The sequence below is a fragment of the Cricetulus griseus genome, chromosome 6 (assembly GCF_003668045.3).
Source record: "Cricetulus griseus strain 17A/GY chromosome 6, alternate assembly CriGri-PICRH-1.0, whole genome shotgun sequence".
Taxonomy (NCBI): Eukaryota; Metazoa; Chordata; class Mammalia; order Rodentia; family Cricetidae; genus Cricetulus; species Cricetulus griseus.
In genome coordinates this window covers 109,279,205-109,567,562 of record NC_048599.1, presented here as the reverse complement: position 1 = coordinate 109,567,562, position 288,358 = coordinate 109,279,205, and the positions used below count along the sequence as shown (strand labels likewise).

Below are 288,358 nucleotides of genomic sequence, written 5' to 3'. Positions count from 1 at the left end.
AACATAAGCAATGAAATAGAATTTGCGACAGGCAAGCCAAGCGTGTCTCTGCTCACAGTGCTGTGAGAGCAGCTGGAGGGTGGTTTCATTTTCCACGATGAGTAAATTCTGCAGTCAAGGCTGAAGGGGTTTATTGCCCCAAACAAACCACCTCCTAACATAAAAACCCCATGGCCTTGAAGAAATTCAATATCCGTGTGCATTTGCAAAGCACATTAAACAAAGCTGGCCTTTGTGTAAAGCAGTTCTGAAGGCGTGGCAGCCGTGCATTTTCTGTGGTGAGACAAGATATACTTGCGAAGGAAGAGAGCAGAGGAGGACAAGGCTGGTGCTGTGGAAAAACTGAACCTCACTCAGAATGTGTGCTTAATAGATCTGTGAAGCAAAGCCCGCTTGTTAGAAATATGAAGCTAATTGCCCTAGCAACTCACTTTGGATGTGGGGGATGTAACAGTTTTGCTGGGTGCTATGATTTGCACTAATTCAAGAAACAAAGCATTGCCTTTTTAAAAAAATTATTACTGATACTTTTTGAGGACTCAAAACTTATCTCTTAATGGCTCTGGTAGGATGAACGTAGTCAATATTCATTCCAAAGTGCCTGAGCAATGAAAATAATAGCAGCAAGTGGAGTTTGTAGTGTGTGTGTTGGGACACAGGGGAGGAGGATGAATCTGAACTGCGAACTCAAGCCTCGGATGCTGGTATTTGCTCTGTCTCAATTCCTGAGTGTGTGTTTAAATAAACTGCAATTTCCAGAAGAAAGGCTTGCTCTTCTCAACGGCATTAGCCCTGAATTATCTAATTCTGTGGAGACTACTATATCTGTGAGTCACTGGCTGCATGTAACTCTGAGTTATAGAGCGCATCATCCAGTCTTCTTACCCTCATGCCTTCAAAGCGGGACAAGGCTCGGAGAGGCCTCAGAGCTCTCAGGGTCCGTAGGGATTTGATGGCACCAAGTTCTGAGTAACCAAGAGCATTGGCTACCAGGCTAACCAAAGAAACCTGTAGATGGAAAATAAACTGTTAATCCACCACCAAATCAACTGTTAAATAAAGGCACAGCATGTACTGTCCATTCTTGAGTGCTGCCAATTAAAATGTGACAATAACCTTTCCAGCTTCATCTTTCTTCCTCACCATCTGATGCTGTCTGCCTCATCCCTAGCTGTGCTTTCAGTACCAGGAAAATGTGCTACTTGCTCATACTTATTAACACTTAGAGGGATGTCATGCCACAGGCTTCTTTGCAAAGTATGTGTATTTTTATCACTGATAATTCAGGGCTTAGTTCAAAAGCCCAATCCCTTTGCTTAACACTGCCAAATAAAACTTAGACTTCTCTCTTGAATTGCATGATATATTGTGAGTCCTAGAAATATTTGCCAGGTCCCTGGGCTGGTCAGCTGGCAAGGTGTTTAAACTCTCTTTCCATATCACATAAGCCTGTATTAGGTGGGCATAAAACCCTGTTCTTAATCATGCATGATATGGTCTGGTTAGATATACATCAGTGAAGCCATTGTCTCCTCATTGGATAATTTAGCATATCATTTGTAAAATTCAAAATAACAATGCATTGGATTAGTAGGGAGAAATTTTGTCTGAAAACATTTTTTTTCAGAAGTGGATTCTTGATAATACAATACTTCTTATTCACAGTGACCACACATTTTTCGGACACTCATAATTAAGTTGAATTTTAGTTAAGTATATGCAGCATTTAATAACACACATCCCTTTGGGGATAGGGGAAGTAATTTGGCTTAATATTCTTTCCATATACTTTGAGGCCTTCATTCACAAGTTTCCAGAAATAGGTACCTCTATTGCGAGGAAGCTGAGCATCACTCTAAACACATACATCCTGATAAAATGTGAAGTAAAGGAAGAGAGAAAGAGAAAGATGTGCTGGAGAGATGGCTTGGCAGTTAAGAGCACAGGCTATTCTTCCAGGGGACTTAGGTTCAATTCCTAGCGCCTACACTGAAGCTCACAACCATCTGTAACTTCATATCCAGGGGATCCAATTCACTCTTCTAGCCTCCTGAGGGTACCAAGCATGTATGTGGTATACATGTAGGCAGAAGACCCATACATAGAAAATCTAAACATTAAAAAAAAAAACTTCAGAGAAACAAAGTAAAACAGAATCCAAATCTAGTAAGAAGTGGAGTTGGAGGAGGCTGCAAGCCAAAACATTTGACTTCAAAGCATATTTCAACTTTTACATCCACTTAAAAAAATGAACTCCTCATCAGAATCATAGAACACACAGAATGACCTCAATGATGACTTTCTCATTCCTTATATGGGTAACAACATATCACAGTACTTCTTTTTTTGAGAAACATTGATTTTGTTACATTAATTCAATGGCTTAAGTGCATAAGAGTTTAATTTTATGTGTTAAAACCTATTGGGAGATTAAGTGAATTTTCCCTGTGATACTCTGAGGCAAGATGGAGTCAATGATCTGTTCAGACACACATGGCATCAAGGGTGACATAGGGACTTGAAAAGCAAATGCAGCCACTGTCCCTTCCTTGATTGATTTAGCATTAACTCACACATAAAGTCTAAGAGAATAATAAATTACTTGAAAGTTAAATTTGATCAGTGACAAGATTATTTATGAAGCTCTTTATTTGTGTCTCAGGCTTGCTGCTATTGAAGACCAGGGATTAGAAAGGTTATTAGTGAACTCATTGGCTTCTATGTTCTCCACTCCTTTATCTCAGGAGACATTAACAACTTTTTAATTTTTTTTTCTGGAGTTAACATCTGAAGACTTCTTATCCTCCCAACAAAGCCCTTTACTTAAGACTAGGGCTTTAAATGGAAGTGGCTGCACATAACCTCATGTCCCCACAGGACATCAGCTCATACTTTGAAAGGAAAGGAATAGTCTTTCTCCTCATGTGTAGAACTTGTGGGTTCTGGGAGAATAGGAAGTTTTGGCTTTGAAGGCAAGATGCATCACTGGCATTTGTGCACTCTGAACTAGAATGGAAATGTTGTCTTAGTAAATCTGAGCCTCTAATGGAACTTAGGGGCTCGGGGACAAAATCGCAGAACTGCACCCAGGCACAATGAGAGCAGTGAAACTTACTCATTTCCGTGTGTGTGTGTGTGTGTGTGTGTGTGTGTGTGTGTGTGTGTGTGTGTGTGTGTGTGTGTGTGCCAGGGATTGGCACTGAGAGCCTTCCTTAATCGCTCCTTGTCTTATATTGAGACAGCTCCTGGTACTCAATCTGGAGCTTACTGTTTCAGCCATATTGACTGCCCAGTGAGTTTTAGGTGACAACCTCATTTGACTTTTTGCATGGATGTTCTTTCTGTTGAGGTAAGCAGCTCACTGTTCTGTTGTGGAATAAACTTTTTGTACACTGTAAAGATGTGTCTCTGCCTAAGGTGCCTTCTGATTGGTTTAATGATAAGCTGAACAGACAATAGCTAGGCAGGAGAGGGCAGGCTGGACTTCAGGACAGAGCGAGGAAATGGGAGGAAGAATCTAGGTGTGTGGCTTTCGCCAGCAGACTTGGAGCAAGTGGGAGCTGCCATACTGAGGAAAGGTAAAGAGCCACATGGCAGGACATAGATTTGAAAATATGAATTAATTAAGTTGTAAGAGCTAGTTGAAAACAAGTCTAATCTAAAGGTCAAGCTTTTTAAATTAAAGAAGCATCCATGTTACTACTTGTGAGCTGACAGTCCCAAAAGAAAGTCAAACAACATAGCCCAAACTATTTCTTTAGTTCCTATTACTTCAGTATGAAAGTTTTAGGGCAGAAATCCCAGGAAGCATTCCATGGTAACATGTACAAAGAGGAGGATAACCAGCTCGAACAAATTGAATTCTCACAGGTCACACCACACAGTAAACCTCCATGGTAGAGGCTTTCTAGGGTTGTTTAGCTTCGATCACACAGTTTTACACTTGTGTGTCAGTTGAGCATGAGAGAAGTCCTCTAGAAGGAGGGAATGATAGTTCTGAAGGACACCCCGAAGTCTGTGGCCCATTAATGAACAATGTAGAACCAGTTAGTTTCCCTTCAAGACAAGTAAGCATAAATTCTTAAGTTCAATATAAACAGTTGGTAGATTAAAACTGGGTGCATCAGTTCCATATATTCTGATGATACACTTCAATCCAAAATGTCCTGATTAAAAAAAATACACATTAGACCTGTTAGAATGTTGTTCAATGTATTTATGCCTTTTAATTGTAAAATCCAGAAACATTCCTGTTGGAACTGGAGTAGCAGAATCTTTCCATTACTGATATTATTTTTAACACTTTTTGGAAAATGAAATGAGTAATAAAAGAGTGGGAGAAGTCATTGTAAGTATAGTGACTAGACATGAGAAGCACAAGGAATCAAGAGGAAACCACTATGAAGAATAATAAAATCACGTCAGGTGATTGATTTGTTTTTCTACTAACCTGCTAAAGTTTTTATATAGGGAACTTGGGGACTTGGAAGCTTGTCTAGAATGTTTTAACAGGGGATCCCAGTTCCTGGAACACCCTCGACTGAACACTGCTCCTCTTCTATTTGGGGAAGGTCATTCTCTTCCACCCACTGCACAGCTTTGGGAGGAAGGGGACAATTAAATAGCCAGCCAGATTAGTCACATCAACCCTAGTGATCAATGCGGAGACAGTTCTCACAGCCAGCTTGTCCTCATACACAACAGGTGTGAGACTTTGAACTACTTAATGTTGATTAGGTAATTAAAAAATAATGACTAATAAGGATGACTTACAAAATGTTTTGAGACAGGGTATGATGGTTAAATTGTCCACTTGACACAATCTAAAAATCACATGGGAAGAGAGACTCCATGTGGAACGGTTCAGATTGGGTTGGCTTTTTGGGAATGTTCTGAGAGATTTTTTTTTCTAATTGGGTTAGCTGAGGTCAGAAGACACCCCTTGAATGTGGGCTGCACTAATTGGTGAACTGGTCCCAGGACTGAATAAATACAAATGCAAAGGTTTTTGGATGATGTTATGTCACAAAGCAGGTCTCCCCCAAATGGCAGCTCTGTTACCAGTGCCCTAATATGATGGTCCAGTACCAAACCAGGCTGATTCTTAGTGGACAAACAGAACTGTTATCAGGTAAACAGAAACCTAGACTCAGCATTCCTTAGAAACTCTGTCATGGAGGAACAAGGGACAAGTCAATAAGTAGCAATCTTCCAGGGCATCTGCATCAGCTTCTGCCTCCAGCCTCCTGCCTTAAGTTCCTATGGTGGCTCCCTCATTAGCTGAACAATAACACATGCAGATTCTTCCTAAACTCAAATTTTGACCTACCTCTTGAATAAGCATTTACTTATGCTTCCTATCTGAATGAAATTCACAAAAGAAAGGACAAGGAACACACTAAGTTAGTGCATGGTGGATCACAGAAAGCAGGAGATAATGACTTCAAAGAAAAGCAGGAGATGATGACTTCAAGGGAAACAACAGCAGAGACCCACATGTCAACAGTAGGGAAAAAGCAGTTTGATGAACACTCAAAAGGCTCTGGACCTGGAGCCACTAGGTTCCTTGGAAACATGATTGAGCTACATAGAGACATTATTGCAAGTTTGCATACACAAAGGCTGAATACTATTGCTTGTCTTCTTCTACCCTGTCCAGCTGTGTAAGAGAGAAAAATGAAATGTTCTCTTCACAGCCGAGAGTGAAATTTATACTTGCTCAAGAGATCAGAGTGTGGATCCATAATCCGCACTGCTTGAGTTGTCCTGTCACACAACCAAAGCTTCTTCAATGCCTCATGCAATTAATTGTGTGGTGATACATAAAGATGGGAATAAAAGTGTGTACCACCACCTCCTAGCTTCTGGCTGCTGGGATTAAAGGTGTGAGCTCTGTTACTCTTTTAGCCTGATTCAATCTCGAGTAGCCCTGGGTGACCTTGAACTCAGAGACATCCATCTGCCTTTGTCTCTTGAGTCCTGGGATTAAAAGTGTGTACCACCACTGCCTGATCTCTATAGCTTGAGGCTGATTTTGCTTTTTGAATCCTCAGGCAAGCTTTAATCATAAGTAATATGTCATCACTGCAGAATTGAGGTTTTGCAGTAAAGAATGTGAAAGTGTTGGAGTGGCATGTGGATTATCATGATTTTTTCCGGCTTACTGGGTACATAAGATGAGGATGGGATAGATAGGGTTAGGAGCAGGGACCTCAGAACTAATAGTTCTAATTCTTGAGCTTGTCCAGAAACAGGAAATGACTTTAATTCTGTTCTAGCCACAGGTGGTGAATGCCAGAGAGAGGTCTAATTTCTCATCTTTCTAGATTAAATGAACACCCTGTTTGCAGGCTACCTGTGAAGTTGTGATTAAAACTCCTTCTCAGACAGACATTAATTTTTTTCCTGTGAACAATCTGCTATTGGATCTCTGATTTTCATTTTAGAAATGGATATATATATACATATATAATTACATATATTTATAATTTACTATATATACCAAATTATATATTTTATAATATATAATGTACCCAAAACTATGTTTTACTTTAGAGCCTAAGTTCTTTTTTATGTTGAAATGACTAATTGTGATTCTTGTTTTATCTCTTTCCTCACCATCCTAGCATTTACTTGAAAATAAAATAAAAGTTCCAAGACAGCCAGGGCTACACAGAGAAACCCTGTCTCAAAAACACCAAAAATAAATAAAAAAAAGAAAGAAAATAAAAGCTTTTTTTTTTCCTTCATGGAACTTTTCCCATGTTACTTTGATTAAAAAGGAAAAACATCCCAACTTTAATGTTTGGGTCAGAAATATAGCAAACGTAGGAAGATATGTATCCTGCTTGTAAACCTTGAGACTCAGGTGTACACTCCAGGGCAATTAGGGTCTCCACTCTTGAAGAGGAGAATGCTCCAGTAAACTTGGAGTCCATTGAGAATGGATACAAGACTCTGTAGAGGCCCATTGAGAGAAAGCTGTTTGCTCTTAGCCAAAGGAATGTACTATTCCTCTCGCCCTGGGTGGTGATGTACTCTAAAGACTGGAACATTACATTCTGTTGTTTCCTCCTGTTAAGAGTTAATCCAGCTGGGCCTGTCAATCACCTGACCAGGAACTCACCTCTCACGAAGGCTGATTCACTTAAAGCCATGCCAAGGAGATGAGAAGAATAATTATTTCGGTAATGCGATAATGTACTTATCTCCCCAGAAGCCTTGGCCTCACTTAGCCACGTGAAGAGCTTCCACCAGGCTGATGTGTGGCTTCTCTGTCATGTGTTCTCTTTGCTTTTCTGAATCTCAACTAAAAAAACCAAGTGTAGCTTCCTTCTTTTCCTTTCCCCTTTTTCATATACTTGTCAAAGACTGGGCATGCCTTCCCTGGCATTCTGGGCCTTCTCATTCTTCTTCTAAACCCTTTCCCTAGTCCTTCTATCATGTAGCTTCTTACAAATGCATGGTGTTCTCTCTTCCTCTTCTTCATCTCCTCCTGCTGGAAAGGCCCAGGATTTACAGTTGCCTGTCCTATTGTATTTCTTTGAGATGGTAGTAAATTTCCCTTGAGCTTTATTTTCAGTTTTTAATATTTTTATTATTATTAATGAGACTAAGATAGGATCCCCAAGTTGTCCTGTGACAATAGGAAGATTCTTTTTTTTTTTTAAGCCAGCTATAGTCTTATCAAAGACTGATGACTGAATTACAGAATCTCAGAGCTGAATTAGAGCAAAACCACACTAAACCATCTAGAAGCCCAGAAGATCACTAACTATCCTTTGCTTCTTTATAATAAGATCTCCATATCTTTACGTTTGCAAAACCATCTACTCCATTCATTCATATGATGTCATTGGAAAACATGTAAGGGCAAGAAAAAAATATGATGTTGTATGGTGCTTTTTCCTCTGGGTACAATGGAGTACTATTGGACTTTGCCGCTGGCAACCATGGCAATAGTTGACAGGCCTGTGGTAATGACACTCCCTCCCTAGTAAAAGGAGAAAGGGAGGTCCAAAGACTCTCATGTGAGACTCCAGCTCTCCAAAGCCCTGCTGTAAGGGATTTGAGGGGATATAAAAATCATAACAAGATCCTTAAAAGCAGACTCTACCATACAGTTTCCATGAGGTTGCCATCCATGATGGGGTGGGACTTTGTTGCTGTTATCTATGCTGCTGTTTAAAAGCCCTCACCTGTGCTCTGCAAGAAACCTCAATGAACTTAGTAGTATCAAGTTGAACTTTGATGAAATCATCATCCAGTTTGTCTTTAGTGTCCACATAGGTGAACTGATATTTGTCTGTGACTCTCCAGAAAAAAATTAAGGCAACAAAGGAGTAACCTTATTGTAACCCAATGCATTCCTAGAATTCCATGTCTTCTTGCCTGACTTAATAATTCTTTCCCATTGAAGTTTGCCAAAAGGAGCTATCCAAATCTCTGTGACCCATTCCTAATCCCACATCTCTGATTGAATGCAGAGCCTCCTTCATGCTAGATAAGCATTCTATAAGCTACAGCCCCATCCTTGCACCTTTGTCATCAAATACCCACAATCCCCTCTTATGTGTGCACTTTGTCCTATAGTAAATTTTCATCTTTGATTATTTGCTTATTTCATTACTGGTGACATGGACTGGGAAACACTGGCTGGAAGGCTCAGTTTGCTTTCTTAACATGAAAATATACCCCCCCCACACACACATACACACACAACACTCATACATTGTGCACTGCAAGTAAAAATGGGGATTTATAGCACAGGACACTTAGTCCAAGGCTTTTATAGCAAATTTGTGGGTCTTTGTGTACTTGATTGGAGAAGTCACAAGGCTCTCCTGTTAATGAAAATGCATATGGATCAAGGAAGTTTTGTCTGTGATAGTGAGATGACCTAAATGCTCATCTCTGGGCAAAGGATAAGTCTAGTGCGGTAGAAGCATCACTGGGCAGTGCTATGTGGTACTTACAAGTCTTGGCTTCCACAAAATAATTTCATAAACATTCAAAACACTATTTTTGTTTCTTTAAAAATGAGTAATTTGAATCATGTGATCTCTTCCTATTTACTTCTTTGATCCTTTAAGGTGACTACAACAAAATCACACTGCATGTTATTTATGCTAAAAAAACAAATCACAGTGTCTTTGTTAATGGGCACATCATCTTTAATCAAGTGCAACCCTGGATTTGAAGTGTTGATTTGACTGTGAGAATGATTACGTCTGTTTATGATGTCTATAATTACAAGTGATGAGGATGAGTTTGCTGATGGATGATGTTATACCTGCATAAAAACCCACAAGGACCCTACAGATTCTGGTTGTTTTCAACAAATTTCAAGTAAATATTAATTAAGTTGTGCATTTAGTTTATCAGCATTGGTAAAAATAGTTTGTATAGTTCTGGAATATTATAATATGTTGTGCATTTTAGGAGGGTGAGATAATTTTTATAATGAACAGTTACCCAAATAGAAAAAGTGATCTGTCCAGTACAATCTTGTGAGAGACAGAAGCATAGGTTAAGATGCCCTTCATGATTCTAAGTTGAGTTATCATGCTTGCTGTGGACCTTGTCATCTCTAGTCTTTACTTACCCTATTCATTCAGAACTTGATCCCATCACTTCCATGTGACATCTCTCATCCCTACCACCATTGACCTCTGCTTTCTATACCCTAGTTTTTATTTTCTGTACTTATACCTCTAAACCCTGCTGAAGCCTTAAGGACAGGGGATGTCTGATGGGGGAAGTCCTTCTGTGTATATGTTTGTCTTATTGGTTGATAAATAAAGCACTGTTGGCCAATAGGAAAGCAAGATAGTGGGGCTAGGAGTCAAGGAGGATTCTGGGAAATTTAGTAAAGATATCCAGGCAGGAAGTGACATAGCAGGCAGACTAAGAATATAAGCATGGACAAGAAGAAAATCGTCCTCTTGCTCTTCCTCTTGCTCCTGCTCTCTGCTCTGGAGCCGACATGTGATCCCAGCAAGACAGGATGCATTCTGCCAGCATCCTCCATAAGATAAGTCTTATGATCATGGTTGATAATTAAGACTGAACTAGCAGATAAGAAATCCTAGTCATTGGCCAACAGCATTTGTACCTAATATAAGTCTCTGTCTATTATTTGGGGCCCTAACGTGGCAGGCAGAACTCAGGTGGCTGGTGTAAAGACTTATCATTACAGATATCTTCCTTTAAAAAAGCCCCATAGACGTTCCATTTTCCTTTAAATTATTACCAGTCACTCCAATTTATAGTTTCTATTTGTTTCATCTTTTGCCCAGCTTTTTCATGTTAAATCATAGATTTTACTTCTGCCCTCCCTTGTTAATTTTCACTCTGCCTGGGTGAGTGAAAGCATTTCTGTAGCCTCAAAAAGCATCTCTAGCTTGCTAACCCCTAAATTCATACATGCAGTCCTGGCTTCTCTGAAGCTCAAGACCTGCATTAAATTCACCATCTACACCTGAGTGTTTGGTAAACATCCCTCTCCTGACTCACCATCCACCCCCCTGTGCCAATCCTGTTTTGTGATAAGTCTGCCCCCCTAGTTGCTGGTTCTGCCTGATACTCATGTGTTCAGTGTAGAAGAAAACCTGTGTACAGAACCTACTTAGTTTCTTCACTCCATAGACCATGCCTGTCAGTAACCCATGACCTTGGTATGAGACAAAAATCTCCTCTTTACTGGAAGATGAAAACAACTTCCTCATTCATCTCCCCACTTCCATTATTTACCTGTTCCCCTCCAAATGTCATTTAAAAATGATGATTACGTCTCTGCATGCCCTGACTCCCCAAGGCCCCCTCTTGTAGTTCTGTATTGTAAACCCTCAACATGTACTACATAATAATTACAATATCTAGTGTGGTCTTTAGTACTTTCCAGACTCAGTTTCTTTCTTCTCGTGTTTCACCCCAGGCAAGCACAAAGGTTTTCTTCTTAGTCTATTGCATTTCCACTCTCATCCTCACCTGAGAGTTAAGTGACTCTTTTTCTTTCTTTTCTCAATTCTTTGAATGGAAGCTGCCTCTCTACGACCACCTCTCAGGGACACCTACTTAGACAGCAGCTGAGAATGACTTCCTGCTCCCAACCCAGAGTCGCATCCTGTCTTGTGATCCTGGTTATTACACAGAAGTAATCTTATATTTAGCCTTTGTTGTTTCCATAGTTGGAGCTTATTCACCCTACTCCTCAACCTATGGATCACAGTTTCTGCTAGAGGTTGGCCTGTTTCCACCTCTCTCCTTTGTGTGCAACACCTGGATTTTCCTATCAGGTTTTCAAAAAGATTTATCGAGTAAGTGAAATAATTGCAGGAGGTCAAAAAGACCATTGTAACCTCATTTGACATTTAGATAGGATTTGAAAGAAGTAACATTTTTGAAAACATAGTACATGAATGTATTTTTCAAAGATAGGAAATATCATTCCCTGTTGCAAGTCCTACCTTTCTATGGCTGTTTGGTATAGGTTCGGCAATTTACTTTTAAGATATTGGGGTGGGGGTCTGGGGAGATGGATTATTAGAGGTAAAGACTAGACTCCCAGCACCCACATCATGACTCACAACCATATCTAACTCTAGTTCCAAAAGATATGATTTCCTTTTCTGGCTTTTGTGGATACCAGGCACACATGTAGTGCACGAACATGTATGCCACCACAGTTCCTATGGACATACAAAGGAAAATAATAAGAAAAAAGATATTTATTTGTACTTTGAAAAATAATATTAATCTAGTGTATACTGTAACTGAGTTGTTCTAATTCTTTGGAGATAAGTTGTTATAAATCATTAACAATAATTTAAATATTTCAGATCTTATTTTGTGTTAGAAGATAAAAATCTAATATAAAACAATTTGCCTAGAAGTAGAAGGGTTTAACTAATCAGTTCCAATAAGGTAATTTTTTTTACTCACTAACAGACAAATAATTTTGGCATAATTGTCTTGCTCCTTTAAATTTTACTCAGAAGATTCCAAAGTATTTATATTACATATTTTAAATATGATTTAAGCTCTTGGCTTTGAGAAGTTTTTATACTATACTTCTATTTTCTAAGTGATGGAAATCCATGTGGTACCTCATTAGTAAATGATTGTTATGCATGACAAAAATAAAATATGAACAGTTAGATGGGAACTGTAGAAGGAAAAGGAGATCTGAATTGAGTGAGAATCAAGAAATTTGGACACAGTGTTAGCTTTGTGATGAGTAGTTATTTCAGGAAAATTACTTAAACTTTAGTTTCCTAATGTATAGATTACGATAAAGGCCAGCTTTAAAGAAACATTCCAGCTAAATAAGAAAGAACATTGAACTTTCCTTTGTTCAGAGATTTCCAGGACAACCTAATATAAATGTCTATTATTCATGAAAGAGCAGCCATGGATATTGGAAGTCATTTATGGTGTATTAAAGGAAAAATAATGGAAGATTTCTGATTAAATCAGAGAGTTGAACACATTTTGGCTGTAGAACAGTGAGTGAGTGTATGGGAGAAGAAAGACAGTAGTAGTTGGACAGACTCAGGCTTGCTAAAATAGCTATACTGAATGAATGATCACATACAGTAATCACTGGTTTGTACTGCAAGTGTTAAGCTAAAAATTGAGTGATAGGACACATCCAGAACATATGGCTTGGAGTGCCTTGTTCCACTGGGATACTGTACAGCATTAACCAGTGAGATGTCAGACTATGGGGCACCAGCAGACTGTTTTTTCTATACCGTTATTTCTATTATTTGGATTGAAAAGATAAAATAGTCTCCAGGCCAGACATATTCCATATTGTGATGTTTCTCTCACTAGTCAACCAAGATCTGTCAGAGGAGACTTTGTCTTACTCTTTGCATGGCACATATCCCACTGGGTACTGGGATGCCCAACTTCTGATTAAAAAATATAGAGGTATTTTATTTTCTCTATAGGTATGTGACTGAAGGAATATAGTAAATGAGTCAATTTATTGTTACTTAGTAAGAACTACTTTAGTTGGGACTTAAAGTACAAATCTCACAATTTCCTGCTCCCATCCCCAGTCTCTCATGACCATGTCCTCTGGAGATTTTTTAGTGATCTATTAATAAGATAATTGCTCAGATCCAATCCATCAGCTAACAGACTTACTTACATGACAAAACCACAGCTGTCTGTCTGTGGTACAGAGCAGGCTCCGTATGTGTATTTTTTCTTACCACTTCTACATTTGGGATGCTTCCTCTACTCTTGCATGTGAGCTACTCCTCACTGTGGAATTTACTGTAGTTTTATTTCTTTTAAATCTCTACAGTTTCATCAGCATGAGTGAAACAAGGTCTCCATCACAGAAATATGTGAAATATGGGACCTCATTTTTAAAAATCATCTCTGGTACTCACATCAACAATCAAGAAGTCTAGCCAGCACCAGGCATTGGTGAAATAGGTTTGAAACCCATAGGCCACCCACTTGAGAAGCATCTCCAGAATGAAGATGTAAGTGAAGACCTTGTCAGCATACTCCAGCATGGTCTTGATGGTCTTTCTCTGCTCGATGTATATGTCTTCAAAGGCCTGTGTGAATCAAGACAACTTTATTTAACTTAATGGCCTGCCTTCCCAAAATACTTAAAATATTTTTAGTCTAATATTGAGAACCAAGCAACAGTTGAAGGAGTATCTGCTAGGATCACACCAATATTTTCTATCAGGCAGAAGTTAAAGGCCAAAGCTAGCTGGGGATTACTGTCAGAGGAGTGTTCAGTGATTGCATATGTGCTTTTATCTCTATTTCTCAATCAAAAGTATCTATGTCAGTCACAGCAAAAAGACGTGTTTCAGTTCATGGAAGATGATCTAAAGATATTCAGTTTATAAGGGACAGACTTGGATAGAATTTCAACAATATTTTCTGTGATTCCATTGCTTATTTTCATAGAATAAGTTTATTGAACTTAAAGAAAGCAAGACACACAGGTAATCCATAAATACAGTCAGACATGAGTGCAGACTATGTGACATTTGACTGGGATGCTGGCACAGCCAGGGGAATGTCTCTACAAATCATGTGTCACTGAGAAAAATACCTGGTGAGAAAACACTAGATATGAAGTTCCTTCTGATTATTTCATGGGTATTGTGAAACATTCCTTTACAATGTGTGAAGATGTGTCACTGTGATTGGTCTAATAAAAAGCTAAGTGGCCAATAGCTAGGTAGGAGTATAGCAGGGACTTTTGGACAGAGAGCTCTGGGAAGAAAAAAAGAAGGTCATCAGGCAGATGGAGAGGAAGCAGGATGGTGAATGTAGAGTAAAGGTAACCAAGCCACATAAAAGAATGTAGGTTAAAAGATATGGGCTAATTTGAGTCATAAGGGCTAGTGGGACAAGCCTAAGCTACAGGCCAGGCTTTTATAATTAAATATAAATTTTCATGTCATCTTTTATGAGTTGGCATTCAAAGAAAAATCCTGCTATCCATGGTTCTGACTTGCTTTGAACAAAATTTTGTGGGGACTTCCCAGCCTTGCATGGCACAGAAGTATCTATTCTTTGGATTCCAAAATTGAGTGGGCACTTTTAGTATTTCCAGAGAATCAGTTATTTCCCTTGAACCTGGTCCTTGCTAGTCCACATTCACTTACCAAAGCACCACTGCTGAGAAGAATCATGAAGACAATGAATGTCTCAAACCAATTGTGTTCCACAATGCTGTAGCAGGTCTTCCTCAGATTCCACCAGATCTTCCCTTTGCCTTCTTCTGTACTTACTTGGCAGAAGGGAAATTTTTTAATACACCCTAAAAGGAAACATTAATATAATAAATTAATAAAAATATACTTTGATCATTAATATGAAAAAGTAACATTTTTTTACATCTTCCTCACCCCAATTCTAGCTCATCATTTTATAGGTAACTAGCTATTTTATTGACTAGTTTTGTTTCAACACTCTCTTATGTAATGAGGCATACTTAACATACAGATTTGGAATTTATGGAATTTCTGTACATTCACCTGAATAAAAAAAAATTCAGTGCAAGTTAGAATTTCTGTGCTTTGAGACCACTAAGGAAAAGAGAGTCATTTTCATCACAATGGTTTTGAAGCAAACTTAGATATGCAATTTGTTTATTCATAATTTCATGTGATGCTGGGTTTTCACTCCCTTCTTTTCAAGGGCAGAAAATCCCACTGTCTCCCCAGCTCTCAGTCACTGTCAGTTTTCTCAAGCTAATTTATATTTATCCTCAGTGCATTTCGTAGTCACACCTATGACTCACTTTGAAGTCTGTGTCTCTTACTCCACTCTATTCTCCTCTGGCCTCCTAGGACTTCATATGATTTCCAATTTCTGTCTAATCTATTGCCCTCTCTTAGCTACTACTTGTCATATTGAAATCAACCACAATGAGTCAATAAATCTTTATTGATTTCTGTGCAAGATGAGCTGATCACTATTAGAATGGCATGGTAGCATGCAAACATTCTACAACAGCACCATCTCCAAACAGCTCTAGACACAGCAGAAATTAACCAAATATGAAACTAGATGAAATGGGATGTAATCTTGCAGCATCTATAAATAAAGTTACCCCATTCCCTGCACATTTTGAAGGGATTGCTGTGTGAATGTCATGACAGTGCAGAATGACATACATTTCAGATGTTATTACATTCTGGAGGATATGGACAACAAAAGCAAAACAGAACAAACGACAAAAACAACATATGCACTCAGCACACTTTCTCATTTATCCAGACACATCTCTGCTGTAGTCTAGTCTGGAAATTTAAGATCTGAGGCAATTTAAGACAGAGTTGTTGGAGGAAACAGGGAAAATGAAAATAAATATGGCCTCACCATATCTTTTACATGTTTCTTTTAAATAAGGCCTATCCAGATTCCATAAGGATGGGGCATTTCAACATGTTAGAGTTTCTTTACCTTCAGTAAAGCAAGCTTCTGGTTTAAGGTCTTCCTCAGGTTCAATTTCAGCTTGTTCACCTTCTCGGGGTGGAGCAACATCAACTGTGCTTCCTTCAGAAGAGCTGGTTGCATTTAATTTCTGGAAACAAAGCCATGTCAAAGACGTGAATCTCCTTTTTAATCAAGCGATTGGAAAATGCTGTCACATGTGGGAAATGGCAGTGACTAAAGGTGACACCACTGATGATGATGCACTAGTGACAAGAGTGATGTCTACTCTTCAGACAGAAAGGACAGTGGTTAGTGTAGATGATGTGGAAAGACAAATCAACTTGCTTTAGAATCTTCACTTGTGCACAGATGCCATGTTCAGACAACTATGAGTACTCCAGCCACATCAAGAAGAGTCTCATAAAGTTGAGGATGCTCACATCTACTAATGAGTGTTTTAACTAAATGCATCAAACCAGATCACAACTCCCACCTCTTTAGATGGAAAGTTTCAGAGGGCAAAGAACACTGTCAGTTGCTTCTAAGTACTGTCCATGTTTCTGTAATTTTAGCAAGGCAGGGCTACAGGTTAACATCAATCACATTCACTCTGGCTCAGCTTTGAGCTATATTTTCCCTAGCTTACATAATTTGCTCCTTACTTTACTAGCAGAAAATGATGGATCTCCCCCTCTCATTCTTTTTTCAACTGCATAAATGAATTCAACACTTGCCAAAGAATTCTAAATGAAATGGAAATTTCTCCATAAATGACATTGTCTGCAATCTTTATTAGGAGCTCATTCTTAATGCGATGTATGATCAGGCTTCAAAATTTCCCTTTAAATAAATCATTGTGACTTGACACATGGCAAGAATAGCCACCTTAATGTTGCCAGAATAAATACCTAATGCATTTTCTGAGATCATGTGGGAAGACATCACGGATGTGCAATGTTTTATGAAAACTGAGGCAAAGACATGACATATAGCAAGGCTCAGGGGATGTAAAGCTTTTAGGGTGGAAGACAAGCTCACGGAGATGCTAATGGTTTCAAGGCCCCATTAATTTCAGTGGCTAAGTGTTTGGGTCACACTGCTCTAGCCTTTGGAAACAGTTAATGTGCTATTCTAAAAAGGCCTAAATGACTCCCTAAACACAAGTTCTTTGGGGAGAAATATGGCTCATAATTCATGGATTATCTTAAATCCAAATGCCAATATGATTTTAATATTTTTGAGATGTGAACTAAAGTTGAAGAGTAATGTTAGGATGATGCTTTCTGTGTTGTTATTGTGCAGGCTATGCTACCCAAACCCAACTACGTATATAAAGAAAATGGACTTCAGTCAAAATGTAGTTCAATATATAGTCCCACCCAGTAAGTAGCATGCTGAAGAGTGGAGCTACCTCATCATTTTGGGCCGATGGCTCTTAGGATTGTTACAGAATATGAACTTTTGCCATTATATTCCTTTACTTTTGGAAATGTGGGAAAGCTGAGACAGAACTTCTACTCCTGAGAGTTTATGCTTATTTCAACCACAATATTTTTATTCTTAAAAAAAGAGAAACCTAAGAAAGCCGCCACTGGGAATAGTTGTAGCAACTTCTGTTGTAACCAAAGGAATACTGGATAATTGATATAAGCAACTCAGCTTTACCTGTGGTTGATAGAGTGAATGCAACGGCTTTTGATGAGTGAATACAATTATACCACTGCATAAACAGGTAAACAGTACTGATAAGAAACCAAAGTATTCTTGGTTTCAGAGATTGATAACCAAAAGGTCCTCTTCGTTAACCAGGCTCAATAATTTCCTTTGAGCATGGTCATGGTCCACCTCTTCCATGAATTCTTTCTTACATGATTGCCTCAGTCAAATTTTACAGTCCATTTAGCCCATTATACCTACTGCCTTTGGCCAAATATGCCCATTTATACATGTGCATGAGTATTTAGAGAGAGAGAGAGAGAGAGAGAGAGCAAACACCCATATACATGTACTTACACATACAGACCAAGCACACATATATATTATGTATTAAAAGATCAAATGCATAACCAAATATGGGAATAGATATTAAATCTTCATGTTGCTTTCATGTAGAGTGAGTAAATGAATGCATTTTATGTTACTGTTATAGAAAGAATTATGATGGTTAGATAATTCATATTGCTTGCTGATAAGTATGTGAATACATTTGATTTGAATGAAGTCTATATTAGAAAATGCTTTTTATTGAATATAAATACTTCATTATTAGAAACATATTTTCAATGTGTTTTTCTATAATATCAGCAGACTTTCAATGAAGAAGTTTGAGGGGAGAATATTATAAGCATCATATACAAAATACATGTATATATGCTTTCCAATGTAAAGCTTTTGGAAAATATACTTACCCTTTACTTCCATTTTACCAATGGCATTATGTTTTATTTTCAATTAAATTATCTCACCTACGCTATGCTGGCATCTTGTACTTAAATATAAATATTTAAAATAGTGCCTCATAGCTCAAGTAATATTAGCTACTAACCTGGATGTCTAGTTTGTCCAGTGTAAACCTCTGGATGTAATTTTGCTCTTGTGTTCCCTTGAGATGATAAATGTATGGCTATATCAACAAGCTTGGATATCATAATATCCATATCCAGTTGGCCCTGGAGATAATCTCTTGAATCTTAGAGTAGGGAGGAAAGTGTTCTATTAGTCCCCTCTATCTCCTAGTGCTCTGAGGTTCAGCATGACTTTAAAATGGTGAGGAAAAACACTTGCCCTCTTTCCATTCTTGTCTAAGGAGCAGAACTTAAGTTCATGGAAAACTGCTTCATGTTCATTCAAGATGTTTTCTGGTTGTTAATCTTTTTAAGCTTCAGCCTAGGAAACTTCCCAAAGAATGTTCAGAGGGCTTCCTACAAGTCCTTAGGACCTTCGAGAACCAAAGTAGAATGATGGTGTACTAGTGTCTATCTCGGAAGTTTTTTCTTTTTCTTTTTCTTTTTCTTTTTCTTTTTCTTTTCTTTCTTTCTTTTATTTTTGGAGACTTCTCTGTGAGGGTTGTCACAGAGTCAGCTTCCACACATCAGAGCACTAGTCATGCTGAGGTGTCATTGGTGAGAAAGGCCACAACACTGTTTGAACCCTTTAGGCTAGAATTTGGTCATAGGAAAGTGTGAATACTTTATTCCATGAAAATCTGTGTAAACTACATGAAAACTTCAAAGGTAGCATTTTTACTTACATTAGTAAATGAAACCATGAATTGGAGTTCTGATTGACATCAACTGCCCAATATACTACCTGGTATTCTTGAGTCACTGGACAAATGAGGAAATTCACATCTGCACTTTAAAATCACTAATTTACATTCTAGAAAATTAAGTATTTTATATTCTATACATTGGTGTAAGAACAATCGATACTGATTCTACACATCATTACAATACAAATAATCTACATACCAAACACTATGGAATTCATACTCTAGAAGAGGATAAAATTCTTATCAATATGCCAAAATGACTACCAGATTAACTGAAAAATATATGATTCATTTAAAAGCAGTGACTGGTGATAAATACAAAGGAAAACTTACTTTCTTTTATATTGCCAGAGTTGTGATACTACAATGATATCAAAAAAGCAAAGAAACCAGAAATGAAATTTACCATATTAAAAAATTACATAAATACTCTAAATAGCCAGAGTTAATACTTGTTCTGAAGTAGTTAAAACAAATAAGCATATCTAGGAATAGAGGCATAACAACAGAAAACTTCCATATAAAACCACATAGTACAAGTTCAGTCTTGTTTTCTTGTACTATTTTCTCTTTAACCCATCCAATATTTCATGGCCCTTAAAAGTTAGAGTCTCCCATCCCTTGTAGAGACTGCTGAATCTACAGAGGGATGATGGCTTATGCTCTATGAATGCACGCTGGGAAGCAGGTTTTAAGATGCAACATTCTCCAGGCCGAACTCAGCCACAGAAAACATGCCTGGCTATAGCAGAAGCCTGGCGCAATGCTGTGGAAGCTGCTCACTGATCCAAGAACCATGCTCTCAAACATGGTACCTGATGATGACACTTTCAAGGTTAACTACAGCTACCACTCACTGAGAGGAATGGGTTATCTCAACAGAAGAATGACAGAATTAGCAACCAAATAGGCCAAGAGAACATTCCCCCCAAATCATGTGATTTTTATAGAGCAGTTCCTCCATGTGAAGAATAGCGCTCTTGAGATTTTATCCAATTAAATAATAGAATAGAACTTTCAGAGATAGAAGAGAATGTTAGCAACTGGCCTACTTCCACTGAAATGCGCTCACATTTCTTTTAATTTTCAATCAGCGCTCAAACGTTTGACTCTTACAAACTGCTGTATGGTTCAAGAGACAAAGTGAAAGATTCAGCCATTACAGATTGCCTCAAAAATCAAGCCATTACTCTCAGAAATCTTGGTTTTTATCATACAGGTAGACAAAGAAAGTCTTTTGAGAGCCTCGGTCTGGTAATTTGGATATGAAAATCCATATCCTGATTTAAAACACTTTACATGAACAACAAGCAGACATACGCTGGGGCCGTTGGATGTTTGTCCAAGGCAAGAAGTGACTAAAACCAGTAACTCTCTTCAACCACTTACTGAGTGATTAAAAAAATATAAACTGCTACCATCTGGTTTCTCCTTGACATATGTTAAACAAACAATACCCCGAGTGCTCCTTTTATGTAAAAATAGCCATCGTAAAAGCATGGTATGTAAAATGGAGAGCAATTGTGTGGTGGGTGAAGACTGAGTCAAAGGGCATTGAGAAAGCAGCAGAGAAAGACCACTTATCTCTAGAAGGGAGACAAACATTTCCATCAGAACCAGGCTTAATTGGGATTTCCTCTGCAGAATTGTACCAAGACAGTTCCTAAAGGTCGAGATGGGTTAAAATGGCTATTCACACACCCGTCTCTGCCTCTTGTGAGGTTGTTTGAAGGACACAGGCAAGAAATTGAAAGCTACCATCTTTTTCCCATTGTCCATCAATGTCTGGAAACAACATAGTGCTTTTTTTGATAGGTCCAAGGCTCAGGACCTCAGACAAACACCTATTCTTTAGAAATGCCACAAAAGCTTCAGAAACAAGAGTCCCTGCAATGAACACAAGACCCACAACTTCTCAACAACCTTTCATTCTATTCTGCTAAAGCACCAGCAACTTTCCACTTTGCATGAAACATTTTATTTCTGAATGGATTGTATTTACCGTCTGAGTATCAATTGAGTGAGTATCAACTACAGAAGGATGCATGTATAAATTAAACTTCAGACAGCTCTAAATTTGAAATAGGCTGTTGGCCTTGCAGAAAGCCAATGTTTAGCAATGTTTGGCCTCTCGGTAGGTTTCCTCCAAGAGCCTCCCCTTGACTGAGACCAGAAGCAATGGTGCCAATAGGAGAAAGTTGAGTCAGGAGAGTAAAGACTCAGCTATCCCAGAGAGCCACAGACAGATCATCTCAGGAGATGGTCCTGCTCCTCATAAAACTACCACCAACCATCAGAAGCACTAAATGCTCCAAGTACCATTTGTTTATTTTGCACACTCAGTCTAGGATTGACCATTTAGGAAGATATTAATATACACAGGGAAATACCAGTCAAAGAGAATGAGTGCGTGTTAGAACAACGACTTAGTGACAAGGTGCCATATGGATTTCCTGCTCAAGCGTGGATTCTTCCTTTGGTCCACTTCAGGGTGATCACTGTGTGTTTTCAGACCCTTGACTGAAAAAAATTCCCTAACTACTCAAAGTCCAAGATATATGGTGCCCAAATGCATGTTCAGACTAATATCTGTCTTCACCAAGATCTCACTACTGTCCTATTGTTTTCACAGAGTCTTTCTGAAAGCAGGAACACAAACTTTCACCTGGAGCACAGGAACTGGTTCAGTTGAAACTGCTATCCATTGATCAGAATATAGTGATTTGAAAACGGCAGTACTATCACACACACAAAAAGCCCCTTGAGGCTTATTTTGGTGGCACAGTTTACATATAAGGGCTGAATCATCAATAACAAAAAAAAAAGTTGTGGTCCCATTTTAATGAAATAAAAAAACAAATTAAAAATATGCATGCTCTCTTAAGTCTTTGATTATATCGAACTGTAAGCATTTCTAGTATCTTTAAAATTGATACCGTGATAAATCTTATAGGGCATGCAATTATTGCTTTTTAAAATCTAAAAGACTAACGTGGAAAGCCCATTGGCAGAATTAACTGTGACGTTGCGACTGCCCATCTCTCCTGACCATGCCGTGAAGTGTCACACGCTTCAGCAGAGAGCAGCTGGGCCAGCCTCACACTTCCTTGCCACGGCAGGGGAAGGAATATAGCTGCGGAGCATGCAGGCCAGTCAAAATCCGTTTAGGAAGTGACTGTGTGAGCACAACTTGCTTTGGTAACCTGGGTAAAAGTGGTGCCTCGAGCCTCTGGCTGCTTAAAAAACACCAGAGCGGCATTCTTGACGGCTCCAGCTTGGTCTAACGCCTGTGAGAAGTAAGAACGGTCAGAAGTGAAGGTCACAATAGAGTATTGCTAGACTGAATTTGGAAGTCAGCTAAGAATATGATCATTAAGAGCATTTATTTTAAATCTTTCCTTTGGGAAGATAAGTCAGTAATCTTTTAAGCACTAAATTAGATCATGATTATGAGAACATTAAAACCATAAAAAAAAATCAAGACTGTAGAGACTGCCATACTATTTGCAGAATTTAAGAGTTTTAAAAAAATAAGTATTTTGAAATCCATGCCTTTATTTTTTCATTCAAAGCTTTGGATTTGTTTCTATACCAGCCTGTTTATCTAAGTAGCATGTACCTACACACATCATGAACACATTTCTGAAGTACACATTCAGTAATACATAAAATATTAGAGTTTACACCTATACCTTTGAACACTTTCAGGCATTATTTATCTCTGGCTGCAGTTAACAGTCATATTTTATTACAGAAATGAGTGAAAAGACTTGATTAGTAAGGGTTTTCAAACCATCTATGCTGGCAGGTTTACTTACTAATGTAAAAGAAGAAAATGCATGCAATTGTGAAATAATTTTATTTTTTTAAGAATAAATGTAATAAAATTCTGTTGTGTTCAGCCTAATGATTGCTTAGTCTGTGAGGGAAGCCAAGGATATTATATGCTTTCCAAAGTGAAACTCGTTTTCCTTCTGGTGTGGTCAAGAAACTAGCAAAATTGAATCAAAATAATGTGTGTGTGTGTGTGTGTGTGTGTGTGTGTGTGTGTGTGTGTGTGTTCATGGTGTGTGCATATGTGAGGTAGATCAAAGTTATACTTAGGCAGAATTTATCTAAATCTGTCCTGCAGTGTAAGAGTATACCAGTTTTTGTTATATCTTTTTAAAGTTCTATCTCATGTGTTGTAAGGTAGCATATATGAAGATTTTCCTATTGCTTTTGGGTAAGTTTCATCCATATAAAAATTATTGTTGAATAAATGTAAACTTCGTTGTTTGTTAAACAGAACTTGAGTTTAAACAACATGCATAATAATGTTTTTACTTACGGAGAAAAGAGAACAATGAATTTTCAGCCTATTCTTTCTTCTCCTCCAGCTCCTCCCAGATCCTCCCTCACCCCGCTACGGACCCATCTTCACAACAATATATTTTCTTTACTTCATATTCTGTATGTGAGTGTGTCTCCCGCACTTATGGATATGTACCATGTGTGCATAGTGACTTTGGAGTCCTGAAGATTGTCAGATTCCCCTGGACTGGAGTTACAGACAGGAGTTACCTATAACATGGGTGCTGGGATACAAACCTAGGTCCCCTGCAAGAACAGCAAGTGCTTTTAATCTCTAAGTCTTCTCACCAGCCTCACAGGGTAAGCAATATTTAATATTACTTTGTAGGGTCATTTCAAAATTTAACCAAGTACAAAAATATATGTAAGCTTATGTTTACTTTGATTTCCCACTAACATTTATAGATTTAAAAAAATTCACTAATTTCTGTAATTAGATTCCATGCACTCAAAATTAGGTTTAAGAGTATAGGATTATAGAAATTATCCAATAACAAATTTTTGTTTAGGAAACAAATATTTTCCAGGAATTGATGATGAGGAATTACATCTTAATATTCTGAGGTTATGATGTTTAAGCCACTAAAAAAGAAGTATCTGTGGAACTTTTGGAGGTTTTGCAATATATTGAAACCAGCTCTTTAGTAGAAGCAAATAGAAATATTTGTTCTTCATAATGCCACTGTCATCAGTCTCTGCTATTAAGGCAAAAGGAGTTTCTTTCTTTGACTTTGCTGTCTTTTCTTGACCTTAGGCTAGTTGGGCAATTGTGTCCTTAGCTGTGTTCTATTTTGGGCTTATAATTATTTCTTTGACCTCTCTTATTTTCAGGGAACCAAATAATTTAAAGGTTTGCATTATCTGATCTACTTTTCACTCTGACCTCTCACTCTGACCTCTGACCAACAATGTTACTTTCAACCCAAGCATCCCTTGTCAATCACAGGGGATCAGGTCAGGACTCTAGAAAAACCCCAACCAATGGGATATACACGCCCTGCATTTAAACTAGCCTGGCATTTGAAGAACATACCTATAACCTCCACAGTACTCTCATATCAGGGAAGAATAGGAAAATACTAATTGTCTATTCAGTAGACACATTTTTCTGTGATGTTTTTGATTAGAGGTTGACTGAAACCCAGTGAGCAGAATCCATGAGTGTGAAGTGCAAAACTTAAATTCCGAATTGAACTCTTTGCACACAAACCTTCTAACCTTTCTCAAAAGACCCTTTCAGACAGCAGAATCACCGCTTTTCAGATTCCTTAGATTTTCAGTCTGTCAAATTGCCAATTATTCTCAGTTCCCTATTATTTAGCCCAGAATTTCATCATCCCATTGCTATAACAATGTGCAAGATAATATCCATTATCTCTCAGTCTAACCTGCTTAGAACTTTAATATCAAGTGTTCCTGAGGCACTCCTTTCTAATTGCTTCTCTGTCTCAGAACACTCCTTCCTGACCATGCACATGCAGCCAGCTCTGAGCTCTGAAATGCTGCAATCTGAAGCTTCCAAACACACCCCTTGCACTGTCTCCCACTCTCTACCCACCTTGTTAGTAGTAGCTCATTATCAGTCCTGGCTCTCCCTTTGTAGAATAATGTCTTTTTACTTTTCATGATGTGACCAAATAGGAGGCCTATTTCAATCTTCTCTTATTTGGTAGCCCTTCTAATTCTTTAACACCTAAGAATTTATTGCAGGCCTGTAAGGTCTTTGTGAGTTTGTTGAGAACCTGTGATAGAGCCTGTCTTTTACCAAACTGGACAAAGTGGTCAGTGAATGCCTACAGGATATTTAGTGTTTTTTTCTTAAATCAATCTATGCCAGGCGATGGGAAATAAAGCTAGAACTTATTTTTAGTTTACTAGGATGAGCAATGTAAATTCAATGTGCTACACATGCTCTGAGTGCAGCTCTGAAAATGAACTTTCTTACCTCATTTTGTTTGTGGTTCTTAGTTTTTAAGAAATATTCTAAAATATGAAAAAGAATGGGGATACTATGAGTTGTAATGCTTCAATAAACTTCCTATAATGAATTTAGACCAAATTATCTTGGTGCATTTGGCTTTCAAAAATTCCAAGAGAATTCACAAAATCAAACATCATTGCTCCGATTCCTATGGTGTGGATGTTATACCCTCAAGCTAAAACATATTTCTTATAACTCCATCTGTGCTAGATTAACTTCCAGCTGTTAAGTCCAAGGGCCATGAATAAATAATAGTAAAATATTTTAATTGAACTAATGCCACTAACTAAGCTCTTGTCATTAGAGTTCAAATCATAGAGCATAAGAAAAATTTCCTTTATTTTCATCCTAATAACTGTGAACAGGAGAGTAAATTTTCCATCTGTAGTTCCACTGTTATCCTCAAGGATTAGTCCTCAGTATTTTCAAACTAATGCAGAATATGTCATCGGTTTGCTCATCTTTAACAGGGAAAAAAATCAGTGCTGTTTGTTCCTTCCTAGCAAACAAAGTACCTCCATACATAATGTACTCTACTATGGTGAATGAAACACTCAAAAGTGAATAGAGACTACATAAAACGTTCACAATGATGGTGTGATCACCATTAAAATATAGTTCATTGATTTTTCTCAAAAGAATATCCAATGGAGGACAAAATGTGTTAAATAGTATCTCTTTTTTTAGGGTTACATTTTAAATCAGGCTTTCAAGCCATCAAGAAAATGACCGTTTTAATTGCTCAAATGGTGATTTCCTGCGGAAAGCTATAATTATATGAATTTACCAATTTCTCGTGATGTTCCAACATTACCATACAATGTTCAGTTGTTTTTATAAGTGGAGTTGGATCCTCCATGACCTCATGAGTGTTACACTTCCTACCCTGAGCTACACACCCAATCCATTAACACCTTTTGATAAAGCACCTAAAAAACAATTCAGAAAAGCCATACTGTATGGATACTGCAAACAATGCAGCCTGGACTGAAAAGCACACTTACCTCTTTGCTTTCTTCTAGTTCTGACTCGCTGCTAAACTCTTCTGTATTTAAATTTTCAAAGTCAGACTCTCCCACAGCAATGGGCACGGTCACAGTGAGACTGGGGTTGTTTATGAATGACATGTAGTCATTTTCATCGATTACATATTTTTCAACACTGCTTCCAGTACCTACACCACTGGTGGTTCCATTACCATCTTTAAGATAATTAAGCTCTTTGCTTATTTCAATGCCCGTGTTGTTGGACATGCAGCTGTCTATTTTGTTGCCTTCGTGGATTTCTATGACTTTGGGCTTTCTAAAAAAGGCTTTTCGGAAGCACTCCCGTATCTTGTTTCTCACATAATCAATTCCCTTCTGCATCCTTCCCACTGCGATCTGGAGGTTGTTCATTTCATTATCATCATCAGTAGCAGCAAGGTTGTCTGAGCTAAAGGAACTCAGCAGTAAGGCCAGAAAGAGGTTCAGAACCTAAATGAAGAAAAGAATAGAAGTTTCATGTTAATACTGCAACACCTCTAACAATAGTTAAGTGGACAGGGTGTTCAGATCTTTGCTTCAGTGGGTTTAGTAAATTCTTTTGAATGCTTTGTGTGTATGAGGCTCCACGTTAAAATCACACACCATTTGAAGGGCATGATAAGTCTCTTTGTAGTAACTACCAGGAGAATGCTAACTTGGGCACCCTTCTCAACTGAGAATAGTAGGGAAAAAAAAATAAAGATTTCAATCACTGCTACCCAGACTCGACAGTGAAAAGACAAAATTCCATTCACAGTGGTTCTTGTCACAAGAAAAAAAAAGGTATTTTTCATATCTCACTATTTTATTTCCTCTTACTAGTTTGTCTATGGAATGCCTAGTTTCATGTGTTCACATAATAAATTTAACAATCTACTGATTTGTACAAAAACAATATGTAGCAGAAACAGATTTGTTTGGTTTGGTGGCTACAAACTAATAGCAGATATAGCAATGTGCATACTTCCCATCAAGTATACTTTAAAAATTAGTTGTCTAAATAGCATAGAAGGTAGAGAAAATTCTAAAATATTCTAAGAGTTAGCCAGACCTGTATAATGAAAATCCCTTCTCTCCTCGATTTTGTTGAGTTTACTGTGACTCACAGTGGAGAGTACCTGTGGTCTGAGGATAGTACAGGGATAACTCAGGATATCTGCTCTAAAAGGAAATTATGTACAGGGATATTTTTAGCTTCAAGTGTAATTACCGAATTGCTTCATGGGGCAGGAGGACAAACGCAAAGAAGGATCCCCGGGTGATTTCCTAGCTATACATCATATTTTGTTCAGAACCTAGAGCTTTCTAATTTGCCATTTAAGGAGAAAAGTATTGTATTCCACTATCATTCTTTTGAGTATTATTTGAAATGTACCCTTCAAAGGGAAAGGCTAGCATGACTAAATAGACACTTACAATATCTGCATGTGATTCAGGAATTTAAGTATTGAAATGCATAGCTTTATGTTAGAGCTTTTAAAAATCAATAATTCTTTTCTTGGACAATTTCATGCATGCATGCAATATACACTGACTACTCTCAGCCTCTACCCCACTTCTACACCTACCCACCTCCTTTATCCCCTCAAATCTTTCTTTTGCATTCAAGTCTATTACTTTTATCCACTGTAGTTAACTGGGGCCATTTATATGACCATAGATATTCAGAGCTAGGTGGGCTCAGCAATGGAGACACAACTAAAGACCGTTATTCATTCTCATCTAGATTCTAAGGAATGTCTGAAGTATTTTAAATTTGCTCTGTATCATCTATCTTTATCATCTATCTGTCTATCATCTATCATCTCTCTCTGTGTTGTCTCTGTCTCTGTGTATGCATGTGTGTACATACACACATACATGTATGTATGTATGTGTGTGTAATTATTCAAACTACAAGTTATTCTCTTATAATAAAGCAAATACAGATAAGAACATATTTTGTACCCGACAGTAATTTGTACCCCACAGCTAAAGTATAATTGTTTGTTTCATTAAAATTTGTGTCTAACCCACAACTTTAACTAAAACAATGTGAATTATGAGCATGTAAAAAGCCATTTTAGTATAAAATAGTTGTATTTGTAGGGTTTAAAGATATTATCATATCAAAATAATATCAAGACACAGTCAGTCTTAGTAAGAAGATATAATTTTTGACAAAAAAAGTAAAGGTAGTATTTACAACCCCCAAACTGCATTAAATGCGGATCCCAGCCTCATATCCTCCACAGCATGCCAGTTTTATTCCACTCTCCCAGACAGGGGCTCCAACCCCAGGGAATTTAAATAAGATGGTCCTTCAGTGACCACTTGTAGGGCGATTTGATTTTCAGCCACTGGAAATAAAATTATAGAAAAATTTACTGCTTAAGCTACCATATTACCTACAGCCCAAACTCATTCTTATTCATGAACATCTGCAGAACATACATACCACAAGGTTCCCAATCACCATGACCAACATGAACACAATAAGGCACATGGTCTGGCCGGCGACCTCCATGCAGTCCCACATGGTCTCTATCCACTCTCCACACAACACTCGGAACACGATCAGGAAGGAGTGGAAGAAGTCATGCATGTGCCAGCGTGGGAGCGTGCAATCCTCGTTGATTTTGCAGACACACTCCTTGTAGCTCTTTCCAAACAGTTGCATGCCGACCACGGCAAAAATGAAGACAATGATGGCCAACACCAGGGTCAGGTTTCCCAGTGCGCCCACCGAATTGCCAATGATCTTAATGAGCATATTCAGTGTGGGCCAGGATTTTGCCAACTTGAAGACTCGCAGCTGTAATAAAATAAAATGAAATTTCCTACATTTGGGAGCCAGACTATTGTTTTATGAGTCAATTATGACATAGATCCAAATCAAAAGTGATTAATATTAGAATTATTAATCGAGACATATCATTTAAGTGCAATTTTCTTTATAAATTACAATTTTTTTCAACTCAGATTTATTGAAAGATATGCTGTTGAAAAATATTACTACTTTAATTACAGACAGACACTGTTAATGCATCAACTGTCACCTCAGAAATTGAAAAGGGATGTTGAAAATATGAATAACATTTCTTTCATTTTAAAATAGATGTGAAATAAGCTGATTTGACTTTTAAGAGCTTTATTCAATTTGAAATGTATATGTATATAAATTTACTTAATTTCCAACAAAAGGATAGTTTTAGTAAATGTTTTTGCTATAATTCAAAATGATCTATGATATCAATTTTTAAAATTCCAAATGCATCAAACATTTTTGTATGTGTTGATTTTTTTGTTGTTTTGTCTTGGTTTTGGAGACAGTCACACGTAGCCCAGGATGGCCTCCAAATTATGATATAACTGAGGGTAATTCTGAACTAGTACTTCTGCCTCCACCTCCCAAGCCCTGGAGTTCGAGATATGTACCACTATTCTTGGCTTCCCAAATACTTTAGAGTGTATGTCTGAGGTGGGATGCCATGCTCAGCCTTAATGTAGTGGGGAGGGGCTTGTTCCTGCCTCAACTTAATGTGCCAGGTTTTGTTGACTCCCCATGGAAGGCCTTACCCTTTGGAAGGAGTGGATGTGGGATGGGCTGGGGGATGGAGGAGAGAGGGGAAAGGAGGAGGGGTTGGAGGGAGAACTGTAGTTGGAATGTAAAATGAAATTTAAACAAACAAATAAGAAATAAAGAAAATTGAAAAAAAAAGGGTGGGCTTGATAAAAACCCCGGCATTAATTATGGCTTAACATTTTCATTTGCCTTTCTATCCTTCTTTTTCCTTTTTCTTCCTTCACCTTACAGACATGAGTGAAAACAAGTCCAGAATATAAAACCAATTTAGAAACAACATACACATTTGTTATGTCTTCTACATATTGAATTGTGAATCATCTTTATTAGTCTTAGAAAATAGATTATAATTATCTTCAGAGGCCATACTTGTACATTTTCTGAGGGTATCACCTTGGTGTAATTAGCAATGCTATTTTACAAACTATGATCATTATAAAAACATACATTTAAAAATAAATGCTCTGCTAGTGAGAGATGGGATATGAACAAGAGGAAGATACCAGTCTGAAGGAACGAAGCACGGACAGCCCCTCCACATTTGCCAGGCCAAGCTCCATTAAACTCAGGCTAACAATAATTCCATCAAAAATATTCCAGCCCTCTTGGAAATAGTAATAGGGATCCATGGCAATGATTTTTAGGACCATTTCGGCTGTGAAGATCCCAGTGAACACCTGCAGGGAAACAGAGCCACTTCAGCAGGACTGAGCATGAATGTTGCAAGAAATCACAAAGAACATTGCATCATAACAAATACAAACATCTGACTTGTAGATTAAACAAATCAATACCGGTTTAGCATTTTCCCCAAAGCTAGCATTGTGCTAAATAGATTTGTCATAGTTATCAAATCAGCTGGATTTCTAGGGGAAACAAACTTTAAGACCTTTCACTGTGAGCATTTTCAATTTCATACTGGATAACAGCTGTGGCATTATAGTCATTGTGGTCCATTATGCTTCTACAAAGGAGTGCATTTATTTTTTGTTATGTTACAAAATGCATTATGGGAAATAAATCCGCATATTATTGGAAGTTACTAAAAATTACTTGTAATTGGTAAACATATACATTTTACTTCTAAATTTTGCAATTTCTTAGAAGTGGTGGCATTTTGTTTCTACATTTTATAAACACTCTTGAAACAAAAGAGCGTCTGCCACAAAATTGTTTTGTAATAATGGTCTCTGGCTGCCTGCCTCAGAATTAAAGTTAATGGATTAATAGATTTAATTAGAACAAGCAGAAGAATATCCTCGGTATTGCACATCAATAATTAAGAGTAATATGGTGAGTGGCTGGAAGGAATGTGTATTTGACAATAGAAACAACAACAACGACAACAAAAAACCCAGATCACATTAAACATTGATTTAAGACTTGAAACCACAGGCAATAAGAGCGTAAGTGCATGAAGGGCTATGAAATCATTCTTGTGAAAATCTTTTAAAATAGTTACCCTAATTCTGTATAGGTCAAAGCTCTATTTTATGATTGTAAAGTCAAAGTTACCATTATCTTGAGAATCTCTGTCAAAATAAATTTGCTAAAATCAATTAGTATCTTAAACCATACCTTTTAAAAAGAATCCAGGCCCACTCTTATAAAAGCATAAAGATAGGTAATATCTCATTTTTAAATTGTACAATTATTTTAAAAGGAAATATCAATTCCAAAAACATAGCTTAACTACTGTTAGTCACGTGTTCACATATATAGAAATAAAATGTATTGTCAGCAGGGTGGAATTTTGAAAATAATGTTTTCATTTTCTATAATAACTCACCATGGGATTTTTTTTTGACAAATAGTCCTACCTGGTGAATTCAAAATCAGTTCTAACTCATACAGATTTGATTTCTATAAAACTTTCAGAAACAGATATTATTTAAAATAGGCACCCTGATGATAGAAATGCATTAAAACAAGCTAGCAACTCTCTAGCTAAATAATCCTCAATATCTCTCCCTACAGAAAATCAAAACGAATCCTTATAGGTTTGCTGAGATGACAAGCTTTCCTGCAGCTAGCAAATGGACATCTCAAAGTCAAACTTTCATTCAAAATGTAACATCACTATGGAAGTTCTCCTTAAGAATATTTGAATGGCAGCACTCAGGAGGCAGAGGCAGGTGGGTCTCTGTGAGTTCGAGGCCAGCCTGGTCTCCAGAGCGAGTGCCAGGATAGGCTCCAAAGCTACACAGAGAAACCCTGTCTCGAAAAAAGAATATTTGAATGAACATTTTCATCTCAAAATTGCAGGCATGTGGTGATATATTGCTTATGATTTAATAAAGCTTGCCTGGGAATCAGAATGCAAAGCCAGCCATACTAGTTATCTAGAGAAGCTGGGCAATGGTGGCCCACACCTTTAATCCCAGGACTCAGGAGACAGAGGCAGATGGCTCTCTGTGAGTTCAAAGCCACTCAGGCTACACAGGAGTGAATCAGTCTAAAAGAGCTCATGCCTTTAACCCCAGCACTAGAGAGTATATAAGGAGCGCCGTGCAGTCTCAGAAACAGTCTGAGGCTTGGTGGAGAGCAGTGCAGGCTACAGATACAATCTGAGGTTGAGTGAATTGCTCCTTTTTCTGAGCATTGGTCGAGGTGAGAACTTTCTAGTGGCTGACTGCTGTGCTTCTCTCACCTTCAGCTTGACTCCCATGTCTGTCTCTGGGTTTTTATTATTCAAGCTACACAGGCATCTCCCCTTAAAGTTTTCCAGTGTAGGTCACCAAAATAATGCTAATGCTGTTGTTGTTTTTTTTTTTCTGTAGTTTTAGTTAGGTAAATTGGTAAGGAAGAGATTCTCTAACAGAATACCATGCATAGACTCACTGTGGTTTCTAGGATCCCTACCTACACTTGGAGCTTGAATTTTAAAATGGCTGGGAGAAAAAAGAAAATAACCTCCTGTGAAAATATGAAGTACCAGAGAGTGACTCGGCAGAGGATTTTAGGTCTCCAGATACTCAAACTGAATTAACCGGATCATTGGGGAAGTGATGTAATGTTTATGTACTGTAGAAACAGACAGCAAAAAAAGTGGACTCCTTGATCAAAGTCAAAACAGAAGATTCTGTGGCCCCTTTCTATTCTTGTGTTCTTAATTCAGGCTACACTTTTATGGTTTCATATATAAGTCACTACATAATTATTTGAGCAACAGTAAACTAGTATATTGAGATTGTTGTTTATCTTAATGAGTGAACTTTAGTATACCCCCAGCAAAATATAACCATCTATAGTCTATGATATACAATTTAGAGCAAATTAACCCTTGTATTAAGACTTGGAGCCATCGCCTTGTGCTTAGCCGCTTAATTATCCTACTACCCAAGTTGTATCATTCTATGCTTACATATATAACAGCTTCAACATTGCAAGTCCATAAAATGTCAATTTCCTTCATGTTCTGGAAAGTTCCCCAAATATTCCTCACTTGTTCAATTTTCCCAGCTTCCCAATATCCTGGGAAAAACATAAGGGCTAGGAGCAGAAAAATTTTCCATCAAAACTTCAAAGAAAAGTTCAAGAGGTTAATGGCATACGTGTGAGAGGAAGGAAGGAAGCTGTTCAATGAGTGAATGCTAGATGTTAGGCACAATGCTAGATTCTTTCACATTACCTCATTTGAACTGCCCCAAAACCTCAGAGATGGGTATCATTACACCCATTTCAATAATTAAAAAAAACCAAGGCTCAGAGCATTGTACTTTTCCAGAGACTATATTATTCATTTACATTGACAATTATAGTCATGCTGTTTGGTGAGTTTAAAACATGTGTGATTTTTTTCAAAGCCTGATGCCTACAGCAGCCTCTTTGGGAGTAGGGACAACCAGCCACTTGTTTGATGAGGAACTCCAATGTAGACACAGGAAGAGACATAAAACAAAATGAGATCCCGGGTCTGCCACTGAGAAAATCACAACATATGGAAAAACCACAGCTTTGAGAGTAAGGAAGTTCATGAGGGATTAAGGTAAAGTTGCTTAACATGGGCTGAATGCCATGTTAGGAGAGAGAGGAGGAAGTGGAACTTGGAAGACTATGAACTGAGAAGTGAGAACACTCTAGATGTGGATGCATAAAACAATGAACACAGACATATTTAAATGCATAAGCCATCATGTAGCACGTGTGTGGTGTTGTGTGTAACAAGGCTTTTCTGATATGGCTGAGGGTGATTATACAGGAAACAACATATTAGTACTAGAAATATTTTAAAGGTTTTAAGAGTAAAAGATAAGTAGCCTGAAAGAAGAAATAATGGATTTTTATATCAAGTAGATATGGCAAATAAAGGAAAAGCTAAGTCCTAGTAGTTCTGTCCCTGGGGCTAGAAGGGACTGTTAAAGGTAGCACAGAATTGAAGTGAGGCTGATAGCACTTCTAATAAACTGTGGGAAAGATGGCCATTCAGCTGTGACCACACAGTGCTTAAAGCAATCCTTTGCCAATGACCTATGACAGCTGGGCACTCAAAACAGAATAAAGCTCTCACTCCAGAATGTATCATCCCTGAAGGTGCTGGAATGTAAAACTATTGAGTGAGAAACACCATAAATGATGTAAGGAGTCCAACAATCAGTAATAGGGGCCAAAGAAAGTGTCAGGGATATAATTATTGGTATTATCAAGAAAATTATCAGGAAGAAAAGAGTATCACAACACGGTAGGCGTCTAAGTTGAAGAAAAAGGTAGATGTTTTCCTGAGTCAAACAGCACAAAGAGGATGAGGTGACTTATCAGTATGTGTATTTATGTCATCGTCTTCCCAGCATTCCTTTCCCTCCTTCTGGTGGGACTAATTTCTCCACCTGTATGTCTACTTAGGACTGTCATGCTTTCAAATGGCCACTCCTACTCCTTCCCAGGCTAGTAATACCAAAGTGACTGTCTATATAATATTCCCAACACAGTTCTGTCATGAAAACTTTGAACTGGAATTCAAAATGAAATTTATCTTTTTTCTTGACTAAATAGTGTAAGATGTGAACTACTCTAGAGCTGAGGGATGCAAGCCACCATGTGATCCCAGGAAGAGGACGCCAGAGGAAGTCATCCTCGATAAGATAAGTCTTATAAAATATATAGATTTATGATAATTAAGACTGAGCTAGCATATAGAAATCCTAGTCAATTGGCCCGCAGCATTGTAAGTAATATAAGTCTCTGTGTATTATTTGGGGGCCCACATGGCTGCAGGGCTCCGGCAGCTTGGCAAAAAGACTTATTGTTACGGACTTCTCCTTTCACACACCTCCTTTCCTTGTTTTCATCTCTCTCTCTCTCTCTCTCTCTCTCTCACTATCTCTCTCTCTTTTCCTTTGAATCAGTATCTTACTATGTAGACCATACTGACCTAGAATTTTCAGTATATGCTACCATGTCTGCTTCTGATCATCTTATTTTGGAGGTGCAGTACGTTAGATCCCTAAAGATTGGGGATTTCTAATGCAAAACTGACTAGGAATAATAGGTTGTCTGCCTTAAGGCAAGAAAGAAAGATTTTTTTCACAGAGTACATTTGATAGTCACAATTGGAGATCCCTACAATTTAAAGCCCTGATTAGTATCCTTTTGTCAGAAAGAATCATGTGATCAGCTTCAGGCCTTAGCAAGCCAAGCACATCCACTTCCACTTACGACTGCTTGAAAGAGAACTATATGCTCCAGCTATAAAGTACTTCCCAGAAACTACAGTAAGGAGTCACTTATCCTACACAGCTTTCGGGAAACATTTTTGGACATTAGGCATTAAGAATTCTTTGGAGGAAAATGAAGATACTCATTAACATTCTCTTATTGTCTTTCGTATAACATAGTTATTAATTAATACTAAATTTGGTGCCTTCAATTTAAGAACAAATTTATGTCTCAATGCAAACCGTTAAACAAATAAACAAACAAAAAAACTACTTCCTGGAATAAGGCTCAAAAGAATGGCAAAGTCTTCCTCTGGTCCATGTGTGGATGTTGAGAGTGTATACAGAAAATGTCCGTCCACTAAACCTGTCACCTTGATTCAGCTGTATATAGTAATCCTGCCTCCCTGTTTATCTGTATGTAATGACCTTGCATCCTTGTTGAGCTATATGAAACTACCCCAACTTTCTATTCAACTCTCTATAATAAACACACTGAGCTTCCAGGGACTGATGCATTTCTCTAGCAGAGAGCCCACCCTAGCCAATCCCAGCTAATTTGTGTCTGTGTGTCTGTCTTTTCTTTATTCCCTCACTGTCCCAGTCAGGTGCATCTCGGGAACCTTGCAAGGCCTCAGCAGCCTTCACAGGAACACAAAACAGCCAGGTATTTGCCTGCTGATGATTAAATATCAAAATATCAGTACTTTATAATTGGCAATGAGTTCTATACTGAGTTACTTGTGGGTCACGGGCCTAAGGATGATGTTAAAGATATGTTACAGGTTGTCAAAATGATTTTGAATACTGTGAACCATCTTGAAATAGATGAGTCAATGTCATCACAACCAAATTCTAGGTGTATTCTAGGAAGAACAGGTTAACTTATGCCAGTTTTAAAGTCTTAAAAAGCATGAAAGGTTATTTGTTTGAAAATATCTCTAAGTGCAATCTTCCCTATGATTAGTTAGTTACCTTCACACACTGAGAGTCCTACATAAGTGTTTTAGCAAGTATTTTCTCTATTGGATAATTACCACTGAAGCTATTTATTATTAAGTAATTCACTTCTCAACACTTGTGCCTTTTAAAAAATAGAAATTGATCCAGAGGATATGGTTTCTGTAAAGACCTTGTAAGTTCAAACCTTGTGGATCTTGTGTTTCCTCTGGCCCTTTACTTCCTGTATATAAGCCTCAAAATTGTGAGGAGTTTACAACTCTAGGACACCATGGTTATTGTCCTACATAATCAGCCTCAACATGAGTTGAAACTCAGATCCTATCTGAGGTGTGTTGTATAGTCCTTTAGATGTCTCTTCTTGTAGAGAAAGAAGATGCAATTTTTAGTTTGATACATTAAGGGTGGTATTTTTCTCTGTTCCATTGCTTCATCCCCTATAGCACTTACCAGGTTTCCCACGGTCAACACACTGCTGAACTGCTCAGTCATGGGATAGTGCTCCATGGCCATAAATAGGGTATTTAATACAATGCAAATTGTTATGGCAAGATCAACAAATGGATCCATCACAATTAAATTCACAAGATGCTTCACTTTTAGCCATGCGTCACAGCAGTCCCAGATCAAAAACACATTGGCAAATCTATACCAGCATGGTGGACACTTCTGTCTAGATTCTTCAAGTTCTGGTGGGTAATAAAGAAGGAAAGAAGTAAATAACAGTAAAAATGAATTCTTTTTCATAGTAAATGACATGATAAAATTGATGCTTATTCTTGGGCATAGAAGTTTGTGATACTGGGATTAATAGACTGTATAGAAAACAATCTTATTATGTATTTCCATAAAATATCCATTAAATAGCATACTGATATTGACCTGCTTTCTCTTTTCAAATACAAAAAGTACTTTGGATTTAATATTCTACTTTAAAACAAGTAATAATCGAACAAAAATGCAATAATATCACTATCAAATGGAACTGTTAAAAGAAAATTTAAAAGGGATGTTAAACAGTGAATAAAATCACCGAACATTTGTGTCAAGTGGACTTCAGAGAAATTTTGTAACTGTGAATATGGATGACAAAAGGAAGCACACTTTTAGGGACCTTGTTTAAATGAAAAACAGGCTTGGCTTTGTCCAATTCACTGCTATCCTTCTCTAACCGTAACATCATTGACACATGCAGGCTGAATGGAGAAGGACTTATTCTGTTGGATAATGTAACATTAGGATAAGTCTTCAATGGTATGATATCAAGTTGGTAAATGCCACTATACAAGCAAGGTAAAGATCCAAGTGAAAGAGAAATATGTCAATACTCTTTTTTATAACCAATATGAAAGGCGTACTCTTTCACGTAAGTATATCTGCAACAGAATTCTAGACATGGGAAGCCATTAAGGGGTCTGAAGAAAGAAGGGATGTTCAGAGCAGTCACTGTAAAATGGGAAGCCTGCATCTCACCCTCCATGGTGTTGGTCAGGATGCTGGCTATGCTCATGGCTCTCTGTCTTCCAGAAGAGTCCTCCAGCATTTCCATTGAAATCTGGTAAGAACTTAGCCTTCTCTTCCTGACTTCCGTTTCAGTGGTGGTGCCCTGCAAACCAAATACTGATGGCTCAAACCACCCTTCTCCAAGGATAGCATGAGAATATATAGCATTGCTCTGGAAAAATCATGCTTCATGCAAGGTTTTTAGGTAACAATCTCAAGTAATAAAAAGACATTGAATATATTATTATAAACACATTTTTAAAAAGACCACAGATCCTTTGACAAGCGTTCACTGGCTGGATGCAATTGTACAAAGCAATTGTTTCACACAAGCATTTTAACATGACAATGTTTGGGGGGAACTTATTTTATAAGCATGCTGCAATTACTTTTCATTCAAATACAAATTATCTTTCAACTTGTAGTTGTGAGAAATAAGTGTATCTTCCCACAAAACTAAATATTATTATATAGTCTCAAGGCTGGTTTATTTTCTTTGAGGCTATATTGACAAACTGACATATATGGGCCATTTTTTCCATGCACAAACACAGATGTACAATGAAATGTGTGTGCTTTCCTGAGATTTCTTTATTTCCATATGCCATTCTATAATCAACAATTTTATTTTGGAATGATTTTTCAAATAGCACTATAATATTGGCAGTTGTAAAAAACTGTCCATTGTCAATACATCAGTTATTACAATATTTAATTTTGAGAAGACAAACATTTCAGGATATGAGCTGATGGATGATTATAATTTAAGGGAAACGTTGATAATAAGATTTGATTGTGAAAGTGCTAATTATTTGGTATTTGTGGTAAATCTACTGAAGTTGCAATTTTGTGTTTTACCTCAGACTCTAAATTCTGAGTACTTTTAACCTGAAAAGCTAATAAGACTTCTACACAAATAAATAAAGTGGGTTTTTGTTGTTGTTGTTGTTTTGTTTTCATTCACTTAATCATGTGTTACTTTTAAGCACTTTCATTTGGAGGAAGTAGGGTCACAGAACAGGCTCAGCTGCCCAGGCCTATATATATATACATACATACACACATACACACATACATACATACATACGTACAGTATGTACGTATGTATGTATGTGTGTATGTATGTATTTTTTTCAAATTGAAGTAAAATGTCAGTAGTAGCTGGTTTATGTATTATCACCTCTGGCGGAAGTTGTCCAGTAGGTGACGTAAGAGCTGATGGTCCACCCACCAAGGAAACCACACCATTGCAATCCACAGTGCTGTGCATCTTCCCATTTGCTGGAAGCCCTGGCACCATCCTGGATGACATACTGGCCTGACTAACGTTACTGTTGCGTCGCTCTCCAGGTCTGTGTGGCACAAACAGCGAGTCTCTCCTGCTCTCGCTATCTTCAAAGGTGCTGTGCTCATCGTCCGCAAAGTCATTTTCAGACCCCACGTCCCTCGCCCGGCCTCTGAAGCTGAAAATGCTCGTTTTGCTATTGCGTCTTGGGGAAAACAGGGAGCCACGGATGCTCAAGAGAGACTGGGGAGAAAGCAAGGAAGGAAGAGATCGGGGACAGGGGCAAGGTGGAACATAATTGTTTAATAAAAATCTCAAGATTGCAGAAATCACTTCTATTTAGGTTGGTGTCAGCTTGTTCTTAAATACGGGTAATAGAATTCATAGGGAACACGTGGCTTTCCTTTTTGTGTAGAACACCACAGTGCAAAAGTCAGTGTGTATTTAATTATAAAGAATGACACTCTAAGACTCCTGATCCACAATTGACTACATTCATTGGTACTTCATCTGAGCTTCACCCTAGCACTTCACAGTGTGGAGTGTGCTATCACAATGCAAGTGAAATGGGAAGACACAAGTAGGAGGCAGCTTCCATTTCTCAGTGCTGGGATCTGAAGGGCATGCAACTTGGGGGGAAAATTGGCTCAAGTGAAACTGTTAGTTCAGATTCTAAATATTTATGCCAAGTTCTAGGTGTACTTAACAGCAAATCAACTTGATAACTGCAGTATTAAAAAATCATTGGGTCTTTATTCGCTTCTGGATTCTACCAGAAAGGCTGCTAGGCTTGTCTCTATCCATATTAGAGTCATGTCACAGGACTCTGTCTTCCACATTTTTTAACAATTTCCAACAGAGTGACCAGTTATTCACTTGATCTGAGGGTCTACCTGTCACAGCAAATTTAAGAGGATTTCAATGCTCTCTGTGGTACTTTGTCTACTAAAAACATATTACTAACTTAAAGATCCAAGGTATATAATATGATGGGAACAAAGATGATTCTTGTGTGACATGTTATGTTAATGAGAGCTATATAAATGAAAATGATGGTATTACTGATGTTCTTGTTTTGGGTTTTTTTTTTTCCTTGTTTTGCTGAGCAACACACTCCTTGCCTTACTCAATATTGGCTAGGCAAGCATATACCAATGGGCTATGTCCACAGCCCACAAAATAAACTGGTAAGTTGTTCTGTAATAACAGAAAAGAGGATGTAACTTAGATCCTTCTTTGACTCTCTGAATGGATTTTTAAATTGCACTGAACAATAGCTCAGGATTGACTTTACTGTGGTGATAGTTTTTAAAAATACCCCTGGTCAGGCAATGGAATATTGTTTGCTCTCCCCATCATTAATAATGGTATTGCTTTTTGCTTCCTTTCTTGCTCTTATCCCCTGCCCCTCATCTCTTCGTAACCACACACACACACACACACACACACACACACACACACACACACAGAGAGAGAGAGAGAGAGAGAGAGAGAGAGAGAGAGAGAGAGAGAGAGAGAGAGAGAGAGAGAGAGAGAGAGAGAGAGAGAGAGAGAGAGAGAGAATGAAGACATAGCAGATGGGATTCAGTAACTTGGATTTTTAATCCACATTCCATATGATTCCAAATCCAGGTAGATCTCTATACTCAGAGAAGTATAAACTTACAATTTACTCTAGTATTCCTTACATTAATTTCTAGGATGGTTAGATGTAGTAATCTTAATATACCTGTGCTCTAAAACTGTTCCTAGGAAGTGAAAATCTGCTTCTGTTACATTGCTTGAGAGTATTGCATGTTTTTACATCTATACCATATCTGAATATGCTTGTAATTGGCATGCTTTTATGTCAGGGATTTTTCAGAGGCGTTCCAGATCTTTGAGTTTATTTGAAACTTCTTTTCACTCTTTGGAAAGTATAATAATGGGTGTGGGCACAGCTTTCAAGGCAATAGAGCCCAAAAAAGAAGATAACAAAAATAGTATTCAGAGAAAATAAACCAAAAATAACACCCTTGAAGATGCGGCAGAGTTAAGGGAATACCCGCAGCTGTGGCAAGCTATTCTCTGGAGAAAGAGCTTTTATGCTGAACTAAAAGACCATTTCCCATGCCTCATGCCTATCTGTACATAAATTACAGGTGTTGGCTTCATTTTGTTTTTCCCTGTTCTAAGAAGATACGTGTGGACATTTTCTTAATTTCCAATAGTAAAAGGGAAAGTGTAAGTATTGATTCTTTGTGACACAACCCTGAGGATAGGGTCTAAACCCAATGTGGGTTGAGAATGATGAAGAAGACACAGGGAACTAACAGGTGTTTTAGTAAACTATGTACAATGAATATTTGTTGGAAATACCCATCTATGCACATCAGAGCTTAAATATATCCACAACTATATTTGTTTATAGCTATAAGACTCTGACTTAAAATCAATGTTCCCAGTATGTCCAAATACCACGGTTAAAATCTTGAGGGAGTAGAGTTTCCATTATATACCTTGAACTAATTTTTCATGTGGTACAATGACTATGTATTATGCCTATAAAAGTAAGTAATGCAATGAATGTAAAATAGCAGTTAAATTCACATCAGTAAAGGAGGACTGGGTGCCCATAACTTAGTTCCCTCTGCTTTGACATTTTCAGGAGTAATATTGTTTTGAAGAGTATGCCCAGGCCATTTATGCTTGCTGTCCTGTTGCTTCCATTCTCTTTTCTGTAAGAGAAAACCTTTTGTTGCCTATAAAGCTAACATTCTAAAGCGCTTCTGTCATAGTTCTGCTTGAGTCCTGCATTGATGCCTTCTTCTTGATTTGGATTTGTAGATTCAATACTTATCAGTATTCCTTTTACTCTTGAAAAAGTCTATCAGTCTAGCTGTTCACCTATCTATTCCATCATCAACTGTCATCTTTCATGTATCTATCAAAATGAATTGTTCAAATGCACATACTGCTTTTGTTTTTAGTGTTAAAATAATGACTACCTTCTGCCATTGCCTTTCTGTGGTTCCCTCAGCACCAGCCACTCAAGCCTCATTGCTCTATGAGGATTGTTAACCGATTGTCACAAAACATTTTGCAAATTCCCTTCCATCAGACCTGGGAAGAAGTCCCATGGTATAGTTTCTTCCCAGGATCCTTCCAAATCTTAGAATGTCACCTTCAAACCATCCAATTTAAAATTTTATTTCCAATTACATGGCTCCTGTTCTCACAGTGTTTATCACCATCCAACATAGTATGTGACATGTCTGACATGATTACTGCCTCAACCTTCAGAATAAATTTCCATTATATCAGTGAATGGAATCTAATTTTTCATTAAAGCATTTTCAACATCTAGAGCTCTTTCTGTTATATCAATTGTAATTGTGATGATTAGTGTTAATTCTCAAATTAATGGAATCTTGAATCACTTCAGGGAATGGTCCTCTGAATATGTGTGTAGCGGATTATCTTAATTGGGTTAATTAGGGCGAGAATACCAATAGTAAGTGTGAGTGGTACCATTCAGAAGCCAGGTCCTAGACTGCAGGAAGAAAGAGTAGGGCAGCAAGCATAAGAATCATTGCTCTGTTTCTTGGCTATGGAGCCATGATTCTATTCTCTCAAGCTCCTGCCCATTTAACTTCCTTGCAAAGATGCACTACAACCTGGAGCCATAAGCCAGAATAAAGCCATTCTCACTTACATTACTTTTGTTAGAGTATTTATCACAGTTACTGGAAAAGAAACCAAAACAGTGCTTAGTAAATACCTGCTTCTTGATGGAACTAATTTATACATTTTTAAACAAGAAGGGAAATAATCCCATTATCAAAGGACATGTAACTGTCATGCAAACATCAACAAAATGCATTCGTAAACAATCACAACTATTCAACTAATTTTTTAGTTTCTTTCATTAGAAGTCATCAATTTTAACTTTTCCTTAATAACAGGATTCTTATATAATGCTTACATAGTTCTTTAAGACAGTGAATTCAAGGCTAAAGTTGTGAGTTCAAGGATAGTCTTGGCTATATAGTGAAACTCTGTCTAAAAGTAAACAAAATCAAAACAAGAAAAATAACTGAGTGCTATACTGAACTAAAGTTTGTGGCTGCCACTTTTTTGCTAAAATTTCATGATTTTCACACTTAATTTCATTAAAGTCTTGCTTTTTAAAGCAATACTCTGGTTGATTTACAGTTTTTTGTTTGTTTTTGCTTTACTCACATTAGGGTATAATTTTCAAGTAAATTTATTATTATTTGAAGAGTTTGTAATTTATAGGATACAATGCTCAGATAGTATAGCCTCAAAGCACAATGGTGTTTATTGTGGTTTCCAGTACTGTTTACTGTTTGTAGTAAATAGACCTTGCTTAAGTCAAAAAAGCAGAAACTATTTTATTGTCTTTGGCCTAAAAAAAAAAAAAGTAATGCTAACACTGGTATGGTGAACTGTATAGTTGGCCTTAATTCACTGCCATAATTAACTGACTTCAATGTTGTCTGTCAAGAGCAGTTATTTTCTCTTATGTACCATGCCATGATAATGGAGAATTCTAAGTAGAGTTTTCACACTAAAGAAGACAGCCAAATCAGCAGACATTCTTTTCCAGAGCTGACATATATGTTGTAATATAACCTCCTATAATCAAAGCAGTGGCTTCATAAAGAAGCCAGGCTTATCAGTTCTTAAAACGGGGAAACTGAGCAGAAGCTTCCAATGTAATTGCAGTGAAATGTCTGAGAAACAGCCTGTACCAAAAACAAAACAAAACAAAACAAAAAACCAAAAAAGCAATAAGTATGTTATCAAAATTGTGAAATGTTTAAAGACAGTTATCTTAAAGTTTTCCCTGACTTAATTTTTCAAAATTCCTTTCTAAGACAAAGGTGATACAATTTTACCTAACTGGGTGAGGTCAGCACCCTGGCACTCAAAGGCAGCCCCAGAAAGATCTACCAAAACCCATGCAGCAATTTGCAGACTGCTTCTCAGACCTCGGTACCTGGTGGGGAGAGCACAGCTTCTTGTCGCCAGTCAGCCGGTTCCCATCCAGAGAGAACAGGAAGCTTCTTCGCTTGACACTGTCTTCTGATTCTGACTTGGGAAACCTGTCCCCATCGGTTCTGTGGTTCCCCTCCAAGTGCTCCCTCTGTCTCCTCTTCTTTCTCCGGTTTCTCCACTCCTTGGCACTTTTGGAGCTTAACTTGGAAGCTTCTGAAGAACTCTCCAGCAGTTCTCCTAACCCTCCTATGCCACTGAAATCTCTGGATGCCGCCGAGGCTGCAGCCACTGCCTGTTGAGAATGGGCCAGGAGAGGCTTAGAGTAAGTGCCTGGAAGCAGGAGCGAGGGCAGGCATGCTGCCACCTGTGATCATCAACTAGGAGGGAGAACTCTGCATTCTGTTTTACTTAACAATAGCTTTTACCTTTTTAAAGGCATAATACAATGTGCATCAAAGCAAAGACAGCCCAGTGTAGCATATGGTCTGGAATGGCCTTTAAGAATGAACTCTCCAGAGGTTAGCTTCAGTTCAGGAGACATTTGCTGACCTGAAAGAACTTGGTCTCCATTAAGAGCACCTGTTTCTATGGAGCTACGTCCTCTTTGATCTCGGTCTTGCTTCTCCCCAGGGATTGTTCGTCTTCTGTGTGATTGTGAATAAGCATGTGGTCCTGGATCATTTGTTAGGTTTTCTTTTAATTTTTGTGACATTTCAAGCTCAGGATGTGGTAGTGTACATTTGTAACCCTAGCACTTGGGGAACAGAGAAAGGAGGACTGGGAATTTTTAACCAACCTGGGCTACATAGTACAGCCCCATCCCAAACCCAACCCAAAGCAAACCTTCAATGTGTGACTATTTTACCTTAGATGAAAGAGCTCGAAGTGGATGGATCAGTTTCTTTTCATCTTGGGCTTGGCTTACATCTAGTTCTATGGTTCACAACTCTGAGATGTTCTAATTACTGACAGTGTTGCACAGAATTTTCAGTTGTAAAACTTTAAATGCTTACAAATTTTGTATTATTGTTATGATGATAAGCATAGTAATAAATAAATTTCTGATTTTTTCTTAAGATTATGAGAACACCTCATGCATTTTCTTTGTGTATCTCAGCATCATGTATTCTTATAAATTTCGAGTTTCTGGACTTATCAGTCTAACAAACCCAGCTTTGTGGTAAAAAAAAAACAAACCTAGTGAATATTTTTCATTTCATCATAGGAATCATATTTTCAGGCTGGAAATGATTTAACCATGACTCAGTGAGGATATGGAACAACATAACATATATCGAGCCAAGGGCTCATTAACTATGTTCCTGTTTTTAAACAGAAGCTCAGAGTAAAAAAGATCAAATTATGAAAATATTGGCCATATTTGTTGCATATGCCATTATTAGATATAAATAACTCCAATGTATCTACCATTTTGTTTATCTTCATCTTGGAGTGTAAGTCACACAGGCATTTTATTTTTTCCTTTACAGTAGCTGGTATGCCACCTGACATAGAAAGTCCTCAATAAATCCTTAGTGGGCAAAGATATAAAAGGCTTCTTATTGTCAGTCTCCTGACCCTAGTGTTTCGTGGGGGGCAACTTAGCTTTGATTTCAAGATTTCACGGAAGGCTGTGTGGGGATGGTGTGTATAAGGGCAATGTACTCTAGGAAGAAATAAATGTAAAACCCATTTAGTGAATTTGGTCAGCGCCGTGTGCTCTGTTCCTTCCTGAGAATAAGCAAGCCCTCTTGTGTATTTGTTTTTCAACTTTATGTTGACTAAAATTTTAGAAAGCCTTAAAACCAACTACACTATGTTGCAGTGTTTCTTGGGTCAGTGGGATCTCAGTGGGCAGTTGGATGTTGAGTACAGTCTTGAATTTGTGTGTTGGACTCAGCAGTACAGAACATACAACATGGATATTTGTTGATATTGAGCACTAGACCCGTGCAGGGTCCCTGATTTAACAGTGATTTGAGACAATGCCTACAAGTAACTGAAAGTATAACTCAGCATTTAGCTGTTTATAACACAGTGTAAGATAGTCAATTTTTTTTAAAAAAATTGACTGACCATCATTTCTTAAATCATTCATGGTGACAAGGTGAAGAATAGTGAAGATAGTGCATAATATAACTACATATGCACAGTAAAGTAAATCAACAAAGCATTTGTCTACAGAAAATCAAATACAGTATAGCCTGTGGTATGCATAGGAGATACGTAATATGTATTGCCAAATGTGTGAATTCACACGTGTCTTTGTTCTATCCAAATTAAGTCCTAGTTTTCCTTTCTTCTATGTACAGACACAAACACAGGATGGCCAGTGATATCATTTATGGATTTGTTTGTCCCTGGAAATGTAGGAAGCAGCGGTAATACTCTCTGGCCACAGTCCTAAAACTATCATTCATTTAAATCACTTTTGGAGTTTACCTTGCATATGACACAATTTCCCTGCCTATTCTGAGTAACAGCTCAAACAATTCAAATCCAAAACAGTTTTTTTTTAAGGCAACAAAAGCAACCTCTGACACAACACATTTTCCATGTCACTCATGAACTCAAATCTGTCACTTGTTCCACTTTCAGAGATTTGCCGACTCCCTCAAAGGCAGATGTTTCCTGTCGTCGCTCATGTCCGTGCACCTGTTTACTCCCAGCTCTGAGATGTGGCCAATGTCCTGCTTGCTCAGACTGATAGTCAATCATTCACAACTAACATCCTGAATTCCTTCCATAACAAATGGCAAGTTAGTACTTAATGTTTATGTCGGTAACATTTTCTTAGGATACTTCTCTATGACTCAAAATAAATTCTATAATTTATACTGTATCTATGAGTCCTTCAGAATGCGATCACATGACTAATTCTTCATTTTAAATATGGGATTAAGTTAAAACCTTGTTCAAAGCTGTAAGACACTAACTATACAACCGTCAATTTATACCAGATATCTTAAATATCATGATTTCAAATTGTACCCTATAGCTTACCCTAATATTTTCCCAATAGACCTATGCAGTCTGGGATAGGCTAAACTGTGTAATATTGAAGTTTAAAGGTCACAAATTAGATATCAAGTACAATTACAATGACTGAGGGCAAAACATTTGTGCTAATGTTAGCGTTTCTGTTTTTAAAACTCACATTTGATTTTGTGAGTCCACTGAGCTGTGTACATTTCCCAATCTGCAAAAACGATTAAACTCATAGGACCTTTACAAACATTAAGTAAAAATGAAAGTGATGTTGTGTTTTGTGAAGCCACTGGCTGGATGGCAAGTTCTGAAGGGTCCTAGGTAATGGACGTGACCTTGGCTTCATAAGTACACACTAAGCCTTCTTCCCCTTCCTCTACTATTCAGAAGCCATTATTAACCACATTATCAATAAAAAAACCTAAAATGGACTTGGTACTCTGATTTCCCCCAGAAAATGCCCCTTTCCCTGAAGTACATTTTGAGTGCTATAAATCGAATGCTGTATCCAATCATGGTGATTTAGTCACCATAATCCAATAATTGGTTATTGAGTGGGGAAATGACACATTTTATCTGATTTAACCATGAGATAGACAATCAGACCCTTTAAACTCTTATTAGACACAGTCTAAACCTAGTTGAGAATTTCACTTGTGAAGTTTAAAAGACTGTGCACTTTTAATTTGTGTGATATTTTACCTCAAAGTGACTACATTTCAGAAGAAACTAATTCTTATATTGTGTTATCTGTGTAGCATTTGCAAGTAACTCAGAATAGTTGAAACTTTAAACATTTGGTCTGAAAATTCCAATTATACACTGTAATTCAAATAATAATTCAATGATCTATGTTTGTTCATATGAGAAAAAGATAAACTCAAAAAGGCCAGTGGTAAAACACTTTGATTGGACCTCTACTTCTGGTGCAGCGGGGCTAGCAGGAGTCAGATTTGCTTTCTCCTGAAATAATCAAGACAATACAAAAACAGATAAAATGATGGTTCTGAAGACACTGAACTTCTAGTCAAGATGTTCTAAAACACTGGGGAATGGGAATGCAAAAGATCTCCATCAATATTGTGAATTAAGATCTTGGACTCCTAGACTGAAATGCAGTGGAAGGGTAGACTTCATGAGAATAGACAATAACCAAGGTGGCTATGGTTCATAAGACAGACACACAAGGAAAGGTCTGAACAAGATAGAACCCTGGAGCTCTTTTGAGATCCATCTTGAGTATTTAGACTACTACTCAGTGGAGAGTGTGTGTGTGTGTGTGTGTGTGTGTGTGTGTGTGAGAGAGAGAGAGAGAGAGAGAGAGAGAGAGAGAGAGAGAGAGAGAGAGAGAGAGGACAGACAGAGAGAGACAGAGATGAAGCTTTCTGAGTTATAAGAGAGAAGGCACCCTCCATTCACATTACTTTATGCATGTACTGACCATCTGCACCAGCAAGCACCTCGTTTTTGTTTGTTTGTTTGTTTGTTTTGGTTTGGTTTTTGGCTTTTTTTGAGACAGGGTTTCTCTGTGTAGCTTTGGAGCCTATCCCGGCACTTGCTCTGGAGACCAGGCTGGCCTCAAACTCATAGAGATCCACCTGCCTCTGCATCCCGAGTGCTGGGATTAAAGGCACATGCCACCAATGCCCAGCAACCTCATTTTAAGTGGCATTGGGTATTATTTAAAGAGGGTGTCACTCAGGTGTAGGTGATTAATCATTTTACATTAAATACTACTTTGGTCCTATCTGCCAAATCTTCAAATGTTTGAAGATGTGAAAGCATCAAACTGCTAATTCATGTTGAAACTGTCTCATCACAAAGACCAAGAAGTTTTACTGGAATGCAAAAATATCCAGTGATACCCAAAATTAATTTTCTAGAATTCAATTGAGGAACTTTAAAAAGGAAAAAAAGGTGTAATCCAAGACACAGAAAAAAATTGAGACATACAAAAACTAAAACAGACACTGAACAAAAATAAAGTGACGATACAACTGTGCTATATATGTTGAGAATATTCATTAGAGACAGCCACAATGTCTGATATGAAAAGTATACTCCATGGAATTAACACCAAATTAGGCAGTATAGCAAAAGATATTGATAGAGAAACTATCCAATTTGGTGTAGGTGTAGACAAGTTTACTTAAAAACTTGTTTGTAATCACAAAGACTCAAAATATCTTTGAAAAGAAAACCAAAGATAGGGTGATAACATGGTCATCTATAAAACTACAATAGTTCAGAGTTTCTCTGTGTAATAGCCCTGGCTGTCTTGGAACTCACTTGGTAGAACATGCTAGCCTCAAACTCCCATAGATCCCCTGTCTCTGCCTCTTGAGTGCTGGGATTGAAAGTGTGTGCCACCATTGCCCAGCTGGGCAATTGATTTTTGACAAAAGTGCCAAGTCAATTTAGCAGAGAAATGATATCTTGTCCCCCAAAATGGTTTTTAAATTATTATCTTTCTATGTATATAAAACAGAATACATGCAGCTAACATTTTATGCATACCTTCACTTATATTGGGCATTGACCACGGTGAATGCAGAAAGCTGTATAAATTTGGTAGACAATATGGGGGAAATCTGAGGTACTTATTTTAAAAGTGGTTTAATAAAGCATTAGATTTTAACATGAAAAAAGTAATAAACTCTGCTTCATTACAAGAAAAACATTTGCTTTAAACCCATTATCAGATGGGAAGCCAGCTCCAGCAAATGTCAAAGACTTGTACCCATGAGTATAAAGACCACTACAGACTCTGTAAGAAAACAAACACCCTTAAAGATGAGTAGACAAAGCCAAACACAACAATAGAAGAAAAGAGGATGAAGCATCTGGGGATTTCAGTACCCACTTTATAAAAGAAAGGCATGGAAGAAAAGTAAAAACACAGAAGTTGTTCTGCTTTGTTAGTTGTTAGAAAACTCCAAGTTATAACAGCAAAGAAACTTATCAGCAAGGCCTACACAAAGTCTATCCATGCCAAGTGTTGTCAGTGGCGGGAGGAAAGAAGCTAGGAACAGCAACAGGAATAGACAGAGGTCAGGCTCCTATGCATCTGCCTACAACTTTCTTCTTGCAGTAACTAGAGAGCACACCCCACACCTTTTTATCCAGTCCTGTGTTCCTATCTCTTCTAATTATGACTGCCTAAGCCACTACATACTACACTACCACCCAGTCACTAAATAAACTTCGGCATTGAAAATCTTGCTACTTGATTTCAGATGTGTTTCTGGTGCCTTAATTTGAACAACAAGCTATCTTGGTAATATAGCAACTGCAAAGAAATCTAAAATGCAGCCATTCACAGAGGTTTCTCATAAGCTCTAGATATGAATGAACTTCAGACTACAATTTCAAAGGTTACTATTGGAATGCAACATTACTAGTTGGAAATCTCAATTATATTCCTTAAATCCCACCCTCCGTTTCCATGAGACTATTGCATAATGAGCCTTATCCTTAATGTATTATTCCTACCTAATTTCTCTATGGTATACAATGTGTAAAAAGTTTATTCGGCTCCAGTTTTATGAATAATTTTGAGTGGCATTCAGTTTTCTAATTCCAGTGGCTACAGACAGTCATACAATACAAAATGGGAGTTACAGCTTAGTTATGATAGCCAAAGACTGCAAATAAGAAACTAAAATAGCAATAAAAAGCTGAGAGCCATCCCGTACCTGGGCCTCCTCTTGCTGCTTCTTCAACTGCTCCAACATCTGCTGAAACTCCGCCTCTTTCTGTTCAGCCTCCTCTAAGGTGGCCTGATTCTGCTCCTCATAGGCCATGGCCACCACAGCCAGGATCAAGTTCACCAAATAAAAAGAGCCCAAGAAAATCACCAGGACAAAAAATATCATGTAGGTCTTCCCAGCTGCACGTAATGTCTAGTGAAGAAACGGGATAATTTAATAGATGTTTTAATATAATATACCCAAATAAAAATCAGTCTACAACAGCTAGAAACCAGGAAATGCACACATAAGCATAACAATCAGATCAGCAGCAGCATGACTGCTGTGTCATTTGACATGAAATTTCAAAATAGTACTTGTTTGATCTACATCAAAGTATTGTTAGTAGGGTTCCTAATGCAGGACAATGCTACGAATATTATGCTTCCCCATTTTCTACAGATTCAGCTAAATGACTTTCATATAAGAAATTCCCCATACATATACTTCTATAATATGAGTATGTTTGTGTACATTAGATGAACGCATATGCTTCATGTAAGAAACGCTCCATGTTTTTTTGCTATCTATTACTATATAGCTATACTTCCAGGATGAAGCCCATAGCAGAGGATCTTTTGTCTAAGAAACTTACTTGTTTTGTGTGTGTGTGTGTGTGTGTGTGTGTGTGTGTGTGTGTGTGTGTGTGTGTGTGTGTGTGCTTGTATATGAAAGAGATGGGGTGAGAGACATAGGAAGGGGAGGGGAGAGGAGGGAAGAAGTGGATAAGGTAGGAAAGGAGATTGAGGAGGATTCTAGGTGCATCTACTCTAATATTATGACCTCCTTGATATCCCTGAAGATTATGAATCAGTACTTAGAATTTCATATGAATTCATCAATATAAATCCTACTTGTGTAAATTCAGTTCATACCAACTGGTAAAGATTCTCCCAGTAATCTTGAGTCATGAGTCGAAACAGAGATAAGAAGGCCCAGCTAAATGTGTCGAAACTTGTGTAGCCATAGTTGGGATTTCTTCCAGCTTTCACACAGATGTATCCTTCTGGACATTGTCTGTCAAAGAAAGAAACAATGATGGAGGTTCCAGAGAAAGTGCAGCTATTTCCACCAATGACGCTTTAGAGATATTGCCAAAATTCAAAGTTATTATCTATGATGAGCCTTTCATTTCCAGACTGCTTAAACTGATGACTCACAGGTGAAATTTGTTAGAGACACCAGCAGAAAATGGAAGAACAGGGAGTCAAGTTTATGGCCATTTGGAAAGGTGAGAGTGTAGCAGCCAGACATTCCAGGTCTGACCTCATCATCATGCATCCTTCCCAAAGTGGTAAGAATCAATAACTCAGAGGTGAGGAGGATAAAGCATCAGCAGGTGGGCAGTAAGTCAGCAAGATGGCCTATTGGCCAGTTCTGTAGAGTTGTCTGAAATAACCTCACATTTCAAAACACTCAGCTTTAAGGAAGTCTATAATGATAGTAGATTTCCCTATACCATGATGCTCGGGTCTTCATGTCAATACATCATAATTAACTATGATCTTTACTCACATGTCCCCAGTTTTTCCTTAGCATACTTCCATCCTCAAGTTTACAATTTCCTCCCTTTCTAGACTCAGCTCTTTAGAACAGAAAGAGAATGTACCATGCATGCTTAACAATTAAGTGGCAATCTGTTTAAAGGCAAGGTGTGTACAAAAATCTATGTGGGACTTTACTGAAATCTCTAAGCTTTTACATTAGTATCTAGTCATGGGTATTTATTTTATACTTTGAATGATATTTTATTTCTTGCTAAAAATTCCCTTCTTTGACCTCTGGGAGCTTTTTGAGTTGGCACTGGTAACAGACAACCTCCAAGATTTCATAGCCTGTTTTTCTTCTTATCCCGTAGCACTTTTTAACTTTCTGCTATATTTCAGACTAATCTTTTTTTCTACTTCCTGAGACAGTGTTAGAATCAGGCACTCTTCTAAGTAGGCCCGATTCCTCTTAAGGAGAACAGTATCAGAAACCAAAGTCTGGGTGGCAGGTGGTGTTTATTGCTACTGAGCTGTCTGTACTTCTGGAGCCCTGAGCTGATGGAACGAGAAAGTACTTGTGTACATTCTTACCTACGATGCGCACACACATAAACACATAAATATTTCTCCATGTAGCCAGTTGTGCTTCTATGCCACTGTACTTGGAGTACGTCTCTTATCTCGAACTCTAACCCATCAGCACAAGGACCATTCTAGACCTTTCCCATTGCATGCTTGAAACTTGTCACTCTCACAGTGAGCAGTCTCCCTCTATTTTCTCAGGTGTTTAACACCAGTGTATATGCACAGAGGCTTTGGGATTGGCCATCCGGGCTACTGTAGAAAAGATTTCATTGCTAGACAATTGCTCCTTTCTCTTTTAGTGTCACAGACTCTACTCATATCCTAAGGTAAAGTTAGGACATTTACCTACTTCTCTTTTTACCTCACATTTTTGAGGTTGATTCATAAATTTGTGCAATCTTTAAATTCTTTTGTCATGTATTTATTTAAATTTCATCTTGGGATCCTCAAACCTCCCGATGGGCTTTAAATTTTGTATTATTTTCCCTTCTGTATTCCATGACTTGGCAAATGCTTAATATATTTATCACAAAAGAATCATATCCTTTTCCCTATTTAAATATACTGTGTTATTCATCTAGTTTATTCCTCATCAAGAGTCCCTTTAAACTCTGATCTTTTGTTTCTCTTTGTTGTTTTGTCCTTTTCAGACATCATGTGACTATAATCTGGGGAATGTGTAGCTTTTTCAGGTGGAATTTTTTTGCCTTTCTCACATATGAATGAGTTTCAGATTTATTTATCATTTAACAATATTAAATTATATTGCATACAATAGGTTATGTGCTTATTTAGATATGCCATGACATCTTGGCTACTTCTAGTTTGGATTAATTTATGTATACAGCTGAAGAAAACAGTATCTTGCAGATTCCTGTGTAAATGGGTTTTCTTATTAATTAGCTCTCCATCTAGTCTGGTGGTAGTGTGACTGTTTATTTTCTAAGAGTTTTGCAAACTCTCTTACCAATGATCATCTATGACTCAGAGACTGTACTTCTTTGAGAGGCATCCATTATTATTCACACATAAGGCATTTCTCCCACCTTTTAAAAATAAAATTTTTACATCTTTATTATTATTGTTATTACTATGTCCTTCTTACCCTGCATCAGAGCCATTTCCACAGAGCAAAGGGTCTTTCTGTCCATCCAAAACATAAAAGTGGCCTGTTAATATAAAGAATAACCAATTTGGTTTCATATTAAATTCTATTTACATTTTAAAAAACAGCATATTGAGGCTGGTCTGATAAGATGACTCCGTGGGTAAAGGTACTTGATTCTGACCTTGACAACCTGAATTTGATTCCCAGGACACGCATGATAGGAGATAAGAACTGACTCCCAGAATTCTTCTGACCTCTTCATGTGTGCTGTTGTGCACAGGTGCATCCTCCCCCCCCCCACTGCCACAATACTATTTTTTTATTTGCAATACATTTTTTGAGTAATTCATAAGTTTGATGTTATTTCCCAAGGGTTCACCAACAAAGTGGCTTCACACATATAAACTGTTTATAGCTGACAACTCCCTCAGCAACACTAAGGCTAACACATAGTGGCAAGGCTCCTTACTGTCGTCTGCGATGTAATCCTTCCAGTTGAATGTGCTCACTGTTACATTAACAAATGTCCCATTTGAATCCATTGTGCCATTGAAATAGGAAGTAGTGTTGGTTTCAAAAGCAGAATCGCTCGGGGGCCACTGCAAACATTTATTCCTCAGGTTGCCCATGAACAGCTGCAGCCCAATTAGCGCAAAGACACTGAGACAGAACACAGTGAGGATCATGACGTCAGATAGCTTCTTCACCGACTGGATCAGGGCCCCCACGATGGTCTTTAAACCTTTGGAGAGAGAACAATATGTCAGCTGAGCAGTAGAGCAATATATGACAACATTTCTTCTTAGTTGGTGCACACATTCTACATCGCCCATGAATGGCAGCTCAACTACATGGACATAGAAGCCTTATGGACAGTTTCATGACTTGGAAACAGATAGAGGGCTAACTTTCCGTATGAACACCATGCTGCCAGAGGGTTCTGAACCACTCTTCACCAATCTTCAGCAAGTTCTGTCTGTGTGATACCATGTATTGCATGTATTGCCACAAGCATGGAGGAGACTAAATTGCAGTTACTTTTTCTTTCCGATGTTGTGTTTCGCAAAGCTATTTCTCCCAACCCATTCTTTATGCCAGCCTGCAGGAAGCGGTGATTAAGAGGCAAAAAGAATTTTAAGACTGTAAAGATCCCATGCCACGCACATGCTGCTCCATAGCCTTCTCTCCTTTATAAATGATGATCTATTTTTGAAATAGATCTGGAGCAAATGGTAAAATACAAGGCAGTTAGTAAAGCCATTGACAGCAAAGCTTTATCAGAATGCAGGAGAGAAGACACACATCTTAAATACAAGAGAGGGGTTATGAAAACACTCATCAATGAGATGTGCATATCTCATGCAACTTTCCATTAAACTCAGAGGCTGACTTTATGAATAAGGTTGAAATTCCCAACATTGTAAGGAACTGAACTAAAACTGAAACACAACTTGGCATTCTTGAATGTAACAGACCAGAATAACAAGCAACAAGGCCAATGGTGGGTTTACAACTCCAATATTATTATGGTATATTTAAAGTCAGCCTCGGTGTTTAACCTAGCTCTCACCTGGAATGACTGAAATTGTTTTCAATGCTCGGAGAACTCTGAACGTTCTCAACGCTGAGACATTGCCCAGGTCCACAAACTCTGTCACATATCTGTAATAGGGAGTTCACACACAAACACAATAACACACAAGAAAAGTTGGAGATATAAGGGCCTACCACCTTACACCATTTTCTTCTTACCTGGAATTACAGAAATAGTTTTCAGAGCTCGCAAGACTCTGAAAGTTCGAAGGGCTGAAACATTGCCTAGGCTTACAAATTCTGTTACATACCTGTAGGATTAAATCAGAGTTACAGATAGTTTTGGCAAAGTTCATTTTAAGTAACTAATGCTGGGTTGGCATCTAGAGCCCCTTGAGATACACAAACAAAATTGATATAAAAGCTCAGGTGCCAAAGGCTGAAGGCTGCCTTTAAGGGAAAAAATTACCTTATTTCAATGTAATTTTCTTTTACATGAAGATGATTGTTTGTGAAATTTATTGCAGCACAGCAGTTTCTATTAAATTGTAGTTAATGAGTAACTAGATTTTGATGACAAGAAAGATGGTAGGATATGACTCCAGTTATTGCTCAAAGACTATGGAACAATAAAATAGTTCCATATGTTGCTAATTTGCTAGACATGTCTACCTTTTAAAATTTAGTCAAATGCATATTATCATAATGTATATGGCATAGATTTGAGTTGACTAATGAGAAAGCTCTGTATTCAAAACATGTTTTAACTTGATTTATATAGCAAATATTTTCATTCCTTTGAATTTATCAGATAAAAAAAATTACTCACGCCATCACGATGACACTGAAGTCCAACCAGTTCCATGGGTCACGAAGGAATGTGAAATCTTCTAAGCAAAACCCTCTTGCCAAAATCTTTATAAGGGACTCAAAGGTATAGATCCCAGTGAATGTATACCTAGGAAAAGCACCCAAGCTAAACTTAGCAACTGTGAAGGGGAAGTCAAAGAGATGGTTTGGAGCATTAAAAACTCTAGCTGTTTTCTTTTAAAATTTCCAGTACTTAGTTTCTTTTTGTACTTACCCAAGAATCTTAATTTAATTGTTCTTATTAAACTGAATAAAGGATTAAACTAAGGAGAAAACAACATATTTATCAAAAATTCATTCTTCAAAACTGTTGTTGCTAAACCTCTTATGTTTCAGAGCAATTGTTTCTTGGAGGAGTTGGGGAGGGTGAATATGATCAAATACCCTGTATGAAATTCTCAAAGAACTAATAAAAATATTCACAAAAGGAATAATAGTTTCCCATATTATGTGGATTATCATTAAGCTCAAGCTTGTAGAGAATCTGCAGAAGTAGAATGTCAGCTATAAATGCAGTGTTCTTACTGTTGGTGGCAAGTAACAATAGGTTGTTAAATTTTCACTTTCAGTAGCTACATAGTTGTTTTCTTTGAAAGGCGTCATAGTGTGATTTCATGCACCTTTATTGAAATATTCCTATTCATGTTTTCTAATGATTAAACTCATTTAATGCCATTATAGTGGATGTAAATAGATTTTATTTTTTATTGTTGAGCCAGGTGTAGAATTACAAAACTATCCCCCCCATTTGTCTCCGTGTCTCCTTCACATATATATTTATGATTCCATAAAATCATTGGTTTTCTAGCATCTCATGTCTGTATTGGCCTAAAATCTTCATGTCACAGATATACTAAATTCTTCAATATAATTTTGTATTCAAGCTTGCTTGAATTCTAATTTCAGCCTTCAAAGGGCGAACAGCTTTGGGGTTTGTGGTCTGTCATTGTGCATTCTAGCCCATTTCTCTGAGTGATGACAATTTAAGTTATTTCAGTTTCTCCCAAAAATAGTGGGGAGTGCTTGTTTTTAAACACTGTGTTTTTTAAAAGTACAATTTGAGTTTATTTTTCTGAGTATTCCATCTAAGTCATAGAAACATGATTTGATTTTCTTATGGCAACTCATTGTGTTTTATAGCCTAGAAACCACTTATATTTACAAAGGGTTAAGATCAGTTATTGTGAAAGGCTTTTTAGGAGATGTTCTTTCGTAGTGAGGAACAAAGATAGATGCAGAAATCATCACATTTAGTTTCCCAAGTACATTTTCCCTAAATCCTCCACCCCACCAAGCTCAAGTGGTTTAAGGTCAGTAAGTATAATCGCTACTTATAAAGTAGCTGAATATTAATAAGGGTTGCATTTTACCATGCCACACTTGTGTGGACTTGTATTTTAGTTTGGATGTTTGTGTACTACATGAAGTAACCTCTGCATTCACCCCAGAACCGAGGTATCTTATTGTCTTCTCTTTCCCTTGGATTCCATGTAGATTGTTTCTGTTTGGTTTCACTTTCTAATTTTTTTGTGTGTGTGATAACCACAATTTTGCTTGTTTCCCTACTACAATGCAAAAACTACTACATGTAGTTGATTAGAAAAGTTACTTAACAGACATGTGCAATCCCAAAACTTTTGTAATGCTAGAAGTGTTTTGATAGTGTGTATAGCATCTCTGAGTTACTTCTTTCCCTTTGAAAGAGACACTCAAGGCTAGACAGAAGACTGACTGTCTTCCAAAGGACCCAGGTTGTATTTTGGACTCCAATCCCAGAGCATTCAATGCCCTCTTTCAGATTCCTCAGGCAGTACACACACACATGATATGCACACATACATGAAGACAAAACACTCATACACATAAAAATTAAAAGATTCATATCCAAATATTCCCTTTTTTTAGTTTTTAGTATTATAATACTAAAATTAAATGAGATTTATATGTGCCTAAATGCCTCAATTAGTCTTACTGGAAAAAGTTTATACACAGCCGTTTTTTATAGTTGTTTCTGTTTTGTTAGCTATAAGTCATAAACGGTACCTGGTATTTTGGTTGAAAGAGCTGCTTCAACCTAAGAACAGGATCCACTATGACAATAGCGTCTAGAAAGTGTTTTCAAACCATTGACAAATGGTGGCTTAGAGTGGCACAGTAAATTTTCATAGTAATCTCTGAGAGCTCTAACAATAAAAATTGATGTCATTTGTTTGGGCATCATTCTCAAATAATCAAAAGATAGAAGTGTTTAGCTTGACTTCAAAAAATGGAAGCCACAAGTCAGACCATTACCACAAAGAGATCTCGAGAGAATCTGAATGTGGTTTTCTCTTTTCATACCAAGAAGTTATTCATACTTACTCTACATTCTTTGTCCAGTCTGGAGGATTACTCAACGTCATAAATACACAGTTGGTCAAAATAGTGCACATGATAAGCATGCTGAATAGAGTAGATGGTAGTTAAGGAATAAATGCCAATTCATTATAGACATATAAAGCCCACCCACCACAAAAGATTCCAAAGTACAAGTTAACTGTGAAATTAATCTTACTTAGGTGGATTATGATAATGGCTAATGAAGACAGCCAAAAACTCTCATATGGTCTAATATTCTTTCTAAAAACATTTCTCCTGATTTGGAATTCCCCTGTAATAGACACTGCAGCAGGTTCATGGTGATGACTGAGATGGGACTCATTTCTTTATCGTTTACATTAGGTATGGGGGTATTGTTTTTTGCTAACTAGGTGGTAGCATTGGCCGTTCTGCCAGGAGCATTGTTCTTGCCATTTCAATATAGTTTTCACTACAAGGAAGTTCAGGTGATAAATAATTTTATTGTAAAACATAAACATTTTCTAACATCAAACTTCAGAATGAGAGAATCCATACTACTTCAAAAGGTTATCTCCCATTTGCTGTGTCCATACGATAATGTATTTTGCTTTATATATGCCTGTTTTACAGAAAATGCCCACCACTCAACACCATCTTATAACCATTTTGTCATTACTTCAAAATGTACTGTAATCTATGCTTAGTCTTCCCATCACCTGCGCTTTTTTACTCTTATAATTAGCACATGTGTATGTCACACTGGGGATCCAGTCCAGCACCTTTAACATGCTGAGCAAGTGTTGTACCACTGAGCCATAAAGGAGTTTGAATGTTGATGACTTCTACAAAAAGAAGAAAAAATAAGGAAGAAAGCAAGAAAGGAATAGTGGATATGAGGGAAGAGAGTAAAGGAAGGAAGGAGAAGGGAGGGGAAATGGGGGTAAACTTGTTGAAGATAGCCAATCAAGACATGAATTTTGGATCATTTGTCAATATGTGTAGTGACACTAACTATATATGCTATATAGTATATACACTACAATCACTATAATAGGCTAGACCTCTTAAGCAATTATTAGATGATTTAGTTGAGAATAATAAAGGGCAAGATGATTTGCTCTTGTTTCTGCCATACAATATTATCCATTGACACACTGTCTGGCATGGCTTCATATTTGCTTCTAGAACTATGATAATAATTTTATGATAAACTTGTTATATAAATAACAAAAGGCCAATGGAAATCATCCCTTAAACTAACAATGTTATCATTCACTGCAAAGAAATTTTACAAATATTAAAATATGATAAATGCATTTCATTGGAAATCAACCATTTAGAAACAGCATTTGAACAATTCGCATGAAAAGGATATGAGTGTACCAAAATCTTAATAGCAATTTTCCTAACAGGGTTTAGCGGTGTTAAAATGTACAAGGCAGAGGTGGCACTGAATCGAAAAATTGCCTTCCCTTTATTCAACACCACAAAAGTCTGAAAAAGAAAATATGAGGGAGATTACTACATTAGACATGTGGGCTTATTTGAAGCATTTACAACACACACCAAGAACTTTTACGTGATTTGTTTCTTTAGACATGTTCATTTAGATCCCTTGGAACATAACAAATACCCTGTTTACTAGACACAGGCTATGCTATGTTTCTCCTCTAAACATAAAGCCACAATAAAGGTCCAGTTGACTGGTACTTGATCTGTCCCTAAGCCTTCAAACTTGTTGCTACAAACTGATAGCCCTATAAACTTTTTTAAAAAATCAAATTATACAGCCTTAAAGAGTTCTTTTCTATTTGAGGCTTGCCATCTGTCTCCAGCTTTGGTAACTTTTCAGATTATTCTGTATGCATACTGTTCAAATAATCTTTTCTAGATATTTCAATCACAGCGCTAATCCTAATTTTGTGGTGACCTCCCTTCATCTCTGTAGCAGTTCCAATGAGTTACGACATTCAGATAAGTCATAGAACCTTATTTTGTGGGTGGAGAATGACCCACTTTGCAGTTTACTCTGAGAAAAAGACAGCTGCATTGAAAATTAATTTTAAATACATGACTTCAAAGGCCATGCCATAGTTAAAAGTCTATGATCTGAAACATACAATCATCACCTTAGCATTTAAGCTATGCAGATCCATGACTACCTATCAAGGCTCCCAGGATGGATCATCCTTTATTTTTTACCACTAGAGTCATCTCTGTTGCAGCCATTTAATCCTTTTGTCAGTCCCACTCAGAGCCTGTCATTCTCTCCCTCTGATGAGCATGTTCACAGAATCAGAGACGAAAATTCTACCTGTAGAAAGCTCTACCCATATACAGGTTAGCCCACCTGACATGACCCTCTATTCAAAAAAAAGGTTTGACCTTCATGCTAGAATGTCCCCAGAGGACTTCAGAATTGTCAATATTTAGGTATTTTAGACATTCTCCTCAGGTAATTCTAATATGCAGGCAGTTAATTATTCAATCCTTTTTTCCATTCTCAATATCCAAATCACTTCCCCCTCACATTTTCCTAGATAAATCATACTGCCTTCTAATAATCCCCTAGCTGTTTCTCTTTCCAATACATCTTTGGATACTACTTTGTACTCTTTCACATGTTGCTTGTAATCACCATCAAGTAGCAATTTTCACGTAGGGTTCATTCCCAGGAGAACCTGGTTAGAAGTTTTTGTAAGTGACTGAGCACAAAGAACCTGCAGTATGGTTACACTGCTCCCACAGTATTTAATAGTGCGGTTTGCAAATAAACACTTACTCTAATTAAATATGGGTTTACCTTGAAGGCACTGTTCACCTTTATGTCATCTGTTGTATGTACTGCTTTACTTAATAATATGTTTGTACCCTTTAACTAAGGCTATATCCATACATTCACAGTGACTAGCTACACACTCTGTTTGAAGAGGCAGGCAGGAATGTTTATACTGTGAGCAGAGAGGGCAGGGACAACAAGCAATCCTCTCACTGCCTTCTGCATTTACGACCAGGGAGCCAACAATTACTTAACTAACCACTTTCAATGAACGAGCTCTATAAATTCTAAGAGGAGGGCAAGTAAACTATCCCTAACTAGCATCAGGATTATCTACAAGTGACCATGAACCTTGATAAGACTGCCCTTGAACTATGGGAACATTAGTAGATTGTTACAAATCACGATCAAGCAATCAAGATCCATTTAGGTATCAACACCAGAAATAGTGTGTAAAAGTTCACAATAATTTGAAGTGCATTACCTCATGCTCTTTGAAACAATTTCCCTGAAAAAAGCAATTTCTACTTGCAACGTTAGGAGGGGGTTTTATTTTGAAATATCTCTAAAAATAGAGCAAGCAGGAATGAACTGTTCTTTTAAACATGAAACCCTGTGTTTGTTTCCTGCAAGGTCAGTCTGTGGATGTTAGTGGATCCTAGGCTGGTCAGTGCAGTGTATCAATCAGCTCTGAATTTATAGCTCGGGTACAGGACAGAGCTGAAGAGCACATACCCAAGTGCTGGGAAACAAAGAGTAAAATTTGTTGTTCTGCATAGTGAAAGAGTTACACAGAGATGTTTGAAACGTGGAGTCCTGATGCTGTTGAATGATGTACGTACACCAAAAAATTATGTGAGAGCATAACAGATGGCTGGGTGGTAGATAAATAACACCAGCTCCAAAGCCAGGTTTCTAAGTGATGGTAAGTGGTAAGGCACCTTGAAAAGATTTAGGGCATATTGCCACAATCCTTATAAACACTGTGGCTGGTTAGTTGCAACAGCTATTTTTATTTTTTTACTCTGGAATGCTGCTTGCTTCTTTTCTTCTGGGTGAATACTCATAAACTCACTGAAATTATTGGTATTATGAAAGAAGTAACAGCTTTACACCTCAATGGAACAGGACGACATCAAGCACTGAATTAAAAAAAAAAAGAAGGTACAACCAATCTTTGACAATCTTATTTTACATTGACTATTACTGCAGAGAGTTTAATCAGGGGTCAAGAGCTCTGAAGCTGGGCAGACTAGGCTCAAGTCCTTGATTGGTCACTGATGGAGTGTGACTCTGGTAAGTTAAGGAACTGCCCTTGGCTTTACTTTCCCATCTGTAAACTGAGGCTAACAATAGTAACTGCCTTCCTGGCCCGTTGGTATGAAATGAATTGGAATATTCAAGTGGCTCCTCACATAGGGTGAGCCCAACAAGTGTTAGCTATTATTATCATGCCACTATTTTTAAGCTGTTAACCTGGCTAACTTAAATGCTATTAGAATACATTATGGTATTACTCATCTAGTTATATTAGTCACTAAGACACATTACTACTTAGTGACAGAAAATCGCTACATGAGGCACTACAGTTTCCTATTGCCTTTTGCACACATTGTCATATAGCAGCAAGGCTTCATGCTATGGTAAATTTTTGTGTTCATATATTACTTCCTCCCATTGGCTCCTAAGAGTTACACATCACTTTTCTGAAAGTAGTGCCCAAATCCTCACCCTCATAGATACTTCATAAATGAAGCCAGGGCAGCCAACAGTAAAGGGGTTGTATAGAGGTCTCCCGTTACGGCTCAAAGTCACTGTCAATGAATCATGGTCCAAGTCTGGGTTCCAGCTTGGAATGAGAAATGCCTGACCTTTGCAGAGCACAGGGAATGACTCTGTTTTCTAGTGGCAGATTCAAACTAACCAAACTTGAAAGCCTGACCTGTCAAATCAGATGCTAATCAATTTACAATAACATGTGTATGCTATTGTCTCAGATGGAAAAGGAATTATAGTGATGCTTTCCCCTCAGGAAATCTTTGAGAAAGCAAATTATAGACAGAAGAGTCCTTGTTGAACATGGAATCCAAACAGCTTACTTAATTGCATGGTGGGGTGGTTATTTTTAATAGCATCTCTTAGGTAGCCTAGGGTAGCCCTGTCACAAAGAGGTGATGTTATTTTGGGGAAAGAAATTCTTTCAATGAAAGTAAACAGCCTCCCATTGGATAAGTTCTCTATTGTGCATATCAAACTTATTGACTCATTTTTCAAAAAGTAGTAATAACTTTATCATGTCAAATTAAAACCAAACTAAGACATATACTTTGGGGTTTGTAGTTCAGGCTGTACGTTTAGCTCAGGATGGCCCTGAGCTCGTGCTCCTTCTGGGTCTATCTCCTAAGTGCTGGACTTACAAGTATGTTACAACACATATGGCTGCAAATGTATATTTTAGATCATTGTTTCTCAAATGCAGCTTATTTTCCCAGTTTCTGGGGAGGGTGTCTTACTGTTGACCATAATTTATAACAACAGAGTTTCTAAATTTCAAATATTTCTTGATCATCTCTGAAGTAGAGTACAGAAATTTATTTCACAACATTGGATGCATATTTAATTGGAATCATAAGAATATATACTTAATGTCTTCTTTTCAATAGAACATAACTTTTTAAAAGATTTATTTTACTTTAATTTATGTGTATGTGTTTGTAGATGTGTGTCCATGTGTGTGAGAGTGCTCACAGAGGCCAGAGAGGGGGGTCGGATCTCCCAGAGCTGTCATTGCAGACAGTCCTGAACCATCTCACATGGATGCTGTGAACCAAACTCCAGTCCTCTGTAAGACAGAATGTGCTCCTAAACCACTGAGCCATCTCTCCATCCCCAGGACTGATAACTACCTGAAGAATGCAGCATCTTCAACCGTTGCTTTTTAAAAGTTCTATTTCGACAAGTAAAGGTGTTTTGCTTCCTTCTTAATCCACAAATCATCAACTCAAAATAATGTTCATCATCACAATGAACCATTTTATTGTTGTGAAGGTAAGATATAAATTGTGATTAAAGGTGCCAAAATATCCATTTAGGAATTAAAACAGTATACTTTATTTAGATTCTCTATGAGTTTCACAAAGTTAGTTTAACTATAGAAACTGTCTAATTCTGGCAGAACTGTGTAGTTATTTTGAGCATTAGGAAAACATAGTCATAACTGTTCCTTTAAGTTATGCGAGGTTTATTATTACTATTGCTATTATTATCATCACGATTATTTTCTCTTCTAATTTCTTTTTTTATTTATATTTCTTTCTTTGTGGTAATGTCTTAATTATGTGTGGGTGGTTCTAGAATTTAGCCTAGCACGATCTCAACAAAGCCTGTGGAAGTTCCTGATCAAATTCCAGGACAGAGGATAAAGACTAAAAATGTATGTCTGGGTAAACATGCTTCTCCATGACTTATCTGTCTACAGGAGGAGATAAGTACATCACTGTCTTCTAGCACACAGATGATTGTAAGAAACATCAAGCCAAGAATGAACTAAAAAGTAAGTATAACATCCACCCCCTTTCGCCCTCATAACTACAATTTTGCTGTCTATCAAGCAGTTAAATGGGTTAGCACTAGCAGATACTTATCTTGGCTGTCAATTTTAAGTTTTCCCATTTATCTTGATACTGTGAACAGGTAGAAATTGTTTATGCTTATCCCTCTGTAGCAAAGATTTAATTTCTCAGGAATTTTCAGTGTTAGATTTACTGTGCTTCAAGATGTGTGGAAGTAAAGAGTGACATAAAGTCTTTCACAGATGAAAATTAACAATACTCTACTGTACACAAGCCCCTGCTTTGCACACCTGATTGAGAATGTATTCGCTGTGTAAAATCAGCACTTACTTTCTTACTGATGTAGTAGGGGTCCAGGTCCTCCAGGGGTTCCGACACCATCTCTGGAGGAATGTCTCCATAGATAAATGGAAGGTTCTTCCCAGCTTCCAAGTCACTGTTTGGCTTTGGTTTGTTCTCATCATCAATGTCTTGTTCTTTCTTGGGTTTCTTGGCTTTCTCTTCTGCAGCACGCTTTTCGATAGCAGCAAGGGATTCTCTCGTGAAAAGGCGGAAGCTCTCAGGTCCTGGGGGTACCAGCAGTGCCTGGGCCATCTTTTCATCCTGCACATTTAATTACGTTTAGCTTCTTGCATAAGAATTGCCTAAGTGGAAGGAAACCATGCATGAGTGTTAGGAAAGTGAAAGGCAGAGAAGGAATAAGAAAGAAAATTATGGTCACTGGCCTTGGGGAAAAAAATGCTGTCCTGATTTGATGATTGGCTACAAATTTTAACTGAGAAATAGCATTCAAAATGATTTTCTGTTATTTCCAGTATGTTTCAGTAATTTAAAATAATAAACTTCATAAACAGAGAAAAAGCCCATTCTAAACATTTATTAGCTTAAATTAGTCATTTTGCAATGTATGCATGTGTCAAATCATACAGTGTATTTGGTTGACTAAAACATTAGAAATAGTTGTTTCTGAGACCTTGAGTGCAAATGTATCATAGTACACTTTTGTTAAAAGAGTAATGACAGTAATACTTGTCAACCAATTTTTAGGGGCCATTTTTACCACACTTCCTGTATCACAATATATTGTTATTAAATAAGTGTTGGTAGCAATGCAGTAATTGTAATACATGCCCTTTTCATTGCATTGCAGGATAGAGAAGAAATTTTGTCTAACCCAATCATGTTCCAGTTGCCAGCATCATCACTGAAAAACTTCTCAGCAGTAGCAGAATGATAGAAGCCAGTGCTTCTAGAAAGAGACTCATATATATATATATATATATATATATATATATATATATATATATCCCTTTATTTATGTGTGTGTGTATGTTCTCTTCTTCACGTGTGTGTAGGTGTCATTTGCAAATGTCCATGAAGTTGTATACCTGTGTGTGGATGCCAGAGGACAGCCTGGGTGTCACCCTCAGGAACAATATGCACTTTGAGGCAATCTCTCATCAGCTTAGAGATCACTGATGAGGGTAGACTGGCCAGCCAGTGAGCCCCAAGGACCCACTTGTTTCTGCCTTCCCAGCACTGGTATTACAAGAGTGTGCTCATGCTTGACATTTTTATGAGGGCTCTGGGAATTGAACTCATATCGACATGCTTGTAGGGGTAGCACTTTAACAACTGAGGTATCCTGCCAGTCTATTTCCTTTTGAAAATTAAGCTAAATCTTTTTGCCATTTAGTTTTTCTCTTTGGACCCTTTGGAGGTACTGCATTAGCCAGGCAAACTATATTTACTTCTTCTTTGGGTTTACTGCTCTTCAACTACTTGAGATAACTTTTGATGTTGTACTGGACTTTTCAGGCTCTGAAGAATGGACTCTGAGGCCACATTCCTTAGGTTCTGCACTGTAACTCTTTGCTTATGGGTTGTGTGACATTGAATAATGTGGCCTCTTGTTGCTTCAGTCCTCATCTATAAAAAGGGGAATAATAGAAAATTTGATCTCCCAAGATTTCTAGGAATAAATGGGTTAATTTATATTGTTTGTAAACATCTTCTTGGAGTGTAAAACACTTTATTGATGACACATATCATCAGCTCAGCCAATTGTTTTCCTTGTCGTGTTGTCGGGAACCTTCCCAAGTTAAACGTCCCCCTTTAAGAAAGTTCCTGATGTGCTGGAGTCACTACTGATCCTGAGCTTCAGAAAAGCATGGAGAATTACAGAGTCCAGGAGCAGAAGCCTCTCACCTAGCTGGAGAGGAGTCCAGGGATGGAAAGAGGATGGAGGGCCCTGGCTCAATTTCTCAAGGAAAGTAAAATAATTACCTGTGCAGGAAATGTCAAAAATACAGGAATCCAGTAATATGAACGTTGAAACAAAAGTGGCAGTTTCTTTCTTTGTTTTGCCCATAAAAATCACAATTTTGAATTGCAAAAAGAAAAGTATGAAGACTATGACAACAACAAAATATGATGTATACATCAGTCATCTCGTAGAAGGATCTGCAGCTATGGCATTAAATTGGTCATCAAAGTCGTTTGGCACTGCCTCCATTCCCAATCGCCTCCAGTCCTCACATTCATTCTAGTCTTGGAGCAGTTTACTCCTAAACTACTTTCTGATGCTTGGCAAGATCCTGTGTGGCAATACTAAGCAGACAGACAATAAGAAAACCTGGACTGTTTATTAAAGGAAGCACATAATAGTACTTTGTTTTTATTGAGTTTTTTCTGGAATTACTAGTTCCCTGATGCATCCCAGTGCCAAGGAATGTTTTCAATCTGAGGTCTTGGTTAGTATTTAAAACATCGCACCATCTTACTGAGCCCTGTCAAAATGTCAAATCATTCTTTTACTAATTTTGTAAATCACCTGTTTTGTGACTCTGTGTTTTGTTTGATTGGTTGGTTTGATTTATTTGTTTTTCTAGATCAAGTAGCACATGGATTAGAAGGTGAAAGAACCGTTCCATTTTACATAGAGATTGAGTAACCATTTATTTTGTGCCATTTACTCATGGCAGGCTGCACAAAGCTGAGCTAACACTTTCAGTATGTCCATTTGAACCCATTCTAGGTTGTGTGTTTCTTGATGTTTTTTGACCCTGGGTCTCTCTGTATAGCTTTGCCTGTCCTGAAAATAGCTCTATAGACCTGGTCTATAGAGCTGGTCCTGAACCTACCTGTGCCTCCCAAGTGTTGAGATTAAAGGTGTTCACTACCACCACCCTGTCTGTGGTTGTGTGTTTCTAAGTGCAGAAGAGGTCACTGTTTCCTGCTCATCTTTAATACCCAGAGAATCGGAATCTATTTGTTTCATATCTCTGATCGTGAACTTCGTGCCTATGGCTCATCCAAGTTGCTAAAATGGGAAGTAAGGGGAGTAAACTTATAAGCTTTCCTAGTGGGCTAAAGTTGTCATAGGGAAGACTCTGAATGCTGGTCAGAATGAAGTACAAATGCCTGTGAAATTCTCAGACAGTTGTCTGAGCCCTGAGACACATCAGTCCCTGTTCTCAGCCTTCCCATGACTTGGGGAATTAGAGCTTGGATTGGCTTCCATCTTCAGTGTGCCCAGGATTCCCTAGCTTCCCTTCCCACTTTGCTGTATAGTAAAGTCCCATCGACTCCCAGTTCTCATTAAAATTTTTTCCACTTCTTTCTAGTTCACTGAGAGCTTATTATACAGAACGGTTACATAACATTATATCCATATGAGAACAGATATTTAAAATTTTAATTCTTATTGAAGCCTTGGTGTGCAGGATATATTATTAATGAGTATATGTACCTTATAATTTATTAAAATAATCCAGTTTAGTATACCATGCTGTCTCCAGAACTATCTTTTCAAGAGCAGAAAAGACAAAAGAACTACAAGGAGATGGTGCTCTTGATTAGAAAGCAAAGAGCCTGTGTGGGTGCATATGAGCAAAGCGTACATATCGCTCTGCCAGTTAATACAAAGATTGTCATTTAGTGTTTCTTAATTCAGAACTGGATCACAGAGTGTGGTCCCTTTGAAGGAACCCTTGGACTATGTAATCAAGAAATATTTATCACTGGAATAATATTGGCCAGCAACTTTCCATGAACCAACCCTTTCCTAGAGGAGATGGCAAACCAGTTCAAGATACAGATGCTAACAGATGTTAATACAGATAATTAAAATACAATCATACACAATTGGTTATCTGAAGTTCCTAAATTGATCAATTTATTCTGCCCAGGCAAGGAAGGGAGAGGTATGGTTCATAAAATTTCCCTGAGCAAGTGACAGGTTTTGTAGGCTAAACAGGATTTGTTGGGTGATCATAATGTGGTGGGCAGTTTGGAAAGGGCTGGCTGGAAGATCCATCACAAGAGACACCAAGCAAGGATGTGTGTGTGTGTGTGAGTGTGTGCATGTGGACAAGTACAAAAAGCATGGAGAACTTGTAAGAACTCTTGGCAGTTTGTTAAGGTTGACACGGACCTGACTAAAAGACTCATGTGAGCTTGACCTGGAAGGGCAGGCAGGATACAGTGCACCAAGGGCCTTGAACAGCAGGCTCAAATATGCATTGAGGTTGAGAGACACAATCAACTTGAAGACTGCAGGTCAAAGGCAGTATTATGTGTAGACAGGAGGGGGAGAGCTCAGAGCAATGGTTTCTATATGATTGAGTTTTGGAAGTCTTTTGTATCCCTTCACCAGCATGTCTACAACCTGACAATTCTAGGGAATTGTCTATTTCTTTCTGGGGAACTGAGATTATTTTTCTCTGGAATCAAATGAAGGTTCTACAAATGGTAACTTATTACATTGGAATCAGAAATGGTATCCACAAACTTTTGATCCATCTTGTCTTTCGAATGTATCTTTTACATAACTTGCATGTCTTTATGTCATCATAAATGAATCATTTGAAAGATAACAGCACACTGTTACGTGAATCTTCCAAATTGTGATGAATTTCATAGTATGACACCCCCAAAGCACATTCCTTAATATGGCCAATGATTACATGAGAAAATTCATCATGTATTGGAGGTTGTCACACTCCCAGTGACAGGTGAGGCTTTCCAAAAATCCAATTCCCCTTGAGATTTCCAGTTTAACACTGACAACAAATGCTGAGTGATAGGCTTTCCTTTTTTCTGTTTTTTGAGAATATATGTGACACATACCCAAGTCTGAATATCATTGTTTGCCAGTTATCCTTTCAAATGAACTTGGTGTTCCAACACACACACACACACACACACACACACACACACACACACACACACACACACACACACACACACGAGAGAGAGAGAGAGAGAGAGAGAGAGAGAGAGAGAGAGAGAGAGAGAGAGAGACAGAGACAGAGACAGAGACAGAGTTAGAGACAGAGAGACAGAAGAGAAGAGCCCGCTAGTTTGGTTCCTGGCTCCTTTAATCACCTTCGGATCTTTCTAAAAACAACCACGCATCTTTAGTGTCAAGCAGAAATTCCTTGGGTATTTCTTCAATTTCCTCATATAGAACATTAAAAATGAGGATTCTTTGGTGTTGAGATTTCCTGCTTCACCAGAAGTTTCTTATGTTGTCTGACATTTTTTTTTTCTGACAGTATTCGACAGTGAAACCACATGGACAGCACAATCAACGTGGTTGTCTCTATGCCTGCTGAGGCAGCCACCCAACCCCTGAAACTATTGGATGATCAGTGCAAATGCTAAAACATGAGGAAGTCAAATGGTATCTTGATATGATTATGAAAATAGCGTAGACTTCACAGTCTTCCCCTAAATATTTCCTGTCATGTCTTTGGCAATAGTACTCCAGAAAGAAGCAATTCGTGAAAGGGAGAGAAGAGGGTCCAACTGCATCCCTGTGTGAAAAAGCAAGGCTTTAGTGACTGTAAATGGACTTCTGCAACTCTGTTGAATTAGAACAGCTTGTGATCCCTTCTAGTCTCAGCATCCCTTCAGTCTATAATAAAGAGAATTACAGCAAAGATAGTGCACACTTCCTAAGCTTAATGTGACATCTACATATGAAAATCCACGTACACGGTGACCCACAGAGAGAGTAAGCCACTCTGATGGTAAGAAAACCCATAGCCAAAGTGTCTATTCAAGGCACAAATATAGGACAGGGAAAATCAGTGAACTTTCTTGACTGACTTGATGCAAAGAACAAAGCTTTTGAGCTCCATCTCATCCCCAGTTCTCTGGAGTAAGCCACAGCTGACAGTAACCCAGTAGAGCAGCAGAGGAGGTTTGTAAGGCAAGATAATAAATTCTGTTCAGCACCTCTTGAGTTTGAGGTGCCTGGGGGACATCTGGTATGTAATTAAAGTATGTGTCTGAGATGCGGAAAAGCTGTCTGAGCTGAGAAAACGCTAATTAAGGGGCAGAGAACTCATATGACATCATTTAAGAGCAACATGAAAAAGTGGAAAGCCAGACCTAACATGACTGCAAGGCTTGAAGGAGAGGTAGAGGGTATTAGGCAATGAGGTCAGAGTGGTTATCTAAACACTAGAAGAGAAACTTGCAAGATGTTAATGACAGACCATGTATTGGATCCAGCAATTACCTGAAATATTCATGTTAAGAACTGGCAAACACACATGTTGCTTTGAGACAAAAAAAATTCTACATACTCTATTTTTGTTGAATTAGTTTTTTCATTATTGTTGTCATATTATATTGAACCCAACTATTTTGCAATTGGATTTTAAAAACCTAAGTTGTATATAAATAACTATAGAAAAATTAATTTGGCTTATTCAATTTTGTTTCCTGTATCAGTATGCTATGATTTTATTGTAAGCTTACAAATGATTGTGAGACCAACCAATACCATGAACCTAAATTCTACTAGCTGTTAATGAATCAGATTCTGAGAAAAAAATAACACAGTAAACATTAGGGACATGCTGTGGGACTATCAGGCCATCAAAGCAAAACACACATTTCTACTTGTCATGTCGTCCCCGGCTTCTCATCTTTTTAATTTTCTAGAACTGACAGTTGGAAAATCTCATTACTATCTATATAACCTGTTAATATTCTCTCTTCTCTCTCTTTCTTCTCTCTCTCCCTCTCCCTTTCTCTCTCCCTTCCTCCCCCTCCATTCATCTCTGTGAGTGTGTCTCTCTCTGTCTTTTTTTTTTTTTTTTTTTTTTACAATGATGCATGCTACAGACAAAATCGATTAGTTCTGGTCTGTTATGTCAGAAGGCTGTAAATTTACCATCTTCAAGGATGGAAAGTTGCTCTATGTCTCATAACTCAAAATATCTTCTCCCGCTAAAAATTTTACAGTGTATTTTCGTGTACTTGATGATGAATGAGTTAATAGGAAATCCTAGGTCCATTGCCAAAGAAAATGTGTGATGTGCTCTTGGTATCAACAAAAGAGATTATTGTAGGAAAGACAGAGTCTAAAAGATAAGATGAACCAGTTAAATATCCACTGCTAAAGAAAACTGCTTATTTTTGTGGTACTGAGGAGTTTACGCTGTCCTTATGTGTCCTAGGGAACACTCTACCTAAGTTACATCATCTTCAACTGGAATAAGAGGTGTCACTTCTTCTTCTTCTTCTTCTTCTTCTTCTTCTTCTTCTTCTTCTTCTTCTTCTTCTTCTTCTTCTTCTTCTTCTTCCTCCTCCTCCTCCTCCTCCTCCTCCTCCTCTCTCCTCCTCCTCTCTCTCTTCTCTCTCTCTCTCTCTCTCTCTCTCTCTCTCTCTCTCTCTCTCTCTCTCTGTGTTGTGGTGTGTGTGTGTGTGTGTGTGGTGTGTGTGTGTGTGTGTGTGTGTGTGCTGTCCTGCTGGATATTGAATCTGGGACTCGCAAGTGGTAGGTAAGTTAAGCAAGTGCTTAATCACTGGATAATTCCTACACCTACTCTTTCCAACAGAACTCTCACTTAGAACTAATGGCAATCCTATACTTACTGGAGTAACTTAGTTAACACTATGTCTGTTAGTACTATAAAAAGAAGCATAATGTTTTATTGAATACATACATTGAGCATTTGGCACACTGTATCCATAACTACTAGATATCCACAAGATGGAATTACATACTACTTTCCATATCTTAAAAGACCTTTGAAATAATTAATATCTGGCTGGTATGACTTCTTAGCCAGGTGGCTTTGATATTAAATGATAATAACAGAACTCTGTTAAGTGATTTCTATATATCAGATACTCCCAAGTAATTTATGTCTGTGAACATATTTAGTCACACTGCAAACTTATCATGTTGATAACAGTCTTGTCCTATCGATATCATTTTCATTCTTATTTTACAGATCAATAAAGGTAGGCTTGTGTCAGCTATATAGCTTGTCTAAATTTCAAAGTTAGTAAGCTGAGCAACCAATATTCGAATCTATATGGTTTAGAGAAAAAGGCACATTTCTAAGACTGTGAAATGACCAGATTCCTAATTCATATTTGCTGACATGGAACTAGGATGCCAGTCATCTCACTAGGGGGTGGCTATGTGTGGAATCTTCATTGGAAATAGATCGGCTTCATCTAAGAGACTAAGAGCTCTAACTCCACTTATGTAAGTAGGAAACACTGAAAACAGAAAGACATCAACAATAAACATTAGACACATATGTAATAGGTGATAAAAAATAAGAGCCACCACATATGTAACATGTCCACATATATGCAGGGAACTTCTGAGCTGTCTAAAATCAAATTATAGCCCTAGGATTGCTCTTCTGGGTCATGTGTCTTTCAGTATCTAATAAAGGACGTTGGCACCTCTATTAGTCTGAATAAACTCATCAAGAAAATAATTCTGTATCAAGGGTACTACACCATTGTTGAATATAAAAGCAATCCTGACTTTCTTTTACTAATGCTCCCTCACTAATGATAAATGTGTGGTTGTCAACACATGATACTATTTATTAATTTCCTGTTTAACAAGTGGATTTATTATTGTCCTTTTCTTCCATGGACTCATATCATGGGGGAAATTTTGTCAGAGGAAGAAAGCCCAGGTCCAACTCTGCCTTTGGAACAATTATCTAGGAAATAATAATTAGCTCACAGAGGCTGATATTTGCTGTGACTTTGTCCTTATCTGATCACTTAGAAGCTGAAGAGACAAGAGCCAACTAATGACAACAATTAAGCCAACCTTGTTATACAGGAATCAGCATTACTGGCTTTAATAGCTTTTGACATTTCTTGCAGAATGTTTGCAAACTGAAGTAGGTTTTACGTGGGTCTCAGCTTGCACTCTGCCCTGGATACCTCCTTTACGCTCTTTTTCAATCAGTGCTTAAGGAAGTGATACATGATTCCATTCTGGTCAGTGTAATGCCAGGAAGATTTTTCAGGGGGCCCTCTGTTAGAACATTTTATGCTGGTTAGAAAAGAAGTGAGGGAAAGCATCCTCTCTGTCTTGCACCTTTGTTTTTACATCAGAGTAGTATCCATAGCACTCGCTCAGCCAGCTTCCAACCATAGCGGATGCCACTGAGAGGGCAAAGCTGACACAGTGAGTGTGGCCGATCACAGAGACATGTTTACCCTTGGGCTCTTGATGGATGGCTCAGCTCTTAGACCCAAACAACCTCTGCACTGCTTGTTATGTCCAATAAATATCCTTCCTGACAACAATCATTTCAGACAGTTTTCCTAGTTAGCTGCTGCTGATACACCAAATAAACAAGTACTTGCTGGTCAGTTCAAAACCTTAGCCAGTCAAGAAGCCAGCTCACAGCAAATGCTAGCCACACATTTGGATGTCCTCTGCCCAGTAGAAACAGGTGAGCTACTGCCCTAATTACCGAATGAAATATAATACAATTTAAAGTAAACACAATCCCAGGCAATTTATAAAATGTACAAAACAAATGTCCCTCTTAAAGGAAAAAGAAACAGATCTGGCTTAATTTCTCTCTCTGGCTTTTGGCATTGTTCCATGCCCCAAGGCCATCCCTGCCAGGCTTCATCCATTTGTTTATCTGTTTGGAGAAACACACTAATGGTGGGTGCACCTTCCTGCCATCCTTTTGTCTGACTACAGCTGTTCTGGTTAGCAATAGAAATCTCAGTTTGCTTTGCACAAACACAAAGTTATTCTAAAGTAGTAGGTTAGGTACCTTTGAGAGTCACAGACCTCTGTTTGGAAAAGCTCCAGGCCCCTTCTGGGAATTATCTCATTTGCTCTTATAATATCCCTAGAAGGGATTTTGTGTTTTTTCCCAGTAAGTCACTCTGCCACGAATCCTTGACAGATATGTCATTGCTGACTAACTCTGGTGTGCTTGACTTCAGCTCTCTTGCTCCATAATCTGTGTGAAAAGAGAAGAGGGTGAAGTTAGCTGGATATGCTGCCACTTGCAGTGTGGTGGTGCTCTGGCCCTGGGTTCTGGTTTGGGGACTTGGTTTACCCGTGGCTTTTGATCGGAAAAGCAGCTTGATGTAGAGCAAACCCTTTGATCCTGGTAGACAACATGCCCTGGTATGCTCTAGCAAGAGGGACCAGAGACAGCTGCCAGGACCCCAGGGCGAGGGTAGGACTCTTCTCCAGCTGCTCCGGTTCATTAAGTCTTTCTAGAGACAGACTGTCATGTGGAGGCATCTGTCATACCTGCTACTTCCTTGTCCCCTCACCCTTTCTGTGTCTTCCCCTTTGCTTCTGTTCCTCCAACACCTCAATGACCACAGAAGGAGCTAAGAGATTCTAATTCCTTTTCTGGCTTAGCTCACTTTTCCCTCATCTGAAAAGTTGTTTAATTGACTCATTAAGATAAGACAAACCTCACTCAATGGCTTCTAAAGGTAAATGTTAGACAAGCATGTTAGGCCAGAGCACTAGAGCAACCTAAACTAGCTGATGTCACTCTCTTTCTACCATCAATGGTTTATCACAGGTTAACTTCATAAATGTAATTTCACAGGACAAGGTAGCTAGTCTAAAATCAGAAGCTGATATTTAAAACAATATGTACTTCCATTCACTTATACAATGTTCACAAACTCTAGAGATGCATACACTTTCCATTTTCTGGCAAAAAGTTAAATCCTTGCTTTAAAATTTTATGACATCTATTAAAATTTCTGCCTCTAGATGAACTCTCGCCAGAGCCACCAATCTTTTGCTCTGTCCTGTCACTAGACACAGAATATTATTAAACCCTGTCTGTGGCATTAGGTGATTTAAGCCAAGACTGAAATGCCTTTGTGACCTGGCCTGTACCTTCTGGTCCAGTCTCTTAGTGGTGGCAACAGTGTTGCTCTCCCATTGTCAGGCTGTGTGACATCATGTGTCACCTCACCAATCCAGCTGCTAGTTTCTTACAAGTAAATGGAAATTGTATCTAGAAAATTGGTTTTTTAGAATGGGATTTCAAATTAGCATATTTTCACATGTTCATACGTAAGTATGTATGTATAAATTTACACACATATGTAAATTTATGTAAAATATGTTTTCCACAGAATCTGGAAGTTTTAAATCATATTGGTTGTGTTGATAGTTATCACAGATACTAGTTTTTTCAATAACACCCGTATGCTGCAGATCAGATCTGGAGTAGTCACCAAAAGCTGACCGATGGAAAGCTTGGTCCCTGGCCCATGGGGCCATTGGACAGGGCCTACTAGGAGGAACTCTAGTTACTAGAGTCATAGCGTTGAAGGAGATATTTGTACCCTGATCTTTCCTCTTCCTGTAGGTTTCTGGCCATGATGAGGCAAACAAGCCTTTGTTCCAGAGTTTAAACATGCTGACCTCTGCCATCATAGGCCCAAATCCACTGTCGGGGTTATACAAACATGGACTCCAGAAACATGGGCCAAAATTAAAAGTGTGATCTTTTAAATCAGTTTTCTCAGGTATCACGTACAAGGGTCAGAAGTGTAGCATGCATAACCATACAGCAGCATACATACCTAGATTAGGTTTTTCACTGAAATTACAGTCATTTAATAATTGCTAGTGTTTTTTACTTCCCAGACACACACTCCTTGCCTTTGCAGCTCATAAGTAATTAAATTTTAAATACTCTGGCCTCTAGTTTGACATATAATGAGAATGGCTTTAAATAAATAAAATATCAATTTAGTTATATTTCTTAAGTATTTGAGAGGTCTTCATGGGAGACATGGTGGAGGTGAGGTGTGAGTTGAGGAGACGAGGTGGGTCTCAGCAGCGCCCCGTGCCCCCCCCCTGCAAAGAAAAGAAGGCTCTAATTCACCTGCAGTCTCTCTCTTCCCCAGCCTTATGAAACTGTATTTACAAACGGGAGGAAGTGTAGCTGATGGCTTAGGCTTCCAGTAGGAGGACAAGTTTTCCAATTTCAAGTACCCACAGTTAGAGCAGTGGTTTCTACATGGGGCCTCCTACAGCAATCTGGACTCTATCTGTCTGTCTGTCTGTCTATGTATCTATGTATCTATGTATGTATGTATGTATCTATCTATCATCTATCTATCTATCTATCTATCTATCTATCTATCTATCTATCTATCTCTTCCTTCCTCTCTTTCTCTCTCTTCTTTCTCTCTCTTTCTTTCTTTCTACCTTCCTTTCTTTCTTTTTTAAATTTAGTGTTTTAAGCTAGGGTGTCATGTAAGCCAGACTGTTTTAAACTCACCTTGTAGCTGAATCTGGCTCAGAACTCTAGACCCCCCAACTCCCAACTCCTTATATTCTGTGATAATAAGCATGTGTGTCTCATCTCTCTCTCTCTCCTTTTTTTACTTCTTGAAGCAAATTATCACCCAATTACCAGATCCGTGTGGCTTTACAGTTGTTGTATAGCCTAGTCTGGCCTTGTACTTGTGAGCTGGTCTCAGCCTCTCAAGTGTTTGGATTACAGGCCTGTACCACCAAGGCTAGTTCCATTATATCATAAGATGACTTCTATCTCACTTATCTCTAAAAGTGAGCTATGTTTTGCAGACTAACTGTGATACGAAATTAGATACCGTAAAGCAGTTCTGAATTTCAGTGTAAGAATTACTGAGGCTGATTTTTATTTTTTTTAAACATTTACTGTGTGCATATGTGAACATACAGGAGGATGCTGGCCACAAAGATGCGCATGTGCAAGTGAGGTCGACACGCGGGAGTTTGTGTTCTTCATCCCTCATGTGGATTGTGGCTCAAATGCAGGCAGTCACCATGCATTTTATCTGCTCACGAATATCTCCAGCTCCATTTAGATCTTTCACAAAATATTTTTATTGCATTTATTATTTTGTGGTTTCAGGCAGTTTGCTTTGTATATATATATATATATATATATATTATAATATATATATATATATATATATATGCCTCCTGAAGGGATAAATGGGTATCTGAGCCACTATAACTAGAGTTACTGCCAGTTGTCAGCTTCCATGTGGGTTCTGAGGATTGAGCCTGGGTCCTCTGGAAGAGTAGCCAGTGCTCTTTGTCACTGAGCCATTGTTACTGGCCCTAGGCTACTTAAAAAATTAATTCCTGTTTTATTTAGAAAATAATTTTCATGCAATATATTTTATTTTGATCATATTCTTTCCCCTCCCTCCTTCTCCCAGATTCTCTCCATTTCTCTACCTACCCTTCTTCATGTTCTCCCTCTCTTTATTTCCCTTGCTCCCTCCTTCTGTCCCTTCCTCCCTCCCTCCCTTCCTCCTATACAGATTTCCAGGGGTAAGTTGGGGTCAGGCAGGATACATATATCTGCAGTTTTGAACAAATGCTCTAGGTACATCTGACATCGAAACACAGACAACAAATCAACAAAGAAGTGTATGAAGGAAACGAGCAGTGACTAGGATGAATATGGTGTGTGTTCTTTATGTAATAAAGGCTGGAATCCAGCTCAAATTAACCCAGTAGCCAAGAAAACAGGGATATGCCATGGATCTCAACATGATTTTTATAGTCAAAACAAAAACAATTCCTGAAAATTGTGTGTCAAAAGACAAAATTATTCTAAGAACTAAACTGGAGAAATGAAAGTTTGCTTAGCACTTACCCTGAGAAACCATGAACAATGCGCTAAATAGGTATCCAAAGGTAATTTAGCAGAGGCTCATCTAAGGCTTAATCAAGCAAGTCTGCTATTAGATAAAAATAAGTTTAGCACAGTGAATTTCATTTAGAAAGTGATACAGTGGTTCATAAACATTGCTCTCATGTGAACTAAGCTTCATGTTGAACTGAGAGAGCCTTCCTAAATGATGAGCCTAGCTTTTAGCCAATTTTCCTAGAATTTCAGCACTTTAGACACTTTGAGGAGAGACCTCGTTGCATAAATGAGGAAGTGGTATCTCAAAGAGAACGATGGGAATTTTACCCTGAACCTGGTTAACAATACCATCTGTAGAACCTGAGACATATTTACTATAAATTTATTTTTTCTTAGCCAATTCTTAATTTTACATTTGATATCACTGACATCAAGAATTACATTTTCTAGGAAGTAGAATTTTTTCATTCCTTTCTGTGTAATTTGGCAATGTATTATACTTTTAGTACCTACTAATCCTCAGAGTTTTGTGCTTAGGGAGCATATGTTTGTGTTCTTACTCATATATGTGAGCAGGTACATGTAGAGAGTGAGTGAAGTCCTGTATACTAAGCTGTGTATGGTTTGACATGTGCATGGCCATGACAAGGACCCCAATGCCTCAGTCCCATGGGAAATAGTAAAGTTTTCCCTGGGTGAGGCTCAGTGGAATGGCAAAGCCTTCCTCTGGTCCATGTGCAGATGGTGGCAGCGTGTGCAGAAAATGTCCACCTTAGCTTTCTCCCCAGATCTCTACTGCTCTATAGATTGTTCCTACCAAGATTAGCTAAAGCTGCCTCCTTGTTCAGCTGTGTATAGCAACCCTGTGCCCCTGTTTATCTGCATGCCATAGCCCCTCCTCCTTGTTCAGCTGCATACAATAACCACACCTTCATGTTTAACTGTATGAAATAAACACATTGAACTTCTGGGGTACTACAGCTTCTCTATGTGAGAGTCCAGCCTACCTGGTCCCAGCTTTTCTGTATGTCCATGTGTTTGTCCTTTCTGCATCCCCTCACCTTCCCAGTTAGTCAGTCCCCAGAGTCATGCAGAGTGCAGCAGCTCACCATCTAATTTTTAAAGACAGGACTTCCTAGTGAACCTAGAGCTCAAAACAAAATTGGCTGGACTGGCCTGCCACCTGCTTCGGGGAATCCACCTGTCTCTCTTCCTACCCCAGGTCTCCAACCCCTGGGTTACACACAAACCCTGCTATGCCCAGCTTCTTATGGAGGTGCTGGGATCCAAATTCAGGTCCTCATGCTTGCACATCAAAAACTCTTTACCTATTAAGCTGTCTCCGCAGGTCCTCTCCCAGTGTTCTAATATTTTTATTTTACTTGACCATTATTTTACCATCCTTCTGCCTCTTTGGTTTATTCTTTTGCTTGGGCCATTCATGGTATTTTCTTTTCTTTCAACACACTGTATCTTCCTATGTTTACAACATAACACCGCTTCAGAACTTTCCAATTCAAAACCACTCCTGTTACTCAATGGCCCGGAAAACCTCAGTACTTCATGCAGGGACTGAGGCGGTGCAAGGCTGCTCACAGAAGGACTCCCAGCAGTGTTTACATGAGGAAGGGACAATTCTATTCTATCTACTTCTGTAACTAGGTAACAGCCCCGCCTGCACCTGCTCAGTGATTTTGAGACTTGAGGTCTTTATCATGAAGGTGGCTTTAAATGGCCAAATGACTGAGACGACATGAAACTAAATACTGAGCAGTGCCTAGGAACCAGCCACACATCCAGCCACCAGTGTCCCCTTCATGGTAGTCTGCCTTCATGATAGTCCATGGTCACTTAAAAGCTGAAGCTTCTTGAAGTTGTATAGCTTCTTTTACTGCTTTACTCTCAACATGCTATAGTTAGGAGATTAGCAACTAAATGTAAATTCGAAAAGAGCAGCTCATTAACACGAGTGCTAACTTGTGGTATATCATGTACATATTTAAAATATTTCCCCTGCTTCGAAATTTCTATTAAATGTGATCTAGAAAACAACAACTTAAAAAACTCAAACATACAAAAAGCCCAATATCATTAATAACAATAACAACAACAATAAAAACCATCAGTTTATATCAGGTCAGAGAAGTGAGATATAATAATTAAAAATCAAATCCATCTAAGTATTCCTTTAAAAGTTTTATTCATTTTTACTAGGCAGTGGTGAAACACCCCTTTAATCCCAGCACTCCAGATGCACAGGCAGAGGGATCTCTGTGAGTTCAAGGCCAGCCTGGTCTACAGAGCAAACTCCAGGAAAGCCAGAGCTACACAGAGAAACCCTGTCTTGAGAAAAAAAAAAAGAAGAAGAAGAAGAAGAAGAAAGAAACTAAAAACCAAAAACAAAAAAACAAAACAAAATTTACTCATTCTTAAGCATGAATTTTTTCCAGAATGTTATCCTTAATTTTATACCAAAAATAAATATTGAATATTGAATTTATTGATAAAACAACTAAGGATTGGAAAGGATTTTTCAGGCCATCTATTTGCTCTAATCAAGTTTATAACAGGGCTCTTAAAACACAGTGTCAGAATCACCTACAAGATTTCTTGTTGACATGCAGCTTTCCCAGCCCCTCCCCAAAGCTGCTAGGGCAGCTGGGCTGGGTGAGGCCAGCTTTGCATTGCTAGCATGCACACAGCTGGTAATGACACTGCTGGTCAGAAGCCACAAGTACCATGACAGTGCCTAGTTTACTGAACCAGTGTAAGAATGGAGACAAAGCTATGAAAGAGAACCACGGTGGGGAAGCAGGGAGAAGAAGGAAATAAAGACCCCACAAGTAAAGAATCTAAATTTGGGCAGGGGTACACATCACATTATTATTTTGAGAAATGATTTCACAGAGCCCAGGATTGTTTCTAATTTAGCTGAGGATGGCCTTGATTCTCCTACCTCCTCCCTGCAAGTGTCGGGGTTATACACTTGCATCAACATAGCCAGCAATACTTCAACACACAAACATATTTGTTCTATGCACATATGTAATATGCTTCTCATTTTAATGACTTCTCTGTTTCATTTATGCACTTAATGTCCTGCAGTGTGATTCCACTGAACCTGGAGCCTTGAAATGATTGATGGCATGGCTTCACCGAAGCCACCAATGTCTCTCTCTCTCTCTCTCTCTCTCTCTCTCTCTCTCTCTCTCTCTCTCTCTCTCTCTTTCCCTGCCTCCAGCCTGATTGCCATAGAGCCTATTTTAGTCCCACAAGCCAGAGTGATCTTGGGAGAACAGAAATTTAATCACATCATTCTTCTGCACAGAACCCTACAGCAGCTGCGTGGAAAATGCTTGAAACCCTCCTGTTGCCTGCAAAGTGGCTTCTGACTGTCCTTCGGTCCCTGGAAGCACACAGGCTGTGTTTCCCTGAAATGCTTCTCCCTTAGGAAGCTGAGAAACCCAGAACTCACTTCAAATAGTGACTGAAATTTCCCTTGTTAAAGAGATTTGCTCATCTTGTCAGTTCCCTCAGTTCCCACCCTGTCCAAAGGCCCTGTCCCCTTAGCCTGTGCCACATACTTTATTTGAATGCTAGTTACTCATTTTCTGCCTGTTGAAGTGGCATGTGTGTCTCACAAAAGCTGCACTATATGCCTATTGGGGGAAGCACTCTGTCATCCATCCCCTGTTTTTGGAGCAGTGCATGGAACAAGCTAAGTGCTCAATACATTTTATGGGACATTTCAGTTTTTTCCTCAAAACAATTCATGACTTTGCATTTAGAGTTAGTATTAGGAAATTCACCCCACACTTTGGAAAGTCTTGTTTCCTATGTGTGCAGACGTTCTATAACAACCCCGCCAGAAGAAAGGAAATGCGCACTGAGGTAGAGCTGGCTAAGTAAACAAGGTAGTTTATCCAGCCATTAGGATGAAAACATAGGAAGAGGACTCATAACAATAACAAGGCCATTCCCTCCAGGTACAGTGTGTCCTCATTATATTGTCCTAGTCAATCCAGATAGCACATGCATTATAGTCCTGTGCACCCCAAAGATAAACCCACAACTAGGCTAACCTTACTAGATTCATTTCACAATACAGCAACCTCAGGAGTGAATGATTGCCGCTAAGTTCAATGAACTTTTATTTGAAAAAATGACCAGCTTCTCTGAAAATATTAACCCATTTACTTCACCAGCAAAACTGATCTACTTTCCATTCCCTCAAATGCTCTTGGAGTTTGGTTTTGGGGTTCTAACATGCTTATTCTGTTCGGTTCGAGTCCTGCCTTGGGGGACATCGCACAGCAATTCCAAATCAGAAGTCATCTTTGCCTTCTTCTGGCCTCTCAAAGTACACTCGTGTTGTATTTGAATTTATTCAGTAATTAAAACATCTTCTCCTGTTTTCCAGTGGAGGTGCCTGTCTCCATTCGCTAGCAAATTCCTTGAGGAGAAGGCACAGTGACTGCTCCCGGTAACCAGAAATAAGTACCCACTGAACACCATTGCCTAATTTAAATTCTGAAAATGTCTGTTTAATATAAACCCACTAATCATATAAAAGGACTCAGCACTGGAATTGTGGTGCCAAATTTTGAAATAATAAGGGTATGTGACCTTAAATGAAACATATCATCCATGGAAATTATTTTGACCTTTCTTCCTTTTTCAGTTTTTGTGTTAGCATCTAGAAAATTTAAATGCACATATATGGGCCTTGTTATATTTCTACTGGATAGTGCCTTGTAAGGAGATTTCCTCTGCTCCATCATTCTGCTGAAAGCCTCCATCCACTCCATGTTCCTGGAGCAGTGCATGGAACATGCTAAGTGCTCATAAAAAAAAATGCAGTATTTCAGAAAGGGCTATCTCCTGTTCTGAGAAGTTTGAAAGGGGGTTGGGAGGGTGGTGTCTCTGTCTTGACAGTTTTCTCTTTCCTTTAGTTAGATTGTTGCTTTTGTCCTGAGGGCATAAGATTTTTGTATGAAGAAATACAGGAGTGAACAAAACGACTTTGCCCTAAGCAAACATTCTGGGTGTGAGTGCAGTAGAGCAAAACCCACATTTAAATCTGAACACGGGAAGCTTTCTGTTTTCAACTAAATTGGCAACACAGTGAATACAAAGCAAACAACATCCTCAGACAAATGGCCAGTCCTGGATCCCTACACCCACTGTAACATCAGCCATATTGACAGTCTTGTGAGTTGCCCTTAGCTGTGCTTCTTCAACTCCTCGCTGGTACTGTGTGCTTTAGGCAGTTTCTTTCCAGGCAAACACAGACTGTTTACTGACTGTAATCGAAATGACAGCACACTGTTTTCTCAACTGAGTGCTGAGCCTCGATTGCCTTTTCCACTTGGCAACCTGAGGAAACTTTGGATCTGGGATCTTGAGGTAAAACTTGTTTCTATCACTTCAAGATGGCGAGATTGGTCAGCCCACAGCCATTCAGCCCCCACTTTGAGGTTGGAAATAAAGAAGAAGGTTTTTTTCTTTTCTTTTCTTTTTTTTTTATTATTATTATCTACTTCCAAGTGGCCAAGCTTTGATCATTTCCTTCAGATCAGTGCAAGTGGTGAACCCCGCTGAGGTAAACAGGGTGATTTGAGTTCTGAATTTCCTGCTGTGTGATTCTTCACCAGCCCAAGGCCAAGCATCTGGGGAGGCGTTCTCTGACAAGAATGTCTTTAGCACAGATGCTCCTCACATTCCAGGGCCAAGTCACCTAGTGATGGTACACAGAAGGTCGTGCAGCATGGCAGACTAGGTTCCCCTGACACATGCCCTTCCAAAACAAGATTTAAGAAGGAGATCAAGGGAGTAGGAGAGGGAGGAAAACATACCCAGGTTATAATTTAAGCAACCTGTGTTCTAGACTGTTAGAAATATGTATAACCCTGCATGCTAGGGTATATTCTGAGGACCCAAAATATCAGGTGTTTAGTGTCTGTTCCCAGATAAAAATGAAGAGAGAGAAAATTGACTTTAATTTGGATGGTCCCTTTTACCTGTGAAAACTCTAGGTCTGTGTTCATCTCTTCTGAAATTAGAATGGGTGAATATAGCATTACCTAGTGTTTTCAACAAATGTTCCCTGAATGCTGCTACAAAAAATTTCCTGAAACAAGAGTGCCATAGCTAGTAGAAGGTGTGTGTGCTGGTTTTGAGAAGATTTTAGTGAGCTGGGCACTTGCCAAGGTCCTCTTCATCTCTACGTAAACCTGCTTGTTGGTGAATAAATACTACAAAAGCCTTTGGGAAAACATAGTTTTGAACCCTTTCTGGATATAGACATTGAATATCTGCCTATGGATAACCAATTCTGTACACAGGGTTTTTCATGAAATTATCTTATTAAATCCTCTTCTCAGGAACTCTATACAAATGACAGTTTTGTTTTAAAAACTACAAAACATTGTTTAATTTTCAATGAAATATTGATAATCACTTGGTTAAATTGTATTAAAAGATGACCCTTTGAACTAAAGAAAGTGTAAAAATGGCATCTTTGCAAGGATCAGAATTCAGGACCTAGAGTGTCTGCAACTTTTTTGTCTTGTCATCGAGCATAACAGTGGCACTAAAATAGAGCAAAGAGACTGTGTGCACTGGCCTGATTTAGGTGTGGATGATGCCACTTACTGCAGTGGGGAAGCCAGAGTAGAAGGGCTCCGCATGTAGACAGGAGGGATGCTGGTCATCTTTTGCAGACAAAGAGGAGCCATTATGCCACAGGTAAGTGAGATTTTGTCTTAGTAATTACAATGACAAGTGCTCAGGAGAGCCAAGGACATTAGCATGGTCTGTCTGTCTTCACCCTTCTAAAGACAAAGAATCCAGTAAGAAGCTGGTTGGAGCAGGCAGGAATCATAAGGGGAAACCAAAAATGAAGGTGGACATTTTACCATGTGCCAGGGAGCCCATCAAGGAGGTGGGTGATTCAGAGTTCCGATTGAATTCTGAATGGGACACTGTAGTCACTCCTTCTTCAAGTGCCCACCGAATTCCATATTTTAAAAATTCATAGCTTCTTTCTTAGAGCTATTTCAGGTTTGTAGAAAATTGATTGGAAAGAGTGGAAAGTTCCCACATCAAATGCCTCTTCCTGGGTCTTAAATATTTAGTGTTCAGGGGCTTTAATCAGAAAGAAATTGACAAAATAATCAGTAAGAATTTCTTTGTGCATAAAACTTCTGAGACAGCTTCCTTGTGTGATGTATTTTTTTCTTTCTCGTTAGATTGATCTCATATTGTCTAACACCAGTATCTTATTGTGCATGTAAAGAAATGCACATTACAATGATTTAAGATAGCTTTGAGGTGCCAAGTAAAAAAATTGTGTCTTATCGGTGTTTAAGAGGTAGCCCTAGTTTTTCTGGTGATATAGCTTGACTTTTCTATGCTAATTTGCATAAATATCATATGGTGATTTGCATATGTTCTGCCACTTTCCATTGACTCCTGGTACAAATTATATTGAATAGAGAGTTGAAATGCCCACTCTACCCAAATCAAATTCATTCTTATAGCAGATACCATGTTGGTAGAGGGGAATGGGTAAATCAACAAGAAACTTATTTTCTACACTAACTAGTTTAAGGTGGCCCTTTGGCTTTTCATTGTTATTAATACATTATTGACTTACTATTCATATTTTCACTGTGGGGTGCCCCACTGTCCTGTGTGTAATAGAAAGATGCATCCTTCAAAGTAAGTAATCTAGTACCAGTTTGCTAACTCAAGTACTATGTCATAGACTCCCATCAGAAACTGGACTTTGAACATGATAGTGCATTCCTTGTGCTTCTCACAGAAGCACCAACTACCTGAGTCAAAATATAGACATTCTCAACCTAAGATTTGGGTAACCTTCTTCATATACTGATCACTTTACTAACTTGATCAATAGAATGGTAGGGACTCCACATGTAACCCAGGTAAGTGGTAGCATTGAATGATGAGGATACCAGTAGTAGAAGGGCCAGGATATTAACTGCTCTGATGAGCAGAGGGTGCTCCCTGCCTCAGAGAGGACTGTGACAAGCCAACACAGAAAAGCTCCTGAGGGGCTAACCAGGAAGTGTCTCTTTAAGGAGTTGAAAAGCTGACTCACCTGAAGAATGGAATAGCTTTTTAGAAATGCATTTAATTATTAACCAGAGATTAGATCAACTAGTTTTCTTCTCAGAAACACCATTTTCTGAAAAAAAATTTTTTTACAAAGTGTTTTGGCTTTAACTTTTTGTTACTCTACAGAATCTGACTTTCTTCTAAACCTTCCAAGAATTACAGTTTCAAAGCATCAGTGCTTCGTTTTGAGTCAGATGACCTGGACATTTAAAAAATAGTCAATAGAGCCACTCCTTTTTGATTATTTAAGACTTAATTCTCAAGACAGAGATTCATAAAGAACAGAAAAATGAGGCTTGGGAAGCTGTGGTCAAGTTAGTTGAAGCTCACTGATGCTTACTATCCAGGGAGTGCAACTGTCTACACAGCCAATTCACAAATATTTAATAACCAGTACTTAGTTAGTGTAGGTCCATTATCAGAGGTAAGACCAACTATCTGAAATAAATACCAACTCATTTATTCCTAGTGTTTCCTTTATAGGAATGGCTATAAATGCATTGTTTGTTATTTTCTTAGTTATCTCTAATGTCTGTATGTAACACATACCAGTCATTAGCATCTTAAAATTGTTGCTTTCATATCTCTTTCAGTTCTCTTGAGCCACATTTTTTAGCTTTACTTAATTTTCTCTGCCTTTGTTGAGTTTACTGATGTTAAACTCAGGCTGCATATTCCACACATGTTTACTGGGCTTTGAAATATACTTTGAACCTAGACCTTACTGGTGGGGGATGTCCTTCTCCCAGAAAATCTAATCAAATTGCCCAAAGGAACAGGCAACCATTGCTCTTCCAGTTACCCATTGGTGTATTCCCAGCGGTGGGTTGGGCTAAGTGAGATCCTGGCACTCAGCATGTTTGTGTATCTTTTTCCTTTTAGGTATTCATTGTTATTGTTGACATTTCAACTAATGAGATTTCACAAATCCATATTTTATTTCTTTGCTTTTTCCTTCTTGCTTTTCATTTACTGGCTAGGTTCTCATTCTAAAGACATGCATTGTAATCTGTTGTTCCTTGGGCTGTGTGAGAGTAGACAAATGATTATGAGGTCTACTTTTGCATTTTTACCCAATGCTGACTTAATTTATATCAAATTTTCAGTATAAATGTGTAAAGATTGGTGGTAGAGCCTAGTGCAACTGTTGACACTGATGGTACAAAAGGACAGAAGGATTTCCTGGGTGTGAATAGAGCTAAGTGGTAGAGCACATGCCTAACATGATTCAAGTTTTAGTAACACACACACACACACACACACACACACACACACACACACACACACACAGAAGAGGGATTTACCTTAACTAATAGTTACTAACATATTAATTAACTAATTACAAACATTAATGCTACTTTTAGGATTTTGGGACTATATATGATTCAGGACATGTATTCACACTATCAGGGACATTGTAAAATTCACAGCTAAAAAGTGTGTGCATTCCCTATATATAAAGCTTTGAAAGACACATCTCAATAGCTTTAGCACAGAGTATAAATGGGTTTATTATAAGGCACCAACTAGCTCACCAGGAGCAAGATGTAAACAGCATGGGAAACATTACCAGCAACAAAAGGGAAAAAAGGGATGGTCATGGCTCTAATTAAAGTGATATATCAGTAGAAATGTCAGTAGGAAAAGCAGAAAGCCATGAGGGATTTGAAATGAAAGAGATGGAGCAATAGTGGGCAGTAGGCTAAGGCTGCAGCTGCCCATGAGGAGTCTGAGTGCCAACATGTCAGTGCTTCTACCTAAGGTCAATCGGTTTCTTCTCTATCAGGGTTGTTTTGTCCCTAGCAAAAACATTGGTTGGATTGGGGAGAGTAAAATGACCAGGTTCTTCCTGCTGAGTGGATTCTTTACCATAAGTAAACTGAAGATGACACCGATATGGAGAGAGGAATTGTCTTAAAACTCTGGGATTGTCGGGCCTTGGTGGCACATGACTTTAATCCCAGCACTTGGGAGGCAGAGGCAGGCAGATCTCTGTGAGTTCAAGGCCAGCCTGGCCTCCAGAGCAAGTTCCAGGACAGGCTCCAAAGCTACACAGAGAAACCCTGTCTCGAAAAACAAACAAACAAAAAACAAAAAAAAAAAAACAAAACTCTGGGATCTTCTGGTTTTCAGAGAAACCACTCTATCCATGAGTCCCCTAGCCAGGACATGGCGCTCTCTCATTCTAGAATGGCTTGACATGAACTTCCTGGCCCCTTAGTCTCATCATGAACAGCTTCGCTAAGTCCTTGGACCCACTTTTTCAAAAGTTTGAGTTCCTTTCATTTGGCTTCATTTTTTAAGGTCATTCCCACCATGATTTCCTAGAATGCTTTGGTTATCTTAAGTTGAACAGAAGAAATTTCATGAAAGTAAATGTCATACGCAGACATCAAGAAGACAAAACAACAACAACAAACCATCTAACAAACTAGTGACCAGTTCTCAGACAGAGTCTTAAGCCCACAGCATGTGTACTGTTGAACCTTTTGCAAGAACCTGGCAGTCCCAATGCCACCTAGGAACAAGAATTGTGATTTAATTAATTACTCTAACTCAAACTCCTGGGAAAGTAAAAGTACAAAATGTTCTGCATAACTCAAGAATAAAGTATATTCTGACTACCAGGAGATTAAAATTCCCCATGGGAACTTCTTGGCAGAAAATGGCCAAAGTTATTTAAAGAGTGACTTCCCATCTTTGAATTCACCTACTGACTAAAACAATATTAAATCACTCTTTAATAATGTAGGGACCATCATTTCTCTTACTTTGCTCCAGCATAGAGCTTGATCACATGGAGGGCTTCCTGTATATAATCTCAAAGAGGATGGAAGTATAATTCAATTATTATAGAAATAAACGAGACTTTTAAAGGGAGTTTTGAACTTTGGCAGTCCTTGAAGATTCCCACATTCAATCACCCCTGTGTTTCATCCGTATTCATTTTAATATTTTCTTTGTACTTCTTCTTTATTTTGGGCAAAATTTTTTCTTTCTATAAACTTCTTCAACTTCAAATCCAGAGTGAAAGAGATGAGGACCTTAAAAAAATTAATCTATCAGTCATTGGCACATTGAATCTTACCTGTACAGTTGAATAGGTATTCACATTCTATTTAAGAGAATTCTAGTGAGGTTAATTATATACTCAGATTAAAAACTCAAACTTCAGAGAGCCAGAACAGATATGACAGTTCATAGAATGAAGCTCTTCTCTGCCTTGTAAGTAAGAGAATTTTTATCTTTGCACAGTTAACAAAGTGAAAATCAGTATTATTTTGCCCTGAACTTGATAGTGACTGTTTGTTACATTACATTAAAGTACAAGTAAGAATGTGCTAACTTCAGCCCAAAGTGAAATATACTGTCAGGGAAAGGTGGCCTATGAAAGTTGCCAAACAAACAGAAATGCAAGATTCAGTAACAACAGTTCTGCCTTTTCCTTTCCTAAACTTCTGAGCGCAAAACATGTAGGAATTCAGATGCTTTCTTGCATACTGTTTGCCTGTGAAAAGTGTCCATGGGGCAGCATTCAAATGAGTATAAAAACAAATTCGAATTGAAGTTAATAAAAAAAGAACCTAAAAGTAGCAAAATGAACTGTTTCTGGTTTAAACTGTATTTCAGGAGCAGGTGGGCAATTGACCCTCCTTGTTTTGTAGAATGACTAAAACAGCCCATTATACCAGTGCAGAAATGAAGAATATGTTTTTGGATGGCAAGTGCGACATTGTCACAAAGTAAGTTCACAAAGTTTCCATGCATGAAAGATAACAAGAAATAGCAATGTGCACAGCTACTCAAGGGAAGAAATGCCACTATTTCATCATGTGATCATTTTGTTGGAAAAAAAATACATCATTACTTACTTGCATTTACAGATGGCTTCAGATAAACTTCACCCTGCAATTACAGACTCACAGGAGCTAGGAAGAAGCTGGAGCCAAGAGAAATGACTAGCAACAGCAAGCTCAGTGCCTGTCCCGCTGAGAAATCTTACCCTCCAGTTGCTAAGCCTCCCTGCTCTCAGTCATTGGCTCTGTGCTATCCTGAGTCCATTAAGTCATCCTCACTGCCATGAAGATGGAGCTGACAGCACAGTTCCTGGAGTCAGTTTAAAGAGGCCCAGGGTGGTTGAAGGAAAGGATTAGGAGGCCTGTGGTGCTGAAAGGTCACCCAGCTCTAGCTCCCAGACATCCCTGTAGCACACAGCTGTCAAGAGTACCAAGCTGCACTTGGAGAGTCTGGGGAGAAGCAGAGCCCTTGTAGCATGCCAACCATTTCATCAGGCTCATTTTGCCTTCCCACCTTTAGCTGTATCCTTAGCAGGATTTAAGCCCAGAGAGTTTGTGACTCATTAGGACATTTCTGATGTTTAGATGCTGTAATCTGATCATCACAGTATTATAGAAATGACTTGTTTTTAAAATATGATTTCTCATGAAACACAGATTGCTTGTGTGAATCCTTCCATAGGCCTTTTCTCTGCAAGGCAAGTCCTATTAAGGTAAAGGGAAGTAAAGTCCTTGGGTTTGATTTTGCTAAAAAGATAAAGGGAAACAAACAAACAAACATAATGCATTCCATAATGACATCAAGGGACAGGAAGAACCATCTTCTGGAAGTTCCAGGAACTCTCCAGAAAGTGTCTGTGATGTCACAACTAACTGACAATGTCATGGGTAACACATTTGTCTTGCTGGATATTCAGCCAAGGCCCTCTTCCAAGATGACAGTCACCCACTGTTAAGCTACAGAATTCCTTGTGGTTTCACCCTCCCCCTTCCTGTGGTGGTAGAAGGCATTTCATCACTGGCACTAATAATAGCAATGATACCTGTTCCTTTCTGTGGGCATTGGGGTGGCAGATGAGAGAGGAGACGATCACATCCTCGAATCCGTACTAAGCGCTGAACAGAACCTATTTCATTTGCTCGGTTTTCTAAGTAGGCTTATCCTTGTTTTATTGATAATGCAATAGAGGCAGAAGTTGAATTACTTTGTTAGGAAACAGTGGAGCTGTTTCTGCCAAGCTCTTCACCACTTCTCCATTCACTCCTTGCTGTTTCTACCAAACAGGGAACTGGCCAAGGACTCAAAAATGCCACCACTTCTCTGTTTTTTGACCCTCATTCTTAGAGAACTATTGTCATACACGTGTTGGGGGAGCCAGGGAAACCCCCATGTAGATTCCCCAAATCACCAGGAAGAAGCCACTGATTCCACTTCCCAAGGAAATGCACTTCTGTAGTAGCTGGTGTCCTTTTGGAGCCCACAGAGCTCTTAAGTGCTAGAGCCTGAACCATGCCCCCATTTCCAGCTCAGAGCTAGACATACTTGAATCTACTACCTGAAAAAAAAATGAATATGTGTCTGGCTCTCACAAATGAAATCACCATTGCACTTCTGTAAAGAATGAAATACTCTAATTTGTCACAGATGCCATGTATTCAAATGTTTCATTTCCAAAGGCTTCCAAGAGCTTATTTTTTCAAGGTGAGGAGATGTGTGCATGTGAGCATCTCACATTATAACCGTATGCATAGGAGAGTAACTAAGGGAGGTGAGCAACAAGGCTAAATGAACAACCAAGGAACCATTGCCACTTTAAAAACAAAACAGAAAAGGGTAACATGCATGGTCCAAATATAAACACCCATTCATAAATGTAAACCAGTGTAATCAACCAGCTCAGGCATTTACAAAGAACCTTAAGTTACTCACATGCAGTCACCTGCAGGAAGGCATGGTGTGTACTGTATAATACATCTGAGCCAATTAACCTGGATTTCTGACGTCCCTTTCCAAGAGAACACTTTTCTTTATGTCCTATAGTTGGAGTTCTGGAATACACAAGGCCAGGGCTTTCCTGGGAGGCAGACGCTATTTGGAAATGTTTTAAGGGGGAGTATTATTGCCACTCAAGCTAAATTACTAAGTGAGATCCATTGGTTTGTTCACCACAGGATGAGAAAATATATTTCAGGTACCTCCAGGTCTGTTTTTTAGTCCCTTTGTTTAGTGGAGACCAAAGCCTGGGTCTTTATTTCTCACAGGGCACACAGTGCTCAGCATGGGTTGGCTAAAATATTTCCACGCAGACTCTCAGAAACACTAATCCTTCTTCTTTGTCCTCACATACATGCATACATACACTTGGCATATGTATATGTAAAGCTTTCTAGTCTTAAAAACTTGTCTTTCAACTATTGCCTGGAGGTTTTCTGGCAATGTGGCCCTGGTGTGATTGCTAACTGAATGAAACATTATGAGTATGGTGTGAAATATTTTAGTAACAACCATAGACTCTACACAATGGAAATTATTCTCATTTGGCCTCAAATGGGTTTTCCTGGTGATTGGTAGTAATAAGACTTACAATAAAAAAAACCAATCATGAAATGTTCCAGGAAGAAAATAAACCTACCCATCTATCAAGCTTATGGGACAGGTAGAGATACCAAAATAGGAGGTTATAGAACATACAGGAATCTTTGGGGTTGTTTCATTTTTAGCAAATCATATGTGTTTTAACGTTACTCTTGGTTATCCCCCTCCCTCTGTGCTGCCAGATTTCGAAGAAAAATGACAATGTTTAAATAGCCAAACACCTCTGTATTGTTGTCACTGCCTGCATACATGGCCTCTCCAAAGCTGTTGAATAAAAAACTAAAGCACAGGAAAGATAGTTCCGATTTCACTACACACTTATGGTTTAAAGGTGCTGGACGGACTGCTGAATACTTAAATAGGCGGTGTATAGTCGTGAAACCCAGCTGCCTGGCATTAAGTCTAACAAAACAGATGTTCTCTCAATACAATGAACCCCAAACATCTGCTTGTTTCACAAACACACACACACTCCTTAATCCCGTGTCTGTATTGTAAGTCACCATTTCCAGACAGAAGCTCTGTATCCTTTGAAAGATAAAGGGATAGTAAGCAGTTTACAAATCAAATGATGCCTCCAGCCCTAATAATTTACATTTAAACATTAGACTAAAATATGGCAGCATGAAGAGGATTTCAAAATGAAAAGATGACCTGGCTAGATTCTACGGTGCAAATAATTAAATGTTTTGTCAGCTTACCTGATGGAGAGCCTTAGGAATCACAGCTCAACAAAGGCCAGCATCCAAGATGGTTAGAATGGAACGTGCCTCCCCCTGCAGTTCTTCAGATTTGGGCCACAGGGATTTGCAAATTAAATTCAATTTTTTTTCTTGCTTTCTCTGTGGACATGAAAACAAAGGGACCTTTCCAGAATCCTCTCTGCTTATGCCTCCGCTTCCTGTTCTGAGATTCACTCTATGGTACCCAACATATATCAGAAAACGGCCCTGGAAGGGAAAAAAAAAAAAAAAAAGCTGGCAGCACCCAACGTGTTACCGCCATCTACTGGCAGACACACGCAATTGCGCAAACGACAAAACATTCCTTTTATTCCCCATCTCTTTGGAAGGCAGGAGGTAAACCTGTATGGAAATATTATGAATCATGAAAGGTCCCCACGGTGACAGCAGTGAGGTGATGGAAGCAAGGGTAACCTAGCTACCACGAGAGTATGCACAGACAATTCTTTGCGCCTCTTTATTTTTTTCTAAATTTCTAGTTGTTTGATTAGAAATCACAAGTGTTTTAAAACATAGAAATTTTTCTTCAGACTTGGATTTTTAGGTTATCTAATATGTTGTGCATAGGTTTTGGAAAGTCTCCCCTAAGTTTGCTCTTTTGAGATGAGTTTGCTTTCAAGGTGGGAAATCTGGCCTCTTAGAGATAGTATAATATAGATGCAGGCATGACATTTCATGTTTCTGTTATTTGTTTTGTTTTACTTTGGTAAAGCGCTAAAAGTAACATGAGAATGTAGAAAGATTCTGTATCTCAATAAAGCTATCTAGTGTTGACCATTGGACAGTTTGGATGTGTGGATGACCCCATCTCAAAAGAGGGGGGTAGATCTTGGAAGACATCTAACATCACCTTCCCTGCCCCCACCACACACACCACCACTTCATGAATACAGTCCCACACCTACATGGACACATACATAGCATACATACATATGCTACATACAAGAAATAAAGAAGGTTTTCATTTAATAGTCTATTTGAATCCACAAGTCTTCAAAAGCACTTTAGACGGCAAAAGCTTGCCAGGATAGTGAAACACAGGATTACATCATCGAAGTGAAAAGAACTTTTGTAAGATAAGGGTTTGCTTGAACTGCTGTTTTTCATTTGTTTTTCACATTTGGGGAATGTTTATCTCACCGAACCTGGTGTTTGATGGGCCAGTGAGCTCCCAGGTTCTTCCAGCCTCTGTACTCACCGCCGGATTATAGCGCCACCCTTAAGAGAGACTTTTTCCTGGGTACTTTCTTGGGTACTGGGGACTTTAAATGAGGTCCTCAGGCTTGCTGGGATGTACTCTATCAAGTCCCTACCTCAAACCCCCTTGAAGTACCTTCTTTAAGATGGGTCTCAGCTATTCCTGGTGTTATCCATACCCCCACTATCCTATGGTCAAGATAAGCTAGCTTCACTGAGAGTAGACATTGATAGAAGAATCGCGCATCGTGTCCAGCCATTAGGATCTCAGCTTTGAAGACAAAGCTAGACCATGACTGTCTATCAGGAAGGAGTTTACTCCTAGAAAACAGTGGCAAATATATCTGACAACATCTTTTTAGCCGTGTGTTCAAGAAATGTTTACTTATTTTAATTACATCCCCCACTTGCCTGATGGTACAAAAGGGATGTATTTGAGCGATTAACATTTGTCTCTCAGACCTTTTATAAAAGAGACGTTTCTTTATGTACTATAATCACAGGTCTACTGAAACGCATAAGACCAGGGCTGTCCTCTGAGGCAGATACTATCTTGATGTGTTCTAAAGGGGAGTTCAGATCCAGGTAAACTGAGTCATTCAAGGCTTTTCTGTATGATCTCAGGTTTGTGCCAAACCACTGTATGGTTTCCCCAGGTACTTCCCCTCCTCACTAGGAGATAAGCTCAAGGAAACGTATTCATCTGGAGATAGCAGAATGTGACCTTAGGTGTCCCTTTCCTGTATAAGCAGACTGTCACATCTGTCTGCTAAAGTCTAAAATTGTCCCTGAACCATGGACATTGTCACCTCACCACACCTCCTAATGGACCTGGGCCCATTCACTCCATTCTACTTCTCTGGGGAGCAGCCCATGCTTATGGCTGTTGTTTATCTAGTGTTTTGTCACATGTGTTTCCCTGTTTACTGGATATACAAGGTGTTCTGCTCTTATAGAAGCACAATAACTTTATTATGGAAAATGAAGTTTTATTTATTATGGAAAGAAAATAAGAAATAAATAAAGTCTTCTGAGCATCAGTCTATGCTGTGATGGGTGGGCGGACATAAGCTCATCTCTACCCCAAGCAGCCATCTGTGTCCTAATGTTTCCAGGCACCCAAGGTCAAGCAAGCACTCTGTGAGTATTAGTCCAGCGAGGCACAGTATCTTACACACTAGAATACTCTAACTTCTTGTCTTTCATGAATTCAGATAAACCTGCATAGATAAACTATGTAGAGGTCCCTGTCAGAAAGTCCACTCTGTAGGCTTCCTTTCTTCCCCATAAACTTCCCCTATCCTCAAAGAATCTACTTGGCTCTTTCATTCTATACCACACTTACCTGGATCCACATGTTTTTCTCTCAAATTTTTCCTTCTTACATCTAAGGGATCGTGTTATTAGGGATAATATAACAAAACATTGAGCGAGGTGGCTCAGACTCCAGCTTCTAATCTTTGGCTACCACAACTGAATATTGGGGTTGTGAAAAATCTAGCAATTGTAATGGATTCACAAATATACAGTAACAAAACATAAATTCAAATCCAATATATAACAGACCCCAGGTGTTTCTGATAATGCTCCCCCATGTTGCGTCCTGAAACTTCTCTGCAGTCTTGGTTCTGAGTACACAGCATGTATACTGCCTATGCCATCATGCCACAGTGCTAAGGTATACTGCCTGAGTCACCTTGGCCCAGATTTGAGGCTAATCTGAATGAATTGCAGTTGTTTTACTAGATATACAAGGTGTTCTGCTCTTATAGAAGCATAATATCTTTATTATGGAAAATAAAGACTTTTAATATTTTCCTACTGTCATTCCTCAGCAGGAATCAATTTTGTATGTCTGGGGATTGTGCTGAATTCAAATGCTTAATTTAAAAAGTTGCCATATAAGTGGCTGACTTGAGCTTTATAAAAAATCATTAGGTGAATAGTATCTTGTGATTAGGACAGAATTCCCAACAATTTCTGAAATTTCCAACCACATCCATGTTCTATTTTGATGACAGATTTACATGACAGTCCCAACATTGGCAGTTGTAAAGTCAAATCATAGACCATCTCCATAAGTTGAAGATTATTGGTGCCCAACAATATCAAGTCTTCAGCTAAGTCCTCACATTGAAATATTTTGAATTTAAAACACATGACATTTCCACTTAGGCTATATTTGTCTTGAATTTCGGTCAGAATTTGTGATGGCTGTGGAAGAGCTGGAACAGTGAATATATTTATAACAAAAAGAATAATAAAATGCTATTTATTGGCATTATATGCTAGCCAATGTTCTAAAAGTTTTACATGTATTCATTTGAGTTTTATCTATAGAAATGCTTTGATACAAATTTCATAGACAAGCAATAAACTATGGAGGGAATCAAAAATGAATTCATCAGTATTTCAATATTATCTGGAACACACAGCCTTTCAATGGAGTGAGGTATTTCTGATGCTGTGAATGTTTGCTGTGTGCTGGAAAAATGTAAGTGAAAATAAGTGTCTATAGATTATAGATTTAAACCAGTTTCTTGCTTATATCTGTGAAAGACTTGATTGGTGAAGGGGAGGGTCTTCTAGGCCATATTTTAATGAGAGAATGGATTGAACAATACAAAACAAAGTAGTAATCGCTGTTTCAGTATGTCTCATAAATAAAAGAGAAAGAGTCTGCAAGGAACCATTTATATTGCGCATGAAACTCACTTTACATGGGCAGAAGTTGTCATTTTGATAGTTAAAAGGAAAACTGACGGTAATGTTTATGATGGTGACATGATTTGTTATGAAGTCAGCCTCATGGTGGCTTTTGTAATCTCTATAGACAAAAGTGCCAGCTAGTGTTCAGGTCACCAATCAGTGGCTCCTGAGACAGTTTAGAAGTCACTGATGGCAAGCAGAGGCTGCTCTAACATTCGTGGTATCTGACCATGCTTGGTGTTGCAGTCAGTGGTCTCCAGAGGAACAGAACCAATAAAATAGGTGTATGTTAAAGGGGGATTGATTAGCTTGGCTTCCATGGTATGATCTAGGTAGTGCAACTATCTCACACTGGAGAAGCCAGGGTTCTGGTAGTTGCTCAAATCATGGGGTTGGATATCTCAGCAGTCCCATCCTGGTGCTGAAGGACTGGAGGACTCCTATGAGCTGCTGGTTGACAATCTGCACTGGAAACCTGAAGGCAATGGTTCTAATACAGAGGTTCTCAACCTGTGGGTCTCCACCCCTTTGGAAGTCTAATGACCTTTTCACAGGGGTCACTTAAGACCATCAGAAAGCGCAGATATTTTATATTATGATCTATAACAGTAGCAAAATTATAGTTATGAAGTAGTAATGAAAGTATTTTATGGTTGGAGCTCATCACAACATGAGGACTATATTAAAGGGTCACAGCAATAGGAATGTTGAGAACCACTGCTCTAATATCAGTGAAGAAATGTCCAGCATCAGGATAGATTGACTTGCCACTAAGAGTGAAGGCAAGCATGCAAAAGCAAAGTTTCTTTCTTCCAACTCTCTTTTATTCTGGGCACTCTCCTGGAATCTGAGCTGCCTCACATTTAGGGTGGGTCTTTAAAGAAAATTCCTTGCACATCTCCTAGCAGCATATCTTTTAGTTGATTCCAGATCCAGAAAAGTATACAACGAAGGTTAACTTTCACATTCAGTAAATAAATCCTGTACAAATCAGGGCTTCTGAGCAGAGTAGACTGACAGCTTCTAGTTACCTCCTTGGGATTCATCTTCAATTCTTAAGTTTTTGCATTGGGGAGGCAAAACAAAGTGTAAGAGCTTTAATTCTGACTGACTCTGATTTTGAGAGCATCGTAACTATATAACATTTCGTTCGAATGCCTATAGACCCTGAAAAGATTCCAGGATCTTGGCCCCATTTCTTGTTTTCTAGAACATTATGTCCCCCAAGTGGTGTTGAGAAGGAAGCTACTGTTGTGCCAAACAATGAAATCCTATTAAATACACCCTGGAATGGCTAAAATTCAAAAGGATGATAGTTTTGTTTATAAAGATTTGCAGAGACACCAGTGGGAATGGAAATTAATGCAACCATTAAAAAAAAAAAAAACCTGGGGTATTAGCTACAACTGAATAGGGGTGAACCTTTAGAGCAAGGGATGCAACTGGCAACTATGTGATCAAAATGTGTATGTGGACAAGAATCCCTATGCCCACATGACTGAAAACAGCACAGATGGGAAGAAGCCACCTAAGGATTCACCAACAGGAGAATGGGTCAAAGAGTAGAGTTATATTCTTGATCATCTGCCATAGAAACATGGATGAAGTGAAGGAATTTCAGGTGTCCAGAGAAACAAGTTGTCTTTCATAAAAACACAGCTAAGAGAAAGAAGGCTGGCACACACAAATGAAACATTGTGGTTTTGTTATTAAATTTAAAAGCAGACTAAATGAATTCCAATTCCAGAAGTAAAGAACACTGGTTTGTCTTGAGATAAGTCAGGCAAGCAGGATGGAGATCGTCCATTATGTGGACTGCCTTTCCAGTTGCATATACACATTGATGGCTTGAAGCTTGTCACTTGTAGAGATGGAAAGGGAGATGAAGGAGAGATGAATGGGACTTTCAGGGTATTCCTTTTATATTTCTCTTCTACTTAACGTTCCACATTTATATTTGTATTTTATTCATGTAAAAGTTTCTAGAGCTGAGTGCTGTAATGTCTGGACTGGACTGAAACTCATGACCCTCTTGTTTTGGTCTCTTGAGGCCTTCTGAGTGCGCATACCTCCCTTATATCAGTGAAAAATAGGTGTAAAATGCCAAGACACATTAAAGACACATCTTCATATCCATTATACCTGTGTACCCCTTGGTCATTCCCTCTTTCCTTTGGGTATAGAATGATTCTGTCTACTATTTTGAGTGTGTCCTGGAATTCCTCTTCATTCAGTTCCTTTGCTTCTGTCTTGCTACCTTGAAAACAAAGTTGTCTCCCTTGTGTTTTCATTTGTGGGAATAAACACAAGGTAACTGATCTCTTGCTGCCTGTGGCTGCTGGTTCCTGTGTCAACTCTACATTGCAGTATTCTGATGATAAATCAGAAGATAAACCCAAGAGTAGCTCAGTTTAGTTCAATGCATGATACAGAATATGTCATAATGAAAGGAACAAATGGTCCTCATCTGGGAAGACAATAAAAGACTTTCTCGGTTAGTAAACCGAGAAACCCCCTTTTTCTATGATGTGTCTTTAAAAATTGGGAAGTGTAGACAATTTTCACATTTTTCTTGTTAGGAAAAACTGATACGCTAAGTAAATATTACATGATGGTAGAACTGGTTTTAAAATTGTGGTAATTGTCAGTTTAAAAATCTACTCACTAGAGTGACTGAGGAGATGATTCATCCTGTGAATTGCCTGGCAAACAAGCATAAGGTCTTGAGTTCACACCCTTAGAACCACGTAAGAAGCTAGGCATGGCAGGGTGGTGGTGGCTCATGCCTTTAATCCCAGTACTTGGGAGGCAGGTGGATATCTGTGAGTTCGAGGCCAGTCTGGTCTAAAGAGTGAGTTCCAGGACAGGCTCCAAGGCTACATAGAGAAACCCTGTCTCCAAAAACCAAAAAGAAGAAGACAACAAAGATGATGACAAAAAGGAGGAGGAGGAGGGAGAAGGGGGGAAGAGGAGGAGGAGAAGAAGAGGTAGAGAAATCCAGGAAAAACACGCAATATTGATCTTTGGCCTCCACATATATATGCGCACATACGTATGTGCGCTCGGGCACACACACACTTGCACTCACCGATACAACACTCACCCTGTGTCACACAAACAAAAACACAAATAAAATCTACCTATTCCATAAATGAGCATATGTCAAGGACTTGAGTATTCCAGGTTTAATTACTAATGAGGTGTAATATATTAATTAAGTATACTTTAATTCAGCAATATTGACATATTTTAACTTTTATTATAAAGGACGAATACAGTAAAACATATTGTTTCCATGTGGCTTCTAATGATGATTGCCCCCCGTGCCATAGCTGTACAGCTACATGACTGCACTGTAATCTTGAATGGCTTATGTCTTTGCATATGAAATTGCTTTTCTTTACTGCCATTATTATCATCAGTTCCCTGTAACACCTGGGCAACTGCTAATTACTCCAGAATACTCAGCTGGGGTAATGAACTTGATATCCTGTTGCTCTTCCTGTAAATGACTTAGAAAACCTTTTCTTTATTCCCTAGAGACCACTTTGGCAGCATTTTTTTTTTTTCATTTGGGTGCACTGAAATACTGAGCTCTTTCCAGCTGTCATCATCAACATTTTCCTTCACAGGACCGTGGACTCCTTGAGAACAAACACTGCAGCTTCTCGTTTCTTTTTTCAATTGCTTCATATGGTGCCTCGAACATGCATCTACTTACCGTAGAATAGCACCTATATGTTATTGCATTACATGCCTCCCTATTTAGAGAAACAACAGCAAAGCCTTGCTTCCCAAGGATGGTTAGAACAAGGATGGTCTTGTTTTGAAGAGACAGGCAGGGTTACTCCACCACGAGTCATGCATGGCAACCTGTACTTCAGTGTAAAAGAGCAACTCATCTGCTGTCTGTCACAGATCTGCATACATTAGATGTGGAAACGATTCTTCCTTTCAAATGACTAAATATTTTCCGGTGCCTGTGAGTGCCCATGACTTATGGTAGGGTTTCATCAGGGAGAGACAGGTGTGACAGGGGCAGGTACGTGGGGCTGGAGCTGTACACCTCTGCCACTTTCGGGAAGGGCTGCTGGATAATCTGTTTACACATACGCACACACTCTCCACTCTGGGGCTCTGTGACTAAGCAACAGGCCCTTTCATTTTTCCTACACAAACTTTGTTAGTATTACACTGTCAGACTGTCAGATCATCCAAGCTAAAGGGGGGGGGGAAGCACTGTTGTTTTTCCCATGAGACCTTGCAGCTGTTGCTAATAAAAACAAGAAAGTACATGACACATTCCAGGTAGACAATGTCTCCTTTGGTCATTTAATATTTGGTGCACATAACTATGCCCAACTTACGTACGATGAAGTTACTAGGTGAAACATTAACATTTTAATTCGGTATGATCTGTGTTCTGTTTTTGAATATTGACTTGCCTTATTGTTTTGAGCTTCCCTTATACTTTTACTGTCTGTTTTATATTCATTCATTATAAAGTAGACTGTAGCTCAGCACATGTTTGGATAAGCCTTCATTTTATGGGAGATGTATTTTTATTTTGTTTTCTTTCCTTTTTCTTTTCAAAGACAAATTTAACAATTACAATACCAGAAAATTCCTCAGAGTCTCTGAGCTCGATTTACTAATGAAGAATGTAATTTGAAAAGGAAGGGTAGGTGCCGGTGGTGTAACCCAGATTTGAGCTTCTATTTGCTAGGAATGATGCATATTCTCTAAGTTTCTTTAACATCCTTTTTTTTTTTTTTTTTTTTGAGTCACCTGGATCAGGTGTTTTTCTTTGGGAGTTGAAGCAAGCAGTATAATTCAAGATAAGGACTTCTTTTCCTTAGTGGCCAGAAGATGCAGCCCATAACCTGGAGAGTTTGCTCTCTTGGCATTAATACTGACTGTGAACACGAGCCTAAGGTTCAGTATGCAACCTACCCATGCAAGAAATAAATATTTGCTTTTATTATACTAACATGTTTTACTTCAATTTTGATACCCTACCCCATTGAGGAGCAAAACACTCAAAATATTATTTTCAAGGCTTGTCTCTCCTCCTCCTTGACTGTTAAAAGCATAAATAATTAATTTGCCATTTTTCCTCCAAACTACCTCTCCTACCCAATTCTTTCTTCAATAATGAAATCCCAATAGACAAGTAGCATTCTTATCCTAAATTTGCTTGTGTGTGATCATGAACAAGTTGTTTGACTTCTCAAAGATGTACTCCCAGTACCATTAAAATAAAGACAACACTAATACCTAGCTCATACACTTGTGTGGATCAAATTACAAAAAGGTATGTGACCTACTTAACACAGGACAGCCTTTGCTCCCAATAAATATTAGTATTATATTTTAATTATGGCACCATAATTGTGCAGCCATGTGAAACTGGCAGACACCTTTGTTGCCTTGTTTTTTTGTAGTTGGCTAATGTCTCATCACAGAAACCTTCTATGCATCAGCTTGTCACTGTTTCCACATCAGTGAAGTCCTCCTGACCTGTCCTTACTGATTCGGAAATCATACTCTGGCTGGTGGCCTAGCTCACATGAAGCACACCATGGCCGAGTATGCTAGCTGGACACCATGATAGCATGCAATTTGGCTCATTCAAACCTTTAGGAAGCTTTCATCCCCTGCTTTGATAAGTCAAGTCACCTCAATGCCCTGAACAAAATACCAATGCCCTATAGACGTGACTCACATCCAATCAACAACGCTGTTTTCAGGGAAATAAGGGCATTTTTAACATGGGAAAGTTTCTAAGTAAATGTAAAATGTTTTATTTTACTAAGAGTAATTATAACATTGGGTTTTATGAAAAGCAGCTGCATATTTGACATATGTATTATTATTGATATAAGGAAATAACATCATAAAATTGGAAATTTGTTCTAAAATGGCAGAAATAAAAGTTTGGTTAAACAACTTAGATAAAAATATTAGCAATGACTATAATAATCTACAGCTGTTGTTTGTTGTGTTGTTTATGAAGGAGGCCATGTCTCTTGGACTCCCTGAATAAAAATTCAAATTGAGGAGATTAAATATTCCTCAAATTGGGATTTTGATAAAAATCTATGGCTCTCAGGTAGCATTGTCAACATAAGTGGTATAACTGTATTCTCTCTCTCTCTCTCTCTCTCTCTCTCTCTCTCTCCAAATATATATATATATATATATATATATATATATATATATATATATATGTGTGTGTGTGTGTGTGTGTGTGTGTGTGTGTGTGTGTGTAATTTTAGATTAACAATAATATGTTTTCTGCAGCTTTTTGAAACATCTCTGTGTCATCTATCTGTCCTCCTTCCCTCCCTCTATTTGGTCTCTTTCCTCCCTTCCCAAATAACTGCCCCTTCTCCTTTTCCCCATTGATAGCACCTGTATTTGTATCCTCTGTTCCCCACCGTAGAGCCTCCCTTCCACATGTCATGATCCCTTTTCACTATGCTAATTTCTGTGGTTACTTACGTTATATGCTCACATCTGAGAATTTGGAGCTAAGAACTGCAAGAACACGTGGTGCTTGCATTTCCAGGTCTGAGTTACCTCACTCACCATCCACTCACCTGAATATATCATGATTTTATTTCCTTATAGCTGAGTAGACCTCCACAGTGTCTGTGGCACATTTTCATTATCCATTCATTGCATGAAGGACTTTAAGTTGTTTCCATTTCCTAGCTATTGTGAATGGGGTAGCAATGAACATGACTGCACAGGTTTCTGTGGAGTAGGATGCCAAGACCTTTAGTCATATGCCAAGGAGAGGTATTATTGGATTATAACATAGATTACTTTTTAGCTTTTTATTCTCCACATTGATTTCCAGAGCGTCTGCACCATTTTATAACTCCACCAACAGAGAATAAGGTTACCCTTTCCATATATTCTCACAAATATGTATTGTCAGTTGTTTTTTTAGACATTCTGACCAAGGAGGACTTAAGTTCAACTTGCATAACTATAGTCCATAGCCTATTTTTAATTGGGTCATTTGTATTTTGTGGTTTTCTTAAAAAAAACTTCTTTTTTAATTCTTTGCATATTCTGGATACAAATTCTCTGTTAGATGCATAGCTGGTGAAGAGTCTCTGCGACTTCTCTGAGGACTAGCTCTCATATTACCAGAAGGTGCTGTGCAAACTGCCAAGGAAGAAAAGCAATAGTCCTACCCAGATGTGATGCCTATGACCCACAGCAATGACCGTAAATGCAAGATATCCTTGATGTTGCAGTACTGGCACTTATATCTTGGAGATAAGCAACAGCCATGTAATTGAATTTAAGGCCTACTTGATATGAGGGATGTGTGCCAGTATTACAGGCATAGCCAACTATGTGTGACTGGGAAGGCCAGGGAACCTAGAGGAAAATCCACTATGGCCAATTATTCTAAACCAGTATAATTTCTAACTGCATTCTAAATATGTATCCTTACACCCACAGATAAGTGTGGATCTCATTCCTCATCCAAGAATCTCCTTTTTGCAGCAGAGACCATTATAGAAATCTACACCTGGTCAAAGCATAGAGAACAACTGACCCTAGCATGCCCAAATACAGTACAGTCTCTATACCCCAGGCTTAGGAGGTTCCATCCAGGGAGGAACACAGAGTGGGAAAAAATGTAAGATCAGGAAAGCTGTAACCATGAAATCTCACCATTATGATTTCCTAAACAAGACCTGAACAATGACATCACCAGCTGACATGTCAGTGTGGATGGCGGAAATCTCACAAGGCCCTATCCTAGATAAAGCACTATAGAAAATTAATGACTGTAGTCAGAGGGAAAATCAGTCTTCCCCCAGGACAAAGCCCCTAAGTAGGTACCCAAGAGGTCAGCCTTAAAAACATATATGCAAGGGCAACACAAAACAAACTCAGCAGGTTGTATTTATATGTGTGTGCGTGCATACGTATGTACAGCATTAGTCAAGAAAAAGAGGCCATGAACTTGGGAGGATAGGTAGGCTACAGGACACTGGTCCTGGAGTAGTTGGTGGGAGGAGATGGGGGAAGGAAATGATGTAACTACAAGACCCTATATGAAATTCTTAAAAAACAACTTTTCAAATCTATTTGAGGGGTGAGGAAGCAGTACCTTCACCTTTCCTTAACATTCCCCAAGCTACAGACAGAATTCATGCCAAATTGGCAATGTTGAACCTTCTAGAAAAATCCTTTCCTCTGTCACCTAAGAAGACAGGTGGCCTGGCTCTGGTCCTTGTATGTTTGTGTCTCTGAACACCTGGCCTCAATTGTTCCACCTCAGGTGGAGTGGGTGGGATGACACTGAGCTGTCTTGCAGCAAAGAAATGGACTTAGAGCTGTGGTTTGCTCTTGCCCCCAGTACCCTGATTGAGTGGATGGGCGGGCAAGGACCAAGGGAGGCTCAGGAGGGAGCCAAACAGAAGCATAGACAATGCAAACACAGACTTTATAGTCTAGAATAATTCCTGGAATTAAGACCCAGTAGTTAAATGCTGGTTAACACCAAGGCAGGTGCTCCATCTTGGCCGGACGATTGTAAGCACTTGGATAAACATTGGTTGTTGATTTAGTCTCACTGTTTTAAGAATGTCAGTTTCCAGCCTTCATGTAGAGTTCGCTAATTTACTCTGTCCAGCCCCTTACTTACTTATTTATTTACTTGTAAGAGTGCTGCTGAGAATGTAGCAGCCAAGGTTAAAGGAAGATTTATGGTTCACATTGCCTGTGTTGGTTTGGAAGCACCAATAAAAGGAGAAAGTCTGATCATCTCTAGAGCTTACATATGGGGAAGGTGAAAAATTGTCTCGTCTCTGAGGTTTGATTATTAGGCGAAATCAAAGAGACAATTTCAGATTGTTTTGAGAGCAAACATAACCATGTATAAAATCACTGGGAAAGGATACACCAAGTCAAGAAAATTCTTCTAAACTGCCAGGCAGGGAATAATTTCAGACAGTGAAGTGGATGCTCTGGAAATAATTTTGAGGTGTTCATTTATTCAAAAACTATTGAATATGTTGCTCCAGTCATTGGACAAGATGGTAACATAGGAGAAAGAGTGGAACAATCCCTGGTCACAGGGAGCTTGCTGCACATGGAAGGGGGTTGTCAACACAGCCAGCCAGACTTTCAACATGCTGTGTGTGGGAAGGTGATGGTATGCACAGGTGTTATGGGACCCCAGATTGGGACTGCTCCTATTCGTGTGCTACAGAAACAGCCTCAAAAATGGGATAGCAGACTTAGAAAATGTAAATGTCCTGAAGTCAGAGACACTGCAAAGAATAGTGTCTTCGAAGTGTACTAATGTGCACTTCTGAAAAACAGTTTAAAGAAATCGCATCTATAATTTTTGTATCAGTTGTATTTGGTGCCTCTGAGAATTATAACTGGCTGGACCTTGATTCAAAAGGAATAAAGAGAAAGATGTTATAAAAGCCTCCTATAATTAAAAAGGGCAAGGACTAGATGTATTTTGGACATATTTGTGTCCAAATCTTCAAATGCTGGCATCAAAAGTTCAGGGTGGCACATGCCTTTAACTCCTGTTGGAAGGTATATACAGGTGCATCTTTATAAGTTCAAGGCCAGCCTGGTTTACTTGTCTACATAGTGAGTTCCAGACCCTGTTACAAAAAATAAATATCCATTTCTGCCCATGTCTGGCTCCATTTTCACCCATGTATCTTTACCTTTCTGTGCATGGAATACTCTAGAAATCGTGATGACATCCAGCAATATTGAAAAACAGTGAAAAGTAACACAGCTTTCTACCACATGCCAACTGAAGTCTCAGGAAACACTCCAACTGAGTCAGTCTCAGAGGCTGAGATAATGTGAGGCTGGCTGGCTTCAGATGACCAAACCTGGGTCATATGGCCATTGCAAAGAAGGGAACAAAATCTGTTCACCCAACCAGGTGTCCTACATGCAGATGGACAGTAAGTTACCTGTAGCAACTGGGGCACTCTTCTTATGTGAGAATATTTATTGAATAGTGCCCCATGGGTTTATCTAAATAAATACTTTGTATTTGCAATCACTGTATACCCTAATGACTATTTTAAATGTCAAATCACTTTCTCTTATAAAAAAAACTACCAACTTACTCAAACATCCACAGATACTCTTAGAAACTAATGATTTAGTGATTTGTTTAAAGAAATGTTAAATGCATATTTGAAATCAGCATGTCTGCTTGGTAACACAGAGAAGACTTATACTAGGCTAGGACCTCCAGAAAATAGAACCTACGGCAGGAACAAACAGACAGGAAGAAGGACTGATATAGGAATAGCTGGATAGATGGAGAGATATATAGGTAGATGATGAAAATGATGATGATAGATAGATGATAAATAGATAGATAGCTGCCTATAGAAGCAAATAGATCAGAAAGTCGAAAAATAGACAGATGGAAGACCAGATAATACACTTACCAGCAGAAACTGTTTTTTTGCAATATGGAGGCTGGGGCTCCAGAGGGACAAGAGTTAACAAGCTGGAGACTCAGGACTCTCATAAATTCTAGTCCAGAAGCAGGAAAGAAGGCCATCCCTTATGTATTTAGGCCGGGATAAAGTCTTTCTTACTCAAACAACTGGCCTGAACAAGGGGGAGCACATCGACCCCAGACTGCTGTCTAGGAGGCCAGTACAGGACTGATCCAGACCCCTGAACATGGATGTTAATGAGGAGGCCTCTGCACTCTAGGGGCCCCTGATAGTGGATTAGTATTTTTCTCTGGTGTAAGAAGGGATTTTGACAGCCCATCCCACGTGAAGGGATGCACTCTTGGCCTGGACTCTTGGGAAAGCACCTAGGCCCAGCCCAGAATGATGTGGTGGACTTTGCAGAGCCCCCATTGAGGGCCCTACCCTGCCTGGAGAGGGGAGGGTGGATGGGGTGGGGGTTAGGTCAGGGGTGGGGGAGGAGAAGTTGGGGTGAGAGGAGGGAGAGGGAGAAGGGATTAATATGTGAAACAAGCTTGTTCCTAATTTGAACTAATAAAAAATTAAATAAAAAGAGAAAAAATCTTTCTTACTCATTTTCTCTTCTACACAGTCCTTAATGAACAAGAGTATGCCCACCTGCATAGAAAAGGACAGCCTGATTTGTTCTCCCAAATGATAATATCATCAGAACCACCCTCACAAACACACTCTCAAATAATGTTTAGCCCAACACCTGGGCACCCTGTGGCCCAGTCAGGTGGACACAGAGCCTAGGTTCAATTCTAGAGTTGCAATTAAATCCTAAATATGAAGGAAAAACATGGGGTGAAAAGCAGAGGTTTCTACAGTATCTCTTGAACATATTAAGGGCATTGTAGTTAGGTAGCACATTACACCTTCAGGATGCCTTCATGAAGTTGTAAATATGCAAAACATTTACAAGTAAGATTGAAGTCATTTTCCTAAAAGCCCAGTTCATCTGCTGCAGTGTGTACTATACCTTGGCAGAAGCTAAGCCCCATTTGGATGAGAAAAAAATAAAATGAGACATGATTAATAAGCTTTATTTGTAATTGAAACAATCTCAAGTGCTAAATTTGAAACTACTTTCTGATTGTTCTCACTTTTCTGCTAGTGTTTTCCTGAGCACTTGGCAAATAAAAGGGTGTGTGTGTCTGTGTGTATGCATGTCTGTGTGTGTCTGTGTGTCTCTGTTTGTGTGTGTGTGTGTTTGTGTGTGTGTGTGTGTGTGTGTGTGTGTGTGTGTGTGTGTGTGTGTGTGTGCATGTCTGTGTAGCTGCATGCTTGTCTGGTGTCTGGGTGCCTGTCTGTGTATCTGTGAGTGTGTGTGTGTGTGTGTCTGTGTGTGTGTGTGTGTGTGTGTGTGTGTGTGTGTGTGTGTGTGTGTGTCCTTGTTTAATATTGAGCTGTTTCATTTATGTGATTCCCTCAAATCTGATCAATTACATTAACAATCCACATCACTTGGAATGAAAAGACATTTGTTAAGTCAACCTCAACTTATAATTTATTAATTCATACACGGGGCTGTTGCTGTTTACCAGGAAGAATGCTCACTCTTTTTTCTGATTGCCAAGAAGCATGAATCTTAGGAACAATGACGTAGAATTAGAATGCCATCTAGATCTTGACATTTGGCTTTTAGCAGTGCTAAACCAGGGCTTTGCTCTCTGTTCTCTTTCTTTTCTTTACTCAATACTAAAGGCATTCCTAGACATTCTCTCCTCTCTGATTCGAGGTGGCCTCCAGGAGCTCCAAGTTCAAGTCTTTGCAGTCCCAGTCCATTTTGAAAGGACAGCACACCTCTTTTGAGCTGTACAAAGGCCTGTTTTTCCAACCCTTTGGCTTGGATTGAGGTTTATGTCCAATCTTGAACCAGTCTTGGTGGCCAAGGAAAATAGATTCTGACCAAGTGTAAGTTACTCAGCAGTTGTCTGAACTGTGGGCAGTGCCAACATCACTCATGATGTAGGAACTTAAAACTTGACAAAATTCTCTAAAGAAATACTATGGGATGCACATTAGAAGATAACTGGATGACCACAGACTTCACGATTATCAAATGCCACTACACAATCCCAGAAGGGGACAGTGATGAAGTCAGGGTGTCTTATGATGATATATGAATTCCCCAGGAAATGCCCTTCCTAGAAATGGCTTCCTTAAGGGATTATGCCCATAATGAAAATGTCTGTGGAAGTTAAACATCCCGGGGAAATGGAAATGCCTCCCTCTGTCCCCAATTCAGACAATGTCAATAAAGATGCACTCACATCTTCCTATGCCTTACAATACTTGTTTTTAAATTTTTGATAAAAACTTATAGAACCTGTAACACTTATTTATTGATTGTGCATGTGTGTGGACTTGTACATACTACACTGTGCAAATGGAAGTCAGAGGACAACATGTAGAGTCTATTCTCCTCTTCCCATGAAGTGGACTTTGTATATCAAGTTCAGATCATCAAACTTGGGAACAGGCACTTTTACCCAAGAAGCCATCTTGCCAAAGTTTGTAGTTTTGTGATGTTTCTCTGTTTATTCATTCATCTAGAATATTCCCAAGGAACTTCCATCTCATCAACTAAAATAAGTTCACTTTGCATGAATAGTGAATGAACCGTGGATGAGCTGTAAAAAGTTTGAATTGAGATTTGTTCTAACTATCCATAACTATATATTTTATTTTTCTGCTGTAATTTTATTAAACCACATTTTTTTGTTGTTGTTGTTTTTCAAGACGGCTTTTTGGTGTGACAGCCCTGACTGTCCCTGGAACTCACTCCCTAAATCAGGCTGGCTTCAAACTCACAGATCTGTCTGCCTCTGCTTCCCAAGTGCTGTGATTAAAGGTGTGTGCCACCACCCGTTGGCTAATTTCACTCTGTTTTAAATTGGATGTTTTATTTATATCCAAAGCCAGACACCCATATTTAAACCATTGTGTTTTTATCTCTTTTAAAAAACAAACAAACAAAACAAAACAAAAGAACAGCTGGGCGGTGGTGGTACACGCCTTTAATCTCAGCACTTGGGAGGCAGAGGCAGACGGATCTCTGTGAGGTTGTGGTCAGCCTGGTCTAGTTCCAGGACAGCTTTCAAAGCCACAAAGAAACCCTATCTCGAAAAACAAAAAAAATTCCTGAACATCACGCCAGAAGCACAGACACTGAGGTCTGCAATCAATAAATGGGACCTCCTGAAACTGAGAAGCTTCTGTAAGGCAAAGGACACAGTCAGTAAGACAAAACGACCACCCACAGAATGGGAAAAGATCTTCACCAGCCCCACATCTGACAGAGGACTGATTTCCAAAATATACAAGGAGCTCAAGAAGCTAGCCACCAAAACACCATACAATGAAATTAAAAAGTGGGGTGCAGAACTAAACAGAGATTTTTCAACAGAGGAATCTGAAATGGCTGAAAGACACTTAAGAAAGTGCTCAAAATCCTTGGCCATCAGAGAAATGCAACTCAAAACAACTCTGAGATACCACCTCACACCTGTCAGAATGGCTAAAATCAAAAATACCAATGACAACCTATGCTGGAGAGGATGCGGAGAAGAAGGAACACTCCTCCATTGCTGGTGGTAGTGTGAACTTGTAAGACCACTTTGGAAAGCAGTATGGAGGTTGCTCAGAAAAATGGGAATCAACCTACCTCAAGATCCAGCCACTCCTCTCTTGGGTATATACCCAAATAGTGCATGTTCATACAACAAGGACATATGTTCAACCATGTTCATAGCAGCATTGTTTGTAATAGCCAGAACCTGGAAGCAACCTAGATGCCCCTCAACTGAAGAATGGAAAGAGAAAATGTGGTACATTTATACAATGGAGTACTACTCAGCAGAAAAATGCAATGGAATCTTGAAATTCGCAAGCAAATGGATGGAACTAGAAGAAACCATCCTGAGTGAGGTAACCCAATCACAAAAAGACAAACTTGGTATGTACTCACTCATATATGATTTTTAGACATAGAGCAAAGGATTACCAGCCTATAATCCGCTTCCCCAAAGAAACTAGAAATCATGAATGACTCTAAGGGATAAATGGACCCCAGGAACGGGAAGTGGCATGAACTCCCGAGCTAATTGAGAGCATGAGGGTAGGGGAGTGGGTGCTGCCATAATAAGAGCACAAGAATAAGAGTAGAGGAGAAGAAATGGAGGAGCAGATATATTGAGTTGGGGGAAGAATAGAGGAGAGAGAGCAGGATGAGAGATACCATATCAGAGGGAGCCACTATAGGTCCGAGAAGAGATATAGAATTAGGGAGATCTCCAGAGACCTACAAGGATGACACGATCTAACAGTCCGGGCAGTGGAGGAGAGGACAGCCTAGAATGAGATTGATGACTACTCTCTATGCTATCCTAGAGTCCTCATCCAGTGGCTGATGGAAGCAGAGACACACATCCACAGAAATACCCTGAGCTGAAATCGGGAACCTAGTTGAAGAGAGGGAGGAATGAAGAACGAAGGGGTCTGTACCAGGTTGGAGAAACCCACAGAAACAGTTGGCCTGAAAAAGGGAAAGCATAGCGACCCCAGACGCTCTTTGGGAGGCCAGTACAGGACTAATCCAGCCCCCCCCATCATAGATGCCAATGGGGAGGCCCCTGCACTCCTGGGAGCCTCCGGAGGTGGACAAGCGTTTTGCCCTGGTGTGTGTGTGGGGGACTGTGAGAGCCCATCCCACTTGAAGGGATGCGCTCTGTCTCTGGACACATGGGGAAGGGCCTAGGCCCAGCACAGGAAGATTTGGTGGACTTGGTGGAGCCCTGGTTGGGGGCCCCACCCTGCCTGGGGAGTGGTGGGTGGATGGGGTGGGGGTAGGTTGGAGGTGGGGGAGAAGGAATGGGGGTGAGGGGAGGGAGAGGGGAATTACATGTGAAACAAGCCTGTTCCCTAACTTGAATTAATAATAATAAGAAGAATAAAAAGAAAAAAAAAACAAAACAAAAAAACAACACAGTTGACCCCTTTTCCCCAGTAACTGAAATATTTTGAAGTCTATTATGTTTTGAAATTATCTCCTTTTTGTCTCTTTCTCCACTGCATGTTGCATGGTCTGGGGTTAAAACAAAGCTTCAAGGATTTCCTCATCCTTTGCCATATTCTTCTCCAGAAAAAGGCCTCTGAAGGATGTCCCGCGCCCGCTCTGTATTCCTCGCCAGCAAGAAACACACGCAGGACACTCGGATCCTTCTGCAGACAAGCTTTAATGCATTAGACTGAGCAGAGACATTGAACGAAGAAAAACATCCCTATATAAAAGGCTGACCAGCCGCCTGGGACGTATTACCCTATGAATGGCTTCAGCTCCTCAGGGAAGAATGAGCCACGGGATAGGCAGAGATCAAAGGAATGGAGATTACCCAGCGCCTGTGAAGTAATTCACACCTTGGTGTCTTCAGGCAGCATTATAATGCAGGAACCGGCTTCCTACATATCACCCTTTTTTTATTAATTAATGAAAAGGCTTTATATTATTACAAGCAAATAGGTCACCCATATGTTGAGGGATAGAGGCAGGGGTTGACCTTCCCAAAATCAAACATTAAGACTGTGTACGAGAGTCACCATCAGGCTGTCAGTTTGACCCGAAGTACTCCCGACCTGTCCTCTGCCGTTTTTCTGGGAAAGGGAAATTCTCAAGGCAGGTAACCCTTATGCAGGTCAACGTACCTCCCAGAGAAGCCTGTATAATAGGCAACTCTGTGCGATGCCTATGCTCAGCATCCCTCTTTTTGGGGCTGCACAAACCAGACACTCTACCCTGTGCAGTGAGCCTAGGCTCCGGGTGTGCAAGAGCTGTCTGGCCGGCGGCCTATCGCTTAGTAGCCAAAAATATAAGCGCTTGGATGATCTCTTGGTTTGAGCCCTGGAGCTTACATGCCAGCCAAAGGAGTAACAGCATTTCGCAGGCGGCTGCATATCCACCCCTTTTCTCACAGACCAGCCAAAAATAACAGCAATCTGTAAACGGCTGCATCGAACAATTATACCCCCACCCCTCGCCATCTCTCCGCCAAGGACAGGAGTTAATCTGGATAACAATAGCGGCTCTCAACTCCCGGGGGTAGAGGGTGGAGTTTCGACTTTTGAAGGTCTGCAGAGGCTCTTCGGGTGAGTCTTTCTGGGATCCACAGAGGATTTTCTTCATCCTGTGGAAAAACACATACCGCTCCCCTGGATCTTATGAGAATAGGATCCGGGCCTCTCCAAAGACCAGTTAAGACATCTTTCCATTTTACCATTTCCTTAGATCTATCAGGTTCTGAGGTATGGCGCTTGGCCGCTGTATGGCCCTGAACGTCGGTGTTTAGAAAATTAAGGGTAAAGAGTGCCATGGATATTGCAACTCTTGGCACCGAGGGTAAGGATGCTCCCATTCCCTCCTTTTGTTTGATTAAATAAGACTTAAGTGTGCGATGGGCACGTTCCACAATGCCTTGTCCTTGAGGATTATAAGGAAGGCCAGTTAGATGGGTAATTTCCATCTGTCTGCAGAAGTGCTGGAACTTTTGAGAGGTATAAGCCGGCCCATTATCTGTTTTTAGGATATGAGGTTTGCCCCAGGCACCCCAAGCCTCTAAACAGTGTTGAATCACATGCGCGGCCTTTTCCCCTGTCAAAGGCGTGGCACAAATTATGCCTGAGCAGGTGTCCACTGAGACATGAACATATTGGAGTTTTCCAAAGGAGGCAACATGTGTAACATCCATTTGCCACATCTGCAGCGGCCTAATGCCGCGCGGATTTATTCCTACATGAGGTGCAGGTAAAAATTCACAGCAGTTTTTACATTGAGTAACGATTTGTCTAGCCTCCTGCTTTGTCAAAGCAAATCGACGGCGCAGGGTTTCAGCCGTCACATGAAAGCGCTGATGAAATTCTTGTGCAGCTTGTATCTGGGTGGACAAGGCGGCAGCCATCAGCTTTGTGGCCCGGTCTGCCAAATCATTCCCAGAGGACATAGGTCCTGGGAGCCCCGAATGTGCTCGAACATGGGTGACAAAAACAGGGAACCTCCTGTTTGATAGGGTAATTTGTATTTTTTGAAAGATACCTGCAACTCTGCTGGAGGGTCGTATTATACCAGCAGTTTCAAGGAGGTTGACTGCATTAACCACATAGGAGGAATCTGATACAATATTAAGTGGCCCCGGAAAGGCCTCAAGGACTTCCAGCACCACTTGGCATTCAACGATCTGGGGTGAGGTTTCATTGAATTGTTTAGAAACTACCTTATTTCCTATAACATAAGCCCCTACACCGGTTTTGGAACCATCAGTATAAACCACCGTCCCATTCGGGATTGGATGCTTTGCTGTCATCTGTGGAAACACTATAGCCTGATTTTGTGTAAATTGTAGGATTGGATGTTTTGGGAAATGATTATCAATTTTCCCTGAAAAGGAGGTAACTAACACCGCCCAGTCATTAGAAGTAGCTGTTAGTGTTTGAATTTGCGCAGCGGTGTAAGGTACAATCAAGAGATGAGGGTCCCTGCCAAAATGAGCGACAGCTGCTTTTATTCCCCGAAGTGCGAGCTGCGCGACAGCATCCGGATACCAATCAATGATCTTAGCGGGGGAAGCATTTGGGTGAATCCAAAGCAACGGCCCATGCTGCCACAAGACAGCGGTCGGTAACTTAGCCGTTTTAAAGACGCATAGGCTGAATGGCAATGTCTCATCTATGCGATGCAATTGTGCATCCTGCAAGGCCTTTTCCACTTTTTGTAGGGCTTGACAAGCAGCCGGAGTAAAGCTTCTGGGGGAAGAAATATGAGGCTCACCTTCCAGGATGTCGAAAAGGGGTTTTAAATCTGCAGAGGGGATCTTTAAAAAGGGTCTCAGCCAATTTATATCCCCCAAGAGTTTCTGGAAGTCATTTAAGGTTCTCAGATGATCCTTGCGTATTTCTATTTTTTGTGGGATTATTTTTGTTGGGGTAATTACTGAGCCCAGGAAGAGACCAGTATCTGAGACCTGGACCTTTTCTGATGCTATCTCCAGTCCCCATTGTTTTAACTCAGCTACCAGCATGGGGAAGGCTTGTTGCAGGACCTCTATCTTCCTATGGCAGATAAGAATATCATCCATATAGTGAATCATAATCATGGATGTAAACTGCTTCCTTACAGGTTCCAATGCCTTTTGGACATACAATTGGCATATAGTTGGACTATTGGCCATGCCCTGTGGGAGCACCCTCCATTGGTACCTCTTGTCTGGTTCCATGTGATTGAGTGAGGGAACAGTAAAGGCAAACCTCTGCCGGTCCCGAGGAAAGAGGGGGATGGAGAAAAAACAGTCCTTAATATCTATAATAAGAAGCTTCCAATTTTGGGGTAGCGCAGAAAGCAAAGGGAGGCCTCTCTGGACAGGGCCCAGAGGGCGCATTTGGTTATTAATAGCCCGCAGGTCATGGAGCAACCTCCATTTTCCAGATTTCTTTTTTATAATGAAAATTGGGCTGTTCCAGGGAGAAGTAGAACTTTCTAAATGCCCCAACTGTTCTTGCTCCTGTATAAGTCTTGTGACTGCTTCCAGCTTTTCAGAGGATAATGGCCATTGAGAGACCCATACCGGGTCCTCTGTATTCCACGGTATGGGTCGTGAAGCCTCAATGGCCCCTAAATAAAACCCAGTCCCATTCTGCTTTGATTCCTTTTTTGTTCAATGGGCTCTATTCTACCTTGCTCCCTTCTGCCCAGGCCCCTTCCTGGTACATAGCCCATTTTTGTCATAATAGCTGATGCCTGAGGGGAATACTCATTGGTCAGGGTCATGCCCATGGCTTGTAACACATCTCGCCCCCACAGATTTACTGGGAGGGGCAAGACATAGGGGGTAAAGCGTCCCTGCCTGCCCTCGGTGCTCCGCCAGACCAAGGCAGCAGCACTGACAGCTGGAGAGGATTGATATCCAAGGCCTTGAAGAGAATGTGATGAAGTCACAGTAGGCCAGGATTTCGGCCACCAATGCAATGAAATGATGCTTTTGTCAGCCCCTGTATCTGTAATCCCCTCAAATTCTTTTCCATTAACCAATAATTTCATAGTTGGTCTCTCATCTAGGGGTATGGCCAGATAAGCTGAATCATTACCGGTAGAGCCCAAGGCTCTTTTTCGGGAGGTGCAATTCTCTCTATCCCCAGGGGAGGGCAATGGCACTAATTGTGCGATCTTATCTCCCTGCTTTATGGAGAACACGCCCCGAGGGCTGGAGCAGAGGACCTGGAATTCTTCCTTATGATATGGATCTACGATTCCAGGATACACAATGAGTCCTTGTAAGGTCAAGGAACCTCGGCCCAAAATAAGCCCAATGGTAGCGGGGGGTAAAGGCCCCGGAGACTGGATTGGGACCGGCTGAACATTCATTTGGGGCATTAATAAGAAGTCGGAGGCGGCACACAGGTCCACTCCGGAGTGTCCTCGGGAGTCCCTTCCTTCTCTGAGTTGCTTTTCCGGAACTGGTTCCCATATTTCTGAGGGCCCTGGGACCATGGGCCCCGCAGCCCGTTTTTTGGTTGGGACACTTTAGGTTCCTCCCTAGGGGGTAAAAGCCTACCTTTTATGTCCCGCACGGATTTGCATTCGCTGGCCCTATGATAACCTTTTCCACAGCGCCTGCACAACTCCACTTCTCTAATCCTTTCAGGGGCTCTACAATCCTTTTTAAGGTGACCTGTTTTTCCACAGTTAAAGCAGGCAGACGTATTTCGGCGCCTTTGGGTTTGTAAGATGGCTGCGGCCAAGCCTGCATTAGTAAGTGGCCCTCCGAGTTCTCTGCAGATCTTTAACCAGTCCTGTAAACCTTTACTTTTCCGTGGAGCTATGGCTGCTCGGCATTCTTGAGTTGCTTGTTCAAAGACTAATTGTTCAATCAGAGGCATGGCTTGTTCTGCATCACCGAATATCCGGCTAGCAGCCTCTGTCATTCTGGCCACAAAGTCTGAGAATGGCTCCTGGGGCCCCTGGACTATCTTTGTAAGATGTCCACCTGATTCATCTCTTTTTGTCAATGCCTTCCATGCTTTAATGGCGGCAGCTGATATCTGGGCATATACGCCCCAAATGTAATTAGTTTGATTGAGGGCATGTGGCCCCTGTCCTGTCAGCATTTCAAAGGTCCATTGTCTCTGATTTTCATTTTCTGCTGTGACATTGGCCTTTGCCTGTGCCTGGGCTGCATCATAAAAAAGAGCCTTCCACTCCATATATTGTCCCATATTGGGGAGCACTGCTTTTACTGTTGTCTCCCAATCAGTGGGTGTCATAGCATAGTTTGCTAGTCTTTCTACTTGTATTGTTGTAAAATTGGCATTGACCCCATACTTCCGGACTGATTCAGCCAATTCTTTAATCTGATTATAGTCTACGGGAGCATGTATTCTTGCCCCCTCATTTTCAAAGACTGGGAAAGCCATCTGCAATTTCCTTCGCTCCTCTAATGGTAAAAAAGAGTCAGTACCAAATAGTGGCGGTGCTGATGGAAGCACACCCGCTGGATTAACAGGCGGTGGCCTCATATTTGCTTTTATTTTTGGCAGCTCCTCCTCTAGCTCTGTTTCCTTGTTAGAGTCTAAAATCTCAGAGTCTGAACTGCTCTGCTCCAAGACCTCTAGTTTCGTTGTAGGGCAGAGGCTAGGTTTTAAATCTTTATTTCTCTTAAATTCACCGGGGTGTGACCGGTTATTCCCTATTTTCTCTCCCCCTTTTTTTATATCCTGGGGAGGGCCTTTTTCCTTGGACATGTCCTTCCTTTTTCGAGCTCCTATTCTCTCATCTCGTTCGGTTTCTGATATACTATCCTGTACCTCTTTAAGCATTTTTTGACTCTCTGCTACCATGGGACGGCAAGCCTCAATCTCTATATAATTTTTAATTAGGTCTCTCTGTTTTGAAGAGCCCATAATGCTGGAGGCTACCTGGGGTAAGCTTGGTCTCGAACTGGAACACCAGCCACGGTGGGCATAATATAAGACCAATGTGAACAAAATTAGAATAAAGACTAGAATTAAGGCTTTTCCATCCCATAGTGGTGGCAAATTAAAAGCAAAGTCAAAAGGGAAGGTGTCGGAATGAAGCATACCTCTCCGAACTTACCACCCTGCAGTTCTGAATCCGCCCTGTTAGAGGGGTCTCTGAGGTGCTGGAGATGTTAAGCGTTCCCGGGTTTCGGCACCATATGTCCCGCGCCCGCTCTGTATTCCTCGCCAGCAAGAAACACACGCAGGACACTCGGATCCTTCTGCAGACAAGCTTTAATGCATTAGACTGAGCAGAGACATTGAACGAAGAAAAACATCCCTATATAAAAGGCTGACCAGCCGCCTGGGACGTATTACCCTATGAATGGCTTCAGCTCCTCAGGGAAGAATGAGCCACGGGATAGGCAGAGATCAAAGGAATGGAGATTACCCAGCGCCTGTGAAGTAATTCACACCTTGGTGTCTTCAGGCAGCATTATAATGCAGGAACCGGCTTCCTACAGAAGGAAAATATCCACCACGCTACAGAGTTAGACTTAAGGGAATGTGTCCTATCACCCTTCCCATGAGTTGCTCTCTTTTAATGGTTTCTATGAATTGGAGGAAGTGGGTAATGTTTATAGCACACTTTTTTTTTCCTTGAAGCTCTCAACACATGGGGAAGAGGGGAGGTGTGTGCAGCAGTTCCTTTGTTGATTGTGTGTAGAGGTGACCTCCATGGACTGTCTACCTGGATGATCTGCCTTCAGTGAATCTTAAAAGGAATCAGGAAGAAAAATTGATTTTTTTCAATTCAATCTTCAAAAGGCAAAGGTTCAAAAAACATTTCCAAAGATTTGTGAGATGGCTCAGCATGGAAATCATTGCTGGGAAATCCGACAACATCACTTCCATCCCAGAGCCATGGAAAATGGAAAGAAAGATCCAACTCTACAAAGTTGCCCTCTATACACACACACTGTGGCAGGTGTAGGTGTACACACACATCACACACAAGCAAAAAATTAATACACAAATGAAAAAATCTCCAAGGCTCCATTTTTCCATCAAAAATTTTTTTTTTGTTTTTTTTGTTTTTTTGAGACAGGGTTTCTCTGTGTAGCTTTGGAGCCTATCCTGGTACTCGCTCTGGAGACCAGGCTGGCCTGGAACTCACAGAAATCTGCCTGCCTCTGCCTCCTGAGTGCTGGGATTAAAGGCATGTGCCACCAATGCCTGGCTTCCATCAAAACTTTTAATCAAGTCTTATTGACTTCTTTTATAAAATATAAATTTTAATTAGAGGATTAGCTCTTCCTATTTTAAAAATCTACCAGTAGGCTATAGTAACCAAGGCAGAATGGCAGCTGGCAGAAGGAAAGATGAATGTGTCAATAAAATAGAAGCAATCACCCAGACCCAGGACCAGAGCTATGTGTTGGTCCATCCTACCATTCACTCCATCTATGATCTGCTGGAGCACATGAAGAGGTTGGTACTGCAGACCCAAAGCTGTAGGATCTCCATAACATAGGACAGCAAGAAGATGTCAAGAAGAGCCCCAGTGAGGGACCAGTATTGATGATGTAGCAAAAAACAGAGACCTCAAACCAGACCAGCGACTCATAGCAATGGACACTTGCAAGTAACAGCATATGTAGTAAAGGACTGTGTGACTTACTGTGTCACACTACAGCTTCCACAATGAGATTTTTCTTTTCTTTTAAATTTTATCTTGTTTTATCCTGGGGTGGGGGGGTTGCAAGGGTAGAGTGTGGATGGGAAGGAATAGGGAGATGAGTGGGATTGAAATGCATAATGTGAAACTCAAAAAGAATCAAAAAAATTTAAATTTGAAAAAAATAGAATTTGAATCCCAGAAATAAATTCACTTGTTTTCCGTCAATTGATTGTTCTTAACACAACAGTGTATTTTCCTTTATGTTAAGTAAAACAAAAAAGTGAATAATAATTATGGGATGTTTGATAGTCCATTGACAAATCGGCAAGTTCCTTTCCCACTGAATATACATAGTAGAGATACACAAAATCTGTGTGTTTTACTTACAGAATTTGATAGTATTCAGTATAATAACTCTCTTAGGCATAATGTTAAAAATGTATAACATAGGTCCATTTTAGAACCAAGATTTAAGATCAGTTCCAATTTGAGGATGGTGAATAGGAACTGGGAGCGAACACAGTAAGAGAGGCCTATGAATTCTTGCCATTTGAGTCCATGCTGTAGAGGAAAAGGACAATATTGTTAAGCTTTAGGTAAGAAGGAAGGAAGATTGAAGATTGTTTAGAATCGTAGCCATGTTCAACCTGCAGCACAAGGGTTGCATGTACTCCAAGGTAATTAAAAATGTGGTCTAACACAAAAAACAACTTTTTAAAAACATCACAAGAAGATTTTTTTCATTGTTTTGTAATTTTGAATGGATATGGAGCATGACCTTTGTATATAACAAGGCCATAGCCTCATGTCAAAATAATGGACCCATCAGACAGAGGTTGTCCTTGGCCTGGGTACATCCCTAGACAAATTGACAGGGGAAGCAAACCAAAAGGAGTCATTGATACATCTCTTGCTTAATCCTTGATTATTGAAACGATTTCATCTCTTCTGTCTCAATTTATGAAGCACAGGGTCATATTTTATCCTTATGTTAGATGACGTTTCTGTATCATATTGTGCCCTTGACTTATCTTTCTATGTAATTAGACTCCGTGATGACTGTGCTGGCTGGTTTTATTTCAACTTAACACAAGCTAGAGTTATCAGACAGAAGAGAACCCCAATTAAAAAAACTACTTCTATAAGATTGGCGTGTAGACAAGCCTGTAGGGCATTTTTTTCAGTTAGTTATTGATGTGGGAGAGGCCAGACTAAAATGGGTGGTGCCGCCTCTTGGCTGGCTGTCTTGAGTGCTATAAGAAAGAAGACTGAGCAAGCCATGAGGAACAAGCCTGTAAACAGTTTCATTGCTTCTGTTTCGGTTCCTGATTCCAGGTACCTCCCACAAGAGCCTGCCATGACTTCCATCAGTGATGGACTTACAAGCTGGAATGTGAAATAAACCATTTCTTCCCCAAGTTACTTTTAGTCATGGTATTTATCACAGTACTAGAAACCCCAAGACAATGATTTTTCTCTTGTTTGTATGATTTTTCATTTTAGTATTTTATCACCTACTCCGGAAGCTAAAATTTAGCACTTACATGTCTTACTTTCTAAACATGTTTAATTATTTATTTCCAGACAGAACTCCTTCATTTAGCTGTTCTGGAACTCAGTCTGTAGACTTGACTGGCCTTGAACTCAGAGATCCATTTGCCTCTGCCTCCTGAGTGCTGTGATTAAAGACATGCATCACCATTAGCCGGCTGCTTAATTTTATTTTTGACAACTTTATTTTGATATAATTACAATAGTGCAAAATCCTCTTACTTGAAAGTATACACTGAAATTCTTTGTTCATTCACAGAATTTTTCAGTGATTACCACAATCAACTCTTTCATGTTCTAATCACCTGAGTGAGAAAATCCCTTGTTGATTGCCACTCTTCCATTTCCCCAGCTTTCTTTCCTAGGCCAGCCCCAGAAACCATCAATATACTTTGTATCTCAGTCAGTTTATCTCTTCTGCATGTTTCAAATAAATCGAATCAATTGTAGATGATGTCATTTTTGTGACTAACCTCTTTTACTTAGCAAAATAATTTCAAGTTCATTCATAATATGGTATGTATGATTAACTTACCCATTTTGTGTGTATAATGTTATACACATGTGGATATGCATGTTCACATGTGTAAGCTTGTGCATATGTACATGCAGAGTGGATGTCAGAAGTATTTTTCTATCTTTGTCCACTTTATTTACTGAGGCAGGTTCTCTGACTGAACCCTACTAGTCCAGCTACTCTAGTAAGCTCAGTTAATCTAGTTAGCCCATTTGCTCCAAGGATTCCCTGTCTCTGCCTCCAGAGAACTAGGGTTATACTCAGGATACCATGACAGTAAACTGTTTGTTTTTCAGTTGGTAAACATTTAGATTACTTTTTAAAATAGCTGGTCTGTGGTGATTCAGGCCTTTAATCCCAGGGCTTGGGAGGCAGAGGCAGGTGGATCTGTGAGTTCGAGGCCAGCCTGGAGAGTGAGTTCCAGGACAGTTTCCAAAGCTTGAGAGAAAGAGAGAGAGAGAGAGAGAGAGAGAGAGAGAGAGAGAGAGAGAGAGAGAGAGAGGAGAGAGAGAGAGAGAGAGAGAGAGAGAGAGAGAGAGAGAGAGAGAGAGAACACTAGGCAGGAAATCTAAACAAAGAAGGTGTAGTCAGGGAGACACCATGGAGCCACTGTAGAAGATGCCAGAACATTACCAGTGAGACATAGTCATGCGGTGATGCACAGATTAGTAAAAATTGGTTCATTTAATTGTGAGAGCTAGTCAGTAATATGCCTGAGCCAACGGCCAAGCAATTGTAATTAATATTAAGCCTGTAGTTATTTGGGAACTAGTGGATGAGACAAGAAACCTTCAACTACATGCTTGTCTCTTCTGAATACTACTATCAGTATTTGTTTACAAGTTTTTCTATGAACAAACACGTCTCATCCTCTTGGGCATATAGCTAGGAGTAGAATTGCTGTGTTAGGTATTAACTCTATGCTTAGCCTTCTGAAAATGGCCAGATTTTTTTTTTCAACAAGGTCACACTGTTGTTTTTTTTTTTTTTCATTTTTTTTATTTGAGTTAGAGACAAGATTGTTTTACATGTCAATCCCAGTTCCCTCATCCCTACCCTCCTCTCCCACCATTGCCCCAAATAAAATCCTACCTGTCACATACACTTTCTGCTCCCCAGGGAGGGTGAGGCCTTCCATAGGTGGTCTTCAGAGTCTGTCATATCCTTTGGGATAGGGCCTAGGCCCACCCCATGTGTCTTGGTTCAGGGAATATCCCACTATGTGGAATGGGCCCACAACGATGCTAGTGATAAGTACTGATCTACTATAGAAAGCCCCATGATTTCAGAGGCCTCCTCACTGACACCCAGGTTCCTGGGGTCTGGATCAATCCCATGCTGGTTTCCCACCTATCAGTCTGAGGACTAAGAGCTCCCCCTTATTCAGGTCAGCTGTTTCTGTGGGTTTCATTAGCCTGGTCTGGACCCCTTTGCTCATCACTCCTCCTTCTCTGCAGCAAGATTCCAGTTCAGTTCAGTGATTAGCTGTGGGTGTCTGCTTCTACTGACATCAACTGCTGGATGAAATCTATTGGATGACATATAAAACAGTCATCAATCTCATTATCAGGGGAGGGCATTTAAGGTAGCCTCTCCTCTGTTGCTTAGATTGCTAGTTGGTGTCATCTTTGTAGGTCACCAGACATTTCCCTAGTGCCTGATTTCTCTTTAAACCTATAATGTCTCCTTCTATTATGGTATCTCTTACCTTGCTTTACTCTATTCTTCCCCCCACTCAACCTTCCTGCTCCCTCATGTCCTCTTCACCCCTACTCTTCTCCCCTTCTCATCCTCCTAGCTCCCTCTCCCCTCCCCCTTGCTCCCAATTTGCTCAGGAGATCTTTTCCCTTTCCCCTTCTCTGGGGGATCTTGTATGTCATTCATAGAGTAATCCTTTTTCCTAGCTTCTCTGGCAGTGTGGATTGTGGCCTGGTAATCCTTTGCTCTATGTCTAAAATCCATATATGAGTGAGTACATACCCTGTTTGTCTTTTTGTGATTGAGTTACCTCACTCACAATGGTTTCTTCTAGTTCCATCCATTTGCCTGCAAATTTCAAGATTCCATTTTTTTTCTGCTGAGTAGTACTCCATTGTGTAAATAAATGTACCACATTTTCTCTATCCATTCTTCAGTTGAAGGGCATCTAGGATGCTTCCCGGTTCTTGCTATTACAAATAGTGCTGCTATGAACATCGTTGAACAGATGTCCTTGTTGTATCAATGTGCTTATTTGTGTATATGCCTAATAGTGGAATTGCTGGATCTTGTGGTAGACTGATTCTCATTTTCCTGAGGAGTCGACATACGGATTTCCAAAGTGGCTGTACAAGTCGGCACTCTCACCAGCAGTGGAGAAGTGTTCCCCTTTCTCCACATCCTCTCCAGCATAAACTATTATTGTTGTTTTTTTATTTTAGGCATTCTAACAGGGGTAAGATGGTATCTCAGAGTTGTTTGATTTGCATTTCCCTGATGGCTAAGGATGTTGAACACTTTCTTATGTGTCTTTCAGCCATTTTAGATTTCTCTATTGAGAATTGTCTATTTAGTTCTGTACCCCACTTTTTAATTGGATTGTTTGGTGTTTTGGAGACTAGCTTCTTGAGTTCTTTGTATATTTTGGAAATCAGCCCTCTGTCAGATGTGAGGTTGGTGAATATCTTTTCCCAGTCTGTGGGCTGCCATTTTGTCTTTCTGACTGTGTCCTTTGCCTTATAGAAGCTTCTCAGTTTCAGGAGGTCCCATTTATCAATTGTTGATCTCAATGTCTGTGCTACTGATGTAATGTTCAGGAAGCAGTCTACTGTACCAATTAATTCAAAGTTATTTCCCACTTTGTCTTCTAATAGGTTCAGTGTGGCTGATTTATGTTGAAGTCTTTGATCTAGTTGGACTTAAGTTTTGTGCAAGGCAATAGACATGGATCTATCTGCAGTTTTCTACATGCCAGCATCCAGTAATGCCACCACCATTTGTTGAAGATGCTTTCTTTATTCCATCATATAAATTTAGCTTCTTTATCAAAAATCAAGTGTTTGTAGGTGTGGGGTTAATATCGGGGTTTTCAACTCTATTCCACTGATCTACCTGTCTATTTTTGTGCCAATACCAAGCTGTTTTCAGGACTATAGCTCTGTAATAGAGCTTGAAGTAAGGATGTTGATGCCTCAGATGTTCCTTTATTCTACAGAGTTGTTTTGGCTATCCTGGGTCTTTTGTTTTTCCATATAAAGTTGAGAATTGTTCTTTCAATGTCTGTGAAGAATAGTGCTGGGATTTTGATGGGGATTGCATTGAATCTGTAGAATGCTTTTGGCAAGATTGCTGCTTTTACTATGTTGATCCTATCTATGCAAAAACATGGGAGATCCTTCCATTTTCTGGTATCTACTTTATTTTCTTTCTTTCTTTAGAGACTCAAAATTCTTACAGTACAGGTCTTTCACTTTTTTTGGTTAGCGTTACCCCAAGGCATTTTATGTTGTTTGTAGCAATTATAAAGGGTGATGTTTCTCTGATTTCTTTCTCCAATAATGTATCTTCTGCATATAGTAGGGCTACAGATATTTTTGAGTTAATCTTGTATCCTGCCACTTTGCTGAAGGTGTTTATCTAGTAATGTTTCTTTTATGAATGTGGATGCCTTTGTATTTGGGGTATAAATCATCAGAATTGAAACTTCATCCTGATAGATTTCTCCTGTGATGAGTAGGAAGCCACCTCCTTCATATCTTTTGATTGATTTTAGTTTAAAGTCCAATTTGTTGGATATTAGGATTGGTACTCCTGCTTGTTTCTTGGGTCCATTTGATTGGAAAATATTTTCCCAACCCTTAACTCTTAGATACCATCTGTCTTTGAAGTTGAGGTGTGTTTCTTGTATGCAACAGAAAGATGGATTCTGTCCTCTTATCCATTCTGCTAGCCTGTGCCTTTTTATGGGCGAGTTAGGACCATTAATATTGAGGGATATTAATGACCATTGATTGTTCATTTTTGTTTGTTTTGGTTTTGGTGGTGGTGATGAAACTGTGTGTGGGTTCCCACCCCTTTTTTCTTTTGGTTCTTGGTTAAGTGGGATTATCTATTGCCTATATTTTTCTGGTTGTAGTTAACTTCCTTGGGTTGCAGTTTTCCTTCCAGAACTTTCTGTATGGCTGGATTGGTGGATATATATTGTTTGAATCTGGTTTTATCGTGGAATATCTTGTTTTCTCCATCTATATTGATTGAAAGCTTTGCTGGGTATAGTAGTCTGGGCTGGCATCCGTGGTCTCTTAGTGTAGGTAGAATATCTATCCAGGACCTTGTGGCTTTTGGAGTTTCCATGGAAAAGTCAGGTGTGATTCTGATAGGTTTTGCCTTTATATATTACTTGATCTTTTCCCTTTGCTGCCTTAATGTTCTTTCTTTATTCTGTATGTTTGGAGTTTTGATTATTATGTGGCGAGGAGACCTTTTTGTTGTCCACTCTATTTGGTGTTCTCTAGGCTTTTTGTATTTTCATTGGCATGTCTTTCTTTAGGTTGGGAAAGTTTTCTTCTATAATTTATTGAATATGTTTTCTGCTCCTTTGAGTTGTGTTTCTTCACCTTTTTCTATACCTATTATTCTTGGTTTGGTCTTTTTCAGGGTATCTCATATTTCCTGGATATTTTGTGTTAGGGATTTATTAGACATTTTCTTTGGTTGATGAGTCTATTTCTCCTAGTGTATCTTCAACTCCCGAGATTCTCTCTTCCATCTCTTGTATTCTGTTGGTTGTGCTTGCATCTGTAGTTCCTGATCATTTACCAAGCTTTTCTATTTCCAGCATTCCCTCAGATAGTGTTTCTTTATTGTCTCTATTTCAGTTTTTAGGTCTTGAACTCTTTCCTTGAGAGATTCGTTGATATCTTTTATTTTTTTGGTTTGTTTTTTCTTCCATTTCTTTAAGGGATTTTTCTCATATCCTCTTTGAAGCCCCCTATCATTTTCATGAAGATGTTTTTAAGGTCATTCTCTTCTGTTTCATCTGCATTGTGATGTTCAGGTCTTGTTGGTGTAGGGGCCCTAATCTCCAGTGGTGTCATATTGGTTTTTCTGTTGTTTAATGTGCTTTTATAGTTGTTCTTCCCATCCTTTTTCCCAGGGGGTATAGCAGGAGTCTCTTCCTCTCCTGGTGGGTACAGGACCAAGGTTCCCTTCTGGTAGATGCAAACAGATCCAATACTCTGATGTCTCTTCTCTCCTCATGAATGGAGGCAAAAGTGGTACCTGGGCCTTGGCAGTCTCTGGGTGTGTTGGATCCCAAGGAAATGGGATCCTGTGAGCAGTCCCTGACTTCAGACGTCCCGGATAAGGGCAGAGTAAGCTGGGCCAGAAAGAGGGTCACACTGTTTTATTACAATTTCTCTCTCTCTCTCTCTCTCTCTCTATATATATATATATATATATATATATATATATTTATAATCATAAGAATCTTGGTGTGTTTGGGAGTAGTTTAACATTTTACTTTGGCATTTTCTAATGTAGTGTTACATTTCAATTGCTGTAATAAAACACCACAGCCAGGGAAACTCTTGTAAGAAAGGGTTTATTTGGGCTTTATGGTTCCAGAAGGATTAAAGTCCATAGCCATTGTTATGAAGCTTGGCACTAGGGAGATGTGGTGACTGGAGCTAGAAGCTGAGAGTTCAAAGCTCACATCTGGAACCATAAACATGAAGCTGAGAGATCAAAGTAGGTTTGTTGGGAAGCTTTGAAGTCTCAAGCCTGGTCCAATGACATGTTTCCTCCTCCAAGGCCACTTCACCACCATCTAAGGCTCCCCAAACAGCACCACCAACTAGAGCCAAGTATTCAAATATCCTAGAATATGGAGGGTGGCTCTTTCAAACCCCAAGCATCTAATGATTAATATTGTCCTTTTTTCTTACATTTAATGACCATGTTTGTATTTTCTTTAGAGAAATATCTATTGAAACACTTCAATTTGCCCATTTAAATAATTTATATTTTAGCTATCTGTATGTATAGTTAAGTTCTTTAATTTGTGAAGGCCTTCCTCCTCTGAATGCCCTATATTTTGCTTTCTCTTTGGTTCCCTTTGAAGTACAAAGGGTTTCTATCTCACAAAATTTAATCAATCTATTTTTTTTTGTCACTCGTTTGTTCCATCTAGAAAAGTAGTAAACTCTGGTATAGCTTTAGTTCTTCCATCTAGTTCTATGGCCTCACTTCAGTGTTCCTTCATGGTGTTTGGCTTTGTTCTTTTAAGTCAGTGTCTCACATACACAGCAGCCTTGGGAAAAAGAATTCTGACATTTTCTGGACTCACTCTCTCCTACTGTGCTTAGAGTGTGCGGTAACAGCAGCAGTACATATCATGTACGGAACAGGAATTTGTTCCTGACACTGGAACACTGGAAGTCTGAGGTTAAGGAGTGGAAGCATCTGTCTAGGGAGGGCCCACCTTCTGGTCCACAGATGGCCATCCTCTTGTCTAACTTTACATGACACAAGTGCTGTTTGAGTTCTCTGGATTCTCTTTTGTAAGGGTATCAATGAGCACTCTGTCTTCAAAAATGCCATATTCAGGATTAGAATTTCACAATATGAATTGGGGCAGGTAGATAGAAACAGTGTGTCTACAGTATATCTACCTCAAAGATATTCTTGTCTCTGCTTTAGTTAAAGACCTTACTGTGTGTGTGTGTGTGTGTGTGTGTGTGTGTGTGTGTGTGTGTGTGTGCGTGCGCGCGCACGCGCACACACACACACGTGTCGGTAGGTAGAATGACAGACTACATTGATTTCTGTACCCATATGCATATGTTGGTGTGAGGGTGTATGGATTACCTCCATGTGTTTCCTGTGTGGTGCCTAAAAGAACTTTTCATGAAAAAGATTACTTTTTCCATAGATATTTAGATGTTTCAGGGGGATTCATTACTTTTTCCTACACTAAAGAACTAAATTCGTAGAAATCACCTACTAGCTCTATTCTTCAGAAAGCAGATTCTTAGGAGATGACGGAGTAACTGAAATGTAGAGAGCTAGCAAGTGTGGAGGGGCATTCCTTGGATTCCTGTGCTGGCACAAAGGCAGGGATTTCAGGAGTTCAAGATTGATGTTAGTCACATGACACCTTGTCTCAAAAAGGCGCTTCAAAATAAATAAATATGAATTGGGGCTAGAGAGGTGTCTCAGTGGTTAAGTAGGCTGGATGCTCTTCCAGAGGACCAGGTCTGATGTAACTCCAGTTCCAGGGGATCCGATGTTCTTTTTTTACCTCTGTGGGCACTGCAAATACATGGTGCACAGATATACATACAGTGAAAATACTCATAAAAACAAAAAATAATAAATATTTTCAATTATACATATATGTGAATTTTAAGGGGAAAGTAATCCTATGAAAATGTGAGAAAGATTTAGACATAGATGAAGCATATGATATAAAGAATACTGAGAATATGACAAAGTTTTATTTGCTTGTACTTTAGAGGAATTCAAGCATTAACTAGTTCTTTAAGAGACAGAAGCATAAATTTGTTAATATTTCAGAAGGGCCTTTAAGGGACCTATGAAAAAATATATAAAATTAATTTATTCTGAACCCCACTTATTTCTAAACATTCATTTCTTTCTCTGAGGAAGAATAAACCATTTTCATAGTCTAGGATATCATCTGTAGAGATTCCAAGCCCCACTTACTCAATGTCTGACTGCTCTGGGCACTCTACTTCATCCTTTACTTGGTTCACAATTGAGCATGATCACATGTACCCTGCCACCCCACCTGACACTAGGAATACTAATCAAGGCTTTCAGGGGCACAGAACTAGTAAATATTTGGGCCAACATATCTCCTGCTCCTAACCCATATTTTCATAGTCTACACACACATTAAAGAACTGGTTTATTCTGCACATGTCAGAATCAAGGCAAAATGTATCGCTTAGCTAAGAAAAGCAATATGCAGCACGATAGAGAGGAATAAGACCAGAAAGAAGAGAAGAAGTAAGTTGGAATGGGGCGTCACCACAAAGACTAATATGACCTAAGGATATAGTCACTAAGAATATTCATCTGGGCCTGAAAAGAAATTGGCTTTTTGCTTCAGCTCTTTGGGACAAATGTTCCTGCCTGATTTGACAGAAATGGTATTTTCTCTGCAGATACCTCTGAGCCATAGTCTGAGACACAGTGATATTACTTGCTGGAACCAGCTCTGTCGGTATGCTTGAACAAGCAGAATTATTCCTTTAAGCCATCTGAAATGGAGCTGACTTCCCAATAAGCAAATCATAACACAGAAGAATGGAAAAAACAAACATTGCTTCCCTCCAACTAGTGCTTACATTAATCTGATTAATTAAAGCATGAATGAAAACTATTTACTTGTGCCTGTTGTAAAAGAGCAGCATTAAATTACTTCTTCACCCTGGGAGACACACTGTGATTGTTGGCTCCCTTTCTGTTTTTAGCCTCACTGCTTTCTCATGTTTCCCACTAGTTGAAGCTGGGCCAGGGCATACCCACTGAAGAGGATTGTGCCATTTTGTTGGTGACTGAGTTTAAAGGTAAATTAGGTTGTTTTTTGTTTAATGTCAAAAATGGATCAGAATAGTTTCTCCAGAGGAGCTCATGTGGGTGTCCCCAAAGAGTATCTAAAAGAAAGCAAAAAGATAGGAGTCATTTTTACCTATCAGAGGATTTTTACAAGTTTTTAGTTCCCCATACAGGTTTGTCTTATCCAGTCAAATTTTCTCTAAAAATTGTTTAGAAGCAGCAGGTTTACTTCCAATATCTTATCTGTTCCTTTTCTGTGGCTTGCTAATCTGTCACAAGAGATAAACTGTTTGTGTTGAGTCTGCTTCAAAGAAGGATGATTCCGTAGTGGTGACATGTGGTTATAATTCAGGTACTAGAGAGGGTGGGCTCACAACCAAAACATCAAGATTTTGACAAGATAGAAGGCAAGAAAGGGAAGGACAAAGTTTATTTAGTAATCTACAATACGCTGTAGAGTTTTACCCCAAATTGCAAACTAATTAGTCAACTGACAAATCCATCAAACAAACATGGTAAAGGGATCTGTAGCACAAGAAGTTTTCATTGGTCATTTCTAGAATGACACTAACAACTATCCTTTTTAGAGAAGATGGCTTTTGGTCTGTAACCCTGGAAGCTTACTAGTTATGTCATTTATCATGCTCATTCATGCTGTGAAATATGTCCTAGGTGGCCATTTGGTTCCGTTGCCTTCTCGTCCACTCCAACCTGCTTAGCTTCCCCTTTGGGAGCCTGCATAGAACACACTGATGTGGAAAAGCTCAGGAACTTGATGAGACAGGAACATTTGGAGAAGGTTTGCTCCCATGTCTTTGGGTTCACACAACACATTACTGGAGGGGCAAAGTAAGAAAAGGAGAACTGCAGAGCTATTTCTGGTGTTGCTCTCATCCTTTGCTTCTGCCCACAGTGTTAATAATACTTTGTTAAGCACCCACACTTGCACTTTCATCCCAGCTGGGACTCCTCGGATTTGCAGTTTGCCTTTTGCTTTCACAGAGATTGAGTAAATGGAGGAGGTGCCGCAATGGGAAAATTAAATAAATAGTGATAACTCAGTGTGACAGTGCCTTACATCCATGCCAGCCGGAGAAAAGACAAGTAAGTTGAGTTCTGTGGATGCTGTTATCAGGCTCTTCCTGGCAATAATTTCAACATAGTCTCATAGCAGCTGATGATTTCAGAAATATCTCTGCAAGCACACTTTCATGTGATGGATTCTCATAGCATCCTTGAGCGGTTAGCTGAGAGGCGATCAATAATACTGTGTGTTAAGGGACTTGACTTTTTTGGTGGTTGGGGGACTCTTCAGAGCCTCAGTGTTCAATATCAGTAGCTTGCCAGATGGATGATGTTGGAAAAAAGACATGAAAGAAAAGAAGTGAAAAATGTTTCCAAGAGAAATAGTACTATGAAGGAGAGAGAGGCAATGCGGTGAAAAATCTATGTGACTATAAGTATTCACCAGTCTTTAAGCTAAGGGAGCATCATGGAGATGAGGTAAAGGTCTCTCAGCAACACCAAAAAAATAAGAATGTTATCACAAAGTAAGCCCACATCCTTGGACAAAAAATGAGTCACAGAATGGTTTTTAAAGGGGGCAGCTAAGATTAGTTCTTGCATAGTAAAAATTATCCTGAAGAATGAAGAGATAGCTCATTAAGAGCATTGTCTGCTGTCCCCAGGACACAGGTTTGATTCCCAGCACCGAAATGGTGCCTCTCAGACCCATGGTATCTAACACCCTCTTCTGACCTCCACAGGCACCAGTTATGCACCTGGTACACAGATACACATGCAAGCAAAATGCCCATACATATAAAATAAGATAAAATAAAATAAAATAATTCTAAGGATAGTTAATAGTGATTAGCACACAGCATAGTTTTTTTTTTCAAAATTTGATACTCCAAGTTGAGAACCAATCCCATCATCCTACCCAAAGTGCAGTTTCCAACTTGCCAAATGTAATTCTCTCTCTCTCTGTCTCTCTCTCTCTCTGTCTCTCTCTCTCTGTCTCTCTCTCTCTCTCTCTCTCTCTCTCTCTCTCTCTCTCTCTCCACTCAGGAGGAAAATGAGTGAGATTTGTGCTAGTATAGGGGGGATCTTTAATATGTGCTTGAAGCTACATTTAAAAAGGAAATGTCTATAGCTATTACATCATTAGATATGAAGCCTCAATTCCATATTGGCTTGAATTAAACATGATGCTCTATACACTCAAAAGACCCTTATGGGGTGGCAATAGTGGGAGAGGAAAGGGAGAGAGACACATTCAGATGAGAGGAGCAAGAGGCCTGGGCACAGGCATGCTGGGGAAACCGGAGCTTTGTTGTTTTGAGCAGCACAACTGCCATTCTGTTTGTCCCAATGGCAGAACTCCCACTCACATATTTTAAGCTCTCTGTGCTGGTACCCTGTTCTAAACTTACGAGGCTGGATGACTCCTAACTAACAAGTGTTAAAAATACTGATTGTAGCCTGGGAATTTTTTTTTTAATGTGTGGGTGGAAAATTTTCTTTCTTTCCAAAGTTCAATTGAAGAAAGCTTTTTTATTCTTATTTTCAAACATACAAATTTGGAAGCTGTAAGTTCAGTTCTCTGAAATGATATGGATTCACTGTTTTTTCCCTTGGGTATCTGTGACGATAAATGCATGCCAGGTTCCACTTCACTAAGTATTCTGACCATACTTAAGGTGATGGTGACAACTAGGGTCCTTTTCAGAGTACATAACTTATAACTAGAGCAATTTGATAGACCAATGTTTCCAAAAGTATGTGCTGTAGAACATTAGTCTCCAGAGATGGCCAAAGTGGGAAAATGGCTTCTTATAGAAGGGTCTCTGCTAAAGAGTCATCCCAATTCATGTTAGGCCTTTAAAGACCTGAAACATATTGCAGGAACAAATAAGTTTTCAGTTTATTATTTGCTCTCCAGTCCTCTCTTCTTCCCACTAGCTAGTATGTGAGTTTAAATGCCAGGTAACCCCAAATGTAAGGTTAAGGCCAATATCTGAGGAGGGAAAAGAGCTAGAAAACAGGCCCCAGACAACTTCACAAAGCTAAGCCCATCTTAGCAGTCTGTTCTCTCCAGGGAAAGATAATAGTTTATCCTTTTTTGAGCTTAGGTGTTTTCCAGTTTCCATTGTTATACTATGCAGCTTACACATTATTTGTTATACTCAACATTCTTAAATTATTTTTAATATTTTTCTCACTTTGTTTGATATTTAATATGTATCCTAGTAGATATAGCATATTTTATCAATACATGCATTTTTTCTGCCTGGGGAACCAGGCTCCAGCAGCACAGGTCTCAAAGGGATTCCTTGGAGTCATTGTACTATGACCTTTTTATCTGAGGAGTTAAGGGAAAAGACTCACACACTCTCTTGATGGTTTCTTCGGACCTTTTACTTGTTCTTCTTTTGTATTCTGATTCTGGATTCTCTTTTCTTATCTCTATCCAGAGATGTCCCTTCTGTCTCTTGGTGTTTTTCTTCTAATTCTATCTTTATTATTCCTTATTCTCTCATTCTTGATGTTTTCCTTCTAACTCTGTCTTTATTCTTTCCCTTACAGCTTATATACACCAGCAAAATATTTCAGGCAATATAAAAATTACAATGTGGTTACATTCTATTTTTCAAGTGAATGATGACAATGAATACAAGTAACAAGCAGCATGCTTTCCATATCCCTTCCATGATTAAACATTTTACAGGTGAAAAACAAATTATCCCCCCAAACCCACTTGCATTCATACCCACACAACTTGCTATAGATTAACAGAGTCTAAGCAAACATGATATTCTTCTCAGTCAGTTCTTCCACTGCGTTTTGCAGTTACAAAGACAGGACCAATCACTTTATAACTTATCTGAAAGGCAATCTTATAAGGAAACTTAAAGTAATCATAAACCTAAACTTTTATACATGAAAAACAATCAGGCGGCTCTACTTTAAATCTTTAGGATGCATACACACTCATCAATAATTTTTTATATCGGGAGACCGAGGCAGAAACAGATACAAGGAATTAATCACCACCTTTGGTCATCAACCAATCCTAGCAAGAAAGGCATGTCGTCTAATGATAATTAGGTTGATTTGTTCTTGGACCCTGGTCTTAATGAGTTCCGCATTCAACTATGTGTCTTTCTAAAACTTTAGATTGTTTTCTTGGGGTTTTCACCTGAAAGATATTTGACAAAAACACCTTAGTGTAACTTTATTTTCAAAGCTTTGTTTCAGCTATGATGCACACTAAAACCTGTGAACACATCTCCCAACATTAAGATCAAAAGAATTCAAGCCAATTGGCTCCTGGGACTCAATTGTTTTCTTAATTATTAACCTAAGCCACAGTCTATATGAATCCTCAATAGAAATTCATGTGTTCTAGCTGTGTGGCACTTCCTTGATTTATTTTTTATCATCAAAACAATAGCTAACGTTATTTTTAATTAAGCCACACAGCTTAAGAAGAAATCATCTTCATAATAATCCATAGGTAAAATTGCCCAGTAGAACAGGATATTTCCATGAGATAAACACATTACATTACAGGCAGTGGGTATCTCCCACATCCATTCACACCATGCCAGATCCCAGAGAAAGATAACAGCAGCAAACATGTAAAGGCACAGCAGAAGCAAAATACATTCTGGAGTCTGTGGTCTTTGGACCTTGCCTATCTGAGATTCACCCATCAGGGATTCATCTCCTGGTGGGCTGACACCTCGAACTTCAATTGCCACCTGCTGCTCCTCTGACCCAGCCATCAGCCATGTATGCAATGGACCCAGTCACAATGATTAGGTCAGATATTGTATCCATCACCTCATTTCCTTGTGCTGGGAGTAGTGAAAATGTCTCTTAGTTGTTTTGAAATATAAATTCAATACTTATCAATCATAGTTACCTTACTATGCTTTGAGTATTAGCAATACACCTCTTGCAAAAATATACTCACATGTTTTGTAGCACATAACTTCAGACACCTTCACCTGGGGGCTGGAAAAATCCATTAGTATCTTGAAAATAAAATTCCTAAGAAACACATGTTGGGCAACTCTGAGCCTGCCAATGGAATCTTTGATTCTGGTTTATTGACTACAACCCAGGCACTGAAATACCTTAATCCATGATTTTCCTCACCATTCTCTGTTTCCTGGTTGGTGCTTCTTTCTACTTCTTATCAACCTAGGATCTATATTCTGTCTTTCTAGTGCCTTTTCACAACCCTGTACTTGGTCTTCTGGACATCACTTGGATACAAGGAATAAAAAGGAATGTTGAAGATGACATAAATGCTTTGGGGTAGGGACACCTGCACTGGAAGTGACTTCTACTTCCTTCCTTTCCTTTATCTCTCTTTTTCTTCCTTCCTCTCTTTCTTTCTTGCCATTTCTAGAACTTCTGGTTATTAGTGAATAACTATTAATTTTATCATCCTACTTATCACCTTTACTGATTTCAAAAAGGCAAAATGTTTTATATGTTCTTTGAATAGATTTAAAGCCTTCACTCACCCAAAAGGTCTGTTGTTTCCACTCTGCAAAGTGGCCTGGATGGTCCTCCACTGTAAGCTGGCTGGACATTGCTCTCTTAGGAAACCCCTTTTCTCTTATTCAGGATGCTAGTCCTGCTGGGTAGAAGGTTCTACTTGAAATAAAGTCTCATTTGAGGCCTGGATTACTATTTGGTTTGTCTCACTAATTGATTATGACTGCTCAGGGACTGAAGGCATCACAGGTTGTCCAAGACCCTTATACATCCTTTCACCATACCAGTGTATATCTCTGCCAATATATAGTATGTCTCTGGCTATCTATCTCGATAGTGGCATTCTATTCTAGTTGCAGACCCATTTAAGCTATTTCTTTATTTCAATCTCTATTTTTATTTTAGTATCATAGTGACTGTCTGCTCTTACATGGGGATTCTGTATTAACAATTTCAGAACAGGAAGATGCCCACTTAATTCAAATCAAAGGACAAACAATTGATTTAAATAGACGTGTCTTGGTGAGCTTTCTGTCCCAGCAACAAAATAACTTCAATAACTAACTTATGAGGAGATAAGCTGAAAGCCTACTTAAGAAAACCAGATCAAACCAATTAGTTCAGGTGTTGGAGAACTAAGCATCTGTGATTTCATCTACTCATCCCATGGAGACACTTCCAAAAGCTTGTGCTGGGATCAATTAGGAACAAGATTTCCTATCTCGAGTTCTGTAGGCCACCAAGAGCTGAAATTTCGAGAAAGCAAAAGCAGAGATTTACCTAAAGCACATGAATCAAGTGACCTTTTTTTTAAAGCTGATAATAACTATTGTCAGTAATAAGAGAGATGATATGCTTAGAAAAACTCTATAAAATGTGACCATGAGAACTATCAAAAAAGGATGAACTTGACAATCAGTCCTCTGCCAGCCAGGGGGATTTCTGTGAATATTGTGGTGTAGGGGTCAGAGAATGTAAGTTTGTATAAGTGGTTCTTTACCATGCCAGATTTAGTTGTTTGCTCCAGGAAAAAACACACCTCCTAATTAGCTGTGTCAGGACAACCTAAACGTACTCACTTACCCACAGCAGGGAGCCGGCAGCCAGCAGGACTATATTTCTGGAGCCACTCACAGGGTTTGTGAAGCTTATAGCAACTGTGAGACTCCCCCTTGCCCCTAGGTCCTGGAATGCTGATCTCCCTTAGGAAGTCAACTTGTGGGATGGGGAGGAACTGGGGGGGTCTCTGTGAGTCTGTGCTTCTCCTTTTTCTTCACTGTCTCCCATCTTCCACTTATCAGTATCTGGTGAATTTTTAGTTTCTATTCCCTCTCCTTCCTTCTGTTTCCTTTTCTGCTATTCCTTCCATCCTTGGCAAACCTGTTCTTAAATGCCGCAGCCAAGAGAGGCGTTCCCAAAGAGGACCTTCCATTGCCACTTCACCCTACTGACTCACAAAACTGATGAATAACTTAGATCGAGGACAAAATTCTAAAGGTCAGTGGAATCATTTCCTCAGTGTGTATCTTCTTCTCAAGTAGTGCCCAGAAGGAATACAAGTGCCAAGGACTAGAATCTGAGTTAAGTTTAGTGTATGTCATTTTCTAGCTTTTTCTCCCCCAGTCTTTTTGTTTTGTTTTGTTTTTGTTGTTGTTGTTTTTTTGTTTTGATGTTTTGAGACAGGGATTCTCTGTATAGCTTTGGAGTCTATCCTGGCATTCGCTCTGGAGACCAGGCTGGCCTCAAACTCACAGAGATCTGCCTGCCTCTGCCTCCCAAGTGCTGGGAATAAAGGTGTGTGCCACCAACACCCGGCTTCTCCCCCAGTCTTTAAAAGAGAAAGTAATATGCTGTGCCGGTTAGGTTTTGTCCATTTAAGAAAAACTAGAGTCACTTGGAAGGAAAGACTCTCACGTGGGAAATTGCCTCTATCAGACTGGCCTGAGGGACATGTCTTTGGGGCTTTTTCTTGACTGATGATGGCTGTGGGAGGGACCAGCACATTATGGGCAGTGACATCCCTATGCAGGTGGTCCTAGGCTATATAAGAAAGCAGGCTGAGAAAGCCATAAGAGCAAGACAGTAAGCAGTGTTCCTCTGTGGTTTCTGCTTCAGTTCCTGCCTTCAGGTTCCTGCCATGACTTATGTTAATGGCAGACTGTAAGCTGGAAAGTGAAATAAACCCTTCCTCCCCAAGTTGTGTTTAATCATGCCATCTTCCACAGAGATAGAGAGCAAACTAGGACAAATACCATGAAATATCAATAACTTATACTAACTGGAACTAGTGTTACAAGATTCTTATGTCATCAGTATTAGTAGACTTTGAAGATAGCATGAAATGGCTACCCCTTAGGGTCTGGAAAGATACTTCAGAAGTTAAGAGCCCTTGGTGCTCTTACAGAAGACCTAAGTTTGGGTCCCAGTAGTCACACCAGGAAGCTTCCAATGTCCTGTAATTCCAGCTCTGTGGGATTGGATGCCCTCTTCTGATCTCTCCAGGCACTTACATTCATGTGTACATACATGTGTGCATTCATCTACACATAAGCACACAAACAGATACATAATTAAAGATAAAATAAATCTTTTTAAAAAGTCTTCTCCTTTAGAGGCCAGCCTGGTCTACAAAGCTACAGAGAGAAACCCTGTCTCGAAAAACCAAGAAATAAAAATAAATAGAAATAAAAATCTTCTCCTTGTATTGTGAAGGTCTGTGATCCTCTAATGAGTGATAAAATATAGGAGAAGCATTAGACATGTAATTAGAGATTTTAAACTGTCTGGAGTTGGCAGTGAAATGCTTAAAAGATGTTAGCAGATTTTAATGTGACTAAAACTGTATAAATTAAATTGTGGCTTGGAATTTTTCATTTACTTTTATTTCCTTGATGCATATATTTTACATACAAATAATTGAGGCAAGAAAAAAGTAAACAATGTTAAGTATAAATAAAACTTTGAGTTTCCTTATTTTCCCATATCAGATAACTGATATGAATAGGTGAGTGAGAAATAGAAAAAGAAAATATAAAAACCATGCCTCAGTCAAGGGTCAAAATTTATTTAAAGTAAAATAAGATTAGTTTTCTGCTAAACTTAAAGTGATTTTTGGAAAATAAAAATTAACAATAAGTATTTGGATTTTTTGGTTAAAGCAAAGGAACACAAAAGGAAAATGTCATTAGGAAGTTACATCATGGGTTTATTGCTGTTAGCAAAGTCACTCTCTAACTCAACTTGATTTCAGAAAAAAAAAGTCTGTTGTGTATGTGAATATGAGTACATATATACAAGTTTTGTGTATAAACATTCAAATTCCTAGCACAGGAAATAATGTTGGTGCTTTGCATATTTTCTTAAAACAGATAAACTGTTCTAGAAGAGAATAGTGGTTCAATGGTCACCTCAATGTCTGCTTACTCTGGCAAATGCTGGCATGCAGTAAGGTCTGCTTAATGCTACTTTACTCAGATTTTGTCAGAATGCCACTGAAAACAGCCCAAGAATGTAGAGCTCTGGTTTCAAGACAAGCATTATCAAATCAATACACTTAACAGATACTCTACGTATGTCCACATTTGTGTGTGTGTGTGTGTGATCTAAACATATTTTAGATAGCTTAATAAAAGTGCCTACTGTGTACTTCATTGATTTCGTAGTTTGTACAGGCATATTAAGGAGAACATAGAAATTAAAACAAAAATAAAAGCATTTGTACAAGGAAATTACAAAAAACAATGCATTTTTTTCTGGACATTTATTCATTATTTGGGAATAATTCATGTTTCAGGTATGCATTGAAGACCCAGGCTTATAGAAGTGACCGAATAGAAGTTACTATAAAAGAAAAACAGAATAGGTAGAGTGGGAATAAAACCAAACTCAGAGAAGAGACAAGGGTATTAACAATACACTAAATACATGGCAAGGCTTTGGTTTTAATGTGAAGGATGTGAGTAGCCACTGGCATGTTTTGAGGAGCATGTGGTATGACCCATGCTTTAGAGGAATTATCCCAGCCATTGTACACATGGCAACTGAATGAGAATATTGCATATTTAGGAGCTTATAATGTTATAAGATATACAGAATTCCAGGACAGGTTAGGCATGTGCCCCTAAAGAGTAAATTTGCTCTAAAAAATATGGGAGACACACTTACCTGTTATGGAAACATTTGAATATTACATAGATTATCATAAGAATGTACATAAATTTAAATATTAATTAAAATATTTTAATGGTACTTCATGTTTGCGGCAGCTCAGTATTTGATCATATCAGAAAAGAGAAAGATTTAAAAAGAAAACAATTGATGATGTCATAATCTCTGTAACGGAACTTCAGCACATAGATAATGAAGTCTAAAGTTGTCCTTATTAGATTCATCAGTATTATGCCTTCTGATTTACATGCATGCATATTTTATGAATAAAATATAATACAACTAATTGTGTGTTAGATAATAATATTTATTGGGCTGATTTAGAACCTTTTACCTTTAGCTTCTGAGTTATGTGTATCTGTGTGTGTGCGCGTGTGGGTTTGTGCCCGTGACTACAGTGACTGCGGAGTCTGGAAGAGAGTGTCAGATCCTCTGGAGCTGTAATTACAGGCAGTTGTGAGCCACCTGACGTGGGTGCTGGGAATCAAACTCAGGTCCTGCTGAAAGAGAAATGCATGATCTTAATCGCTGAAACATCTTTCCAGCCCCCTGAGTTATAACTTGTGAGACTAACATTTTACCAAGATTTTATGTCAGCAGGCATAAATCCTAGGACACTCCAAGAGAGCCTGTAATTGGTTTTCAGCACCGTGGACAGCACCAGATTCTGTGACTTGGTTCCTGATGCTGCTTAATGAAGTTGGTATTGACACAAAGACAGCCTTAACTTTTTGTATTTCAAGTGGGTTATGACCCAGGATTGCATAAACAACTAGAAAATTAAGTAAGTACACTAATATATATTTAACAGATCATAAAGGCAGTAAAACCGGTTTTCTGACTTATTTAACAAGTGGGAAATTTTTAATTCTGTTCCTACCCTCCCAATGACACCTAGCTATAGTATGACACAGTTATCACATTTCAGGTAGCCTGAACATTTTGAAATGTTTCAGAAAGTTTGAATTGACTAAAGATTTTTCTTCTCATCACTTCATTATTCTGTTAACCCCAAACATATCTGTTAAGAAAACGTACTACTCCACAAAGAAATGACAAATAATAGTAAGATTAATTGTTACAATTATTTTCATATAGCAATTTTTAGAAATGTTATGGTAACTTAGATTTCATTTAAACGTAATAAAAACAAATCAAACAACCGCCAAAAATTGAACTCTAATCTTGAAAATATACAAATATAGTGACTTCTCAATGTTTAATTTGTGACAAATTAGGGTAGTTGAATTCAAATACGTTAGAATTCTGAACTATATACACTTACCATTTAATCTTATTTGTTTAATGCTGTTCTGCCAAAGGAACTTGAATTGCAGTGATTCCATCTGTGACCAGGAGATGGAGCTGTCACGCAAGCTGCTCCCGTAGATTTATTTATTTATTTATTTTAATTTAGCATGCTGTTTTCTAACAGACAGTGGGTACCATCGAGTGAGTGAGTGTCAGAACAGAAAGCTAACGCAGAAGCAGAGAGGATGCAGTGAGCACCTTGTCTTGGCTTTTCTTCTTTAGTAATGATATTGCATAAGTGAGATTTTACTTTCTGCTGTAGGTTGAATTCTAGAGACCTGCATTGGAGACTGTTAGATTCATCAACGCACATGGATTCTGTGCTATGATTACCATTCCCTTTATTTCAGGTAAGCAAGCATGATTCTATTTTTGTCGCATCGGTGAATCACTATTCTGCCAAATGATGGCATTTAAATTAAAATGTGCTTTGTAATCTTGTATCCAAACCCAGAAGGTTCAAATGCTCTAATTCTGGCTGTTCTGCATTTAAAAGCTCTTCCTGGGCTAAAATGATCACTGGCTGTGCCATGTTGTATTTTAATGTTTCTTCGGCTTCTTAGAGGCTCATGCCAGTGGCTGTATTTGTTTAACTTCGAAAGATAAAGCTTTTAGAGTGAGGGATGGGCCTTCTTCTCACAAGGGAAATACTGATGCCTAATGCGTTGAACAAATCATAGAGATGTAATGAAGCAGATTAACATGGCAGTGGCTCTGCCAGAGCCCACGGCTGAGCCCTCTGATCACAGCCTCAGAGGCACTCCAGCATCCTGTGCCCTAGGCCTTTTGAACAATTGCTGCTGCTGGGAGATTGGGATTCTGTATGCTTTTGTTTTAACCTTTCAGAATGGTATGTAAGTCACTTCTCTCCCACGAGTGAAGATTGATGTAATGTGTTTAATAGACTCCGAGTGACAGCACTGAACTCCCCCTCCCCCATATGAGGAGAGCACTGAAAACTAATTAATTGTTAGGGAAATGGATTTTCCTTATTTATGAAAAAAGGGCAGTGGACATTTGGAATAGTTCGTATTGTGCAAAGTGTTCACATTTTAAATGATTTTAGGTCATGTGATGTTAGCTGTGCTAAAGACTGGAATGACTCAGGAGGTGGAAATGGCATGCAACAACCTTTTCCCCCTGCTTCTTATGATTTCACATAAAGGTTCTTTTATGGGTATCAGTATAATCAGTCAGAGAATGAAATACAGAAATGTCATATTCAAGAGCCATAGTTAAAATTTGTCTCAACATTTGTCTTGATGTTAATGAATTTTTAAAATATATAAAAATATTTTTGTAAGATTGTTAACTGCTTCACTCCCTCTTGTGAAGGTGTGTGTGTGTGTGTGTGTGTAGGTGGCAGGCAGTGGGGTGCATGCATTCAGGATGTTTCCAGCACAGTCATCATTTTCTTATAAAAAGGTAGTTTGCTGTGTCTGAGGTTGTGAAAGCTGTGGGTTTCCTGAGATGTTTAGGAATACTGAAAAAATACAATTTGAAGATGTAGAATCTATGAAGAGTTTTCAGTTATGCGTAGTTCAATACATAGGATGATTTTAGAATCACAGATTTTCATTTAGTGTGCATCCATCTTCCATTTGGAGAAGAGCAACAGTGACTGGCAGGTTACATAGATTTTACATTAGGTGGATTATTAAAAAGCCCAGGCTCAATTAAAAGCAGCAGGTAAGACTAGTATCCGGATTGGCAGTTTTCAGCACCTTCTACAGCAATTATCTTCACTGTGAACATACCCAAATGGCATATTCCAGGTATGCTGATATTGACTCTGGAAAATGTTGACTTGGTAAATTCTGTAAAATAGTTTCTTTCAGTGTATGTTGCTCAGTGGATTATCATATACACAGCTAAATTTTCTCAAGGTTCTTTCCAAAAGGCATAAGAAAACAGCTCAGTTAAACAGTTATGGAGATTGTATTCCATAATACTGTGTTTTCACTTTAGGTTAGGGATACTGTCTACTTTGTGCTCATGAAAAACATAGGCAGCCTTATAGAAGGTCATTATTCTATTTCTTCTACTCTGTATATGTAGAGAGTAATTTGTGGATACTTAGATGGCACTGGATACAGATTATATACTACTCCTTCAGTATCTGGAGAAAAAGAGGGGATTAACATGTATCGTGTCTACATACATATTTGTGGAATACCATGTGTGTCTTTATCCAAGAATGGTTCATGGTAGGAACTGTGGCTCAGTAGCTAACAGTGAGGATTGTTTTTGCAGAGGGACCTGCATTCAGCTGCAAGCACCCACTCTGCGCAGCTAACAATCTTCAATAACTCCAGCTCCAGGGGATCCAACACCCTCTTCTCCCCTCATTGAATACTGCATTCACATGGCTTGCCCATTAACAGACATGCACACAATTTAAAAATAAAACAAATCTTTAAAAAAGAAAAGAATGTTGCTCCAAAGGATGTGACACTTTATCCTGGACTCTGTGGGACATCTACTTATTCACCTACACACCATTATCCCCACACATACCCCCCCCCCCCACACACACACACACTTAAACAAAAAACTAAATATAGTGGCACAAGCTTCTAATCCCAGCACTTGGGCGGCAGAGGCAGGTGGGTCTCTAAGAGTTTGAGGTCAGCCTGGTCTACAAAGCTACACAGAGAAACCCTGTCTCAAACAAACAAACCAAACAAATTTTTAAAAACTAACTAAATATTAAATGGAAATATACACATGCAGATACTGTCACTGCTTAAAACATTATAAACACCAAAATATGGAATGAAGAAAAGAGGAAAGTGAGTGGGACCAGGATGTGAGGTCCTATTTTATTCTAGGTACTGTGCAACAACTTGGATTCACAGTCTTTGATGATAGAAATTTCAGGAAAAATGAACTTGAAGGAGATTAAACATAATTAGGTCTTTCTGAAAACCTTGACTATACATTAACAATATATATTTTCTCAATTTAGGCATAGTGGCAAGGTAAGCATATAAAAGGAAAGTGAACAGGAAAATTATAGAGAATTAACAATAATCCAATATGTTAATAGCTTTTGGTTTATAGTTTCTTTCACTTTGTTGCTATTTTCTTTTGGGCTAGCTAACAAAAGTAAAGTAAGAAATTTCGTTTTCAGTGCTAAGTATTCAATGTGTTCAAGCAAATTCTCATGCCAAGAGAAAATTGAATGTCCAGATAGTAGATTACATGTTAAGGCTGAATTTGGGAATCTGTATGAAGTCATAGGGATTATTTAAGTCTCACATAAGTGCAAATCCACCAGGTACAGAAGTACAGCTAAATAACTGGGACATAATCTTCAGGTTTGGAGAGTAAAGGAAATCTAGAAAGGATATCAGTTTGATACAGGAAGTGATGGGAGAGGCTAGATGAATATCGATATGATGAGTCACAGCAGATAAACTGGATTTCTGAACAAGAATCAGAAACAGTGGGAAAGCCCTAAAGCAGTTGATTGGCAAGGCAGCAGGATGGAAGCAATGGACTTAGTTCTGATTAGTAAGTCATAGGTAGACTTCAAGACATTAGTAAACTGATCATTGACTAAGGGGCTCTGAGGACTGAGAAATGAGACAGTCAAGAAGTCTGTTTAAATATTAGGAAACTGACAAATCAAAGTTCAGATGATGCTCTACAGTGTGTAGAGGAAGCTACCCTTGAAGAAAATTTATTTCAGTTAGGATCAGAGAAAACTAAGTCTACAAGTCATTGTAGAAGAATTAAGGAGAAAAGAAACAATTATAGTGTTAAGAGAGACAGGAAAACGGGTTCAGTGAGTGTTTGGAACATGAGACCAGGAGGTTTAGGGTGCTGGCTCTTCTTCCAAAGGACCTAGGTTGGATTCCCAGCATCCACGTGGCCACTCACAACCACTCCAGTTCTAGGAGATCAACCACCCTCTTCTGGCCTCTGTGCACACTGAACACACGTGATGCAGACATACATACAGGCAAAACACCCATACACATAACATAAACAAATCTTAAGAAAAAAAAAACACCCACCCCAGAAGAGGTGGGTGATATTTCAAAATAATTCTTTGGAAGTTATTTGGAGTGGCTTGCCCTTGTCTGTATGATAGAACATATGATCTCTTTAGATCTATTGACTCCTCAGAAAGGGACATTAGTAGCATATGGACTTTCTTGATGGAATAATTAATCCTCAGTAGCAAAACACTTCCCTGCAGAGCACAGTTTGGTCACATTAATCCTTGAATGATCAATAACATTGCTTCACAGCAAGCGTGTCACACATATTTCCATCAACTTTCTCTTACAGCAAGTACCACTTAAAACTTGCTCTTGGTTGCTCCAATGCATACCTATCACACACATAGTGTTTGAGTGTGATATCCTCCATGGGCTCAGATATTTGGGGCTTTCACCAGGTGGTTCTGTTACCTGTGGAGGCTTAGGAGATGTAGCCTTGTTGGAGAAGTGTGTCCATGGAGGCAGGCTTTGAGAGTTTAAAGACTCTCACCGTTTCCAGTTCACTCTCTTTGCTTCATGCTTGCAGTTCAAGATGTGAGCTCTGAGCTTCTGTTACTGTTGCCATGATTGCCCCTTGCTGCCATGATGGACTTTTAGCCCTCTGGAACCAAAAGCCCAAAGAAAACCTTTCCTTCTAAAAGTTGTCTTGGCTATGATGTTTTATCATAGCAAAAAAAAAAGTAACTAATACACCATTATTAGTACTCTGGGCTGGTTTAAGCACTTCTGAGTAAGATGTTCAAGCTCTTCCCTTAACTCTCTCATTTCATTGGTACTGTAACCAGGGTGTGTGGAGAGAGAAATAGACTGCATATTCACAGATTCTCTTTACAAACATCTGTGGAGCTTCCTTCCAGAGCTCCTCTTCTTTCTGGTGACAAGCCCAGAATTCTCCTCACTCTTCCTTAAAGTTGATCTCTAGTCAGTCACAGAATGGCAAGCTGATGCCTCAGAGATGCTGAGGAAGAATTTCATCCTTCATATTGGAGCTGTTCTCTCAGTTCAGCCAAACTTGGTTCAGTTTAAAACTGGCAGAATAAAGTATGGCATCTGGATTGCAGAACCCGCTGTATTCTGTATGGTCAGAGTGAGGAGGTCTGAAGATGGCATGTGAGGTGCAGTGTGTCTACTGATGGCTTTTCTTCCCTCGGAGTTGATGCTGGGCAACACAGTAAAGACAGAGGTTCTCGAGCTGCTCACTGTCATCTGCCTCCCTCTTGTCTTTTCCTGAAGACAGACTAGATCGCTTCACAAATGCCTCAGTTAATTTCTAACTCTTCTAAGTGAGAGTATCTATACAATTCAAATTGTCTGTGTGGTTTCTAAGTTACTTCTTAATAACTTACGGCCATCTACAGAATTTATGTCCTTGTAATTATCTGAATTTTAATGTAACTGTATTTTTAGAAGACTAGCATGGGAGATTTGAATGTGTGGATGGGTATCTCACTGTTAGGAACGGAAAGACTAACTTGATCTCATCCCACTAACATCTGCTAAACACAGGCAACGGACTGTTGAAATATGCCTGCCGACATCTGGAGGTTCTGAGATAAGCATTAACCACAAAGCAAACCTAAGTGATTATTTCACAACTTGGAGCACTTCCAAAGGGTCTAATTGTTTGGTTTTGTTGTTATCTACCCTTGTAAACACCTATTTTAGAAACTGTGACTTTAAGGTAGGTCACAGAAAACACAAAACAAATCTTACTGTGATAGTCTTTAGCTTGATGCATCAGGCAAGTCTACTAAAAGTCATCTATGCGTAGTCTAAAATTTCCATTGACAAATCTTTGTAATAAACCCCTGGGCACTTTCATATCCTACCATCTGAAAAACAAAAGGCCTGTTACTTTTCCTGATGTCATTGCTTTGGGCATAAGTTAATAATACTTTTTATTCAGTGTGCTTTCAATACCAACACCAGTTGCAGGTGGGTTTATTTCAAAGGAAAAGAAATTTTGCTAAAAATCAAACCCCAAAAGGACACAGAACTTGCATTTTAAAAAAATTTTATGAGACAGGATTTCTCTATGTATCTTTGGCTATCCTGGAACTCACTTTGTAGACCAGGCTAGCCTCGAACTCACAGAGATCTGCCTACCTTTATCTCCCAAGTACAGGGATTAAAGGCATGTGCCATCACCACCTGGCTGAGACTCTGCATTTTAAGATGCTGTCTATGTAGAATTTACACATGACTTCTTCAAGTACCTGTTATGTCTAGAATACATACTCATGTTTTCTTCTCCAAATTTTAATACAATAAAAATAAAATTTATGAGAAAATTATTGGCTGATTTTTGTCTAACAATGAATCTTGATGTTCAGAATTCATAAATGAAAATCATTCATAATGCCAATAAAGGAAAATGAGAACCTTAATAATGTAACTGCATATTATATTGATTTCAAAGTATCAAAGTTTTATTTACATTTTAAGGATAAAAACGATTATCATTGGCAATCGAGTGGTGCCTGTTGAAATATTGTTTGAATGTAGGAAAATATCACTTGAATAGGGAGTATGGGATAAAATCTTATTAAAACTGAAAGATCAATGCGTTTTCTTTGATCTCTTTAACAGTCACACAACAATGTCATCTTTCCCTACAATTCAAAGCTGTAAAATATCTCAGTATTATATTTTACATTAACTTAATTAAGACCTATACTTAAAAGCTAACGACCTTTGTTATGAAGATAGTATCATTATTGATGGCTAATATGGACAGTTTTCAAATTTAATTTCTGAAACTTTCAGAGAGTGTAAGAGGCAAGCATATCTCTAATTTTTTTTAAAAAAAATTTGTTTAGATTATTTTTGAAACAGGGCCTTACTATATAGTCCTGGTTATCCTAGCATTCTCTTTGTAGACCAGGCTAGCCTGGAACTCACAGAGATCTACTGGTCTCTAACTCCCAAGTGCTGAGATTTAAGGTATGAACGACCATACCTGACCTTGACGCAAGCATATTTCAATTTGTTTTCTGTATCAGATTGTACTAAAAAGTTTTTGACAGTTAAAAATATTATCATTTTAGTAAGTTACTTAAAGTTGATAGAGCATAAAATTGTAATAGAATAAAATGACCTGGAGGGGGGATCAAGAAGTGTTTTAACTGTTTCAATTACTATTCCACTTTTGAGATCTTGTCTTTTGTTGCTATCTAGAATTGGTTGAGACCCTGTGTTCTCCATGGTCGTGTGTCTGGATGGTATCAGCAATTGTGTGACTGTGTAACTTTACCCTATCTGTACCTTGGATTGGGAGCTATGTAGGAGAAGACAATAATGGAATAATAATAATAATAATAATAATAATAATAATAATAATAATAAAAGAGGGACTTTATCATTAGATTTTTTAAAGATAAAATGAACACTCTTTCCTTTCTGTGAATAACTGATGTCAAATGTGAAATACCTAAAACATAAAGCTAGCCATCCAGGGAGGGTGCTGGTGATGTCATTTATCACTCAGCATTTATTACTACCTTAGATGTGTTTCTGTTTTCTTGTCTCTTGTGGACTGAAGACTTGAGAAGGTCTGCTATTAACAAAAAGTCCTGAAAAGAAGTTGTGTCTGCAGAAATTGATTAACCCATTTGAATCTCAGTACTAAGGAGAGATTGATATGTTGGGGGACGAGAGGCTAATTACTTACCTTAGGCTAGTTCTGGGTCTCTGGAACAGCCATTCTTCACCAACCTCTGTGTGGGAACTAACATCATATGAGTAATACGTGAAAACCTTTTGGAATCTACTAACTTAACTGGCCACTCACTTCCACCCCCTAACAGTTAGAATCTCATCAGATAGCACCCTGGGCCAATGGAACAGCTTTCCACGTCTTGCTGTAGTTGCTTCTCTGATATACCCATCAATGTATTTTAAACTTGCTTTGGTTTGTGACTTTCTCTGTTCTGTGAGAATATAAAACTTCATGAAACTGCTTCTGTTTTAGAACATAGAATTTGAGGTAACGTAAATTGTTTTGCCAGGCCATGGGCACTCAAAATGGCTCCATAATAAACTGCCTGTGACTTCCTTTAAGATAAAAGGTGTGACTTTTGCCTTGACACCAGCAACTTCCAGACTGTTAAGATCTGTTAGGGAAGTTCTCAGAGGTATGCAACCATTCTTAGTTATGAAGACTTGTTTCATAGACAGGTGATATGCAGTGTGGCATATGATCAAGAATGTGATTTATTAACAAATTCTCAAGAAGAAAGTGTGGACTGGTGATGGCAAACTGGTGATGTTTGATAGTCTTACTTCCATGGACTGAGAGAAGAAAGGCTTAAATTGAATCAGTTTACCCAGATCAATTATTCACAATTTTAGACCCTAGGCGTCAGAAGTTCAAATGTAAAATGGCTCATCATTTACATAAAGAATATTCAGACAAGGTCTCCCAGCCACTGGCTGTGACAGATCAGCAGTCAAAACCCTGAGTGGCACTTGAGTACTTAGTTATGTCACAAGGAATGATATAATTCTGTAAATTCTGAGACTGACTTCCTATGGAAGTCAATTCTGTATAGAATAATACTAAGTAAATCATACTGACTACTGATCTGGACCCATAGCTGTCACAGCATAGAAAATCTTGTTTCACTTGGTATATATTGTCAACAGGACTTCAAAGAACAGTCCTTAATGGTGGCTTTTGGAATCGGGTCTATGGCCCAAGGGCAAAAGCTCCCTAGATATCCAGCAATTATCCCTCAGCAAGTTTTAGATAAAATAAGTCTAATAAAGTAAAAAAAAAAAAAAAAGCAACCCACAGAAATGTTAAATTTCCCCTAGATTTATTCATTTTATTTGTATGAATATTTGCATGTTTTTTCTGTGTACTATATGCATGAAGTACCTACAGAGCCCAGAGGGGACATCAAATGCTATTGAGCAGGAGTTACTGACAGTTATGAGCCACTATGCTGGTACTGGGAACTGAACTCTGGTCCTCTACAAAAGCACCAAATGCTTTTAAAGGCCAAGGTACCTCTCCATGTGAGAGATTTTAGATAAGGCAACTTGGAGAAATATATGAACAGAAAATACCTTTATCAATATCAATATAATTTAAATGGGGCATTTTAAAATATAAATATAAGCTTATAACTATTATGAAAACCTCCATATACAAAAATAATAAGAGAGTTAAAAACTTTGGTGACAAATGTGAACTCTGACCAAGGGATATAGGCAGCCAAAAAAGGTACATTTGCTGTTTAATTAATCTAAGTGGGAAAGTTGACCTTATGTCTTCTGTGCTTCAATTTCTTAGTTCCAATAAAATTATTTACTGCTTTAGTTTTTAGAAACCATATTATTTAATCAAAATTACTCAACTGATTCTCTTAAAGATCAAAATTCATATATTATTCTAAATCTCAGTTTAGATACTTTTTTTCTTTTTGTTTGTTTTGGATTGGTTGTTTCTTTTTCTCTCTGTGTGTAGTCCTGGCTATCCTGGACTACTCATTCTGTAGATCAGGCTGGCCCCATACTCACAGAGATCCACCTGTCTTTGCCTCCCAAGTGCTGGGAATAGAGGCATGAGCCACCAACAACCAGCCACTAGAAACTTATTTTTGATAAATAAAAATCATAAAACTGTCCTTGAGCAAGCAAGATGACTCAAGTGATAAAGACATTCATTACCTACCCTGAGCACCTGAATCCAATCCTGGGGACCCTGTAGTGGAAGTAGAGAACAGATTCCTGGCTTCCACAGTCACACTGTGGTGCACTCTCACACCCCCCCACACACAGTAAATACATTTTTAAAAAATTAAGAAAGCATAATATGTTTTGTTGCAAGCACGTGTGTGTGTGTGTGTGTGTGTGTGTGTGTGTGTGTGTGTGTGTGTGTATGTGTGTGTGTAGATCAGAGGTTGATAACAAGTCTCTCCCGAGCTCTTTTTCTACCCTTTTCTTTGAGTTAGAATCTCTCATTGAATCTGAAGTCCAGAATCTCCAGCCAGTGTGGCTGAGGTGTGTCTCAGACACTCTCTTACCCTTGCCTTCACAGTTCTGTATGGGCATGCACTGTGATGTCAAGCTTTTTCATATAGATATTAGGGATCAAAATCAAGTATTCTTGCTTGTGCATTTTATGGTCCAACCCTAGAACATTCAATACTTCCCATATGAGCATTTACTGGAAAGTGTCCATTGAATGTATTTTTATACCTTATAAACTTCAGAGTGTCAGTGAGAAATATCTTGTGACAAAAATATGAGCAAAATTACCTCCTAATTATTACCTACTATACCCAAATATTAGTTCCTTTATAGAATTCTCTATTATAATATGAAAGATAAATGTCCATTACTCTCACCTATCTCTATAATTGTTATAATGTCTAATCTTAGACATCTATGCACCCAAGTTACTATCTCTCAAATGGGATTTTGAACATTAGTGAGACAGATATTGTGTCTTCTGTTTCCACTATAAGGTACCAAGAACTGTCACACACTGCTGTGTTAGTTGGCATTCCGATTGCTCTGAGGAATTCCTGACATAAACAGTGTAAAAAGAGGAAAGACTTCTTCTATCTCAGAGTGTCAGAAATCCCTGTTTATGGGCTGCTGGTGGTGGTGGTAGAGTGGTATCTAATCCATAGCAGCCAGGGAGCAGACCGGTATGGCAGAAGGATGGAGGTGGGGCAAGATACAACTGCCAGAGACACTCCTCAGAGACCTGCTTCTGCTAACCTTTGAAAAGAGTAGCCCTTTCAAATCTTTAATTCATCAGTGGATTAAATAACTCATTAGGTCGGAGCCCCCATTATCTGTTTGTCTCTGGCAGCACTTTCCCAGACACACCAAGTTGTGCTGCTCTGGCCTCATAGGTATTGCTCAGTCCAATCAAGATGACAATCGTGATAAATAATCACAGTTGAATTTCACGGAAGGAATTCAATATTGGAAGCATCAATCCAGATACTGTTTGAAATGTCTTGTGTGTGTAGTGTAAATGTACCTGCTTCAAGTACTTTACTGAATTAAGTTGTAGTAGTTCTTTTCATGGATATACCTTTAATAATTTACTAGCCTCTTAATTTGAATTTAGTTTTAGTTCACTCCTGTTGATTTGTGCAGTGAAACAAACATGGTATATATAAATTGTCAGAGGAAACTAATAATTACTGTACTCACATTTTCTGTTTGTCTGTCTCTTGTGTGTGCACATTCTCTCTGGCATTTTCTAACTCCATAACTGAGTAACTTTTATACTCAGTGTCTTAGTTCAGTTTCTATTGCTATGAGTGACAAAGACCATGACCAAAATCAATTTGAGGGGAAGGGGGGTTTATTTGTCTTACATATGCTAGGTTACAGTCCATTGAGGAAAGCCCATGCAGGAACTCAAAGCAGGAACCTGGAGGCAAGAACTGAAGCAGAAACCATGAAGGGATGCTGTTTACTAGCTTTCTCACCATGGCTTATGCAGGCTGCTTTTTTAAAAAATACAATCCAGGACTACCTGCCCAAGGGCGTTACTTCTCATAGTCAGCTGTACCGTCCCACATTGCCCACATCAATCATTAATCAGGAAAATATTTCATGGAGTTGCCTACCTGCAGTCTGATGGAGCATTTTCTCAACTAGGATTCCTTCCTTTCAAATCACTTTAACTTTTGTCAAATTTTAAAAAACACCCCCCCAAAAAAAGCTGGCCAGTAATTCAATAATGGAATTAATCAATAACACACACACACACACACACACACACACACACACACACACACACACACACACACCACACCATATGTACAGATATAAGATACACACACACTATATATATATATATATATATATATAATATATATAGAGAGAGAGAGAGAGAGAGAGAGAGAGAGAGAGTCCATATCTCCTTCCATCAGAATTGCAACCTAAATAATGCAAAGACCTAACTTCCAGGGGGAAGTTCAATGTACCACTCTTCTGGCATCTTGACTGCAAGGTCTGTGGATTTGGAAATAAATTCAAATCTTTAATTTCAGAATTTAGACCACACTTTATTTATCTAGTCAGTGACCTCATGTTCTTCTGCACTTTCTCCAACCATTCTGCTTTCTTTGATTTTCTTACATTCACTGACTTGGTCAAACATTCCCTCTCATAAAGGGCAGTGAGGGAAGCATGGTGCACCCTGGGCTAGCAGCATAGGCAACAGAGGAAATAATAATTAGAAGAATGCAGGAACCATTGCTCTTTGTGCAAGTACACTGCGGGTAAGAATCTCTATTACTATTGGTTTAATTCCTTTAATTAAATTCTACCTTTTGGATATGTCATATATTTTCTGCCAGTAATTATATTGGTCAATTATATTGGTCAAATAGCTAACATTTATGAAACATTTACTGATATATAGTCTTGTATTAAAAACCGTTGCAATTATTTGATCATCACGATGATCCTGGGAGTTAGGTATTACCACAACCACATTTACTTCAAATGATACAAAGAAATTAAAACATGCATAACTCAGTAGCTGTTCAGATTAGACATTTCCTAGGTAAAATAAAGTACGCATAGATAGACATCAGATCTATGCTTAGATTTTGTAATAAATGAGTTAACATGTTTTTAAAGATAAACACAAAGAAATAACAGAACTACCATAGACCCAGCTACAGTATTGTTAGGTATATACCTGAAACATCTAAGTCAATACACCATATATTCAATAATTCTTGCACATCATGCTTACTGATTGTTCACAGTAACCAAGATATGCTGGGGTTGGAGAGATGGTTCTGTGGTTAAGAGTCTTGAATGATTTTTCCAGGATCTGGGTTCAATTCCCAGCATGCATACAGCAGCTTACAACTGTCTGTAACTCCAGTTCCAGGAATTCTGACACCCTTACACACACATACATGCCAACAAAACACCAATTAATGCACATGATATATAAAAAATAAATAAAAATAAAAAAATAGTATTGAAGATATAGAATGATCTAGAAGCCATCAAAGGATGAATGACTAAAGAAAATGTGGCTTCCCCCTAGCCTAGAATTAACTGAGGACATAAAATTTCTCCTGAAACCATGACACTTTGGAATCCTGCACCAACAAATGGAGGAAAGATCATTTACCATGTTTCAGATATATTTGTCTTGGGGATAACACCTTTGATTTCTTACATTGCTCTCTCTGAAAATGTGCAGTGGAAGTTCGTCCAAAATAAAAACAAAGTGGTTAAAAAATAATGAAACTATATCATACAATGGGAAATGGGTGGAACTGGGGGTCATTTGTGGACAGTGAAATAAGTCAGCATCAGAAAGATAAACAATGTCTGCTTTATCTCTTATATTATGATTTATGATATGAGAGAAGAAAAATCGTGAGTGTGGAGAAGGGAGTCCACTGGGGAGGGGAAGAAGAGGAGGAAGGAGAAGAGGAAAGAAAGGAGGAAAAGGAAAAAAATAAAAAGTGTTACTTTGGGAGCCCATCCTACATAGAAGGATACTTCCTGAGCCTAGACACAAGGGCATGGGCCTAGGTCCTATCCCAAAGGAAGACCCCCTATGAAAGGCCTCACCCTACCTGGGCTGCAAAAAGGGCATGGGATAGGTAGGGTGTTAGTTGGGGGAGGCAGGGGAGGAGGGGCGACAGAGGGAACTGGGATTGACATGTAAAACAATCTTGTTTCTAATTCAAATAAAAAAATGAAGAAAAAAAAACAGTGTCACAATGATACCCAGTATTTTGTATGCTAACAAAAATTAATTCTATAGAACCTATCCAACAAGAATCATGTTTTAATGCTTGTATAAACTCTGCAGACAAAAATCTATGAAAAATAGTAAGTGATAAATAAAAGCAAGGCAGATCCATTGAGCTCACAAAAAATAGAACACAAAAATCTGGGTTTAGAAATAGCCTATGTGCGAGGGATACTCCCTTAGCCTAGACACACAGGGGTGGGGTGGGGAGGCTAGGCCCTATCCCAAAGGATATGACAGACTCTGAAGACAACCATGGAAGACCTCACTCTCCCTGGGGAGCAGAAATTGTATGGGATAAGTAGGGTGTTAGTGGGGGAGGGGACAGGAGAGGAAGGGAGGGAGAGGGAACTGCGATTGACATGCAAAACAATCTTGTTTCCAATTTAAATAAAAAATAAAGAAAAAAGAAATTATTTGTTGAATTAATGTTTAAATAAATTGCTTAGCTTTTTCAGAAAAAAAAATAGCCTATGCGCAAATTCTGTACTATCTGGATACTTCAGGATACCATTAAGTATTGCCATTCTTAGGATAAGTAGAAAGAGTAAAGACAGCATCTTTAAAATGTAAACATCTAATGATGCAAATATATTTGAAAATATCCATCTGCTCTTTGTGATCATGTCCATTGGTCAAAATATATGATGTATTGAGGATTAAAAACTATATACTGTTTAAATATTTACAGATTAGCTAAAGGTAATAAATTCATATTGTTCATCAATTATTTCCCTGAAAAGGTGTACTGTTGTTAAAGAATTGTATTTTTTAAAATCCATTAAGTGTGCAATTAATACAAAAAGGTTGGTGAATTATTTTGTATTAGAATGTTTTATTTTGGAAGATGATTTTTACTGAAAATAGATTTTTTTCATACAGTAGATTCTGATAACAGTTTTCCCTCCCCACAACTCCTTCCAGATTCTCCCCAAATCTCCACTCATGCAAATCCTTTCTCTCTCTTTCTCATTAGAAAACAAACACACATTTAAAAAGTAATAATAACATAGGATAAGATAAAAATAAACAAATCAAAATATAAAACAAACAGGAAAAAAAGAGCTGAGGAAAAAGCACCAGGAACATGTACAAATGCAGAGGCACACACATTTACATACATGCAAAGTTCATGAAAACAAAACGAGAAAGCATAATATATACGCAAAAGACCTGTAAGGTTAAAAAAGTCCAGACTATGCATTATGAGAAAAAATATTTCCTAAAATACTATTGAGTTCATTTTGTGTTGGCCATCTACTTCTGGGCATGGTGTCTGATCCTTTGAGTGGTTTGTGTACCCACTGCGACTCTGATGGAGAAATGTCCAGGCCAGCTGCTCTCTCTGTGGGCAACTATCAATTGGAGAGAAATTCTTGGTTGTTCTTGTTGTAGTTGTTTTGCAGACTTTTTATTTAAATTAGAAACAAGCTTGTTTTACATGTGAATTCCAGTTTCCTCTCCCTCTCCTCCTCCCCTGCCCCCCACCAACTCCCTACCTCATCCCCTATCTGCTCCCCAAGGAGGGTAAAGCCTTCCATGGGGGATCTTCAAAGTCTGTCATATCATTGGAGCAGGGCCTAGACCCTCCCCCATGTGTCTAGGCTGAGAGAGTATCCCTCTATGTGAAAAGGGCTCCCAAAGTCCATTCGTATACTACGGATAAATATTGATCCACTACCAGAGGCCCCATAGATTGTCCAGGCCTCCTAACTGACACCCACGTTGAGGGGTGGTGAGCCACATTCTGGATCAGTCCCATGCTGGTTTCCCAGCTATCAGTCTGGGGTCCATGAGCGCCCCCTTTTTCAGGTCAGCTGTTTCTGTGGGTTTCTCCAGCCTGGTCTTGACCCCTCTGCTCATCACTTCTCCTCTACAACTGGGTTCCAGGAGTTCAGTTCAGTGTTTAGCTGTGAGTGCTTGGCTTCTGCTTCCATCAGCTGCTGGATGAAGGCTCTAGGATGGCATTTAAGGTAGTCATCAATCTCATTATCGGGGAAGGGCATTTAAGGTAGCCTCTCCATTATTACTTAGATAGTTAGTTGGGGTCATCCTTGTAGATCTCTGGAAACGTTAAGGAAGAAATGTATTGCTATTCTAATTACAGAAAGGGGGTATCACTTTTGTATGATCTGTTCTCTGCCTGCCCTTCCTGCCTGATGCTCAGCTTCACCTCTTGGTAGGCATCTGATAGTAGCACTCTTCTAAGAAGTTTGTGACATTCTTCACATCATGATCTAGGCTTTGACTATACCATCCTTGATTTGCACTAACTAGGAGCAGATTTTCTTGTCTTTCTGTTTTGTTTTGTTTTTTTGTGGTTTGTTTGTTTGTTTTTTCGAGACGGGGTTTCTCTGTATTGCTTTTGAGGTTGTCCTGGAACTCGCTCTGTGGACCAGGCTGGCCTTGAACTCACAGAGATCCGCCTGCCTCTGTCTCCCAAGTGCTGGGATTGAAGGCGTGTACCACCACCACTCAGCGAATTTGAAAAATACTAACAGTGAAATCTTTCTTTGAGGCCATATTTGTAAGGCTTCATCATTTTGCTTTGAGACAGCCAACTTATCCATGTAAGGGGATTTCTTTCATTCCTTGAACAAGTAGATAAGATACTTACCAAAAATACCTTTCAAGAATCTGGATATGGCCAGGTGGTGTTGCACATCACAGCTAGTTACAGGACAACCAGGGCTACACAAAGAAACTCTGTCAAAAAAAAACAAAAAAAACAAAAAAACAAAAACAAAAACAAAAAAAAAAAACAAAACAAAAAAAGAGAATCTGGATATAGCTCATAATCATTTTAGACACACCAAAATAAAAATAAAGCACTTCATTAGCATGATTTTAATAGTATAGTTGCTTTCCTATTTTTGACCAGAGTTTAGTATAGTATTGTACTAAGTGTGCATTAAATTTTCTCTATTGTACCTAAATGTTTTATGTCTGTTTTTAATAACAAATTTGATTGTAGATCTTGTTTATGAGAGCACATTTGGTAACTTTTGGTTATCATTTGCATTTGGAACCACAGTAATTTTCTGTGTTTTATGGATTTGAACCAGTTTATAAAATGTGAAAGTAAGTATTTCCAACCAAATTTCAATCACTTATTTATGGAAAAACCTTGTTTCATTTATTTTATTTTAAAAGAAAATTGAGAAAGGATTTCCCTGTGCAGTTCTTGTTATCCTGGAACTCAAAGACCTTCTTTTCTCCCTTCTCAAGTGCTAGGATTAAAGGTGTGTGCCACCATACTGGCTAAAATCTTGCTTTAAAGTAATTTTGTATATTTTTAAGCTCCTTGTGACTTGTCTTGTTACATTTACACTTTCCGGCATCATTTTAACATTTTTTGTTTTCACAGCCACACTTTATCTATGGAATTCAAAAGATTTTAACATGGTTTTTCAAAGCAAGTTCCATTGTTGTATTTAGATATTGTCAGCTTTCTCATTTACTGGTTGCATATTTCCCTTGATTTTTAAATTAAAACTGATATTTTTTTCATTTTATTGGGAGTTTTACAGACTAAGTCTTAAGATACATCTGGGATTATTCTATTTACTGACTTACAGATTTCTTGTACTCTTAAGTTTATTGCTCTTTATTTTAAAATGATTGGTTATTTTGCTTTGAAACAAATGGTTGATGGGTTTTTTTTGCTTTATAACAAAAGAGTCATATAGGTTCTGTAAATTGTTTTTTGAAAACCACTATCACCATATCCCTAAAAGACTATATCTGTACTATCATTCTGAGCTTTCCTTTGAGCAAATATCTTTTAAAGATTATTTTGTTTGTTTACTCATTTTTAGGTTTCAGTTTTCAAAAAGTAGTTAACATTTCAGATGTTAGTTTGATTCCTGTATTGTAGCCAAAACTCTTAGGTAAAGTCCCCAAAAAAGTTTACTTTCAAAGCTAGCTCTTTGTGGACTGAAAATGTAATGTAGTTGGTAGAATGCTTGCCTATTAAGTATAAAGCCTTGAGTTGAGCCTCTGCACTGCACACTCAGCATTGTAACACATGGTACACACCTGTCACCCCAGCACTGGACAGGCTGGGGCATGAATGTCAGAAGTTCAAGGTCTTATTTGGTCACATAATAAGTTTGTGGCCAACCTGACATGCATAACCCTGTCTCAAAAAAACAAAAATCCTTTTAAAGAGAGAGGAGACATTATTCTATAGGATTTGGGCTTTTATTATTTTTCTCTTTTGTAACTGATCAGTTTGAAAAATTATAAAAGGGACTTTCATTGTGTAGTAATGTTTGACTCATTCTTTTTTAGTAATGTTTGACTCATTTTTTTTAAAAAACAAAAAACTTTAATAACATCTCTAACCCCTACATTCTGCTTGCAGAATTGATCTCTCAAAAATTGAGAAAGAAGAATTTATACATCTTACAATTGTATAGAATTTCCGGTAGTTGGCCGGGTGTTGGTGGTGCACGCCTTTAATCCCAGCACTCGGGAGGCAGAGGCTGGCAGATTTCTGTGAGTTCGAGACCAGCCTGGTCTACAAGAGCTAGTTCCAGGACAGCCTCCAAAGCCACAGAGAAACCCTGTCTTGAAAAAAAAATTTCCGGTAGTTTTGTATAATAAACTACTGCTACTAATTTGGAGACTTTATGGATACATTTATTTAAAAAAAATTGCCATTTTGATATAAAAGTATCTTATCTAGATATGAAACTTTTTGTTCCTGGATACATATTTTGTCTTAAGTAACTTTGCAAAAACCTACATTTTTGTTTATATTTGACTGATATATTTTTGCTCTCATCTTATTTTTAACTTTCCCAACTTGTTCCAGGCTTCTTTTGAATAAACAGCATCTGCTCCTCTCTTGCATTATGATCTAATTTGGTGCTTTTTATTAGTTAATGTGAATCAAACAATTCACAATTTAATATAACGAGTTGGTATATTTGTTTTCTTGTCTGGTAATTTTTTATTGTTTCTACTTTTAGTTCTTATTTTTTTCTCGTTTTTTTTATTAGTCTTATGGCTTTTTACCAACCAGTATTTTACTTCTCTCTGTTTTTCCTAGTTATTTATAATGCATTTGCATATATTATTTTGTGCTTGTTATTTAATCTTAAAAAGAAATTATGAGGGTCATGAATGAAACAATAACTATTAGCTACCACTATGTAAGATATAGTAATTATTTACTTAGGTACCCAACAATTTTCTCATTTATATATGACTAGGGATGTAGTTTAGTGCTGACTTGTTGTGCTTGAAGCCCTGGATATCATCTCCAGCACTGCCAACTGCAATCAGTCAGCCAAGCAATGTACTTTGTCATTTTATACAACATTCTGAGAAACAGTTTTCCTATTGTGATTTAATGCCATTGGCTATGATTTGCACTTGGCTCTGTGGTTTAACTGGAATGCACACTCCCCTAAAGTTCTTTGTGTTATACTTTTCCCCTTTCCTCTATCTTCAGTAGAAATAAGTGTGCTCAGAATCACTTTTCCATAACACAAAGGTTGGTGGTGTGTTTCCTCAGCTATGGCTGTGTGATTATGCTTTTCTAATGCCCTTACCTAAGAAAGACAATTTCAGCTGGCACACAATATTTTCCCCTGAAATATTCTGATGTTTTGTTCTCTGGTGTCAAATTGAGGAAAAATAAGACAGTAAACTTTGCCCCTTTTTTCCTTCCATTGGAAGTTAGGTTTTTCCCTATCAGAGATAAATGTTTTGTTTTTTCATTAATTTTTACCTTCTCTAGCAGCAGCAGGATATGTTTACATTTGGGATTATTCCATTAATGTGGGAGCTTTTTAATAATGCCTTTTAATTTAAAGACCCTATTGTTTTGACAATTCCATTCTAGGGATGATAGTGTTGCTCAGTGGGTAAAAGCACTTGCTACACAGTTGCAATGACCTGAGTTTGGATCCTCAGCATTCATATAAAAGCCAGGCAGGGCCACTTATGAGTATAACCTCAATGTTGGACCATGGGTCAGAGGGACAAAAAAGTAAAATCACTGACCTTGTTGTCCAGCTAGCCTAGCATTAAAAAAAAAAAAATCAGTGAGTTTTGGGTTCAATGAGAGATTTTGCCATTAGAGAATAAAGAATGATAGAGAAGGATGCATGACATCCTTTATGTGCTCTTCACAGATGTGCCTACTTGTGCATGCACAAAGAGCACACATAACACACATGCACGCACACATGCACGCACACACATGCACATCCTTGCCTATCTTCCAGCATCCACACGTTATCTCTTCTCTAATCTTCCCTGTATGGTCAAGAATTTTTTGGTTTGCGTCTAACGGAAAAGTAGGTAACAGATACCTGTGATTTGTGACTATTTCATCCAAAAGTATGTATATTCGAGTCCTAAAATTATTCATAAATAAGGGACAGTTAGAACATAAATGATCACTGACTAATATGTGTGTCTTTTATTTACTTAATAGAAAATTATTTGTACCACCTTTATCTTCAAATAATTTTTCATTTCTTTTTTTAGAAAAATCTGTCTGTTCCTCCTTCCATTCCTCCCTTCCTTCTCCCCTGTTTTATTTCCTTCTTTTTTTCTCCGCCTTCTTTCTTACCTCTTCTTTGGGGATGAGAAGTTACCTCAGTGGAATAGGAATCAGAAGAATGGATCTTAAATGTATTCTCAATAATGGTCAATTTTGTGAGCTCTGATTTTATTTCCTGTAGCTTGGAAGTAAGAGGCTGTGTTGTCTCTAAAATGTCTTAGTGTTCTATGTTCCACATTGTGTCTAGTGAATCTACAAGGAGAGGCAATGTTGTTCTCTCATCTCATGAGAAGAGGCAGTCGGACCTGTACTCTTAGTTTATAAGGAAGCAGAAGTCTGTGCTGAGCTGTTAGTATGTAGTTACATTGCTTGACCTTGGTATGTGCTATTAACTTCCCATTCTTTTATCTCTTAGGAGAATAAAGTTTGCCAACCCAATTCAGTTGGGTTATGCCTGTGAGGTGAGATTGAGTGTGATGTGGTTCTCATCATACCTTATCCAGGCTTCCCATAAATTTGATCGTGATACCTTTTATATGTTTATGATGCTGATTGTGTTTCAAAAAGAGAATGAATATGGTATTTTCATCATCCTGGAGGGTTGCTTTATCATCGGCATAATTAATTACCTGCCATTGTCTGTGAGCTGGTTAATCTGGAAATGGGAACAGCCTTTGAGTGCTTTGGTTACCTCTCAGGTGAAAGGGCCTCTGCTTTGTTTTTCAGGTGGTAATTACTGAAAAATATCCCAAGTGAAACCATAATGCAAACTGATGTTTTGTGCAAACGCTAACCCTGTCTAGAAGTGATAGAAGGAGGCTTTTCTCTTGAGCGTCCTGTGTCCATCTATAATATCTAACATAGTCTTCTACTCTAGTCCTTAATTCAAACATTTTGTTGAATTTTAAAATGTTGATTTTTTTTTTTTGCTTTTTTGAAAAAAAAAAAGGGTTTCTCTCTGGCTTTGGAGGCTTAAAATGTTGATTTTAAAGGAGTTTAAAACTTTAAAAATATTGATCTCTTTGATAAATCTGTAACTGGTCTTTTCCTTAAATGAAAACTATGTTAGTTGTGACTTAACTATTTATTGAAAATAACACATTTTAAATACAATGGTTTTTATTCTTTAAAATTTAACTCACACCTTTAGTCTGGTGCCTTAGACCACTTGGCATTCTCAGCCTAGATACATGGGGGAGGGCCTAGGTCCTTCCCCCAAATGATGTGACAGACTTTGATGATACCCCATGGGAGGTCTCACCCTCCCTGAGGAGTGGATGGGAGTGAGATGGGGGTTGGTGGGGGGCATGGGAGGATGGGAGGAAGAGGGAACTGAGATTGGTATTTAAAATAAGATTGTTTTAAATTTAAGTAAAAATTAGTTAAAAATTTTAACTCATATTTGCAATGTATTTTGATCATATTCGCCAATTCATATTCTGCAATGCCTCCTAGAGCCTCCCAACTACATCTCCACCCCAACTTCACACCTATTCTTTATTTTTATAACCCTCTGAGTCTAATTAAAATGTGTGTGTGACCATCTATTGAAGCATTGCCATATTGATTACACTGCCAAGGAAAATTGACTCTCCTCTGGCAACTAGCAACCATTCATAGTTCCCAGCAAGGGGTGGGAGCTGGTGCACTCCTTCTCCACAATGCTAGGACATGGATGGCTTGATCTTGTGCAGGTCTTGTGGAGTCAAGCACAATTGCTGTGGAGTCCTGAATGTAATGGTCCTGTCATCTAGAAGATGCTGTTTTTTAGCCCAGTCCTCCCCAACTCTGACTCTTACAATTTTCCACCCCCTCTTCCCTAATGTTCCTTGAACCTTGATAGAAAGGTGTGAGACTTTCTTTCTTAATACTGTTTTTGTTTTGTTCTGGTGTGTGTGTGTGTGTGCGTGCGTGCGTGCGTGCGTGCGTGCGTGCGTGCGTGCGTGCGTGCGTGTGTGTGTGTGTGTGTGTGTGTGTGTGTAAAGAGACGTGTTTTAAGTGAAAAAAAAAAGTATAATGAGGGCTAGGAAAGCCACAGAAAGTTTCTGTTTTATCCATATCCAGTCCCCACACATAAGGACCGTGGAGTCATCTTCAGTTTGTTTAGCAACTTTCCCCCCAAAAAGGAATAAAATATTTCAGTTTTTATTCAAGGGACCCTAGGAATGAGCTCTCCTTAATCTTTATTATTTCTGCCTGAATTTAGACCGTTACTGATTTTTTCCTGGGCTTTTATTTTGCCTTTTGTATAGCTTGTGAAGCATCACACACACACACACACACACACACACACACACACACACACACACACCACTGTATTTGAGTAATATCTAAAAATAATTTTGATTATGTTGCTGGCTTGAATCATGTTCTTTGAAAAGTCCCAGTGTCTAGCACAACATGAGGCAAGTCCACCCCAAGGACACAATATATCAGCTTGAAGGTCATCTGGATGGACAATCTAAGGAGATGACAATCATTCTCTTTTAATTTTATATTCTACATGTAAAATAATAATGTTAATCAATAAGCAGAAGTCAAGACTGTTCTTGTTCATAATTTCTACTCAGTACAGTACTGGGAGTCTTAGCCAAAGCCAGTGGACAAGAAAAAGAAATAAAAGCCCTTGAAACCAAAATGGAAGATATAAAATGTCTCTGTTTATGGATAACACAATTTTATATGTAGAAAACTCTTGAGATGACATTTACAAAGAACCTATATAACTAATAAAGAAACATTTTAATGAAGTCACAGGTTGCAAAATTAGAATATGAAAATCAGTAATTATTATATACTAGCAATGGCTTCTCTGACAAAGAAATCAACAAGACAATCCTACTTAAAATAGCATAAAATAGTTAGGAACAAAAACGAGGAGAGAAATGAATGATCTGTACCATGCAAACTATAAGCATAAATCAAATACATTGAAGACACAAGTATACAGAAAGATATAACTGATTCACAGATTTCAATAAATAGCATGCTTAAATATATAGCCTTCAGAAAGCAACATAAAGATTCAGTGTAATCCATATTACCACTACAATGATGTTTTATGTAGAAAATACTTTTTGGGGGGTTTTTGAGACAGGGTTTCTCTGTGTGGCTTTGGAGCCTATCCTGGCACTCGCTCTGTAAACCAGCCTGGCCTCAAACTCACAGAGATCCACCTGCCTCTGCCTCCCAAGTGCTGGGATTAAATGTGTGTGCCACCAATGCCCAGCTAGAAAATACTTTTAAGTCCTAAAGCTATATGGAGTCACTATATCTAAAAAACAAAGCAATCATGAGCAGAAATATCAAAGCTAGAAACATTTTACTAACTTGTTTTAAAATATATTGCATGAGAAAAATCTATTTTCAGTCAAATAAAAATAAAATGTAAAACTACAGTAATCAAAGCATCATGCCACTGACATGAACTTGGACACATTGACTAATGGAAAAAAACATAGAGCCCAGAAATATGTCATATTTTCATTGTAAGTAATTCTAGTAAAAGTGCCACAAAATAGGAAAAGGACAATCCATTCAATAAATGACAGTTGGAAAACTGGTTATCTGCATGCCGTGGGATGAAATGGAACCCTAATTTTATGCCATATATAAAATCAAACTTAAAACAGATTTACTTCAACAGTAAAACTACTAAATTATAGCTCAGAGGAGAGGCTTCATGAGAATGACCTGAGACAGGATCGTGTTAGTTATGATGGCCAAACACATCAGAAAAGAAGCCAAACAGATGAGCAGAATTACCACAGGCTGGAAATCTGCATGCTAGTGCCAGCAGTGCACAGAGAGAAAAGACAACCCAAAGGATGGAAGAAAGCCTTTGCAAACCAGGCACCCCACAAGGGGTTAATCCCCCAAATGTATAACGGAACCAAACAATGCAACCTAACTGCAAGTAAGTCAATCACTTGATGAAACAATAAGAAGTACCAACATGTGTATGAATGGCTATCTAAATTGATACTAATTAAAAATAATGCCTCTTATTTTTCAAATTAACATTGTTGTTGTTGTTAGTAAATTCTACCATAAGCAATGAATGAAACTCATTTCTGACTGGAGATAATTCAGATGGCCTTACAGAGCTGGAGAGCTAGCTCAGCCATTAAAAGCATTCTCCTGTGGCTGTACAAATTAAAATACACGGGACTGGGATCATATAGGTTAATTTTACTGGGGAGATCAGCTGCCCTCCGTGACCCGACCAGAACCAAGAGAGAGAGGAAGCCAGTCCCTGACCCCAGACCAAATCCCATAGGCTCATGGGCGTGGTCAGTGAGGCAGGTGCCTCTGTTAGATCTCTCACTACACTCTCCTGTCTTTTAAATGACGCAATTTCAGTTCCTAGGTGGCCTTCTTATTCGTTCCAGCATTTCTGTCTGGCTTCCTTTCGCCTGTTTTTTTTTTTCAGGATCCTGTACGTCATACCGTTGAAAAGGCCGAGGTGTATGTGGATGCCATCTTCACATTCCGCTTCATCCAGCCTCATGTTCCATTGCCTTTGACTTCCCCCACATGCTAAAAGTTATCCTTCTTGTATTCAACACTTAAGGCTCGCTTTCGCTTTTGAGCTCATCCAGCCCTCCTTATTTTGAGAGCAATTCCTCTTAAACACTTTTCTTTTCCACATGGATTGCTTATTCTCATTAAGTCCTTGATTTGTCCTTCAATAAAGTGTGGCTCTCTCACACTGAGGAATGTGCGCTTTGGTTGAGATTTGCTTTCCATCCTGAGTGGAAAGCCTCCTAAACAAGTTTGGCTCATCTTATTTCTTTACCTCTCACTGCTTACCCACGTTTGTTTATCATCATCATAAATATACTGTAATATTAATATCTGTAGTATTTCATGTGTCCTGTCTTATTATTTCCCTGTCTTTCTTAAAAGCTTCAGCAAATCTCCAGTGACATTTTGTAACCTATTTGTCATTTTTCCACTATGCTATATTCTTTCCTGATGAAACCTGCAACTTGACCCTCAATCCCCATCCAGCTAATCTGCTGTTGTCCCCATGTGCCTCCTTTTCTATAGGTTCAGAGCCAGACCCTGCTGAGATCTGGGCTTGCTTAAAATTTTTCTTTCAACTGCAATATTCTCTTACCTGAGCCATCTTTGGCAGCTCAGTATAAGTGCCACCTCAGCCAAGAAGCCATGGGAATCCCTTTGTATTAATTTCCGTCCTTATTGCTTGGGAAAATAATCTGACTAATGAAACTTAAAGAAAGAATGGTTTGCTTTGGCTCATGGTCAGTATGGGGTAGGCATGGCAGCAGGAGTTTGAGGCATCTGGTCTCATTGGATCTATAATGAGGAGGCAGACAGATAAATGAGGATATTCATCTTTTTTTTTTGCTCAATCTAAGACCTCAGCCCACGGGTTGGTATTTTCCTAATTCCTTATGACTCTTCCCACTCAATTAACCCTACAGAAACTCCCTCACAGCCATGCCCAGTGGCTTGTCTCCTAGGTCAATCTCCATCTTATCAAGTTCATGATCAACATTAATTATCACAGCTCCCAGTGCCTGTAAACTTTTTCAAACAGAAACAAGATAGCTCTAAGTCATTTTGATTGCTGTTGAGAGGTACAAAATATAAGAACTAGTCGTGCTGTGGCCAGTGACATATTTGACTAATACTTCAGGTTCTTCATCTAAAATAACAAGACTCTATACCCCTCCTTGATCACCCTCTGAGGACTAAGGTAAATGATAAGTAAATAGTGTATATAAAATCATGTTGATGAAGAAAAGAATTTACATAATGCAAATGTCAATTTTGTAATATTTTTAGAAACTATGAGTCTTAATGATTTTGTCATCAACAAATTATAGGTGGCCTTGTTTTGCAGTTTTGTGTTCCTTTATGTCATTACCGGACTTGATTTTACTGTCCTTTTTGTAGAGTTATTGTGACTACCTAGTTCACTAGAGAATTTACTATCTAGTTCTTACTATAACTTCTACTTTTGGACATCAAATCTAGTATCCTGCACATATCAGGCAAGAATTCTGCTACTGAAACACCCCAACCCTAATTATCTAAGTTTTCTAATCTTTGGAGGCAGATGGTATGTTGGAGTCAACTCCTGTTTATGTGAAAGCTAATTATCTTCAAGACATGACTACTTCCTGTTAAGGTATGAATCCATATCTGAGAAGCTTAGTGTGTTCCTACTGGTCACATGGAGACAGCAAACTGAAGGTAACTGAGAGGTGCACTCTGTCAATACAAAGGAACATTAGACAGCTGGAGAATGATACAGATGGCTGGCTGCCTCAACCTATTGAGCCTTGCTTAGTGTAGCCACAGAGTCTGGAAAACAGGAAGTAGACAAAGATTATGGAGCTAAATTCATGTTTTCTTTCACTGAAATACAATTTCAATAAAATTAAATAAACATTTTTAATATATACTAATTTGAATTTGACCATTGTATTCCTCACCTGACCACAAATCCCATGAAAATACATGATCTTTGTGTCATTCAATGAACCCCTTTTACTCCCTGACACATCACTGTACTGAGCTCTGTCACTGAAGCATATTTTACCTGCTTAAAAACGTCTCATGAATGATACCATGACACATTCTCTTTTTTTCCTTCTTGGTTTCTTTACACTCACCATAATACTGTTTAAAGGTAAATATTTTTGTATATATAAGTAGTTCATAACTTCTTATTATTAAGGAGTATCATTACTTTTTCATTTCCCGGTTGATAAGATTTGAGATGTTTGGGGTTCTAGATATTATTAAATTTTTTTAATTTTTAAATTTTTTATTAGTTCAAATTCAGAACAAGCTCGGATTCACATGTCAATCCCTTCTCCCAACCTTCCCCCAACCCCCCACCTGCCCCCTCACCCCATCCACCCTCTACTCCCCAGGCAGGGTAGAGCCCTCCATGGGGCTCTACAAAGTCCACCACATCATCCTGGGCCTGAATTAAAAGGTTGATCATTCCTGCCTGGTCTTTTGGGAAGTACAGATATCATCATTCTTGTGATTGTCAGACTTGAAAGATCAAGTTCTAGGGTTATGCTTTTTCAAGAGATGCATTTTAAATATCATAATATGGGCCATTTGAAAGTTAAACAGCAAAAGGAAAAGGTATAGAATGAAAATATTAAGCAAAAAGATGATAGGATTCTATTAGTAACAAATAATGTATATTTCTTGTCAAAAGATACTTATGCAAGATAATCATTGGATAGGGAAGAAATAATTCATTTGTTTGTATGCCCATGTCTGTATGTATGATGGTGTGTATATGTATGCATGTATGAGGATAGATATATTCATGTGTGTGTGGATGCACACATGTAACAGTGTGCATGTGGAGGTCAGAGAACAACCTCAGATGGGTATATTCATGTGTGTGTGTGTGTGTGTGTGTGTGTGTGTGTGTGTGTGTGTGTGTGTGTGGATACACACAGGCAACTGTACATGTGGCGGTCAGAGGTCAACCTCATATGGCAGCCTTTACCTTCTATCTTGTTTGAGACAGTGCTTCTCTTTTGTTGTTATCTGATGTCTAAGCCCAAGCTCTGGACCCTGGAGTTTCTAGGACCTCTCTTGCCTCCATCTGCATTCTCACCATAGGAACAAAGGGACTGTCAGCGTATGCTACCAGGCCTAGCCCTATCTAGGTTCTGGGAATTCAGACTCACACTCACATGGCAGGGACTTCACTCCTTGAGCCATCTTCCCAACCAACCCCCAAGTAGGAAATTTTTAACAAAGAATGATAATTTTATGAGAGTTTGTAAAACAATAGTCTAAAAAAATCACAGCATAATAAAAATTAGATTAATTTCCTTTTGTTAAAATTGTTTTTGAGACAGGACCTCACTATGTTGCCTTAGCTAGCTTAGAGCTCACTATGTAGACTGTACTGGCCTTGAACTAGAGATGGTCTGCCTCACAAGTGCTGGGATTATTTCAACAATCCTCTGCTAGGAACTGATAAGTCAAAAAGACAAAAGTAATGTAAAAAGAGAAGAAATGAATAATATCATCAATTATCAAACAAATTGATATTTATTTATACCTTAAAACTTCAATGTATTAATTATTTTCTTTTGCTGTATTGGTTTTGTTTAATTTTAAAATGTATTAAATGTATTTTTATGAGTTGTTTTTAAGAATTTGGTACATGCTTTAGTCATTTTTTATTCCCCATTTCCTCCAAGATCTGCTCCTCCTTCACTACCTACCCAACTCCGTGTCTCTCTCTCTTTTTTTTTAACCTATAAAGGCCAATTTGGATTACCCAAATATGTTTTGATATGTGCCCTTCCACTGAAGCCTGGTTGACTTAGCAGGGCCTATTTTCTCAGAATATAATTCTGAGATAGCTACAGCTATCAATAGTGGTGGGACTTATGTCCATCTCCTCTCTCCATGCTGGGATTTGGTCAGGCCTAAGCATGTACAGGTCTTGTGTGTGCTGTCATAACTGCTTTGAATTCATAGATGCAGCTGCCTTGGTGTGTCCGAAAGACTGTGTTTCCTTATAGCCATCAATTACAAATGGCTTTTTATACTCTTTCTATATCTCTTCAACAAAGATCCCTGAGCTTTGGGAAGAGTTGCAGTATACATGGTTCATTTAGGCCTAAACATTCCCAAGACTCTATTCACTGCACTTTGGCCAGTTATGACTCTGTACTCATCATCACCAAGTAGCAGTTTCTATATGAAGGCCTGAGAAATATATCAATCTAAATGTATAATGATAAGTACTTAGGAGTCAGGTTAATCTTTCCAAGAAGGTCCTAATATCTGTCTAGTCATAGGTTCTAGGCCTGATAATGATGCTACGTATAGATTCTACCTGGTGGACTACAACTAAAATCCAATTAGAAAATAGCTGGTTATTCCTATGATATTTATGTGTAGGGAGACACCATAACCACGCCTCCTAAGGGCTGGCTACAGGTGTGCCTGACCATGCCTGGCAAGGCATGGTCAAGGTGAGGTCAGAGTGATGTGGCATGGGCTCTTTTTTTTTTAATTTATTTATTAGTTCTAGTTAGGGAACAAGCTTGTTTCACATGTAAGTCCCTTCTCCCTCTCCCTCCCCTCACCCCCATCTCTCCTCCCCCACACCCAGCCAACCCCCCACCCCATCAACCCACCACTCCCCAGGCAGGGTAGGGCCCTCAACGGGGGCTCTGCAAAGTTCACCAAATCTTCCTGTGCTGGTCCTGGGCCCTTCCCCATGTGTCGAGGGCCAGAGTGTAACCCTTCACGTGGGATGGGCTCTCAAAGTCCCTTCTTGCATCAGGGAAAAATACTAATCCACCACCAGAGGCTCCCTGAAGTGCAGAGGCCTCCTTATTGACATCCATGTTCAGGGGTCTGGATCAGTCTTGTACTGGCCTCCCCGACAGCATCTGGGGTCGAAGTGCTCTCCCTTGTTCAGGCCAACTGTTTCTGTGGGTTTCTCCAACCTGGTACAGACCCCTTCGCTCTTGATTCCTCCCTCTCTTCAACTAAATTCCCGATTTCAGCTCAGTGTATATCTGTGGATGTCTGTCTCTGCTTCCATCAGCCACTGGGTGAGGGCTCTAGGATGGCATAAAGAGAAGTCATCAATCTCATTTTAGGGGAAGGGCTTTTAGGTTATCCTCTCCACCATTGCCTGTATTGTCAGATCGTGTCATCCTTGTAGGTCTCTAGAGATCTCCCTAGTTCCAGATCTCTTCTCGGACCTATAGTGGCTTCCTCTGATATGGTATCTCTCATCCTGCTCTCTCTCCTCTATTCGTCCCCCAATTCAATATTTCTGCCCCTCCATTTCCTCTCTTCTACTCCTCTTCTCTTGCTCTTATTGTAGCAGCTCCCTCCCCCCTACCCTCATGCTCCCAATTAGTTCAGGAGTTCATGCCTCTTCCATTCCTGGGGACCATTTATCCCTTAGAGTCCTTCATGTTACTTAGTTTCTTTGGTGAAGAGGATTATAGGCTGGTAATCCTTTGCTCTATGTCTAAAATTCATATATGAGTGAGTACATACCATGTTTGTCTTTTTGTGATTGGGTTACCTCACTCAGGATGGTTTCTTCTAGTTCCATCCATTTGCCTGCGAATTTCAAGATTCCATTGCATTTTTCTGCTGAGTAGTACTCCATTGTATAAATGTACCACATTTTCTCTTTCCATTCTTCAGTTGAGGGGCATCTAGGTTGCTTCCAGGTTCTGGCTATTACAAACAATGTTGCTATGAACATGGTTGAACATATGTCCTTGTTGTATGAACATGCACTATTTGGGTATATACCCAAGAGAGGAATGGCTGGATCTTGAGGTAGACTGATTGCCATTTTTCTGAGCAACCACCATACTGATTTCCAGAGTGGTCTTACAAGTTCGCACTACCACCAGCAATGGAGGAGTGTTCCTTTTTCTCCACATCCTCTCCAGCACAGATTGTCATTGGTATTTTTGATTTTAGCCATTCTGACAGGTGTGAGGTGGTATCTCAGAGTTGTTTTGAGTTGCATTTCTCTGATGGCCAATGATTTTGAGCACTTTCTTAAGTGTCTGTCGCCATTTCAGATTCCTCTGTTGAGAATTCTCTATTTAGTTCTGAAACCCACTTTTTAATTTCATTTTTTGGTGTTTTGGTGGCTAGCTTCTTGAGCTCCTTATATATTTTGGAAATCAGTCCTCTGTCAGATGTGGGATCGGTGAAGATCTTTTACCATTCTGTGGGTGGTCGTTTTGTCCTACTGACTGTTTCGTTTGCCTTGCAGAAGCTTCTCAGTTTCAGGAGGTCCCATTTATTAATTGCAGACCTTAATGTCTGTGTTACTGGCATAATGTTCAGGAAGCGGTCTCCTTTGCCAATTTGTTCAAAGGTAATTCCCACTTTCTCTTCTAGAAGATTCAGTGTGGCTGGATTTATGCTGAGATCTTTGATCCATTTTCACTTATGTTTTGTGCATGGTGACAGGTATGGATCTATCTGCAATTTTCTACATGTCCGAATCCAATTGTACCAGCACCATTTGTTGAAGATTCTATCTTTTTTCCATTGTATAGATTTAACACCTTTGTCAAAAATAAGGTACTTGTAGGTGTGTGGGTCAATATCAGGGTTTTCAATTCGATTCCATTGGTCTATCTGTCTATTTTTGTGCCAGTACCAAGCTGTTTTCAGAACTATGGCTCTATAGTAGAGCTTGAAGTCAGGGATGGTGATGCCTCCAGAAGATCCTTTATTGTAAAGAGTTGTTTTGGCTATCCTGGGTTTTTTATTTTTCCATATAAAGTTGAGTATTGTTCTTTCAATGTCTGTGAAAAACTGTGTTGGGATTTTGATGGGGATTGCATTGAATCTGTAGATTGCTTTTGGCAGGATTGCCATTTTTACTATGTTAATTCTACCAATCCAAGAGCATGGGAGATCTTTCCATTTTCTGGTATCCTCTTTAATTTCTTTCTTTAAAGTCTCAAAGTTCTTATTGTACAGGTCTTTCACTTTTTTGGTTAGTGTTACCCCCAGATATTTTATGTTGCTTGTGGATATTGTGAAAGGTGATGTTTCCCTGATTTCTTTCTCATTGGATTTATCATCTGTATATAGTAGGGCTACTAATTTTTTTGATACTAATTTTGTATCCTGCTACCTTGCTGAAGGTGTTTATCAGCGTAGGAGTTCCCTGGTAGAGTTTTTGAGGTCACTAATGTAGACTATCATGTCATCTGCAAATAGTGAAAGTTTGACTTCGTCCTTTCCAATTTGTATCCCTTTGATCCCATTTTCTTGTCTTATTGCTCTAGCCAGAACTTTAAGTACAATATTGAAGAGATATGGAGAGAGTGGACAGCCTTGTCTTGTTCCTGATTTTAGAGGAAACGCTTTGAGTTTCTCTCCATTTAGTTTGATGTTGGCTATTGGTTTGGTGTATATTGCGTTTATCATGTTTAGATATGTTCCTGTTATTCCTGTTCTCTCCAAGATCTTTATCATGAAGGGATGTTGGATTTTGTCAAAGGCTTTTTCAGCGTCTAGTGAGATGATCATGTGGTTTTTCTTTTTCAGTTTGTTTATATGGTGGATTACATTGATGGATTTTCATATGTTGAACCATCCTTGCATCCTGGGATGAAGCCTACTTGATCGTGGTGGATGATTTTTCTGATATGTTCTTGGATTCGATTTGCCAATATTTTATTGAGTATTTTAGCATTGATGTTCATGAGGGATATTGGTCTGTAGTTCTCTTTCTTAGTCATATCTTTGTGTGGCTTGGGTATCAAAGTGATTGTAGCCTCGTAGGAAGAGTTTAGCAATATCCCATATGCTTCTATTGTGCAGAACAGTTTGAGGAGTACTGGAATTAGCTCTTGTTTGAATTTCTGGTAGAATTCTGCAGTGAAGCCATCTGGCCCTGGGCTTTTTTGGTTGGGAGGCTTTTGATGGCTGCTTCTATTTCATTAGGGGTTATAAGTCGATTTAAACTGTTTATCTGATCTTGATTTAATTTTGGTAAGTGATATTTATCCAGAAAGCTGTCCATTTCCTTTAGATTTTCCAGTTTTGTAGAGTACAGGTTTTCAAAATATGACCTGAAGATTCTCTGGATTTCCTCAGTGTCCGTTGTTATATCCCCCTTTTCGTTTCTGATTTTGTTAATTAGCATGCACTCTCTCTGCCTTTTGGTTAGTTTGGCTAGAGGTTTGTCTATCTTATTGATCTTCTCAAAGAACCAACTCTTTGTTTCATTGATTCTTTGTACTGTTTTCCTTGTTTCTACTTTGTTGAATTTGGCTCTCAGGTTGGTTATTTCCTGGCGTCTACTCCTCCTTGGTGTGTTTGCTTCTTTTTTGCTCTAAAGCTTTCAGTTGTTCTGTCAATTCTCTAATGTGACTTTCCTCCAGTTTCTTCATGTGGGCACTTAGTGCTATGAACTTCCCTCTTAGCACTGCTTTCAGAGTGTCCCATAAGTATGGGTATGTTGTGTCTACATTCTCATTAAATTCTAGGAAGTCTTTAATTTCTTTTTTTTATTTCCTCCTCAACCCAGGAATAGTGCAATTGGGTGTTATTCATTTTCCATGCGTATGTAGGTTTTCTGCAATTCGTATTGCTGTTGAATTCTAGCTTTAATGCATGGTGGTCTGATAAGATACAGGGGGTTATTTCAATTCTTTTGTAACTGTGGAGGTTTGCTTTGCTGCCAACTATGTGGTCAATTTTCGAGAAGGTTCCATGTGGCGCTGAGAAGAAGATATATTCTTTTGTGTTTGGATGGAATGTTCTATAGATATCTATTAAACCCAGTTGGGTCATAACTTCTGTCAGATCCTTTGTTTCTTTGTTAAGTTTCTGTCTGGTGGTCCTGTCTAGTGGTTTAAGGGGGTGTTGAAGTCTCCTACTATAAGTGCGTGTGGTTTTACATGTGGTTTGAGCTTTAGTAATGTTTCTTTTACAAATGTGGGTGCCTTCATATTTGGGGCATTGATGTTCAGGATTGAGACTTCATCTTGATGGACTTTTCCTGTGATGAGTATGAAATGCCCTTCGTCATCTCTTTTGATTGCTTTTAGTTTAAAGTCTAATTTGTTAGATATTAGGATTGCTACACCAGCTTGTTTCTTGAGTCCATTTGATTGCAAAATTTTTTCCCATCCTTTTACTCTGAGGTATCGCCTGTCTTTGAAATTGAGGTGTGTTTCTTGTAAACAGCAGAAGGATGGATTCTGTCTTCATATCCATTCTGTTAGCCTATATCTTTTTATGGGTAAGTTAAGACCATTGACATTTAGGGATATTAATGTCCATTGTTCATTGGTTCTTCTTTGTTTTGGATTTATTGTTGGTAGTGTCATTACGTGTGGATTTCGCCCTCCTGTTTCTTTTTGTGTTTGGTAAAATTAGATTATCTATTGCCAGTGTTTTTGTGAGTGTAGTTATGTTTGTTTGGTTGGAGTTTTCCTTCCAGAACCTTCTGTAGTGCTGGATTTGTGGATATGTATTGTTTAAATCTGGTTTTGTCATGGAATATCTTGTTTTCTCCAAAGTTTTGCTGGCTACAGTAGGCTGGGTTGACATCCATGCTCCCTTAGTGCTTTAGGGTATCTATCCAAGATCTTCTGGCTTTCAGAGTTTCCACTGAGAAGTCAGGTGTGATTCTGATTGGTTTGGCTTTATATGTTACTTGGCCTTTTTCCTTTGCTGCTGTTAATATTTTCTCTTTATTCTGTAGATTTGGTGTTTTGATTATTATGTGTCAGGGGGACTTCTTTTTGTGATCCAGTCTGTTTGGTGTCCTGTAAGCTTCTTGTACTTTCATAGGCATATCCTTTCTGTAGGTTGGGGAAGTTTTCTTCTATGATTTTGTTGAATATGTTTTCTGTACCTTTGAGCAGTGTTTCTTCACCTTCTTCTACACCTATTATTCTTAGGTTTGGTCTTTTTACGGTGTCCCATATTTCCTGGATATTTTGTGTTAGGGATTTGTTGGTCTTGAGGTTTTCTTTGGTTGATGAATGTATATCCTCTAGCGAGTCTTCAATAGCTGAGGTTCTCTCTTCCATCTCTTGAATTCTATTGGTTATACTCACATCTTTAGTTCCTGATCGTTTATCCAGCCTTTCCATTTCCAGCATCACCTCATTCTGTGTTTTCTTTATTGTGTCTATTTCAGCTTTCATGCATTGAACTGTTTCAAGAACTTCCTTCATTTGTTTGGATGTTTTTTCTTGGGTTTCTTTAGATTGTTTAAGAGATTTGTTTATTTCTTGAATTTTTTGGTTTGTCTTTTCCTCCATTTCACATAATTTTTTCTTTGCTTTTTCTTCTATTTCTTTAAGGGATTTTCTTGTTTCCTCTTTAAAGGTCTCTATCATCTTGCCGAGATAATTTTTTAGGTCCATCTCATTTTCATGCTCTGTGTTTGGCTTTTCAGATCTTGCTGGAGTGGAGTCCCTAGATTCTGGTGGTGTCATATTGGTCTTTCTGTTGTTGAGTGAAATCTTATTCTGTCTTCTTCCCATATCTTTTTTTAGTGGGTGCAGGTAGGGTCTCTCGATCTCCTCTTGTGACCCAGTGGTGTGTGGAGGCCAGGAATTCAGTGTCCACAACTCTGGATGGTCTTGCCTCTTCTGGTAGTCTCCTCACTTGTTGTGGATTGGTTGGCGGAAAGAGATGGAAGAGTGGGGTGTTTCCAGATTCAGGGAGCTCCTCCTTGTCTGTGCATGTCTACCCCAAGCAGGCGGGCACAGGCCCGGGGTGGTCGGGATGAGTGATGGTTTGAGTGGGGGTTTGGTAAGGGCAGAGGCTCACTCACCTCGTTCCTGGGTCGGTCGGCGGAAAGGGCGTGGCATGGGTTCTTAAGCAACCGCAAGTACATGGAACATTCTCTTCCCCTTCTGTGGTGCCTTCTCTCTGGCCTCCTTGCCTTGCTGCTTGTGGACACACTCTGGCTTGCGTTTGGCTGGTATTATCTAAATAAAGGTATCTTGAATCTACAAGCATTGTCCATCATTTGTGTCATTTTAATTTTTTATTTTTGGAGAATTTCATGCCTGAGTATGATATTTACATCATGTCCACTCTTCTCCCCCACTCCATTTCCTCCTGGGTCCCCCATGATCCTTTTTGTTTAATTAATATTGCTAACACATGGTGTGTGTGTGTGTGTGTGTGTGTGTGTGTGTGTGTGTGTGTGTAAATATGTGTTTGGGCTTACCACTTCTAGCTGGATAAACTAATAGGGAGCTTGTTTCTGGAGAATATCAATTCTTCTTCTCTCAGCAACCATCAATAGTCTTTAGCTCTTTATCTAGGAGCTGGGTCTTATGAGATTTTCCCTATCAACACTGCATGCCAACTGTTGGTTTCATTGACTGTGTCTTGTTTAGGAAACATTTGGTTGAGATTTATTGGATACAGTTTCTGTTTCTTATACGGAAGACACTAAAGCAGATACCCTGGTTCTCTGGCTCTTATAATATTTCCACCCTCTCTTCCTCAATGTTCCCTGACCCTTAACTGTTAGGGGTTGACTTGGAGATGATCTATTGGGGTTAGGCATCTCATGCTCAACTGTTCTTTGCATTTTGGCCAGTTGTGGGTTTCTGTAATGCTCTCCTGCTGCTGCAAAAAGAAATTTCTTTGATGAGAGATGAGAACTCTCTGTGAATAAGAGGATAAATATATAAAATGCATTTAGGAATTCCACTAGTTTATGGAAATGGCAGTAGTAGATTCTTTTCTAGGTTCTGTGACCTCACCAGCCATGGGAGTTTAGCTTAGTACCTGGCATGTATTCTTTCCTATTGTGTGGATACTAAATCCAATTATGTGGGTATGGTTACCCCTAATAGATAAGGGTCATTTTTGTACCATTGGAGACATAATGTCACGTTGCTCATTGTGTTTAATAGGTTTTACAGCTGGGTAGGTTGACTTTATTGCTTTCTTCCCTCTTGAATTATCGCCAGATACCATGAGAGTTGGTACTTAAGTAGGAGGCTTTGGGGCCAGTTAAGGCTTGATTCCTCCAAATGCTGTGTCCACAGTGTTTGGTGTCTTCCGTGATAGGGTCTTACCTTTTAATTCTGAGGTGCAACCAAGGATAATGACAATGATCTGTATCATTTTGGGAGTCTATTGGATTGCCTTGGCCAACAACTCAGAGGGAGGTTTCCCATGGCCAATTGAGTTTTGTTAGCTTATGGTCCTTACAGGCATCATTGTTACCCTAAGTGGCATAACTTCATTGTGTGTGTGTGTGTGTGTGTGTGTGTGTGTGTGTGTGTAAATATAAAACAGTATGCATATGCTTAGTATGCTTTCCCATGGCCTTTTCAATCCCTATGCTACTCATCACCCCTTCCTCACCCTTTCTGTTGCCCTCCCTACCACCTTCTTCTTTGCCTTCACAATTAAAATCCTCCCATCATTTCCTATTTCCTCCTTTATGACACCGTGTCCTACTCCTCCCTCTGTAGAACTCTTTCTCCCTGCCTCACAATGGAACCTTTTTACTTCCCTAATTTCTGTGGTTTCTCCAGGTAACATACTCACATCCAAAGATTTGGAGCTAGGTAAACCACAAATAAGAGAGGACATGCCACATTTATCTTTCTAGGTCTGGGTTACTTCAATGAGTATAATATTTTCTACTTCCACCCATTTATCTACAAATGTCATTATTTTCTTTATAGAACTGAATATAATTCCATTGTGTATATGTACCACATATTCATTATCCATTCAAATTCTTTTCAATAGAACTTTTACCACAGATCAAAACCTACCTATAAAGCAAGACTTGATCCATTTCAAAGATTATTTGATTACAGTGGATTAAATTAGAGGTCAAGAGCAATAATAGACATAGAAAAATCTGCTTTTTAAAACTAAGCAGTACATGTTTTTTTTCTTAAAAAAAAAGCAATTCATAGGTTAAACAAGAAATAGTGAGGCTTAGAAAACTTCTTGAACTGAATGATAATTAAAACACAGTTTGTTAAAAATCCATGATGAAGCCTTTAGTCAACATTGTGTCAGAAACTGTTTAAACATATTATTATTTCAATCTCTTCAGATGACATGAGAAAAAGAGAGGTAGAGAAGCAGACAGTGGACGAGAAATGCAGGAATGATGCCCACATCAATCCATGTCTCCATCCTATAGCACATGTAATGAAGTCAGAGGGTCGTCACTAAATCACTAGATAAATGCAAACAAACAGAATGCAAAATAAACCTTTGAGAAGGATTTCCCTGGAAATCCCCATAGCCTGGTGTAGGATGATACCAGAAATGTCTGCAGTAATAACCTAAAATGCATTATCATTGACAGATATCGTGATGAAAGAGTTATATGGTGTTTACAGAGTTTAATACCAAACCTAGGAGAGCTCTGAGATCTGTTATAAAGATGAGACAAAGCCATCTGCTTCTGCTTCTAGTTTAATCCATAATGACTACATGAAACTTGACTAAATGATCTGGTAAGGGTCCCATCCAAACAAAATCCGTTGTTTTCCTTAGCTTTGACTCTAGTGCCAACAGAAGAAAAACTGCAAGATCACAAAGAAAGGGACGTCTCTAATTTCACATTCATTGTGTGTTCTAACTTGCAAAGTCTTCAATTTGGAAAAATATTTTCTTTATAGAGCTCAAACCATTTCTCTCTCTGGCTCTCTTTTATGAGAAACCGAAAGGAAATTGGTTTGCAGTTTGTGATCATGATTTGAACTTTTCAAAAAAGGTGTGAGTCATCCCTTGCTCTTTGATAATTTCCAAATGACAAGGCTTTGCTTTTATGGATCAGTTCTAGCTTTTAGTTATTTCAGTATTTTTTTGCTTGGCTGGGGGTGAGAAAAATAAATGAGAAATGTCATTTATGAGTATGAGCCTTAATAAATTTGGAGAAAGCCAAGGGTCACTTTTGGGGGACAGAAAGATGACTTTCTGAAATGTTTGCCTTTTACTTTCCCCAGAATTCTTCTTTCTTTCTTCCTTTTTAAGGTATCTGCTATAAGTTTAGGTGGGGATCACATAAATCTAATATGAGCTTGCTGCATCTGTGAGCCTAGGTGAAAGTGTTATTCAAAAACTAGTCATATTAGGAATTCTAACCACACTTTCAAAATTAGTGTACGTGGAACTGCTTCCAAAATATTTAAATATGGAATGCATGAGATGGCTTTTGTTTTAGGCACCCTTCCTCCACTCATTGCTATGGACAAAACATGAAATTTAACAACATGAAGGAAAAAAAGAAAAAAATGAATTTTCAAATGCTTTTCTCCTCAAAAGAATGTTCTTCTAATAATCTGGAAGTATTCCAGCAACATCCCTATGGAGCTAGCCAAGACCAAAGTTAATTCTTAATCTGGAGGAAAACAGAAGAAACAAAATGCACCCATGCCAAGCATGATGGCCTGTTCCTGTCATCCTAGCCTTTGAAGAGCTGAGGCAGGAGGATCACAAGGAGTTTTAGGTCAGCCTATACTACATAGTTGAATTTCAGACTACCTTGTGTTGTAGAGAGCTGAAGGAAGATGAATGCAAGAATACCTGCCAATATATGGAGTAGACAAGACTTTCCCAACATGATCAACATCCCTTTCACTCCAGAGAGCAAGCAAACAAGTTGTGTGTCAGTACGTATTTTGTAGTTAGAGTTTTTGTTGTTGCTATCATCTATTCTGAAAGCTGCATCATGGTTAAAAATAGTATCCCTTCTTCCCTCTAAGATGTTGACAGTGTTAAGGAAAGGCAACACTTGGTCTGTGTTTCTAATGTGCAGTTATTTCTGTGCTAAATTTGGCTACTGTGTTCCCCGTATCTGTAAAACTGGTTCTGGATGCTGGCCAAAGGAGCCATACAGGTTTGGATTTTTTTTCCTGTAGTCCTGGGCAAGGCTGTCCTGCGTCAGTATTGTCTATGCTTGCTTAAGCTGAAGCTGGGGCAGCTGAATAACAGTGATTTTTCTTTTATTTGTGGTTTGATTGCTGGTTCTCAGGGTCTGGCTTGGGCTCTGATCTTGACATTTATTGTCACAGGTGTCACTGGTGAAAGTGCTGTGAAACCAGATGGCTGGCCTTCCCGAGGTTGGCAGCGTTTGCTATTGTTACTGCTACCTGTTCTACTTTCTGCTTCCTGCTCATGTGTTATTGCCTTGTGTTGTCATTCCATGTGTTCAGTGCTATTTAACTTCCTTCAGGCCTTTCCAACTATGAACACCTTTCCAAAAGTCCACTCTGCCTGGAACTCTCTCATCCAGGAAGACTCACAAGGCTGACTTCCTCACCTTCCTTAAGCCACAGTTCTTCAGCAAGAAGCTCCCTGATCACCTTACTTAAAATTGCAACATGCCTGCTTCCTTTTCACTGTAGGATTGCTCTCTTGTCTTATCACATTATTTTTTCTAAAGCAGTTACCATCAACCACTGTGCTCGATACTCAATTTACATATGCCTCTCAATTAAGTTATCTAGAATATGAGCCCACAAAGCATTTTGACTGCTTAGCTCAATATGCAATGTTGAGCCAAAGTAGTTTGGAGAATGATGGTCCTCTGTAAATGCCTGAAATTTTTGTTGCTTGGCTCATATTAAGCCTGGTTTGGATCCTCACCACCACCACCACCAACAACAACAACAAAAAATCAAAGTACAATAAAATAGAAGCTGCTCAATGATTAACTGGATTTTTAATGTTGAAAATACGCAAGATGATTGTTTTACATTTAATTTATTCACATGTTCAGCATAATGTTGTATGTATAAGATCTTGAAAGGTACAGGGGGTAAATGAATATTCATAGCATTCAGTATTTTATGAGCATTTTCCAGCTCTTTTAACCCTAGAAATTACCAAAGTACTTTCATCAAAGAATCACAACCATAAAGCAGAAGAAGAAAGATGAAAGCATTTGCATCTGCACTAAAGTTATTGTCTCTGTCTTGAGGCATGGCTCTACCAAATAGCATAAAGTAAACCCAGATCTTCTAGATGCAAGATGTTGCATAGGCACAGCTGTAAGGTGAATGGCAAAAGCACACATGAGCCTTCTACAGACAAAAGCAACAACTTCAAAAGGAGATACACCAAACTTTGGAGAGCCATAGCACTCTGAATTAAGAGGCTGCATTTCCAAAATCACTAATTTTGATATAGTCACTGAAAATACATGTTTATACATTAGTCAACAGAGTAAAAGAATATTTTATTCCAGATGCTGTAAGAGGTTTCATGACATTGTTCTTGAAGGCGTTTCACATTCTAGTCCAAAACAATCAAAATTAATTGCATTTTTAAATTTATTCTTCTCTCTTATGCTACATCACAACCATAGTTTTCTTCCTCTCCTCTCCTCTCCTCTCCTCTCCTCTCCTCTCCTCTCCTCTCCTCTCCTCTCCTCTCCTCTCCTCTCCGACCTTCCCCACCACCTCCCCTTCCCCCCAGATCCACTGTTCACACATTCCCTTCAGAAAAGGGCAGACGTCTCAGGGATATCAAGGAAACATGGAATATCATATTGCAATAAGATTAGTTCAATCCCCTCAAATTAAGGCTGGATGAGGCAATCCAATAAGAGGAAAAGAGTCCCAAAATCAGACAAAGAGTCAGAGACGGCCCCTGCTCCTACTGTTAGGTGTTGCATAAGAATACCTAGCTACACAACCATAACATATGTAGAGGACCTAGCTCAGACCTTTACAGGCTCCCTGGTTATCAGCCTCTGTGAGTCCCTGTGAGCCCTGATTAGTTGTTTAGTGAATCACATTTGCTGATAAAATAATTCCTTACTTTGTCTTCTCCTCTGACACATTTAGATCTAGCTTCCCAGATGCAAATTTGAATTCATTATTAATTCAACACCATACATTTATGAAGACCTCACATGATGCACAAGACACGAGAGACGAGAATTTCCTCACCAAGCGTGGAATAGCCATCTGCTGTGGAGGTGGGAGTGGGCGTGTGGTACTGTCCACAGATGAGGAGGATGGCACGTTCTGTGGTCACCTCCAGAATTTGACTTAGGTCTTATCCAGACTTTACATAAATCATCTTAATAACTATAAATTTATATGTTTCATATTTTATTTAAAAGAGACAAATTGCTGATAAATTATAGAATTTAGAAGTAAAAATGATTGCGAAACTATATACATATGAATATTCTAGATAAGTGCAAATAGATAAGTATCCTGATGATAGTATCTGCTTGGTCTCAAGCAGTGGAGAATTGCTAAATATTTCTAAACATTCATTTTGTTTTGTTTAAGTCTCAGTATTTAACCATTGTTACCTATATTTATTTTTTTCTTTCACTGAGCATGGCTTTTTTCATACACTATAATCTGATTACAGTTTCTTCTTCCCATACTCTTCCCAATCCTTCTTCACCTCCCCTTCCATCCAGATCCATACACTTTTTGTCTCATGTTAGAAAACAAAAAAGCTTCTAAGGAATAAAACTAAATAAACACAAAAACAAACAGATGAGAAAAGTGTGAGTGTGTGTGAGTATTGTGTGTGTGAGTGTGTGAGAGAGAGTGTGAGTGTGTATATGTGAGTGTGCGTGTGTGAGTGTATGTGTGTGCAGGGAGGTTGGGGGAGGGAAGGGGTGAAGGGAGAGTACAGAGGAGAGGAGGAAGCATGAGGGGAAGGAATGAAAACCCTCACTGATGTAGGTTAGGGACCATGCATTAGGGAATGCAGGAAAGTTCAGATTAGAGAGGTCTCCTAAGTGTACCCAGTTACTCATGTAGAACTTATACATGAAACTCTGAAACATCAGACACCTAAAAAGTGTCTTTTACCCTAACAAGGAATAGAGCTGGAAAGATGCCTCAGAGGTTAAAAACACGTGCTTCTCTTCCAGAGGACTTGAATTCCCAGCATCTATGTCTGGCAGCTCACAGCTGCCTGCAACTCCAGCTCCTGGAATTCTCTTCTAGCCTCTGTGGGCACTGGAACACACATGACCATACACATACAGATTACATATACACACATAGGTAAACATAAAATACGTTTTTAATTTTAATTTTTTCCATTTATTTTACAAACCAACCAGAGTTTCCCCTCCCTCGTGTCCTCTCATTCCCCTTACCCCTCTACCCACTTCTCCATCGCTTTCATCATTCAGAAAGGGGCAGGCCTCCCATGGGCATGAACAAAGCTTGTCACATCAAGTTGAGGCAGGACTAAGCTCCTCCCCCCTGCATCAAGATTTAGCTAGGTAATTCAGCATGGTAAAATATGTAATTTTTAAACTGACAAGGAAAAAAGGAGTATGTGAAATGAAAATAAGAAGCTGCTTTTTTTCTGAAGGGAAATAAAAGAGAGGTGGATCTGGGGGAGAGGGGAGGTGGGGATGGGGAAGGAACAGGGAGGGGTAGCGGGAATCTGCAGTAGGGATGTAATTCATGAGAGAAGAATAAAACGAAAGAAAAAATAGGTAAAAGGTAGGTTTAAGAAAACTGATTGATAGCTGGGCGGTGGTGGCTCACGCCTTTAATACCAGCACTCGGGAGACAGAGGCAGGCAGATCTCTGTAAGTTCAAGGCCAGCTTGGTCTCCAGAGCAAATGCCAGGATAGGCTGCAAAGCTACACAGAGAAACCCTGTCTCGGAAAACAAAAAAAAAAGAACAAAAAAAAGAAAGAAAGAAAGAAAGAAGGAAAGAAAGAAAGAAAGAAAGAAAGAAAGAAAGAAAGAAAGAAAACTGATCACTTTGGTTGTGGTACAATTTATCTCAGGTGTGACACTAGGCTCAGTGATCTGGAAATATCAGAGAAAAATGAGACAAGAGAAGGAAGATGAACTAAAAAGAGAAATATAAAAATTAAGCATCTATATATGACAGTCACAATACAATAAATGAATTTATATGAAAAACACAAACGGAGTCATATCAGTAACTTATTTAAGACCCAAATCAATGATTACTAAGCGGCAGGACGAGGGTTTCATTCAGACCATTGGCTTCCAAACCTCTGCTCTTTCTACTGCTCCATGTCTTCAGAAGGGAGAAGCAACTGTTAGACAGAAGACAGACCTTGCTTACAGAGCATGCTGAGACTCAGCTTTGGTGAATTCATTCTGAATTATTTGGTAGACGTGGGAATATGTTGCATCCTGAATGAAACAAAAATAAAGAGGTGAGGAGAATTAAGGGATTGGAGCAAAGCATAGTTCCTCTCAACTTCAATATGATTGGAGAGATATCAAGGATGAAAAGGAGAGCTAAGGTCAAATGAAAAAAAGTTGAGGATTTAACTCTACTTAAACATCTAACTTTGGAAACAGCTTAGTGTAATTACGCATTCTTTGTTTGCTCGTCTGGTTGGTTGGTTTCTTTTCAGATAATATCTGACTCTGAAGCCCAAACTGAGATTCAGTGTAGCCTAAACCAGCCTTGAGTTTGTGTAAGTCTTCCTACCTCAGCCGTCCAAGTGCTGGGATGAAAGGCATGAGCCACCTCATAGTCAATGTTTTAAAATGGATGCCACTAGAGCTGTACATAACGTGGATAGAGGAACAAACTGGAGGTGAACAATTGTTTACTCAGTAGTACTGTTTACTGATAATATGGTTCTAAGCTTGATCTTCGGAGGCAGGAGAAGAGATGAGTGAGGGTCATTGCAGAGATCTGGTTGACATAATAGGATGGAAGAGCATGAAGGAGAGAGAGAGGGGGAGGGGGGAGAGGAAGAGAGAGAAAGAGAGGGAGGGAGGGAGAGGGAGGGAGAGAGAATGTTGACACTATGAATGAACCCGGGCACAGAACATGGTGCTTCTAAAAGAAATAGAAAGAATAATTTGTCTTGATGAAAAGTTTACTTCTATGTCTGCTGAGTGCCCAGAGTATTACAGTACCTGTGCCCTAGAAGGCTCACATTGCTTATCTGTATATTTGGTTCCTGTTAGGTGCTAGAAATCTTCCTAAGATCAGGTGATATAGAAACAAAAGAAGCCATCATGGTCTCGTTTTGACATCATATTGCTCTGCCCAATGCAGGACCATGATGGTCCTCTCTGTTTCTTCCTGTGACTGGCCTCTCTATAGGTTAGTGGTTTCTTCTAGGATGCTGTAGTTGTGCCACTTTTAGGAGGACTACCTTTAGAGTATTTGAGTCTCTGTTCTCACTTCATCAGAATGCTGAAAGTGCCTGCGAGTTTCTAGTTCTTACATAGGTAGCAAATGATTGGCTACTACAGTTTCATGAAAGGCCCAGGCAGGATTTGGAAGTCAAATGTTTGGTTGGCTTCCTGTTCATCCAGGTTTTCAGCTCCATGAAATACCTTACTATCCCATTTTAGGAAGAATTCATTAACACAATCCAGTATCTTCTTGTGGAGTAACTGACCTAAGATATGAACTTTGCATTAGAATTAGCAGAGACAGATACTATAGGTAACTCAATTATATAAAAGTAACAGATGAAATAATAGAGAGAAATACGAAAGAAGATGCTGTCATTTGAATGTGTACAGATGGTTTGCAATTTTATAAAGTATGATTGCAGAAGGAATCATCATTAAGGAAAAATTTAAGCAAAGATTATTGCATAGAAGGGATATGAGTCAAACAAATGACTAGCACTGTGTGTGAGTGTGTGTGTGTGTGTGTGTGTGTGTGTGTCTGTGTGTGTCTGTGTGTGTCTGTGTGTATGTGTGCGTGCATGCATGAGCATACATACATGCGCACACCCTCCACTTCAGGCAAAGAGAAAAAGCTTATGTGCATAAGCTGAAGTTATATGTCTTGAGTACTTGAAATGTTGACCATGTAGGACACCAGTACAAGGAATGGGAAAAAGATTGTAGAAGGTGGTAGTGGCATTGGACAGATCTTACCTACTAACACAAGGTTCTATACGTACTTTGGTCTTTCCTTGGAAAATGGAATTTCATTTTAGAAGTCTTGGCAGATTAGTTAGTGACTTGGTTTGTCTTGCATTTTAAAATAAGCTGGCTTCTACACTGGCGAGGTCGAAAATAAATCAGGGAGAGCAGTTGGTTGAGAGTTCTATTGGAGCTGGATTTGCAGGGAATCCGACAGACCTACATGTTAGAATCTACACCCCTGTCCCTGGTATCCCAAACTGATTGGCATTCCTGCTCTCATCTCTTCCCAATGACTGTCAATGTCCATGCAGAACACTGATGGGAAGAAATTTACATTCTACTGTCACTAATTTTGTTGGGACTTGGGGGGGCACAGATGCATGGAGGTTCCAACAAGAACACACTCCAGCCTGCCAATGCCAAGGCAAGCGAGAGACATGGCTTTGCACCACAACCAACCAAGATATGCTCAGATACAAAGGCTGCAATCCACTGGAGTGAGACGTCTACCACAACAGTAGTTAGAGGAGGGGGCTCACAGGATGAGTAAACTGAATTCTCTGACAAGACAGAAGAGACACAAGCCCATTTTGGATCAAATGAGACTGTGCAGCTTAGTACTTGCCTGTATCTTCCTACTTTAGTTAATACATTAAATAGAAAATAAAAACCATTAAGATCAGGAGAGTGGTCACATGTCTTTGTGCATGTGTGTGTGTGTGTGTGTGCGCGCGCGCGCGTGCACATGTGCGTGTGTGCATACACACAAGAATATGCTCATGCGTGCTCTCGACTGTGCAGTGTAATGTATGTATGTGTGTACACATGTGTGTGGAGATACAGAATAAGATACACGGGACTAGGATAGATATAGGTTAATTTTATTCAGGGCGCCGTCACTTACATGAGAAACTGATAACCCACAAGTTCCAGTTCCTAGGATTAACACCCAGCTGCTCTCTATGACCCTACCTGAACCAAGAGACAGCAAGCCTGTCCCGGACCCCAGACCAAATCCCACACCTCACTTATGCATCTGTGACCACGCCCAAACGGGCATGGTCAGCGCCACAGGTTGGCTCTCTCACTACACATGTGGGAGTTGCACTCACTTCTGTGAGCATTTGTGGACTGTCTTAGTTAGTGTTTCCATTGCTGTGAAGAGACACCATGATCATAGCAACTCTCATAAGGAAAACATAAACTTGAGGTGGTTCATTTACTGTTTCAGAAGTTCAGTCTATTATCATTATGGCAGGGAGCAGAGCTGTATGCTGGTAGACGTGGTACAGGAGGAATAGCTGAGATTTAAACATCTTACAGGCAAAAGGAAGCCAACTGAGACACCGTGTGGAATCCTGAGCATAGGAAACCTCAAAGCCTGCCCCGCACAATGACACACTCCCTCTAACAAGGCCATTCCCTCTCCAACAAATCCACATCTCCTAACAGTGCGACTCCCTATGAGATTATGGGGACCAATTACATTCAAACTACCTCAGGGACTAAGTCTGAGCATCTTCCTCTATTGTTTTCCACCTTGTTTTGGAGAGCAGGGTCTCTCACTGAACCTGCATCATGGAATTTTTGCTGGATGGCCTTACCAGTAAGTTCCCTCAATATACCCATCTCAACCTCTCAGTGCTTGATTTCAGAAGGCACCACCATGCCCCAATTTTGTGTGGGTTCTGGGAATCTGAACTTAGCACTTTATTCATGGATGCATCTTTCCAGTCTGGAACATCCCCCTTTATAATTTATTTATTTCAGAAAAGTTTCATGTAAGGTGATTGTTTTTCAAATTGATTTATATTTCTCTGAGTTCATCATGGTACAATTTATAAGAATTTATGTTAAACAAAAAATACACAAAGGCAATCATAAAAATGAATGTCTTTAGTGAAAAAACTCAATGCATATAATATGAATGCAAAGGACTGAAAATGAATTTGTTCCATATCAGAATGCATCTAGTATTCAGAAAGGAAAAAGTAGCAATTTTCAACTGGTACATACGGCACTTTGGGTTTTCATGTAGAATTGTGCTCCCTTTGTAATCTACCACAGAAAACATGAAAGTCTGGTTGTCCAGAACTTTCTTCCCCTTGGGGAAATTGTTCGTTACAGAAAGGGGATGGATTCCGGCTGAATAAAGAGAAAGGAAACACAAAACCGCAGCAGGAGAGCACTAAAAAGCACAGGAGGACAGAGTCAAACCTCAGGACTGACGATGTTAAGAAATCTGGGGGGGAAACTTCAAATAAGATTTAACAAGTGTTATCTAAGTTTATGCATATATTGAAGAAAACTAATCCACTATTTTAAAACAGGACTTAAAGGGCACCACTAGAAACCCTTATCTCTCAGATTTTTCTCAACCTTCTTCACACTGGGGTGCCAAAGTCTCTAGGATCTTAAGTTATCCCAAGCTATTAATTATAAATTACTACATGAATACATCTTTATCTACAAGAAATAATAACAGTCATTTTCTCCCTGTGTGTTTATCTTTACAGTACTTATTATATTATATTATATTATATAAATGTCGATTCTTACACAGAGAAATTAGTTATGCAATAGTTACCACATAGCCTTGATTTTATAGTTGTCCCTCTATGTAAGTATAAATGTATCATTTACATTTCTATCATCAGGTACAATAAAATGGCGTGATTTACATTTTTATTTCATAAATGTTTCTTGTACGTGTGTATGTTTATATGCATGTAGGTGAGTGTTCGTGTGTCTGCAGATGTACATGGTATGTGCAGATACATGTGCGTGCGTGTGTGTGTGTGTGTGTGTGTGTCTGTGTGTGTGTGTGTGTGTGTGTGTAGAACAGAAGACAACCATGGCTGTTGAGCCCCAAGTGCCATTCATCTTGTTTTCTTTGTGAGACAAAGTCTCTCCATGATCTGGATCTTGCCTGGTAAGCTCAGCAGGTCTACCAGGAAGCCCAGGGATCTGCCTGTCTTCACCCTCCCAGCATGGGGATTACAAGTACACAGGACTATGCTTAGGCTATGTCCCCAGCCCTTCATGTTCTTTTTGGTAATTTGGAAAACGAAAGAAAATAAATCATTGACAGAGAAGTAATAGAGCAATGACAGTAGAATTTAGAACTGCAATTTCCAGTGCTCTTTATTTCTACCTTCTTTATGTAATATTGCTTTCTCTCCAGTTTTTTATGGGACTTCCAAAAATAAAGTCTCACCTTATAAGTTATTACAAAATCTTCTGCATGAAGTGTGATACAAATGAGTATGGTTTTAAGTTTTCTGGTATTATTATTTGCCAAGTTTTCAGTTTTGAAATTTGACTGCCAGTATCTTACTAAAGTACATATTTATGTTAATATAACCTTTACTACACTAATCACAATTCTGTTTTTTAAGATTTGTTTCATATTTGTGTGTGATTTGTGTGTGTGTGTGTGTGTGTGTGTATGTATGTTTGAGAGAGAGAGAGAGAGAGAGAGAGAGAGAGAGAGAGAGAGAGAGAGAGGTTCCCTATTACACTTCAGTTTGGGAGGTTGGCAGGCATGACTTTGTGTAGGACCTATCACAATAAGAGCTTCTAAAAAGTACCTGTCATACATACCACAAGAGTAACAACTGTGCTGTTTTCTGGGATTTTGTTTTTTATTTTGTTGTTGTTTTTTTTAATGGAATGTGCTGGATGTCTCTACAATTTTGTTCAAATGACTGAAGAACCTGGAAAAGCTGTTGCTGCTATTGATGCATAACATACTGCTATTATTGATATATATATATATATATATATATATATATATATATATATATTGAATTTTTGGAAACTTTAGCTGTGCTGTCAACTTTGGAAAAAAGTATCCCAGTTTACCGTGTAGAGTTGGCATTGTACAAAAATTAACAGCCACATTGGTCTACAAAATAAAAAAAAAGTACCTGTCACTATGGAAATGAGAGCAAAAGATACAGTGTAACTCTGTGCTGATGACATCAGCTGAGGTCCTGACTCACCCTATACTTAATGTTGGCCTTGGACAATAAACTACCAGCCAACAAATCTTTTCTTCTTCTCCTCCTTCTCCTTCTTGTTTTCCTTTTGCTGCAATCAGTTTGATTCACTTTCTCTTACAACCAGAAGATATATGCTCCAGTGAGTAAAGTACTATAAGTACTATTTCTGGCTAACTTTTTCCCTTTTTCATTTTCTTTTTTTTTTTTTTAGTTTTTCGAGACAGGGTTTCTCTGTGGCTTTGGAGGCTGTCCTGGAACTAGCTCTTGTAGACCAGGCTGGTCTCGAACTCACAGAGATCCACCTGCCTCTGCCTCCCGAGTGCTGGGATTAAAGGCGTGCGCCACCAACGCCCGGTTTCTCTTTTTCATTTTCAACAAGTGCAATCTCTACTGAAAACAAGACAAAACAATGTGCAAATATGTAGCTTTAGTAGATTAACTTGTATTAGCTACTTTTCATGGAGGTTACAAAATACTTTTCTTAAGAAGGCGCCCAATCCATCACGGTGGGGAAGGCATAGTAGCAGGAGGTAGAAGAAGCATGTGGCAACTGGGGACATGGTATCTGTAGTCAGAAAGCAGAAAAGTCTGGTAGTCAGCTGACTTTCTCCTGTTTTCCCTTTTATTCAGTCTAGGACTCCACCCCCTGAGACAGGACTTCCCATATTCAGTGTGCATCCCTGAAAATACCCTCCAAAAACGTGGCTGAAGGTGTGTTTCCTAGGTGATTCCAAGTCCAGTCAGGTCCACAAAGAGGATAAACTTGAACCACTGACCAGTGTTTAATTCACGTTCACTTTAGGCTTAAGCTTCCTAAGTGTTTCTTTTCATGACAATGTAAAGGTTACAGGTTTGTTTGTTTGCTTGGTCAAACTTTGGGCTTGGATTATGTTTACATGACTTCAGGGGACTTAGAGATCTCAGCATGCCTCTTCTATTTTCAAATACAAGCCTGGAAAGTGTTATTGATAGTTATGTGACCATGCATGCAGGCTTCTTAGCCTAGTGCCTGACACATAGTAAGTCCTCCATTTGTATTATGTCATCAGTTGACAGAGTGCCAGCTAGGGTCTCAATCTTCAGTCAAAACTATTTTTCCCCCTGATAGCTCTTCTTTTCTCTATATATATTTTCTTTTGAGCTTGGGTATGTGTATAGAGAAGTGGTTCTCAACCCATGGGTCATGTCCCCTTTGAAGATTGTATCTCAGATATCCTGCATTATCAGATATTTACTTAACAATCCATAACAGTAGCAAAATTACAGTTACGAAGTAGCAATGAAATAATTTTTATCATTAGGGGCCATGACAGCATAAAGAACAGCATTAAAGCATCACAGCATTAGGATGGTTGAGAGTCACTGGTATGGCGGGGGTGTTTCAGTGTGTGTACATGTTTGTATGTGTGTGAAAAATATACATGGATGCATGTGCATGTGTGTAGAGGCTGGGTATCTTCCTTGACTACTCTCCTTTGTATTTATGGATCAACATCTCTCAGTTGAACCTGGAGGTAATTGCTTTAGCTAGACTACCTAACATGGCGTGGAGACTCACTGTCTCTGCTTTGGTACTCCTGGGATTGCAAAGGGTCTGTAACACCTGCCTGCCTTTTTATGTGGGTGTTGTAGAGCCAAACTGAAGTTCTCATTTTTGTGCAAGTGCTTCATCCACAGAGTCATCTCTTCAGACCCTCCCCCAGTTTCTTTTCAATGACCTAGTCTGAGAAAAAAAAAAAAAACAGGTCTGTGCATTATTAGGTTAAACAATTTTTATTGGAGAAAGTTAACTTACAAAACACAAAGGCTGTCTCTTTGTTACATCAGCAAATAATTTATTGGACCCCCGGTAATCTGGAACGGAGAGTAAACGTTAAATCTGACTGTGTTTAATGTGTCCATTAATATAATTTCATTAATTGAATCAGCAATCCATTACTGAGAGTTAATTTTTTTTTTAACCCTTGGCTATTGGCTTCTTTACACTTTTGAATTATTTATTTTGATTAAATGATATTCTGGCTTAGAAAGTAAAAGGATTGTGTGGAATCGTGGCCTGGCAGTGGAATGCAACCCCACCACCTGCCTTGATGCCTGAGGTATCTGACAGCTTGCAGACCCTCAGGGCTCCACCCCTGAATGCTGAGAGCTGCCTGCTGCGTACTCAGTGTTTTTCTAGGAAGGTGTTTTTCTTCACAGTTCCCAGCCCTCTAGTGGCAGTTATAAAAATGTCACTTTGTAGTCCACACACAGGAAATGCCTGTTCTTACTTCAGTTACCAGAATCCTCTTACAGGAAGTTAGGTGTGGTCTTTAAAGGAGAATTTGAAAAAAAAAAAAATTTTTTTTCTTTTTTTTTTTTTTTTTTAAGCATGATGGAATTTTAGCTGCAGTCTTCTTGGTTCCAGCTTACAGACCCAAAACCCTGAGTATAAAAGCTTCTGCAGGGGTAATGTGTTCCTGTTCTTATTATGCTTGTTCTCTGTCAGGCTGTTCTACCTTTGCAGTAGAATCCTTGGGGGAATCTGCAGGGGGACCACTTTCATTTTGAAGCTGCTGGCTGCATGTCTGAGCATGTCTGTCCCTCTAGAACACCAGGCATGGGCACAACAGTTTCCTCTCTTGAATGTGTAAGAATCATCTTGATGCCTGTGCCTACCGCTTCAGAAGAACCTCTGGGGATGAGTGAGGGAAAATGAGGGATGCTTTGGAGATCCTGTGATGCTGACAGGGCAATCTGACAGCCGGTGCCTGACAGGTTCTGGGGAACACTATATATATATATATATATATATATATATATATATATATATATATATATATGCGAATATGTATATTCATATTCAGCAGTTATGTTGTTCAGATTTCCTAGTATTTTCCCAGGTGTAGACTGCAGAAATGGATTGGCAACTTGTTTTACTCTTAGAAGAGGCATTTCATATATTACAGTGGCAACTCATTTCTGTAGTATGGAGGTTAAAATGGATTGACTTAAAAAAGAAGAAGAAGTAGATTAAGTGATTTTGAAGAGATGGCATTCTAGGATCAAAATTTTTGCTGTATTCTTTAAATAGCACAGTAATTCCTGTAACTGGCTGAAGTCATAGTTTCAACCACATCTGTCAAGTTATGTACTTTAATAAAATATGATTTGAACATTAGTTAAAGCCCATTTAGCTCATCAGGAAAACCATTGGGGGGGGCTATGCTTAAAAAGAGAAACTGTGTTAAACTATTTTCTTTCAAGTCCAAATTCTTGAAATGGACATTTGAACTACTCTGTTAGGTTTTTTGTTTGTTTGTTTCTGTTTTGGGTTGTTTGTTGTTTTGTTTTGTTTTTCGGTTTCTTTTTTTTGTGTGTGAAATGGGACTTACTTGGAAACATGGTATCTCTCTGTGGTGTTTCTTTGCGTATTGCAAATTTGTTAATTTAAAAAGCAATTACACTAGTTGGCAGCAGGTTGCTAAGCTAGGAGGCCCAAGCTCCAGCACTCTGATGTGAGTGACTTCCTGCCTGAGCTGGCAGGTGCCTGTTCCCTTCCTGTGAGGTTTGCCAGCAGTTCCAAAAGCAGCCAGGCATCTCCTGTTCCTCCTCACCCACCCCACCCCTCCTTTGCTCTCTAGCTGTTTCCACAGTCAGGTCTTGCAGGGTTTCCTGAGCTCTTTCCCAGGTGACACAGCTTTGGATAAATTCTTAAAGTTGATAAATTGGGCCAAAGGAAAACTAGAAAAAGAAAAGAGAGAGAGAGAGAGAGAGAGAGAGAGAGAGAGAGAGAGAGAGAGAGAAGCAAGATTCCTGCACAGCCCTGCTTCTACGATTTTGTGTGATTTTTTTGAATCTGATAAATTTTCAGAAAGAATGCAGAGGGACAAATGGCTCCCCCAAAAAACATTCACACAAGTAAAGCAGCAAGCACACACCAGTACCTTCTTCCATTTGCAAGTTCTGAACAGGGTGTTTTCCCCCAAGTAGCACGATCACTTAAAACATTTCAGGAGTGGGAGAACGGATTACCTCATACACACCTACTGGATGTGAGCGAGAGATCTCCACGCAGGCAAATGAATGCATGCTCCAGAGCTCACAATGCTAGATACAGTTGCCTTTGCGAAGTTCTCTAGCTGTTTGCTTTACATACTTAATGCTCAGTGTCCTGTGATTGCCACCGTCACCTTTTATCTTAATGGTCATTGCTTTTTCCCCTCCTGTTTCTGTAGCACTTTCTTATGCGAGGAGCTAAACAGTGATTAAAGAAGCAGGATGAAAAGATGGCACAATCAGTGCTGGTACCGCCAGGACCTGACAGCTTCCGCTTCTTTACCAGGGAATCCCTTGCTGCTATTGAACAACGCATTGCAGAAGAGAAAGCCAAGAGACCCAAACAGGAACGCAAGGACGAAGACGATGAAAATGGCCCAAAGCCAAATAGTGACTTGGAAGCAGGAAAATCCCTTCCTTTTATTTATGGAGACATTCCTCCAGAGATGGTGTCAGAGCCCCTGGAGGACCTGGACCCCTACTATATCAATAAGAAAGTGAGTGTTTAGTTCAGTTGCTTTTATTAACCCTGTTTGCTTAAGACGGTGAAGAATGTACCTCTTTCCATCTCAAAATATCTCTAGGATGCTGGGTGGGCCTCATCAAGCAATGGAACAATTATTCTGTAAGTGTTTTGAAAGCACCCTTTTGAACCTGCATTCTTGGGACAGGCAGATACTGAAGAGGCATCCTGCAAGAGGGCATGTGAGGAAGACACAGCCAATTTAATTTTCTGAATGCTAATTATGCTGTAAATTGAGCACAGATTCACCTCACTGTTACTGCACTATGATGAAGTGAAAAGCAGAAAGTGGGAGCATATGGTTTTGATATTTCTAAGAGCAGTGTCTAAGGCTCCCCCATAGCCTGGAACTTGACTTAAGGCTTAGTGTCCCTAGCAGTCTTAATTATGCCTTCACACCACAGACTGTCACTTTCCTGTGCCCCCCCCCCCAAGAAATAACACCAGAGCACATGTAAGTGCCAAAAAGTCTGACAAAAGACCGTATTTGGAAAACCCCAAAGTTTTCACGACAAAATTACCTAAACGAAGAAGTTACTGAAGCCTCCTTCTTATGTTTTGTGAGAACTATAGATATAGCTGAAAATATGAGTAAAATAGTTGGCAAAGATGCCAAGACCTCCTGTGGTACTAATCACAAAGTTGTCTCTGTATTGCTTACCTCCTGAAATCCCTTACCAAATTTTAAATTTTTTGCAATGCCAAAAAGAAAAAAAAAAGGGGGGGGGACTATTGTCCTGCCATGTGTTGGTAATATTGCAACACTTGGTATTTTAGAGGGGTCTCTTACTCTCTTATAATGTCCTTGACGTGTTCTGTAAAATCTGTTTCACATGTTGTGTTTTCTTTTTCAGACCTTTATAGTATTGAATAAAGGGAAAGCAATCTCTCGATTCAGTGCCACCTCCGCCCTGTACATCCTAACTCCCTTCAACCCCATTAGAAAATTAGCTATTAAGATTTTGGTACATTCATATCCTTTTAGTAATATGGTCATATAAATGGTTTTTTCTATGGGTTAACTATAAAATTGAGCCTTTTCAAAATATGTGTGACTGTCAGTGTTACTCCAGCTCTTCCTTGACAGTAAGGCTATGGCAAGTGGGGGCACTGGGTGAGTAAAACCCTTGTCTACCTTCTGAGTAGCTCTCTTCTCTCTGACTTGCTCCTTTTTTCTTTTCTTTTCTTTTCTGTTTACTTCCCAATCACTTGCCATCTCCAAGACTTCATTCATTTTTAACTAGACTGCCAGGATAGCCTTTCATGTCTTCAGGTTTTATAGTGTTATATTGGAACAGTATCCATGCATTAATTTCCTCAATGATTTATTATTGAAAACACACAGAATCTGTGCTGTGTGTTTTGCATTTTTTGTCAGAATTGACTAAATTTCTCTCGTTATGTTACTGCTTGTAAACTTTGAGTTCATGAATATTTACAAGCGTGTTTATATGTATACTGGACTTTCCAATGTTTTCCCAGGTTCTTTCCCCAATGGCATTTATTCTGACTTTCTCCCCAACTCCCTCTTTTGATTGCTTTAGTTTCAGCCACAGGCTTAAGTCTGCTGGTCTAACTCAACTGTATACTCGTGTAGTCTTTATTCTGATTATTGAAGGACACAATTCCTAGAAGCAGGACAGGGGAGAAATTGATGGCTAACAGTGATTTGACTTAGTCCTGGAGTTGAACCCAGTATCTGGAAAGAGAGGCAAAATTAGAAGTCCTGTCTGAGAGTGAATCCTGGAAAAGCCAAAGAAGCAAAGACTTAGAAGACCAGAGCTGTGCTGGGGAGAGGAACAAGCAGGAGCACATAGAAACTTTGAGATGAAGAGTTGTGTATTTTAGGAACCCAACACAAGTGAAAGAAACTTAGACTATAGCTAAGTCTCTATTAGGACAAACCCTTCTTTTGTTTGGTTGGTTTTTGGATTTTAAGACTGGATCTCTCTATGTAGCCCTGGCTGTCCTGTAATTCCCATTTAGACCAGACTGGCTTTGAACTCACAAAGATCCACCTGATTCTGCCTCCTGAGTGCTGGGATTAAAGGTGTGTACCACTGTGCCCATCCCAAGGCAAACTCTTAAATGTTTTACTTCATTCATCCATTCATTCAGTGTGTGTGTGTGTGTGTGTGTGTGTGTGTGTGTGTGTGTGTGTGTGTGCTTGTGTATACTTGTGTGCACATTTATATTCATTGAATACATTTAGAAGTCAGAGGGTAACTTGAAGGAGTCAGCTCTCTACCATGTGGGTCCTAGAAATCAAACTCATGTCATCGGGTTTGGTGACAAGTATCTGTATCCACTAAGTCACCTATGAGTCTAAATGTATGTGATGTGTGTGGTTGTATATGTATGTAAGGTGTCATGGTGCATATGTGGAGGTCAAAGGGCAACTTTGTGACATCACCTCTCTTCCTCCACTTTTTTGTTAGTTCCAGGGATCTAATTCAGGTTGGCTATCTTTCTTGGCAGGTACTTGACTCGTGGAAGCATTTCCCAGGCCCTAACAAGACAAATACTGAGTTAGTGAGAGCATGGCTCGAAATTTTTGAATATCTTTTTTCTATTTTGTACCTCTAGTGGATTTCTTCCCCAATATTCTACATAGATGTCATCAACATATTTTCCTTTGATTTTTCTATTTAAGCTTTTAAAATTTACTGTGCATTATCTTAAGTCAACAAAATTTCCTTACATCTGCCCCAGTAAGAGAACACAGTTACACACAGAAAAGGTCTTTGAGTTAGCATTAGAAATGAAGAATAAGGTTAGGAGCTGTATCTTGATTCCTGAGTTTAAAACTATGTTCTATTATATTTCAAGCATTTAGAATCTCTGGAATGCATAAATATCTCTGTAAGTTAGTCATTATATTTTAAATAACTATCATTCATTTATTTAGGTGACCATAATTTATTTATGAGATTATGCCCATTCATCTAGTAGACACCAGTCGAATATGCACTGAGGAAAATAATGGCTAAAAAAGCAAAAGTAAGAAAGTCTGATGTGAAACAGGTATAAAAGAAGACCCAAATAGAAGAGAAAATCAATTGTGTCCTCCCTTTGATTAAAGAAGTACTAGCCTTCGTATAAAAGTATGGGTAGCCCTTGTATACAGGAAAGGCAACATTGCATTTTGAAATGTAAGAAGATTTTATCTTCATAGACTATTTCATAAAAGCTACCTTCCTCACTTTATGAAAGTCCTTGAAAATTAAGAATACTAGGATGCAGCCCCAGTGAAGACAGCCCCTAGTAGAAGGCACAGGCAGTTTTAGAAGTTTGGACAGAGAATCTGGGTGTCAGAGACATGGCTTCTCTTAGGAGCTCTCTGGAGATTCAGATAATACTTGGATTTGCCTTTTATCATAAAGAACATAGTTATAAATAGGCCATCAGGCTTATAAATTAAAGTTGTAGTGAACAAATCTATTAAGATTGTCAAAAGGAACTCATATTTCAATTTTAAAATTTATTTACATTCATTTATTTGTGGGTGAGAGCTTTGCACATATAAGAAAACATGGGTACAGAGGTAAGATGACAACTAGAGGGACTCATTTATCTCCTTTTATCCTGTAGATGTTGGGGATCAAATTGAGGTCATCAGGTTTGACAGCAAGCTCTTTTACCCACTGGCCAGCCTCAAGGCAAATTCTTGGAGCTCCTGGATCCTTTTAAATGATGCAGAGTCACAGACTTAAACACAGAGAATTAAATTAAATAAGTTTACTCTGTAATTTAATGAATTAAAATGTTATATTTTAAAGGTGCCGTCTTGAAGTAGAGATATAAGATGAAGAAAGGCAAGTGAGCTCATAGTAATTGCAGATCAACCCTTCTTTCTTTGGGCGATACTGTAAGAACTGAGCAGAGATTCCACTACACCAGATGTTTGTGACACTGAAACTTTCCAGGTGATATTTACAATGGATTTGTGCTTCGCTTCACACAACACAAGCTCAAGCCTTGGTTTTGTGATTCCTATAGCAGTGCCTTTGTTGTACATTAAAATGCTTGGGAATGGCTACAGGACAGTAGTTGACTATGGTGGGAAGAATCAAGTGCCATCAAATTTAGATGTATATTTCAGAAGGGCTGACAGTTTCCAGAGCAACTGAATATGGGCTGTAAAATGGTAAGAGAAGCTAAAGATGGCACTAAGTACTTAGTTTGAACCAGAAAGAATGCTGGAGATCCTATGGACTGAGCCTGGAACAGCTCTGAGTATAACAACCTGTAGACAAACAACTGCTTGATTTTCAGCATCCATATTTGAAACATCCGCTAGATATCAGGGGAGGAACTGAGGAGTTAGGTACATATGCAAATCTGAAATCCACAAAGGGTAGGATTAGAAAAATAACTTTGGGAGATGTTATCATGTAGATGCTATCTATGTATAAATGACACCAGATTAAATCTCTAAAATCCTGAGACCTGTTACAAAGGGTAGTAGAATAAAAATTATTGTGTTAGGAATCAGAAACAAAGACTCCAAACCAACCTCTTAGATTTTTTTTTTTTACTTATTATATGTTGCTGACCACATTATAGTTTTCATTTCAGTTTCTCCATTTGTTAAACTGTAGCCTTAGTATGTAAATCACAATAGTAAATGTATTGTTGGCTCTAGTGCACACCTATAACCCAACTGCTCAGAGGCAGATGCAGATGGCTCAAAAGCTCAAGGCTATCCTCAGCTACAATGTGAGTTCAAGGCCAGCCTGAGCTACATGAGAGCCTGGTGCAAGAAAAACAAACAGAATGTATGACACATTCCTAGTTCCAGGATCCATGACAAGCCCTTAGGTAATACTTGAGAAAGAAATTAGGATAGCTGCTGTTGGTAACAGCTACAAATCTTTCTGCAATGGCTATAACATCCACAAAAAGAAATCTTCTCACTGCCTAAGTATTTCAGAAAGAATTGTGAACGTAATAGTACTCAGCTCCAATTTGTACATGGAAAGGAAAGGTTCATATTCCATCAGTATTTGAAGCTTGAAATGACCAAAACATGAAAATCCCTCCTAACTTCTCATTTTTCTGACGAGGAATGCAGCTGAGAGGTTTTTAATGCTCAGTCCTTATCTAAGAGGCCTCTTCCTGTCTCCTGTCTCTTTTTGTGTCTAGCTCTGTCTCTCCATCTCTGTCACTCTATCTCTCTCCTTCCTCCCTCTCCTTCCCTCTCTCCCCTTTCTCCTCCCTCTCTCTCACCCTCCATCTGGCTCCACTCACTATGTGGTCCAGGCTTGACTGGAACTTTCTATTGGTTCTCAGCCTTGTAGGTACATCACTTACAGGTGTGAGGAGAAGCCCAAGATTTCTGAGCCTACACTATCAGTCCTGAGGCTAAAAGTTGAAACAAGTCATCCATTCTCAGCCAAGGGATGTTACAGTTTTCTTTCAACAGAAGAGAACTGATTTTGGGACCCAGACATAATATATTTGGGAGGTTTTAGCAACAATCATCTCTGTATTTTTAATCTTTTCACTGATTCCAATTATTATGTTTATATGATATTTATGCAGACTTTTAAAAAATCAGTTTTCTATATAAAGAATGATATAGCTGTGTAGAACAAAGAGTGACTCAACATAGTAATTTCGCTTTCTTCTGCCTTTAATAATCAAAGGATACTGCGTGGCTATAACAAGAATTCACAGGAAGAGTTAATAGTATACACACACACATACATACATGTGTGTGTGTGACATTAATCAGTGATTTTCCTGGCTCAGAAATATGTTCATATATCGAGAGACTTACCCCACTGTCTCCACATTCAAGTTAGAAACTAATAACATGAAACGTTTTTCCACCTATAGATTATATGTGAGTTTTTTTTTTTTTTAGTTCCTCTAATTTCTCTGGATATACACAAGACAAGAGCAGTCTTCCCTTCCTTGAGGGCAACAAAGACAAAATACTCCACATCCAAAAACCCAAATAATTAGTGGTAATAAAAATAGCTGATAATTATCTTAGCAGATATTGACTGTATCATATGAGAAAAGTGTTAGAACAATCATCCACATTAATATAATAAAACTGAGCCTGATACTGAATTTTTTGCTGCCAGTTCAAACTGAATCACACAACTTCTGAGGCCTGCCTGGCTGGCAAATCTGACCTTTGAATGTTGGGGCTGTCCTCATGGGCATAGAGGTGGACTGCCATTGCTCCTCGACAAAAGCTACACAATCATTTTCAGTATAGGCTTTTGAAAAGTTTTTCCTTAGCATATACACATCGAAATTATTTAAAATTTGCCGACTGATGAGTTAATATCTATAAATAGGTCAAACTACTTTTATTAATATTTGATACAAAAAACCAATAAATCAAAGATAGCTTTTTCCTGATATGATATAGATTAGTCTGCCTGTATTTTATTCTATATTGCCAAGCTGTTATGGAAGTGTTGTTTCAAGGTAAGTTGGACTTTTGAAAATATATTCTAGTTTATCACTTGGCCTTTATATTTAGAAAATCATATAGGATGTATGTTTTTTGTTCTTAAAAATGTGCCGTGATGTGCAATTTCATAGTTTTTCCAACATGTGACTTCATCAATGTAACATTTATATCTAAATTATGTTTTTAATGTGCTTTAAATTTTTCTGAATCCCTACTATTTCAGTCACTCATTAAAATCCAGAAATTTGAAAACTATATGATTAATGAAATAATAATAACTATCAATGATTAATAAAGTAATAGAATTTGAAATTTTGTATTTGCAAATATATACTCTGGCAGAAATATATAAACCTAACTATACCTTATTTTAAAAGTAAAATACTTGTATTTGTTCAGTGTCTATCATGATTCTTAATTAAAGTACATATTTTACTATTAAAATTATAAGCATACAATAGGAGCAACAACTGTTTTGAGCACACTTTATTATCTGTAGTTTATGAGAAATTAATCATTATCTCTAATGTTTATCTTAAAATATATTTGACTTTGCTATATATAATTAAATTTTCCTGTTGGAAATAGTATTTTATATGAATTGTAAGACCATATCTCAGTTCATCATGTGACATTAATTTAATGAGTTTTTGATTTTCACTTTGTTTATTACACATGTTCAAACCTTTATCAGTAAGGATATCTCTATAAGGATAACTTGCATCTGTTGTGTATACAGACTTTGATATTAGGCGACTATTATAAGGTAACACGGGCCCGACCAGATCAAGCACTATTGTGAATATTTTAACCATATGCATATAAAATGCTCATAACATCCCATGACTTTAAAACAATTAAAAATTATTGGGATGAAGACAGTACAACAAAGAGCAAAGGAGCTGAAGACATTTTAGAATCCTGACCCTATGCTAATACATTATATCATCATATAGTGATGGTTTATATAGGGCAGTGGGAGGCTGCCAAAATGATCCCAGCTACATTTACAAAATCCATTTTGGTGCAGTGTGTAGATTGGACTAGTTCCAAAAGACTGTTTCAGAGGAAAGCACAATAGTGTACAAGTCTTGTTACATGTACTGCTGATCTTGAACACTTGAACAACTCAGTAACATGGAATGGAGAGTAATGGACTGAATTCAGATATAGACAACAAAATTGGAAGTGTTCTGTGGAAGTTAGATATGGAGGTTTAGGAAGAGAGAAATCCAAGATATCTCCTAGGCTTCTGGCTAAATTACGAGTCTACAGAGTTTATAAGGAAATTGTATTCCACTGCAGCAGAGGGATAGAAAGGCTGGCATTTTAGTTTGGGAACTCAACAGCTTTCAAAAAGTTTGGAAGAGTAACAGGACATCTAAGTACACATGCCATATGCACAACTGAGTGTATGGACCTAAAGAGAAGAATACAGTACCTGGAAAGACACAGATGACACCTGCAGCTTGCTGTTACACTTTGGGAGGGTGCTGATAGCAGGAGACAGGCTGGTGGCTTAGATTTCATTTCTTTAAAAAAGGAAGATGAAAGATTTCAAATGGCACAAAGACACTGTTGCTCCTGAGGCATGAACAACCAGGCAACCTCTACAAACAAAGAGGAAAAGATTTAATATAAAGAGGAGGGGTCGTCTTTGTTGGGCTCAGCTAACAATATTATAGCTGTAGATTATCCCATTCTTTTCAGTGAAACAATAGAGATGTTTTTCAACTTTAGGCAGAATAGTAGGAGGGCTGAATATATGATAAATTTGTAAAGATAAGAAAGATAAGCATGTCTTTCAAGAACTTTGGCTGTGAAGTGGAGAAAAGACATAAATCTGGAAGTTGTGATAAGGGTTGTGGGTTTGAGACCCCCTCAAGATAAGAGAGACATAAGCAAGTTTTTGTTTGTAGGAAGAGGCTAAGGGATACACAAGTTAAGAGGATGGAGAGCTAAGATATTCCTGAAGCATTCTGGGAAAGGTAGTTATCCAGAATACTGTTGGAGAGATGGAAATTTCCCCTCTGTAACAGGGCAAAGAGGGCAAGTCCCAACAGAGAGAGCTTTGCCAATATGGGGTGGGGAGCAGAACCTGATATTATCATTATCTCTCTATGAAGTAAGAAATGAGGTCATCAGTTCGCAATGGAAGGGGAGGGAAGAAGAGGATTGGAAATTGAAGGACACAGGGAATGTTGGGAATTATCCTTGTGGGGGGTAAAAAGTGCATTCAAGCTGGAACACACAGGACTGTGTCCACTGTGGTTAAGTCCAATGCATTTCAAGTGTTGCCCATCTGCCAAGACATCATGCATCCTCACAGGGCCCAGGCAAAGCAGGTTTCTCCTTTCTTATACTAATTTTAAACATATATATAATTGTTTTCAGCAATAAAGGTAAAGTAGGTGTTTCCTCTTTGAAGTCACGTTTTCTAGATTGCACTGCCCTCACGTGGCTGATCCCCCATGACTTATTTAGAACTACTCTTATGTAGATGCCTTTGAACAGCTGAGAATTAAACATGAACCTAAGAACATTATTAAGAAAACCAAAAATGTCAATTGTTGCTTTTACAGATGCCTTTTATAGGTAAAAAGCTGTCTGTCTAGATTAATGTAATACTACACACTCCCTGGCCTTGAGCCTGGCCTTTTTGTTTAATAAAAGGGATGAAATGGTTTATGACAAAAAAGAAGCAAGAAGGAATATGAATACCATCATCCCATCTCTGAGATTATTATGATTATGTGTAAGTTCATAAGAAGTGATATTTTTATACAATTTAAGTGTGATTTTTTTGTTAAATGTGAAAATCAATCATTTCAATTATTTGGCTGTTGACCCTTTTAGGAAGGAACTTTTTTTCTGCTTGTTTTCATCACTCCAAAGGAATGCAAGATGAGTACTGGCTATTTATTCAAGGGCAATGAGGGAAGTAAGCCCTTATATTATAGTCAGTGTTCTCTCTGTTTGGGGGAAATAAAGAGAACTGCTTGCTGAGTATGTGCTCTCTATCAGGTATGAGTTATAGGATATTTAGCGTATTTTGATAGTTTGGTTTTCACAGAAATTCTATGATATAAGTTTTTCTTATTGTTAGAGCCAACTAATTGAAAAAAAACTTAGTAATCAGTTTAACTTAGTTACAAACCCAAGAGATATCAGCATTATCAATAACCATCTTTTACATTTCAGGATCTTTTGAACAACTGTTGTAGGTTGTTCCTTCCATTTAGAAAGGGATTTTGTGTACAACATTCTTCTCGGGTGACCCTTAGAATAAAGTCATTATCTTTGAATTCTTTCATCAAATGTTTACCATCCTGGTTTATTTATAAAGTGAACTTGCAGTTCAATTGTTTGGTTAATTCTATCATGAAAATTTACAGTGATAAGCTATTCACCACTCAACTCATTTCCTTGCATTTTTCTATTCTTAATTATTGTTTCTTACTAGTCTAAAGATAGTTGATAGGTTTTTTTGAAAGTATGTTTTACACATGGAGTTGAAGTATGGGAATGAAGGAAAATTGATAAAATATTATGTAGTATAAAATAAGCCTGCAGGCTTTACAGTTAGTGGGGGTGAAGGCAGGGGCATTCATGAAAGTGGTGTTCTACTAACTTCATTTTCCTTGACTGTATATTTCCACTTTATTCAATGTGCTCATTATGTGCACAATTCTTACCAACTGTGTATTTATGACCATGAGTAATCCTCCAGACTGGACAAAGAATGTGGAGTAAGTATAAAGTTCATGTTTCAAATTATTCATTAAGGACTTCAAGACACTTTCAGTTTCCTTACTACGTTTTTCTAGCCATGCTAACCCAGATGATTCAAATTTATGTCCACCACCAACTTCCTCTAGGACAGTGGTTCTCAACCTCCCTAAAGCTTCAATCCTTTAATACAGTTCCACATGTTATGGTAACCTTCAACCATGAAATTTATTATTATTATTATTATTATTATTATTATTATTATTACTATTATCATTATTATTTTGTTTTTCGAGACAGGGTTTCTCTGTGTAGCTTTGGAGCCTGTCCTGGAACTAGCTCTTGTAGACCATGCTGTTCTTGAACTCACAGAGATCTGCTTGCCTCTGCCTCCCGAGTTCTGGGATTAAAGGTGTGTGCCACCACCACCCATAAAATTATTTTTATTGCTACTTCATAACTGTAGTTTTGCCCCCAGAAGGGTCATGATCCACAGGTTGAGAACTGTTGCTCTGGGATAAAGTTTTCAGTGGCTCAAATAGCTGTATTGATCTGCTTGTTGCTATTTGTGGCCCTTCCATCTTCATTTGGAATTTTACACACTGGAGATTACTGATATCTGTTACTTTGCTTATTTAGTGATTAACATCCATCTGCTTAAACCACATTGAAATTCAGTCAGTGTAGTTCAGATACTATCTTCATACAGAGAGGTGCTTTTTACATTCTTTACACTGAATAATATGGAAAGCAAATTATCCATTTGTTTACAGTCAATGAGAATATCATTTGGAACTTAATGGTACTTTTTTGCCTTAAGCCTCACCTAAGCACTTTATCAGAAAACCAACATAGAACCTCTATTCATGTGTATCATCTAAGTCACCTTTAGGATCTGTACAATCAGGGCATAGGTGTATATCTCAAGGGTAGAGCCCTGCTTTCAAGTCTGGCACCAAAACATTCTTTAAAAAATTAAATATACGCATGGAAACCACCCACAAGATCTTTAACATAAACTCGGCTATTTTTCTCAGGTACACTTTTACAGGAATTTATACTTTTGAATCACTTATTAAAATACTCGCAAGGGGCTTTTGTCTAGAAGATTTCACATTTCTACGGGATCCCTGGAATTGGTTGGATTTCACAGTCATTACTTTTGCGTAAGTATGTTTATAATGTTTTCTATAATGGTAGAATAAATGCAATTGGAGCCTATACCATAGTTCTCGGTTGTTGGCTTCCTTCCAGTCATAAAGCATTCTTACTAGCGATCATGTGAATTTAGATTAATTTTTCCAGTCAAATTATTCAATTTGGATAAATTAGGAATGATCCTAATAAATTATATGGCTTTAGTGTCAATTAGCTGTAAATTAATAATAATTCCCAAATAACAGCTCATAGTCAATGGCAATGCCATTCTCCTCTTAATTGGGAAATCTGATGACAACACTCGCTGAAGTTGAAACGGTCTTGACTCAAGACCAACATAGACTTAGATTTCCCAAAATTCTGAATAACTCTGATTTAATCCTACAGGTATGTAACAGAATTTGTAAACCTAGGCAATGTTTCAGCTCTTCGAACTTTCAGAGTCTTGAGAGCTTTGAAAACTATTTCTGTAATTCCAGGTAAGAAGAAACTGGTATAAGGTGGTAGGCTCCTTATATCTCCAACTTTTCTTGTGTGTTATTGTGTTTGTGTGTGAACTCCCTATTACAGATATGTGACAGAGTTTGTGGACCTGGGCAATGTCTCAGCGTTGAGAACGTTCAGAGTTCTCCGAGCATTGAAAACAATTTCAGTCATTCCAGGTGAGAGCTAGGTTAAACACCGAGGCTGACTTTAGCTACATTGGTACTCTGCTCACGGCTTGTCAGCAAAAGCCTGGTTTGCTAGCTGCACACTGCAAGAGAATGACCAAAAGCAGGAACTGACCCATCTTAGCTTGGATGGGTTTGACTGTTTGCTTTTGAATGGTTGCTTTCTCGAATTGTTCTAAATCAGCCTTTGAGTTTAACAAGTTTAACAAGTTTTGCATGAGGCTCTTACAGTCACAGGCTACCTGGTTTGCATCTTACAGCATCAAGCTTTCCGCATAGAAGCTGAAATGTGAGACATGCAGGCCAAGGCAAATTTTGATCAAGTAGCTCAAAAACTGGCTATCTCTTTAACTGGAGTTAGTGGAAAAGCAAGACAGAGCATGGGCACTGCATGGGCTCAGCTTGCAGATGTCTTCCTTATTTTGGCCCATTCTCAAGTTTTCAACGTTCAGACAAATCTATCCCCTTGTAATCTTGACTTCAAGACTTCTCACTGTTCCTCTACTCACAGACATTTTTCTTAAAGACCAATATGGGGTTAGAGAGTAAGACATCTGCAAATAAAAGCGAACTATTTACATAAGGTTGATCGTCAAGCATGAATAACACAATCATATCTTTTGCCGTAAGGAGTGTGTGAAAACACATTTGGTTCATTTCCATTTGGTTTTCTAAAGAACATGTAAGTTTGGCTTTCATTCATTTCCACCAGCTAGCAGGCTTTTCATGACATTTTTATTCAGCCACAAACATTAAACTAATACTGTTGGCATTTTGCATGAGATTTATATTTTTCAGGACTAGCTCATGATGTTTTTGTTTCGAAATTCCCTGTTGAATTGTAAGTGATAATCCCTCCCTTTGGTTTTATTTGTAGGTCTCAAGACCATCGTGGGGGCCCTGATCCAGTCGGTGAAGAAGCTGTCTGACGTCATGATCCTCACTGTGTTCTGTCTCAGTGTCTTTGCGCTAATCGGGCTGCAGCTGTTCATGGGCAACCTGAGGAATAAATGTTTGCAGTGGCCCCCAGACAATTCTACCTTTGAAATAAATATCACCTCCTTCTTTAATAACTCATTGGACTGGAATGGTACTGCCTTCAATAGAACGGTGAACATGTTTAACTGGGATGAATATATTGAAGATAAAAGTAAGATATCCTCTTGTAGCCATTAAGTTGTTTTGTTCATAAAAGATTAAAAATTGCATGTGGTGGAAAGTATCTAAAGTTTGGTATGAACCAAATATCTTAGGCTAATTTACAGTAACATCATACATGTTTTAAGAAGAGCAAATTTTATCATTCCTTTTTCCTAATCTAATGAGTGACATGGTGAAAGTAGCCATTTCCAAATGTGTAATCTGTTCCTAAACCAGAGTTGAAAGAGATCCCTCATCATGCTGTATACGATGCTTTTGTTATGTAGGCATTTGGGCAGGAGTTTTTCAAACATCTTCATATGACATGAGTTAGATTCTTCCAGTACATTATGTTGCAGTGTGTCATTAGAAAGACCTGGAAAGGGGCTGGAACAATAGCTTAGTAAATAACGTACTTGCCTCCCATGCAGGAAGCCCCGAGTTCAATCCATAGCCCATCATAAGCTGAACACGGTAGCATACACCTGTAATGCCAACATTAAAAAGGTAGGTGACAGGTCAGAAGCTCAAGGTTATCCTAGGCACATAATGAATCCAAGGCTAGCCTGGGACACATGTGATGAAATGATTTGAATCTTGCTGGTTGATTCAGTCCATATCATCTATCTGGATAAAGAAAACATTTTCCAGGGTGAAAAACAAACTTGTGTACTGATTGGAAAGAAAAGCAACCATGGTTTAGTCACTCAGTTATTATGGTTTAATATTGATTCCTTTGCATGAGTCTTGGTTTTAGAGTTGTTTATGTTTGCCGTTTGATTTTATTTGAGTCATGGGTATTAGAATAGGCTAATGTTACATTACAAGTTATCATTTTCTCTTATTGAAGCTACTGCTCCATCACTTGGTGACTTAAGCTCATTCTCCATGTCCTACTAGATGAGACAAACTCCACTGTCTCTTGATCACCTGTATTCCATGGGGTTGTTTACTCTATGATATCCTTCATGGTCAACATGGTCTTGTTTTTTGGAAGAATATGAGATTTTATCACAGATCATTTGATACTTCATTTATAAAGTTTACATTCTTATGAAGGTTTTACTTGAAAAGATTCATTGGAAAGAAATGAGAAAATTTAACAGCCCCAATATGAGATTTTCTACTTACTAATAATAGAACAGATGATGAAGAGCTTTGCCCATAAATCTTTTTTCTGCTTCTGGACTGCCACAGATGGATTTCTATTTATAGTGCTTCAGTGGGAGGGGTTGATTGTAGCTAAGAATGCAGAGATATACTGTCCAATTGTTCTCCTAAGAGGCCACCACCTTGTAGATCCCCACAGCCATGCTCAACACTCTCAACTTCGGTGAATACAGATTCTTACCATAGTGAAACGCAAACACCAGTACTTTACTGTTCTTTTCTTTTATTCCTTTATTAATAATGTGGAGAATTTTAAAAATATGTCCTCCAGCATCAGTGGCACATTGTGTATTTCCCACCATGTGAAATATCTGCTCATGTTTGTACTCCTTATTTTACCAGGTGGTAGCATTTTGGAGGAAACCATGTTGATTCTTTATTAGCAATTGTCTTTTATCACAACAAGCTTACTTTCCAGCTTGTTTTCCAGCTTACTGCTTGTTTGGGGGCCTCCACTGGTATCTTTTACACATTTTTTTCTATTTTTGTGTTCATAAAATGCTTCTTAATAAGAGATAAAGGTGAATATTTAAATATTCTGCCTGCACAACAGCCACATATGTTTTTGGTAGTGTGTCAGTAGACGTTTCCTTCAATTTCATAACAATCTAGACTTTATAATTTGATGTAAAAATCTAAAAATATTTTGTAAAATTATGACCTAGATTTTTCCTACTTAGTCTATTCATGTATTCTTTGGATATAGGGATTTAAGTATTCTAAAGTAGCAACACAGTAAATCTTAATCTTATGTGTGAATGTGTTTGTGTGTGTATGAATGTGTTTGTGTATGTGTATGTTTGTGTTTGTGTATGTGTGTGAGTGTGTTTGTGTATGTGTGTACGTGTATAGTTCCTGAGAACATTCTTGCAACTTTTTATTTTACCTGTGTTTTACCTGCATGTATGTCTGCAGGCCAGAGAGGGCACCAGATCTCATTATGGATGGTTGTGAGCCACCATGTGGTTGCTGCGACTTGAACTCAGGACCTCTGGAAGAGCAGCCAGTGCCCTTAAGCACTGAATCAGCTTTCCAGCCTCCAAAACATTTTAAAATTATGTGTTTTGCCTTAAAAATGAGTTGCTTATAAACAGCTTACATTTTCCAAGCTAAAAGTTTATTTTGCTCATTTCAAAGAGAAATCAAGGGGAAAAAAAAAAAACCCAAAACAAAAAACCAAAAAGCCGAACCAGGCATTATAAGGAGAGAGTAAGCACCTAAGCCCACTTCTTACAAGAAACTAAATGACAATTGGCAGGAAAAAAATGTCTGCATCTACATCGAGTCTAGGCAAAAAGAACTTGAAGTAAATGTCCTTTGCTTGCATTGCTGAGAAGAAACAGGCATTTCTTTGCTCTCAGCCTGGGCCAAGCAAACTGCCTCAATGTTGCAGCTTTCTCTTGAACTGTCCCCTAAGCAGTTTGAGATTATTTTTGTAATCTGTTCTGAACTATAAATGATATCATTCTCATCATCATCATCATCATCATCATCATCATCATCATCATCATCATCATTATTATTGCTTCTGGAAATACGTCTTTCTACAGCAACTTTTCCAAACAGTATTTAATCATATAGTTGTTGGATACTTAGTTCCTATTAAAAAATTCTCATTTAACCATGACTTTCAGTTACTTTTATCTCTTTTTTATTACAACTAAAAACATTGTAAACTTCTTTACCTAAACACAAGGATTAAGTATTTAAAAGCCTTTTAATGAGTCTATCCTTTGCTCTTTAAATAGGTCACTTTTATTTTTTGGAAGGGCAAAATGATGCACTGCTCTGTGGGAACAGCTCTGACGCAGGGTAAGTTACGCCTCTTATTGACACTGCTCAGTCAACCTCAATAATCTGCCACCTCCCACACACCTGACCCCTACTCACTCCTCAGACAAAGCCCTACATAAATTCTCCTTCATGCTGACTCACAGAATAGCCAGGGTAAGTGTGGATTCTCACCTCCTTCACACACTCAGAAGTAGCAATTATTTTTCCATACTAGGTCACATCTAATGTTCCAAATTAACACAATGGAAAATAGTCAGTGCAAATGCATTAGAATTCATAATCACATACTCATGTGTGATCATTTAAGTTAGTCTGATCTTTGTGGCTTAATATATGACATCCTTGAAGATCATGTCACTATCTGAGACACATGGTGACTATATGCCTATTGTATTTCAACAAAGCAAAGTGCATAAAATAGACTGGAGTGTCAGCATAGATTTAAATTCTGACTCTACCATATTTTGTCATTTCTGCTTGCCTTGTGTTTTTCCCCATGTATAAGTGGGTATTGTAATAATTCCATGGATTAAATGTATTGGTGGATGCATGGCTCCAATATAGAATTTTTACTTATGCTTAACATCATGAAAATGTTTGTAATTAAAAAGCATTATACATAAAAATAACCTGGGAAAGTTCAGAGAAATAGTTACCTTTCCCTACTTGGACTGATGTTACAAAACAGGCAAAAATCCCATGTGTTTTCTTTGATAATGTTGTAGAAATTTACAAATGATACAATTACCCAAAGTTCTCATTAATATGGTTTACATTTGCTTCCTATGAGTGAAAATTTTCAGACTTTATCTACAATTATATCTGTGATAGGTGAGGCAAACATTTTAACTCCGCAACTGCATGGTACAAAGAGTTTTACACACAATAACTTATTGAACATTTGCATGGGTTTTTTTTTTTGAGGCAGGTTCTTTTATTATTCCTTGCTGACCTGTGAGGTCCCTGAAGGCTAACGAGGTAGGGAAATTAGCCCAAGTTTGCTCAGAAATGTCAGTCACAATACTAAAGGCAGCTTTGCTTAATCAGTAAGCTGACTATATGGTGTCATTCTCTGCCTTCAGGATGCCCACACAATTGTACCTTCTTCTCTCTCTACACACACACACACACACACACACACACACACACACACACACACACCACTTTATTCTCAAAATATCTTCAGGGAAAATCAACTATATCTCTATGGATTTATTTATCTGATCATGTCCATCATTCCAAAATAAGTTGTTAAAGATATGATTATCTTATATGAATGTGTGGTAAATAAAATATTATAATTAGAAATTAGAGGACTCCACAAGATAGAATTGGTAAATTCTGTTACTACACAGGAAAGCCCACCTAGTGCAGAGTACATGCCAGATAAGGCCAAAGATACAGAGTTTCCCTCGATCTTGTACAGAATAATTCACATTGAGTAAAATGGAAACAAAGACCAAAAAATTCACAGATACTGAGTTCCTCTTTCCTTTCTAATGTAATTTCAGCCAGTGTCCTGAAGGATACATCTGTGTGAAGGCTGGAAGAAACCCCAACTACGGCTACACTAGCTTTGACACATTTAGCTGGGCCTTTTTGTCATTATTTCGTCTCATGACTCAAGACTTCTGGGAAAACCTTTATCAGCTGGTGAGAACTGATGTAATGACTCTTATAGGAAGCAAGGGATTCTGTGGCCCAGGGAACTGCCGCAGAACCTTACATTACTTAGAGAGGGAGCTTGTAACAGCTGATGTGACATTTATGAACATCTTTCTTCCGTTTTTACAGACCCTGCGTGCTGCTGGGAAAACATACATGATATTTTTTGTGCTCGTGATTTTCTTGGGCTCATTCTACCTAATAAACTTGATCCTGGCTGTGGTGGCCATGGCCTATGAAGAACAGAATCAGGCCACCTTGGAGGAGGCTGAACAAAAAGAGGCAGAGTTTCAGCAGATGTTAGAGCAGTTGAAGAAGCAACAGGAGGAGGCTCAGGTAGAGTTGACCAGCTTAGAGACTGCTGTGCTTAATCTCCATTCTCTGACCTGCAGGTTGCTGTTGACATTGGACAGACAAGATGTGTGTGGTGTCAGGGGCCTGTTTGGTTGTATGCAGAATGTTATTTGATTTGGTGATTATGACTTACACTAACGGCATCAAAATGTAGACAGCTACAATTGCTTCATTGACACTTTCCTCCTTGTGACATCTTGAGGAAACTGCCTAATAGTACTCTCATTCACTGAATCTTATAAAGTAGCAGATCAACATACTGTCAGGGGAAGCCTTTCCTTAATACTCCATCAAGCAGGAGTTCAGTTAGAGGGGCTTCTTCAATACAGCATCACTAGAGGTGACAAATGTCAGAGAATGCAAGACACACTGAAATGATTTCACAAATTCTGGAAGCACAAATCCCTGTCTAATACAAAATCATGAAAACACTAACATTCTCAGTTTTGTATACTGAAAACTCTTAAAGTAGACGCCATGAGTCTTCAAAATAAGATCAGTATTTTTTCTAAACATACTTGCTTGACTTAATGGCACTCACTCATCCAATTGCCTGATTTTGTCTCTTATTGTCTGCTGGATGTAGGTCCCTTATATTATTCAATGTATAATAAAGACCAAAAATAAAGTAGACCAAGATAGTAGCAATTACACTGACCACTATTTTTTAAGCTATGTGGTTATCATTTACAAATCCATACCAACATCCTGGGATTCCCTATTATATAATATGTGACATACTTGCACGTTTCCTAATTAAAAATTAAAGTAAAAGATTAAAGGTTTACTTAATAAATATTTGACCTAGACTGAGTTTAACTCCATAGCTCAGTTTGAATGTGAAGTCATTATTGAATGTGATGAAAAGCAAATACTTTGAGGTGTAAATAGGAAAATTTAATTCTTAAATTCCTCTCTAAACATTGTTTATATCACATAAAAATGCTATTATATTTGTTATGTTTATGTTGGTGGATAATTAGAATGCCACATGAGGTCAGAATCAAAAGACTTAATCATTCAAATGTGTCTATTTCCATGTCGATTTTTATTCTTTAGTGTGTGAAAATGTTGTTTTCCAAAGTATGGAACAGAATTAGAGAACTGGATATTAAGGTCACATTCATGGTAGCCTAGATAAACGAAGCAGTAAATTTGTAACGTTGAAGGCTGTATACAACCTTCGTTTACTTTGTACCCTTCTAGGCAGCAGCCGCAGCCGCCTCTGCAGAATCCAGAGACTTCAGCGGAACCGGTGGGATAGGTGTATTCTCGGAGAGTTCTTCAGTGGCATCAAAGTTGAGTTCCAAGAGTGAAAAGGAGCTGAAGAACAGAAGAAAGAAAAAGAAACAGAAAGAGCAGGCTGGAGAGGAAGAGAAGGAAGACGCGGTACGGAAATCTGCCTCTGAGGACAGCATACGGAAGAAAGGTTTCCGATTTTCACTAGAAGGAAGTAGGCTGACCTATGAGAAGAGGTTTTCCTCTCCACACCAGGTACAAAACAGAGAGAGAGAGAGAGAGAGAGAGAGAGAGAGAGAGAGAGAGAGAGGAGAGAGAGAGAGGAGGGAGAGGGAGGGGAGGAGGAGGGAGGGAGGGAGGGAGGGAGGAGGGAGGGAGGGAGGGAGGAGGGAGGGGGAAGGAGGGAAGGAAGGAAATAGATTGCATTTTCATAAAAGCATAACTGGGTTTCTTCTGAATTCTATGCCAGCGTTTGCTGGGGCTGAAACTACCTTCTCCTTAAACTTGGTGATGCTTTCACCATGATCATGAGCATTAAGGGTCGGGTTGCCATCTCAGAGATCCCGCAAGTTTTATAACTTTTTTGGAAGCACGGGAAGGCATGTTCATACCGTACTGAGCTTGGGAAGGTTTGAAGTTTTGTTAAAGACTTGAGAGTCTCTGGGAAGTGTTCCACATGGAGAATGATCACAGATGGTCCCCATCCCTTCTTAGCTACTGTGCCTGGACCCAGTGAGCTGTAGGTTTTCTGAGTGGCTGGTGCCCAGAAGTGGACCAGGGATGCTTCTGAGCCATCTGTGCAGTGTTCTCGTCCATGTGAATGCTTTCATGAAGAGTGAATTATTCATTGTTTCAAAGCGAGATGAAGCAAAATCTTTTCTAAACTGTGGCCAAAAGTCTCAGGTAGACAGGCACTGAGAAAGATGCATGCCACTAACTAGCAGTTGATTATACTTGGTTTTCTGTGCCTCGTGTTAAAGTAAGACCCAAATTCAGAGAATGCACTGATTAACATATTGCAAGAAAATATTTTCTGCATGCCTTTGGCTTATGTACCCAACGAAGCTGTTGAAATTTCACTATTTATGTCCTTATTTTTTTTTAAGTACCAAGAGAATTCCCAGAAATACACGGTTCCTTGGAGGACGATTTCACTATGAGTGAAACTACAGTATTCATGTAGTACCAATAACAAGGACAACATTGTCCTGGTACCTGCAACAGGAATTCTTAAGCACCTCATTACAAACCTAGGTAGCTACTAATTTAATCAGTATGGCAAACATTCAGAAAGGAAGAGGGGAGGCTGTGTGCATTGCTGAATGCCTATTTTATGCACATGCTAATTTGATATTTATTTTTACTAGCTCCTATTAAATATAAATGGTACAAATATAAAGGGTTTCATTATGGCAGTTCTCACACATGCATACAGCAGACCTTGACTGTATTCATCGCCCTATTCCATTTATCCCCTCAGCCTTTTGAGTCTCCCCTCTTCAATCCCTGGTCTCTTTCCCTTTCCAAATCAAACACATCCCATTCTACTTTCATATGTATTTTTCATATATATTTCATATGTATCTATATGTATTGTATATAGATTGAGTCTGGCTCATTTCTGCTAAGATGGTGATGTGTTATTTGCAACTAACTAGTATATTCCATTGTGTAGTACCCCATTTTCTTTATCTGTTAGTGATGAACACCTAGGCTGATTTCACAGCTTTAGAGTTATGCTTAGTACTGTTGTAAACATAGATACAGTATAATATGTTGATTTAACTCCTTTTAATACATACCCAGGTGTGGTATAATTGAATTATATGTTAGCTCTATACTGAGTTTTTTGAGGAGCCTCTTTACCAATTTCCATAGTAGCTGGACTGACATAAATCCATACCCACATCGTATAAGGTTCAATTTTCCCTGTGTCTTTGCCAGCACCTGTAATTTTTTGCTTTCATATGATGGTGTCTTATGATTTTTTGATGAATCATTTTAACTGAGATGAGATGGAATCTCAATAGAATTTTGACTCATGTTTCCCTGATAGCTAATGATACTGAACTTTTTTTTCTTATATCCATTAGCTAGTTGTGCTTCTTAGTTTGAGAACTAGCTGTTCAGTTTATTTGCCCTTCTATTGACTTGCCTGTTTGTTCTTCAGATGGTTAACATTTTTTTTGAGTTCTTGATTTGCTCAATATCAATATCTCATTTTTCTCACTTTTCTCATCTATCTCCCATTCTGTAGCCATTTTTTCACTACATACAGTAAATGTTTGTTTTTCTGCAGTGCCAAAGCTGTTTAATTTGATACAATCCCATGTATCAATCCTGACAATTATTTCTTGAGCTATTAGAGTGTTTTTCAGAAGATAGTTTTCAATGTCCACAACCTGAAGCATTTCTTTCTGCTTTCCTCTGGTAGTTTTAGAGTTTCCAATCTTACTTTAAGATCTTTGGTTCATTTTTAGAAAATATGAAAGGAGCTTATGTGTTCAAAAATGTTATTAGAGACTCATCTTTTCACTGGGAAGATGAATGGAAGATGAAAATTTGCACTTGAGTGCAGAGAGTTAAGTAACAAGTCTCATGACTGACTCAGTTTGATCACCCTGACCACTTCCTGAGGACTGTAAGATTGTCGGCCATCATTGTTGATTTTGGTTTCTAGTCATAAGGTCTCACATTCCCTGGGTTGGCCTCTCACTTGGTGTGTAGCTGAGGATGACTTAAATCCCTTGATCTTAATGCCCCCGCCTCCTAAGAGCTGAGATTACAGTCACATTTCACCATGAGTGGCTACAAACAGTGTATATTCTTGATGTGGTCTTCCCTTTATTACTTTGTAATAACTTCCTTTTATGTCTTCCAAACAATTTTAGCTTCAGATCTGCTTTGTCAGATACGAGTAGAGCTGTGTATACTTGTTTTCAGGGTCCATTCAATCGCTTTCAATTCATTCAATTATCTTTTTGCATCTTTCCACTTTGCTTCTGTTTATGTCTTTACTAGTGACTTGAGTTCCATGTGGCTCACAAATAGATGAATCTTGGTTTTTATTCCATTTACCCAGTATACATGTTCATTTATGGTAATTACTTAAAGATATGAGTTAATTTCTCCCTGATTCATTTTGCTAATTTACGGAGGTTTGATGACTAAATGATTCTCCTCACAGGACTCCATTCTTGGACCATGTTCTGACAGAGATGGAACAAAATGATGGGAAAGGAGGGTGGGGGAGATGGACAGAGAGAGAGGGGAGGGAGAGGGAGAGAGAAAGAGCATCCAAACATTATACTAACCCCACTTTGAAAGAAGTAATAATGAAAGTGTCAAACCAAGTAAATAGATTTTACCAGGGTACAGATTTTACCAAGGTAGGAGCCTCTTGAGTTTTGTGAGATTCAAAGGTCAGGGATCACAAACTATTGAGAAACTGTACTTTATAATGACACAATAGGAGATTATATTGATAACCACTTCTGCTTTCATACTGAAAAATACATAATATAAGCTTTTCCTGCAAGGTTATAATTTTCACAGTAGAGTAGGTGGAAATGTGAAATATTTCTTAGACATCTCTGACTTGTAAGTGTGGGAGAGTGAAGAAGGGGAGAAAGTCAAGAGTGCAGTCTCTATGAAGTCTCAAGGGAATCTGGATATTTTCTTTTGAAACTTTTCTAAGAATCAGGTCACCTCTTCATGTCATGGTTGCCATCTCTATTTGTGATAAGCCAGGAGTTACATTTTTGGAGATTCGCTGGGTGGGGCGATTTGCCTTCTTAGCCATCTTTCATTTACATCATAACATTTTATTACACTAAGTTTATGATATCATTGAAAGCATGTCTGTAGTATAAGCAATGGTTCAAAGAGAGGCATGGGATTCTGCTTGCCCCGTTGAGAACCTATCTTTTTCCAACTTCTGGGAAAGAAAGATACCTTTATTATTGGGGTTGTTTTGTTTGCCGGCTCTAAGGGCTACAGTGTGTATCTTGCCATACACAAGGAAGCAACCTGAGCTGAAATATGGAGAAAAACATGGTTTGGTTATTTGTAATACAGCTAAAGTTTTATATAAATCCTGGACTGGAATGGATTAATGCACCTTTTAATCATGAGATATATTGGGTGATCGTTTACTGAAATTATTTCCCTCTATTGATCTATGATATACTTCAAGTTAACACATAAACTCTACTAAAAGTGTTACATATACATTAGTTTTACTATATTTCCTTTTAATCATTTTATCCCTTTCTTTTTAAGTTAATTATAAATAACAGATTATTCATTCAGATAGGTGGGATTGTTGTGGTGCCTTGAATGAGAACCGTTCCCATAGGTTCCTATGTTTAAATACTTGGTCCCCATTTGGTGCAAAAATTTAGGAAGTATTACAAAGTATAGCCTTGTTGGAGGACGTGTGTCACTGGCAGTAGGATTTAAGATTTCAAAAGCTCTCCTCCATCTCCAGCATGTTCTCTGCCTCCTCTTTATGATTGGAGATGTGAGCTCTTAGCTTCTAGTTCTGCTGCCTTCCAATTGCTACCTCCATTCTGCCATCAGGAACTCTAACTCTCTGGAACCACAGCCCCAAACAAATATTTTCTTCTATAAGTTGCCTTGGTCATGGTGTTTTATCACAACAATAGACAGGTAACTAAGACATTTGGGTAAGGGGTAGGGATAGGAAGAAATAACTTCTTTACAGAGACAAGTATGTCTTCTTAAACATTATCCTTTTTGAATAATGAATGGATACAACACTTATAGAATGTGGTATACATATGACAAATATCTTTGAAGAAAAGATGATTATCTAAAAAGAAAATTAGAATAATACTTTGTGGTCAAGGAATATAAAAACTTCATAGGCACAAATTTTATTTGGCTTTAAATTCTTCCAAGAAGAAAAAGATGAAACTTACCACATTACATTATAGAAATGTTTTGTTTCTATTAATAATTATAGACATAGAATGCAGAATAGCTTAAGGAAAGAACAGAACTATTAGATTATTTGAATAATGTCTATGAATAGATTTAGGCAAGTGTAGTGGTTTGATTTTACAGGGGGTTGCAGTTGCCTTCAGTCTCAGAAGAAATTTTGGACTTTGGATATTAGGAAGTGTGGCCTTACTGGATTAGGTATGACCTTATTGAAGGAAGTCTGTCACTAGAGGTGGCCTTTGAGGTTTCAATAGCCCATACCAGACCCGGGCTATCTTTCTTTACCTATAAATTGGGATGTAGATTTCAGCTACTGCTCCAGTATCTGCCTGTATGCTCCCATTCTCTCTACCATGATGATAATGGACTATGTCTCTGAAATAGTAAGCAAGCCCCAAGTTAAATGCTTTCTTTCATAAGAGTTACCTTGGTTGTGGTTTCTCTTCACAGAAATAGAACAGTGACTAAGATAGCAAGTCATAAAAAGGGGCTAGAGTCTAATCATGTCTTTCTGCATATGTCAGCCCAGGTTTTTCCCATGTATGTGGCATGATTCCCACTGTAGCCCTTAGGCCCAGTAACCTCAACAACTCCAGTTGAAAAAGCACCTTTATTTCTCAACAGTTGGAAAGGTTGGTTCTCAGTGGGCCAAGAAACACCCCATGTTTCTTTCTAAACCATTCCATGTATTATAGGTATTAAGTGCTCTAGTTGACTGGACCTGAAATGTTGTCCTGCTTCTAGAGCCCGGGATTGGATTAGTATCTCACAAATTAAATGAATCCAGAACTGAGGAGCTTTTCCTAAGGTACAATATACTATCAATAACAGAGAAATGGATATTGGTCAAGTGACAGCATGTGTTTCAGAGGTTACAAACATAGACTAGCATAGAGGCAATTTATTCTTGTTGGGCTGTGATGGCCAAGAAAAGAACTTGATGTAGAGACAGGCTATCATTTAGAAAATGCTAAGTGACTGTGATCAAATTCTTAGTTGAAAACCATTTTTTTGCTAATATGGCATTGTTCAGATTTCTTGAGACAGAAGAGTAGAAATCAGGAAATGAATCATACAGTTATTTCAGCTTGATTTGTTTAATTTATTCATGAAGGCCATTATAAAATATGCAAAGGGAAAGAGAGAAACTGCTCCTGTACTATAATTATGCAGGTCTACCAGCAAGTTGGCTTTGATTCTTCTCTAGGGAGAATCTGCCTTGGGGTGTGGTCACTTGTGAGCTCTTACTGCATCTATTTTAGGCATCAAAAGGCATAAATGTAGGTGTGTGTTTAATTACTTTTCATTCAATTGTTAAATGAAATTCAGTTCTAAGAGAATGGTCTAGCAAGTACTGCTGTTCCAGGCATCAGCAATAAGACCAGACAATGTTGTGGGAGTGCTTCTAACTATACTAAGGCAAAGAAAATGACCAAAGAGGAGGAAAATAAAGGAAGAAGGGGGAAAGTAAAAGGGAAGGGGTGAGCACAGTAAGGGAACATTCAGCTGTTGCCCTGTGATTTATCCTGATAGCCCACAGCTATAAACCAGAGGGTCAAGCCATTTTCCTCTGGGTGCAGGTTCTTGTTTGGTTGGTTGGTTGGTTTGGTTTTGCAAGACAGGGTTTCTCTGTATTGCTTTGGAGCCTGTTCGGGAACTCACTCTGTAGACCAGTCTGGTCTCGGACTCACAGAGATTCGCCTGTCTCTGCCTCCTGAGTGCTGAGATTAAAGACGAGAGCCATCAACACCTAGCAGGGGCAGGTTCTTAATTCCTTTCATCTGTTTTGTTTCTTTTGGTTGTTTCTAGTCTCTATTGAGCATCCGAGGCTCCCTTTTCTCCCCAAGACGCAATAGTAGAGCTAGCCTCTTCAGCTTCAAAGGTCGAGTAAAGGACATTGGTTCTGAAAACGATTTTGCTGACGATGAACACAGCACATTTGAGGACAACGACAGCAGAAGAGACTCTCTGTTTGTGCCACACAGACACGGAGAAAGGCGTCCCAGCAACGTCAGCCAGGCCAGCCGTGCCTCCCGTGGAATACCCACTCTACCCATGAATGGAAAAATGCACAGTGCAGTGGACTGCAATGGCGTGGTCTCCCTGGTCGGAGGCCCTACTGCCCTCACATCTCCTGTGGGACAGCTACTACCAGAGGTGAGGCCTATTAAATCATCAGCTGAGGGCACAGAAGGAGAAAGAGCACTAGTGCAGTCAGGAATGTAGGTTTTGATTTCCACAAACAATAGTTCCCTACATCTGTTATCCTAAGGCCAAGAGTTTTTTGGTATTATCAAAGTGAATTTATCTTGTCAAAGCCTTCTACACATCTCTACAAATTAAGATCATACAAGGAGTTCCATAGACAAATTTGTTCATTATTATTACTAAAACTTGAAATTTAACAACATCAACAACAAAATCCCAGCCACCTTTTTGCTTTGCAAACATGTAATTAATACAATTATCATCATCATCATCATTATTATTTGGTTTGTTGAGACAATGTTTCTCTGTGTAGCCCTGGCTATCCTGAAACTCTCTTTGTAGACCAGGCCAGCTTTGAACTCAGAGATCTGCCTGCCTCTGCCTCCCAAGTGCTGGCATTAATGCACGCACCATCAGCCAGGCAATATGATTAAATATTAAGAGATTCATGTGCATGATTATGTAATTATGCATTTCAAAGGTTTTGTCATCCTATTCCTTTAAAACAACTTCACACTTCCACTTGCTGTCATGCTGTCACTAACTATATCTAAATCCCTTAGTCACAATTATCTCCATTTTATAAAATGTGCTCTTCCCCCAGCACCAATTCAAATGACCCAGCCACTCTACATCTGTTAGACTTTTTCTAATGGATTTCAGCTTTCATATTACTGCCATAAATTCTTATTATATGCAAAGGTGCCCCAAATCAAGCATATGGAAAAGACTTCCAAATTAATAATGTATATCAAGATACATCATTGATGGTTCTTTTATAAAAGAAGACACTCTTCACGTTGTCATTAAATAAAAAGTCATTTGATCTTTATAAAATACTCCAGCCATGTTGTCTGATCACTCCACAGTGTCCTGAGCTGGGTTAAAATCTCTTTTGTAGAATTACTTTTATGTAACTTCATTTTTTAAGGGGACAAGCCCCTTGGGACCACATTACAATGGTCCAGTTAGTTTTCAGTCACTTTTTTTAAAAAAGCATCTTAACTTGTAATATGACAATAGCTGTTGCTCATCACTGATTCCCCCATGGTCTCTTTTCAACCTTTTCTCCCAGAGAAGTTTCCAAGTATCCTGGGAAAATAGCAAGCCTCAAAACCAGTAGACCTTTGCTGTGAAACAGACAAGAAGAGTAACAAGGAAATGTCATATCTCCTTAGAAAAATAATTTTAGCCAATTGTATACAACACATCATTCAGAACACTGTGGAGCTAATACATTGACCCTTCACAACTACCCATTATAATATTTACTAATGTGTCTCCATTTTACAGAGGAGGAAACTGAAGTTTTTGCATAGTGAAGCTAAGATTTGACCCCAGCCAGATATGCTAGATACAGGCCCTACTATATTCCATTCACAGTGAAATACAATATTCCATTGATTTTCTTAAATGAAAAGAACAGATGATTAAGAAAGAAAATACTTTCATTGAAACCAGTGTTTTTCTTTCTTTCTTTTTTTTTTTTTTGGTTTTTATAAGACAGGATTTTTCTGTGAAGCCCTGCTGTCCTGCAACTCCTTCTGTAGCCCAGGCTGCACTCAAACTCATAGAGATCTGCCTGCCTCTGCCTCCCAAGTGCTGGGATTAAAAGTATGCACCACCACTGCCCAGCTAAACCAGTGATTTCTTTTATTTTTAAATTTTCAAAAATTAAAACAGTTTAATTAAAATATCAGAAACACATCAAACAAACAAATGACTCAAATGCCTTTGAATAACCCTCACACAGGATGTGGATAAGCTCTATAGTGAAATGGAAGCACTGATATAGCAAATCGAGGAAGGCAATAGAAGACGAGGTGTCATGCATGCAAGGCAAATGCAGGTCCAGCAAGCTACTACAAACCCAGTCTTATACTATTTATGCAATACTGAAATAAAACTGTTTCGATGGGTAGGTAAAGACAAAAAAGTGTTTCTTAAGCGATACTTCAAAGTCTCTCAGAATGAGTCTCAGAAATAGAAATTCCAGATTAGTTTTCTAGCTACACCCAGAACTACTCCAACTGAAGCTTTGAAGAAGGAACCTGGAAATCCTTTCTTACAAAACATTCCACATGGTTCCTGGATGCAGAAGGAGGCCTGTCACACATCTTGATACCACTGGGGTAAAAATCTAAACTTCATTACATAAATATAAGTATAAATTAATATATATCAGAACCACCCTGGCATGATTCAGGAGTGAACATAGATTTATCCTATCAGAAAAAGTAGAATACATAAATAAAGGTCGATTGGGCCTCATTTGAAACTAATCCTATATTAACCCGAGAATCTGCAAATTCCCACACATACATGCTTTGAGCCATGAAGTCAACACTTTGAGGCAAGATTCTGTCCTGAGGAAGGAGCTGAAGGGGCACACACAATTGGCATTCTCTGGGATCCTGCAGAGGGGACATTCGAACAGAAAACATACAGCAGCAAGCAAATGGCTTGTCCCAAAGCACACTATTTCCTGTTCTTTACACATATATTCCATTGAGACAATTAGCTTCAGAAAAATTATCTGAGTAATACTACTAGGGACTTTGGAATCTATCATTAAAACTTATATAGATCTGGAGCTTTCAATGTGGTTTTGCCTCAAGCAGAAGAGATAGAATGACATTTATGTGACCTCCATGTTTTTCTTTAAAGTGTTCCTCTTTGAGGATGTAAAGTAGTTTCACCTTGTGAGCCCATCTTTACTTTAATGGTTTTATTTTCAGTGAGCGATTCTCTCTTTTCTCCTTGGTTCAACTTCTCTTTTATCTTGAAGTTAATTTGAAGTGGCTGTGTGGGTCTTTGTCACCATTCGTGATATCATCAGTTGAATGGAAACCAGCTTTGAAAATACATGATTATGCAAATCGGTAAACACAGCAGTAAGTTCATTGCTCGCCACACAATGAGGTCCAGATTAATAAGCAGCACCCATATTATTCTTTAAGCAATGGCCAAAATACTCACAGAACTGAAAGTGCCCTATTTACTAGCAACTCACTCACCTGCATTTGAAATGGGAGAGGTTTTCCCTTTGTCCTGTGACAGTTAACTTCATGTTTGGTGTCCTGAAGTAGGAACATGTTCTCCCCATCTCCAAACTTGGACAGTTTACCATAGAGCAGGGAAGAATTGTATGATTGCTAAAAATCCAAACACCACCGATTGGTATGTGCTTAAGATTTCCAATGTTTAGGTAGCTCAAGTGTGAACAGAGTTGTTTCATAAGTATAATGTGAAAAGATAGATTAATCAAAAAAATTTAAGATGGATATAGGCAAATAATATTTATCTCCAAAAAAATCCCAGAAGTATTTTGCATGCAGGAATCACATCTTAAGGGAACTATTATGACTGCATATTAGATAAGGTATTTTTTATACCTGTCCATAAAGGTGGGAGTGCATCAGGAATAATCATTTCAGTGTGAAGTTGGAGGTTGAAATGAGTGAGGGGCTCAGAGTTTATCCTGCCAATATTAATGTTTGTCTCTTCAACCTAAATCTCTAGCATGGAGAAAGCTCACTCTGGCAAACTCGGGCATCCGAGAAGACTGTGCATCTGGTGGACTTTCATAAAGAATCCTAATATGCTAATCCTAGGAAAGTCACCATGAGTATTGTGGTCTAGATATGAAATGTATATCATAGGCTTACATTTTAATCATTGGTCCTGGCTGGTGGCACTATTTTGGAAGATTGTGGAACTATGTTGGATAGAGAACAGAAGAAGATGGTGGATCACTGAGGGAAGCATTTGATGCTGTGTAGCCTGGTCCCTCTGTCTGCTCACTGATTGCTTCCTGAGTTCAAATGTGGTGTGACAAACCATCCTCCTACCACTGCCACTATGGTTCCCTATCTGCCACTGTGTTTTCCCTGCCATAGGGGGACTACATCCTCTTGAATCTTATGTGAGCCAAAACAAAGTTAATCTCTTGAGTTGCTTTTGTTTGATATTTTACCACAACAACAAGAAAGCAAGACACTGCTTACACCTGATAAAACATGGTAAACTCCTGGTTAAGTAGTGACTACAATAGAAGTGCTTTCAGGTTTGTTACCCAAGAGTAGTGATTATTTTGTTGTCTGGAATTTTGGTATTTCAGGGCACAACTACTGAAACAGAAATAAGAAAGAGAAGGTCCAGTTCTTACCATGTTTCCATGGATTTGTTGGAAGACCCTACATCAAGGCAAAGAGCAATGAGTATGGCCAGCATTTTGACCAACACAATGGAAGGTATGTCAAAATTCCACACCATCACTCTTTGACAGTGGGTTGCTAATGATGTGAAACCCCTTGCCTAAATTTCAAGGCAATACTTCTCAACCAAGTACCACATCACCACTTTTTTTAAAAGGTAAAGTCAAATCAGTGCATAGCAAATGGAATCTACTGTTTTGTGTAGATTTTTAAGCAAGCCTCTCGGGAACTGCTACAGACTCAAGGTATGCTTGGAATACAACTGTCAGAGCTTAAATTCTAAACTCTTGAAGCTTGAAGATGACATTAGTATCAGTGTAATGATTTATGCTTATTACTATGGTGCTAACACATTTCACAAGTTATAAAATATAACAAACTAACACAAGCTATAAATTGTATTGACTCAACCAGAATTATAAATAAAAGTACAAACTAAGGTGTCATGCCTCATTGAAGCTATGTTTAAAATTTTACCATTCTACTTTTATTCTTCTCTTCTTTCTCCCATTCTCTATCTATATAATTCTGATGAAATATTATATCAGCTTTTGCTTTGTTCAAAGATTATATCTGAATAGTTAATATAGTATTTATAAGTCTGGCTTTCATATTACAGCAAAGAAAGTTTGGGGAATGGTTTAATTGCATTGTTTCCCGGCTCTGTCACAGGTTAAATGTACTAATTTGTGATTTTAATTTCATTTTTCAGCTAAAATGTGGACTATGATGTTCAGGCAAAAAAGTTGTTATAAGGATTAAATAAGGCAACACATGTAAAGCCCCCCGTAATTTGCATGCTATACACCATCCACAGATGCTAGGGTTATTAATTGTTCTATCATGCTACTTTTGCAAAATCATGTGGGATTTTTTTTCCTTTTTATAAGTGAAATCAACAACTGTCAACTTCAATACATGGAAAAATATATTCATCTAAATGTATTCATGTATAATCTCCACACCAGTTGTTCCTGTCTTCCTTATTTTCCCTTCCTCCTTTCATAGAAAATGTATTTTATCTCACTGTCTTTTATAAGTCTCCCTGTTTCCCATTCCCTCATGTGTAAAAGTGTGTTTGCATATATAAGTTAAAAGAGAAAGCTAAGAAGGAGCACACGTGTGAGAGAAAATGAGTGTGTGCACGACTTTATTTTTAAAACTCCTTTCAAATTTTAATAGATATATACACTGTATCTTATCATATCTCCACTCCTCCTCCCCTATCCCAGCCCTCCTCCCAGTATTCTCCTTTCCCAATTTTAGTTTCTTTAGAGACTGGGTAGATTCTTAGAATTTTTTTAGTCATAATGCAAAAATCTCATGATCTCAATATCAAAAACCCTTAATTAAAGTCATAACCAGAAAAAATTACCATAATGGATGACTCTTTCATCATGGACAAGATGTTGGTACAAGACCCAGTTTTCTCAAAGTCCTGATCTTTTCATTGACTTCAATGGAATATTAAACTCTGGTCCATTCTTCCCCAACCTTGCCTGCCTAGCTCACACTCCTTCTTCCCCCCAGCTGCCAGTGGCTTGCTCCTCCCTATCCCTCCAGGTAAAACTTTTGAAGAATTTCTGGTCTTCTGCTCCTTGCCATAGCAAAACCACTGAGAGGAAGGGGACAGTGGTTCTGCTTCTGATGTCAGCAGCATGGCTGCTCCCCCAAAGCAGGAAGTAGAGAAGGAGCCAGGGTAAGTCTAAACTGACAGTCACACTTTGCACTTAAGTTTAACTAAAGTGTTAAGTTTGAACTAATGTAAGGAATAAGTGAAGGGGAAAAAAAAGACAGTCAAACCATTACAAATTGGATCTGCCCAGGAATTGACATCCAGAACTCAGAATGAATGCACACACATATTTCTCCATGGAAACATATCTCCTGGAGGTGCTTAGAATGAAAGGTTGTTCTAGAAGTTGGAAGAACAGAGGAAGCAACAGACTACAAGATTCTGTATTTAATGTCTTCAGAGCTTTTGTGTGAATGAACTTTGTCTCAGTGAGATAGTTGGATTAAACGTCATTCTTTTTTCCATTTGTGATATAAAGTAAAAGCCTGATTTGTCCTTTTTTTTGTTTTGTTTTGTTTTTGTTTGTTTTTTGTTTTTTGTTTTTCGAGACAGGGTTTCTCTGTGGCTTTGGAGGCTGTCCTGGAACTAGCTCTTGTAGACCAGGCTGGTCTTGAACTCACAGAGATCCACCTGCCTCTGCCTCCCAAGTGCTGGGATTAAAGGTGTGCTCCACCAACGCCTGGCTAGTGCCACCAACACCCGGCTCTGATATGTCTTTATTCAGTTACATATGAACAGTTTGAACATGACCCTGGCCAATGTTAGTGGGAGGCAGTCTTCTGCACATAACATGAATTGTAAAGTTTACTTTGATCCAGTTCTGTTCTGTTCCCATTAATGGTGCAGAAGTTTCTTAGTTATTATTATCTGTTTATTTAAATGTGGTTTCTTCTAAAATTTGGTTCATCTACCCTTTTATGAAACAGGCTTATTAATGTGGCTGGCAACTGTTGCTTTCCTTCATTTCAATTGCAGTCAACTCTCCATCATCCAGAGTAATAAACAGTCATGCTTACTGATGAGTGAAAATTATTTTAAAATGCAAAATTGCATAGAAATGTCTCATGGACACACTTTGGATGATGTGTATGTTGGGAGATAAAAGTACTGAAGGAATTAAGATGGATCAACAGAATATAAAAACTCAGTGTCTAAGGTGGGAAACCCCCACAGGAATAATGGAGAAGTGGCTGTAGTTGTCCTGGGTGCTTTGCTTCCTCTAACATGGGAGATAGTCCTATGGGGAACTAATAATTGAATGGTTTTATTTTAGACTTTGCTCCAGCTTTTCCTAGTGTCAAGATCATCAGCACCTGCTGAATTTTCCCTTTGAATGTTTTTCTGATTTGTTTTTTTCCCTGTACTATGTTATTCGCTTTTTTTTCTACTAAATTACATCTTGTATAAAAAGAAATGGAACTTATTCTGATAACATATAGGCATGAATTTTGCAGCTTCTCTTCTATTATTTGTTGCAAATTATATGATTTTTTTATTTCCTGTGTGAACATGACCTTGTTTGGGAGTATTGAAAGCACTTATAAAGTAATAATGCATATGTAAAATAAACAAAAAGGTTAATGATTTTACTTACGGGATTTTTTCTCTGACTTAACTAAAATATTCGTTATTGTTTACCAAATTACCAATCATAAGAGATGGAAATAAAATGTTCACTTGAAGAATTTCAGTATTCAAAGAGAAGTTTGAAGTGTCTAACTTTAACAGAGTTCCACTAAGCCAGCTAAGAATAAATTGATTTAAGGAAGGGAGTAACTTTATAGCATAAATAAGTAGCAAGCATTTATTAGCAGAACAAAGATCTAGCATCATGGTTCTCCATTTTCTATGCTGTCTCCTCCCTTATAAATGTTACTTTATTGTAAACTAAAACAGTGATGAAGAAATACCTTAATTGTTATAAAAATAGTACTAAAGTGACTGGTCAGAAACCACATGCCAGGGAATGAACAAAAGAGGAAGGCTTCCTTCTGTTAATGATAAGAAGAGATGGTCACATGTTCTGCAGAACAGGTAACCTTCTGCAATGCCATTGGTAGACCAACAGATTTGGTATCCTCTCCCACTGAAGACTTCGCTAAGTGACCGTCTACCAAAGGAAGATAGAGATGATAATTTTATACTTCATATTTTCCCAAAAGTCATTGTCAATGTTTACTAAACAGGTGACATCTAGAAGGTCTCTGAATTGCTTAATTTTATAAGAAATGATTAAAAAGCCTTGTAGACAATAGTCAGAGAACGTGAATCCTACATTTCTACTTAGGTTAAATCCTTCTTAAAAGTATTACATGTTCTCTTAACATTTTTAACATGAAATTCCATGCAATATATTTGATACAATAGTAACAAATTTCAATACATTAAAGTAAATAGATCCAATAGAAATGTATGAATTCTATGAATGCTTTGTATTAAACTTGTATTTTATTAATTGTACTTGAATCTCATTTTGTAAAGTGTTAGCATGCTAACAGTGAGGATACCAGTTTATTCAATTAATTATTTCCCTTTTTTGTACTTTCTGGTTACCGATGTACAGAGAGTACAAGAAACTTGTTGAACTTAATATGCAAGCCTATGTAACTAATACTTATTATTAATGTGGGTTTTTTAACTTAGAGGAGTGATTCCATTAAATGTGTCTCATTAGAACCCCTCCAATGATATCTAGGAGAACACTGTTCCCTGTGACACTTTGAGGTTGTTAGGGTGTCTCCAAGGGATCCTCTGGTAACATACCCCACCCTTGTCCTATGCTGAATATAGATGGATATGTGTGTAATAAAAGTTCTTCCATTTTGTTTCTTGTAACCTTGTAGACAATTATTTGTTTTTTAAAAAGTCAGTATTGCAGATAGTGTTAGAGACTACCTCTATCTGAGAAATATTGGGAAATTTATTAGCCTTTCTGTACCTACCCTGTCTGTGACTGCAAACCCATAAATTTTTTTTCTGGCTCTTTCATCATATTATCTTATCTTTTCAAAATACATTTAGATTATTTTTAAAGAATTACTTCCAACTTACACCAAACACTGATTAATAGAAAATAAAAAGTTTTCATGAATACATTTATTTTTTTTTTCTCCCCAGAACTTGAAGAATCCAGACAGAAATGCCCGCCCTGCTGGTATAAATTTGCTAATATGTGTCTGATTTGGGACTGTTGTAAGCCATGGTTAAAGGTAAAACACCTTGTCAATCTGGTAGTGATGGATCCATTCGTTGACCTGGCCATCACCATCTGCATTGTGTTAAATACACTCTTCATGGCCATGGAGCATTACCCAATGACAGAGCAGTTCAGCAGTGTGCTCTCTGTGGGGAATTTGGTAAGACTACTTGAGGGTTCATCTTCCTACTAGTTCATGAATGTTTATATTAATTTTATGTGGTACTGTCAAATAACATATCATCTTATTGAGTACGCTTGCTAAAGACACCAAAATCTCTTGCATCTTTTTTTAAACAACAAAAATAGGTTGCTACACTTACACATAGTGCAAAGGATTCAGGTGTAATTTGATATAGAAATAGTCACTTCTCTATTATAATGATAATTATGGCCAGGCATAATGACACATACATGTAATCTCAGCAGTTCAGAGACAAAGGCAGGATGGTCACAAATTCTAAGGTCTTATGTGCTAAATTGTGAGATCCTACTTTAAAGCAAACAAGCAAGAAACATAAACAACATGAGGGCCATTCAAATGTCTTAGTAAGAAAAGGAGATTTTTCTCCAAGTCTGATAGCCTAAATTGGACACTTGATCCCAAAAGGTGAAAAGAACCAACTTCTGTAAGTTATCTACTGACATGCCATTTTAAACACGTGCTCCTCCAAACACACAAGACAAAAAAGTAAGTAAAGACATTATTTAAAAATAAGATTATGCTAGAAACTTGGGAATATATACTTATATATGATATGTATTTATTTGGTTGGTCTCATAGGTATTCAGCTGCTCCAATTGGCTGGTTATAGGATAAAGTTTAATTTAGTTGACCATTTGTTTAAAATTCAAGCTAGGTTATAGTTCATTATGTATGATGGCAACTTTGGACCAAACTTGTTCTCAAATAAAGAGACGCTTTAGGATAAATTCACTTTACAGCAATGCAATATTTGAAAAAGCAGAACTAGCAAATTTCAATAGCACACAAACTCTTAAAAATAATTAAATTCTCATGAGCCTTAATCAAATCCCTTAAAACATATACATTTCTTATATTTGAATTGAACACTATATATTGTTTATTTTTTTGATAGATCTCAAGAGAGTCAAATGCTAAAGTATGTGCAATAAACACATATTTTATATCAAGGTCTGCATTAAATAGCATACACACTCCATTTCTTTCCTCTCCCCCTCACCCCACCTTCCCAATGGAGACCATTTTGATTTAACAGTTCATTTAAGAAAAAAAAAGATTGTGAAACAGGAAGTGTTTCTGTTGTGATCTTCTTCAAAGTGCTCTGCCCCATTAGGCACATGCCTTTTTGTAGCCAAGGAAAGGAAATCCCACAAAGAAACAACCTGTTCCACTTATAGTGGGCCTTTGCCTTAGATTTGAATTGGTCACCTGTGTTTTATCATCATGTTTTCAAATTATGATCAAGGCTTTCAGCAGATCTAAGCTTTTGGTTGGTTTCATAGGTATTCAGCATTAAGTGGGGATATAAACATAGTATGTTGGGTAACGAGAGACAAAAATCAGGTTGGCTAACTCCAATCATCAGTAAGAAATATTGAGAGTAAAGGGGAGGGAAAAAGTCAAGATAAGAGGCAGAGAAAGAAGGTTTGAAGTAATAGAAAATGGAAAACATTGATTTTATTTTCCAAAATTAACAATTGATTAAAGTCTTTACCATCTTTAAGGCCACTAGTGACTATGTTTATTACAGTTTACATGAAGTCTCCTTAGACATGAAGTCTGCACAAACACTTGGTGAAGTTTTAGACAACAAGGGAGATTAACCACAGCTGAGCACAGTGTGCCCAGTGTACTTTTTGTATAAAAATCAGGGTGTTCATTTATTATCTGCATCTATACTTTATCACCTAGCAAACCTTAAATATAGTGAACAATTAACTATTGGGTTGAATATAAAGCATGCCAAAGCATCAACTTGTGGCATGCAAACCAATCTTTAAAATCCAGAATTTGTGTTTGATTTGAGATTAGTTGCATTGCTTCTTTTCCAGAATAGAGATTCCTATAACCAACTGCATTTCTCACTTAGGTCTTCACCGGCATCTTCACAGCAGAAATGTTTCTCAAGATAATAGCTATGGATCCATATTATTACTTCCAAGAAGGCTGGAATATCTTTGATGGCTTTATTGTGAGCCTTAGTTTAATGGAACTCGGCCTGGCCAATGTGGAAGGATTGTCAGTTCTCCGATCATTCCGGCTGGTAATTATTTAGCAGTATCTGTACTTACTTCTGGAATTAATTACTCTTCATTCTTTCCTAATAGCAGGTTCAAAATATTTCACAAATATAATATTATTTGAAAAGATATGAAAAAGTACTGCCTTTCCCTGAAATGAAGTTCTTTCTTCATGATAGCTTTGATAAATATATTGTTCTATTCCAATGAACAGCCAATAATGTCTCTCTCTCTCTCATGCCTGAACCTCCACTGGTGCCTTGGATTGCCTTACTTTATTCCCTGAGAAGTTAGGACTTGGGATAGAGTGTATGAGAGGAGGAAAATAAAAAAGCATTGCTCTTTGAATATTTTTTCCTTCAGCCAGCTCAGGAAGTTATCAAACCTGCTCTCTGAAAAGTGCTGCCTATAATGTATTTTGATAATTTTAAATTAATTATCTTTCATTTCATATTTTATTTCATAACTATTGGCTTCTTTTTAAATTAAAAGACTATATATCATTTGGTGCATTCTGTTAAGAGTTTGGCATATTTTATTATATGCTGTGACTAGGGCTTGGTTCTATTTTCAAACAATAAGGTTGAGTATAGTTACCCCCCAAAAAAACCAAAAAGTTCTTGTAGACGATTTATTGCACTGCTAATTAGTCTTGAGACTTTGATTTGATGTCTATATGGGACTACCTTTATGAATTTCAAAGTTCAAATTTGAGCTGAGATCCTCAGAACTCTTCAACGGGAGTTATCATCTAATTTGAAACTAGAAGAATGCAAGAATTACAAAATACAATTAGAATAATTATATGACAGGTTAATATGGACGACAACTTTTTAAGAAAATGTTTAGTAAACCTTTGTGATAATTGATATAATGTAGAGAACTGGAGATGACAATATCATTAGCATCTTGCATAATGTACCAGGAGCTTCTTCATAAATTATATCTTGGAATGGAATTAATATATAAATTATATCTTGGAATTCAGCAATCTGGTGCTTCTACTCACTCCTTTGAGTCACTCAGGTGTCATTAGATAATGTGCTACCACCTGCCTGACATTTACTTAAGCATCAGAAATAAAATGCTCCTGCTATTCAACTGATGATGGTGCTTTAGGGGCCTCTGCCAACCAATACTACCAATTTGTCAGGTACAGTAGCAAGTAGACTCCATCATGACTTCGACTTTGTTCTTAAGTGACTGAAGACATCAAGGTTGAAAATGTGCATCTTTCTGCTTAACATAAATCATAAAAAGCATAGTCTAATATTGTAGCAAGCTAAAGATACGCCTAGATGAAAATCATGTAACCCGAACTTACGCAGTTTGTGTTATATGCCATGATCTTTCAACTCACTGAAAAGCATGTTCACCCTGGGCTGTTAAATAATAGCTCTACTTTGAAAATAAGTCTCTGTGAATTAACTTACATGACCTTCAATGTCTTAGTTAAAACAAACAAGCAACAAAAATATAAAATATCCAAAAGCTTCTGTAGGGTTCCCTCCCTTTCTCTCCCCTCCCGTGTGTGTGTGTGTGTGTGTGTGTGTGTGTGTGTGTGTGTGTGTGTGTGTGTGTGTGTGTGTGTACAATATCTGCTACATTTGCTAGGTACTGCTTTGGCACATGAATAATCCATCATTCTACAGTTGACATATATTTACTATATATTTCTGCTGTAAATAAGAATACAGGCGTTTCCTCCAGGCGAGGCAATAAGTGTTCTTATATTACTTTTTTTTTCTAGCTTAGAGTCTTCAAGTTGGCAAAATCCTGGCCCACACTGAATATGCTTATTAAGATCATTGGCAATTCGGTGGGTGCACTGGGAAACCTGACCCTGGTGTTGGCCATCATTGTCTTCATTTTTGCGGTGGTCGGCATGCAGCTGTTTGGAAAGAGCTACAAGGAGTGTGTCTGCAAGATTTCCAATGATTGTGAGCTTCCACGCTGGCACATGCATGACTTCTTCCACTCCTTCCTGATCGTGTTCCGTGTACTGTGTGGAGAGTGGATAGAGACCATGTGGGACTGCATGGAGGTCGCCGGCCAGACCATGTGTCTCACTGTCTTCATGATGGTCATGGTGATTGGCAACCTAGTTGTAAGTAGTAAAATTGTTTTTCTCCTATTCAGTAACAAATAATATGTTTTTTTAAATGTGTAACTGGAGAAAGTTTTGTGTTTTAGGGAGAATTATTTTGTAAGGGGATTATTTCCAGTTGTCTATTACATAAGATTGCAGGAGCTGCCGTGATTTAGACTTCAGTAGTTTGCTTTCAGTAGTTTGCACACCCTCAAAATGTCTCTTCAGCCAAAGTTCTTCCTCATTCTTCTATGCCAAGGAACCTTCTGGTTTTATATTTCTATACTAATATGGAAAGTAACAATGAAATGTTTCAAAAATGTTTCAATTTGGGGTTTCCTCAAGATTCAAGTTAAAATCTTACTAAACGTCCCAACTCAAGAATGGTATTCAATACCAGTTCCCTCTCCCTCGTGGATGTATTTTAATGCTGCCAGAACAACAAACACACCTTTAAAGATGAACCTTTAGAATAAGATTACATAGAACAGAAAGAAACAGTCATGAGGTCAGAGGAACATAAGCAACAACAAAAACAAAGACTATTCCTATAGCATAGACATCTTCTCATTTCCTATGTGAAGAGCAGGAAAGGCAATGAATAGAGTCTTTGTGACAATAGAGGGACAGAAAAGGAAGTTGGAGTGGGAATAGAAAAAATGACTTGTTGCAAAGCTAGGTGGTATCTAATTGATTTTAAAAAAGGCGGGGGGGGGCTTATTTTATGCACAAAACAGAAATTTTCTTATTTAGGCAATTAAAAGCTAAAGATGCCTGTTTTAAAAACTCAGGAATTGATGAAAAGCAAGTGATACGTAAAACAAATTCAGGTCAGTGTACATGGAATGAATTTGAAAAGAAAGAAACTGTCTCATCAATTGCTGTATTGAAATAAAACAGGTCTCTTTGTGACTGTGTTGAGAATTTTTCCTTTATATTCCATTTTATTTACTTATTTACTTAATTATTTAGTGTGTGTGTGTGTGTGTGTGTGTGTGTGTGTGTGTGTGTGTGTGTGTGTGCATGAGTGAACATGAGAGAGACATGATAGGCATGTGGAGGTCAGAGGATAGCATGTGGAGGTGGGTTCTTTCCTTATGCCATGTAGGTCTTGGGAATAGAACTCACACTGTAAAGCTGGGTGGCAAGCACCTTTATTCTCTGAGCCATCTTGTAGGCTCAAGAATTCAACTTAAAGAGAATTTCAAGGAGTATCAAAAAACTATATTACAGATGACATTTAATGTTAATATGGATTGCCATGCAAACATTTAATTAAAATAGTGCATGTATTAATATAAAATAATTATTTCTACCCTAGATCTAAAGACTGAAATGTAATACTTTCAGGATAAAAGCCTAAAGGACCCTGCTTTATTTTAGTATAAGATTTTTTTATTTTATTTTTAATTGAATACCCATTATAACATGGCTTCTGGTTTTGAGTTTTTCTTGGATTCCTGTGTGACTCTACATCTATGTATTTCTTGTGTTTGCTTTGGCTCTTTTTCCTCTGTTTGTTTGTTGTGTCTTATTCTGGTTTGTTTATTTTGTTTGACCTTATTTTATTTCATTATTAACCTTTAGATAATAAAGAACTATTTCCAATAAATGAAAATTTTAAATATATATATAAGAACATACATTTTTTTCATATGATATATTCTGATTAGTTTCCCCTCCACTGACTTCTCCGAGATCCTCCCTTTTCCCCTTCTATCTGAATAATCACCATTTCTGTCTATCGTTAGGGGGGAAAAGGCATCTAAAAAGTAATGGTAATAATAAAATAAAGTAAAAACAAACCAGAATAGACTAAAACAAACAGAAAAAAAGAAGCCAAAGTACAAGAAATACAAAAACACTTACAGACACAGAGACATATTCACACACAGAGAAAACCAATAACAACAGACTCAGACACCATAATCAACAAGCAAAAGGGAAAAAAAATCCCAAAAAAGTATTATGAGACAAAATCCCCCCCATACTGTTAATTCTGTTTGGTATTGGCTACCCACTGCTGGACATGGGGCCTGTCTTTAAGTGTGGTTTTTATACCCAACCACACTACATTGGAGTGATGAGAGGGAAGTGGACACAAGTCCCTATCTCTAACTCAGAAGCTATAGCAAATAGATTTGTTTTGTTTTATATTTAATTGTGTGTATATGTGTCTGTATGTAAGTATGTGCCCATGATCCTCCTCTGCTTTTTTACTGCCAGTGAGAAAGCTCTTTGGAGATATACCAAATATATTTATGCCATAGCTAAAAATAATATGGCCATCAGGTTTGTCACTATAAACACACACACACACACACACACACACACACACACACACACACACACACACACACACACACACACACACATATATATATATATATATATATATATTAATATATATATATATCAGGGTCTCTCTGTGTAGCCCTGGCTGCCCTGGAACTCATTCTGTATACCAGGCTAGCTTCAAACTCAGAGATCTGCCTGCCTCTGCCTTCTGAGTGCTCAGACTGAAACTTATCACTATTAAGAAACTATTTTCATTATGCAGTTTGCTGGATATGACTGAACTCCATGCACTGGCTCTTGTGATGTTTTCTTTTTGTTTGCTGGAAAGAGGGAAGGACTCTCAATGGCCTGCCGGCATGACTTTGTCTCAGTGTGTATGAACTGGCCTGTAGGTATCCACCACAGTAGCTGTGAAGAAACTCTGCCAGGGCTAGCCCACAAGCAATTGGAAAACAGGTCTGCAGACAGCCTACCCCCCAGCTAGCATTTTCACAAGCCATTCTTAGATACTGTTTCCTCAGTAAGTGAAGCAATGGCATATTGGACTGTGAAGGCCCTGGGTTCCTCTCACAGATTGGAAATCAGAAAGGAAAAAAAGTATTAATATATGCATTATTTTTCATCTGGTACCCTAATGGAAGTAGATACAATATCTTCCTTCTCTGAGACTAATTCAGGGAACATGCTAAAGAGCTGATTTCCCTTAGTCAGCTGACAGTATGCCCATTTGTCTTAAGGAAACAGCATTCCAAATTTCAAACTATTTCTGAGAAAGCATGTTAAACTGTGCCTTAAGTCACTATTGGCCCAGTAAACGAGCTCAGCTAGTTACAGAAGAGGTTTGGTTGAAAAGGTCAACTTGTCTTTCTAGAAAGAAAAGACCAGGAGGAAGATGATACTTAGAGGCCATGTTGGAAAATGGTACCAGCGACAGCAGTTAACCTTTCTCAAGGGTCCACCGTAACATGGATTCTTTCTTCGAATCCTTACAACCTTATAAATAGGGCACTTGTGAAATTGTTAAGTTTATTTACAGGTGCAGAAATTAAGGCTGATATTGTGCATGGTGATAAAACTACAACTGAATAAAGAAACTTGAGTTTTATGCAACACCTAAGCTCTGAAGGATATCTTCCTCTGTTATAGCAAGAAGTGTGTAGAACTTGGGCTGGCAAGATGACTCAGTAGGTATAAGTGCATGTTGTAAGATCCCAATTTCTTTGCTGGAACTCAAAGTGGAAGGAGAGATCCAACTCTACAATGTCATCCTGTGACCTCAGTACAAATGGAATGGCATGTACCCCCATACACAGCATCACACACATCATCATAATAAAATTACTTAATTAAAGAAATTCATGGAGCTAATAATGCCTATGATATTTGTAATAAATTGATTTGCCTCTTACCACCAAATGCAGATTTAATGCTTTGAAAATATTTTTTAGAATACAAATAGGGAAAAGAGAGGTGGTTTTTCTTTAAAGGTATGGTGTCTGGTAGATTGGCTATGCTCTAGTGGACATCCATGTACCCATGAACATGTGGGCAATATAAACTGGACTTGAAGGTTATTAAGGGGGGATGATGGGGAGGTATGGGTGTATGTAGGAAGTGTTAGTGGGAAAAGTGGGGGATAAATATGACCAAAACATGTTGTATGAGACTCTCAAAATATTTAAAAAAAATATACAATTTTAAAACTAGGGAAAGGGTGATTTCACTGAATTTATGGAATTCTATTTTCTTCATGTGTTTGGAAAAATTAGTAAGGAAAATCATGCAAATTGGATGATCAATACAATAATGTAACCTTCATGTGCTCATTAACTATGATCTCACACAAACATTCAAGGTAAAGAGGTCTCTATTTTCTCATCTACAAAACAGTGGCAATAATCCCTGATCTGCAGAACTGCTGTGAGAAATGCATCATATGAATCTCACAAAATGCTTGGACCAATGCATTTTCTAGGAACTCAGCCAAAATCCTTTCACTGTTAACTGTTATTGGGTGTGGGTTCTGCTGTGATTCTTGCCCTAGTGCATCCCTGGGAGCCTAATACAGCAGTCATTCTCTAAGAAAAGTCGTGGGACTCACCCTGGTGTTCTATTGTGCACTAAGGCAAAACAAAAAAACAAAAACAAAACGATTCATTATATACTCGAAGATAGTTAGAAAAGAGGAATTAAAATGTTTAGGCCAAAAGAAATAATAAATGTTTAAGGTGACAGACATGCTAATCACCCATACTTGATCACTGCATAATGAATACATGTATCAAAATAGTATGGTGTTACTCTACAAATACATGTCAACGTTATGCATTGGTCATAATTAAGATAAAGCAAGAAACCAAAGTCCAATATTGTACATTATATAGGAGGATTCAATAATATAGATATAATTTTTTTCATGATAGACAAGGACATTCCATTAATAAAACCTAAGAAATTAAATCCAAAGAATAATTGTAGCACTATTAATTCAATTTCCTTACAGATAAAACTCAAATTGAGTATTTAAATCTATTTTCTTTTATCTAGTTTTCACCCAAGTAAGAAATCCAAAGGTGAATCATAGTAAAACATAAGTGTATGGTAAATTTCTGAAGTAGAGAGACAGGTTGGTCATAGTATGACTGTGAGGAGCCATGGCAGGGTGATTGACAGACCTGACTTTATCTTCATCTTCACTGACTCTTACCTTACACACATCACTGTCATTTTCACTAGAATTTTAACTAGAGTCTCTCCAGGGTCCACTTTTGTACTAACAACCTTTGAATTTGGTCCCTTCTATATTTTATTTTGATTCTGTGTTTGGATAATCAAGGACTGTGTCACTCAAAACATTAAGACAGTTATGTTCCCAACAATACCTGATTCCTCGGTTACCTGCCTGCTCTACAGACTTAGAGCTGGTGATACCACAGACTTCATTTTTAATTCAATATAGACAACATTAGTGTTATAGAGCAACCACATCCTTATTGTATTTCTAGCTGTTACATAAAAATAGCTACCACAAGTTTTTTAGTTTTTATGTTTTGAACAAAATTATGAGTGTCAATCTAGCAATAAAAAAATATTTTTTGAATTTAGCAAGTTATCAAAGTGAAAAATGTTGCATTGCTGCAGAAGCCAAATCACATTTAAGAAACAGGAGTTTATTTGGTTCTAGGAATAAAATTACAATAAATATTCACAGTCCTAAGAAATACAGATTATATGTTCAAAACAGCAAGCATCTAAACAGCATTTCTTTTACTGCAGAGTTGTCTAGATTCTTCTGGATGTAAAGTTAATATAGAAGTGTTATACCGTGGTATGGTTTTGAAATGAACCTGAAATAAAGAGTGCAAATAGTACTTGCTATCATTCAGGTGTTTGTTTGTTTTTACTTTTCTTTGCTGTTTTCCACAGACATCAACTTTAATGGGATGAATGAAGAGAACTCTGCATCTTAAAGCTGAAGCAAGGCAAACAGGCTGTCTGATCACTTTTCCTCCACTGTCTTTTAGGTTCTGAACCTCTTCTTGGCCTTGCTCCTCAGCTCTTTCAGCTCTGACAACCTTGCAGCCACAGACGATGATAACGAAATGAACAACCTTCAGATAGCTGTGGGAAGGATGCAAAGGGGAATTGATTTTGTTAAAAGGAAAATCCGTGAATTCATTGAGAAAGCCTTTGTTAGAAAGCAGAAAGCTTTGGATGAAATCAAACCCCTTGAAGATCTGAATAACAAGAAAGATAGTTGTATCTCCAACCACACGACCATAGAAATAGGCAAAGACCTCAATTACCTCAAAGATGGAAATGGGACAACCAGTGGCATAGGAAGCAGTGTGGAGAAGTATGTGGTAGATGAGAGTGACTACATGTCATTCATAAACAACCCCAGTCTCACTGTGACCGTGCCCATTGCCGTTGGAGAGTCTGACTTTGAAAATTTAAATACAGAGGAGTTCAGCAGCGAATCAGATATGGAGGAAAGCAAAGAGGTAAGAACTTTAAATAAAGGGATATCTTGTGTGTACTTCTGTGGTATTAACACTATTAGATGTTTTATATTATATGCTGCTTCCCTGTAAGATAATAGGAATAATCTATTCTAATATTCATATAGTAAAGATGATTGATAAATTAATGTTAGATTATACTAGCTAGTCAAATGTCACCATGATTTAATTTTTCAAATAGTCACTTTCCAAACTCACAATATTTATATGAATTTTTCTAAGCATTTTAAAAATAAACTTCAGATTTAGGATTATATCTCAGTGTGTATACTTTCTTCCTTATAATTCATCACAATAAAGGTTTTAGCATGTACTAAAAGATAACTGATGGTAAAATAGTTATTATTCTCAACTTGTTGTATTCTTGTGTAATGAAATACTTCATAAAAGAATAGTATCTGGTTTTCTGAGAACTATTAACTTGTGCTGAAGCTGACTTGGATCTTGGCTTGATGGTATTTAGTTTTGTTTCCTAAAGTTTCTTGTTTTTTTTTTTTGTGTGTGTGTGTGTGTGGTTTTTTGTTGTTGTTTTGTGGGGTTTTTGTTTTTTGTTTGTTTGTTTGTTTTTGGAAGGGAAGTTTGTGCTAGGGAATTGTATGTAACCCAATTGAGTTAGGTCAACCTGCTTATATACAGAAAGTCTCCATATGTTTTAGAGCACAAATTCTGAACTTACCAACTCAGTGTCTTCATAATACAGTCTTTGATTTATGATATGATTGTATCAGTAACTGCTTTGTTGTTTTTTTGTTATTAACCCTTGAGCTAAAGGAAAAAATGAGGTACTGTCTATTTTGCAGTGTCTAAATCAACCGCTTTTTGAAGGGTAGACAACCGGATGGACTCAGGAGGTGTGAAGATGTTCCAATAAGTGCTCTTTTGTGTTTCCCCCAAATTCACTTGGTTCTTTATCAGCTCTCTGGAGTACCTCAACTATATCATTTAAAATCTGTGTCCCAATTCTGTAGGCTTTAACTCTTCTGCTGCTTTGACTAGATTTAATGCAATTCCCATTATGGTTTTTGAATACCTGTTTCTCTTTTTAACTTTTTTGAATAATGTTGAATCTGTGCTTGAACGATAACCTTTCAAAGAGAAATTTAGTGGTGTAATATGGTGACCTTCACTTCTGACCGTTCTTACTTCTCACAGGCGTGAGACCAAGCTGGAGGCGTCAAGAATGCCGCTCTGGTGTTTTTTAAGCAGCCAGAGGCTCGAGCCACCACTTTTACCCAGGTTACCAAAGCAAGTTGTGCATATATAAATATAATTAGTGTCTAAATGACTTGACTGGCCTGCATGTTACTCAGCTATGTCCCTTGCCCATCCATTGGCAGTACGATAAAAACATGCACAGCTGCGCCTAGGTTGGGTCCTATAAAGCATGGTCAGGCAAGGCTGACAACCCCAACCTTTTATTTTGTTTTAAGGAAACTTAATTTAGCTGCTAATTTCTTTTTGTAGACTTTAATAGGAAGTATATACTTATTTAAAAGTGAAAGTGCATGCCTTTGCGACTTTGTGACTTCCACTTAATGTCATAATTTGGAATATGCTAGTGGCCTGGAAGAGGAATGTAGGTGCTCTCAAAAAAAAAGTTTTGTCTTTGTTTTCTTTGTACTTATAAATACAATCCCAGCAAGTGTGTTTTGTTGGTAATATTTTGCTCAGTATCTGAAGGGTAATATGCAAATTAAAGCAATCCCTCACCCACAGGCAAACTTCCCAACCGACTTTCAGTGTGATAATAATGTAAATGAATGGGAGTGTTTGCATTTTGCTGCCAGCAGCAAGGGTATAATTTTCATCCACTTCATTTTTGGGAAAAGGGCAATGCTTTATTTAGCAATTGACCAAAAGCCTTATGCATTTAGAATGACTCCCTTGGAGATTCTGTTTATATTTGCTCTTAAAATTCCTAGAATGAAAGAAATGTACTCACACACGAAAATTAAAACCAAAAGAAGAAAAAAGAAAGGTTGACTTCTACCTATCTTTATAGGGTGTGCTTATTCAGAACACAGATCTGGAGTCCATCGTCCCCACCCCCTGTACCCACTGTAACTTTCTTCTTCTCCTCCGCCCTCCCCCACCGAACCTATCAAACTTCTGCATCGTGCTCCATAAACACCGCCATAGGAAAATCACAGCGAGCCCTTGCCTCCATTTGTTTATTAATGAGAGAACCCCCACATTGCGTGTAACTCTTCTGGGAGCTCTTCTTATTGAACTTTTCACTGTCTGATATTGAATTCACAATTCCGTGCACAGATCATTAAATCAAATTGTTTCTTCCGTTTCATCAGATTTTGTAGAAATGTTAATAAGAAACTGTATCCCTTAGAAATAGTAACATTGAAACTGTAAAATAGCTCAGAATAAGATCATGTTTAGCTTGTTTGAAAGGAGGAAATACCATAACATTATTAAAACACTCTTTAATATTTTGGGAAAATTCAGTTGCTAGTACTCCTGCTTCTGTCAGGAGCTTGTACAAAATATTTAAGAGGCAAGTTCCTCCCCTGTTAAATCTTTATTATCTTTAAGGTAGTGAGTTGCATATTCTAGTTTCTTATAAAGAAGTAAGGTTAGTTCCCTTATTCTCTGAATTCTCCACTTTCCACTTTCTTTAGGGATAGGCACTTGGGATAAATGACAATCAGGGACACAATCTTTTTCAGTATTGAAAACTGATTCTTACAATTTTCCATTTCTTTTTCAAAAAGTATTTTATAGTCTCTTTTAGAAATATGGTTCAATCCCTAGAAGAACATGCTAAATTCCAACATGGAAGGCATGAAGGAGTCAATAGTACATAAGTCAGATAGATCTGAGCGAGCAAGTTATATGACTGATAATAACTAATGATTTTTATCATAAATGACTAATTACATTTAAAAATAGCTTAGCTTCGTGGTAACAAACAAATGTTTACATGAGAAATTTAATGTGAAATATAGCTTAATAGACTTTTCTCCAATCAGGACTTTATTTTTTACTTTTTGGTTTTTCAAGACAGAGTTTCTCTCTGTAGCTTTGGAGCCTGTCCTAGAAATCGCTCTGTAGACTAGGCTGTCCTTGAACTCACAGAGATCCACTTGCCTCTGCCTCTCGAGTGCTGGGATTAAAGGCTTGCACCATCACCAGCTGGCAGGACTTTTTTTTTAAGTTATTTATTTTCATTGACTTTCTGGAAGGTTATTAGTTTGACATAGTGCAGTTTAATAATAATTTATTATTGATATGGAAAATAAAAGTTGAAAATATAATCCTTAAAATTAAAGTAGAATAATAGAATCTGGAGAAAGAACACGGCTGATAAAATACCTGCTGTGCAAGCCCAAGGATGTGAATTTGGATCTCATGAGTCCATGTGGTACAGGTACAGCAGTGAGTGTCACCCCAGCACCGGGGTGAGGCAGAGACAAGGGCATACTTCGGGCTTTCTGCCGAATCAGCCTCTCCAAATCACTGAGTCCCAGGTTCAGTAAGAGAACCTGATTCAAACACTAAGGCAGAAAGCAATGAAGAAACACACAATATCAACCTCCTGCCCTTACATGCACACATATACATGTGCCAACATATACCTATGCACATACAACACACATACACACCCAGAAACATGAAATAGTACAATTTGATATTTATTAGATCATTAAATAAAACATGATTCTTCCCTGCTCAGTTTACTACAGTATAATGAGAAGTATATTAATATCATTGATATGAGGAGCTCATAGAATATGGTTTTTACACAAATTTGTTTCATATTTCTAAATAAGTACAATTGCTGCTGATTTATATAACAGCCCTCTGTGACCATTCTTATATAATTTCTCTATTATCCCAATCTTGTATTGTGCCCATATTTTGTTCAAGTTTAACTAGGCAAATGCTCCTCTAACAGTATCATTCTACCCATGTATTTCCTGCTTAGTTAGGTATGGGTAGTAAGAAGAAAAGTTAAATATTGCAATATTACCAAAGAGAAGTAGAGAACTCACTAAATTGTTGTGTATGTGTATAGTCTGTTTACAGTTTACCTTTTTACTTTGTAGCACCTTGCAGTGTGTGATGCCCAGATTGGGACACTACCAGACAGCCTGTAATGGAAACATTTTATTTAAGAACATAAACCCCAGCCTGGCGGTAGTGGCACACACCTTTAGTCCCAGCACCTAGGAGGCAGAGACAGGCAGCTCTCTGTGAGTTCAAGCCAGCCTCATCTATAGAGCTACAGAGTGAGTTCCAGGACAGTCAAGGCTACACAGAGAAACCTTGTCTCAAAAAAACAGAGAGAGAGAACATAAGCCCCAACAGATACAGTGATATACACTTGACAGCTCTAAGTGGCAAATTTGCACTCTGGTTAGGTTCATCATAACTAGGAACTGAACTGAAGCTTAAGATTTTTACGTTCTTAATTCATTCCATTTTGTGGGACTTTAATACATATTTTATTAACATGATGACATTTAACTCCTATATAGCAAAATGATTGAATTGAAATGAATTTTATTAATCATCATTTTTGTTGTACATCTCCAGTATGATTTATGATAAGGTTTTTATCTATGACATATTCCAATGTATGTTTTCACCATCCTACAGTAACCAATACAGGAATTATGAATATGATTTGAATTGACACTAAGGTTCTTAGTTATGACTCATATAAGTCAGCAGTATCATAAACACTATCTTGAATCTATAATGTTGAGTCATATATCCAGTCTACTAAATGTCCCAAATTAACTAAGCTTGATTTTACTTGTGAATCATCAGAGAAATTTCCTAGAACACAGTAGAAGAACAGAGTACAGAAAATCTAGGGCATAGCCACTCATTAACTCTGACATTGACAAGGTGAGTAAGCCCACTAGATAGTGGTGTGGTGCTCCAATGAGCAGCATGGTCTCTGCTATAGTAGTTTAACACCACAAGCGTAAGCACACCCACAGACATGTGTGGAAGACACTATGCTATTGCATGAAGAGGAGATACAGCTGCTCTTCAGGGGTTCCATTCACTCTGGAACAGTAAATCTGCATACTTAGTGAAGAAAAAAGGGAACTAAATCTAAAACAACTGATTCAGTAGGAAGTTTCCTTATAGCTGACCTCACAGGCTCCTAATTGTGAATAATTCTTGGCAGCCTAATTTTCAGAATGCAATCCCAACTTTAAGAACTGTTGACCATCATTTTATCATCCCTGAATATCCAAGGAATTTTGATGCTCTGTGATTAATTATATCCCTTTGAACCTGGAAAAATCAGACAGGAAGAAGTAGGAGTACTTAGAGGCTGAAGTCCATAAATAGGCCATGAGGCCATTTATTCATTGACACAAGAAACATTCATTAACAACAAGAACTGGTGACAGGTGCATGGCATATGACAAAAACACAGTCTTTGCCCTCAAACATTAAATCTAATCAGGTACATATTTCAGAAACACAAAATACACCCTAAGCTGCACTTTGTATAAAAGTAATTACCTGAGTGTTGAAGTTCATTGCAAGTTTCTGCTGTTGCTTCTTCATTGGTACTAAAAATGCCTCATTTTGATGAAAAGGAGTTGTGTATATTCTATTACACTGTGGTTTGAAGAACAGAAAACACATAAGTGTCTTGAATAAGCTATCCACAGATAAGGCCTGTAAATATTTTTCAAAAGAATAGAAAAACACATCGGGAGAATTCTTGTTTACACTGAAGTATGAGGAACTCTGAATAGAGCAAATTGACTTTCTCTAATAATTGTTTTAATTTCAACAAGGAATTGGAAGCAAGCAATTAGCTTGGTGATTTGTTCATTCAATGAAGAGCACATTGGGAGTTCAGCTCTGAGGGCTGAACTGCTTTTGTTGTAGCCTCATCCATAGGGTTTAGGGTACTGTTCATACCCCTGAGTATCTAACAAGTATGTGGAGAAGACTTCAGTTTTTCTCTTGAAAATACTTTCGCCCATCTTTCATGAAAGGCCAAAATGAGTGATAAATCCCCAAAAAGTTATGAAACATCCGAGACACCCAAGTTAGGGAAATGGTGGAATAGAAGAAATAGGAACTGGAGGGAAAAGCAATGGCTGCAAAATAGTGAAAAACTGAATGAATACTGTTGATACTGGTCTTGATGACATCTTTTAAAATATTGGCAATCCAGATATGTGGTAATATGAATGATAGCTGGTGTTGCAGGGAAACTTTCAAAGATTTTGAATCAAGATTTCCTGTGAAATTTTATGTGGTGACTACTCCGAATCATACAGTGCCAGACTTCATTCTGTTAAAAAGCCCTTCATTTATATATCCTCCCATTGATTCATTTCTAAGTAGTATTTATTGAGTATCTACTACATACTACTATTGATTTTTATTAGTTAATTTTATTTTTGTTTTTTGTTGTTTGCTTTTATTTTTGTCTTTCTGAGACACATTTTCTCTGTATTGCTTTAGAGCCTAACCTGGAACTCTCTGTGTAGACCAGGCTGGCTGTGAGCTCACAGAGATCCACCTGCCTCTGCCTCCCAAGTGCTGGAATTAAAGGCGTGTGCCACCAATGCCTGGCTAGTTAATTTTCCCATTGCTGTGATAAAATACTCACAAAAGGAACTTGAAGAAGCATAGAAATATGTCAGCTCATCGTCTGAGAATACAGTCCATCCCAGGAAGGAAGGCACAGTGGTTAGAGTGTGAGACAACTGGTCACATAGTAACCACAGTCACAGAGAAGATAACAATGGTTGCTGGCTCTCAGTTCACCTTCTCCTTTTCTTTACTTAAGACTCCAGCCCATAGGAGTCTTACATTGGGAGTTGTCCACATTTGGGGTGGATCATCTCACCTCTGTTAATTTGGTGTAGGAATTCTCTCACAGAGAAGCTCAGGGATTTGTCTCTTGTGTTATTCTGGAACCTATCAAGTTGGCACTCAGATCAATTATTGTGCTGATGTATATGCTCACCAGTGCCAGCCTGAGCACGTGACATAAAGAGGGACCCACATTTTTGCACTGGGAGCTCCATCCTGCATTTCCAGTGTTATTCTCTTTATCAAAAGGAATATTTTCCATTCTTACTGTGTATAGTTAAATCAGATGTGACTGAACTGCATTTTGTCTGGTTACCTGTGCTATCTTACAAAATCCTATAAATGACACAGCCTTTATCATCTGGCCTCTAAAGTATAACAACTTGATGTTACATGAATCTCTACAAGTGATGAGAGAATGTTTTTAGAGTCAATTACATGATTCCAAAACCAAGTATATTCATGTAAGAAAGAGTCAAACTTAAAAGAAAGGATGTGCAATTAGAAAAGGCTCCTAGATTTGGAGTATTTTTTACCAAATTTTATTCTGGTGTTTCATCAAAGAACAAAATATATTCAAATTTTAATGGCAAAGTTATTATCTCCCCGATATCCTAAAATGTTCAATAAGGAGAAAATCAACCGTCAGCTTTTAACATTTTAGACAGATTTTAAAGTAATTGTAAAGCTAATTCTTAGAAAGCAGGAGTATGTAATAGTTATGCATCTATTATTGGTATTGTTCAAGTAGTTAAGACATTTCAATTTCATTTTTATGCATGTAATACTTTCTTCATATGAACTCAAAACATGCTAAGTCAACACTTCATAAAATAAAATTCTTTTCATGCTGTAATAGTCATCTTATTAGGAAAGAATCCATATAATTCTTATCCAAAGTATGAGTAGAGTCTTTCCAGTAGAAACTCGAGCATCCATGTGATCCCAGTGTTCCATATGTCAGTGTTCATCTTATCATGTGCTTCCCTCATCTTCTTGGTAAAGGAGCTCTTTGAACTCAGCCACCTCCTAATGTTATGCACTAATGGTAATAACATTGTGACAGGTTCGAGAATGCTGTGGCCTAAACTACTCTGGTTCCATGTGGCACTCACACCTGGCCCTGCACCATGCCTGTGGCATTTTGAGATCAGGTTTAAGACTGGGACCCCACCCTTTATGCTGGTCCCAAGGATAGACTGACCTGGATAAAGTATATGCATGTCAATATTTGAGACAATTTCTTTCATCTAGAGTTTCCTTTGGATGGTTTTGATTTAACCCAAAGGAAACAAAATGGCATGCAATGATCTATTTCTGCCATTTCTCAGAGGACAGGCAAGAGTGCCAAAGTGACAGGTAGTTTCCAAATGCACAATGAAACCCAGGAGTGCATTGGCCAAAGAGAATGCGAGATACCTGCTCTTGCTGTATAGCTAACAATGCGCTGCTCTTCTCCAAAATAGAAAGTTATAGAATGTTTTTAATAACAACCAGTAGTCCATGTTTTCATGTCAATGAAAAGTGGAAATATTTAGATTGTTGCTGTTGATGTGCCTTTGATCCAACCTTTTCTACATTTGACATGAAAATACACTTGTGCAGCTTTTGTTGGACGGGTCACAATTTTAGAATAAAACAAGCTATACCATTTACAAATTAATTTGTCAAAGCAAGATCCCAGTGACCATCTGACTGGCGGTTTGCATAAGCTTTCTGTAGAATTCTATTTCAGAAACCTTATAGATGGGCTTAAACAAAAGTTATTAAAATTGCACTGTGTTGAAGAAAAAATACTCTGCAGTGCTATATCTAATCTTGTGACCCCCACCTCTCCCAAAGCAGACTGGCAATATATTTAAGTTACTCTTAAATTTCAGATCAAGAGAATGCATACAGAAGACTGGGGCGGGGGCACAAATTGGGGATCTTTGTTTGGATTAGAGAACACGTTTAAAAGCTTATCTGTGGGATTGGTTTTCAGAAATTGAATGCAACCAGCTCATCTGAAGGCAGTACAGTTGATATAGGAGCTCCAGCAGAGGGAGAGCAGCCAGAGGCAGAACCGGAAGAATCCCTTGAGCCAGAAGCCTGTTTCACAGAAGGTAAGCAAGCAGTGGGGGTCAGTAGCCCTCTCCTATCTGTCCATCTTTCCTGACACCTGTCTACATCTCTCTACCACCTACCCACTTCTAGTCACCCATGCCTATGTGTCTACCAACAGTTTGTTTCTTTGCTTTGTTTTAAATCTCAAAACAAAGGCAATTTATCTGACTATAATCTTAAATTATGTAACTAGAACCTTTTGCTTTTGAAGGTACGGATCACCTCTAAAATGTGCTATTGCCTCTGATGTATTAGTTTGCTTTCTGTTGCTGTCATAAAACCTTCTGGCCAAAAGCAAACTGGAGACAAAAAAGAACATTAATTGGGCTTCCACTTCTATGTCACAATCCACTATGAAGGATGCCAGGACAGGAAGTCAAGACAGAGAAACATAGAGACAAGCACTGAAGCAGAGGCCATGTAGAAGTGTGGCTTACCAGCTTGCTCTCCTTGCTTTCTAAAACAACAAATGACCATGGCCAAAAGGTGGCATCACCCCAGTGGATAGGGCCCTCTCTTGTCAATCATTAACCGAGAAAATGCCCCACAGATTTGCAGACACGTCAATTAGGTGCAGGCATTTTCTTAGTTGAGGTTCTCTTTTCCCAGATGAGCTGAGCTTGCATAAAAAAAAAAAAAAAACCCTAGCCAGCACAATTGACTCCTCTGGCCCTCTAAATTAGCTAACAGCAGAGATAGCTAAACCAAATGCATAACTGTTAAAGTTGTTAAAAAAAAAAAAAAGAAAATACAATTGAGTTAAGATGAGGAAGGAAATAATCTGACATTTACTGAGTGGTCATAATATAGTGTACTAATTGCTAAATGTACGTTTCAGTCTGACCTTGAGTAATAGTTTCCTGTGTCAATCAAGGTCAAATATTTTTGTGATTTTTTTCAATAAGATGAAAAATATGAGAAAGCTGAAATGTACTACATACTTTTATATGGGGCCATTGCCGTCATCAGAGTCCTCTCAAAAGGGTTCTCTAAAGCAAGCTAAAATTACGTCATTTCAGATGAGGGTCAATTATATCATGTAACAATTGTGCAGAATGTCAAACCACATGAAACCCTCAACTCTAAGCCGCTCACCTGGGCTTGACTGCTAATGTCTTGAACATGATGGTCAGACTTTCCTGCCACTAATTTGTGTTTATATTTGTTAATTGGTTCTTATAACTTCATGTTGTCAATAGGACTCTTATACAGCTCCCAATATCTAGTCCCAAAACTATTTTATTCCATAAAATTCAGAAATTAAACTTTATTGATGAGACTTTGTAAGAGTTTACCTTATGATAATTGTTTTCTGTGACTGTAAAACTTGTTGAAAATTCATTCCCACTAAAAACGTTCATTCCCCAAGAGCAAGGCTCTTTAACATACTCAATTTTATTATGATTTTCCAAGTACAATTCTTTGAATATAATAGCTGTGCAATAAATATTTATTGAAAAGCCTTTACCTAGTACCTCACAAATTACACATAGGTACTTATTGCACTGTTGCTGATAATGATCAGAAACAAAGCAACCCAATTATATAAATTTGCAAAATTTTATAAAATTATAAATTTTTATAAATTCCCATAATCTTATGGAAAGAAACATAATAGAATCTTTCACAAACCTTATGGATACACGGAGAAGTTATATTATGCTACAAAGTGAACTAATTAGAATTTAAACATATGTAATTTTTATATAGATAGTAATAGGATGGACTCACGGGACGAAGACAAAACAGAAAGATAAGCTGGAGCTTTTATTTATATTTTTCTGTATTTGAGTGTTTTGTGGCATATTATAAAAATAGTTATATGCATATAAAAATAAAGAATCAACTAACAAATCATTAAAAGGCTATACCATTGGTTTGGATTTCTATAAGCGAAGCCATCTTTAAAATAAAGTTGTTTAGCTGGGCGTTGGTGGCACACGCCTTTAATCCCAGCACTGGGGAGGCAGAGGCAGGCAGATCTCTGGGAGTTTGAGGCCAGCCTGGTCTCCAGAGTGAGTGCCAGGATAGGCTCCAAAGCTACACAGAGAAACCCTGTCTCGAAAAACCAAATAAATAAATAAATAAATAAATAAATAAATAAATAAATAAATAAACAAAGTTGTTTATAATGCACTGTGAGGTGATAGCATAGGTGTATATCCCACCTTTACAACGATGCACCAAGAGTAACTGATAGCCTTTCCTTCATCCACTGTCCTGTATTTTAGACTGTGTGAGGAAGTTCAAGTGTTGTCAGATAAGCATAGAAGAAGGCAAAGGCAAACTCTGGTGGAACTTGAGAAAAACGTGCTACAAGATAGTGGAACACAACTGGTTTGAAACCTTCATCGTCTTCATGATTCTGCTCAGCAGCGGTGCTCTGGTAGGTGACATGGGATGCGCCCCTTCATCATTCCCCTTTCCCTGCAGTAAACCTCACTTTACCCATCTGTAAAACAGATGGTTGGGAAAAGTGAAAGAGGTACATGGAAGGACCCTCCAGAGCAGCTTACACAGCTCTATCTGAAGAGCCAGATAGGATTACACTCAGGCAGGGTGTGTTCCCGTAATACTTCAAAAAGAATCTCTCTGCCTTTTTAGTCAACAGTGGCAGTTTGTCTTTATTTTTGTATAATGAACTTTTATTCTCAAGTGCATCACTATACTTCCCAGTGTCTATTGAATTTTAGCCTTAGGCCACAATGCAAATGCAATTGTTTTCTTATTTAAGAAATAGATTTTAGAGTGTCCATGCAATGCACCTGCTGGCACTTCTTTAGAATGGCTGTGCAGAAACGATATGCAGTTGTCAGAAGTGGGGCCTGCTTAATAGAAGCCCCGGCTGGAAGAAGTCACCTGACTTGTTCACACCAATTCACTCACCAGCCTCAGCGAATGGGGACTAGGCTTCCTTAATTTCTAAAAGCATTACAAACCTAGTTTGCATCTGACTTCATTTAACAGGATGAGTAATTTAATCAAATACTCATTAATATAACAAAATGGAGTGACCCATTTTCCCATTTTGTTTTATGATAGTAGGTAGCATTTCCTTTACTTTGAATTTGCAAAAAGTAATGGTGAGTAGTTTTCATTAGGAGGATGACTACCTCTCTTCTGGGGGGTTTAAACCCACTTCCGCTTTGACTGAGTCCTGCATCCTGCCATCTACTCAATTAAGAGAATCCTCACCAGGGTGAGAACTTCCTGTAAGAGCTGGGTTCTCCCTGGTACACTCAGTCATAGCTCACCAAAGCACATGTGCTTGCACACCCAGGAGCTGGCTTCTGGGAGCTTCCAACTTGAGCTCCATGCTGAACTCCAAAGCCCTTCTGCTCAGGCCTGTCTAAAACCTAGATGCGCTCCTTCTCTAATAAGAAAACGTTCTTAGTTCCTTGATCCAGGCCACCACACACTGTTTTGACATTTCCTTTAAAATGGGGTTGCGTTAAAACATCTTTTCGCCGGGCGGTGGTGGCGTACACCTTTAATCCCAGCACTCGGGAGGCAGAGGCAGGAGAATCTCTGTGAGTTCGAGGCCAGCCTGGTCTACAAGAGCTAGTTCCAGGACAGCCTCTAAAGCCACAGAGAAACCCTGTCTCGAAAAACCAAAAAACCAACCAACCAAACAAACAAACAAACAAAACATCTTTTCATTGTAGAAGGCTCGGGTGTTTCTGTAAAATGACAATATCATTTCTTTCCTAAGAGCTACAGAATGATGGCAGCTCCCAGACACACCCACAACTGCTGGAAAAAGTGAAGAGATAATCTTTGCCCCTTTCCCAGGCTCAGGAAACTCATCGCCACATATTTACACATTTGTGGGAGAGGGGTGTCAGGCACTCTGAATTCTGAGCTATTTCGAAATGATGCCACTTCATGCTTAAGAAAGAAACATCTGGCCTTCTGTCGCACATCTCCAGCTGATTATCCAGATTTTAAAACGGTTGGAGCCTTTTCAGGAGGCTGCAATGCCCAGGTGCTCCTCACCTGTACAGATAACCGTGAAGCAAGGACAGTGTGATGGCCCTCCCTGCCCCTGACTGGAGAAGGCTTGCTTTTTTGTTCACTTTTTTCCCCAGGATATAAAGTGGAAACTGTTCTTGACAATGACATTCAATACCATGTTTTCACCTGTAGGCCTTTGAAGACATATATATCGAGCAGCGAAAGACCATCAAGACCATGTTGGAGTATGCAGACAAGGTCTTCACTTACATTTTCATCCTGGAGATGCTTCTCAAGTGGGTGGCCTATGGTTTCCAAATGTATTTCACCAATGCCTGGTGCTGGTTGGACTTCCTGATTGTTGATGTGAGTACTGGGAAGTTCTTTCTTCTGTTTATTGGCAGGGGATGATTAGTCCTGGTTCTGCCTGTGGCCTGCAACACAGAACAGGCACTTGGGGAAACAGTTTTCATCCCAGTACAGATGCTATTTCTATTTCTCCGGTGAAAATATACCTGAGACACATTTTGTCGATTTAAGTACCACCTTATATTTAGTGACTTAGTTTGAAAACTAATATTCAAATCAGTATATGAAAGTCTAAGCTACGCAAAAGTAAGCTTGTTTTCTGACTTTGTTTTAATTCTCACATTTCATACAATTGATACAATTGCAGTTGTTAAAATTCTTCACAAGCATCTTTTTTTTTCTCTTCAGAAGCATTTTTGGCAATAGAATTTGTCAGCAGCTGAGCCTGCTGAGAAATATGTGTCCCATATGTAGAACATTAATTGCATATGAATTTGTGTAGTGATATATTGTTTATGATCTAATAAAACAACTGGAGACAAAAATGCAAAGCTAGCCTGGGTAGCAGTGCTGGAGGGGGGAGCACAGAGTGCAGGGCATAGGATGGGAAGTTTGTAAATGGAAGACAAATTAAGAAGGACAAGTGGTTAAGGAACCCATAATGCCATCCAGAGAAACGTGAACTGCAGATTTAGTGGAGAGGAAGATTTTGAAGAATATCTTCAAACAAACAAACAAACAACAACAAAAACCCAGATTAAAGATTTCTATGGTGCCCAGGAAGACCCAGATGTGTTTCCTTTTCAAGTGTAGATAAACAACATACCAAAAGTGGCTACTAGAATGACCTGCCACTTGTGCAAATCTCTGATAGTTCTGCCCCAGTTCTGAACATTTTTCATTTGTCTAACTTTTCTTTCATCCTTCAGGGTTAGCCTCTCCCTTGGGTTCTGTGTCTTCAGAAATTGTAAAGCTTACTAGGTCCTTCCGGTTTACATTCAGAAAGCCTTCACAATTCTTGATAATTCAGACACTTTGTTCCTCAATTATATACTGAAGAGAGGACTTACAAAACCCTAAACTACCTAGATGAATTTTGTACCTCATCTCCCCCTTAAATTTAGAGACTGCTTTCAGATTATACATACAAAGTTAGTTTAAATAAACCAAGTTTGTAAAAGAAATTCTATTGACTTCTGTTATTTTTCTTGAAAAACATTTTTCAAATACTTATTATCACAATACTTTTAAAAACTACATTATGTCTTTATTTCTGGTTATCTGATTTTCAGATTTTGGTGTGCTTTAGAATGAGATAACATTTCTTTTATGAGTTCATAAAATATTCATAGCTCCCAAAGGTAATCAGGTATTTTAGTGATGCTTCTGATGGCTTTTTTTTTTCATCTGAGATTTTTAGAATTTTTACCAATAGCACTAGTAACCTGTATAAATAACTAAAGAAATAACCTTGAAATTCTCTACTTATACCAAAAGCTCAAATTCCTTTTCATTCACTAATTTTCTTTGCTTTAATTAAGGATAATTCTCAAAATGTGACTTATGCAGCACTGTGGATTTTACCAGAGAACTTAGAAAAATATAAATTCCCAGGCCTTTTTGCAAATGTACTAACTCAAACTCTGCCAGCTCTCAGTGTTTTTGTTTTTGTTTTTGTTTTAAGCTGAAAACAGATTTTTTTTCCATAAAAATTCTGGTCACAGCTTCCCCTCCCCCAGCTGCTCCCAGATTCCCCCCACCTCCCCACCCTTGAATCCATACCCACTCTTTCTCTTTCATCAGAAAACAGGCATCTAAAACAGGGTGGGATGGAAAAACAACGCAACCAGGGAATGACATCTCTGCTATATAGCTTGAAGTGATTGCAGTGATCATAAGTTCCAGGTGATGTGGAGATTCACCCAAGTTTGAGAACTGCTTGCTTCTGTGTTGCATAGAGCAAGGTTGAGGGGTGTGTAGGCATTTTTATCTATAACTTTTAATCAATTGTGTGCTCTTTTTTGTATAGGTCTCATTGGTTAGCTTAACTGCAAATGCCTTGGGCTATTCAGAACTTGGTGCCATCAAATCCCTCAGAACATTGCGAGCACTAAGGCCACTCAGAGCCTTATCCCGGTTTGAAGGAATGAGGGTAAGACCAAACATCTTAGAATTTGCTGTAATTATAATTAAGAACAACCTGAAACTTTCTACAGTAGAAAGGGCACATCCTTCTTCGAGCTCACATAACCAACCAATCAGTAATATGTATGCAGTGTCTCTAATGAGTATCATCATTCGACTCAACATTATACAATGCCCTGTGCTCTTAATTCCCTTCATTTTCATTAGGGAATTTGATCCTGTCTCACAGGTTGCTGATATGAATCAAGAATACTTATCATCCCTCTATTCAAAATGTGAAGGGCATCTTACTTGATGTCATTTAAAACTACCCAATCATGACTCATCATTTCTTCACTGCCCTCTATTGTGTACTCGGAGCCTGTTTAATTTTGAATCTGGCCTTCTGGTGTTTAAGCACAGACAGAGATGTCTAAAAAGTAGGTCAGCTGAAGAAATCTAATACTCCCTTCAAAAGGCAGTACAAAGGACCAGGAGAAATTCATGGTGACATTTGTCATCCCCGGGGACAAAAACCAGAGAACACATATTGTCACCACCTAGAAAATAATTGTACCCTGTCTCCATGGTACTGAGTATTAAAAAAAAAAAAAAAAAAAAAAAAAAAAAAAAAAAAAACCTTGCAGAAATGTTTTGTGATACTTTTTGTGATACTTAAAACCGTTACCTGTAATCCTAGCACTCAGAAGTTTGAGGCAATGGGATTGCCAGCCTACATAGTCAGTTCCAAGCCAGGCTGAGCTACAAAGTGACACCTGTCTCAAAAAATACTTTACAAGACAAGACAAAAACAAAAAAGGAAATGAAAATAGTTCCTCACACTTAGAGTATTACGAGCACAGTCATAGATGAATGTTATGTGTTGATGTATAGGCATGCTTGTGCATGCTTTTCTATGTAAATAAGAAATGGTTGGATGTTTTTCTCTTTAACAATTAAATAAATTCAGGGTTTTGCACTAGTAGGCTTAGTACACAAAGGATATTAAATGTTCTGTACTAAAATATATTTCACATTTCTGTGTCAAATTCATCTTTCTTATCTCCTGCCTCCTCTTTCTTGGCCTTGGGACCAAATCCCAGGTCTTGTGTGTGCTGCAGGGGCTCTGTATCACACTGTACCTTCAAATGTTCTTTGTTGCTCACAGTTTGGTATTTGTATACTTTATATACAATAAAACATTGTTCACTTTCCATTTTTAAAGTTGGTATTGTTCATATGATGATCTTATAAATTTATTCCATTTTTGTGGTCTTAATTACTTGTTGATTTTAATTATCTCCATTCCTTGTTGAAAATATGCTGTATACATGTGCTTATCCCCTAAGAAAACATTCTATAAAATAAAATTCATCTCATATTCTTCTGAAATTTAGAATTTAAAATTATTAGACCAAGCTATTGGATATTTCTACCCAATATTCTACTTTGAGGGGATATGTATTTTTTTCTAAAATTTGACCATTATTTTCTTTGTTATATAAAGTTTTGTATTTTTGATTATTTTTATTTAAATTAAAAATCTTATTTTACACACCAATTCCAGTTCCCTCTCCCTCCTATTCTCCCATTCCCATTCCCCCCACCAACCCCTCATCCCACCCCCATCCACTCCTCCTCATCAAAGTCTGTCACATTACTTGGGACAGGACCTAGACCTTCCCCCATGTATCTGGGCTGAGAGAGTATCCCTCCGTCGGGAATGGGCTCCCAAAGTCTATTCGTGAAGTAAGGATAAATACTGGTTCCACTGCCTGAGGCCCCATAGACTGCCCAAGCCCCCCAACTGACAAAGGTCTTATGTTTTATGTGATGTGTCTGGATATTTGCCTCCTTATATGTATGTGTGTTGGCCTTAGCTGCCAGAACAGGGTGCCAGAGTCTCTGTAATGAGAAACAGAAAGTTCTGAGCCTCCATGCTGATGATGGGAACCAAACCTAGATCCTCTAGAGCACGCAATACTATTAGTCATTGAGCCATCTCTCTAGACCATTATTCTCTCCTTTCTTTTTTAAGGACATATTTATGTATTTTCTGTGTGTGTTTGTATGCCAGATTATATGTATGTGCAACACACGCATTCAGATGTCCTCAAGGCTAGAAAGGTATTAGATCTCTGAAGTTGGAGTTACAGGAGAAAGTTAGACACCTGACATGGGTGCTAGGAACCCAGCCAAGGTCCTCCTGAAGAGCAACAGTGCTCATAACAGTTGATCCATTTTCCAAGCTAAAATCATTATTTTCCAATAACATTTGAAAGTAAGTGAACATAAATACTTATCATTTCATGGGTTTCTTCCTGTCCAGGTTGTTGTAAATGCTCTTCTGGGTGCCATCCCATCCATAATGAATGTTCTTCTGGTCTGCCTGATCTTTTGGCTAATATTCAGCATCATGGGGGTGAATCTCTTTGCTGGCAAGTTCTATCACTGCATCAACTACACCACTGGGGAAATGTTCGACGTGAGTGTGGTCAACAACTTCAGTGAGTGCCAGGCTCTCATAGAGAGCAACCAGACAGCCAGGTGGAAGAATGTGAAAGTCAATTTCGATAATGTTGGACTTGGATATCTTTCTCTGCTTCAAGTAGTAAGTGACCGCTTAATACTGCGTGCAATGTGTCTAAAGTTGTCTTTTCTCCACAAGTAGGTGTTGTCTCACAGCTGTTAGAACACTGTCATCCAAGAGAAAAAGAAAGATAACAGGTTTGCAGCAACCTGCATACTGTGGAAATGTTTATTAGTAAGCCTTAAGAGAAACACAGAAGGGATCCCTCAAAAAAAAAATATAAAAGAATTATCGTATGATCTGGTGATTCCAGTCCTGGACATGTGTCCAAGTGAAATGCAAACTTGATGTGTGAAAACATGTCTGCATTCCCATATCTTTCACATACTGGTTTCACATTGCATGTGGAAACATACTGAGTCTAATCACAGCTTCACTTAATGACCATTTTCTGTGATATCAATCTAAGCCTGTCAGTGGATGAATGTCTAAAGCAAATGGCATATGTACATATGGAATATTCAATCTTGTCCATTGCTGACACTCTTTCTGAAATGCTTTCTTAGGTTCATTCGAACAATCATATCAGAGTCAAAGGCTGCTGACGTGACTTTTATGATCATATATTGTGAAGGGAGATCAGGATTTCATTATTCGTGTTAAATATGCATAAAAAGATTTTTTACAAAGTTTTGTATCTATTATCAAATATTTTCCACAAAGTTTAAATAATAGCCACAAACCATGTTATACAAATGCCTTTGAATGAATCTTGATTAACTACTCATACATTTTTAAATCGTTTGTCTTTGTAGAGCACTCTGGGATGTGTTAAAAACATACATACATTGTGTAGTATGCAGTCAAATGGAGCTTATCTGTCACCCAAGCCTTTGCCATTTGCTTGTGGTGGAAATACCCAAAAAAATTGTCCCTGTGGGTTTTAGTTTCATCTTTTGTTTGCCCTTCTACCCTGATAATATATTTTCAAAATTGTAATAAAGAGGAAAAGCAAACAACTTGACTGTTTTACAGGCCACATTTAAAGGATGGATGGACATCATGTATGCAGCTGTTGACTCAAGAAATGTAAGTCTATTTTGGCAAGAAATTACTTACTTTGATCAAATGAATATATCCACGTTATTGTGAATAGTCAATGGCAAACAACAACAAAAATGGTATAACTGTAGATCAATTTACAGAACACAACTATTTTACCAAAACAAAGTACTTACATTATATTATTTCTTTAAAAAATTTTGTTGAGGATCCCAGTCTTTAGTTACAGACTTAAAATTTCTTAACATGCTTAAGGTATAATAGTAACCTTAAAAATAATTAGTAACCGCCGGGCGTTGGTGGCACACTCCTTTAATCCCAGCACTCAGGAGGCAGGCGGATCTCTGTGAGTTCGAGGCCAGCCTGGTCTCCAGAGCTACACAGAAAAACCCTGTCTCAAAAAACAACAAAAATTAATAATAATTAGTAACCAAAAATTTGAAGTTGCCAGTTTTTCAAGTTTTTATTAAAAAGTTTTTCTCGAGCCACTGTAAATAGTTTTTAAGATTTATTTTTGTTTTATGTGTCCCAGTGTTACTTGCCTACTTGCATGTCTATGCATCACAAGTGTGTCTGGTGCCCACAGAGACCATAAGAGGGCTTTAGATCCCCTGGAGCTGGAGTTACAGACAGTTGTGAACCACCATGTGAGTGCTGGGAATTGAGCGCTGGTCTACTGGAAGAGCAACAAATACTCTTAACTACTGAACCATCCCTCCAGCCCCCACCCCTATGATATCTTCTGTTTTCTTTTTATTTACTTACTTATTTTTTGTCATTTCTAGTAAGCTTGGGCTCTGATGCTTGCTTAAATTTTTATGAACTGTATTTTCAAAATGAGACATTTTATTTTTGTGAACAGAAAACCTCAGGGCGATTTTCTTCATCTGCCATAAGTTTCCTCCAGCATTTGATCTTCTGTGAGGACGGATATGACTAATAATGACAAATGGTGGGGAACACAGGAAACAAAACAAACAAGCCAAAACCCAATAGTGTCTCCTGCTGGGAGGCGGAAATGTATGAAAGCAGGCAGAGATTTTCAAAATCTACCTTATAAATGCTCTGGAGTTTTTGTTTGTTTGTTTGTTTGTTTTTGCTTTTTATTAATTTCATACAGTTTATCAAAGAAGAAAGTGGCATTTTGGAGAGAGACTGATTTCTGGTTTGCTAGAGTCCCCAGATTACTCTCAAAATGTAATTTCTCTGTACCAGCAATAAGCTCTCTGTATTAAAAATCCCCTAGTTGTTTTTCTCAACCTCATAAAAACACACAGAAGAGAGAATTAGATAGAAGACCATAAGAGGCAGAAAAACCGTTAAAAAGCCCTGCAATGCATCAGCAATCACAGCTATGAGTGTTTTCTGAATCATGATAATAATGCTTACTTGTCACTCAGGATACCAAGGGCTGCTTCATATTATCTCGCTTAATTTTACCCAGTAGCCTCGTGTGCTTGGTCCTAATTCTATGCATTATCGAAGCAGAGAGGCTCAACATACACAATACAGAACGTTTTTGAGCTCTGACCAGAAACTGTGCTATAATGGTTTCTGCAGGAACTATATCTCTTTGATTAGTTCATCCAGAGCTATTTCTCCCTTAGCAACAGCCTCCATGCACGTGGCTGACCCTGCTTCTTCATTAGTAACCTAGCAGAAACTGTCTGCTGCCAAAGACCTCATACACTTATAGCTGAAGACAAAAGCCAACCGGCCACTAAGACTTTGCTGACGACTTTCTGGCTTTCATTTTTACTGGCATTTTTAAATTTAATGTATTTAATAGGTTCTCTCTGTGTAGCCCTAGCTGACCTGGAGCTCTCTGTGTAGACCAGGCTAGCCTGGAACTCACAAATATCCACCTGCCTCTGCCTAATAAGTGATGGGATTATAGGCTGTGCCACCATGCAGGTTCTGGCTTTTACTTTCATTAGCCATGAGTGTGCACATGTGCAAGTGAACACACACACACACACACACACACACACACGCACGCACGCACGCACGCACGCACGCACGCACGCGCACACGCACACGCACACGCACACACACACCAATAGATAAATAAAATAAGATAGTTGGATATAAGCTGGAGAGATGGCTGGGTTGGAGAGATGGCTCAGTGGATAAGAGCACTGAGTATTCTTCCAGAGGTCCTGAGTTCAATTCCCAGCAACCAATGGTAGCTCACAACCACCTTGAATGAGATCTGGTGCCCTCTGCTGGCATGCAGGCACAAGACTGTATACATAATAAATAAATAAATAAATAATATAATTGGATATTAAGATATTATTTGTCTTTTGCAAAAAAATTTCTTGAGAAATTTTTTCTCATGTACAAGTGTATAGGAGAGTTAATCTATGTACAGAGGTGAATGAAAGATTTTAAAATGACAAGAACTGAAATTAACTGAAAAATAATAGCAACCAGTAAATATTAAATAGTGAAAGAAATGAATGTGGATGCATTAAGGCAAAGAAACTGCATACACACCACAATTTTGTTTATTGGTTCCAAACTGGTACAAAATAAACCTACTGTTCAAGTATTTCAAGGTATCAGCTCTCAAAACTGGAGACTAATGTTGTTACAGGTGATGGTAGTGACTATGTTGCAGAAGAATAAACACCAGGATTTCTGAAGTTCCTGAGTTGTGTGTTTTTCTTATTTAAAAAATGTACTTCATTTAAGCTTATATGTTAGACACTTTAGACTATTGTATTTAATTTTGTAAAATTTGAAAATATCATATTACACTGTTATGCATACATATAGATAAATGATCAGCAGATAATACCTAGTTTTACCACTAGGTGTTTTTTACTTTAACCTATTTCATGTAAAAATGATCCCTCATGGAAGGCCTCACCCTCCCTGGGGAGTGGATGGGGGATGGGATGGGGAGGTTGGTGGGGACCATGGGAGGATGAGAGGGAGAGGAAACTGGGATTTATATGTAAAATAAGATCGTTTCTAATTTAAATAAAATTTATATAAAAATGTTTGTTATGGCCCTCAAAATTGATGCCATGCCACAATAAGCTGCAGTTTGCATTCCTTATCATCCATGATTGATTAACTGAGTTCTTAGAAGTGTCCTGTGAAACTTGAACTTTTGACTGCAATGGAAGCTTTTACTATCACTCATTTTCTCCAAGGACTGGACAAGACAGAGGATCATTGCAATACAAACATCACTGACTGGAGAGAATGGGTCTTATACCCACTATCCAGAAGGACAAACCCTACTAACCTACTCATGAGTACACCTACAGTGTGGTTTCTAGCCTACCTGGGAAGTGTGTACTATTAAACTTTCCACACCTATCTATCACTACTGGTTGATCTCACCCTTAAGCACTTTTCTGTATGTTAGCATATTTAACCTTCACAAGTTACTCTAAAAGGTATAGGTTCTAGCATTTCCATTTCACAGGCTAGAGGACTAGGCAGAGAAAGTAAATACAAGCTATTTTAAAATAGAGTAATGAGACTCTGACTTCTCTACTGTGGGATGAGGTAACTATCTACAGGATTACTTTGGTGAGATTAATATAATTACTTAAGCTTTTGCATGAATGTTTTCATTTACTCAATTTAGTGAATAATATTGCAGATTCAACAGGAACATTAGACCTGGTAGTTCCTGAAATCTGTTTTGTGTTTAGAGCTTCAAAAACTCAGTGATGTACTTTGTTATGAAACTATTCAATCTAATGGTTACCATTCTTCATATTTTAGGTAGAATTGCAACCCAAATATGAAGACAATCTCTACATGTACCTTTACTTTGTCATCTTTATCATTTTCGGCTCATTCTTCACACTGAATCTTTTCATTGGTGTCATCATAGATAACTTCAACCAACAGAAAAAGAAGATAAGTATATCTAGACTCCCTCTGTGCTGTGAAGTGCGAGCTGAATCCATCCCACTGCTCCTGCTATGCTGCAGAATGCATTTGTCGAGGAAAACAAGGCAATGTTCAGAACTGCTTTTGTGATTTAATCAGTTTTAAGAGATTAGGTCAGCCAGGCATGGTGCTACACACCTTTGATGCCAGCACTTGGGAGGCAGAAGCAAGCGGATCGCTGTGAGTTTGAGACCAGCCTGGTCTACAGTGAGTTTCAGGACAGCGGGGCTATGCAGAGAAGCCATGCCTTGAAAATAAAAAATAAAGAATATTTAGGTCATTAATAATCAGATACAATGCTTTGAAGATTCCAGTGTGTGAATGTGCCTGCTATGACATGTCTAACATGTTGACTAACTGCATCTCCATAAAGGATCTTAGCAACATTGGGAGTGTTGACTTTTCACACAAGCACACAGATAGATTTTTCCAGCTAGTAAAGAACATGGTTTTAACAACATTTTGCTGTTCTTTCTTTACTTTGGAGGTCAAGACATTTTTATGACAGAAGAACAGAAGAAATACTACAATGCAATGAAAAAGCTGGGTTCAAAGAAACCGCAAAAACCCATACCTCGACCTGCTGTAAGTACAGAATTCTTTCTTATCAGTGAGCGCTATGGTGTCTGCCATTTTCACAGCCAAAGTGCCAGAAAGGAGTGTTTTTCTGAATTTTCAATCCCATATTTATATTCTTGCTTGATAGCCAAAATAAATGCCATGTATATGCATATGTCTAAATTATTTAATATATATTATGTTATGTGCAACCATATAAAACACAAGTAACTACTTTTTTGTCTCAAATGATGGTAGATCACAAAGAATTGGTGACATTGAGGATATAATGTAGAGAAGATATTACAAATGTTTACGTATGACACGTGGACACGATGGATGCCCTCTGACTGCCTTGTATCTTGAAAGGCACAGCTTGCGTAGTCTCACTGCCTGCTCGGTTCAGGAGGTTGAATGAAATCATGAGTTTTTCTTCTTCTGATTTTAAATACAACTACTATTTGTATTCACCCCAAATCCTCTTCCCTGAAGTGGGGCCATGCCATACCTTTTAAGATTTTCATAGCTCTTCTACTTGCACACTTTTCTTTTTTTATCTTTTCTTTCCTTTTTGTCTTAGTAAAGAGTTTGTTCAGGGCTTACTGTTTCAGAGAGTGAGAGTTCATGACCACCATGATGAAGAGCATGGCAGCAGACAAGCAGGCAGGCATGGTGCTGAAGCAGTAACTGAGTAACTGAGAGCTGATACTTTGATCCATGAGTATGAGGCAGAGAGGGCCAACTAGTAATGATGCCAATATTATGATACCTCAAAGCCCACCCCTAATGACACACCTCTTCCAACAAGGTCACACTTCCTAATCTTTTCTAAACAGTTCCACCAGCTCAGGGCCAAGCATTTAAATATAAGAGCCTATGGGGGCCATTCTCATTCTAACCACCTCAAGACTGGAAAATATTTTGGCTTATTTTTACATCTCTATTCCTTCTCTTTTATTTTTTCTTGTACATGGGAAAATTATTTGTGTTAAAGAGATTGTGGAAGCATTATAGCATGTCTTGTGACAGATGTAAAATTAAACACTTTCTATAATGAGAAGTTATGTTCTACAGCAGCCAACCACAACACTGTGGGTTTTGTGGATGCCTAAAATGCAGTTGTCCGTTTTTCAATTATGACTAGTTCTTTTTGAAGATTGTCAAAGGAGTCCTTCAGTACTTGCATCATTTCTGAAGGAATACATCAGATATTAATTCTTGGTATCCTTCCAACTCAGTACCCACAGTTCAAGGCAAATTAGTGTTCTCCAAGAGTCTTGATTTTATGAATCCATTGGCAACAATAAATAACTAGGTTCAAGCAAGTGTTCAGTATGGAAATCTGCCAATAGCTCAGAGACAGTGGTTTTCTACTAAAACAAAAGATAAGAAAAGGAAAACCTGAGAGCAAACTTTGAGAAATAATACAATTTGAATAGTTGGAAACTAGTAAAAGATAGTCCCTATACTATAAAGTGTATACTCTAAAGCCTTATAAATGAGAGTTTTAGGAAGAAGAGGGGTACATTTGAATTGCTAAGTAGTAGAGTCAAGGTTTAGAACATAATTTCCTTATTTATCAATATAAATAGAATCTTCTTATGAGAACAGCCAATTGGCATGAAGGAGATGAGGGTTACAGCAGAGCACTGGAACTGGAAGGAAGTGCTAAAGCACAGACAACACAGGGCTAATCAGTGTATTGTCAAAGTATCCCATCAACAAAATGAACATATCCCAGAAGGAGGAAAAGCATCATCTGTGAATGGAGATAAAGGGCAGAGAGCTAACTAACCAGAGGAAGCATCTTTTGAAGTGATTCATTACTGAGGAGCCAAGAAGAATGAAGAAGTGTCAATAAGCAGTGTGGATGAGACCGAGCTGTATATGGATGAAAGCCCTGACAGGAAAGCCACATGGAGTACAGAGAGTGGGAGTCCATCTGGATCCTGTTGATGTAAAAGGAATTAAATGGATCAGCATCCTAAGATGTGATCTTAGTGATCAAGTCACTTCGAGTTTTATGACGACCACTCAATAAGTTTGACAAAGATGGAGTAGTGCCCATTACATACAATGTTGGGAGGTATTTTGGAAATCATAGGTAGCCAACACCAGAGGGAAATGGATAGATTTGAGGAATGTTGCTGATATGGAATTAAAAGGGATCCACTCGTCTAATATGGAAACCAAAAGTCAAGAACAGGAGTGATGAACTATCACTGTGCTGATGTGAGGTGAGAATCAGGGAAGTCAATTTGTAGAATTTAGCAGCCAGAAAGGAGTAGAAATGAGGAAAGAAGATTTAGAAGTAGAACAAAGGTCTCCTAGGATTGAGAGATTAAGTTCAATGCATAGTGAAAGACATTCTGGAAAGGATAAAGTGGCTAAGTACAGAATAAATTAGGATGTGAGCCAAGAATGGACAGCTCAGGTTAAAGGAGAAAAGGAACTAAGTCCTTTAACGGATGTTGAGTGCCACAAGAAAAGAGCATGGGAACCCAGAAAGTATGAAATGAATAAAGTTGTTGAATATCTCTACACTAATTGACTTTGATATTCCCCCAAAAACAAAAAAGGAAGAAGTAAGAATACTAGCTAAAAGAATGGTAAGGAGGGACAGAGGTTGCTAATTAATTGGTGCTTAGGACCTAGATTATTTACAAGATGTGTGCTTTGGTAGGCCAAGCCTTCAGGGCAATGCCATTTCTTTCAGTATACCCCAGTGCTCTAAGATTTAAATTGGCAGGGACTAGGAATTGATATTTGACATTAAGACATCCCATTAAGATGCTATATTGGCCAACAATCTGAAGGAGCTTTGTCCAGTCATGCTGACAAAATTAAGATCAATTGTTGCTTCTAAGAGAGTCTGGATTAACTAACCCCTGGAGGCGGTATCTATGAGAAAGGTGGTACTGCTTTTTCCCAAGGATGCTCAAAACCAGAGGAAGAAAGGATAAATTAAACAAGACAAAGAAGCAAACCAGCCGCAGCGCAATGCCACAAACCTCGTGATGGGCAAAAGAACAAAGTCTTCTGAGAGCACAAAGCAGCTGGAACTTAAGCAGTGCCATTCACCAGACAGATAAGAGGTGGTGCTTATTTCAGAGAAGGGATAGATGTGCTAGCTAAAATGATATTATCGAATTTGTGTGGTGGACTGAGAGTGGAGGCAATAAAGAGAATACAGAAAGCTTACAAAGATGAACTACAGTGTGTAGAATCCAAGACAGAAAGTTGAGATTGGAAGTAATTGGAAGTAGTTGGTGAAAGGAGACTTGGGAGGAAAAAACCATATAAAGAAATGGAGGTTCAGCCCAGCCAGTTACAGGTACATCCAGAGAAAAGAACCAAACAAAATAGTTGCTACTAAAAGTGATGAAAACTTACATCAGGTAGAGAGGGCAGAAGTCTGTGATAGAGAGTACAGATCAGCAAGTGTCAAGTTCCAGGAAAACACACTGTTAATGTGTAGGTAGCAGGGCACCAGCTAGTTGAGAAGATTTAACCCGAAAAAGTTACAGCCAGGCCTGAGCTGTAGAGTTCAGAATCTCTGAGCAGATACAGGCAAAATAAACAATAACAGTGTCTCCTGATGACAGCTGTTTACAAGTGAGGACTTACTTTCGCAAGCAAGACAAAAGGCCAGACAGTTCTTGGAAATAATATTCAAGCCAGGCATGGTAGCACATGCCTTTAATCTCAGCATCAGGAGGAAGAAGTGGCCGGATGTCCCTAAATTAAGGTGAGGCTGGTCTACACAGTGAGTTCCAAGTCAGCTAGGGCTACATAGTGAGATTCTGTTTAGCAGAAAGAAAGAGAAGGGAAATGAGGTTCAAATCAACTACCACAAAGTTGACTACATTCTGAACCATAACTTGTTTTTAACAGTTCTTTTTTTTGTACAAGAGAGTCACTCTGTATAATATTTACATGGATTTACCTATGGGAAGGGAGTAGGAATACACTTCATGTAACTACAAAAAAAGTTATCATAGCCAAGAAATTAACCTTAACAGAATATCACAAAATAAAGAATTAGATCCAATTTTATCAGTTTTCCCACTAATATTTTTTCTTAGACTATAATTTTAAGCATATCTATTATAAACTTGACAATGGAAGATGGCAATGCTTTGAGGAGAGAACATAGTTGGAGGCAGCACTGGAGAAAGCAAGAGGAAATGCAGGACAAGTCTTTATTTACTCTTTAAGGGCACTGTTAATATCCACCTCCCAGAAGATGGAATAAATGTTTATTACAGCTGCAAATACTGACTGTCCATCACAATTGCTTACTGATTCTTGGGGTCCTGAGAGTATCAGCTGTTCTTAATATCCTTTTTTATAAAGTTCATAGTGTGAATAATATTCATGAAGCAAATTCACTTGAGAAAAGCTGGCTATGCCAACACACACACAAAAAAAGAAAGAAACTGTTGACAATGTTGACAACAGGTGACACGAGAATCGTATATTTTCACAAAAGACAAGCATTCCTATTACTGTGTTGAAAGAGATAAGTTGAGTGGGAACTTTCTAACGTGTTTGTGAGTGTACTGGTCTGTGTTGTTTGTTTCAGAACAAATTTCAAGGCATGGTCTTTGATTTTGTAACCAAACAAGTCTTTGACATCAGCATCATGATCCTCATCTGCCTCAACATGGTCACCATGATGGTGGAAACTGACGACCAGAGTCAGGAGATGACCAACATCCTGTACTGGATCAACCTGGTGTTCATTGTGCTGTTCACTGGCGAGTGTGTGCTGAAGCTCATCTCTCTCCGCTATTACTATTTCACCATTGGATGGAATATTTTTGATTTTGTGGTGGTCATCCTCTCCATTGTAGGTAAGAAAAGGAGCTTTTACCCCCTTACCTAATAGATCCAGGTGTGGGGCAAATGCCAGTAAAACCCCATATTTGGGAGATTCAGACAGATATCAAATTCCAGGATAGCCTGGGCTACATAGTAAGACCCTGTCTCAAAAACAAAAAGAAAAAGGAAAAAGTGTTTAATAGTTATAGCCTATCATTAAAAGTGTTAGAGATATTTCTTATCATTTCAGAATTTTAGATAAAGCCTCATAGTCCATTCCTTTTTGTTTTTCATAAACTGAAGCATACTGTAATTATTAACATTTATATGCAACAAGAAAACAAAATGATTCGTGTAATTTGTTTTCTTTTTTAAAAAAAAAAATACCTGTATGGGTATTTTGCCTGCATATGTCTATATACCACATGCATGCAGACTCACTGAGGTCTGAAGAGGGCACTGTATTACCTGGAACTGGAGGCAGAGGCAGCTGTGAGCTGCCATGTGGGTGCTGGGAGCAGAACCTGGGTCCTCTGGAAGAACTGCGGCTACTCTTAACCACGGAGCCATCTTAGCTCTCCAGTCATGTAATTGGATTTCTTGTGTGTGACTTTATTCTGGTTATCCGAAACTAGAGCACAAGCACTGAGAGGGACATCTACATCTAGATGTTTAACCTTTTACCAACACTGCACCACTGTGCCAAAGTCTGTGAGGCAGACAGATGGGGAATATACAAACCTAACCTCACTGGAGGTGAGAATGGATGGGTGGTGAGCCAAGGCTGTAGAGTATGAAGAAGGAGAGATGGAAAGAGGCTAACCAATGGAAACCAGTGAATCATAGTTTATAGAAGCAAAAAGTTCTAGAGTGCAACTGCATCGTAGGATCATTACAGATAACACTAATACACTTCAAACTTTAAAAAGGCGAGAAAGGGTTTTGAATTTTTTCACTATAAAGAAAAAAGGTTTCAAGACAAAGACTTCAAAACATTAGACAGCATGTTGGTATGGAAACATGACCTGCTACCCCACAAATATGCACGGTTTTATGTATAATTAAAACATTCTTCAAGTTTTTAAAGATTTTAAAGTTTTAAAGGATCTCTGTTTATTATGAAAAAAAAAACTCTGAAAACGTTGTTTAACAAAGACAAAAGTTGACATTTACTCATATAATTATGTATTAAGAGAAGATTTGGAGATCTATTCCATGTGAATCTGCTGCCCAAGCCTGTGTTCTATGGTACATGTGTTCAGCTATCTGAATAGGAAATACTCTCACCATGAGTTCTCATTGAGAACATACAGTGGGAAATTACATCCTTCATCTTGCAGTTCTTACACAAACACTAGCCCTAGGGTTTTAGAAGTATAAGTCCATTTCTGTGCTCAGTCACTTTAAACTTTGCAGCATCTTCAGACCTCTAATCATCTGGTATTTCTGTGATAAAAAGATATGTTAATGAAGAAAAATGGCCATCAATATCTTCATTTAGAATAAAGACCTCAATGGTACAACACCAAACATACCAGAGTTATTTTAGCAAAATAAATATTGCATTTTACTTGCATAACACAATGCATATATGTGAATAAGCATACACACATAGCCATATTATAACTGTATTAGGTAGAACTATTAATAGATGTAAATATAGGTATTTATGTAATTCGTAATATGTGCAGTTTATAAACTAGATAGTACTTGTCTTAACCCTATAAAACTTTTCTTTGCTGTTGCCAGTAACACTATCGGCTATCATGTTTCTACAGGAATGTTTCTTGCTGAGCTGATAGAGAAGTACTTTGTGTCCCCTACCCTGTTCCGAGTCATCCGTCTGGCCAGGATTGGCCGAATCCTACGCCTGATTAAAGGGGCCAAGGGGATCCGCACACTGCTCTTTGCTCTGATGATGTCCCTCCCTGCACTGTTCAACATCGGCCTCCTGCTTTTCCTGGTCATGTTCATCTACGCCATCTTTGGGATGTCCAACTTTGCCTACGTTAAGAGGGAAGTTGGGATTGATGACATGTTCAACTTTGAGACCTTTGGCAACAGCATGATCTGCCTGTTCCAAATCACCACCTCTGCAGGCTGGGATGGGCTGCTGGCCCCTATATTAAATAGCGGACCTCCCGACTGTGACCCTGAAAAAGATCACCCCGGAAGCTCGGTGAAGGGGGACTGTGGGAACCCATCCGTGGGGATTTTCTTTTTTGTCAGCTACATCATCATATCCTTCCTGGTTGTGGTGAACATGTACATCGCTGTCATCCTGGAGAACTTCAGCGTTGCCACTGAAGAAAGTGCAGAGCCCCTGAGTGAGGACGACTTTGAGATGTTCTATGAGGTCTGGGAGAAGTTCGACCCTGACGCCACTCAGTTCATAGAGTTCTGCAAGCTGTCTGACTTTGCGGCTGCCCTGGATCCTCCCCTTCTCATCGCAAAGCCAAACAAAGTCCAGCTCATTGCCATGGATCTGCCCATGGTGAGCGGAGACCGCATCCACTGCCTGGACATCTTATTTGCTTTTACAAAGCGGGTTTTGGGTGAGAGTGGAGAGATGGATGCCCTTCGAATCCAGATGGAAGAGCGGTTCATGGCGTCCAACCCCTCCAAAGTCTCTTATGAACCAATCACCACCACTTTGAAACGCAAACAAGAGGAGGTGTCTGCTATTGTCATCCAGAGAGCTTATAGGCGCTATGTTCTGAAACAGAAAGTTAAGAAAGTGTCGTCCATATACAAAAAAGACAAGGGCAAAGAAGGCGAGGGAACGCCCATCAAAGAAGACATCATCATTGATAAACTAAACGAGAATTCAACCCCAGAGAAAACTGATGTGACACCTTCCACCACTTCTCCACCGTCCTACGATAGCGTGACCAAACCAGAGAAGGAAAAATTTGAAAAGGACAAATCGGAAAAGGAGGACAAAGGGAAAGATATCAGGGAAAGTAAAAAATAAGTAAATAATAAATTAAAAATAAAAAACAAACAAACGAACAAGAATATTGCATTTTGTGATCAACTGTTTACAGCCTGCATTGGTGATGTATCTGTGACTCCCTCAGGAGGTCTATGCCAAACTGACTGTTTCTACAAGTGTATACTTAAGGTCAGTGCCTATAACCAGACAGGACCTCGGGTCAGCAAACTGGGACTCACTACACCAGACAAACAGCACCGACAGGAGGCTTCTGTTTCCACAACCAGCTGACACTGCTGAAGAGCGGATGGCTACTCAGACGATAGGGACAATGGAAACGGGGAGGGAAGTTAAATTTTTATGTAAATTTAACACGTGACACTTGATAGCAGTAACTGTCACCACTGTTTGTGTTTTAACTGCCACACCTGCCATATTTTTACAAAATGTGTGCTGTGAATTGATCACTTCTTTTTTTTTTTTTTTTTAATTCACGGGTTGTTTACTCTTATATGTGACTATTTTTGTAAATGGGTTTATGTTTGGGGAGAGGGATTAAGGAGGGATTCTACATTTCTCTATGTATAACGAGATCTATTTTCAATGAAGGCATGCTGCAGTTCTCATTCACATGTGAAAATATCCCATCACACAAGGAAAGAGTTTACTCCTCATTTCAGGATGTTTTTAGATTTTTGAGGTGCTTAAATAGCTATCCATATTTTTAAGGTGTTCCATCCAGAAGAATTTTAATGTGCCTGTAAATGTTCCATAGAATCACAACCATCAAAGAGTTGTTTTATTTTTACATAATTCATTATATGTACATGTATATATGTATATATGTATATGACGGTGTATATACATATATATGTATACACACATGCATACACATGCACACACAGACCATCACATGCTCAGAGTCCTGGCAGCATGACTATAACATTTTTTGATAAGTGTCCTTTGGCAAAAAATATCCTATCAGTCCTTTCTAAGAAACCCGAACTGACCAAAAACCATCCCCACTGCCACTTTCTGAAGTTGATTCTGCTTTTTCCTGCAGTATTGTTTAGCCATCTTCTGCTCCTGGTAAGGCTGACATAGAGTATGTCAATTAAAAAAAAAAAAAGTCTGCTTTGTAAATAGTAATTTTATCCAGTGGTGCATGTTTGAGCAAACAAAAAATGATTTAAGCACAGTATTTACTGCATCAAATATGTACCACAGTTAAGTATAGTTTGCAAGCTTTCAACAGGTGACATGGTGTCATTGGTTCCCTTAGAATTTGAAGCTGTCACTGCTGCATGTCTCTCTTGCTGATGCTGCTGTATCTTAACCCTTCCGCTGTCTAAAAGGGAAGCCATATGTCAGAGTGAAGTGAAGCAAAGTATTCCATCAGGAACTTATTCTTCATGACATTGGATGGGTTCTTTGCCACACACACACACACACCCCCAACCTTAATTGAACACTCTGGTGAGAAGTCTGACAGTGTAAACAAGTGGCAAACTGCTTAGATCTGTTGAAAGGATATGGTTAGAGTTTTCTAAGAAAATATAAATACTGTAAAAAAGGGGGTTCATTTTACTTTATTTTTCAGCCTTTTGTACATAAAATGAAAAATTAAAAGTATCTTCAGGTTGATGTCACAGTCACATTGTTAGTTTCTGTTCTGAGCACGTCTTAATTAAGGCACTTCACAAAAATAAGAGATAAAGACTGAGAGGCAGTGTAGGTCTCTGCTCTCATTGTTGGTTCTGTGGACTTGCACATATTTCTACGTGAAACAATTCTCAAGCCAAGTCTAATGTTCATTTGCTTTCAATAGCAATGCCTTATCATTGACAAGAGGTTTCAAAGGGAGCAGATGATATTCTTGGCATTGCTTGAACGGGATGTCCTCACCTAACATTCCCCCCCAGTACTCATCCATCTTTCCTAATGTTTGTTTACACAGATAGATAGATGGCTAGATAGAATCTTACTGATCCACATGGCACTAGAGCTGTATCAGATATGATATAGGAACCAAACTTCTTTCTTTCCTTTCTTCCTTCCTTCCTTCCTTCCTTCCTTCCTTCCTTCCTTCCTCTTTTTCTTTTCTTTCTTTTCCACAAAACTAGGTAGTAAAATGATATTACCAATTACAGCAAAACATTTTGTTTCACAAACAGCACTCAATGTAGATTCTTTATACTAAAGCTATTGACTTGTAGTGTGTTGGTGAATGCATGCAGGAAAATGCTATTACCATAAAGAGCAGTAAGCCACATTACAATCAAGCCAAAAAAATAAAGGTTTTGCTTTTGTTTCTGTATTTATTGTTTTGTCTGTGTTTCTATCTTCAAGATGCCATATAGAGGTAAATTTCTATCACGTAAAAATGATCTATCTGAGAATTTAAATGTAAAAAGTACACATTAAGTATAATAATTCATCTTTAAATTTTTCATGGAATGGAAACTAAGGAGAGTGTATTGGATATCTAGTTTTAATATTGGCCAAAAAAGCCCAGCTATGGCACCAGGTAGAGTAGTGGGAAGTTAAAAAAATAATAAAAAAAAATTGACTAACATTTTAAGTTGTGCATCTCTTCTCCTTTCTGTGTGTGTGTTGTTTGATTTTCTTTTCTGCTCTCTTCCTTCCTTACATATTCACAACTGACTGTCCTATGTCCTTTTTTTAACCCCTGTCTCAGAGGTTGATTTTCCTAGAGACTCTTTTCCTTGGTTCTTTTCTATTCACCAAAATTTTGTTTAGCCCTGTTTACAGGGACCCTTATCTTAATAATATTCTGCCACTTTGAAAATGACACACACTACCTGTACATTTGGTTTTTTTTAAATACATTTTTCCTCAGCAAAACTTCTAAGAAAGCTTAGATATCAGTTTTTCATACTACAAAATGCATAATCAAAATTCACAGGTTTGCTTTCCCCATTCAATTATGAACAGTTTGAGAAGGCCTCTCGACTTTGATTGCATCGCTGAATTACTTGTGAAGCTTCTAATAAAAATGTCAATGTTGGATGAGCAGGCCAATTGAGTTCCTATCTCCGGAGGTGAAACCTAGTCATCTAGCATCATCAAGACTCTCCATTGCTAAAGAATCATAGCAAGATTGAGAATCAATATCCAACAGGAAATATTCTACATAAAAAGCATCTGTCATTTTCAGAGCCTATTGTTTAATTCAGTATGTAGGGAGGATGTTGCCACAGTTCTGAAGTATTTATCTTCCCATATGAGGAGTATGAGGAATTGATACTGATCCACTTATGCTCCTGTAGTATTCTATTTGATGGAAAGAATTAAAATATTAAAATGATCTAGAGAATGTCATCAAGTCACACACATATGCTCTGCCATCCATAATGTATACTTGGCAATTTGAATCTGAGAGTAGTTTAAGCAGTAATTTTGGAATTCATAAAAAGTCCCTAGGCAACTCTAACATGCCCCCTGTTGCATGAGAACTAATAATCAGGACTGATGGAAGTTCACAATGATTAGATAAGTTGTCCTTAACATCCAAGGCTAGACAGTAGGGCCTGGGGAGATGGCTCAGTAGGTTAAGATCACTTGTTGCTATTCCAGAGGTCAGGTGCTTGATTCTCAGCACCTACATGGTGGCTCATCATGGTGTGTATCCCCAGTTCTAGGGATCCAACACCTTCTTTTGATCTCTGCAAGAATAAGGTATGTACATGTGCACGCACACACAGGTAGACCAGATATCCATACACATTTTTTAAAAGACTGGGATTGGAATGACTCCAAAATTCAATTACTGTATTCTTGGAGCTCCCCCATATGATCAGTTGTTTTCCTGAGCTCTGTGGTGTACAGACAGCAGGAAAGACAATGGGAAAGCGGCTGGGGGAGGGGGTAGTGAGAGGCTGCATCCTTGTGCAATGCCTGCTGTAGGGACCAGCCACAGTGGTGGGGAAAGGGCAAAACAAAGAGGAATAAGGGGAAGAAATCTTTCCTGGTTGTCAGTATTTTTGATCTGTCAAGTAAAAACATATGTTTACCCTATCACTTTCTGATGAAAAATATCTGTGTAAAATGTGAAGAGGACACAGTGCAACTAATTGTTACAATGACCCCACAGATCCACCAGTCATGTTTCTGTTTGTTTTGTTTTTAATTGTTGAGGTGGTTTTTTCATCCTGTTCATATGCACTAAATAAAAGTCAAAGCATTTACTACACATTAACTTCATATTCAGAACAGAGAGATACAGACAAGCATGAGCCACCAGCCATGTGGTTCTTGTGAGCAGGCCCTGCAGTCTGAAGAAAAAAGAAGCAAAAATGGAATTGTCTTTTAAATGAACTGTCTGAAGGAATAGCTTGAATTAGAGACAAAGCCCCCTGGAAAGTCACAATAGAGTCTGTTGGCAAAGAAGAGGTGACTGAACACTGTTGCTGAGCAGACTATGCCTGTGTTGTCTGATACCACAGTGCTGCAGTGTTGCCTCCTGGTTTTGGCTAGTGTTTTCCAGGCAGCTCGCTTTCTCATGTATGTATTTCACTATTTACTTGCTTATTCATTTTGTTTATACAACTATTTCTTTTTTCAGGTTTCCACTCATTTGAAGTTTCCATGTGTAAAAAGAAAGTCCCAAGCCTCTCACCCATTAGCATGCACCATCTCACGAGAGTCCGTGAAATCCATGTATCATGATTATGTATCATGTATCCATGCATTCGAATGAGACCATCTCACATGAGTTCATGCAAGTACCTCAGTGTGAATATAATCATTCCTCTCCTTCATTGTTCCTACTGCTATGGTGTTGTGAGTGACAGAAAAATCTCTGGTGTATTCTTGGTTAGAAAATTTCGTTTCTTTACAAAAGCAAAACCATGGAAGGCATTGGGCAGTTTCACCTTGTTTCCTAGTCAATTACTATAATTACCCCACAAATAGCCACAATGACAGTGTGAACACTGGGAAATCAGGAGTGAGATGCTAGTCCATCAAATACTTAATATATTAGATTCAACTATTTAGTCTGATTTTTTGAGAGAGATAAATTAATCTTCATAGGTATGGATTTTTTTTCCCAATTCTGCTAGATTGGGTTCCAGAATAATCAATGGATAAACCCTCATGTAGAATTTAAATGTGAAAAACTCTGTTCTTTTGCATTTAAAAAATTATTGCTAGTTGAGTAGATGAAATACAATTGGTTTGCTAAATAGCATGAAAGAAAATCTTTTTTAAATATTATTTTTATTCATGTGTGTGTTTCTGTGAATGTATGTGTATGTGAAGGCCATAAGAGTGTCTTGTTTAGGGAGGGAGAACTGTGGTTGGAATGTAAAATGAAGTAAAAAAATAAAAATGGAAAAAAACAAAAAAGTGTTTAAAAGGGTATGTTGTACACCTAGAGCTAGAGGTATGGTAGCCATGAGCCACCTTTTGGGGGTGCTGGGAACCAAATTCAGGGCCTTGGAAAAGAAAGAGTGGCTCTGCCAGTCACCTAAGGAAAATCTTGATGGAGTGACAGACACTATCTAGTCCAAAAGTCCCTCACCAAAGCCATTCTACAAGATGTACTGGCCACCTTCTAAAGAGATGGTTATTGGCATTACTATCTTAGTGCCTCTGAGAATACCAGAAAAATCCCAGCCAAGATCTTATGACAGCACTTCAGGGAAAGCAATCTGATATACCAGACCACTAGTTTCTTATGAGAAGCGGCAGTCGTCACTTCAAAATAAGTGCCTGGGTACTGAGTAGCAAAATTAAAGCTGTTTTGTTTTATGACCTTCCAAAACCAAGCCTTAGCCTGGGGGAAGAGGAGGAGGCAGGTTCTGTCTGTGAATTTTCATGAAGAGTGGCTGTTATGTTCCTAATGTTCTTAATAGTATTTCTCTGGCCTCAGAATTCCTCATTAGCTGAGTTCTTCAGGGAGGTTCCTCCCAACCACTCTATTGGTTCTGAGCCTTATCTAGTGTATATCCAGAAGCTCTTCTGTATTGCTCAGGCACTTCCTGTAACTTTTCACCTCTAGGATGGACTAAAAGAGCCTACACAAGCAGCAACCAAATGCCTGCTATGGAAGCCAGGATCGACTGCCTCCTGATTAGTTGTGATTCTCTAATGAACTCTAAAGGCACCTCATACTAAAAATAGAATGTAACGATTGACTTCTTACATCCAATGATGAATGAGGCAGGTAAGCACAGTTCAGAGATATTTCAGAATTTACTGAGGAAAAAAAGTCTAAAGCCATTCATTGGCAGTTGAAAGTGCCAATTTGTGATATTTCAAATGCTTCTTTTTCAGACCAATGAGAGGACCCAACAGGCTAGAGAACATACCACCAATCCTAAAGACCTGAGTTCAATCTCCAAGACACACCTGGAGGAAAGAGAGAACCAACTACCAAAAGGTTTTCGCTGACCTCCACATGTGTGCTATGGCATTTGTGCATGTTTGTGTATACTTGTATACACACACACACACACACACACACACACACACACACACACATGTGCACATGCTAAATAAATGTGATTCAAATATTTCTTAGAAACAAATTTCTTAAAAACAATAAAACCATCACAGGATCCATAACCTCTTGTGTTGGTTTAATGAAAATGTCTCCCATAGGCTCATGTTTGAATGAGCAGGTAGTGGAACTGTTTGGAAAAGATTAGGAGTGTGGCCTTCTTGGAGGAAGTTTCTAACTGGTAGGGGGTAGGCTTTGAGGTTTCAAAAGCCTACACCAGTTTCCTCTCCACACATTGCCCCAGGATGTAGAACTCTCAGCTAAGGCTCCAGTGCTATGGCTGTCTTCCTGCTATGATAATCAGGAACTAACCCTCTGAAACTTTAAGCAAGCCCCAAACAAATACTTTCCTTTATTAGAGTTGCTAAGACACCTTGGTATAAAGAAAGAAATAAAAACTCTGAATGAACATGTTTGATTATGCTACAAAGTTTAGGATGAGACATGGATTGACTTTATCTGTTTAACTCATGGCTGGGGCAGCATTCATTTTCGAACTAGTTTGTATTTGGTTTGGCTCTATTGGTGGCACAGGCTCTCATTTTCATAACTGTGCTACTTCCCATAAGGGTGAAGGATTAGTTCCAGCAGCAGTTATGTTCTGAAATGCTAACAACTTATGAAGCAAATAATTTATTACATCATTTCTTCTTTATACTTGCAGTTGCAATCTTTGAAAATTTTGTCTACCTAAAACAAGGTATTTCCATCTCTCCCTAATCCAACATCTTATATAGAGGCTTTACCTCTCCTTAATGTCTGGTGAATTTTGGGGATACAGGGGTGCTTAGGAACTTTACATGGGAAGCCCAATTTTTTAAAGCATTATAATGATTATTACATTTTATTATATACCAGGTCACAAAAGGCAATTCGAACAAAAGTATATGATATACTTTAAACTTATCTGCCCTGTTTCGATTCCCACTCCCTTCTCCTGCCCCTCCCATTTTAGTATCTTTTATACCTATACAATTTCATATCCTCTATACATATATGGTTTAGATAGCACTATAAAACCTAAGACCCACAAATGAGAGCACGCCTGTCATATTTATCTTCATGGGAGCAACATAATTAACTTAATATTGTTGGCAGTTGCAGCCACTTTCCTGAAATCAATGTGACTTTATTCTCCTTTCCCTTGTGTGTATACACTGCACTTGTATCCATTCCTCTATTGACAGACTGCTAGATTTGAGGTATGGCTTAGCTATTGTGGACAGAGCTGTAATCCACACTGACATGCAAGGATTTACGTGGCATGTTCACTTGGAGTCTTTGAGGTAAACACTCAGGAATGATATATCTGGGTCAAACTGTATCTATTTTGAGGAACCTCCATACTGCCTTCCATAGTATCTGGACAGTTTGCATCCCATCTGCAGTGTGTGACAGTTCCCTTCTGTTCCCCATTTACCAGTGACTGCCATTCTGAATGGGGTGAAATGGAACCTCCATGCAGTCTGTATGCAATCCCCTGATGGCTGCTGAGGTTGAACACATTCGTCATATTTTTATTGGCCATTTGTGTTTCGTCTTTTGAGAACTGCCTCTTTATTTCATTAACACATCTGTTGACTGGGTGGTTTGGTTTCTTGTTATTTTATTTTCTGAGTTCTTTGTAGTTTCTAGATACTAATCTTCTGTCACATATGTAAGTAGCAAAGATTTGTCTCCCGTACTGCAGGCTGCCTCTTAACTGAGCCATGTCTTCCGATCTGCAGAGGTTTTATAATGTTATGAAATCCCATTAGCCAGTGGCTGGCATTATTTTGTGAGCAACCAAAGTCCAGAAAGTCATTACCAGTGTTGATTGCTTAAGTGTTTTCTCCTCTACCCAGTTTAGGTCTTACATAAAGATGCTTGATTTATTTGGAGTTGATTTTTGCACAGAGGGAGAAATAAGAATCTGCTTTCCTTTATTTATTTGTTTTCTTATTAATTTATTTATTTGCTTATTTATTTATTTTTGAGGCAGTCTCACCTGTAGCCCAGGCTGGACTGGTTCTCTTGATTCTTCTTTTCCAATCTTTCAAGTACTGTGGTTACAGGAATGACATGCCATTCCCAGTCCCTTGTATTTATCCTAAAGTTTCTGTATACACAGCTTTTAGAATAATATATTTTTTAAAAAAGAATATTATTACATTTTTAAAATATTTGATCAGATAGTTGTAAGTAATGTTCAATTTTAATAATTGCCCTTATTGAATTTTGGATTTGTTTTGTTTCTATGACCTTGTTTATAATTTCTCATTTTCAGAAAATCCCATTTTTTTCCTGACCTCTTTTACATTGCTTTTTTCCTTATTTTGCTCTACAGCATACCTGCTAATTGGAAAGTTTCTCATTGTAGCAAGTCTTTCTTGTTGGACTTTCTTTGAACCCATAAGTCCCAAATAATGACTTGCAGACTTATTATTCATTATGAAAGCTTGGCCTTAGCTTAGGCTTGTTTCCAACTAGCTCTTATGACTTAAATAACCTGTTTCCATTAATCTATAGTTTTGCCAGGTAGCCCTTTACCTCTCCTCAGTACTGTGTGTCCAACTTCCTCCACATCCGACTGGTGAAATCCACATGCCTCGGTTCATCCCCTGAGTTCCTCTCTCTGCCCAGAAGTCCCGCCTAAACTCTCCTGCCTAGCTCTTGGCCATTCAGCTTTTTATTAAACCAATCACAGTGACACATCTTCACACAGTGTACAGATGTCCTGTAACATCTCATGAGCCCACCACCTTCCATTTTTCTTCCTTTTCTTTTTCTCTTTTCTGTGTGATTATTCTTACATTTTAGTCATATGCCTAATGTAAAATGTGACCACTACTTGTATACACACCTGAACCAGAGGAGGATTTTTAATACTAATGAGTATTACTGTCATTCTCTTTCATTCTATGTGTGTGCATACACGTGAGCATACATGTTTGTGTTTGTGTGGTTACACATCTGTGTGTATGTACATGTTTACATGGAGGCCACAATCAAGCTTGAGTTATCCTCTTCCTCCTCCTTCTTCAAGACGAAGCTTCTCTTTGGCTTGGAGGCATCAATTAGGCTAGACTACCTAGACAGTGAGCCACAGAAGTCCCCTTCTCTCTTTCCCCAACGTTGAGGCTACAAGCAATTGTCAGCATGTGGTGATACCTTGTTTATGATCTAACAAATAAAGCTTTCTGAAGATCAGAATGCAAAGCTGTTATGATAAATCTTTCCACCAAAAGCCGCCTGAGCTCCACCGCCACGTGTGAACTTTACACCAGCCGCCAGCCCAAGTTAGGCCCAAATGAATACACAGAAACTTGTATTAGGTTTAAAGCTGCTTGGCCAATGACTAGCATTCTCATCTGTTAGTTCAGTCTTAATTATCATAAATATATATATTTTATAAGACTTATCTTATCGGACGCCTTATTGGCATCCCTCCTTGCCGGTGATCACATCCTGCCGCTGGAGGAGGAAAGGGAAAAGAGGGCCCTTCCTGTTTCTCCTTCACTTAAATATGAGTCTCCTTGCTATGTCACTTCCTGCCTGGATCAGCACTTCTCTACTACATTTCCCAGAATCCTCTTTGACTCCTAGCTCCGTCTAACTTGCTGTCTCATTGGCCAAACAGTATTTTATTTAACAATCAATAAGATAAACATACACAGTAGTACACTCCCCTTCACAAAGCTAGCCATACAGGCCCGGTAGTGGTGGCACACACCATTGTGCTGGGTGGCACAATCCCAGCAGCCACACTAGTTACCATAGAGGTGGTGGTGGTGTATGCCGTTAATCTCAGCACTAGAGAGGAACATAAGGTGGCTGGAGACAGGAGTGCAGTGTGTTCAGTCTGCAGTCACGCTCAGGACGGGATCACCCCTTTTGGTCTGAGCCTTGGTAGAGGTAAGAACTCTCTAGTGGTTGGCTGCTTAGCTTTTCTGATCTTCAGCTTGAACCCCAATATCCTTCTCTCAATTTTTAGTATTTGTGCTATACCAGCACACCTGGCTTCTTTACAAGGATGCTGGGGTCAAACTCATCTTTACTCTTGTATGGCAAGTATTTTATCAATAAATCTGTCTCTTTAGCCCCCACAGACCTTGTTTTTATTTGCTATTTCACCTAATATTTCAACTTTAGCTTGCCTGACTCTTAACAATTAAATGGTGTTTTGTTGCAGATTTCTGTAGGCAGGACTCTACACAGGTGAGTGTTGATGAGTCCCTTTCCTTTGCTTCCATAAAAGAGGATGTCTTCATTTTATCTTCCATTCTCCCTCAGAGTCTATTTGTAAGAGCATTCTATTAGTAAGATCAAAGGAGACAAAATTTTAGTGAAACTGGTCTTATTTCAAATACACTTTAAAGTATTAGTTTAAATTAAAATTATCTTTTGCATTGGAATTTTTGGCATTTAATCACATTTTACTAAGTTGGACTTGGAATTCATTCTACCATAATTTAGAGCCCACAAGTCTACTAGTATATTTAATTTAGACCATGTCAGGAAAATTATCAGCTTTTAGCACTTAGCGTTTCACATCCTCTTGTATTTCCACCTGGAACTCCTGGGTGCTATATATTAAAATCTTCTAAATCTTTCTCACATGTGTTAATGTCCTTTTCTTCATTTTCAGCGCTATAGCTGAGCATTTTAGCAAATACTCATTCCTGCGATTATTTCCACAAGAATAGGTTTATTCCTCCCTTGAGTATTAGTTGGAAGTAAGAATATTGGTAGTGTCAAGTAATAGGGAATTTGAACATTGTGAACATTTTCAACTAGACATATCAAGTTCAAGTTCTTTAGCAGATATTGGCTTAAGTTTTTTTCTTTGCCTTTAAGTTTTAGTGATGTGTAATTTTGCAAGAACTTGTTCATTTAAGTAAATGAATTTGTTTATTCACTTCTGATAAAAAGAAAAGGGTGTGTTAGTCTTCTTCTTGATTAGCTTCTCTAAGGGGTCTTTCATTTTACTAGCATATCGAAAACCTACCTTCAGGCTAGGGATTTCTTCCCTTAGCTTTTAGACTCCTAATTCATGGACCTTTGCTTTTCTCAATGCATCACGCACCTGTTCCATGTTCCCATTTCACTGCTGTGGATGGCCATCCAGTATAATCCTAGAGAAGGAGTGAGAATGCTTTGTTGTATTTTGTTTCTGACCATATTCACCCTTGAACATGCTGCTTAGTGTTTGCTACTGTTATTTTTTTTACTAGATGCCCAAACACATTCTTCAGTGGACCTTACCATTCCAACTATTCTCAGAGGTTTACATCTTGAACGAACATTGAGTGCTGCTACCATTTCTCTGAACCTCACTGACTCATGTGGTTTTCTTAAGAGTGGCTGGTTACTCCCATCACATTCATACCACAATTGCAACAAGTATATGTTGCAGGCAGATCCTTGTTGTTGGTTACAGGGTTTGTAGCTGAGTGATATTGATGGATACCCACTGGACAGCCATGGAAATTGCCTTCCCTTTTCTATGAGATAGGAAGCTCCTTTACATAATCTTCCTCTACTGGGGTCTGTTTCTGAAACTTGCATCTTCACAAAGATGCAAATGCAAAACCCAAATGTTACTATGGACTTATATATCCCAAATGTGAAGTTGAGATTTTTTTTTCCATTTGCTGGGGTAACTGGTTTTTGTTATTTGAACAGAAAGCCTCATAGTCTTCATAACACAAAGGGTTCAGGAAAATGAGAGAAATTTATTGAGAAAGTGGGATGCAATGAGAAACATGCCAAAACCAACCATAAAAGCATAAATACATGCACCCGTGTTTTCAATTTGAGAAATCTCATTCTAGAAACAGTGTTAGAATGTTGAGAGAGGTTATATTCCATGACCTGTTCTTGAAGCATGTCCGATGAAAGATAGACTTTATTTAAAGAAAGAAAAATCTAGTGGTGACTGCCATTCTTCTCCCAAACTAAAAGTGATTCTTCAGGAAAATTTCTCAATATTCTAGAAAATTATTTTCTACTGTATTTTAGTTGGCTTTTTAACTTTTTTTGCTCAATTCCTCAAAGATTTAATCCCAGAATTAACACACGACCCAGCAAATATGCCTCTAGAAAAGGGTACATATGTCTTAATAGAAATTATATCTAAATAAAAATTGTTTATAATGGAAGAAAGTGGAAACAATCCAAAATGCCCATCAGTGGATAGATAAATTTGAGCATATCAACACAGAGGGCTATTGTTTAGCCATTGACTAGAGTGGAGTACTGATATATACTAAAACTGTATGGGCCTCAAAGACATCATTATAAGGGAAGAAAGAAAGAGACCAAATTTCATGGGTTGTATAATCCATTTGATATGATATACTTAGAATATGTATATGAAAGAAGCATTAGGAGGACAGAAAAAAAGGAAATGGTGGTTGGTGTTTATGAAGTGAGAAAAGCTGTGAATTATAGAACTGCTGTTTAAATAACACCAAAGATATACTAATAACTTTCCAACTGATTACTTCCACTTTAAACTGGTTACATCATGAATTTCAAAACCTCAGTGAAATTTTATGAAAACAACAATTTGGTAACCAATATGCAGCCTTTTCCACTAGGGGGCGCTGTTTCCATTATGAACCAAGAAGTTTATTGTTTGGGGTGGAATGACGTTTATCCTTGCAAACCCCTCCCCCCTGTTTATTTTACATGTATTTTGGGTATAAACAATGGAAGAAAACATACATTCTAGTAACTGCTAAAGGAAATTATGCTATATTTGAATGTATCTCTTAAAATGGGAGTTTGTGAAGTGACTGTCTAGTAAATATTTTTTTCCTTGAACACAAATCTCATGGTTGCAAAATTAAGCCAGCATCAACAAACCACAACATTAAA

General features: G+C 38.4%; 2 protein-coding genes across 17 annotated transcripts in view; one reads left to right on the top strand and one right to left on the bottom strand.

Annotated features, from left to right (window-relative positions):
• Scn3a (sodium voltage-gated channel alpha subunit 3) overlaps positions 1-94,951 on the bottom strand; it is a 108,317-nt gene extending 13,366 nt beyond the window's left edge. The window contains exons 1-22 of one of the 9 annotated variants that reach the window (XM_027420282.2): positions 94,713-94,951; positions 75,610-75,801; positions 65,867-66,180; positions 60,561-60,679; positions 59,207-59,296; positions 56,805-56,933; positions 56,013-56,104; positions 54,912-55,184; positions 54,440-54,503; positions 52,138-52,279; positions 51,209-51,415; positions 44,527-44,817; positions 39,420-39,767; positions 38,210-38,342; positions 37,187-37,425; positions 30,626-30,799; positions 28,995-29,351; positions 26,537-27,007; positions 15,955-16,075; positions 14,652-14,806; positions 13,407-13,580; positions 886-1,008 (exon numbers count right to left, since the gene is read on the bottom strand). In XM_027420282.2, coding sequence (XP_027276083.1) covers positions 886-1,008; positions 13,407-13,580; positions 14,652-14,806; positions 15,955-16,075; positions 26,537-27,007; positions 28,995-29,351; positions 30,626-30,799; positions 37,187-37,425; positions 38,210-38,342; positions 39,420-39,767; positions 44,527-44,817; positions 51,209-51,415; positions 52,138-52,279; positions 54,440-54,503; positions 54,912-55,184; positions 56,013-56,104; positions 56,805-56,933; positions 59,207-59,296; positions 60,561-60,679; positions 65,867-66,130 — 3,966 coding nt within the window. In that variant the 5' untranslated portion in view covers positions 66,131-66,180; positions 75,610-75,801; positions 94,713-94,951. Of the gene's footprint in view, positions 1-885; positions 1,009-13,406; positions 13,581-14,651; positions 14,807-15,954; positions 16,076-26,536; positions 27,008-28,994; positions 29,352-30,625; positions 30,800-37,186; positions 37,426-38,209; positions 38,343-39,419; positions 39,768-44,526; positions 44,818-51,208; positions 51,416-52,137; positions 52,280-54,439; positions 54,504-54,911; positions 55,185-56,012; positions 56,105-56,194; positions 56,287-56,804; positions 56,934-59,206; positions 59,297-60,560; positions 60,680-65,866; positions 66,181-75,609; positions 75,802-94,712 lie in introns of those variants that run through there. The other 8 variants (XM_027420280.2, XM_027420284.2, XM_027420286.2 and 5 more) reach the window with 8 other exon arrangements.
• A 48,636-nt stretch (positions 94,952-143,587) lies between these two features.
• Positions 143,588-277,552, top strand: LOC100768810 (sodium channel protein type 2 subunit alpha). 8 transcript variants are annotated; one of them, XM_035446368.1, is made up of 27 exons: positions 143,588-143,819; positions 197,342-197,659; positions 198,540-198,658; positions 207,778-207,867; positions 208,885-209,013; positions 209,393-209,484; positions 210,554-210,826; positions 213,735-213,798; positions 215,292-215,433; positions 215,575-215,781; positions 217,006-217,293; positions 223,813-224,160; positions 228,332-228,464; positions 233,122-233,360; positions 235,276-235,449; positions 237,177-237,533; positions 243,338-243,817; positions 252,636-252,756; positions 254,989-255,143; positions 256,904-257,077; positions 259,050-259,172; positions 261,474-261,755; positions 262,710-262,763; positions 266,484-266,621; positions 267,135-267,239; positions 271,798-272,068; positions 273,815-277,552. In XM_035446368.1, exons 2-27 carry the CDS (start codon positions 197,393-197,395, stop codon positions 275,008-275,010), a joined length of 6,021 nt encoding a protein of 2,006 aa, XP_035302259.1. In that variant the 5' UTR covers positions 143,588-143,819; positions 197,342-197,392; the 3' UTR covers positions 275,011-277,552. The 8 variants fall into 8 exon arrangements, with proteins under 8 accessions (XP_035302259.1, XP_035302262.1, XP_035302261.1 ...); XM_027420275.2 differs by lacking the exons at positions 143,588-143,819; positions 209,393-209,484 and adding exons at positions 195,446-195,572; positions 209,576-209,667; XM_027420276.2 differs by lacking the exon at positions 143,588-143,819 and adding an exon at positions 195,446-195,572.
• The last annotated feature ends 10,806 nt before the right edge of the window (positions 277,553-288,358 follow it).

Excerpts from the sequence above, each read along its gene's own strand:
- LOC100768810 (XM_035446368.1), top strand. The coding sequence starts at position 197,393 with ATGGCACAATCAGTGCTGGTACCGCCAGGACCTGACAGCTTCCGCTTC. Across the intron at positions 228,465-233,121 it reads TTTGACCAACACAATGGAAG|AACTTGAAGAATCCAGACAG; the intron begins GTATGTCAAAAT and ends TTTTCTCCCCAG. Across the intron at positions 262,764-266,483 it reads CAGCTGTTGACTCAAGAAAT|GTAGAATTGCAACCCAAATA; the intron begins GTAAGTCTATTT and ends TTCATATTTTAG.